Source organism: Tripterygium wilfordii, chromosome 7 (genome assembly GCF_013401445.1).
Source record: "Tripterygium wilfordii isolate XIE 37 chromosome 7, ASM1340144v1, whole genome shotgun sequence".
NCBI lineage: Eukaryota > Viridiplantae > Streptophyta > Magnoliopsida > Celastrales > Celastraceae > Tripterygium > Tripterygium wilfordii.
Window position 1 is genome coordinate 7,336,491 of NC_052238.1, and position 269,913 is coordinate 7,606,403.

At 36.4% G+C, this 269,913-nt stretch overlaps 13 protein-coding genes and 2 long non-coding RNA genes across 24 annotated transcripts; 8 read left to right on the top strand and 7 right to left on the bottom strand.

The window, feature by feature from the left end:
• Positions 1 to 5,845: 5,845 nt before the first annotated feature.
• LOC120001608 (serine/threonine-protein kinase BLUS1-like) lies at positions 5,846 to 17,320 on the bottom strand. Of its 3 annotated transcripts, none has more exons than XM_038849995.1 (21): positions 16,988 to 17,320; positions 16,433 to 16,687; positions 14,695 to 14,819; positions 14,361 to 14,405; positions 14,196 to 14,277; positions 14,033 to 14,101; positions 13,763 to 13,933; positions 13,596 to 13,661; positions 12,811 to 12,879; positions 12,596 to 12,721; positions 12,416 to 12,486; positions 11,944 to 12,183; positions 10,702 to 10,814; positions 10,257 to 10,366; positions 10,141 to 10,182; positions 7,736 to 7,858; positions 7,604 to 7,652; positions 7,451 to 7,521; positions 6,456 to 6,517; positions 6,315 to 6,366; positions 5,846 to 6,230 (listed from the first exon to the last, which is right to left on the bottom strand). In XM_038849995.1, exons 1-21 carry the CDS (start codon positions 17,153 to 17,155, stop codon positions 6,225 to 6,227), a joined length of 2,115 nt encoding a protein of 704 aa, XP_038705923.1. In that variant the 5' UTR covers positions 17,156 to 17,320; the 3' UTR covers positions 5,846 to 6,224. The 3 variants fall into 3 exon arrangements, with proteins under 3 accessions (XP_038705923.1, XP_038705924.1, XP_038705922.1); XM_038849996.1 differs by having other exon boundaries at positions 7,451 to 7,512; positions 11,944 to 12,186; XM_038849994.1 differs by having other exon boundaries at positions 11,944 to 12,186.
• Positions 17,321 to 23,788: 6,468 nt separating this feature from the next.
• LOC120002436 (probable serine incorporator) lies at positions 23,789 to 32,074 on the bottom strand. Of its 2 annotated transcripts, none has more exons than XM_038851216.1 (7): positions 31,919 to 32,074; positions 31,604 to 31,824; positions 30,220 to 30,459; positions 29,203 to 29,314; positions 28,928 to 29,102; positions 26,737 to 26,977; positions 23,789 to 24,270 (listed from the first exon to the last, which is right to left on the bottom strand). In XM_038851216.1, exons 2-7 carry the CDS (start codon positions 31,785 to 31,787, stop codon positions 23,984 to 23,986), a joined length of 1,239 nt encoding a protein of 412 aa, XP_038707144.1. In that variant the 5' UTR covers positions 31,788 to 31,824; positions 31,919 to 32,074; the 3' UTR covers positions 23,789 to 23,983. The 2 variants fall into 2 exon arrangements, with proteins under 2 accessions (XP_038707144.1, XP_038707145.1); XM_038851217.1 differs by having other exon boundaries at positions 31,604 to 31,817; positions 31,919 to 32,071.
• A 17,646-nt stretch (positions 32,075 to 49,720) lies between these two features.
• On the top strand, positions 49,721 to 60,091 carry LOC120002563 (putative glucose-6-phosphate 1-epimerase). The gene is made up of 8 exons (XM_038851327.1): positions 49,721 to 49,955; positions 52,147 to 52,221; positions 52,555 to 52,613; positions 53,615 to 53,755; positions 54,194 to 54,296; positions 54,397 to 54,496; positions 58,869 to 59,132; positions 59,810 to 60,091. Exons 1-7 carry the CDS (start codon positions 49,851 to 49,853, stop codon positions 59,081 to 59,083), a joined length of 798 nt encoding a protein of 265 aa, XP_038707255.1. The 5' UTR covers positions 49,721 to 49,850; the 3' UTR covers positions 59,084 to 59,132; positions 59,810 to 60,091.
• Positions 60,092 to 64,953: 4,862 nt separating this feature from the next.
• On the top strand, positions 64,954 to 65,663 carry LOC120002564 (protein FAR1-RELATED SEQUENCE 1-like). The gene is made up of 2 exons (XM_038851328.1): positions 64,954 to 65,574; positions 65,658 to 65,663. Exons 1-2 carry the CDS (start codon positions 64,954 to 64,956, stop codon positions 65,661 to 65,663), a joined length of 627 nt encoding a protein of 208 aa, XP_038707256.1.
• Positions 65,664 to 72,595: 6,932 nt separating this feature from the next.
• On the top strand, positions 72,596 to 76,512 carry LOC120001594 (protein argonaute 7). Of its 2 annotated transcripts, none has more exons than XM_038849979.1 (3): positions 72,596 to 73,124; positions 73,463 to 74,690; positions 74,865 to 76,512. In XM_038849979.1, the coding sequence occupies exons 1-3, from the start codon at positions 72,815 to 72,817 to the stop codon at positions 76,321 to 76,323; spliced, it is 2,997 nt and encodes a 998-aa protein (XP_038705907.1). In that variant the 5' UTR covers positions 72,596 to 72,814; the 3' UTR covers positions 76,324 to 76,512. The 2 variants fall into 2 exon arrangements, with proteins under 2 accessions (XP_038705907.1, XP_038705908.1); XM_038849980.1 differs by having other exon boundaries at positions 73,466 to 74,690.
• A 12,501-nt stretch (positions 76,513 to 89,013) lies between these two features.
• Positions 89,014 to 107,230, bottom strand: LOC120001513 (CSC1-like protein At1g69450). Of its 3 annotated transcripts, XR_005468886.1 has the most exons (13): positions 107,030 to 107,230; positions 106,252 to 106,585; positions 105,199 to 105,354; positions 104,115 to 104,178; positions 103,589 to 103,798; positions 102,497 to 102,679; positions 101,024 to 101,322; positions 98,584 to 98,860; positions 98,098 to 98,355; positions 97,231 to 97,464; positions 96,930 to 97,095; positions 93,635 to 93,691; positions 89,014 to 89,320 (listed from the first exon to the last, which is right to left on the bottom strand). XR_005468886.1 is itself a non-coding variant. In XM_038849881.1 (11 exons), exons 2-11 carry the CDS (start codon positions 106,530 to 106,532, stop codon positions 96,937 to 96,939), a joined length of 2,121 nt encoding a protein of 706 aa, XP_038705809.1. In that variant the 5' UTR covers positions 106,533 to 106,585; positions 107,030 to 107,229; the 3' UTR covers positions 96,670 to 96,936. The 3 variants fall into 3 exon arrangements, 2 of the variants coding, with proteins under 2 accessions (XP_038705809.1, XP_038705810.1); XM_038849881.1 differs by lacking the exons at positions 89,014 to 89,320; positions 93,635 to 93,691 and having other exon boundaries at positions 96,670 to 97,095; positions 107,030 to 107,229; XM_038849882.1 differs by lacking the exons at positions 89,014 to 89,320; positions 93,635 to 93,691; positions 107,030 to 107,230 and adding an exon at positions 106,820 to 106,982 and having other exon boundaries at positions 96,670 to 97,095.
• An 8,292-nt stretch (positions 107,231 to 115,522) lies between these two features.
• Positions 115,523 to 120,415, top strand: LOC120003028. The gene is made up of 3 exons (XR_005469231.1): positions 115,523 to 115,911; positions 117,367 to 117,424; positions 120,305 to 120,415. It is a non-coding gene; the product is annotated as an uncharacterized LOC120003028 (long non-coding RNA).
• A 5,225-nt stretch (positions 120,416 to 125,640) lies between these two features.
• Positions 125,641 to 131,905, top strand: LOC120003027 (transmembrane emp24 domain-containing protein p24delta9-like). The gene is made up of 4 exons (XM_038851919.1): positions 125,641 to 126,002; positions 126,094 to 126,303; positions 131,394 to 131,470; positions 131,579 to 131,905. The coding sequence occupies exons 1-4, from the start codon at positions 125,793 to 125,795 to the stop codon at positions 131,721 to 131,723; spliced, it is 642 nt and encodes a 213-aa protein (XP_038707847.1). The 5' UTR covers positions 125,641 to 125,792; the 3' UTR covers positions 131,724 to 131,905.
• A 971-nt stretch (positions 131,906 to 132,876) lies between these two features.
• LOC120001901 (integrin-linked protein kinase 1-like) lies at positions 132,877 to 176,643 on the bottom strand. Its single transcript, XM_038850421.1, has 11 exons — positions 176,083 to 176,643; positions 156,523 to 156,597; positions 143,557 to 143,673; positions 137,752 to 137,846; positions 136,538 to 136,658; positions 136,336 to 136,415; positions 134,996 to 135,055; positions 134,698 to 134,819; positions 134,511 to 134,596; positions 134,279 to 134,394; positions 132,877 to 133,392 (listed from the first exon to the last, which is right to left on the bottom strand). Exons 1-11 carry the CDS (start codon positions 176,386 to 176,388, stop codon positions 133,266 to 133,268), a joined length of 1,305 nt encoding a protein of 434 aa, XP_038706349.1. The 5' UTR covers positions 176,389 to 176,643; the 3' UTR covers positions 132,877 to 133,265.
• Positions 170,856 to 173,677, bottom strand: LOC120001899 (zinc finger BED domain-containing protein RICESLEEPER 2-like). 3 transcript variants are annotated; one of them, XM_038850419.1, is made up of 4 exons: positions 173,500 to 173,677; positions 171,290 to 173,376; positions 171,117 to 171,199; positions 170,856 to 171,026 (listed from the first exon to the last, which is right to left on the bottom strand). In XM_038850419.1, exon 2 carries the CDS (start codon positions 173,361 to 173,363, stop codon positions 171,756 to 171,758), a length of 1,608 nt encoding a protein of 535 aa, XP_038706347.1. In that variant the 5' UTR covers positions 173,364 to 173,376; positions 173,500 to 173,677; the 3' UTR covers positions 170,856 to 171,026; positions 171,117 to 171,199; positions 171,290 to 171,755. The 3 variants fall into 3 exon arrangements, with proteins under 3 accessions (XP_038706347.1, XP_038706348.1, XP_038706346.1); XM_038850420.1 differs by having other exon boundaries at positions 170,856 to 171,016; positions 171,290 to 173,414; XM_038850418.1 differs by having other exon boundaries at positions 171,290 to 173,414.
• Positions 176,644 to 178,354: 1,711 nt separating the features above from the next.
• Positions 178,355 to 188,931, bottom strand: LOC120002307 (NADP-specific glutamate dehydrogenase). Of its 2 annotated transcripts, none has more exons than XM_038851015.1 (16): positions 188,657 to 188,931; positions 187,348 to 188,004; positions 186,322 to 186,451; positions 186,001 to 186,202; positions 185,435 to 185,521; positions 185,282 to 185,341; positions 185,117 to 185,203; positions 183,353 to 183,424; positions 183,130 to 183,185; positions 182,722 to 182,807; positions 181,425 to 181,515; positions 181,180 to 181,337; positions 180,983 to 181,074; positions 180,193 to 180,273; positions 179,698 to 179,771; positions 178,355 to 178,789 (listed from the first exon to the last, which is right to left on the bottom strand). In XM_038851015.1, exons 2-16 carry the CDS (start codon positions 187,907 to 187,909, stop codon positions 178,714 to 178,716), a joined length of 1,914 nt encoding a protein of 637 aa, XP_038706943.1. In that variant the 5' UTR covers positions 187,910 to 188,004; positions 188,657 to 188,931; the 3' UTR covers positions 178,355 to 178,713. The 2 variants fall into 2 exon arrangements, with proteins under 2 accessions (XP_038706943.1, XP_038706944.1); XM_038851016.1 differs by having other exon boundaries at positions 187,348 to 187,951; positions 188,657 to 188,930.
• A 1,135-nt stretch (positions 188,932 to 190,066) lies between these two features.
• On the top strand, positions 190,067 to 191,847 carry LOC120002906. Its single transcript, XR_005469204.1, has 2 exons — positions 190,067 to 190,157; positions 191,151 to 191,847. It is a non-coding gene; the product is annotated as an uncharacterized LOC120002906 (long non-coding RNA).
• A 7,395-nt stretch (positions 191,848 to 199,242) lies between these two features.
• On the top strand, positions 199,243 to 214,356 carry LOC120002703 (ubiquitin carboxyl-terminal hydrolase 6-like). The gene is made up of 18 exons (XM_038851473.1): positions 199,243 to 199,440; positions 200,228 to 200,373; positions 200,531 to 200,566; positions 200,655 to 200,762; positions 202,917 to 203,017; positions 203,137 to 203,260; positions 203,900 to 203,959; positions 204,039 to 204,106; positions 204,361 to 204,411; positions 205,350 to 205,458; positions 212,228 to 212,316; positions 212,587 to 212,656; positions 212,911 to 212,991; positions 213,096 to 213,188; positions 213,282 to 213,330; positions 213,707 to 213,823; positions 213,924 to 213,998; positions 214,110 to 214,356. Exons 1-18 carry the CDS (start codon positions 199,431 to 199,433, stop codon positions 214,163 to 214,165), a joined length of 1,443 nt encoding a protein of 480 aa, XP_038707401.1. The 5' UTR covers positions 199,243 to 199,430; the 3' UTR covers positions 214,166 to 214,356.
• Positions 214,357 to 228,264: 13,908 nt separating this feature from the next.
• LOC120001702 (inorganic pyrophosphatase 1-like) lies at positions 228,265 to 229,949 on the top strand. The gene is made up of 4 exons (XM_038850126.1): positions 228,265 to 228,563; positions 228,661 to 228,782; positions 228,895 to 229,096; positions 229,442 to 229,949. Exons 1-4 carry the CDS (start codon positions 228,426 to 228,428, stop codon positions 229,784 to 229,786), a joined length of 807 nt encoding a protein of 268 aa, XP_038706054.1. The 5' UTR covers positions 228,265 to 228,425; the 3' UTR covers positions 229,787 to 229,949.
• Positions 229,950 to 258,241: 28,292 nt separating this feature from the next.
• LOC120001562 (inorganic pyrophosphatase 1-like) lies at positions 258,242 to 259,904 on the bottom strand. The gene is made up of 4 exons (XM_038849942.1): positions 259,639 to 259,904; positions 259,420 to 259,541; positions 259,106 to 259,307; positions 258,242 to 258,736 (listed from the first exon to the last, which is right to left on the bottom strand). Exons 1-4 carry the CDS (start codon positions 259,774 to 259,776, stop codon positions 258,392 to 258,394), a joined length of 807 nt encoding a protein of 268 aa, XP_038705870.1. The 5' UTR covers positions 259,777 to 259,904; the 3' UTR covers positions 258,242 to 258,391.
• Positions 259,905 to 269,913: the final 10,009 nt, after the last annotated feature.

Genomic DNA, 269,913 nt, shown 5'->3' on the forward strand with positions numbered 1-269,913 from the left:
CCATCGGATTAGAATAATTGGAATGCCATAGGGAAAGGAATGCAAGACTAGTGGCATCGTCTAGAGTGTGATTATTTTCTTTCATTTCCACCCTATCTCTGGAGTTTATATGTCGAGAGAATCAATCGCACAAAATAAACCAACTACAAGGATAATCAAATCCAAACAACCAATCAAATATCAAAGAACACTTACAATCAAGAACAATCGGTAATACCGAAAAGAATTTATCAACAGATGCACTACTGCGAGATCAATGAATAGAGATCACGAAGAATAAGACAAAACAAGTAACGACCACGATTTTTAAGAACGAAATACGAAACAATCGAGAACGAATATCAAGTATTAGTCAAGCAAAAGGAGCGATTCCCGGAATCATACGAGAAAAGGAATATCAGGCATTAGAGGCCAAAAATGTGAGAACCTCTACCTCGATAACAGTAAACATAATCTGAGTGTCGTGTCTTCTCAATCACCTATACAAATATCATTGAACTGCAAATAAATTATCCGACACCTAACAAAATCTAAACATATATTCGGGCCTTCACTTGGTCCATTGGGCCTGGACGTTGGACGGGGCCCACTGTAATGTTAGATCCTTCCACCATAATCACATCTTGGCCATTGGACTCCTAAAATCCTCTCTAATACAATATATACATATATAGCCGATATATGTATATGTATATAAAATATTACCAAAATCTCAATTCATGCACCTCAGAATATTAAACCATATTGCCTTTTCTTTTACTTGGCTAGTTCATGTGGTCCCGCCTTTAAGTAGGAATGCCGAGTAGCATGTTACATGCAACTCGTGATCACCGAGTCATGACTCGCATTAACGAGTTCAAGGAATTCTCGACAGCAACGAACGGCACTATCGTGGGCATAGTCGACTTCGTCTCGAGGCCTTGGTCACCAACTCACCATAGTGGTGACTCGGCAGCCCGACGTCCACCGTATCCACCAATACGACATGTCGAAGATGGTGAACCCCGTGGGGCTAGAAAGAGCAAGTAGAGAGAGAGGTAATACCTCCCAAGTCATCACCTCCAGTGAATTCAGCGGCGGTCTTTAACGTCCAGTGTTTACTCAAAGGTGTCTAATCGGCTCCGTCTGCATCAACGGGTGCTGCAGCGGGCAAAGAAAAGAGAGAGGGAGAGGGTGAGGAGAGGAAAAGAATTTTAGGTTTTCTATTTTTTTTGTGCACGATTGCCTAGGTCAATATTTAGATATATATTTTTTATTTTCATTATTTCCATAACCATAATGTTTCAATCAACAATTGTTCGACCCCTAACCTTTGACAATCTTCTCAATCACACCCTAGTTCATATTCCAAATTTTACCTAAACTTTTCAAGACTAGTTCAACTAGACCCCTCCAAAATCTAGGGTTTTACACCGGAGGTCCTTTCGGTTCTCTCTGAACTATGGGATGACCGAGCAAGGATCCCCTTGATCCTCCTATTTGCCCTCCTCTAAACTTCCTTTTTTTCATGTTCTTTTTTCTTTTCTTTCTCTTCCCTCTTTATTCCTCCTCACATCTGTTGGACCTTATTCTAGCTTCTCTCTTCCTAATTTGAGATCTAGAGGGCCCTCCCTTTTTCTTCTACCCCTCATTTTATCTTTCTTCGTCTCCTCCTCTTTTTGCTATGCCTTTCTAGCCTGACTGTCACATCACTGGGTCCCCTTTGGAATTTGGCGGGAAACCTTTCCTTCATCGAAAAGGAAAGGAGGGAGTTTGAGTTTTAACTTTTGTTTGGGGAGTTGGGTTGTTTGATGGGCTCAGCCCACTTATGAGGAAATGGGCTCCAGAAGCTCACGAGAGACCTTCGGAACATGGGTTTATTCTCGTCGAGCAGCACATAGAATCATGCATTGAGGCCCAAGGGTAGGAGGCTGCTTGTGTGAGGCCGAACAAAGACTAGTCACATATGTATATGTTTTTTTTGAACATACAAGTCATTCATGGCAGTTTAACAACCATTTAGTTCTAGATGTCTTTTAAAAGAAAGCATTCTTGATTTGAACACGGACACACACACTTCTGTCTCATTGTGTGGCGTGGACCAACCATGTACATTGAGTTTGAAAGTCAAGATGTTAGTTTTGAGTAGAGGTGGAAAAAAATTGGTTTGGGGTTAATTCTAGGTCAGACAACATCATGTATCATGAAATATTTACATGTCTGGACTCTAACTTGAATTGGATTTTGAAGACCAAACCCGAATTTAAACCCAAACAAGATTTATGTGTCTAGATCTGGACTTCGACCCAGTTTTAAATCGGACAAAATTATTATGTTTGGACCTAAAATTTTGGACATATAACTTATGACCAAACTTAGTTTAATATGGGTTAAACAAATTCAGTCATCCGGACAAAATTTTACAACCCCAGTTTTGAGGCACTGATGGAAGTCAAGATAAGAGCTCAATTGCATGGAAAACGAATAAATTAATCTCAAGAAACGGATGGCAAACCGCGTTTGTGTAGGATATCTCAAGACTATTTTGCCTTCAAATCCAAACACTTTGATAAGATCTTAGTATTACTAGAAGAATTCCAGCTTGTTGATCGTGCTTGGTTGGTGATTGTTGAAGCAGCTTAGCATTTAAGTAGTTATAATTCTGTTACTTAGTTTGTTAACTACTATTAAGTCTGTCTGTTAAAGTCGGTTAATAAGCTGACATGGCATAGTTAGCTTAACAGAGGTTGGCATAGTTAACTTAACAGACATTAAGTGTCAACTGTAGCTTGTTGTTACTATAAATAGTTGTATTAGCATGTAATCACGTTTTACGAAAAGATTAATGTAAATTGGGAACTCTTTCATCCATTTCATTCTCTGTAACTGTTTTTTGCACCGCCGTTGTTACCTTGCTGGTAGGTTAAGGTTGAAGGAAGCTATCACACTTTAATAGGTTATATAACTTACGTATCTAATTGCCCAACCTCTAAACCAAAATTGAGCATAATGTTCAAAAATAGTCAACGCCTCATCCCATAACCGGCAGCCCCTAAAAGAGGTTATAAGTTAGAATGTTATAATCAATACTATATATAATAGCAGAGACTCGCATCCTAAACACTGAATTTTCATGCTGCCACGTCGACAGTGGTAGAACGTTGTACAGTGCCGCATCTTATTCTTTTGACAACGTAGGAGACTTTTAAGCTTATTAAATACATGCTTTGTATGATTTCTGTTTAAAAAAAAAAAAAGAAGGGGTGAGCCAGCCCTTCTTCTTCACTGCTCCTAGGGGTTCTCAACATAACTCTTTTTTAATGTTACCATTTAATTAAAAGCACATTCCCCTACTTCACTACTTCTAGGACTACTCAACAAAACTCTTTTATTTAATGTTTTCAATTAATTGAAAGCACATTTAATAATCTATGTGCATGAATTTGCTATTGTTACACACCTAGATGCACATCTATAAATAGTGGTTTCCCAATCAGAATCGGTAATGAACTTGCAAGCCGAGAACATGGATCCCCATTCCTTGGAAGATCTTCGTCCAACTGGTATAAACTGCGTCATCAATGTTCGCATTACGCGGAAATGGAAGTTGGTTAATCAGCACGACAACGAACTTTTTGGCATCGATATGGTCCTACATGATGCGAAGGTAATGTACAATGTTTGTGCATCCATATTTTTTAACCCTTTACGTTGTTTAGCGAGAATCAAAACCAGGGGACACTTAATGCATGCAATGATCCGAAAGAGGCCGATTGATCAATTCAAAGATAGGCTGAAAGAAGGCAACATATATACTATCTCTAAATTTAGAGTGGCCGAAAGCAAGCCCCAATACAAACCTGTTGCTAACAATCTTGCTATCATCTTTTTGCTAACAACAAAGATTGAAGCTTCCACGGCAGAGCCTACAAATCTCATTGCAGAACATAAATTCGAATTTTATAATCCATAAGAAATCATCAACATACTAAATTACAAAAGGATTCTAACAGGTTGTTACATTTTCAATTGACAATTCGACAAAGTATTCCAGCACAATATTCGTCACGGGCTACTTAGTTGGATAACATTATGCACATTATGTAGATGTCGTTGGCCTCCTCACATCATTTGGTCTCACGGAAACAATACAAGTTAACGATAACTTTGTCGATAAGAGGGATATCGAACTAGAGATAGAAAGGTAATGCCTATACTTCTGAATGGATGGAATTTATATGTTCGTTTCCCATCCAAGACTGCACGAGGAACTTCCCAACTAACCTGGAAGAGCCAAGGAAAAGGATCGCATTCTGTTTAACATGTTGTTTAATTATTTTGATAGGGATTTCAGGTAGAAAGTTAGCTTATGGACGGAAAAATTGAAAGAACTACAAGAAGGCATGCCCACCAATGAACATACATTAGTGATTGTTGTAACCTCGACTCAGACGAAAAATATATATGGTACGTCACATTGTAATTTAAAAAATTAAGTTAGATGTTTCAGTTTCCAATTTTGGTCATCATTGTTGAAATAAACATACTATACTACAAGTGAATATAGACTTTCCTCCACCATTGCGACAAAGGTACATGTGAATGTTGACTTACCAATTACTAGATTCATCCTAGAGAGGTATGCCCCTACTACACATCCCCAACATATTTGAAGGTAATCATTCATTACTATTAACTATATTTTGGATAAATGATTCACACATATAGGAATGGGAACCAAGCTGTTCGCCTGGCTTTGTTGGAAACAAATTCCTTAGCCCATATGTCAGTAAAAGATCAGATGTCCATGAATCGAAAACCATTGATGATTTAATTTCCATGGTTCCAAAGGAAGAAGCCAACAACTCAGTTATAGTTACTATTTTAGCAAAGATCATAGAAGTCCAAAACCATTTTGACTGGTACTATTTATCATGTGAAAATTGTAGAAGAAAACTTTACAAAGAGGATGACGGCTACGAATGTTAAAAAAAAAATCGATATTTCCAAAACAAAGGTAACCTTGTTGTGTGCGTGACTACAAGATAAAAGAAGCATTTTTTACCATATTGCAGTAAAATCATCTTTATCAACATCATTTATACTATCCAATATAAACTTTGGACGAAATACATGAACTCATAAGATGGAACTGACAATATCGACAAGAAATTTTAATTATCATCCTTCAGTTTGTCCTATACAATTTCTGTTTCCATTTACTAAACATAAATACCTCATATATTTAACAATCAATACCCTCTATACCATTCTCAAGTGCATATGTTTGACCAAAGCACCCTTACAATTTAAACAAAATCTTTTTTCCTACCTATATATTGAAAATGATACTCATTTATATAAAATCAATCTAGTTACAAAATAGATAACACAATGTATATTTTTCGATTATATTATAATTCCGATTGGCAAGAAAAATATTAAAAAACCTATTCAATAGATTGTTAAAAACCAACAACATTCTCTCTAGGACTAAATTTACTGCACAAATATTACACACACACTAGGAGACGACATACAATAATAAGTTCAACGGACACTTTAATAAAACTCAACCTTATGAAACACTATTTCCTTCAAAATATTAATCCTACATAAATGGAATGAGAAATCCCTGCTATCTTTTATATGGGCTTAGGATTGACATAAAATTACAGAATTTCCAACAAAAATTATAAAGTCTAGAACACATTAAATCTTAAAATTTTAATGTATATAGATCCATGCCGCGCATAGCGTGGGTATTCACCTAGTGAAGCTAAATGGGAAGTCCAGATTCCATCTCTCTTGATGGACGAACTCTCATTCTTCTGCACAGTAACACACCCCTAGTTTTAAGCCTATATAGTATACAAAACATTTACATACATGTACTTAGAGATTACAATCAAATCACGGGGTGAAAAATCTGAGAAAATATTGAGATCATGGAACTATTTGGGCTACAATATGTGAGCATTATCAAATAAAGACTACACTAACCTCGTGCCTCATTAACAACATGCGCTTCACATTTGGGGGAACAATTGCATACCTAAAAGTTAAACCTACAGTATAATAAAAAAAACTTAACGTTGATATATATTTAATAATATAGCATTGATATGAGCCTATCACATGCGTCTCATGGTCATTCAGGTGCTTTCCTCCTGTTTACTTCCTGGAGAGATTTGGGCTTGAGAAAATTTATATACATACACCGAAGAAGTAGTAGAATAATGGAATCAAGCCTGAAATTGATATGGTGTATACCCCAAGTCATAATCAGTCTATGGCTCCAAAAAAAGTACAAGCAAAAGTTAATAGAAACTAACCTGAGCATTTTCTGTCTTATATTTTTGGAGTTCCTCTTGAGCACATATTAGCCTGTAGATGAAAATTCTCTGAAAGTTAGCATCCATATACAATAACTTGTTTCAAGTGTCTTGTCTTCATGTACATAAAACTATGTCTACCTATACTGCAAATCAGCTAATTCATTAAGTAGCTCCTTTTCCTTGTCTTGCGCTGCTTCTAACTGCAGTTGGAGATGAACATTTTTCAGTATCCAGATATTGGTAGTACATTATTAGCATCACTCAAACATGCTCAAGGGCACAAGGTCTCAGTATGGAACTGAATGGTGCAGTTAGTACGCTTTAATATACAAGTAAATGGAGGAAGCAAAGTCATTGCCAATGCATTACCAACACGGAAAAGATATGGAGCCGGACCCTAGTCATAAAAAGGTAAGAGCAATCTTGAATCGTAATTCGATATCATGTACAGAAAATCCAAAAAGCTCCCATTTTCTTGAAACTAGTCAACCTAAATACACTCATCCTAAAACAGTTGGCCAACTGGGTGTAAGAACCTGAAAGTAATAAAACAAGTATAAGCTGCACCCGCAAATACTATTGACGATGTCTTCCATATGAAAGTAAAATGTGACACAAAGCCTTCAAGAGAGTTTTTTTTTTCTTTTTTCATTGTTCAACTGGATGGGGATTCAAACTCCTGCTCTTATGACAGGCGAAGAGGAGCTCACTTGAACTAGTGGTGCTCCTCAACCGTCAAAAGCTTTTCAAAGTTCATGTGTTTAATAGTTTAACACAATGCTTCCATTAATACCAATTCTTGCTCGCCTAGCATAATCAGGAAATACTGAGCAAAAATGAGCAATAGACAAAATAGTTCCAGACATACACAGGCAATTATCATATATTGGCAAGTTAACTATAAAAACAAAAATTAATTTCTATTTTTAATAAACAACTCTTTAATTGATCATCATTTCATTTGAGATGCTCGCTGATAGATATACCTTAGTTTTAATTCAATGCTCTATCATAATAGATGTTGAACTTCTTAGGGTCGTAATCTTATAAAAAGAACAGGAGGCTTTCAGTACCATATGACAATCTATTAGGAAATAATTAGAGAACATAAAAAAGGCCCAAGAATCACATACCAAAGACTTCTCTGTTACACCTAGATTTGCCATACTGGATCCTCCCTCAGCAGCACGATTGGCTGGGTTTACTGGGGGATAAGACATATAAGATCGTGGAAAGATTATCTAGGATGAAAAAAAAAGTACAAGGGTCCTTAATTGTTTTCTCACCTGTGGTTTCAAAAGTAGATATCTGTTTCATGAGCCTCAAAATGCTTTCCTGGTGACAATAATAGGATGGACATAAAAATTTCAACCACAAGTAAATGCAAATTAAAGAGCATAAATAATTTCTAATTGTACCCTTTGAAGAGTATTTGTTTGCAGAATTGATTGCAGCAATGGAAAAATAGACGAGGCAGAAAGAGTTGATGCTGCAGCCTCAAGTGCTGATGGTACAGAAACTGCGGCATGTTGGTTAAGCACCTACATGATACACACAGAGTTTCTAAAAGAGCTGTTGAGGAATGAGATATTACAGGGTGGTTGTTCACTTACAGTCTACAGAAAATTCTTCTTTTTCAAATTCACAGACACAGATAAGTCTTTAGGTCAATGCTAAAGTGAAAATCCTACACTCAAAGCAGGCAGTACAATTTTCAAAAAAAGAAGAGAAACAAAGAGTCTTTTCCTCTATTTAAGATGCAACTCAGTAATGATAATGACAAGAAAAGGGAATGGGGGGATAATGATGATGACAAGAAAAAGAGAATGGGGGGATTACAAAGATTTGTGGTCCTTAATCCGCTACTTTAGCTTGAAAGAATACATCACAATTCACAAGTGCATAACAATTATAGATGTGGATAACTAAAATTGAAAACGCACATAATCACATATTATTATTATTATTATTACATAGAAGTTAGAGTGACTTTATGCAATGAAATTCATAACATAATAAAAACCAAAAATCGAAAAGAAACCATATTCCGGCGAAAGGCTTATTTATTTACGAGAAGGTACCAAAAATTAGAAAGAGTATCCTCCATAAGATATGAATCAATACTAGCTAGGTGGTCAAATCTATAGTGTTGTTAGTATGAAACTCTCCAACTATAAATACCTCTCCTTGAACACTTTCTCCACGCTCTTCGTCTTTCCTTGATAGAGTGTTAGTTTCATCTTGTCTAAGTGGTTGAGACCTATAAAATCAACTTACCCACCTGAGAATGCAACTAAAGGAAATTCGTATGGAAACACAGGGTTTGCCCTGCAAAAAAAGATCTTGGTGTCCCTGGTTCACCAGTTCATTTGGATTCAATTAGTGGATGATAAGTGAGCGTAGCTTTACCCTCTGTGTCAGTATATAATTATCTAAAATCAAAACATTTCAATTGCACCACAATTTTCTCTCTCAACCATCTCTGGCCTAGACTTCAACTTTTTCAGTTGAGAATTAAAGTAGAATTGACAAACCTGTTGAGGACCTATATAAGAGTTCCCTTTTCTTTCATGTCCAATGGGATGGAAAACTATCTAGTGATTTCAACTCAGTAAGTATAAAGGTAAGTATAAAAGGGAGCCAAAGGGTTTGGCTCCCTTTGGAGATTTCTTAAAAGCTACAGTATACCGTAGTAAAAGGACTTTGCTATGATGCCTTTAAGACATGGTAACTCTGATTGACGAAGATTTATGAAAGGTTTACTCACTTTTCTCAAGATTTTCCTAGCAGTCACTCACAAATGTTTAAGTCAGGTTTTATTCAATGTTATTAAACGCTTGTCATTTTCAGAAAATAGTTTGTTTCACCTACTTTCTCAAGGATTTACTACAAATAACTTGAACATTTACTCACCAAATGACAAAAAGAAGTTATCCTGCCTTAAAGACATCATAGATAAGCCCCATGATAAGAAAGAAGCATTGAGTTATCTATTCATTCGAAACAAGGATAAAATGCCTGCTCTAAATGATGCAATTCATTAGAAGTCCCACTAGAAAAGGACAGTCATCTGAGAAGCTCGACAAAACATTGTCATAACACAAGCAGTACAACGATTCAAACTTGCTTATATATCTTCTTTCTTGCATGAAGAATTAAGAACACAAGGAAAACATCAGTGACAAAAGTTCCTCGTAATAGAAGCTTATGTGAGTCCATGTTGCTTTTTTTAATATTGATCTCTATAAGATCTCAAGATTATAATTCTCTTTTTTTTTTCAACTGGAGGCTACAACTAAATTAATATTTTTGAATGGGCTAAAACTACAAAAATGGAACTCTATAAACCAAGCTAATAGCAGAGCAGCTTGAAGAAAGGCAAAAGCTACAGGATGCCAATAATATTTATGGCTGCAATTTATCAATTTTCTTTTCATTTTAAAACTCTAGTAAAATTTCTTTCATTTTTCTAATCATAAATAACTTGTACAAGGCTTCAAAAAGGAATTCTCTAATAATGAACCACCAAGGGATCTGATATCATCCACCATTCCTTGTGTTGCCAAATATACTTTGCGCATGCATGCACACATACACACGCACAGACAGAGTATGCATACTCGTTTCACAAAACTATACCTTATGCACATGTTATCAAATATGTTTTGCAAGTGCATATGCTGGTTGCGTTCCAAAACACGCAAACACACAGGGAGGGAGGGAGAGAGACTTAGCACAACTGCTTATCTACTTACATATTTCACAAATGCATTGATATAATCTATCTACTTGGCACATATATGATGACCTCAAAAGTACCAACCTGCATGCTATGACTCTTTTGCAGTATTGGCGATGGTACCACCTGAAAAAAGGGCATGAGTTCATGTGCGTTTGAATAAGAAAAGGAACATGCAGGCCACAATATTTAAAGTTGACCTTTTCGAAATCAACATTCTCAGAAGTTACTTTAAATCGTCCTCGTTGCTGAACAACTGGTGGCTTTGCTTTCTCATCAAGTTCATCACTATTCGCTGTTGCAAGAATCTCTGATTAAGTGGACCAATAGAAGTGCATTAACATTAGAGCAAGAATGTAAAATAGGTAAACAACTGCCGTGCACAAGGCTCCTGCTATGGGCAGAGTCGGGGACATGCAAGATGTGCGTAGACTTTACCCCACATAATATGTAGAGAGGCTATTTCTTGGAATTGAACCTGTGACCTCTAGGTTGAATTGAACCTGTGACCTCTAGGTTGCACCCCTGCAACTCGACCAGTGGGCCACATGTTCAGGAAACTAAAATAAACAGCATATAGATCACCAAAAACTGAGAAATGTTACAACAAACATATAAAAGAAAAAAGACAATTAAAGAACTTACCAGATGATTTATGTACTTTAGTTGGGATCTCCAGTACTGTGTCATCCAATGCATGATGGGCTGTTGCTCCATTGCAAGCTAAGTTGCTCTGCGGCAAATTTTGCAACTTATCGCTGAACATTCCAAGAATCTTTATAAACATGTGCTGAACTTCACATATAACTTGAGTATATAGGACACAAACATAATATCAAAAAAAATTAGGAAACTCTAATGAATTTTACTGCTTGATAAATAATACAGAGAGTTCATAGTATATGACTGAAAGCACATATAGAGTAGTTATAGTTTTTGAACCAGCAAATGGAAGTATTGCCACAAAGCATGGGTGGCTAAAATTCATGAATGAAGCATTATAAAACACGTAGACCATGACCAAGCCGTCAAGCTGCACCATTAATGTAACACATATTTCCTACTCCAAGAGAAAGTGGATTCTTAAGAATATTAAGACAGAAAATAGAAATGGTAGAATACTGGTCTCTGTACAAATGTTTTATATGCCCTTCATAGTGTGAAGAGATATTTACTGTTAATTTACTCCTGTTTAGCCCTCTATGCTTCGCTTTTTCAATGATGGACAAGGTTTAACTTCGATTATTTCTCTCTCAATGTCTTAGAAGACCTTCCCTAGCCATTGCCTAAAGAAATTTGATACAAGGAATTGAACGCATATTTCTCTAAGACTTGTCACTAGAAATAAATATGATGGATTACATGATTCAAAATCAAGGACTTGCCACCAAATTGGGATGGTAATCTGGTATTCATATGCATTTTCTCATATGATTATCTTCACCCATAAATCTAACAGATAAAGATAACCTGAGAAAAGACTGGGCCCAGAAGAACATCCACTCACATTCAAATAGCCATCTTAATAAGTGTTTATACACACAATTATTTTTTAGTTTTTTCCTTTTTGCAAGGGTTTTGAATCTGTTATTTAGACCGATGATAAGAAAAGAGAAGGGAGTAAAAGAACCATATGCTATTGGTCATTACTTTGTTGAAGAGAAAACAAATTAATGGGGGTGGAATAAATAGAAATTTGTGATGTATGATGAGAGGAAGCAATATTGTGCGCACTAACCAATAAATTTCATATGAAAGTTTAACTAATTTACCTAATTTCCAAGCAAGGTAACATATAAGAATTTGACCAGTACTCAGAGTTGCAAACCAAATTAACTATGGAAAAATTCATCAATTTGATTGTGTATATTGTCAAACGACTCAAACCTGTCTCTCATAATAGGAAGAGCGGTAGTCTCTGTTACGGTCATGCTCTCCGATGAACCTCCTCTTCTTTCATGTGAATGACTAGCCACGCCGGCCAAAATTTCTCCATTATCCAGAAAAGGCTTTTCACCGATGTTATTTTTTAGGTTACCATTATCATCGTGTGAAGGATTCTGCAAGACATGCCATTCACTGCATGGACTGGCAAAGCTAGAGTTATCATCAGATCTGACCACTTCACTTCTGGCAAATAAATCACAGTTTTAGATCAATCAATCCAATAAAGGCCTAATCCAACTTCCGAGACTCAAGATAGCAATTATGTTTCTATGGTTAGCAAACTTTATACCGACACAACTCAGAGGCACTTTGGATTTTGATCGCTTCGTGAAAATAAAGATTATAAGGACGTATATTGCAGCATCCTAATAATACCAAGGGCACATGAAGATATCCGTAACAGTGAAGATACCTCATAACATTTACGGATGACCTACTAAATGGAAGCGAAGTCGATTGAATCTGTATAAGATCATTATCTTCCTGAGAATATTGAAATAATTAGGAATCTGACAAACTTTTAAATTAAAATTGGAAATAATCAAGTTACATATTTTTTTTCAATATATCAAAAAATATTATGAAGTACTACCTCTACAACTTGTAGAAATTGTTCTGGTAACAACATTTGTGGTTGCTTCTCATGTCCCTCCAGTCCAGCTAACGAATTTGAGGTCCTTGCTTGATTATTATCTGGTAAAGGATCCTCATCTTGGATCTAAATAAAGAATAATGCTATGAAAAATTTCAGAACTTTCACCCACCAAATAACATCCACAAAGTAAGCAAGATCAAATATTGTTGTACCAGGGAAGCTTGAGCCTTCATATCTTCAAGATTGAAGTTCCAGCCACTAATTCCTCGTTTATATTCATTCTACACATAATCAAAAGAACACATACTAAGCTAGCCAGAAAAATATATATCGAGAAAGAAAGTAAACTAAAACCTATTCAAATTACAATAGCCCATCAATGAGCATAAAATCATTGTAATTTTGATTACCATGAAAAAAGGTGAAAAAATATTGCACGGAATAACTTTTTGCCCTTTTTCTCCCTTCCATTTATATATTTATATCAACTCGCCTACTAGGAAAATAACAAAGAAAGATAGCTCTATTCCTTAGCATCCACATCAAAGATTGCTCCCCATCAAAAAAATCTATGGTTCCACTGGATACAAATTATCCAACAAACAGCCGACGAATCAACCTGGTCACTAAAAAAGGCATACCCATTATACCGGAGCTATCCTCTCGATTTCTTATGAAAGATTTACTGAATCTCCTTTTGCCTTACCGAGAAAGCTAATGACTAGCATTATTATTCCCTTTTTTCTAAGGCTTCTTAAGCGAAGAAAGTAAATTTTCTAATGCGAAAATAGTTTTATTTTCTTGAAAACAATGCATGATTAAATAATATGTACATTTTACCAGGGAAAAAATGAAATTTCTATTTGGAAGACTAGTAAACTAAAATCTCCTCTAAAAGAAGCTTGTGAACAGTAGTCTTTAAAATTTCTACCAACCAGGGAGTTTTTGATGCAGTAAATTATCACATTTTCTTCAGCAGCAAAAGTAACTTTCTAACCTGCGATATTTCCTCCTTTTGACCATCTGGCATCTTCTTTTGTGCAAGCATATCTTCTTCCTTTCTCTGTATCACGAAATAACACCAGTTTTCAGTGTTCAATAGAAATGAACACATAACATATGCTTCCTTCTTTGCAGTCATTATACAAAAACTGTCATACAAACCTTTAATGCCTTTATTCGATCCCCAAGAGCAGGCAAACCCTCTAAAAGCATTCGAGCTATGTAATCATTTGACCTAGCTTGTTTGAAAAAGGAATGCTTTAATAACTTCTTTGCAGAGGGTCGTTTTGAAGGATCTTTCACCAAACAGCTAGCAATCATCTGCTTAAAAGACTGAAGAACCAAAGGAAAAATGAAAAAAAAAAAAAAAAAACACTTTGCGGTATAATATCATCTTAGTAGTATCAACTGAATCCATTTCTTCTAGCATACCTTAGAAAACTTCCTATCTCTTTCATAATCAAGGCCAGGGGGTGCATTTTGCAAGGTCATAAGCAATACCTAGCAAGAGTAATTCACTTTAGATTGCAATAAACAAATGCTCCTTTACAAGAAGTTTTGATAATACCACATCATACGATAAACTTATATGCACCTTCATTGGAGGATACTTTGAAAACGGAGCATGTCCATGAGCAAGTTCCAATGCAGTAATCCCAAAAGACCATATATCAGCCCTGAAAAGAAGTTTTAGAGCAACATCAAAATCACACTACCAAATAAGAATAGAGAAACTTCTGTGGGAAAATAATACACTTACTTGAAATCGTAACCATGTAACTGTTCCATAACCTCTGGTGCCATCCTGCAATACATATGGAGACATTCATTCATAAATATGGCAGGAAAAAAAAAACAATGGCGTCATTGCATTGTTGGCCTATTACACCATCTTTCGTGAAATATCTCTATCAACATTCGATACTTTTGTGGATATACTATTGTAGACGTTGTACAATTCGTTTTGATTATGGTGGTGCATTCAAGGCCCAAAATCATCCACCAAAAGTTGATAACATCAAAATATGTTGAGCAAAAAGGGGGAAAAAAGACTTGTTGAAGAATTTATATGTATTTCGTGGTAAAAAGAATACCAGCAAGGCGTCCCGACAAATGTATTCCTCATGCGTTGTCTATCACCTGAATCAAAAAGACATGCAGAGACACCAAAATCTCCTAGTTTGATGGCACCACGTGCATCGATGAGAATATTCCCAGCCTATGGAATGCATAGAAAAGGTAAACATACAAATCATATATCAAGTAACATACTAAACAAACACAATTAATACCATAAAAAACTAAATAACAGTTAAACCTCAGTATGTAACCATAAGTAGTTATCTAAATAAAGCAAGGCAACACTTTCTGATTTTGATAGTTCACCCAAAAAATCTGCGAATCTAAGCATACAACGTCAGTTGCCCTTGATTAATTTGGTCTACAGCTACAGTTACCAATCTTTTAATCATTTTTGTTCATTCTTGTCTGTATTCCCAGTAGTTCCAACTTCCAAGTTGCTCCTTGTTATGAGGTCGCTGAAGTTGATCAGCATTTCTTCCTAAGCTGCCAGTCAAACAACTTCTAACTTCTTAAAGTATGTACAGCAATTGTTAAAAATAATTACCGTTTAGCCATTATTCTCTTAATCTTTTCGCATTTGGGATGTCCAGGACCAAAATCCTACATGTCATACGTTATTAAGGCTATAATTAGGCTTAGGATAGCCGAGCCAACCTGGCTTTGCCATCCTCGAGCTCAACTTGTTTATTAGACAAGCTATCATCTGGTTTTCGTAGAATTAAATACTAAAACATATTATCATAATACTGTAAATGAATGCATAGTTTTAAATTACCTAAAAAATATATGAAGGTTCTTGAGCTCAGGTCATTTATTAAATAAGCCAAAAATTCAAGATCAATCTTTAATAGGCAAGTTGCAAGTGGCTTGAGAGCAGCCTTCATTCATGCCCCAACTTATTAGATCTCTTAAAAGGTTCTTAAACACTTCAGCTCATATTTAGGCTTATTCCTAAAATTTCTAGAAAATGAAAACTAGGGTTAATCATTCCTTGCTGTTCCACACTTGTTTATCTTACTACTTCACAAATAAATTTGTCATATGTTAATACTCTAATGCAGGCGGCAGTGGCACATCTATTGTTTAGTCGTTTGTAACTTGTACTCCTTTTCATCCATAAATCTTAATGGAAAACCTCACATGTCAATGCTATCTCTTGTGAGCTTTTTGAGAAATTCCTCTCGTTACAACAGCCATCTTGAAGCAAGATAGTTGATAAAAAAAATTTATAGAATCAAACTACATTTCAATGCCTTTTGTTTTCAAGTTGATTCAATATCTCTTCACTATTGATCTTTTCTTTTTCACTTGCCAAGAAGATAGGATTATTTTGTTCCAAAAGGATAGGATGGTTGCGGTTGATCCAATGTAAACGATCCATGAATGGTGCCTGTTTTGTTGATACCAGGTACAGGGGTTGTTCAGGACTTTGGAAATTTCACAACTAAAATTGACTGTAAAATAATTTTGCGCTCTTTTGAGAGCAAGAGTTTTATGGTCTGGATGATTTGAAATAGAAGAAAACTTATCTACAAACCCTAGGGATGGTTGTGTTCGTTTGGGGATGAGTCTTTGTTGGGGTCTCGTGTTCTACATACCTGATAGAGACCTCGTGTGTACTATAATGAAGCTTCTACTGTCGTGCATACTAATGTTCACTGAAGCTATCATGTCAAACCAAAATAGTACAAAATGAAGAAAAAAGAGTAAACGACAACTTCAAAATAAAACATAGGATCAAGTACTCACTTTAACATCTCGATGTATATGCCCATGATGATGAAGATACTCTAAACCCTTTAATGCCTCACGGAGTATTGTTGCTATCACTGCCTCCTCGAAACCATCAGGGTAAGCAGCTTTCAATATATGAAGACAAGAACCGCCAGCCATGAATGGCATGACAACCCACAGGTTGTGATCAGTAACAAAGGAGCAGTGTGATTTAAGGACATTGGGGTGGTCAACCAATATCATTGTTTGTGCTTCACGAGAAATGTTACTCTGGATATTGCAGAGTTAATATAAAAATTAGAGTTAACGCAAAAATTCGAAAAATTCATAGGCATTGAAAAGACAAAAACCCCCCGGTTGTGGTAGCATCTCATCAAATTTGGAAGATAACAAGCATTTCACATTCTCAATTACTGCCAAAATGTCAATTGAGAAGACGAGTGTTGTTAAATCTAAGGAAAATACTACCTCATTTTTTTCTTAAATTTTCACAGCACATGCTAGTCTCTAGAAACATAAAACAAATTCTAAAGCTAAAACGAATTGAGAAAGAAAACAATAGTGCTTTACCAGATCACCGTTGTGACGTTCAAAATCGAGAATCTTAATGGCGACGATCTCATCGAAAGTGACACACAGAGCGCGATGAACGGAGGCACTGACGCCATGACCAACCTCCTCATAAAGCTCATAACACTCTGGACCAATTGGATACTTCTTCTTCTCCATTGGAAACATACAAATTCAAAAGCTCATCAAAAAGGATAGAAGTAGTAGTGGTAGCAGCGGTGTTTCCATTTCCATTGAAGCAACAACAAAAAAAGAAGAGTAGAAAGAAAGGAAAGGTGCATTGGCATTGATGAGGATTTCCTGGGTTGGCGAGAGAGAGAGAGAGAGAGTCTGTATCGGATCACCACCCAAACAAAGCTTTCTTAATTTGGATTGTGTTGTGGGAGTGGGACTGCTGCCAATTGGCATATGGACCCAAGGGATTCCCATAATCTTCAATTAACTTAATAGTTAAATACCAAAAAAAAAAATATTTAATTACATAACAAAATTAATTAACATGTATATTTCATTCATTTTGCACAAATATATCTTATTTATTATATACCACGTATCTATTTTTATATACAAAATTGAATGTTAAATGCTAGAGAGCTGTCACTTTATGGCAAAACAAAATTTAAATTCGTAAAAATGGAAAGATGTTTAAATTTAAAATGAGATATATTTATATTTTAGGCAACAAATCCTAAGGCTTATAGACCAATAAAGATTTTATTAAAAATATTATAACAGTTAGATCTAAATATTAAAATTCCATACCCTAAAATTTTTTTTAAACTAAAAATTAAAATAAGTTTTACCCTTGTCTATAAATTCAATCACCTTGTTTTATCTTAAATAAAATTCAAAATATTTTATCCCTCAAAAGAGGGAGAGATTCATTATTCGAAATAAAAGAGAGATTGGGATGTTCGAATCTTGGAGAGGAAGAGAGAGAGTCTTGAGGTAAATAGAGAAGAGAGAGAAATGAGAAAGGCTTGAGGTAGCAAATAGTTGGGGGTTCCTGCAGTAGCCAATATATTGCAGGGCCCACAGTAAGGCTATTAGAGCCCCGGAATTTTTTTAAAAAAAATACATAAAAATGATAAATGTAATTGATAAAAATATGAAATATTTTCTATCGTTGGATCAAACACCTATTTAACTTGTTATTATTTATCAATGAATTTTTTTTTGCCTTAAAAAATACATGATGTTGATCTATACACAAAATACTTTGTATTTATTATTTTTTGATAATTTAATAAAATTTATTTAAGGCTACTGCAGCGCCCCTGGACTCAGGTAGCAAATGATATAAAGTGTTTTAGGGTTATTATATATAAGGACATTTTTATCAAACGGTCAGCTATCTATTAGTTTATTCATTTAAGCAGTGGATCTAATGGTGTGTTATCTATGAGGAATATGTTGATAAATATCTCATTAATTTTTCGGAATTACCAAAAATAGAATTGTAAAACACAAGAAATTTGTAACTCATATTATTTTATTTTTTTCGAAATCTAAATTCTATTTATAGTTTTTCATTTCATTTTCATTTTTTCTTCAAACTGATCAGTATATATTTTCCCCTTAAATGACATTTACCAATATGACAAGTGATATTTGACTATTAAATATTTACTTATAATAAATTAAATTAAACAAAAACTAGATTACTTGAGATTGAACCTCTCAAAATAATTATAACAATTTTTTAATAGCAAAAGATCTTGAACAACTACAATAGTCATGCTTTTACAAGATTAGGGTCCATTATTTTCCAAGTTAAAGAAGAAATCCAATACATTATTTGTTTTTTTTGTTTAATTTTTACTTGTAACATCATTTCAGCGAGATTCGTTGTAGGATTGGTAATGGGGATTCCATTCGAATGGGGAGATATCCTTGGCTACAAACTGATACGGGGTACATTAATGAGCCTATTGATGAAAATACTGCATGTCTTTTGGTGTCCATGTGAATTGATCACAAGAGGGGGAGATGGAATATGGAGCTGCAAAATGAATTTTTTTCTGCAAATATGGTGTCAAATACCTTAGCTGTACCCCTCCATAACGTTAGGGCCAGAGACAAATTTTACAGGAGTTTCAATTCATCGGGTTTATTTTCAGTTAAATCTGCTTATCAGGTTGCTTGTGGGATTATTTCTCCCCCAAATGGGTCTACTGTGCAATCGAACTCCAATTTATGACAGAAGCTTTGGAAGATCAATTGCCCCAACAGAGTTAAAATATTTAGGTGAAGATTGTTCCAAAATGGACTCCCGATAAGAGAGAAACTTATCCAGTGAGGTCTCCAGATTGAGCCTCATTGTCTTTTTTGTGGAAGGGATTATGAGTCTCTTTTTCACCTATTCATTCAATGTCAGTGGGTTAGCCTCATGGGAAAACCAGGCTAGCCGCCACAAGATCCTCCCCCCTTCCCCTGATTTCTTTCAACAAGTTATTCATTCACTCTTTGTGGAAGAGTTGAGGAAATTCCTGCTTGTCGCGTATCATATATGGATGGCTAGGAATGGCCTCCAGCTATGAGTCTGTATTGGCTGGCTCCACCTGAGGGTGTTTATAAGGTGAATGTGGATGCTTCTTGGATTGATGCAACTGCTCCAACTGGTGTGGTAGTTATTATCCAAGATAACCTTAGTCGAGTCTCTTTATCAGCCTACAAACCGATTAGAGCTACCTCTAGTTTAGAGGCGGAAGCCCAAGCTTTCTTATTTGGAATTGAGCTTGTGGGAATGGTTGGCCTCCATAGAACTATTATTGAAGGAGACTCCCTTGTTGTGATTAATGCAATCAACAAAGCCTCGGAAAAACTAGCTCCCCACGGGCTGATTATAGAGGAAATATGAAGAGCTGGTTCTGGTTTGAACTGCACTTTCTGTCACTTTGGAAGAGTTGGGAATGGGGTTGCAGACCACCTAGCCTTACTAGGAAGACTACCTGATTCCATTGTGATTAACGATAATGCTATTCCTTCTACTGTTATGTCAGCTTATGCAGCTGAATGCTCTGTACTGAACTTTGTTTATTGATATCTTACCTTCTTTTCAAAAAAAAAAACACTTGTTCCCACAGGAAAATACAGCATTTTACAATTCATAGGTCACCATAATAACTCACAAACTATGCGTATCAACGAACATGATCATTCCATGTACACATTCCCACACTTGAAGGACCAAATTGTATTGTAGAAATGATTAACCAAACTGTGATATTTGGTTAGTATCTATTTTTGGATGGCAAAAAGTGTTAGTTACTCTAATAGAATTTAATTTGTTCAGGAGAAATTTTATTTATACACAATAAAAGTGTTAAGTTTACACCAGTTTTAGAACTTTTTTATTTAGATGTATATATGAAATGTCTAATATACCCTTAAATGAAAATAAATCAACACAACCATCTTGATTTTGTTTTTAATAATCAACATGACCGTTCGATTTTGTTATCAATAATCAACAGTACCATCCCGATTTTTGTAACAAAAAAAGCAATGAGACTGTATTATTTTTTAAGCAAAAAATGGACATGATTCATTGATTACGTCAATTACCCAATTTAACACAAAAATACAAACCAGACTCAGCAAAATCAATAGCAGGTGATAGGATCCAATTGAGTCAATTCATTCATGTTGAGAGACTTGAATCTGTCTCACCAGTATTGATTTTTGGGAGGATCATTGGGGAAGAACACTCCGTCTTTGAGAAGGAATTTCTTGCATGTTAAGACGAACTTATAAAGAAATAATTTTTATTTCATATTTTACAAATAAAGAGTATTTTGCGCCACTCATTAAATATTGGGTGTAAATTTAGAAAAGAAAATTTTACTGTGAACTTATAAGATTAATTTTAGTGTAAACTTATAAAGTTGGAATCGTGGTGCAAACTTAACAGTTTAATATTGTGCACAAAAAATTTCTCTTCTAATAGTAATAGACAAAGGGGAAGTCTATTTGAAAACTCACAAATTACTTTCTAAAAACCCACTTTTTACTTTATCATTTTTTTAATACATATTCTAAAATAAAATAAAAAGTGGGTCTTTAGAAAGTACTTTGGTCTCCAAATAAACTTGCCCATAGACACGGCTCGATCGTCCAGTATGCTTTCGTTAATTTTTAACACTTATACACGAGTCCCAATTAACTCTGGCAATTATTTTAAGCATGATGATAATAATCAATTTGCTCATCGAAATTCTCAAATAATACCCTGCCTTCCTATTTATTAAAATAAAATATTTATCACTGTCACCTATATTAACTACTCCCTTCGTCCCATTTTGATTGTCATTTTTCTATGTTGGACTGTCCCAAAATTAGTGTCATTTTTCTTCATTAATTAACAATTTTGTTGTTGTAATCCAAAACAAAAAGTCTAAATATCCCAGCATTTTTGGATCCCAGCAGCTTCCCAGTATATGTGACAGTTGATTGGGGTTGTTGAGTTGGATTATTTAAAAAATATATTTTCTTCTCACTTCTTTTTTATTGATAAATCTGGGGCAGTCAGCAACTTCTCTCCCCCTTCATTTCAGCCCCTCTCTCTCCTATCTCGAAGAGCGTCTCATCTTTTATGTGACAAAGTACTGGTCGTCTTCGTCTTCGTCTTCATCGGCCATGGCTATATCAGATGAACATGAATTAAGTATGCGTTGATGGCCACAAGTGGGGCGGCAACAGCGTCATGCCCTCAGTGAACATGACTTAAAATGAACCAATAGGTGACTAAAAGAGAATGGATTTAGGCCTCTTTCGTCTTTTTAAGCTTTATCTTCAATTTTTGCCATTAAAACACGTAGATCTCTCCTTTCTTTCTGATCCATATTTCGTAGTTTCTCCAACTTAAATTAATCTGACTTAAAAGTTGGTCATCATCAATTTTTTCATAACCAACTTGCTTTATTTCATTTAAATTCTTCAGGAAACATTTCAATTTTAAGGCCTAAGCTCAAACATCTGTTATTATATTGTTTTTTAGTATTATAGATTATTTTTTAATGGTACAAATCGTTGTTACATTGTTTTTTGGTATTCCGGATAGCTATTACATTGTTTTTAAAAAACAATGTAATGGCAAAAGAACACATGACCCAGTGGCTTGTGTAATAAAATTGGGTCAATTATAGTTATTTGTCAATAATATATATGTTATGCTATCAAATTTCAATGTTTTTAAAATAAACAATGAGATTTCTCATGTCATACATGTAATTACATTATTTTTCAAAACAATATAATTTCAATAAGAATAAAGAAATAAAGATTTATGCTCCTTTGTAATGTGAATTTAGTATAAATTTTACCTTTTTAAGGCATAATTTCTATGTTTTGACAATTTCCATTATTTTTTGAAAAATATTGTGATTCCTTCTTTTTTTTATTATTTCAGATTTTTATTACATTGTTTTAAGTTTCCAGATTATTATTACATTGTTTCTAAGTTTCCGAATTGTTATTACATTATTTGAAAAACAATGTAATTAAGAATGGTCTTATAAAACATATCGACAATGGATCTTGTTTTAAAGAGGATTACATGATGATTCCGAATATATAATTTTTTTCGAAATCTAACATGTATTTATAGAGATAAATGGTTTAGAATTTTCGTTTAGGGAAAAAAATCAAAAAAAAATCAATGATGTCAGCATATGTAGAAAAAGAAATTAGACCAAAAAAAAGGGTATTTTTACCTCAAAAAAATAACAAAAGATCTACTTTCCATGTCATATGGTGATGTGTCAATGCCACGTAGACTGGGATGTTTTTGGGACAAAATTTGCTGAGATATGTAGCACCACCGAATCCAAAATTATCCTTCTTACTTTAATTACCATTGTTTCAAGAAAAAATAAAAGTAACACCATAAATAAGGGCAAATTTATAATAACATGGTTATTTTGTGTAGTTAAATTGCATTAAATGATATCTCCTTAAGTTGAATTTTCAAAGATGATCACTATATGTGCTCCACATTTTACTAATTGCACCCCAAAATATCGTCAAAAAATTCAATCTTAAAACACCCCACTTTCCCTAACACATCAACCCCAAATCCTTTCGAGCTTCACCCTCTCCGTTCACCTTCGTCTACGGAAACCCACCAAATCGACGTCAATGCACCGTTGTGGCTGTTTGAATGGCCGATCTTGGGTTCTTTTGGTCAAAAGTTGTTTTGAAACCTTACCCATAAGTCCATAACCCTTCTCCCCCTCAAATTTTCAACCAAGAATGAGAAATAAACAAAACTCATTTGAGAACAAGTGGAAAACAGAGGAATTAAGGATTTGAAATGAAACAGACCCATAAACAAAACCCAACTTTTCTGATTTCACTTCTTTGGCTTTTGCTAGGCTGTCATTAGAGTGAAGAAAATGAAAGAAAGTTTTGAAAGGACATGGAAGGGAAAGAGAATGAATCCGTGGAAGAAGAAGACAAAAGTGGGATGATGATTGAATTTTAAGAAAAAACAAAAAATGTGTGACGCTTGATAATGTCATATTTTTTATTAGAGTTTATTAAGATTAGCTATACTTAATAAAATTTGGGATGCATATAATCTCCATCATTTTTAAAAGATGATAGACAAATTGAGACGAAGGGAGTTTTAAGTTAAAATACACATTGTCCAAACTCCAAAGCAATATATATATATAAAATACTGATCTCACATGTGTGTTTCCCAAAAAAACAACAGCGAATCTCACTTGATCAATATTCCCAAAGACAAACTCTCTGAAACTTGAAGTCACCCATCAAACCTAATGGTTGAACTCAAACTTGATACAAATTATAATTTCATTTGAGAAGTAGAAGCACATTCACAAGACATGCATTTATTATTCACAGTATCATAATTTGCATTACAGATTCATTTTTCATCCAAACTATATCTCAGTCTTAGTCCGAAAGTTGAACACACGTCGAGAAGTCGAATTACACACAAACGTTTTGCCACCCCAAATTCTTATGACATTAGAATTCCCTCTCTGGGAACAGAATGGGAGCAACCAGAGACCACAGGAAAAGAGCTGCAGTTGCCCAACCAGTAACAATCCGGATCCAAACAGACGGCCAACCTACATCGATCAATTTCCCACTCTCCCCGACAGAAGTCGACCACCCAGTCAAAAGCATGGCTGAATACATACTAGCCAAGGAGAAGATGATATGGAAGAAGGAATACGAGTAAGTTACGGACTTGGCATTCTCTTTTTCATGACCCTCTTCTGCAGTGTTGTCCAATGGAAGCAGAGGCTTACCTGCATGCATCATCACCAGGAAAAAAACATGGTCAGATTCCAACAAACAGCAAGCTTTTGGCTTTAAAACTATTTTTATATATTCATTATGAGTTCTCGGAATACGAAAAGTTTTCATTTTCTCAGGAATTTTTTTTTTCATATTAAAACTGTAGCAATTTCTGTTTTTTATTTTTATTTTTATTTTCATAAGAAAACTTAGAATGTCTTTTTATATGTTTTCCCTTTTACTTGGTAGTAGAATAGATTTTGTAAAAAAATCAACTGTATGCAAAACACACATGCATGCTCTGGTTTTATTTTTGATGAATAAAACAAAAAATAGACTTTATTTTAAATAGTTTAAAACATAATATGCTTTCTTAGTAAAAAAGTTCACTGTCAAATTACGTGGAAATCTAACCAGAACTCCAAATAAAAAGGCTTTATAACAGCCAAAGTTGTATATGTTTGCTTCTCCGAGGAATACCAAAATGTGGTTGAGACAATTAGAAATAAGCACCACCAAGGTATTATACAAATGTCATGAAACAAATATTGGTTGAAAATATTGGGCAGAAACGGCACTACAAAGGTATTGTTGCAGATTGCATATCCAGAATGATGAAGGAAGACCGTTAATTTTATTTTTCTTTTTAATCTTTTTTAAGAGTAAGGAATCCTTTGTGGACACGTACAGTTAAGAGGTTGAGGGTTTGCCTTAGGGGAAAAAAAGGAAGAGTTTTTTTTTATGCAAACATGCAGTGAAAGAGATTTCTTACACGTACAGTTAAGAGGTTGATACACGCTCGTTGGGAGGCTGAGAGGAGAAGGTGAGTTTATCCAACCCTACATGAGAGATTCAGGGTGATTTTGTTCAAGTTGGACATTCAAGAATTCTATTTTCTTGAATTGGGGCTGATTTGGGGGTTAGAGTTTATGGTTTAGCTCAATCCTACTTCAAATCTACATCAGTAGTTTAAAAACTACATCAATTGGTATCAGAGGGAGGTTATGAGCAGCCTCCGACTTCTTTAACCTACGACTTTTTTAACCTATGTATACTAACAAAGAGTGGCTTACCTCGGGTTTTGAGATTGGGACAATGACCAAACCCAATTTAGAAGGGCGAGAAACAATCCTCAGGAGTTACACTTGAAGAAATCAGGACGGCACAAATTAAGGATCATGAGATCAATTTGTGCACATCTATCTAAGCATGTAGACTTTTTATGGAGTAAGGTTTTCGGAAAGACAAAGGAAGAAGCTGGTTTTAAGACGAGGGTGAGTTTAGTTGCAGTTGAATCTGAATTTCAGGAGGTTAAGGGAGAGAATGTGTGTGGCAGCAACAACTGAAGAAGTAGAAGGGCAGCGTGCTATGGATGTGGAGAAAGTTCAAACTGTTCTTGGTCAAGACGAATTTCAGCTAGAAAACCAATTTCCGGAGGTAACAGATGCTGCTGTAAAGGAATCTATTGGAAATTCCAATGATGAAGAGGTCATAGAGGATGGATTTGCAGCTGTGACAAAAACTGATTCCATACAGCTTAGAGTAAACAAAAATGATGGCAATTCAAAGATGACTGAGATGCAAGAGCCGGACTTCATTATTCATGATGAAAATAAAGTCAACATAGTTGAACCTATTGGATTTAGTGATTTTGTCACTCCTAACAAATTTAATTACATGCATGGAGATGATAGTTTGCTCTTATCTTTCATGATTCCATTCAAGGTCCTAAAGTGGAATCAATTCACCCGAACAATGATAATTTACAAGAAAGAAGGCGCAACCTTTGCTATTTTGTCACTTCAGAATTCGAGTTCGAGTTCATTTCTACAGCTGGGTATGTGAATATGAGCTATTGAAACAAGTTAGCCCCACATCAACAATTATTTCTCCATTTACTCGCCAGAGTCGAGTTCCTGAAGGGGCGAGGAAATTGATGAAGGAAATAATTTTGTTTTTCTTTTTAATTTTTTTAAAGAGTCAAGGAATCCTTTGTGGGGAAGGTTTCCTTTTTAGTTAGTTTTTTTAAAGTCATTACATTTGTCTTTGTCTAGGCCAGTAAAGTTTAAGATTCCTAATGTTTTCTTAAACCTTGTTGTAAACCTTTATTTAAGGCTTGCTTGCTTGCCTCAGGGGAAAAAAAAAAGGAAGAGTTTTTTATGCAAAGATGCAATATGAGAGATTCCTTGCACTTTTAGTGAGAGACCGATACACGCTTGATGAGAGGCTGAAGGGAAGGGGAATTTATCCAACCCTGCCCGAGAGATTCATGGTGATCTTGTTCAATTCAAAAGTTCAAGAATTATCTTCCAATTTCAAACCTAGGAATTGATAATGAGCCCTAGGGTTTCCGGAATTGGGGCTGATTTGGGGCTTAGGGTTTATGGTTTTACTCAATTGTAGTTAAAATCTACATCAGTAGTTTAAACACTATATCACAGAATAGTCAAAATTTGAACATTTTTGTCAATATTTACCAGCACGTGGTGAACTTGGAGGCGAGAGCAAAGAAGTAGAAGACCCAGCACGGACAGCAGAATAGACAACAGATAGAACGGTCGTGAGCAGACCAAAAGTAAGTGTGCCAGCAGAAACAGCTTTAGAATGCTTGTGAAGACCATTGCACTCATAGTCCCTCGGTTCACTGGCAAGTCCACTATAGCACAGGTACATGCAATATAGAGATATAACTGAAGCTGGCAAAATGCTACCATTTACCTGTTTAGCATCAAAATGACAGACAACTATGAGAAGAGGAGCCACAAGGTCACTCAAAATAAGAAACTAAGGAAGAACTATGAAAATTATGCACATATGCTTCAGCTGAACACGTACATATCGTTATAAAATATAAAGGACATATTTGGAAGGAGGTTCTTGGGGGTTTGGTAAACGAGGAGATTATTAAATACCCATGCTTGGGAGTTGGACCAGAGCGATTTCAGGAGTTAGTTCTACTTCCCCAAATAGCCTTCATCAAACTCTACTTTTCTACAACCAATGAGCAAATAAGGCCAATAAATAACTCTTTACTTCAAAACCCCTTGTTTCCCTCTCTCCCCTACCAAGCATGGTTTATAACACCCCCTTCCCCCCATCCAGCTAACCCTACCACCCAAGCATGGTTAATAACTCTCACTTACTTTCCACTCCATCAACCACAAGCCCCTTAGTTTCGTTTTCATTAAAAACAAAAAGAAAGCAAAAAGGATACATATTATTGCAGGAAAATTAATGTATATTGTAGGAAAATTATTTTTTTGCAGGAAAACTAATTTTTCTAAGTATATAAGATCTGTGTAAGGCAAATTAAAGTCCTTGTCTCAAGAATCTGCATCCTCGCTCAGTTTACAGAATGGGTGTCTAAAAAGACAGCAGATATACCAAACAGACATCTTGTTTGAGATGGGTGAGTACTCAAATATACAATGTTTGAAGAGTTCAGTTAGTGTTGTAATGACCCATTCTACAGCTCCAACAGAGCTGAACAGCAATGCACAGCAGCACAACAGGTATAATAAGTTGTACAAATTGCATAGAGTTATTGTTTATAAATTAGACATAATATGTTTTAAACACCAATAGGACTGTGTGCAAGATCATAAGAGAACATGGCAAGTATTTAATAGGGAATTTTGGAGGAAGCAGATCATTGCTATTAGTCAAAGGCATATAAGGATGTCGAAAGGTTTATAAGAGGTGCCAAAACACACTTGGTAAGAACACGAAAAATTTCCAAAAACTCCAAGGCTTCATTTTAGTATCGATTTTATGTCAGAATTCCTACATACAAGAAATAAGATCATTTAATTCTATTTATGATGGAACAATTCTCCAAAATGGCACATTCTCAAGAAAGTTTATGATTAGTTCTACCACCTCAAGAAGCTTATGTAGGTGAAAAATGGAGAGGCTTTTCTTGTTGAAAATATCCTAAAGATTAATGAAAAACTAGTAGCAGAAATCAAGGCTAGAAATGAATCATATAAGAGAACTACCATCAAAGTCGAAGGTCACAAGAATTATAAAAAATGTGACAAGACGTTAGTGCAGTTGAGGCAGGAAAAATTCCCCAAGAGAAATTCAAACCAAGTAAAAATGGTCGAAGAAAATCAGTCCCAGATGCACAACGCAATAATCTTTCATATCCCAGAGCAGACACAACTTATCACTATTTAAACAGATACATCTTAGCAGTTCCTACACAGTGATTGAGAGAATAAAACTGATAGGTCCAAGATGGTTCAATACAAGAGGAAAGCCCAGAGAAGGAGCCCAATAGTATGAAGTGAAGCAGGGTAGTAGTCTGTTTTAGTAGTAGTCCAGTTGTCACTCTTTTATTGGTAGATGTTTTGTAGTAGGGTTTATATATGTTCTTAGGTGTGGCCGTTGAGGGCATTGAGATTCTAATATCTTGTGTTAGGGTTTTACCCACTGTGGAGGCGGCTAGCTCCTATAACTGCTAGTATTATCTCTGATATTTGCGCTTGTTATTGCCTTTGTTAACTTTGAATCTATCAAAAACATCCCCTACAGTGGCCCCATGTATTTTCTCTTAAAAATGTAACTACATCACTATGTGTGTGAATTAGAAGCCAAAACGAACTGACTGAACAAGAACATTACTGGCTCGAAAAAAAAAGTAAGAAGGGGAGATTTAGAACTCACAGCAGGATGCAGTGCAACAATGGCAAAAACAAGAACAACTATCAGGGTCATAACAATGAAAAAGGTATTCAGCCCACAGTCATGTGAAGCAGGTGTGAACCAATGGAATAGAAGTCCCGAGAAGACAAATGTCGCTAAGTAGCAAACAAGTGAAACAACGAAAAGAGCAATAAACCTGCACATATGAAAAAAGCAAAAGGAACAGAGTAAAATCTAGTCAAAAAGAATATAATTGAGAGAACAAAAACTTGAATCAGAAACATAAGTTAACTAACCAGAATTGCTCATCATATCCAACCCATTTCTCATTCCATCCATGAACAAAATCCAACAGAAGCACAACTTGAACGAGAAGAAACAATCCTGATCCAAACTTGGACATTGTCTCTGCAAATATAATGTAGCTGCCTGTTAATTTAAGACTAATGACTCTTGTTTAACCTCAATAGTTAGTTAGTCTCCTTTTTAGTCAAGTGCAATACTTCCAAATAGCTAGGCCACCACTCCACCAGCGACCACATTCTCAAGCATCAGAGTCAATCCTAAGACAGTCAACCAATTAAGTCACCCAAAAAACCTCATATGGCACACATCGGAATGATCAAAGGTTCAACAAACTGATTCCCTTTTGATATATTAGGCCTGAGAGTTCATCTTCAATCAACTTAGGAACTTTGCCAACAATACTAAAAATAATGCTCGGGCAATGAGAAAGCACATCTGAATATTTTATATAATCATTTAATTAGTCTAAAAAAAAAAAAAACAACAAGAACTATGCTGGCAAGAGTAATACAACAAGTAAAAAAAAGACTAATAAGATACATAAGTGTGACATAAACAAACAGGCATTCCATAAAAAAATTAGGAAAAAGTACAGTATCTCCAAAAAATAGATAAAACCCTACTGTCATACACTCATACATACATATCATCATTATAATATTTTGACTGCATGCATGTAATATCCACATCACTTCAAAAAAAGAAAAAAAAACTATAAATGCTCTTCTTTTGTACCACCTTGGGGCTTTAGTAAATCATTTTATCGATTCAAAGAATAAATGACACTTATATCAATTCGAGAATAATGAAATTAAATTTATAAAACAAAACCAAGCAACGAGAAGTGGCATGTCATTCCCATCCATAAATGTCAAGAACCAACAGAAGGGAATCCACGAACTACAATATGAAAAAAAAATTAACACCAACTAAAAGAACAGCATAAACAGAAGCTAAAAGGTAACTACCATTATAGGCATAAAAGCCAAGATTAAAAATATGCTCACCGTAAAAGCTGATGATCTCATTCGGAAGGAAAAACATAAAGATTACCAAAAGGCACCAGCTAATTATTTTCATCATCCAGCCACCATGGTGCACACTATCACGAGGATCCTTCTGACTTTTCACACCAATCATTAAGATTGCAAGAATAGTAAAGAAGAGAAAATTTCCCAAGCTAACTCGCAGTACTGCATCAGTTTCAAACCACTCCCTGCTAGGTGTCTGATGAAAGTGATTAATCCCTACATCCATAACGAATACAACATCAGTTTCTTTCCCCCGAACGAAAATATCAATATTGTCCTTAAATGCTAATAAAAACAAATTGTAAAAATAGTTGTGCTAATAAGGTATGTGATAAAAATTTTAAAAAAAAAGTAAGATCAAAGTGGTGCTAGAAGTAATGATGGAGCAAATTTGCAGCATTCTCCAAAGGTCATTACACACAGTCTGTGCTACTAGTTCTAATATGTAACTAATTTGCAAAAATTAGATAAGCCACATTAACTGGGAGCTCAAGTGGTCTTCATTATCATTTCCGTTGAATTTCTTAAATAAGATGATTTAACAGGGAACCTGCTAACCTGTTAAATCAGGTGATTTAACTCAGAACCTGTTAAAGCAGTTTTAATTTTCTCTAATTTTAATTTTTGCCAGTATGGGCACTAGGAAATTCTTGAGTTTGCTGAAAATTTGTCAAAATTCCTTTTCCAATAATTCAATTCTCCTACAATTAAAATGGATGATATCTACTTCACATTCAAACTCTAAAACTCTTGTTTTCAAAAGCCTATGACATCTAACAATGAAAAGGCAAAATTTTAAACCAATAGTCAAAATATCATAAAACCTACAACTAATGTTCACAACATTCCAAAAGAAGTACCAAGTTGTCAAAATTTTCAACTTACTACTCCATAATCAATTTTAATCTACTGGACCACACACTAGGACTGTTAAATCGTGTGTGGCTCGCTAAGAACTAATTATGAAGCATTGCTGTCATGGCTCTACTTTAGTTGGTATCATAGAAAATAATTTCCAAAAATTCCCGACGACTGTTTGAGGAAAAATGTTTTCGATTATGAATTCGCTTAGATGATTTCCTAAATCACTGAGAAATCTCAAATGATTAACATTCGTCTAAATTTTCACCCCCACCCTAAAAAAAGCTGTCATTGAGAGGCGATATACCAAGAGCAAAAGCCACTTTTATTAGCAAAACCAGGGCACCCAAATTAACAAAATTGAAAAAAGAAATTTGAGCTTCACAAGTCAAAGTTATTCTATATTAAATTAACAGCCCTAAAAAAAATTATTCAGAAAAGCCTTAAAAAGTCAACTGCACAGAAATAAACCAGAACACAAAAGGCTAACAGGGCTTACAAGGGAGTTTCTGCATAAGAGGAGCAGCGACCTCACGGAGGATCCAGGAGACTACAAGTGAGAGCGCAAAAAGGCCGCAGTAAGCAATCCTTGCAGAGCGACGGCTGATCCCCGACACCACAGTCCGGCATGCGTCGCAAGCACAAGCCGCGCAGCATGACGCTAGGCAAGACGCCGCCCACATCTTCTATGACGATCGATTAAAATTTTTTGCCTACAAACTAAAAACCATCGGCATCTATCATCTCAAGAAACCCTAATTATAACTAACAAGATTAAAAATTGAACATAAGAAGACGATAAAGATATCCATACCTGAAAGAAATCAAAAGCCGAAGGTTTCGACGATCTTGAACGCCAAAGCCGAAAGCAATGATTCTTAGAAATTTGGATCAAGTCTGTTGTTCCAAACAAGAAAGAGCGAATATAAAACAACTTTCCTTTTAGTTCTTACTAATTTGGATTCTTCTCCTCCAATACGGCAAAATTGACTATTTCGTCCCTCAACTATACATCAGGTTTCAGTTTTGTCCCTAAACTATTTTTTTCCCTATTTCATCCCTCAACTATGACTAGGTACCTCGTATGTCCCTAAAGTAAGAAAGACATCGGAAAAGTCCATCGTGGCACCTAGGTGGCAAATCAGAAAAATCTAATGTGGCCAACTATCCCCAATGTGAACGATATGTCCCTAAACTATTAAATTAGTCAATTATTTATCCCTAAACTTTGTTAAAAACTACTCCCTCCGTCCTATTTTAATTGTCTCATTCAATTTTATACACAGTTTAAGAAAGTGCATTATTTCCATTCAATTTGACATTTATACCCTCATTTATTGAGTTGGTTGTTGAGCTCTTCCACCTTTTCAATTTAATGGTAAATAAGGGTAAGATGAGAAAAATGGATTAAATTAATTTTAATTAATTGAAATGGACAATTATTTTGGGACATCCCAAAAAGGAATAGAGGACAATTAAAATGGGACGGAGGGAATATTATTTTTGTCCTTGAAATTTGGTAAATGCTACAAGTATTAAAACAACCAAAAAAACATGAAGTAAGTTAACAAAATAAGGTAGCACATAAGCTCAAACATCTCAAACAGAGCCTGATCTAGTACAGAATTCAAATGTAGCTTAACAAACATCTAAAATAAGTAATACTAGTCCAATATCTCAAACAAACGTAAAACATAATACAATATTAAAGAACAACAGTTCATCACAAGCAAGCCCCAACAAGCGACTACTCGCACACTATCATCTTCATCATTTGTTCACAGACCCCTGCGTACCAAACCCCGTTGTAGACCCTGAAGACGACCCTCCATATGCATGATCAGTGCCCTATAGTATAACATATTAAGCACACATATATAAAAAAGGACAACCAAGTCAATATTGAAGTAATATAGTTTATACCTGATGTGTATTGAAGGATGACATTCGTTCTGTAATGCATGATCTTTCAAAAACAGTTACAGATCCAGTCATTGGATCTCATACAGAGTACGTCGTAGGGCCATAGTATTTGGTTGTCCGCAATTGAGGTCTGAATACTTGGTACTTTGGCACAAATGGTGGTCTTTGAGTACCCCCAACAATGGGAACATAAGGTGCTTTTGGCCTCACACCACTAACACCCCCCAACAGATGTAGCCATTGGTCTAACACTAACAATAGATGCAACCATAGGCCTCGTTCCCCTAACCTCGTTCCCCTAACATCAGCAGCCATAGGCCTTTTTCCCCTAACATCAGTAGCCACAGACCTCCTACCCCTAACAGCAGCAGTCCCCGTAGGCCTTACACCCCTAACAGCTGCAGTTGCAGTAGGCCTCACACCCCTAACAGCAGTAGCCATAGGTCTAACATCAGTAGTAGTTGAAACACTCATTATATGATGAAAGAATAACAACCATATACACTTCTCTTTTGAAACATTGAGGCACAAACTCCTCAAGTTTTCTTCTTCGACTATATATGTAGCTCACTACGTGCCTACAAGGTATTCCAACTAATTCCCATTTTCTACAACTACAGCACAAACCATCCATGTCTACCACAAATTTCTGTTGCATGCATAGCACTTCAAATTTCAAATCTCCTGCCCATTTTGGCAGCCACTTACTAGATTCTTTATGCTCAATTTCTAGGCTTTTCTTTATCTTCGGAAGGACATTTCCTTGGTACTTATTGATCTTGATCCTATTCTCTGCCCATCGTGTCATGAAATATCCTTTTATCTCATCCAACATTGTTACTATAGGCTTCTCTCTATATTGCAAAATGATGGAATTGAATGTTTCTGACATGTTGTTCAAAAGCGTATCACACTTTGCATATCCACTAAAGTGAGCCTTACACCACAATCTAGGGTCGATTGCGTTCAATTCAGCATATGCCATAGGATTCAACCTCTCAATCTCTTTCATCTCGCTTTCCCATGCTTCTATGTAAGTGGTTCTGGCTTCTTTCCACATGAGCTCTTTTAACTATAATCCAGGAAACCTCTTCGAAATATTCTTATACATGTGGCGTACACAGAATCTATGGTCATGTTGTCCTTCTAATGCTTCCAACACATGCACCAGACCATAACAAGAATAAAGAAACACTCAGTTAATACAAACACTTGAATCTAGCATTTAGTAACAATTAAAATGTTAAATTTGGGAAGCATTTACCCTAGATGGTGTAGGATTCTCCAACTCCATTGCATACTCAGGTGGTCTATCCACTATCAATCCACATGTACTGCCAGGATTAGACCTCAAAACCTCTGCACAAAAGTCATGAAGCCTCTTGTATTGTTCTGAAAAACTTCCATGTACTATCTCCAATGCTTTCTTCCTTGCTCTTGATGCCACTGTCTTGCTGATTTCATTTGCGTATTTGTCTCTAACCTTCTGCATAATCTCTACTAACTTCATCTTTGGGTTTCTTCTCATCTTGTCCACCAACCTATTAGCAAGCCATTTAAAGTTCAACATCTTATTTTCATTAGTCCGCTCACAAGCATGTTCACCTACAACAGTCTTCAGCTCCCAGGTATCCACCCCTCGAAGCTTTGAACAAAATAGCAAGAATTTGGAGCCATCAACATAGGCAACCCTAGCTCTAACATTGTCAAACTTCAGCCACTTGAGCTGCCATCCACCTTATATTGCATACGTCGCGACTGCATCTTTAAAGATATCTATGGATGGAAATCTAATTCCTGGATGCCGCTTGAATCTATCCATGTGCTTGATTGATTTGAACAAAGGATGAGCTTCTTTTGGGACCCCCTCATCCTCTTCTTCCGTAGAACCATCATAACTTTGAAGCGAGACTGATTCATATTCTGCGTCACTAAAGACTGTATCATTGTTTGGCCCCAAATATAAGTATTTCATTCGATGGACACTCACTTTGGTCACCCTCAAGTACACCATCTGTGTATTACAAGAACAAGTCATCGTCCATATTGTCCTCGTCACTGTCATCGAACCTGACATTCATAACGCTATCATCACTACTAGAATTTGTGCTCCCCTCACTGTCAATGTCAACCTCAACCTCAATCTCATCACTACGTGACACACTAGAAGACTTTCTTCTTGCAGCACAACTCTTCACCATTTCACAATACCTACAAGAACAATTCAGATATATACATGAACATATGACCATTAAAAATTGACACAGTACATTCACAGTGATTCAAACAGTTCATTCACACAATAGAGTGACGCATAACTACCTTAAATTCATACTAATTCCAAACAGAACTACAAGCAATCCAAAAATAGTCAAAATACAAAATCCAAAATTTCAACAAAAACAGTTTGAATCAGTTCCAAAATCCTTACAAATTGGAACCCATACAACAATCCCCAGTTACCCCATACGAAAATGGAACCTATACGAAGTGAAATTGAAAGGAGAAAGTAAATCGCAGGTAGGACGAACCACGAGCATCAAAACCTATATGAAACCTGAAATCGTACCTTTTTAATAACGAAGGAAGTTGTAGTTGAGATGGACTATGCTTCGCGTGTGCTGAAAGAAGAAGAAGAAGATCGAGTTCGGTGCAAAGAAGAAGAAAGCGAGATATGAGCTTTCAGATATGTAGAGATGTGAGAGTAAATGGCTGGTGTGCATATGGTGATTTAGGGATTTAGGGTTATTTGTTTCTTTTGAGCTTTGACACAATTGTATCTCCTTTCCTATATGGCATCTGACACAAGACACCAACATGTACAAATAATGCCAACTCATGTGCCAAATCAAATTTTACAGGTGCCAGAATAAATTTAGGGACAGATGGGGTACTTAGTCATAGTTGAGGGACGAAATAGGAAAAAAAATAGTTTAGGGACGAAACTTAAATCTGATGTATAGTTGAGGGATGAAATGTTCAATTTTATCCCTCCAATACGATTCAGGAAAAAAAAAATATGCAATAGGCCCTTTACTTTAATAAATTTGTATGGTCATCTCGAAAGTCTTTCGTAGTTTGGTATTTAAGATTTTTAACAGTAGTTTCGTAGGGTTGTGTTGTCAAAGTGAAAGGCGAGGCGTGTTGTCGACGATGGCATTTGGCACTGGCGTACCGGGTGGGGCTTCCTGGACTTTTGAGAAGAAAATATTTAATATAATACCAATATCAATATCAATATCAATATCAATACTAATTTATAAAGTTCATAGAAAAGGCATTCTCTTGTGGCGAGTTGTTTTTTTTTTTTTTATAGTCGAGTGACTTTTCATTTGGTTTCTGGATATGAACGTCGTCATTTCTAGCTAATTTGAGGACAAGCAAAACGACGTCGTTTTCGTGGTGTATTTGATGCTTTGCGTCATTGCATCGTGTGAGTCACTCGTGTGTCTGTGCATTGGTTTAACAGTCTTCTGTGACGCTGAGCCTTGAGCTCCGTGTGATTTGTCGTTTTTCCATAAGTGAATTTCTCTCTCTCAGTGATGCGGCGTCGTATCATATTCCTTCCAAGAAATTGTCTTTCCCTAGAATTGCAGGAGCGCAGCGGTTCATGTATCGACATATGCCCTAATTTTTTGTTCTCATCTAGTTACTTTTTTTGGGCGTAAAGTAATTTCATTTTTTGTCGTTTTGTTTGTTTCTACGATACGGCGTCGGTTCTGGATTGCATAGGACAAGTTGTTTTTACCTATATTAGCTTCAGATCTGTGGTTCATGTATCAGCCAAATCTTTCCATTGCTTTTATTAGCCATCTGCCCTTACTATCTTTCTCTTCAACTCACATAGCCTTTCTTCTCACGAGATTAATGTAGGGTGTATTTTTCGTTCAACAATATTCTCTTCATACTAGCTTTATCCATTTTTGTGATGATTGTTTAACAAGTTTTGCTATTTGATGGAATTCAACTTCTTTGCTTTTCTATAGATTTTGGAGATGCATCACTCTAGATGACTCATTTCATCTAAGTTTTTCAACAGTATTTTCAGTGGACTCTTTATGTTGCATGATATAATCAATTGAAAGACTTATTTGTTGATTATCATTCTCATAGTTTACTTCAAGATTTCTTCTGTAGATCGAAGCCGTTATAATTTTCTTGAAGCATCTCTTCTAGGTAGGTGTTTTCAAATTTTCATTTATTAACTATTGATAGCTTCAGTTGTGGTGTGGAATAGAACATTGTTAGTTAGAAGCATTTGGGTATCTTTGATTGACCCATTATATTGAGTGATGTGAGTGTTTAAAACAATTATTCCTTCATTACTCCTTTAATAGTTTTCTTTTCAATATCTGTCGTTAGCTAAGGTCAATGGCATATCTTCATGTTTATTTAATTATTTTATTTACTTCGTTTAATGAGTGTTATTAGTTTCACTTGTGGTATTGGATGCAAGGATTTTCGTTTATAGCTTTCATTCTTAAAATTTCTTCCACGATATTTTCTTTAAAATACTATGTAATGGTTATATAATTTATAGTCAGTAGATTTCTCATAAGACCAAAAGCCAATCAAAGCCCAATTCATTTATGACTTCGTCCATTTTGGATTTTTAAAGCACAGTTTTGAACTATTTATTTGGGTGCTCACATGTCATCGGGCTAGCATTGAAGGCCTTTCTTAAGCGTATATTCAACTGGCCTTTAGGAGCTTAAGGTCTGACGATAAAAACAAGGGCATCACAAAGAACTATTTTCTTCAATTTTTGTCCTCTCTTTCAAAATCATCGTTATCACAAACTCTGGACTGCATCTATATTGTCTTGAACGATGATGCAAGCTAATTAGGGCTGGGATTGTGTCAGGTCGGTTGATTATTGGTCGATAATGCAATCCACCCGACCAATCAATTCTGTCCAAATGTGAAAACCATTATCGGCCCCAGTTTTATGGGTCGGATGTCGGTTGGCAATCAACATTTTTTGGGTCAGTTAATGGTTGATAATTATCGGCCAACCGACGATACAATATTTTAAAAACCATCAACCAACCTATCTATACATGGGTCGGGTGATATTATCGACCAGACTATGTGGGTCGGTTGATGGTTGATTATCGACTGACTGGTAATGGGTCAGTTCGCCGGTAATGGCCGATAGAACCGACCTAGTCCCAACCCTAAAGCTAATCATGGTACGTAACCTCCTCCACTATTGCAATGTAGATTTTCCTTAATTTACCCTTCATGCCATTAATATACTTTTAAATATCGGTTTTCATTTTTTTTTTCGATTTAACTAAATGGTTTATTACAAAATATTTCATTACCTTGCACAAAGGCAGGACCTAACAAGAGAAAAAGCTTGTGACACAAAATTAGGTAACAATTCTAATTATAATCATATGGCTTCTCTGTTTGTGTATAGTAACTTAAACAGAATGGGAGAGATAAAACATGGTTTCCAAGAAAGAGAGGAAACTGCATTGATAGAATTTCATATGTGCATCCATCAGCAGGGGAAGTCTATCATCTACGAATGCTACTATTTCCTTATGTACTAACGTCCCAACTAGGTATTATGTATCATCCAATTGCCCCTCGGCTTTTTGCTTTCTTCATAAATGTGCATCTGAAAATAGGTTCTTACATGTTAAATTTTATGTATTATTATGTATTTAAAAAGGGTGTCATTTTCAAATTAATTCATAATTGATCATAATGTTCATTTCTTATGAGAACTATTATCTTCAATGTTGATGGAAATCCATCAAGCATTCTTTAGTTTTTGTCATTGCTTTGGCCTCTATTTGTAAGCCGGTGGATTCTCTGGGTCTCTGCTCAGCTTTGTTATTCTCTTCGTTCTTATCTAGTGGCTACTATATTTAAGTTGCGGGTTAGTCATGGGTTAGGTTTTGTCCATTTATTTCCCACTCTGATAATCACTTACGATTACCAATGGTGATGAATTTAACTTATGGTGACTCCACGCAATCTCGTGATATGCGATTCTCCAATAAGAGTTTCAAAATACCCAATATAAACAATAGAACCCTAACTTCAACTGTAACTATATAAACATGTTAAAGAAACAGGCTTGTATACATATACGGCTTCTAAATCCATACTTTTAACATTCATTTACCTTCGTTTACTTTTACTGCACGGTGATTGATATGATTAACTAAAATTAACTACATCAAATCATCATAGAAACTAAAGTTCTACAATATTCATTCAACATTAGGCAAAATAAATGCATTCTATCCGGGCAAGCTCGACTATTTTACTATAATCGTGCGAGTCACGGTCTCTGCATCCAACGAATAGAGTAAAATGGTGATGTTTTGGGTTTGTCAATTATTGTGTGGTTGCTTCATCAGCACTCGCATGAGTTGTAATTACACATACGAGTGCATACCTGCATCGTAATTTTGATTAAGACAAAGGGACGAGAGCGTCCTCAATTTCCTGTTGGATTTCCTCATCTTTTAAGTGTGTCAAACTCATCGAATAAATGGAGCACAAACCCCTTCCTTTTTAAAGTTCAATGGTAATTACTACGTTTAGAAAAGCGAGAGCTAGAAATCAAGAGGCTTGAACAAAAGGGTAGAAATTAAGAGATGAGGAATAAGGGCGATTTCAGCAGGAAAATAAAAAAGAGGAAAAAGAAAAAGTGAGAGGTAATGATTCAAGTTCGTGTCCAAACAACCTATGGTCAGGTATACTCTAAACTAACAAAAATGTAATTTTCAATAAATAAAAAAGGAGAATATTCTGAAGACCACCGGATATTACTATAAGGGTGGAAATTGGATGACAGTTTGAAATCATGCATCCTAAGAGTTGTCATGATCAGATCATATTTACATGTCTTGGTGATCTTTACATAAATTTCCTTTTGAAATAACATGTCTCACAAATATTCACCATATGTTCGTGTCTTCCACTCGTTCATATGCATGTATTGCATATGTTTGTGTCCCCTATTTACTATTCGAAAATAGGCAATATTTCACGTGTCTTGCATTCATTCATAACCCCTATGTTATCATCGCATCGTGCATACATTCTCTATCACATGCCACTTTATTCCCCTAATAGCAAGATTGTGTGTCATTTCTTCATAAGCTTACATAGATTGCGAGTGGTACATTCAATCCGACTGATCCATTATCCTTCTTCCATACAATGTGTTTCGCATATACATTTGATCTCTTTGACAAATGGCAACACATGGAATCCCCTTGATTCTCGGATGATAATTTTCCTATACGACTGGATGTTGCAAGGTGTCTAACATCTTCCTTGCATATAATGAACCCCCGAACCCATGCTAATCTTTGAAAAAAGCATGGACCATGCCTTGACTGTCAGACGTCCAATTGCATCTTTAAATATCAATTGATGGCAACTTCAAACACACTCAGATGGGTTGTGGTGACACGCCCGAGTACACCCATGCATCGTGACCCTGATTACGATAATAGTCTTAGGTGAGACGCAAGTGTCAGACTTAGTCAAGCAAATCGATGCAAGTAGATAAAGTAGTTTTTGAAAAGCAAAAAAGAATAAAAACATATAATGACAAGCCACAAGCAAAAAAGATATAAACGGTGGTGTTCCATGAGAAAAGGGGGCAAATCAAATTTTAGATCAGACTCTTGAGAATCAAACCTTAGATAAAAAAACACTTTTGATATCTAGTTTTAGAGAGCACAAGCTCAAGAAAGAAGAAAGAAGGAGAATATTACAACCCGATTAATCAGAGAGATCCACAAGAAAGATGTAATCTTATCGTGAAAGACATATAACCTAACATCCGCCTAAAACTAGTATGATGGTGGGGGTCGGGCGAAACCCAGCAACTCATTGCCTTGAGTAAGGTTTTCATTATGTAACACCATGCTTAGATATTCTAAAATACATGCATACTGATAATGAACAACCACTTGAAACATGTTATGATGGTGGGGATTGTAGTGATTTGTTCTTTATTGTCATTTTTTCATACTTTACATCGTGTTTCAAATAGTCTTTTAAGTCAAATTATAAGTCACGAGTCACCTAAAGAGAGTTCAAGTCACTTCCATTTACCTGTTTTACACCCTTGATATTTCTCCTAAACCTAGAAGCTTGTTAACTTCGAATTGGGTAATTTGGAATTCTAGAGTTTATGGGTTTAGGGGTTTTGATTTAAAACTATTTAATTGATATTATTAGTAATATATTGTGTTGTGTTATGGGTATTGGCTCAATGGATATACTCGGAAAGCAATTGGTGCGCACATGGGTTGATTTATAGAATTCGGTAAAAATTGCCAAGGAGAAAAGATAGGGGATTTCTTCTCTTTTGGCTCTAAGTTAAAATGTCGTTATTGGTACTTGTTCTTGATCACTATTTGGTGCTTTGGTGTCTTTTTTATGGCCATGATGTGTTTCTTGGACTTATAATTGGTATATTCTTGATTGTTGAATTTGTTGTCCCCATTTGATTAGGTTATTGTTGTGAAATATTGATATTCTTGGACTCTTTCTTGGATGTGTCCTTGATATTTGCCTTTAGAATTGTTGACCTCCCGGTTATTTATCAACTCTTGACCTCTTTCATGAAAGAATGTGGTGCATGGATTCATGGTTTTTAAAGTTGTTCAAAGATTTTTTAATTTCCTTGGTTTAATGAAATTACGGTAATATTTATAAGTATGTTTTAAATTGTATTAAATAAATTATAAAATATTTTGCTTGTGATATTTGAGTGTTGTATCTCACGATAGGGGTAGACGAGCGAGGATGAACTATTTAAAATGGGTTTATTGGTTTGATTAAATAGTATTTTTAATATGCATAGTTTGGATAGTGCCTTTGTGTAAATATATTCTATACAATTCGAAAAGAAACATGCACTTGATTTTTGCTTTAAATTGCATGGTTTAAACAAGTGGGAGGATAAGGGAGGTTGTTATAGAAATAGTTTAAACTCTTTAAAAGAGGCATGCATCATGGTTTTGTTATGTGGTTTGTATAGGAAACGTGGATGGATATATGTCTCATATAGGTTGTATAATTTTACATACCATAGCACATTCTTTAGTTGCGGCAGAGGTTATTAGAGGTGTGCACTTCAATATCTAAGGAAAGGCTTCAGTTATCATGCTAGGTGATTTTGTAACCTAGTTAAACATAACTGGTGATCGATTTTTGATAAAAGTCTGGTATAAGATCACGACAAACATAACCGATGATTGGTTTTCGGTGAAAGTTCAGTAGAGGATCACGAAAAGCATAATTAGTGATCGACTTCTAGTGAAAGTATGGTAGAGGATCACAGATCGACTAAAGAATGGTTGACCGATTTGATTTATTAATTTTATTCTAGGTGAGTGGTGGTTGGTTGGAAATGTATTTATTTTATTGAAATATCACATTGTATTTGGGCATGCATTTGATGGATTATTACATCATGTTGTTGCATGGGCATCATTCTTGGATCATTATATCTGGTATAGTCATATGGCCTTTGGATTCTATATTTGTTTTCTTTTCGACACTTGTCATTGGCTTTCTATACCCTATTGGACATTTGACTTACCCTTTCTTTCTTATTTTCCTCTTTACCTTTACTTTTAGGTGAGTAGCTTGACGAGCAGCTGCTGGACTCGTGATGTGGACGTAGTCCATTACTCTTTCTACACTTTGATTTACTAGTAGTTGTTATTTCCTACTAGGTTGTTAGTTATTTATGTTGTAATATGTATTTTGATAAATGTGGTAGTTTTCTGACTTTGTCATTTGGATAAAATGTCTTTTGTCATTTGGGGTGCTTAGACATTGATTGGGATGTTCCTACTTTTGAATGTCCGATTGTATGGATTTCATGGATTATGCAGTTTTATTGTCTTGCATGTTTTACTATGGTTTTGAGAAAAAATTTCTGGGCACTTTGCCATGTCCTCTCTAGGATTTTTCAAATTTGGGATTAGCTTGACAAATTGACACCATTGCTAAGCAATATTGCGCCACCTCTATCATTTGATCCTGTGATATTTTCATCATTCCCTCATGTCCCCTTTCCATGTGGATATTGGGGTGTGACAAGTATCGTATGTCATAAATATCTCGAGTATCCCTTAAGTCGGGTCTTCCACACAGACCATGGGCTGGTCCAGCCAACTAGCTTCGTTGAGTGCATGAGTAGTACAGAGAATGAGCAGTCCAAACTGATTAAGAAGCTTGAGAACATAATGAAAATGATGAAAGAGACTGACTCTTATGGTTCCTTGAACCCGGAAGCCCTCTACCAGCAAGCTACTGAAATTTCTTGTCTATCATTGAAAGAAGCCTGCCCGAAAACACTCGAAAATGTACTACAGATGAATGCAACCATACCTTAGACAATAAAAAAAATTAGAAGTTAAATGGCAAACGGGTAGTGGATGGTAAATGGTTATAGTCTTAGAAATTTAAATGGACTTTTAAACGGTTATGGTATAGAGTACCTTGAATAGAAATGGTTTTGGTATTCTCTGATTGGAAAGGTATCTGACCCATTGCCATTTGTACGCAGTGTAATATACCGATAAAGGTAAGACTGTCTTTTAATGTTTTAAAGTAAATTCTTACTTTGATGAAATTTTAATGTTTAGTCTATAGATTTATTGGTATAATACTTTTAATGAAATATTTATTGGTTTATAAAACTTGTAGAGAGATTTATTGGTAATTAAATTTTATTAGTTAATGTAAACATACCATAATTAGTCCTTACAAAGGTAAATATAAATAATGGGTAGATTTAATTATATAAGTAAATCAATAATGTATTATTCTTTGAATTAAGGTTTGTCAAATATGTTACGATGGTTAAATATCTATTACCACATTAAAATCAAAATAAGAAAATGCTCTTAAAATATAGATAACTTAATTTAAAAATAAGTTTGCATTTAGCTCAAAGTTGCCTTAAATTAGACTTTATATATGTTAAATTATTCCTTAAATTTAAATTGGTCAAAAATGGTACGTTTGTGCTTGCTCTCTTTTGTGCGGGACATAAGATATGCTACTTCTGGCTGTTGGGGATAGAAGTGTTTGAGTTATGGATGATGTGTGTGTTCAGGTGTGCTAGAACTTGTTGTCAGTCCAAAGATTTTTCGATATGGCGCTGCACCAAATTTGACATGTTCACCAAATGAGTTGTATGCAGTCAGAACACAAGACTATTAGTTTGAGGTTGCCTTCCGAAAAAAAGGACTTAGAATTTGATTAGTGTCAAGTGAGAAAAGTAGAAGATAGAAGACTAAAACCGAAATGAAAGTACTCATATTGAAATTAAATGAAAACAACACAATGTTGGAATGCATTTGAAATTTCATTAATTAGGAATAAATCCTGGAATGTATTGGAGCATACTTTACAAGCTAAAATAGAAACATAGCCGTGGAGGCTTGAAAACTAAAGTGATAATCTAAGAACTAGTTGGCATGAGCCATGCTAATGGTAAAGATAAGTAAAAAGTGACCAGAGTCTTTACCTAAGAAAGTAGTAAAAGTTTGTAGATGCGGAGTCTGTGTTTGATGTGGGATTAGTGTAAGTCTCTCTTCTTCCTTTTATAGTCTTCATGGTGATCTTCATCTCCTATTACCCTGCCACGATTTTGGTATGTGCAGACATGTGAGATCGTAGGGACCTGTCTTCTTGCTTGTTGCTTGGATTGCTGGGTCTAAATTCTTCATAACTGCAACTCCTTCATGGTAATAGGCATCATAGTGGTCGTGCTCTTTCTTAAGGTGGACGTGGGAATATTGGGAACATGCACTCTATTCCACCTTCTTGGACTGTAGGAATTGTGCTAGTGATTGAGGAAAAATGGCTAACAATTACCATATTGATAGTGCTCTTGTATGCTTAAAAGTGGGAAGACTTCTTCTTCTTCAAAGCACAGGACGATCGTGGCTCTGGTTGTCTTGCGGATGCTAGAAATGTGTTTGAGACATTTTAAAAATGTACAGGCTTCAAAGTCCGATTTCTCCTTAACCTTTCTTGCGCTTATCCAACTGAAATCTCGGTTTTCGTTAAACATACTTTTTTAAAATAGGATAAAATCATTTAAAAAAATAAACCCCTTGTTTGTAGCTTTTTGGACATCACTCTTCAGACATCTTGATTTCTAGCAATTGCCTCCTAGATTATAGCTCACTTAACACCATATTTACCTGCAAAATGAACAAACATTAGTCTAAAATCTTCTTGCACTTGCCAAGTGTCCTTTGGTGATTGGTTGATTGTTGTCAATTATGGTTCCCATACTGCCACGTGTTAGTAGATGACTAGAGGTCCTTTTTGGTACAAATAGTATTGTAAACCCTCTATAATCATATTAATTACGAAATCAAATTAAGAAAATTCATTTAAACCGACTTCTTAGTTATGAAAAAAATTTATATTTACCTCACGTTTTGCCTTATATTGAAACAAAAACATAAATAAGAAATAAATTTAAGATTCTAAATTAGTAAATTACCTAGGACTAATTGATTAGTTATGATTTTTTTATCGAAATGACCTTCACACACCAACTGACATGTGACAAGGAGGAGCATACAATTGCAAAGGTCAACCAATTGCCAAAGGACATGGAAAGGGCAGGACATTTTTATTTTTAATATTTGTTTATTTTACAGATTTTTTGATAATTATTAACATGAAATCCAGGGATCAATTGTTGAAAATCAGGAGTGTCTGAAAATCAATATCCAAAAAGGGTACAAACAAGAAAGTTAGTGTCTTAACAATGTATTCTCTTTCAAATTAATTTGTTAAGAGAGAATCGAGATTGTGGCAAGATTATCTCAAGGGAAGTCCAGAAGAAGTGGAGTTTATTAGCCAAGTCATCCCTATTTCAAGGAGAAGGTTGTGGTTATGTGATAAGGTTATGGGTCCATACCCCCAAGCCCAACCAACAAGCCCAGCTCAGGCCCAGGCCCGGGCCCGTGGCCTTACCCAGCTGTAACCAATAGGCCTAAATCCTGTTGGCTGAGTAAGGAAGGCATTAGCCCGCCTTATAAATCGCACTTCACTCCCACATCTAAGTGATGTGGGATAAGTGCACAACATTCCCGCGTCGGCTGCACTCTGTAGGCACCAGACCCGTGGTCCGGATCCACAGGTAGCCCTTTACGCTACGCTAGCCCGGCCTAGCCCCCTAGGCACGAAGGAGCTGCACATAAGCCCACAAACACCTAGCTGGGTGGCTCCGATACCAAATGATAAGGTTATGGGCCCATACCCCCAAGCCCAACCAATTAGCCCAGCTCAGACCCAGGCCCGTGACCCTACCCAGCTGTAACCAACAGGCCTAAAACCTGTTGGTTGAGTAAGGAAGGCATTAGCCCGCCTTATAAATCGCACTTCACTCTCACATCTAAGCGATGTGGGACAAGTGCACAACATTATGAAGACCACTAACCCAATCACTCAAGCAAACAGCAAGAAGGCGGTTTCCTATAATTCCCAACAACAAAATATGTAAGGGAAATGTCAGAGAAACAGGAGAAGAGTTGTCACCATTATCACCATAAGCACTATAAAAGGAGAAGAACGATAAGAGGAGAAAGACGAGAAGTCTACAACCATCCCGAGTCAAACACAGACTTCACATCTACATATCTTTACTGCTTTCTTAGGCAATGACTCTGGTCACTTATGTTTTCAATTTGCGTGACTCTGACTAACTAGTTTCTAACTCAACCCTTTACTTTTCAATGCCTCCGTGGCTATGTTTTGTTTTAACTTGTAAAACACGCAATATACATTTCAAAATGTATTTCTTTTCAATAAAATACATGATACATTCCAGTAATGTGTTGTTTTTCATTTTCTTCCAATAGAAGTTCTTTCATTCCAGTGATAGTTTTTTGTTTCTGACTTTTCACACAATTCGTTTGGTAAAGAGGTCAGATTTGATGTAACCTCTTATCAAAATCTTTAGACTAACGATAAATTCTGACACACCTGAACACATATCATTCATAACCCAAATACTCCTATCCCAACAGCCGTTGAGATTTGGAATATCTCCTATCTAGCAATAGATATGAATTTATTTATAATTTTAGTATTTAAATAACGTTTTAATTATATGCATAATTTTTTAAAAAAGAAATCTCCAAAGGGTGCATCTAAATACACATTATTTTTGCTAAATGCACACGTGATGTGACACTGATTCATTCTGTCAATCTTGATTTGTCTGTGAGATGTCTGTAATTACCTATAAAAAAGGCCAGCATACGAGAGTGAAGATACTGCATGCAAACTGTTGGGTTTTGTTTCTACTTTTATTAAATGGTCTGAGTCTGAGACTAGACCCTGCATTGAACACTGAACTTGTCAGGAGTCAGGACAGACAGTGTCTCTCAAAGACTGTAATCCAATGTTTTTTGTTTTTTTTCTTTCAAGAAATTAATTGTGGGTATTTAGCAAAAATTATCGTAAACAGAATAAAAAATATTTGAAAATTCGTTTCCAATAATAATGGTAATACTAAACAAATTGCATGTTATTTTTTAAAAAATCTATAAAAAATAATTGTTCCAATAATTGAAGATAACAAAAGAAAATAATAATTTTGTATAAGTTAAGATACTTGTTTTATCACTTTCTATCAATTCTATCCTCACTCTTTCAACTCACTTTTTGTTGATGTCACTGTATTAGTAATGTGTCAATTATATACATATAATTGTACATCATTTTACATGAAATCTTGCATTGTTTAGAGTCGTTTTGGAATTAATTCTACCTAAAGAGTGGTTAATTGTGCATTTCAGGTGTAAGGGCAATTATGGAATAAAATGAGCTAAATGGATAGAAAAGAACCAAATTTGGAGTCAGAGAAGAAATCCGATCGATCGGACAACTTTGAAGCTGGGAAGACCCGATAGAGAATTCGATCGATCGGTGGCCATTTCCGATCAATCGGTCTGTTCCAGTTCGCGATTTTTGAAGATCTCTACATGCCCAAAATTACCCTCAAATCAAGTGGGTCCAATTCAAAACCACACAGACTTGTTAGAAAAACGACTTTAAGGTTTTTGGGAGTATAAAAACATAGATTTTTAGGGTTTTAGGGACTTTCATTTTTGGAAGAGATTTTTACTTATAATAAATAATTTTTTTCTTAAAATGAATATTGAAAGATTCTGAATAACTAGTTAAATTGGATTCCCCTCTTAGTTGGTTTATTTCCTTTTATTAAAAAAAACTTCATTACAGGTTGTGTAGTTTGGTTATTTTAATTTTCTATTTCTCTGTTAAGGGCGGTGTTGAACATACATTAAATAATAAGCTCAATGTAATTTTGATTAATAAGATACAATTATGGACCGAAATATATATAATTAAATAAATTTTCATTTTTATACTCTTAATTTTCTTGTAAATAAATTAAATTATTTAAAAAAAAAGTGTTGTTCAATCCTTGACCCGTCGGGGAATAACATCAAAACGTTTTTATTTTATGGAAAATTTGAGGTGTTCATTTGGTTTTTGTGAACACAATTTAACGGGGGATTAAGAAAGATAATTGATTAATTTAAGATATAGAAAATATAAAAATATAATAAATATCTTATTTGAAATAACATTAATATGAAAATGTTTATAAGAATTTCAAAGGAAAGATAAAAATGAATATTTTAATTATTTTTAGGTTTTGAAAAATTTGTTACATTGTAACCCATTTACTTATTTAGGGATGACAGAGTAATTTGAGAATGAAATTTTCAATTAATGCAGTTGTGGTTAGTCTCATAAACGTTTGTAATTCATTCATTTAGTTTTTTAATAAAATTCCTTGAGGTTTCCTCAATTGTTCTTGGAGAATTCCAAGATCTTGATTTCGTCGTGAACGAATTCAAGTGTTCTGATTCTGCGTCTGCGTCACAAATTGATTGTGTTGTGACTATGATGGCAAATTGAAAGTGTTGTTTGTTTTCTTGCTAGTTCAACGGGTTAGAGAAAGATTTTAAGAGATCAAGGCCAGGTTGGGTGTTCAAAAACCCTACCCAACCTGGCCCGTTGCCATCCCTATTAGTAAACCACAATCGATAAGTCCATAACTCCATAAGTCTATTAAAGTTATGATCAGTAAAATCGATAAGATTATAAAATTAGTAAGATGGTAAAATCAATAAGACCATATGGTAAGATCGATAGATCTTATCAATTTTGGGATTTTACATTTATTCGAATCGTTTTGGTTACCTAAGATCATACGATCTTACGATTAAAATCAGGATTTTGATAGCGGTTAAATAGTGTAAAATATATTTTGTTTATATTATTAATAGGTAAAAGTTATAATTACCTTAATTTAATATTTAAATAGTAATTTAATATTTAAAGTTTTTTAAGAATTGAGAGTGCAAGTTATTAGAGTAGGAGAAGAAGGGGGACTTCTTGGGGTTGTGTTATCCGTACGGTTCTTAGACCAAGCTTTTTCTTTTTATTGGTAATTGGTAATAGAATGGAACAAAGTCGATGGTGATGTAATCATCAAACTGTTTGTACAGTGCTTTGCCCTGACCAAGGATCTAGGGACCCTATGCAATCAATCAGTCAGACCATAGACATATAGACTTGTGTGCATTTAGCCAAAAAACCTGTGTATTTAGTAATTACCATCTCCAAAACTATCTGGCTGTCAGACCGAAGACCCGGGATCGGGACTTACTTCCGGGTCCGCTCGCGGGCGGGTTTTTAGTTCTCACTACACTGGATGATAACACGTAACAAGTGAAGAGAGAAGGAAATTAAGATAGAGGATGCGCAGAGGGATGTCAGAGGAGAAAACGTACGTGGAGTACAGCAAGGGCGTTAATGGCTTCGACAAGGTTACTCTCAGGGAGGTCCGCGGCTGTTCTGCTGAGGTAATTCTTCTGATTTCCTATAACTACTGAATCATTCATTCAATCGTTTCCGTTTAACTGAGAAATGACGGATTTGATGATGCGATCATGCCATTTTCTAAGCTGCATTGTAGTTTCAATTGTTCTAGCTTTCAAGATCTGACACTATTTTGCAACTGTACGATTAGCATTTGTTAATTCTTTTGTACATCAAGACTTGAACACTGATTTATACACACTTATAGGATGATTTTCCAGCAATTCCATTCTGAGCGATCAAATTTTCTTTATTAATGGTTGCTTCTGTGTTGACTTATTGTCAATGTGGAATGAAATTTCAGGAATTGTGTAACCTTACACAATGCTGTGCCTATGACTGTGTTTACTCTATTGAATGCTTTCATTCGATGACTTTACATTGTAGAGAAAAATAAATTTTTTGGTACAGCAGATCTTCTCCTGTTATGTGCATTTTATTAAATTCCACATTAAGATAAAGGAAAAAAATTTCATGAGTGTTTTGTGTTATACATTAATGAATGAAATTGCACATTAAGATAAAGAAAAAAAATTCATGAGTGTTTTTATACCTCAATGAATGAAATTTGGCATATGATTGGGTCTCATAATTAAAAGTATTACGCTACCAGTTAGCATAATTGTAAAAGATGTCGTGAAAATAAAAGGGTGATAATATTGATTCTATACATTGGGTAGTACAAAGACAGCCCTACAGGGAAATAGAAGCAAAGTCAAACCTAGAGACTAAGGAAACTTATAAATCAAGCAAACACCATGAGAACCTAAATCAACATAAATTAGAAAACTAAATCATAATAATATATTCTAACACCTCTGTCAAACTCAATATAGTAGCCGCAGCTGGGCCATCCTGGTGTTGAACCATAGCACAATATTGAGATTGCAAATGAAGATCTTTTACTTTAAGAAGAGATGGACTGATGGTCGTTCATTGACTGTGCCGTAGTACAAGCATGTAAGCATCGATTGAAACTCCAAAACAAATTATTGAGTGTGCGAAAAAGTATCTATGGACTGCATATGTTGTAAAACCTCCAAAGTGTGAATCAAGACTTAACACCAACGGCAAAAGGAGATTGCAAATCCGTCAAGAACTAGAAAGTCTCATAAAAAACGAATGGAAAATTAATGTTGGAGGACGCCAGTGCTTTGTGAAAGGAGACATACTATAATGGCATACAAAAACTGCATTATCACAAACATATATTTGCGACAAATCAGCGACTGAGACGAATAGGCAGCAAATTGCTTTGAGACAAGAAGGGCGGTCGAGAATCACGACCACCGAAGGGTTCACCGGAGTTATGCATTGCCGAACCAAGAATGCACAAGCCGCTGGTGATTGCATAGCGGCGGTGGTCGAGAATCACGGCCACCAAAGGGTTCGCTGGAGTTAATGCACGGACGAACCAAGGATGGACAGCCATACGACGGTGAATTTGTTCCAGGGTGTTGCATACACCGTTGGTCACACTATGAGAGCTGGCCATGCCCGAAGTCGTTGCCTTAACCTCAAGGAGGGGGTGAAGGTAGCACCACAGGATTGCATAGCGGCGAAAGGATTGCATCATAAAATAAGGGTTTTGAGAGAAATTGCTGCGATCCATAATACTAATATCGAAAAAGAAAAAACAAAAGTATTGGTGGTGCTGCCACCCCCCTCAAATGTCATCAAGAGCGGTGGTTGCATGGTGAAAAAACTTATTCTCCAAATCAATGATAAGAACTTTATTTCTGATACCATGTGAAAATAAAAGGTTGATAATATTGATTTGATATAATGCCGGGTACAAAGATAGCCCTTATATATGGAAATAGAGGCAAACCTAGAGACTGAGGAAACTTATAAATCAAGCCATCAAGGAATCACCATAAGAACCTAAATCAACATAACTAGGAAACCAAATCATAATAATATATTCTAACAGACATCACGAAATATTGTGTTGTTTTGTGGATTCATGTGCACCATTTGGCACCCATTGTTTCTATTTTTTTCTGACTGGAGAATATGGTTTACGCTTGCTAGACTCTCCAGCTTTTGTCTTTCCAGCTAATTCAAAATTCCAACTTCCAACTTCATATATTCTTCAAATTGGATATTTAGGTCTTATGAACTGTATGCTAGTGGCTAGATTTCTTATGATCATGATTACTTTGCTTTAAGCAGATATATCTCTACGGGGGTCAAGTGACATCTTGGAAGAATGAATATGGTGAAGAGTTGCTTTTCGTCAGCAGTAAGGTACCATGTTGAAATTCTCCACTGCGTGAAGGTTCTAGCTGAAGAATCATGACAGATTTATTATCGTCCTCTTATAAATGGAGTTTTTCACAGGCAAATAGTCATGAATGTTGTGCTTATTTTCTAATTTGTCATTATACGTAAAACAAAAATAACAATTGGTATAAAGTTTGCTGACATGGATGTTCATTGAAGTTTTAAATGACATTGTTTGTAGAATTTTGTTTGTGGAAACCATTCACGTACATAAGCATGCTAAACTATTTCTTTGAATTTGTACATGCATCGATATTCAATATACTGGACTGAGCCTTCTGTTTTTGTCAGTTATAGGTGTTAAGCATGTATGCCACCTCATTAATTTTAAACCCAGGAGTTACCAGTCATACATTGTGAGCTTGCTGTAGTAACATTTGTGTATGTGGAGACTTGCCTGGTAATTTATCTTACACGTTCATGAAAAGTTCTATCTGTGACAAACATGTGTCATGTGTATATGGAACCTTGCTTGGTCCCTTATCTCACACGTTTAATGAAAAGTTCTATCTGTGATAAATATGGTGATCAATGCAGGAATTTTCATTCCCATTTCTTTTGAGAAATTCTTTTCAATCATGGGCCCTCCTGAAATTTTGTATTAACATCCGTTACAAGTTTGACAGAAAGATTTAAGTTTCTTTCTTCTGAGCCTTTTTGATATCAAACCTTATGGCTGTTGTGTGCGAAAGTTTTTCCCATACTTGGTTATCTGGCTCAGAAAAGATCTTGCTTCAAGAATAAGTGTAAAGGGTAAACAACTCTCATGCAAAAGGCTACCATAGTGGAGATAGGGTTGGGGAAGGGCGAGATATACACAACTTTACCCCCCACATCAAAACATAGAAGCTGTTTTTAGGATTTGATCCTGTGACCTCTAGGCTGTTTTGAGACGACTAGACCCCTGGCCCATGGAATTGAGCCCTTGATTTACATCAAGAATGTTCCCCTGAAAATGGGGGAGTCACTTTATCCAAAGGAAGGGGAAGATTAAATTTTCAGATTTAATAGAAAAAATTTGCTGATCCCATTTTGGTATTAGAGAACTAACTAATTTTTAAAATTGCTAAGTTTGCTCTCAAGATATGCTCGGACTATTGTCCTCATTTGACTTTTGATTTTGCATCAAACTGAATGAAGTGATTAACTTTCCTAGCGATTAAGTTTCCAGTGTTTCACAAACCAAATGGCTTCGATTTTGTAAGACTCAAAACGGATGACACCATAAAACGTCATGTAATATCTTTTGTGTACATGACCTAGATTGTTAAGACATATTTAGTCTTGTAGCATATCTTTGAATTTCATGGTTTCAAGAAATTAGAATCAGCTGGCAATGTTCTAAAATCGTTTGCAGCTATGAATGTCGCTTAAGGGTAACTCTGGGACCTGGAGGAGATTTGATGTTGACATCTCGAATTCGAAATACAAACACAGACGGGAAGTCATTTACATTCACATTTGCCTATCACACCTATTTTGCCGTTTCAGATATCAGGTTTTACAAGGAAGTTTATATACTTGAGCTGCCTTTTGAATTTTGTCTGCTTCTCGCGGCTTTCCAGGTGTCTAAACTCTTTTTGTAGACATAGTATTTGAATATGGACCATCATCCAAAGTTTTAAGCAGTGGCAGCCAAGTTTGAATAGTTTTTTTTCCTTTCTTGCCATGCGTGACAGCACAATCATACGCAGTTTAAGATGCATGATATTCTTAGCACAGATGACACTGCATATTAAATGTTGCTTCTCCAACATTGAATGTTTGAAATTAGTAAGCTCTATTTTGTTGGTTAGTTACCGATATATTTTCCCGACTTTCATATGGTTGGTCATTGAGTAATGTTTTTGGCATGTCTTTTGTGTACAATAGATGACTTCAAAAAATTCATTGAATATATTCATTACCAATTTTCTCTCACACTGCTTTTTTGCAGTGAAGTTCGCGTAGAAGGTCTAGAGACTCTGGACTATCTAGATAACCTGAAGAGCAGAGAACGATTTACTGAACAAGGGGATGCAATAATATTTGAATCAGAGGTTACTATCTGTTCCCATCATATGTTTACAGTTGTTTCACTGTTAGCTCTAATACGAACTTGGATTGTATAACTATCATCACTATCTTTTGATGGTAAAGGTGGATAAGGTATGTCTTGGTACCCCGACTAAACTCGCTATTCTGGACCACGAGAGAAAAAGAACATTTGTACTGCGGAAGGATGGACTCCCAGATGCTGGTAAGCTAACAATGCTGGTATGCAGTATGCTTATCCATTCTTTTGCATGATACTGATGTACTATGGTGAAGAGATATATAGTATTCAAGAAAGTTTTACGAAGCTGGTAAGCTAACAATGCTGATATGCTGATCCATTCTTTTGCATGATACTGCTGTACTATGGTGAAGAGATATATAGTATTTGACAAAGTTTTACGAATGTTAAAGAACCATAGTCTCAAGCTATTATGGAAATTTAGTGAAAAATTTTTCTATCAAGGACAATATGTTGTTGAATAGTCTGTTGTTTCTTTCCTTCCAGATCAGCTACATATAGCATCCAAAGGGAGAGTCTGAAAAAAATTTCCCTTAAGCTTTGACGCTACAAAGAGGACTCCATGTTTTGACTTTTGACCTTTTTTAACACATGACCATTCATCACCCAATTAATCCTCGCAAGATTCTTAATTGTCACCCAGACTTTTCTAGCTCAATCGCTGTGAAGGAGGATGTGGCTAATGGATTCCTCATCAACTGATCAACATTATAGAAAATACCTTGTTAGCAATACAGGAACCGATTTTCTGTTGATTTTCACCCCAAAATACTTCCTCTCGAAAGAATGCCACATGTGGAGGAGCTTTTGATGTCCAAATACAGAGTTAGGGAATAAGGGATCTGCCATGGTGGTAGTAGACTTTCATCAGCTCTTCATACTGGGGCCTAACTGTAAAAATTATCCTTTAGAATGTCTCCAGAAAATTATCTTCAACACCTTTGCCAATCCTCTGATTTCTAGATAAGCTCGTATAAATTGATCATTGAGTCTATTTCCCAGTTTTGAGGAGCTCTACTTAACAAGATGTTCCAGAAAACAGTAGTAGCTGAGGTGCTAGCTTCTTTTTGAGTAGCAAGGCTGTAGACAACATGAAAAAGTTCCCTGTCTCCCTGAGACTACAGGTACCTATTCATTGGTCCGTCTAGAACCTAATAGACCTCCCATTATTGGCTTTGGACTGTATATGCTTATACCATTAGTCCCAAACCTTGCTAATGTAAATCTACAAACTAGTGCCACATGATTCCCTGATCAAAATAGATTTGAAGTCCATCCATTTTCTCAAGTTCCGTAATTTGTTACTGAGGCCTTCCTACTCAAATGCTCCATATTGTGATTGAATTTCTGTAATCACTTTCTGAGAAGAGGCGAAGAGCTTTGCTTAAAGTTGTTACGAAGGTAAAGTGACGACAAGGCCCCCAAATTTGTCTAGAAGCTTTGTGTAATTACATGTGGCAAGATTTTCTGTTTTCCTTAGTATGCCCTCTAGGAATTTGCGATGGATAGCTTTAAATTTTGGTGCAACTGATTTAGGCTTGAGAAATTGAGACATCAGATAGGTGGGGAAATTTTTATGCGAGTAAGTCTATCGGCTTCAGAGAGATAACATCTTTTCCACTCACATTAAAAAAAGGGGCAAGATCTTGTCCACTCAGTAAGTGTTTTTTTCTTCTTAAAACTTAGCATCAATGGGATTCCAAATGGAACAGTCTTCATGTTTCACACCATCAGGTGAACCAAGATACTGGATTTGAAGAGAGAACACTTACACAATCTAGGACAGTTGCACCAATGGAGTGATGTTTCTATTCAGAATATTGACCTACAAACCTGAGTAGGCGTCAAAGCCTAGGGAAATGGCTTTAAGAATAAGAATTTGATTAACACTAGTCCCACAAAATAATTAAGTGTCATCAGCACGTAGCAGACTGGAATAGAGACCTTGTTATCACCTTGGCTGCTTGGAGAAACCCAAAGGAAATTGCTCTATCCAGCATATTGCTTAGGATATCAATATCAAGAATGAAGAGGAAAGGGGAGAAAGGATCCCCTTGTATTGCTCACTTAGAGAATGATAAAAGTTTTTTGCCCCATTAGTGAGAATGGAGAAGGATGCAGAATTGCACCATGTCACCATCATAGTTTCAAGCATGGACAAGAATATTGAAAAGAGAAGAAAGCAGAGTTGAGGAGAGAAAGTCGTACGGTTAAGAGAGCCAACATACTCACGAACCCTATTTATCAATATATGTGAAAAGACACAATTCCCCTCTCTCAGACTCATACTAAACACACCAGCTACATATAACCCACACATAAATAAACCCACACACTTGACATGCACATTTTCAGATCCCAGAATCCACTAAGCTTTGGAATCTTCTCTCTCCAATAAAGTGAAGAAATTGAGAAAGTCCCATAGACATTATCAAAAAGCCTTCTCCACATGTAGCTTGCCTAAAATGCACTACTTTCAGTGCTTACAATGGAAGTCAACCATCTCATTTGCTATCATTGAGGCATCCCAAATTTCATGATCCTCGATCTGGCATGTTGAGCCGGGGTATTTTTCAGCAGTCAAGGTTATGATTACAAAATTTGTGGTCTAAAAAATTCGGCAAAGAAATTCAGAATATCACTTTATTCCCTTTCCACTTGTGAAGTGTGATTAGACGGAAACTCTTTAAATAAGGTTCCAAGTTGTATTTTGCTCTTAAAAGATCTTTATAATAAACTGCAGTGGCTGTATTAAGAAAGATCCCCTGCACTATGAACTGTGATGTGTTTAATCCTTACGGGCCTCTTATAGCTGTGATTCCTATGAGAATTCGCGATAGAGTGCGGAAAAAAAAAATACTAATCTAGTCTCCTTTGAGCCATAGCATTCTAGACTTCTGCCTCCAAGAAATTTCATCTCAGGGGAGAGGATTGGAAAGCTGAGTCCCGTTGCTCTTTCTCTTGAGGCTATGCTCTTCCCTCAAAGTGTCTGCCTTTCTAATTTCGAAGGCATCAATTTCACCTACTAGAGATTCAATAGATGGACTGAGATAACTTCACATACTTTTGCTCCAGCCTGTCAACTTGAGCTTTGAAAAGTTCGAATTCCTATTCTAAAATAAAGCTTGCATATCCTTGGGGAGTGACTAAAGACCAACAGATCCTAATCAGCTCTTTTAAGCTCTCATTTTGAAGTCATATGTTCTGAATGAGAAAGGAACAGAGCCCCATCTTACTGGTCCTCCTATAAATTATCTAATAAATCATTTAATGAAAGTAGATTCTCTTTCCATTTATTTCGAAACCCCTTCTCAAACCAAATATGAATCTTTCAATTCATTTGGCTCGTGGCTCAATTACTTAACCAGAAGGAATTCAGTTCATACCTATCTAGAAGTCAGTCATGCATGATGGAATCATCAAAATTTTGTAGATTTACTTTTAGATTTTTTACTTTTACAAATTAAGCAAAAAACATTTTTCGCAAAGCTACCTTTCTGCATTTATACAAGTACTTTTCTGTTATAAGCCTTCTCATGAAAGTAAGATTGTAAAACACTACCGTTGCATTTTTGTTCTTGGGTTTTGTTCAACCTTAATAACAGGGAGTTGAATTTGGGAGTGGTCCTTGATTCAAATCTCACCAATGAAAAAGGTTTATGCTTGACACTAACTAAAGGGCGCTGTAGTTGGAACTGATAGTAGTTCAAACCTAGTGAGTCACAAATTCTAGTGCTATCCAATGTCTTGTGCTTGTGGATGCATCATCTGCTAAACACTTTGGTAGTTTTTTTTTGGATAATTTTGGTTTTTCCCCAAGGCAAGAGGATAGCTTTGTTGTTTAAGAGTCAGTCGATCAAGTTTGTTCTCTGCTTGTGAAACTTGCTGCTGCTGCTGCTTCAGTGGAATTGAATTCGTATAACAGTTTATAAAATCTGTACATTTATGTCTTTCGTATGCCATGTGGATTTAGTGCCAGGTACTTGGCAACTTGTTCTCCTTTTCACTTTCTAGGATTTAATGATGTTCTCTTTGATGGTGCTCTCGGGATATTCACTTCCCTGCCTTAGGATGATGAGCATTCCTGTTTTCTTGTCTTAGTGGCTGAAGGAAAATCTTAGTTGTCAGAGTGATGTGAAAATTTGTTGAAGCCATGAAAAACTAATTTAAGAATTAATGGTTGGTGTACTTGTGGATGTTACTATGACATTCCTTTCAACGTTTTGTCAACATTTATTCGTGGTTCTATTTCCAAATTGTTTGTCACCTGTCATTTGAAGGCATATGGAAAGGACTCCTTCACTCTGACTGTCTGAACGTACCATGAAGGGCTCCTTTGCATGTTCTCTCAATCTCTCCAGATGGCTTTCCCTGAACTTGGACATATTCATATGTTTGTATATTTATCTTTTGCTCTGTTTCGTCTCTTCTTATAATGGTTGACCAAAAATCTCTGTTAAATTTGACATCAATGTCTAATCTTAAGTTCAGCCTATATACAACAAGCCATGTTTACATTTCATAATAGTTATTTACAAAGGTCTTTCCTTTGCAGTGGTTTGGAATCCCTGGGATAGAAAAGCTAAGTCAATTCCTGATTTTGGAGATGAAGAGTACAAGCATATGCTCTGCGTAGAGGCTGCCTGTGTGGAGAAGCCTATTACTTTGAAACCTGGTGAAGAGTGGAGAGGAAGACAGGAGCTGTCTGCTGTTCCCTCCAGTTATTGTAGTGGGCAACTTGACCCTCAGAAAGCACTTCAGGGTAGCTGAAAATTGCATCTCGTCATCTCTTGTACAGGTTCATTTGTGAAGCGCAATGGTAAATTGAAATTTTAGCCATGCATTGTCTGCTGAAGAAATTACATGTTTAAGTTGTTTTAATGGGATCAAATCCTAAAACGAAACCTTAAAATGATTACTTTTTTTTTTTCCCTTCTTTTTCGCAACCTTGATCCAAAAATTATGTGATACGATGCTGCATAAAGGATACCGCAACAGAAAAGGGATTATAATTTTTTTAATTGCTTGCGACGAGGTACACAATATGCTCAAGAAGTAGGCTTGCTGTCGTGTTATCTTTGAGTTCTGTATTTCTGGTGAAAAGAAGAAAATTTTCTCAGTATTTCATGACAAATGAGGCTTAGAAGATTTTCATTTGTGATGGATATCAGTTATGAGCTGCAGATTCTGCGCTTTAACAAAATCTGTAGTTATCCATTCAAAAAAAAGAAAAAAAAATCTGAAAGTTTGGTTGGAGTGTAGAAATTTAATAATTACCTGCTTTTAGCGTTCTTAAGTTGATCTTCATGCGGAGTCTCTGCTTTATTTTTATTTTTTTGTGAAGGACCGAAAACTATATGGTTTTTTAAGTTACGCGTTTAGCCCTTCCTATTTTAAGCATTGTAATTTGTAAATATATTTTTATAAGGTTACCCATATTGCATGTACTATTGCTGTTTTGACTATCAAGTGAAAAATGTGGATTAATTGTTGCAGGTGCTCATTTGGTATTGTGGATTTCTTGCCGGATTTTTTTTATAAGGAAGTCATGGATGATGGAATTGTGGAACTGGTAGCAAGAAATGCTTTATAAATTTTCCATCTATTAATGGAGAGTGATTGGAACAGAACGATTAACCTTTATGTTTCATCTTATTCTGTTATTTTTTAATATTTTCTTTTCTTTTCAAAAAAGAAAATCCCAGTCTTTTATTTTGATGTTCTCTCCTCCTCCCTTTACTTTTTGATTATGCTGCAAAAATTATGGAATACCAGAAAGGGAAAAAAAAATGAAAAAATTTGGTTCATTCATAAGCATTTATTGTGGATTCATGTATTCTAAGGTTTTTTATGATGATTATACTTTAATGTTTAAAGTTATCTAATATCTAACCTTTGCCAAAATTAGTTACCATCTCATCATTAGTCCCAGAACACCAGACACTAGATATTCTGCCGCTACATCTATCGAAAGTGACTTCCAATCATCTGTTGACACATGGTAATGTGGGATTCAAGACCATAAATGCTCAGCCAACTTCCAGTGGACATGTGGTAAAGGCAATGAGATTTTAGATTAATATTTGTTCATTTTGTAGATAAATATGATGTTAGTTAAGTTAAAATCCAGGAGGCAGTTGTTGGAAATTAGGAATGCTAAAGAACCTTGTCCGAAAGGCTAGGGCTGTCCAAGAAATCATGCCAAACCGAACTGATCGATTGGTCGGTTATCGTCAAATATATGGTAGTAAAGATCGATAAAAAATCGATCGAAAGACCCAAAAAATCGACCAAATTGACAATAATCGACCTAACGTTAGTTAAATTTTTATCAAAAAATGATTGTGGACGCCCCTACGAAAGGCTATAAATAAGGATTCGTTGTCATAATTATTGTAATCCTGATTTAAAACAATTTGTTATACAGTATTTGAGATTTCAACAAGATAAGTGCAAGATATGTTAAGGAGAAATTGGAGTTTGAGGGCCTGTACATTCCTAAAAAGTCTCAGACATGACTCCAGCGACTAAACGTCAACTAGAGACCAAATCCACGATTGTCATGTACTTTGAAGAAGAAGAAATTCTCCCATGTTTGCGAAGACATGAGCACTACCAATATGGCAACGATTATCTATTTTCCCTCAATTACAAGCACAAGGCCTACAATTCTAGAAAATGGAGCAAGATGCAGGTTTCTAGCACTCCCACATCCACCTTAAAGAAGGAGCACGACCTGAAATTCTCACCATGATGACCATCACCATGAAGGAGTTGTGGTTATGAAGAGTTATGACCAAGCAATCCTAGCAACAAGCAAGGAGAGAGTTCCCCATGACCTCACACGTCAGAAACATGTCAAGGAAGTGTCAGGGAAACAGGAGTTGAAGATCACCATGAAAACTATAAAAGGAAGAAGATATATTTATACTCACCTCGCGTCTACAAAACTTTACTGTTTTCTTAGGCAATAACTCCGATCACTTATCTTTACAATTAGCGTGGCTCGGACCAACTAGTTTCTTAGATTAGCCCTTCACTTTTCAAGCCCCTGTGGCTATAGCTCCATGGCTATGTTTATGTTTTAGCTTGTAAAGAACGCTCCAATACGTCTCAGGATGTATTCTCATTTAATGAAATTCCTAATGTATTCCAGTAATGTTTTGTTTTTCATTTCGTTTCAATAGGAGTTCTTTCATTCCAGTATTAGTCTTGTATCTAATTCTTTTTTCGCTTCGCACTAATCAAAATTTAAGTTCTTTTCTTGAAAGGCTACCTCGAACTAACAACATTGTGTTCTCATATTGCACACAGCTCGTTTGGTGAGCAGGTCAGATTTGGTGCAATCTCATATTAAAATCTTTGGATTGACAACAAGTCCTGACACATCTGAACACACACATCATCCATAACTCAAACCCTTCTATCCCAACAACTAGAATTTGGATATCTCATGTCCAGCGTAGAAGATAGCGAACAAGATGACATGGGGTTTTTATCACTCAATTTTTGTCTAATTATCTACATAGTATTGGTACTTCTCTCATCATTATAATGTATTTAATTTTAAAATGGTCTTCTATTGGTTGTTTTGTTAAACATTGTATAGTTTGTAATAAGATACTTTTCATAATTTGTAGAAGTAACTCCGGTAAGTTCTTCAGTCAATGCAAGGCTCACAACAAGTTGTGTATTCAGCTCTAGCTTCACAACAATTTGTCCAGATCATTAAACAACCAGTTCTATCACAACCTTCCAAGAATTTCTAAAGGAGATAGCTATCATGTTGAAGGTCAGTCAATTGGTTGAAGTTTGAAGGATATCCTCGATCCAAACGTGGTTATAACTTTATTTTGAACACCACCTAATACCTCCATTTCCTAAAACATTCTAACACCCCATCCTTCCAAAACACTTGAAAAACTCCACCTCCAATCAAAAGAAACCCTATTGTATTTAAGTTTAGACGTGAAAATCCTAAATAATTAAAATTACGTGATTATTTTTTCGTTGATTTAATTGGCATGCTTTCTCTCTCATATGAAAGGGACCTACCAATTTTCTGTCAAAGAAATTTTGGGCAAGAGCTCAGCAGACCAGGACAAAAAGTGTAATCATTCATAGAATACAAACTGCGCAACTTAGACTCAAGTCTTAGTTATAATTTTGATCTATACATGAAACAAGCAAAGTACAACATTGGCCCACTGTATATATATATATATATAGAGAGAGAGAGAGAGCTAACGTTGTACAGATGAACATGTAGTTCGGCGGAATTAAGAATTGATGATGGAGTAAGCTGGTATTAAAACAATATCACTTTGATTTGTTCGATATTTTTTGATAGGAGTTCAAGGACGAAACCCTTGAAATTTTTTTATGACTATTTACAATTGTATATTCCTTTGAAATGTTTAGGATTTAGTAGATCTCGTGGCTTTGACCTCCAGAAATGATAATACAAAAGTAGAAGGTATGGAAACATATACAGGAAGAGAGTCGTGGCAAGGGAGGTAGAGTTAGGGGCTAGTGTACTATTTTTAAAGTTGTGATTAAAATCAATGATAGTGTTTAGAGAACTTTAAGAAATCCACTAATTTAAATAGATAAGGTAAATTGACAAGTGATTGATACCATAATGGACAAGTGCTGGATACCTAGTATGCACCTTTCATTTTCTTTGCTTTTGACTGATGTTATTATTATTATTATAATAATAATAAAAGCGCAAATAATTGTGTCTAAACAAATGTATCACTTGCGGAGCACAATAAGCGGATGACAGTTTTTTATAACAGTCCCCATTGTAGTCCATTAATGATAAAAAAAATTTAAAAATTTATGTTTATATTTTGGTTAGTTTTATGAATCTAATCATAGATTTTTTGTTCGAAATAAAAATAAAATTTAACATAAAAATTATATGACAATTATGGAACGTTGGATATAAATTAAGACATTACATATATATTTTTATGTTCAATGAAACAAAAATTAATTCGTTCGATTTATAAAACCGATCAAAATATGGATAAAATTTTTTAAAAATTTTAAGCCCTTACATAGATTTTTGAAAATGACATAGAGCCCAAAAAACTAGTGACCCAAAGAACCCAAACCTATGTGGCACTGTCATGTCAGTTGCCATGTTGTAAAGTTGAAAAAATTTGAAAACTTTTGTTAGGTTTTCGAGGTTGTCGCTCAACATGACCCGTGACTCCCTTACCAGTCTGTCGCTTCTCTTTGCAGCTTAGGTATTCAATAGCTAGTTTTCTACTTAGAAAAATGGATGCAAGGCTTGGTTAAGAGGTCGATTATCTTGTGAAGGTAAATGGGAGATTACTTCGTTCGAGGATCTTTACAATCATGTATTGAGTCCTAGCCAATCACGATATTTTTTATGCAATAGGGAGATCAAATCACATGTTTAGAGACAGTTAGAGATTAATGATATTGCTAGGATTAGGCCAAACAAGAGTCATAGTGCACAAGTCATTGGAGCGGGAGGACATGAAAATTTGACTTTTTGCAAAAGGATACAAGGAACCTCATTGCCAAAGTGAGGCGGCTGCGAATGGGTGAAGGTGATGTGAAGGCAATATAGGGGTATTTTGCTAGGATGCAATCTAAGAATGAGGGGTTTTACTTGTTGATTGATTGAGACGAGGAAGGATGGTTGAAAAGTGTTTTTTGGGCTGATCCACGTAGTCGGGCTGCTTGTCATGAGTTTGGTAATATTGTTACTTTTGATTCCACATATTTGACAAATAAGTATGACATGCCTTTTGCCCCATTTGTGGGTGTGAATCATCATGGGCAGTCTATTTTACTTGGATGCGATTTACTTTCAAATGAAGACACTGATTTATTTATATGGTTGTTTAGAACTTGGTTATCGTGCATGTATGGGGTAGCTCCAAAAGGAATCATCACAGACCAAGACAAAGCCATGAAGAGTGCAATTGAAATTATTTTTCCTAGTGTTAGGCATAGGTGGTGTCTGTGGCATATTTTGAAGAAGGTTCCTAAGAAGCTAGGGTCATTAAAGGATTACACTTGCATAACTTATGTTACGAGGGATGTTGTTTTTGATTAACAGAGTGTAGATCAGTTTAAAAGTGCTTGGATGATTGAGTAGTTTTGTTTGGAAGGAAATGTGTGGTTGTCAATACTGTATGAGGATACGGATAAGTGGGTGCCAATATGCCTGAAAAACTTCTCTTGGGCAGGTATATCAACATTGCTAGAATGAATTTCATTATATAAACAAATGGAATTGTAAATTCCACTAAATATTATTAATGGAATACATGTTTAATTCGTTGTTTTTAACAATTGAATAAGTATCCAAACTGAGTATTGACAATTGTTTTTGGCAGGTATGTCAACAACTCAAAGAAGTGAGAGTATTAATGTATTTTTTTATGGTTATGTCAACTCCATGACAACACTTAAACAATTTGTCGAGCAATATAACAATGCTTTAAGGGACAAGGTTGAAAAAAAAAAGCCTTGCTAATTTCAACTCACTTCACAGGCAGCTACAATGTGCAACTTCGTCTGATATAGAAAAACAAATTCTCAATTTGTATACTGAATCGAAGTTCAAGGAGTTCCAAGCTGAGTTGTTTAGAATAATGTATTGTGGGATAATATTGGTTGAGTACAATGCGGACTTGATAATGTTTAAGGTGGAAGAAGATATTGTTTTTGGGGAGAAAGGTAGGAAGGAAGTTGTGTTTACGGTGTATTTTGATAAAGGAACATCCTCAGTGAAGTGTAGTTGTTGCAGAGATCAATTTAGAGGAACATTATGTAGGCACGTCACTATTGTGTTAATCCAAAATCGTCAATATTTGGTTCCAGCTTATTACATCTTTAGCCATTGGAGGAAAGACGTGAGGAGATGTCATTCTCGAGTCAAAATTAATTACGAGGGATGGATTGTCACATCGAAGCAGTGCCAATATAATGAGTTGTGTAAATTGTTCACCTCGGTGGTAGACTTGGCAGCAATGAGTGAAGATAAATATAAGTCATTGATTAACTGGATAGAGAATGCATCCAGGACAATGACAACCAGTGTTGGTGATTCTGTTTTACCTGGAACAAGCCAAAATGATCCGATAATCAAAAGGACAAAGGGACATCCTCGTAGTTTGAGGAAGGAAAATATATTTAAGAGAAAATGTGTCGGAAGTGTTCGAGATGAGGTTGTATCAACAACAACATCGACTTTAATAATTGATGAAATAACGGTATTAGCCTTTTATTGATGGCATAATATATTGATTTGAATCTAATTTGGATTACTGTGAATAATAGACTCTTTTTTTCGCAGGAATAAGGTCACTTTAGGTGAGGAGATGCTCAATAGAAGATTGTTTTAAGTTTAAGAAATTGTTCCAATGATGTTCTAGCTAATTTTGGGGATGTATATTCGTTTTAATGATTTTTTTGCCAACTATATACATTGTCTATGTATGGATTGCTTTATGTTTAGTTTACATTGTGGAAGTTAGTTTTAAATTATGAACAGAGGAGTTTTCAAGTCTGATACCAAATGAATCCAGGGATGATAGAATTAACTATACCATTAGTATAAACAATGGAATATTTATATTCCACTTGTTATTACAATGGAATATATTAATATCATTGATGGATTCAATGGATTTTCATTAATTTGTTATGGTTAACTTCAAATCCAAATGTCAAAATATGATTATGACTCACAATGTTTATAAATGTTGTAGTACTAAATATTCATAATGTTTATACAAATTTCTGTAAAATAAGTTCTACAAAATAAGTAAACCTAGATGGAAGACTTTAGCTGTTATAGCTGACCATCTGTCAACATTAAAGTGACCTTACGGACATTTTCATCCCATGAATATCCTCCATTGTTCAGAAAGGAGTTTACAACAGAAGACCTGTAACGATCAATGTCATCAGTGGATAGTTCCTTTGCAATAGGAGTGTGGTTGAAGATGCAATCCATAATGTACATCACAATTATTCCACAATTCACTCTGTGGAATAACAAATGAAAAGGTACATACCATTAATATAGCTATTTGTAAAAGTAAATGATAAAGAATTGAAATTTCCATTAAAAGTTTGTTACTTACGATCCCGAAGGTTGTGGTGTGTCCATTGTTGTCATCGTCTTAGACATTGTTGGCTTGAGATCGCTATTTTTAGACATTATTGTGTTGAAGTACTCGACCTAAGAAGCAGATTAATTAATAAATTTGACAAAATGAACTAACATAGTGAATAAGTAAAATCTCACAAATTGCATCGTATCTTGCATGTAAGGATCTCGTCCACTTTTAACCCTTGGCATTAAGGAGTTGTAGCGCCACCAAATTCGATCCCTTGTGTCTAGCACAAGCAGAGTCCAATGATTTGCTTCATCATGGTCTCTTTTTGAATGGAGAGGGAAATGGAGGTATTTGTAATCCCTATGCACCTGTTTAATCTTGTTTGTAAGTAGTTCTTGGATGACTTCCTCTCTTCCCATTCTGAGGTAGGCCTATTAATCTATATTAACAAAAATTGATAGTCATATTATTTTGAAAATCAAACAAGTTTATTTGTTTACTAGGCATGAGCTTGTTAATGCAAATGCTTTGCCTAGCCTTTTATCTTGAGTCTCTTCATTTTCGGCTTGGATCCTTGTCATGATTTCTACATATGCATGGATTAGCTGTGGGTGGAAAATTTGTTATATATCCATATATTGGTCATTCTTGAATTTAAATAATAAAATTCATAATTTTATGCATTACTTACAGAGTTGGTTGCCATGCCAGTTCTAGCCAAAGCTACTATATCACTGTAGGTGACAGTAATATTGTCAGACCAAACAAATGTTCTACTTACATAAATAGTGTTATTCTGCATATAAAATGAATGGAATAAATATAATTCATCTAAATTTTTCAATGGAATAGTTAAATTGGTAATGGATTATATTTAATTCACAATATAGTTATTCCACTAATAAATATAATAGAATAAATTTAAACTATTGAATATATTTCAACAGTGTAGTTGATCTTTGGGGGGAAAAACTTACTTGTTGGTCCCAAGCTTTGAAATCTTCACCAATTTTTCCCAGTCCTCATCATTAATGAATTTATGAGTAATGGAGTTTGATGGCAGTGGCTTGATCTTTTTTTTCTTCACTGTTTCAGATATTTCAACAGTTTCAACATTGATGGGTTCTTGTTGTTTATTGATGACATCTCTTTTCTATTTCTGCCTTTTGTTCTTCAAACCATACTCGAAATTCGCTGACCTTATTCTCTGTCTCAGACGTTTCACCATGGATCTTGTTTCTTGTTTTCTTTTGTTTTCCTCTCTGCATCTTCCTCTCCCTCTCTCTTCCTTTTCCTTTACCTCTTCCTGTTTCTCCTCCTATTGCCCTTGCTATCAGAGTTGTAAACTCCTCTTCAAAATCATCATCAGCTTTTTCTTCAACCCTTTTAAGGCGAGCTTCACTCGAATGCCTTAGTTTCTGCAATTCAGTTGATAGTATACGAATTTCGCTTTCTTTTTGAACACATACATCAGTCAAGCTTTGAAGTTTAAGGGGGAGAGCATCATTCTCAACATCTTTTTGCACCAATGCAGCGGTTAGGTTAACAAGATCATGCTCCCAAACAGCTTTTTCTTCAGACTCTGTATGTTTACTTTGCAACTCAAACCTCAAACGCTGAACCTCAAGAGATGCCATTGATTTCTCCCTCTTTATTTCAAGGCTTTCATCTTTGAAGGATTGCAACTCAACAATCAATTGTTCTCTATCGCGAATTGCTTTCTCATAGGCATACTTCAGATTTTGTAATTCACGACGTTCCAAATTTCTCTGACTCAAGGATATCAATATCTTTCAGTGCTTTTTTTGTTGTGTCAACATCTTCCAAATCTACTCCAGAAAAACTAAGTTCATGAGGATAGACAATGTCACTAGGTGCATCTGCAACCACCAGTGATAGCTGTTCAAATAGCTCTTAAGTATTCTCAGGTGTTTTGTAATGTTTCCCCTCATGATCTGGAATTCCAACACAACACCCTTCATGATAATATGGACTCTCATAATCTCTGTTTAAGTCAACAATTTCACCTGTTATGTCTTCTATCTTCCCATCTTACTCTTCAGTAGAGTCTTTCCCTTCCATTTTATTAAATTGTTTAATGTGCTCTTCACCATCATTAGATTTGAGCCCTTTTCCTTCCTCTTTTTCACCATCAACAGCATCTTCACAATTTGCTTCATCAGTATCAATTTATGGCTCATCTTCCTCATCATTATCTCCATCTTCTATAGTACTTTCAGTGTCTTCAGACTGGTTAGTTTCTTTAATTAAGTGCCTCTCTTCATTTGTTTGTTGCAGCTCATCATGAATTACCTATATTTCAAATAAGGAAAACAATGGAAAAATTTATTCCATTATTTAAAATCAATGGAATATGATAATTTGCTATTATTTTCAATGGAACAATACTTGTGTCACTAATTTTTACCTTGGACTTCTTAAGTATCAGTATGTATAAAAGGTTGAATTCCATTGAACTTCTTGGCCAGTTCTTATTGTCCCACTTTAAAAACCTTGGGAATATAGCTTCATTAATTGGTGTGAAGATAGTGGTATGCTCACAAAACTAATACTAACAGAAAAAGACATAATTTGTTATAATCAGAGAAAAAAAGACATACTGTCATCACAATTACACAACTTGTCACCTTCGTAGGATGCTGTGGAATTTCTTGATTGATTGCATCAAGTTGCTTGCTATTGCCCTTGACCAATTATAGATTTTCATTTTTTCAATGTCAACCACATATTGAATAAAGGACCATGGTAGCGTATCACCCTTGTTAGAGAAAAACAAAGATTCACAGATGTAAAATGTAAGCAGCCTTGCTACGTCGGATGCATCTCTGTCAGTAAGGCCTACCATTGCTGCTTGCCAAGCAACTTTTATATTTTTTGATCTAAGAATATTCACATTTGTGAATCTTCTTTGGACAAATTCCTAGTCTATAGGTTTGGCTTGTCTGCTCAAATTCATTAGTTCCTTCTCTGAAGAGACACCAAAGATTAGTGTGATGCCATTATCTGAAAGAATAAGCTCTCTCTTCCCCAGGATGAAAGCACTTTATTGACATCATATGTTTTGATTATTTCGCAAATGATCTGATCCGTTTTTCGGAGCTTCATAGTCGTGTCTTTTCCAATCCACTAGTCACATAGGTTCCTCTAGTCAATTACGGGAGGGTGGTTTCATGTCCTTAATTAGAACTATATCACAGGTAAATCCTCTTAAAATTCCATTGCAGTTCTATGTATTTCTTTAAATCTGTGCATTAATGCTTACTTTCACATTGTTTATTTTCAAGATGGTCAAATTTCAGGAGGTAGTACAGGAAATCAATCACCTGGAATTCATTTGGGTTGAATATTGATGACTTTACATTGTAGATTCCACTTTGAAGCAACTAACCTATAGATGCCTTATCCACTTCGAAGCAATTCACTAGGAACCATTTTGATGTTTTGTTAAGGTTTTTGCTTATTTAAAACTGATGTTTCATAGTTAATATGTTGGATTTCAATTTATGAATGTATGAACTTTTAGAACAAATTATTTCAGAACTTCCCTACAGTCTTTATAATTTTCTTCAAATTTGTTGTTGGCTCATTTTTGTGTTGTCAGAAAATCAAAATGGTGCACCACCTATCAACACAAATGCTCAATTCACACAATTATAAAAATTGGTTCATTTCATACTAATCAACCGCAACAATTGAGTAGTGCAAATGCATCAGAACTTGCATTCTCAGGGAAAGCAAAGCAATATCAATTTAGGCACCCTAAAAACCACCCAACATTTCTTGTCTTTAATAAGAAACCAATGACTGGATAATGAAACAAAAAAAAATCAGGATAGCATATTTTCGCAGCCTATTAAGCTCTTCTCCTTCTCCCTGGATACCCACTCCAATTTGCCATCAGGTGACCTTAAACTGAATATTGTTGCTGCCCTGGATTGATTAAGATCGAAGGATGCCAAACCCCTACCAAGAGATGACGAGAAGTCGGAGCACAAACCCATTGAGCCAAGATGGGAAACGAGATGCAACCGTTGAGATGAGAGACTACCATCCTTCACTTCGTCTGAGAGCACCGCCCATCCGTCACTTTTCCTTCTGAGAGCACCGTGCGACAAGGAGACGATATTGTAATTTGAGATTTGGGAGATGGAACTATGGTTGAGGTAGGCTAAAATGGGTCTCCATTTTTTTCCATGTCAGCCTGCCAGCTCAACACTGGGACGGCTAGCACCAAATTTGTTGGGAAGTGAATCATTTTTGAAATATTCCATGGTTTGCACATTTATTTTATTTTTTAATCATTGTTGCTTGCACATGTCTAATACTTTTTTTTTAAAAAAATTTTTGAGCTAGGCCACAGCCCAATGTAGCCCAATTCTGTCTCCACCGCTGATGGTAAAGTTAAAAAAACACAACTTAGAGGTCACACATTCAATTTTTAGAAATATCTTTTTCTGTGGTGTGTCTTTAACTTCATGCCTAATGATGAAAATGATTTAAGGAGAGGAAATATTCTAGATTTGTTTTGTAATAGCAAAACAAAATGTGGAATCAATGAATGCAACACATTTGGACATATAGTGTAGTCTCAGCCCTATCTTTGCCCTAGATGGTAGAGTTATAGAAATACAATTCAGATGTCGTAGATTAAATTCTTAGAAACATCATTTTTCATTTGTATTATTGATATATAATGAAATATTTTATTTTGGTATTGTAGTAAATTTATTATTTGTGAATCAATTAGTATTATTTTTATGAATCAAGTATCTTTTTTATTAGAAGTAATTTTATTTATTAACTTTTTTAAGTATTTGTTTCCCATTAAAATTGTATAGGGTTTGATTAGGGTTTCGTTTTATTTACTATTTAAGATTGTAACCTCATTGAGCGATGTCAGTTTGGGATTGAATTTTAAATTATAGAAGCGAGCAGCCTTTTATTTCAAATTCTTTGGAATTATTTAGAATCAATAAATTATCAAAACCTTAAATATGAAATATTTGTGTCGAATCAATATATTTTAAGTAGATTTGTTCGTAATATCCATGTATCGAATCAATAGGTCTAAATACTCGTTTTTTTCACCACGTCGCTGCATCAGTTATTATCGTCATAGAGATAATGGTGTCTTTTGACTTCCATACCTAATGATGAGAATGATCAAGGAGAATTTTTATTTATTTTTCTAGATTTCGTTATGTAATAGCAAAAACAAAATGTGGAATCAATGAGTTTTGACTCATTTGGACATAGATGTAGCAATATTTAAGTATTATCCTAGCTCATATTTGACTTTGAATGAAAGGCTAGGGCTAGTAGTCGTCGTAGGCTCGTAGAAGTAGTAAGAGAGTTGTAGGAGTGGGATAGACTTTTATGTTTGAGTGTAAGTATTCTCCAAGCATGTGCAATCAATCATACAAAGCAGAATCCCAGCCCTAGCTCTGGGGCGCCCGGGGCCGCTGTAGCTGTAGGCATGTAGCCAGTTTGGGCCCAATTTTTTTTTTTTAAAAAAAAAGTCATAAGTTTTTAGTATTTAATTTAGAGAATATAACTATGTGAAAAAGATATAAAATATTTCAACTTCATATTTATTTCTTTTGGAAACGAGGAGGGAGATTTAGTGACGTACCTGAATCTACGGAGATCCCAAATGAACTCTACAGAGGGCCTGTATTTTTTATTTGTTTTTTAATTGAAATAGTTGAGAATTATTGATTTTTTAGTTGGTTTTTTATGTTTGGATTTCTATAAAATTAATATTTTTCCAAATACGTAGGGTCTGAGGATTTGACGGCCCAAAACTGCCTCCTGTGTCGCCCTACCCTAGGGTCGTCATTGGGGGATTCGAACCCTGATCGTTCTCGTTAGGGTGATACACACCATTCTTATGACAATAACTAGGTGGCTCGGGTATTTTTGAGTTGATATCTAATAGACCAGAATTGTTATATATTTCCATCTTGAATTTGAATTTTATTTCCATCAAAAAGTTAGATTTATAAAATCATCCAAAATACAAATATAATTTTGATTTTTTTTTTAAAAAAAAATTAAGGCTATAGGAAAGCTAGAGCAGGGCTGCTATAGCCCCTTTCTTTGGCTTCTTCCTTTCACTAATGAGGTCTTTCTACTTTATTGAAAACCCCCCATCTCTCTCTCTCTGTTGACAGACACAAAGAACATCAGCAACTAAGAAAACCCAAAACAACATAAACTCTCTCTTTTCTCTCTCTGGTTCTCTGCAATAACTACAGCTTTATCATGCTCAGACACCTCCCCGCAGCAGATATCAAATAACTCTCTCTCTGTGAGTATAGAGCAGAAGTTATTTCTACGTGGGTTTTGTGGTTCTCACAATCAAGTCATGGAAGAGACAGAAGTGTCAAATGCTAACAAGAAATTAACCAAAACTCTCATCAGGGGAAGGACGCATCAATATCAGCCTCAGGTCCTTCACCACTCCAATCAGTTTGGTTCGTACTACGAGAACCACCAGTACCATAGCTACTACTACCCACCAGCTCTTCTTCCTCTACCTCCGACTCTACCTCTCCAGTTTGCTCTAACACCACCTTCCCCTTACAACCGAATCTCTAGATCGAAAACCCACTTCTATAATCCCCCTTTCGCCACTCCCTCCGATGCCCAGCTCCCTGTTGATACTATTTCACCTGGTAACATTATGCTTTCTTTTGTATAATTTTATTTCACCTGGTAACATTATGCTTTCTTTTGTATAATTTTTTCTGCTTTTTGGGTATTTTTTAAATACCTTCTTTTGATATTTTGCTACTCATGCCTCTTTCATTTCTATTTTCTATGTGGTTTGTTTTTGTTTATTTGAAAATATGAATTTATTGTCGAACGTGTTAGTTGTCTGCAACCAAATGAATTAAGCTACTAGTTACAATTTGTGAACACTAGAAACTGTCATGCTTTTGTGCTGTTGTTAGCTCTGGTATTTGATCCCTTTTTACTAGATTCAGAATGTGCTGTTACATTGTGTGAACAGCAGCACTAGAGGGGCTCCAACTACCCTTTAAAGAGAATGGTGGAAAGAGGGCTTCAACCACTAGTGCCACCACCAAAGCAATGGTTGTTGCTAGAAGACCAGATTCTGGGGGCATTGAAGGGCTAGTGATACCTCTCCTTGCCAACCATTTCCATGTCCAATTCGATCCATCCCAGCGGATCTTCCATTACAATGTGGAAATGTCGCCTAATCCTTCCAAGGAAGTTGCTCGAATGATAAAACGGAAACTGGTGGAGGACAACCCAGTGGTCCTGTCTAGAGCCCTTCCGGCGTATGATGGTCGAAAGAATCTATATAGCCCGGTTGAATTTCAAAATGATAAGTTGGAATTTTTCATCAGCCTTCCAATTCCCAGTACTAAGTTGTTGTCTTTGGGGGAGTTTTGTGACTCAAATGAGAAGCGCCAACAGCTCAAGCTATTTCGCGTTAATGTAAAGCTTGTATCGAAATTTGATGGTAAGGAACTGAGCAGATACCTGAGCAAAGAAGGTGATGACTGGATTCCAATTCCTCAGGATTATCTCCATGCCTTGGATGTTGTTTTGAGAGAGAGCTCAACTGACAAGTGTTTCTCTGTTGGGAGGTCACTTTATTCAAGTTCAATGGGAGGAGCTAAAGAAATTGGAGGAGGAGCTGTTGGATTGAGAGGGTTCTTCCAGAGTCTTCGACCAACCCAACAAGGACTTGCCCTTAATGTCGATTTCTCGGTTACTGCCTTCCATGAGAGCATCGGTGTAATCCCTTACTTGCAAAAGTGTATCGAGTCTCTCAGAGACCTTCCTCAGAAGAAGACCAGAGGTTTGATTGGTGAAGAAAGGAAAGAAGTGGAGAAGGCATTAAAGAACGTAAGGGTATTTGTTTGCCATAGAGAAACTGTCCAGAGATACCGAGTCTTTGGCTTAACTGAAGAAGCTACGGAGAATCTTTGGTTCCCTGACAGGGATGGGAAGAATTTAAGGTTGGTGAGTTACTTCAAGGATCACTATAACTATGATATACAATTCAGAAGTTTGCCTTGCTTGCAGATTAGTAGGAGCAAACCATGTTATCTTCCCATGGAACTTTGTATTATATGTGAAGGCCAGAAATTCATGGGCAAACTTTCTGATGATCAGACTGCTAGAATACTTAAAATGGGCTGTCAGAGACCAAAAGAACGAAAAAACATCATTGATGGAGTTATGCTAGGATCTGTTGGGCCAACAAGGTGATTTTTCTAGTAAGGATTTGTTATGCAAAACAAAGAAAAATCGAAAACAAAAGAAAGATCTTAGGTTGGCTTTGTAGTTACTATTACTTAGTTACAAAGAGCTGTATGATATTTTTCAGGTTTATTGTCATTCATTTTAAGTGCTTAATTTTGCTTCTTCTCTTGTGACAGTGGTAACCAGGAAAGAGAATTCAAGCTCAATATTTCCAGAGAAATGACCAGATTGAGTGGGAGAGTTCTTCAACCTCCAAAACTAAGGCTCGGGGATGGTGGTCATGTAAGAATTTTAGTCCCTTCCCGTCATGATCGCCAGTGGAACCTTTTGGATAGCCATGTCTTTGAAGGAACAAAAATAGAGAGGTGGGCATTGATTAGTTTTGGAGGCACTGCTGATCAGAAATCCAATATTCCAAGATTTATCAACAAGCTTTCTCAAAGGTGTGAGCAATTGGGTATCTTTCTTAACAAAGACACAATAATTAGCCCACAATTTGAATCAACTCAAGTGCTTAACAATGTCTCCCTTTTGGAATCAAAACTCAAGAAAATCCACGTAGCTTCCGCAAACAATCTACAGCTGCTGATTTGTGTGATGGAGAAGAAACACAAAGGGTATGCAGATTTGAAGAGAATTGCAGAGACAGGTGTTGGAGTTCTAAGCCAGTGTTGCTTATATCACAACCTTGGCAAGTTGAGCTCTCAATTTCTTGCTAACTTGGCACTCAAGATCAATGCCAAAGTGGGTGGATGCACTGTCGCTCTGTACAATTCGTTAGCATCACAGACTCCACGTCTTCTCCATTCTGATGAGCCCGTGATTTTTATGGGAGCTGATGTGACTCATCCTCATCCACTCGATGACTTCAGCCCATCAGTTGCTGCTGTGGTTGGTAGCATGAACTGGCCAGCGGCGAATAAGTATGTTTCCAGAATGAGGTCCCAAAAACATCGGCAAGAAATCATCCAGGATCTTGGAGAGATGGTGGGGGAATTACTAGATGACTTCCAGCAGGAAGTTAAGAAACTTCCAAAGCGAATAATCTTTTTCAGGGACGGGGTAAGCGAAACCCAGTTCTATAAAGTGCTGCAAGAGGAGTTGCAAGCCATTAGAGAAGCCTGTTCAAGATATCCTAGCTACAGACCCCCCATTACTTTCGCAGTAGTGCAAAAGAGACATCACACAAGATTGTTTCCACATGAAAATGATTCATCTCACTCTCAGAATCAGTTTTCTGATGAAAATATTCCACCTGGGACTGTTGTTGACACCGTGGTTACTCATCCAAGGGAGTTTGATTTCTATCTTTGTAGCCATTGGGGTGTGAAGGGAACAAGCAGGCCTACTCATTACCATGTCCTGTGGGATGAGAGTCATTTCACTTCTGATGAGCTGCAGAAGCTTATTTACAATCTCTGCTACACATATGTGAGGTGCACCAAGCCAGTTTCTTTGGTGCCACCTGCTTATTATGCCCATCTAGCTGCATATAGAGGCAGGCTTTATCTTGAGAGGTCCGAATCCATGAGTAGTTCGAGGGACTCATCTACAGTGTGCCGATCTACACCTCCAAAGGCAACACCTCTACCAAAACTACGTGAAAATTTGAAGAAGCTCATGTTCTATTGCTGATGACTCTCGGAGGCTTTGTGCTTATTGAAATTCTTTTGAAATTACATGGCCTGATTATCAAAATAGAATGTCTTCATCAGTCTTGAAGACGAGTCTGCTAATTTGATAATGCATGGCTGGGCAAACTAGATTATGGAAATTGTTATGAAACATTCTCATGGTTAACAAGAAGACAATGATTCAACGATTTTGTTTTGATTATTGTTTGTGTAGATGCAGGTCTTCCATTCATTTTGATTAAGCCCTAGCTAAGAGAAGCTTGTGGTTCTGACTGAGTTCTCCTGTCTTTAGATTACTCTGTCAGAAGATCTGACCCAAAAGCAAGACTGAATAAGCATTTTTAGATAATTTGGCCAAATTTTTGAGATAATTTGCCCATTGTAGAAGGCTAATAGAAGGTTTGTTGGCCATTATTACTTGTCAAGCCAATTTTTTTTATTTAGATAATTTCATGAGTAAGCTTTAAACTACAGTTTGGAGTAAAAATTAATTTGTGAGGTAAAATGAAGTACTAGTACGAACTAGTGATTAGTTGCAGACAGAAATGAGAATCTGTACGAAGAGGGGGGGGGGGGGGGGAAAGCATTTCAATATATATGGTCCCAAGTCAGTTTATTTTATACCTATTTTCCATGCATGCAGCAGAAGAAAATGACCAGAGGAAAGATTAAAAAAGTCAGTTTATAGGGCCCCATGAAAGGGATTGTACTTGGACAATCCATACAAGCTGTGATGAGGAATATTGTAAATATATGAGGGAGGAAAAGAACAAGAAACCATGGGGAACTCTGACTCTCGATTTGCCATTTTGTCTCATCAACTCTGCTCTTCTGAACTGGCTTTTGCCATTAACCACTCATTTCCTATTCTCTGGCTCTCTCTCCTCTCTAGTACTGCAAGGCCAAGGAAAAAGACACTATGTAGGTGCAGATAGGTAAAAGGACTCAGTCAACCCCACCACCTTTTTTTTAATTATTTTAAAGAATTTCCCCCATGCCTTCATCTTCTCTTCTATCTTTTTGGTGTCCTTTATGTACAATCCAGTAATAATAATATAATATCCTAAACCAAGTCGACATTATTGAATTCATTGATATATATATATATATATTGTTTTTACATCATGTCCCATGACTATGAGATTTTTTATTTTTTTTTTGCCTTTTATGAATAAACATATTTTATAAAATAAATAGAAGTATAATACATTTTCACGTTATTTAGCTAAATGACATTTGACCTATTCCTAATAACAACATTTGTATTTTTTTAAACAATGACGTCACTCTTTTTTAATAAAACAAGGCTCCCGCGCAATGTGTGGATATATATTCCATCAAATTTTCTAAGTTTTTTAAATATTTTTGTGCGATTTTCATTAACTTGCTTCATATTAATCTTTTCTCACGACCTTTTAAATAAATTCTACACATTCATTCTGAATTGAATATAACATATTTATATTCAAATAATTCCTAATATATTGTCCTTTTGTTTACTCCAATTTTTCCCTTTTGTTTTCTTTAAGTTTCTTATTCCTATATTTGTACAAATATATATTCAAATTAGATTAACTACTAACATACTTACAGATAGTTCATAGTGATATATTTTAGCATTTAACTTAGTCGAGTGTCAGCAATTGTATTATCATTCTATCGACAACATTTTCCCTGACACATATTTGTTCCGTCTTCCCAAAAGCATATTCAAATTAGATTAACTACTAATATACTTATAGGCAATTCATAGTGATATATTTTATCATTTAACCTACTCGGATGTCAGCAATTGTATTATCATTCTATCGACAACACTTTCCCTGACATGGACTTGTTCCATCTCCCCAACAGCAATGAGTCTTCCGATCACATCTGTATGAAATTGACATTATTTAAAAGTAATGCATAATTTTGAAATCAATATTATATTTGTTTTTAAATAATAGAAATTAGTAACATAGAGAATAATATTTCTATCAAATACACTCAAGAACAAATAGTAGACATAATGACCAAGCTGCTGAAGTTAGACGACGTGTTTGTGAAGTTGAGAAGTCTGATAGGGATTTGCAAGAATCCAAATATAAACTGAGTACAATTATTTAGTTTAAGGGAGGATTTTAGAGTCACTTGTTAATTTAGTCTTTAGGGCTTAGATAGTTAGTAGTTTTGAATAATCCCAATTATGTAGGGTTCTGTTATTTGTTTTGATTTGGTCTCTACAATTATTTCAATAATATCGAACATTCTCCATTCTCTTTTGCCATTTCTTAGCAAACACCAAAAGTATTGCTAACATTCTAGTATCAAAGCTTTAATTTGGTCTCTATAAAGGCTATACATTCAGCCTACAATTGTTTCAATAATATTGGACATTCTCCATTCTCTTTTCATATTTCTTAGCAGACACCAAAAGTATTGCTGACATTCTGGTATCGGAGCTGAGCATCAACTTTCAAAACCTAAGAATAGTAGCGAATGGCAATAGAAGGAGGATTTGTGCAACCATCAATTCTGAAGTTCGACGGACACTACAATCATTGGTGCATGCTTATGGAGAATTTCCTCCATTCAAAGGACTACTGGGGTCTAATTGCGGATGAAATTCCAATGGTGGTCGATGGGGTTTAGCCTACCACAATCAGGTGCGGACCCAAGGCAACAAGAGTGGGGTCAACTGACCCCACTAAAATATTTTTATTTTCATATAGATATATATTAATTTTGAAATTGACCCCACTAACATTTTTATTTTGACCCCACTAGTGCTAATATTTGATGTATATGAAAGTCTTATTGTGCCAAAAACAAATTGGCTTTGTCTTGTAAATCATAACTAATATATTTTAAAGGCCCAAAACTAATACATACACAAAAGGCTCAAACATGAGTACCTGATTTGTCTTAATTTTTAACTCTAAAGACTATTTTAAAGGTCCAAAACTAATATTTTGTTTGTTTTTATTTATATAGCAATATTGCAGTAGCATAGTTTGTCTGAATTTTTAACTCTAAAGATTAAAATGTGTCAATTGCCATAATTTGTCTAGTTTTTTATATTTAGTATTGTTTTCTTTAATACTGTAGTAGCATACTATAGATCAATTTTCAATTATTATTCACCTCTGTTTAATTTTAATTTTTAATGTTGTTTTCCATATTTTTGAAGACATAATTAATATATAACCCAAAAAAAATTTTGGGGGACACACCCCCAGGCCTCCACGAATATTTTTTCAGTTCCTTTATGAACTCAACCCCATACGCTCGGGAGACTGGGTCCACCCTTGACCACAGCTCAAACGAAGGCAATTGAGGAAGAGAAATTGAAGAATTGAAAGACGAAGAATTATCTCTTTCAGAGTATTGATCGTTCCATTTTGGAGACGATTTTGAGCAAGGATTTTGCCAAAAGCATTTAGGATTCCTTGAAGCAGAGGTATCAAGGCACAACACGAGCGTAGCGTGCACAACGACAAGCTCTTCAAAAAAGAATTTGAGATGCTCAGCATGAAGGCCAGGGAATCTGTAAATAAGTACTTTGCTCGTGCTATCCTTTGGCACAATAGATATGCTCATCTCAACTTCATGGGGTTGAAGCTTCTTCAACAAAAAGGGATGGTAAGAGAACTACCTACTTTTTATGCTCCGTCAAAGGTTTGTGGAGATTGTTTGATTGGAAAACAGCAAAGAAACTCTTTTCCTAAAGAAACAACATGGAGAGCTACTCAAATCCTTCAACTTGTACATGCGGACATATGTGGACCCATTACTCCTGTTTCAATCAGCAAGAAGAGGTACATAATCATTTTTATTGATGATTATAGTCATAAAATCTAGACTTATTTCTTTGTTGAAAAATCCAAAGCTTTTACTGCGTTCAATCTCTATAAAAACCATGTAGAAAAAGAGGTCGAATCATGTATTAACAGTCTTCGTACTGATCGTGGAGGTGAATTTATTGTTGTTTCTTCATTATGATTTCATTGTTACACGTTTCAATTCTTAATATTCCATAAATACCCACTTATTGATCCCCCACATGAATGAAATGCAGAGATGCTATGCAGACTCGACTTAGAGTGATAGAGAGAGCTTTGGAAAATAGCTGCGTCAGGATAGCTAGTTTTTGACTTTGAACCTTCCCTGGTAAAATATCATCGGGTTTATTCACTAACCAGTGAACGCGATGTCTTGAACTGTTCAGCTTTTGTATAAACCAAGACAACAATATTCACACAGTTTCTTTTCCACCATCATTGGTTCCTTTTACATTCTGTCCATTTTGGCCCTGGACATGCCTGGTAATTCATGAGTGCTTTAGAGAGATTAGTCTTGTCACTCTCATAGAAGCAGCCCCTTCACACTCATATAGGTGATTTCTTGTTAAAAGTATCCTACCATACTTCAGTTGAATTTTCAACGTACAAGAATCATTAAAATCATAGATTATCCTGAATCCATGACAGGTATCACCATCTCATCATAGGAAAGAGTTAGGAATAAATTCCCTAGTGATTACTTTAAGTTCCCCCACAATTCGGTTGTCCCATTGAACCTAGATCTTGGGATCTCCAATCAGCTAGGTTGGGTTGCAGTGTGACAGAGCTTTTAGGTTATGGACTTTAAACCCATTCCCCTCGATGAATTATATACTTGATCTCTAGTCAAGCCTTTTGTCAAAGGGTCAGCAATGTTGTCCTTTGATTTAACATAATCAATGGATATAATTCCATTTGACAAAAGCTGTCTTACGGTCTTATGTCTATGACGAATGTGTCGAGACTTACCATTGTATATTTGATTATGTGCCCTTCCTATTGCAGACTGACTGTCGCAGTGTATGCAAATAGCCGACACAGGTTTTGCCCACAAAGGAATATCCTCCAAAAAATTACGAAGCCATTCGGCTTCTTCTCCAGCTCAATCTAGTGCTATAAACTCAGATTCCATAGTAGATCTAGCTATACACGTTTGTTTCGAGGATTTCCATGATATAGCTGCACCACCAAGTGTGAAGACGTATCCACTAGTGGATTTAGCATCTTCCGAATCTGAAATCCAATTCGCATCACTGTAACCTTCAATTACAGGTGGATATCTTGTGTAATGTAGTCCATAATTAGTTGTGTACCTTAGATAATTAAGGACTCTAGCTATTGCTTTCCAGTGATCCTCTCCAGGATTACTAGTATACCGACTTAGCTTACTAACTGAGTAAGCAATGTCTGGACGAGTACAATTCATTAGGTACATTAGGCTACCAATGATTCGTGAGTACTCCAATTGAGATACACTAGGACCTTCATTCTTTTTGAGATGAAGAGTCACGTCTACAGGTGTTCTCGCTGTGGTACTGTTATCTTTGTCAAATCTATTGAGCACCTTTTCAATGTAGTGTGATTGAGATAACGCGTAACCATCCATTGTTTTGGTAATCTTGATTCCAAGGATGACATCTGCAAGACCTAAGTCTTTCATGTCGAATTTACTTGCTAATAATTTCTTAGTAGCTTTAACAATATTATTATCACTACCAATGATAATCATATCGTCCACATATAAGCAAATAATGACATAATCTGATGATGTGTTTTTCATATACACACATTTGTCACATTCATTAATGTGAAAGCCATTTGACATCATCACTTGGTCAAATTTTTCAAGCCATTGTTTTGGAGCTTGTTTTAGTCCATATAGAGACTTCACAAGTTTGCATACCTTCTTCTCTTTTCTTGGAACCACAAACCCTTCGGGTTGCTCCATGTAGATTTCTTCATCTAAATCACCATTCAAGAATGCCGTCTTCACATCCATTTGATGGATTTCTAGATTGCGTAATGCCGCAAAGGCTATTAGAAGCCTTATAGACGTTATTCTTGAAACAGGGGAATAGGTATCAAAATAATCTACTCCCTCTATTTGTTTGTAGCCTTTAACTACAAGTCGAGCCTTGTATTTATCAATTGATCCATCAACCTTCATCTTTCTTTTAAAGACCCACTTCGAACCCAATGGTTTACTTCCAGGAGGTAAATCCACTGGTTCCCAGGTGTGGTTTTGAATGATGGACTCAATTTCACTGTCTATTGCCTCCTTCCATGATGGAGCTTCAGGGGTAGACATTGCTTCCTTGAAGCTTTGAGGTTTCTTTTCTACCAAGAATGATAGAAAGTCAGAACCGAAAGAAGTAGAAGTCCTTGTTCTTTTACTTCGTCTTGGTTCTTCTTCAACATTTTGATGTGAAGTTCCTTCTTCCCCATTTTGAGTCACAGCTTTATGAGTTCGTTTAAGAGTGCTCATTTCATGTGTACTTTTGTGAGGAAACACATTCTCAAAGAATGAAGCATTTCTAGATTCAATAATCGTATTCTCACGTACTTCAAAATTTTCTGATTTATGAACTAGAAATCGATATGCACTACTGTTGTGAGCATATCCAATAAACACGCAGTCAACTGTTTTAGGTCCTATTTTGATCTTTTTCGGATCAGGGATTGCAACCTTTGCCAGACAGCCCCACACTTTTAAAAATTTGTAGGAAGGTGCTCGACCTTTCCACAATTCATATGGAGTTTTATCCATCTTCTTGTGAGGTATCTTATTCAAAACGTAATTTGCGGAAAGCAAGGCTTCCCCCCACAAATTTTGGGATAAACCAAAACTTATTAGCATTGCATTCATCATTTCCTTTAACGTTCTATTTTTCCGTTCAGCTATCCCATTTTGTTGGGGTGTGTACGGCGCTATAGTTTGATGAATGATTCCATTTTCGGCACACAGTGATTGAAATGGTGACTCATATTCACCACCTCTATCACTTCTTAACATTTTAATTTTCTTGTTGAGTTGGTTCTCAACCTCAACGTTGTATTGCTTGAATGCTTCTATAGCTTCATCTTTGCTTCTTAGCAAAAATACGTAACAATACCTTGTGCAATCGCCGATGAATTAAATCCAAAGGTTCACTATTTCTTTCAATTGAGTGAAATGGTGCCTTTGCCAATTTAGCTTCTACACATGTTTCACACTTTTGATTCATGTCTAAGCTAAATTTAGGTATTAGGTTCATGTTAATTAATCGACGTAAAATCCCAAAATTAACATGTCCTAATCTGCCATGCCATACATTACACGACTCAAGCAAGTAAGTAGAAGATGCAATATTATTAGCACGATTCACAGTCATTACATTCATTTTGAACAGACCATCAACCAGATAACCCCTCCCCACATACATCTCATTCTTAATAAGAGTAAATTTTTCAGATTCAAAAACAAGTTTGAATCCTTTCTTGCTGAGCAGTGACCCTGACACTAAATTCTTTCGAATTTCAGGCACATGCAGCACGCCAAGGAGAGTCAGCTCCTTTCCGGAGGTCATCTTCAGAACCACATCACCAACACCATCAACTCTGGCGGTAGCAGCATTTCCCATGCAGATATCCTGATTCACTATGGGACGGTATGAGGAGAACATCTCCCTACTAGCATACACATGGCGAGTAGCTCCAGTATCCACCCACCATTCTCTGGGATTTCCAGTCAGATTGCACTCAGAGATCATTGCACAAAGGTTCATCTCTTCCAGATCCTGTTTAACTCCAGTAAGGTGTGCCTGTGCCTTCTTTTTCTGATCAGGTTTCTGGCCTTTCCTTGAGCGGCAGTCCTTGGCTCGATGCCCCTCCTTGTCACACACAAAGCACTTGCCCTTGAACCTTTTAGAGCCATTCTTGTTGACTCCACCAAACTTCCTCTTAGAGGGCTTGTTTGTCTCCACCACATTGGCCTTTGCCTCCTGATGCTTGTACCCTTTCTTCTCATTGTTGCGATTGTCTTTCTCAATCCTTAACTTCAGAGTCAAGTCATCAAAGCTCATATCTTTTGTCTTGTGCTTGAGATAACTCTTGAACTCTTTCCAACTAGGTGGGAGCTTCTCAATAACCGCAGCCACTTGGAATGACTCACTCAATATCATCGCCTCAGCCAGGATCTCATTTATGATGACCTCTAACTCCTCTGTCTGAGTTACCACTTTCTTAGAATCCACCATCTGGTATTCCAGAAAACGAGCCACCACGAACTTCTTTGATCCAGCATCCTCTGTTTTATATTTCTTCTCTAAAGCCGCCCAAAGTGCTTTAGACGTGGGGAAAGTACTGTACACGCCGTACAGACTGTTGGTCAAACCATTGAGGATGGTGTTCTTGCACAAATAATCTGAATGCTTCCATGCATCCACCGCAGCTACAGTAGCAACATTCTGAGTGTTGGCATCTGCGTCATCCAACTTGGGTGCATCCTCTTTGAGAAATTTGGTCAGATTCAAGGTGGTTAGGTAGAAGTGCATCTTTTGTTGCCACCTCTTGAAATCTGACCCACCAAATTTCTCAGGCTTCTCACCATGCGGGTTAACATGGAACGTTGTTGGAACAGCAACAGTGACCTGCTGAATGCCACCAGCAGCATTCCTACCATTCACTCCAGCGGAGTTCATTGTTGGCACGATAGGGATGTTACCTCCAACCACGTTGGCAGCCATGTTTTCTCCCACGTTAGTCATAGTGATAACTACAAAATTAACACACCATAAATTAGTAAAAGTTTCAATTTGAGGAATGAACCATAAACAACATAAACGATTTAGTCTTAAGTTTGTTGTGAAATAAGTGGGTATTTATGGAATATTAAGAATTGAAACGTGTAACAATGAAATCAGAATGAAGAAACAACATTACCATATTACCGATCAATTGGATAATACATTACCAATGAAGAATAGAAAAGAAGATTGAATGAAAAAAGCCAAGCCCAGAGTAGTCTCTGTCTCCTTAAGACTAAATCGCCTCCCTACCGTCGGTTTGCTTCGAGGAATACAGACGACAGTCTCCCAGGATAGAATGGCCACAACTCTGCACGGAATGGAAGCTTCACATTGGGCAACTCTCGGAAACAACAAAGGCAGCTCTCAACTCTCTCTAAGAACAAATGCAAATGCTTTGAAGGTGTGATTTGTGAATGATATGGAGGCCTCTATTTATAGTGCTTGGGAGGTATCAAGGATTGGACGAAAATGGATTGGAACCTCATCTACACAGATAATTCCAATATTTCTTGAGAATAATCAAAACACAGATAATTAATTGAACAGATAAAATTTGATCTGTTTGTTCTACACAGATAAATGTTTAATCTGTTATTCATTTATCTGTTTGAGCCCCACGGGCCGGGCCGGGCAGAGACAAGTTTCCGGATTGGGCCGGAAGTCTGTTGGCCCACAGGCCAATAAAGGAAAAATAAAAGATCTGGAAATAGGCTGAAAGCCCATTGGTCGGATTGGGCTGGAAGTCTGTTGGCCCATAGGCCAATAAAGGAAAAAGAAAAGATCTGGGCTGAGTCGGCCCATCACACACACACGCGCGCGCGAAACGAACCTGACGGAAGGACGGCGGCGGCGTGGTCATTTTTGCATAAAGTGCATTCTTTCCCTCCCACAAAAGCTTGGGTGCCCTTGGGCCCAAGCCATTAGTTCAACCCTCACTCCTATAAACAAGAGTTGGTTCACTAAATCCTCCAATGTGGGACCTTTATTCTTCCTCAAACTTAGTCATGCCCAAATGGCTTACTTTGAAATAACATTTCATTCACTATATTCATGGCTTTGAACAAGTGAACACACATAATTATTCTCCACATGAAACTCAATAAATTCATGTTTAGTTCCAACATATCCAATAATTGGATCTCATTTCAATTCATGGTCAAAGACATGAATTTCCAACATTTATCTCATGGGAATTTATTGATTTCTGTAATAAGCATAGCATACGACGTCAACTTACAACCGCCTATTCTCCTCAACAAAATGAAGTAGTGGAAAGGAAAATCGAACCATTATGAATGTGGTTCGAAGCATGCTGTCAGAGAAGAAGATTCCAAAGATGTTTTTGGCCATAAGCTATCAACTGGACTATTCATGTGTTGAATAGAAGCCCAACATTCGCAATTAAGAACAAGACCCCAAAAGAGGCCTGGAGTGGCATTAAACCCACAATTGAGCATTTTAGAGTCTTTGGTTGCATAGCACATGCTCATGTACCTGATTGCAAGAGAACCAAGCTTGATGATAAAAGTAAGGTGTGTTTTGCTTGGTATTAGAAAAGAATCAAAGGCATATCGACTGTATGATTCTGCTTCACAGAAAATTATAATAAGTAGAGACGTGGTGTTTGAAGAAAATGACAATTGCTTACACAGACAACAATTATGCCGGAGATTTTGATGATAAGAAAAGTACTTTTGGTTATGTTTTTATGCTCAATTCAGGGGCAGTTTCTCGGTCATCTAAGAAGCAACCAATAGTGACGTTGTCCACCACCGAAGCTGAGTTTGTGGTTGCAGCTTCATGTAATTGTCAAGTTGTTTCAATAAGGAGAATTTTAAAGAGCTTAATCAGATTCAAGGTGATGGTACAACTTATTACTGTGACAATAGTTCAGCTATTGAGCTCTCGAAGAACCCTGTTTTGCATGGTCGAAACAAGCATATAGATGTTAGATTTCATTTTCTTCGTGAGCTTACTAAAGATGGTGTTGTTAAGTTAGCTCATTGTCACACTCAAGAACCAATAGCAGACATAATGGCCAAGCTGCTAAAGTTAGACGTGTTCGTGGAGTTGAGAAGTATGATGGGATCTGCAAGAATTCAAGTATAAACTGAGTACTATTTCGCGTACTAGGAAAAGATCGGGACATTGGACTTATTATGGCTATACGTATAATGTTGTCTGATTTGCATTGGATTGGACTTTATTTTAATGCAAGTTGTTTGATTTATATCTTTATGATTGTCTGATTTATATATTTATGAATGGATGGATGGATTGGATTGAATTGTTGTTGTTGTTGCATTTAGGAGTGTTATTTTGTTCTTGCAAGCGGGATGAGAGATGTTAATCACTGTCTTCGTTGTTTTCAGGTAAATAACTTTGGTCCAAGTAGCGTCATTAAATCAAAATGTTAATAATTTTTATACCTACTTGATGGATGGCTGTGACAAAACTTCGCTTGAGGAAGAAGAATTTTCAACTTTGGTTGATTTTTTATTTATTTATTTTTATACCTACTCAGTGGACGGCTGTGACGAAACTTCATTATATATATTTTTTAAATACAATAAATATCCAAGTTATCAGGTCACATCCATTAAAAATATAAATATATTGATCTTTAATGCCACATTAGTGAATTTATTGCCGAAAGATCATAAATATGTCAAATTGTGTAGATTAGAACAATTTTCAACTTTAGGTTCCCAAATTACAACATTTACAAATTCAATTACCGAGTTGAATTAATCAACTCTTTTAGTGATCAAAAGTTGCATTACCTTCAATCAATACTACTTAAAAACTGCCATTTTAAAGAGATGTTGCATTCCCTGCCAACAAAAAAAAAATAAAGTTGATATTTAAAAAAAAATAGTTTACAACAATGAAAAAACTTTAAAATGTTATTTTTGTATTTAAGTGTTACTTATTTATGGGAGTATTATAGTTTTTTGTCACCGAAAAAGTCATCCATTTCCAACTCAGTTATTGAATGTTCGCATGTTCCAACTTGGGAACTCAAAGTTGAAAATTGTTCTGATGTGCACTATTCAAGTAGTTTTTTATATTGATTTTTTTATGCCACATCAACAGTTTGACTGCTTGAATAGTCGAAAATCTATCCGCGTACATATTGGAACAATTTTCAACTTTAAGTTATCGAGTTGGAACGTTTGAACACTTGATAACAGAGTTGGACAAGGCCAACTCTTTCAGTGACCAAAAGTTGCATTACCCCCTTATTGATGTATAAGCATAATTATCAATGTTGCACATTTGTGTAAGATGTGTCTTTTGCTTGTTAAAGAAAAGGGAGACCGTTGTTAAGAATTATAGGGGTAGAGTTGTATGGGTGCAATCTAGAGGTTATATGTTCAATTTCTGAAAAAAACATCTCTACATATTATGTGATGAGAAGATATGCATGCATCTTATCAGTCTTCGACCACAGACCATCATAGGGGAGGGGAAGGGGTATTTTTTAGAAAGATACATGTTCTTTTTGTTTATATACAAATAGAGTATGTGCATAACACTACCTTATGAGTAGCTGCACTTAAATAAAACAATAATACATACAACATGAATAATCACGGATATTCAAGGAATTTCACTAAACAAATCATGAATAGACAAATCCATTGTTCGCAATCAGGTTACCCAAGTCAATGAAAAAAATAAATTTGTTCAACCCTAATGTATTACAATTTACAAGCATGTGAGTGTTTAAGAGTGTATTTGAATTGAGGGATTTGGAGAGAAGAGAAGGGAAATAAATTTTTTCTTAATTCTCTTGTTTGAATAGTTTAGAAAAAAATCAAGATGGTAGATTTGAAAAGAATTGAAGGGAAGATTTCACCTAATTTTTGTTAAAATATTTCCTCCCACAATGGAGTCATTTGGGGGAGTCATTTGGGGGAAGGGAGGGGAAAGTAAACTTATTTACAAGTTAAAAAACTATTTTACCCTTATATATAAAATTTAACATTAAAAAAGACAAATTAATAAATTAAACCAATTTACTTCTTTTATTTTCTTTTACAATGGCTATTGAAATAAGAGAATAACAAATCATTTCCTTCTTTTTTTTTTATCCGAACATGAAAGAGGAAAAAAGTATTCTACCTTCTATTCCCCAAATCCCTCAATCCAAACCCACCCTAGGAGACTGACCTATGTGTCGTACCACTAAAAACTAAGAAGAGCTCGCTCTACAGAAGTTACCCTTTCAGTCGATAATACTAACTTAGTTCAACCCAAGCTTTACTCTTCTATTCCTATTCCAGCAAGTGCATTTTCTGCATCCCCGAACTCGAACTCAACTTGTTCGGCTTGTTTCTTTTAAAAATTTTCTATAGTGGAGGACACTTGTTACAATAATGACATTGATAAACGCAGGCCCATCTCTCTTCAGTATAAAAGGAAGAAGCCCAGGCCCAGAGTTGGAGAAGTGCTAGATTTGAGTGAACAGATCTGAACCGCTCTTGGAGGTTGTGATCGGAGGGTTCTGAATGAAGGTTGTGGTAGGGTTTATTTGGGAAGAGTCGTTCTTGGAAAAGGCAGAGGAAGATTAACAGAGAAGTGTGTTTTGGAGGCCTTAGCACCCTCGAAGTTGCTACTAGCCGTATTAGTGTTTTCTTTGTTGCTTGTTGTTATATGATGCAAGTTGTAACAAATTTAGTGACTGGTTCAACGAAGTCTTGCTACTGGTTTGATTTCTTGGAAGTATTTGTCAATATATCTATTGTAGACTGATCAGTTCTTAACAAGGTATCGAAGCCATACTCCCACTTTCCACTTTGTTCCGCCATGGTTACAAAAACAGATGCATTGGAGAATCGCGCCACTGAGCTGGAACGCGATGTGGCCTCTCTTCAAACAGAGGTCGGTCATATTTCGGCTAGCCTGGGATCTTTTCAGGCCAAGCTGGACAATATTGAGGGCACCTTGTTGAAGATGGACAATATCGAAGGCTCCTTAGCTGATCTCCAAGCTTGTCTACGCGACCTATCTCTTCCGCGTAATGCCCGCATCCTTCCTGATCGCGGCAAGGAACAAGAGGTTCCACCGTCTACGGCGATGAGTTCTCGTGGGGTTTCCGATTCTCCCACAGACCCTCCTACTCGTCCGCGCACGATAGGGTCTTTTGGGTCTTCCTTTACAGATTGGGATTTTACACGTCGTCGGTTGGAACTCCCTATTTTTTCTGGTGATGATGTGGGTTATTTGGTAGAGTTTGGGTTGAGTTCTTTGTCTCTCTTGACAGTTCATTCTATGAGCTTATCAAACAATAATGGTGTGACTGCTGAAGATGAACCTTGCAATCGACTTTTAGAAGATATTTTGCAAAATTTTCAGACTGTTTTTGAAGTCCCAACCGGTTTGCCTATTGCGCGAAAGCAAGACCATGCTATTCGGCTGCAAGAAGGTGCATCACCGCCTCATATTCGACCCTACCGATATCCTTATTATCAAAAGAATGAGATTGAGGAGATTGTGAAAGAGATGTTAGCTGCAGGAATTATCACACCAAGCACCAGTCCTTACTCCAGTCCAGTAATTCTTGTGAAGAAAAAAGATGGTGGATGGCGTATGTGCATCGATTATCGAGCTCTCAACAAACTCACCATCCCGGATAAATTTCCCATTCCAGTAATTGATGAGTTATTAGACGAGCTCCATGGTGCTACTATTTTTTCGAAATTGGATCTCAAATCCGGTTATCATCAAATTCGAGTTCGAAGTGAAGACACTGAGAAAACAGCCTTTCGGACCCACGAAGGGCATTATGAATTCCTGGTGATGCCGTTTGGTTTAACAAATGCACCCTCTACTTTCCAAGCTCTCATGAATGATATTTTTCGTCCTTTCCTTCGGAAATTCATTCTAGTATTTTTTGATGATATTTTTATTTTCAGCAGGGATCTCTCCTCTCACGTTCAGCATTTGACAGAAGCATTAAAAATTCTATCCCAACAGCAGCTCTATGTGAACAAGAAAAAGTGTACATTTTTTCAGCAACATGTTGAGTATTTGGGCCATGTAATTTCAGCTCAAGGTGTTGCGGCTGATCCTTCGAAAATTCAACACATGCGGGATTGGCCCCCCCCCCCCTCGATCAGTGAAGTCCTTGAGAGGTTTTTTGGGATTAACGGGTTATTATCGCCGTTTTGTTCGTAACTATGGAAAAATCGCAGCACCTCTCACCGCCTTATTAAAGAAAAATTCTTTTGGGTGGCCTGCTGAAGCTCAGGACGCTTTTGAGCAGCTGAAAGAGGCCATGGTCACTGTTCCTGTTTTGGCTCTTCCGGATTTTTCCAAACAATTCATCATAGAGACAGATGCAAGTGGGATTGGCTTGGGGGCAGTATTAATGCAAGAGGGACATCCCATCGCTTTTCTCAGTCAGCATTTATCTGCTCGAGCTCAAGCTAAATCTGTTTACGAGAGGGAACTCATGGCAATTGTTTTTGCCACCACCAAATGGCGGCATTATTTATTGGGCCGAAAATTCATAGTCCGCACTGATCAACGGAGTCTCCGTTTCCTCATGGAACAACGCTTGTTGCTAGAAGGCCAACATAAATGGATTACCAAGCTCATGGGCTTTGATTTCGAGATTCAATATAAACCTGGGGTGGAGAACAAGGCAGCGGATGCACTGTCGCGGAAGGAGAAATGGCCCTTGATTGAAGAAGATTCCTGGAAACAAGCTGCTAGTCCACGGCCAACTCTTCCAACTGCAGTTCCTCACCACCAGCACTTGCAACTATCTGTTCTGCCAACTCCTCAAAATAGTACTTCTGGTGGGGAACAACAGCAGCTACAGATTTTGCAGTTTTCTGCGATTTCTTCTCCTATTTATGCAGATTTTGAAGCATTAAATGAGGAGGTGTTGAATGATCCAATGCTTAGGGAAATTGTGCAGTCTCTGTTGGTAGATCCTACTAGTAGGCCACCTTATCTACTCAAAGGAGGGTGTTTGCTGCATCATGGTAGGCTGGTTGTCCCTCGTGCTTCTCCTAGAATTCCTGTGCTGCTGCGGGAGTTCCACTCCACCCCTCAAGGAGGTCATTCTGGGTATTTTCGGACTCTTAAAAGACTCTCTTACATTGTTTATTGGCAGGGTATGCGGACAACTGTGAAAGATTTTGTTGCAAAATGCGAAATATGTCAGCGACACAAATATTCCACTTTGCGACCGCAAGGGTTATTACAACCTTTGCCCATTCCAAAAGCTGTTTGGGAGGACATTTCTATGGATTTTGTTGGTGGGTTGCCTCGTGTAAAAGGAAAAGATACGATCATGGTAGTGGTGGATCGCTTGACTAAGTATGCCCATTTTCTTCTCTTAGGGCATCCTTTTGGGGCGAAGGAGGTAGCTGATTTATTTGTGACAGAAGTTGTTCGTTTACATGGGTTTCCAAAGACGATTGTTTCAGACCGAGATCGTGTATTTCTAAGCAATTTTTGGAAGGAGCTTTTCTCTTTGTCCGGCACTCAATTGCACTTTTCTTCTTCTTATCATCCGGAGACCGATGGCCAAACCGAAGTGGTGAACCGATGTTTGGAAGAATATTTACGATGCTTTGTGAGTGCACGACCACAACAATGGATAAAATGGTTGGCATGGGCGGAGTATTGGTATAATACTACTTATCATTGCACCATTGGCATTGCACCTTTTCAGGCTTTATATGGGAGGCCACCTCCAACCTTACTGAAATTTGTGGATGATGGGGCTGTCATAGAGGATTTGAATGTTCTCCTTAGGGAACGAAACTCAGCTTTGGAAGATCTGAAAGAAATTTTGTCAAAAGCGCAAGTTCGGATGCGACAACATGCCAACAAGAAGAGGAGAGAGGTGCATTTCAAGGTAGGCGATAGAGTTTTTCTTAAGATGCAGCCATATAAGTTCAAGTCTTTGGCTCGGCGTCCCTACCAGAAATTAAGCGCTCGATATTATGGGCCTTATCCGATAGTTGAAACTATTGGAGAAGTTGCGTATCGTTTGGAGTTGCCTCCTGGATCACTTATACATCCAGTGTTTCATGTCTCACAGTTGAAATTATGTTTGTCCGATAATGTGGATAGCCAACCTTTACCGGCAGGTTTAAATTCAGATTTGGAATTGTTGGTAACTCCTGCTAAGGTATTGGCTGTGCGCCAATTAATGAATGAGCAGCAGGAAGTGTTAATCCTTTGGTGTGATTTGCCAGACTATGAGAGTTCGTGGGAGGCAGCGGCTGATATTGAAGAGCAGTTTCCAGATTTTAACCTTGGGGACAAGGTTAAAGCTTTAGGGGGGAGTATTGATAAACGCAGGCCCATCTCTCTTCAGTATAAAAGGAAGAAGCCCAGGCCCAGAGTTGGAGAAGTGCTAGATTTGAGTGAACAGATCTGAACCGCTCTTGGAGGTTATGATCGGAGGGTTCTGAATGAAGGTTGTGGTAGGGTTTATTTGGGAAGAGTCGTTCTTGGAAAAGGCAGAGGAAGATTAACAGAGAAGTGTGTTTTGGAGGCCTTAGCACCCTCGAAGTTGCTACTAGCCGTATTAGTGTTTTCTTTGTTGCTTGTTGTTATCTGATGCAAGTTGTAACAAATTTAGTGACTGGTTCAACGAAGTCTTGCTACTGGTTTGATTTCTTGGAAGTATTTGTCAATATATCTATTGTAGACTGATCAGTTCTTAACAGACATGCTCATCGTTTGTTCTTGAAATATACCATAAATCATAAGCTTCGTAGAAACCAACCTTGCAAACAAGACACAATGTTATGTATTGTTGTAGGAAAAAAGACTCAACGTATCACACCATAAATAAAAGACTCAGTTTGAATAAGTAAAAATCACGAGGGAAAACTAAGAAACAAACAGCGAGAAATTATCACACAAGATTAAAAAAAAATTCGAGCCTCTTAGTTACAATGATACCAAACACCAATCTTGATGCCACTCAAAAGCTATTGACAAACTCACAATGATAAGAACCTGCATTGTAACTAATAAGCTTCTGTAAAATGATTTGTTGTTGCCACGTGTGCTATTAAGTATTCTGTTAGGTTTGACAGAATATGTGTTTACAAACTAGGGTCCATTAGTTAAGTCGGTTCTTTCAATTCATATAAGTAGCAGTTCACTTCTGTATTGGAATCAGTTTTTGATATTGAATGAAATGAGAATCCTTCTTTGTGTTGTCCTCTTATGTTCTTCTCTGTAAATCTTCTCCAAGTTTCTTCCACCGTCACCATTGCTAGGTCAAGGTAGAAAGGGGTCTATCAATTGGTATCGAAGCTTTGATCCTTTCTGTTCCCTTCCTTTATTAGGTTAAGGTTTGAAAGAAGGTTTTCATTTGATTTTGATTTCATTGGATAAATCTACTGTTCCCTTCCTTTGCATCCACCATCTGCCATGGAAACTCCGGTATCCATTCTTGAAGCTAATCTTGAGAATAGGATGTGCATTCTTGAAGCAAAAATCGAAAAAATGTCCAACGAAATTGACAAATTTCAGACCTTCCTTCATGGTAAGTTTGCAAACTTATCAACAACCATCAATTTGCTTATTGATTCTAAGCTTACTACTGCTTTTGAGCGTTTGCGTAGCGATTTGATCCGTCAAGAGTCTGGTTCTATGGAGGCAGATAAACAATCTGACTCAGGGTTTACACATGCACACAAGGTGTTTGATGTACTGCATCAACCAGAAGTTGTAAATTCACACATGATGTTGCACACGACATCAAATAAAAACCTAGAGAGGAATTCAACTTCACCTCCTTCTGTAGTCTTGTTCTCTGTTCTCGGCAGTGAAGTAGCAATCTCTCCCAATTCTTCATCATCTTTCACCTATGAGGTCAAAAAGGATCTCTGTCTTCCAATTCACAGTGATAATATGAAGGTTGTCAAGAGAAAAGAAGTTGGCAAGAGAGGTCAGAAGCAATTGTTTGTCAAGAATATTGAAAGGGCCAAGTGGAGGACCAACAAAGGAAGAAAGTTCAATAATCCAAGAGTGTTACTTGTTGGTGCATTGTTTGACTCTAAAGAGGGCAGAAGGAAGTTGCAAGAATACAAGATGTGGGATCCAGGTATTAATCCAAGAATTTATAGCTCTCTTGTTACAGTCAATCTTGGATTATTATGTACACAATTCAGAATTTCCTATCACACCCACCACCTATTTGATAAATTACCTCAATCAAGAAGCCCACCTATAGGGGATTCATGTATTGTTGCAATAAGAAATCATCTTTGTGTCCCAAACACCCTATTTTCTTTGAAAGAATTTGTTGACATCTTTAGCTTGGGATGTGGTGTTATGTGCCAAAATTCTCTTGTTCATTATGGTAATTCATATCTGAAAGGATCTCCTTTTAAGGGTGAAAGTGATTCCCCTGATCAGTATCAGCAGTTGGATGGTACAAATTCCCTAAATCTAGTATTGGAATCCATGATGGCTAGCCAACTTGACCCTGCTGCAGCCATGGCAGTCCCAAGGATGGAGTAATTGAATGTGGTTTAAATCCTGAGTCAAATCTGGTGTTTGCTGCATCTATATCACAGAACTATAATTGGGTGGAGAGTCCTATGGAAGGAAGTGGTCTTCAGGCATCATTTGTTGATCCGATATATCTACCGTACTTGGGGACACCAGAGTTTGTCTTTGTTGAAGCTATTCTACAATTTTATTTGCTACATATTGTCTCTTCCTCTGCTTCAGGAAGTAATGTGGGGGGTTCAGAAATGGTTTCAACCTTTTGCTCAAAATACAATGATGATAAAGTGCCCTCTCAAAAAGTACTCATTAAGGTTCTTTTAAAGGTTGACAAGATTGCATTTACTGGAGGTTTTGTTACTAGGAGCAAGATAATGACAGCTGTGGCTCAAATGGTCAAGTATGTTCCTCTGAAGATTGGTGGAAAGAGTTCAATTGTTGTGTTTGAGGATATTGACCTTGCTAGAGCTGTAATTAAAGAGCTGGTGGATGAGGCAGGTGTTGTAGCAAAATCCATGCAGCAGAATTTTGACGCAAGACCAACTATGGAGTCCTTTGTATTGCTTGCTTATGCTTGTGTAGGTGTGAGGTTTCCTTTTCTTGGTACGCAACTACATACTCAGTGGATAGTTGATTGCTTGGAGCCCAATGATTATGATGGCTGGTTATTAAAGTTTCTTGTTCACATCTACACAAAGGGTGGTGTTATGGTTCCTGTATGTCCTAGCAATTGGGATTTACCCAATTTTACTGGAGGGAACATAATGAGGATGACACTTGAAGCTCATGCAATACTGTACCTTGCTAATGATGTCGATTTTCCATTCGATCCTGGAGGATTCGATTAATATTTTATCAACACTTATCCTGGAATTTAGTTGTGAGGGTCCCAGTTTTATATCCCTGAGGACAAGGATGATTTTCAAAAGGGGGTATTGATAAGAACCTGCATTGTAACTAAGCCTCTATAAAATGATATGTTGTTGCCACGTGTGCTATTAAGTATTCTGTGAGGTTTGACAGAATATGTGTTTACAAACTAACGTCCGTTAGTTAAGTCGGTTCTTTCAATTCATATAAGTAGCAGTTCACTTGTGTATTGGAATCAGTTTTTGATATTGAATGAAATGAGAATCCTTCTTTGTGTTTTCCTCTTATGTTCTCTGTAAATGTTGTCCAAGTTTCTTCCACCGTCACCATTGCTAGGTCAAGGTAGAAAGGGGTCTATCACACAGAGTCTGGCATTCTAACAAATGGAATTTATCTTGCATTGCCAACATAGTTGTCGCCGATTGACATATACGACAGTGAACAAAGAAATAGTCATCTGTACAAGCACATGCATTTTCATACCCTTTCTTACACAGATTATGCTTTCCTGTGGACACTTTTACTATTAACCAACATAACAAAATCAAGAATGAAAAATGAAAAGTATCAAAGTATTTTGTTGAAACCACCATATTTGGCACCAGGAACTAATGCGCACAAAATCATACCTCAGCCTCAAACAGCAGAAGACATAAGAGGGGTATTAAGGCTGTCAGTGTATGTAGAATACTGAATAGGCAACAAAGCAGGGTCCTTATAGGCAGTGATCAATTCCTCGAAAAATCCAACCATTGCAGGATCATTCTGCTCTTCCCTGTCCTTTTTTATCAAAACCTGTAGGACAAGTGATCATTTGGATGTTCAAACATTAAGTAGGGAAAAAAGAAACATGGAGGAGAGAGGATGGGAAGTCCAACACTACCATCCACTTAGGGAAGAGTGTGCACCAATAGTGTACCATCAACATACCTCAGCAGAATAAGCGACGAAAATGGGTAGGAAGCGCTTTCTGCAGTACTCATTAAACAGAAGGGTAAGGACGGGAAGAGGAAAAATTAAAGTTGATGCAAGTGAGAGCTTCTTTAGTGTAAAGATCCCAACAGCTATTGCATGCATGAGCACCAGAGAAAATATCATTGAGTTGTGCACTATCGGCCAAAACTTTCCGGCAGTTTCGTACTTGGGTGCGTAGACATTTAGGAACTGTAAGACAGATTTGAAAGCATCATTACAAACCATGTACAATAAATTTTAAATTTCTCCATTAAGGATTACTTAAGACAAGTTCACATAAGTGAGTTTGCAAACCCACGGAAAGTCATTGGAGTTCTAATTGTGTCCTAAATCGACTAAAAAATATACAATGGACTAAAGCTGTTGCCTTCTTGCTCTGCTTATGGATACTTAATATGAAGAATATTTTAACATGGACAAATTTTAGGGATGTTTTTTCTACTTTGCATACAGAAAGTTTAAGAAGCTATGGTCAATGGTCATTTATGGTGAGTAGGATATTATGAAACTGAAAATAGACAAACAAACAAGCTGTATAGAAATTCTCTTGTTCTTCTAAGAATTTTTTTCATAAATTACGTCTGCAGTGTTTCCTCTATCCCTCCTCCAAATTAGATGGCAGTAAAGATTTACAGTTCACTAGTTGGAGGCACTTTGACCAGTTATATGAAAATGCTCATGAATGTAAATTAACGCAAAAAAAAAAAGAAGGGATGCACTGGTTGAACATGAACTACTTAGGAAAATGCTCATGAATGAAAATCAATGTAAAAAAAGCATCAACTACTTATCAATCAGAAGTGATGTAGATAGTCAACTAACCTGATTACGGAAGATGGTGTAGGCAAAGCAGAAATAGATCAGAAGGAATGGCAGAATTAGTGGAGCTAGGAAGAAATATGTTGTACCAAGAAGTCCAAAGAACAGAATTCTTGGAATGTCCCTGTAATACGGAATAGATGGAACTTCAAGATCATCATTGGTACAAACAAGACTCCTAATTAGAGGAATTACACGAACGACTTCTGATGCAGCACTTGTCCATCCTGATGTGACAACATAAGCAATGAAAAATGATGCCTGCAGCCAAATATAATCATTACGACGAAAGTGGGAGTAAGCATGATTTTCATAGAAATCAAAATGTGTGTTTTGGAGAGGGGTAAGGGGTGGGGAAGGTGGTGCCACTCTAGATGTGGTTTGAACTGCAAGTGAGTATAAAATAGCAAACAAATAACATATTCAAACATGACAGCTGCACAGCTTGGCTTCAATGGTCTTCAAAGAAGAAATGAAATACGCTCTCACCTGTGCAGGAACAGCAACAGCCAGCTTTGCAGGAATATTTTTGAGCTCAAGGATGATAGAAAGCTGATAAAAAAATGATCCAGAAAATAGAGTTGCAAAAAAGATGTTCCATATTGTGAACCAGAGTACTTTGTTACATGCACTCTTTTCTATCTCGCTATGTGAAATATATCCTTGAATAGAAGAAAGGAACCTCATGATTGGAGGCACAGTCTTCAGAAATAACAGAAGAATGAGATTGGGAAGGTATCCAGTAATCACTTGACGTACAAATTTTCTGCAATTAAAATCTCTTAAAAGTTTTAGCACTTCACAACATTAAGAAAATTAACACGGGGGGGTGGGGGAATGATATTCAATGGTTAGCAACTGTATAACATTTTTGGGTATCAACCCCCACATCATCATCATCCCCACCAATTCCTCTAAAACTTTACATATTTTAAACTTGAACTATCTATAAATAATAACAGTTTCCTCCTCAGCAATATAACAGAGATGCACGGCATCTCTACAACAGAACTTTTAGTTTTAAGTGGATTGAGACTCTCCAAAAATAATAAAACAAACATTGAAATGTCAGACAAATTCCCTAGTATCGCATAATCTTCTAAAAATAACTTTGGCACATGCCTTTTTCGATCTCCCTTCCCTCTTTCAGTCCAATAGCCTTTTTTAGATGAACATATTCCTTCTCAATAATCCGTAGTTGAACTGCGAAGCATTACTTTTCCAATCGCCTTTCTTAAGGGTTCCCCTTTAAAAATGGCCAATATGCTATAATCACTTATCATTCCATCAGCCTTCGCAATTTTGTCCACCTTATTTTTTTGGCGTACCTTATGCATTAAAGGGATAAGCCCAGAATACCATCACAAGTCTATCACATTGCTAACTCCTTCCACTCTGTTTTTCATTGATACATAAAGTTATGTGCCACATATTCGTTATCAGGTGAATCAATGTTGCATTAAGTTTTACATGGAGAGAGTAAAGCAAAAACACTTCCCCAGACATTTCCTTTATCTTCACAGTTAATGAAATAAAAAATTGAATGTGGAATGAACCTAAACCAGAAGCAGCTGGTAAGGGGATTTGCAATGTTTCAGTTCTACATGGGAAGGCTAACCAAGGGGCACCTTGATTAGTTGATTTCAGGAGGTTTCGCCCCCATACCACACAAGATAACCAAAAGAATTCAGCAAGACTGGGGAGGCAAGTCTTAAGAAGAATTACCGGATATACAGCATGCACTATCAATCAAGAAACATTAGCCATTTCTTATTGACCCTACAAGGCTACAACCTCATATCGCAGGGGTAAACCCACACTCCCTTATAGTTGTTGGTCCATTGGACTCTCTCTTCAGCTTCTAAATTCTACAAATACCTTAATCTTCCTCATCTCATTTTAAAATTTGCCATCTCATCAATTATTCCTTTCGATTAAGCATAATTGATAATTAAATTATTTGGTATAATCCCATGCATTGCATGGTTCGACCAGTTTCTTTAGAATTGTGTGGTAACATAATTTTTTGCATATTATATCACACAGTCACTCTTTTAAAGGAGAATAACAATCAACATCTCGCAAGATGGTAAGTTTCACATCAGATCTTAAGGAGGGATAACGTAATCATTTTCTTTGCATATAAGACAAATATTTCAAGCCGAAGAACAAGCAAAGCAGGATATAATAGTCACACACTTTGAAAAAAAAGAGAGGCAGGTGACACGATGAGCTTCAAACAGGAATGCAAGGAGGGACAAAGTTACTATTCTATTTTGTTTAGGATGTATAACTTTCAAGCCAATATATTAAAACAAAGCATCTCGATCAGACTACATTTGGTTTTAGATAAGAACGTGTGACCCCTTTCAATGTCTAATGGTCTTCTATGAAGCTTGTTACATATAATCATCATGATCACCATCAACGACTTTTCATCCCAAATATTTGGGCTACATGAATCTTATGACAAAACTGGTTGGTGTCCAACAAGCAGATTCTCTTTCACTATATCAAATCAAAAGCTACACTATACAAGCTGGTTATCTTGAACTTTTTTTCTTAAAAAAAAAGAAGAGGAAATCATAGATAGTAGAAGTATGGAAATACAAGATAGACTAGATTTTATGGTTCTTCAAATTGCATTAATAGCTTAACAGGTGAAAAGGTAATAGCATTCTGTCATTCCCTAATTGCTAACTAGCAAATGCTGTTTAGTAGCAAAAAACCGTGTATAACCATATATCCAAGCGAAGTAACTAAATTAAATACTTTAGTATGCATCAAACTTTCTAACGAATGTTACTGATTAGTCTATAAACTATTGCTTATTTTGTAAACTGACACAAAAGGATATTTCAACAGTGACAGCAATTATGGCAAATGACATCAGAAGATGATGAACAGCAATCTTAATGTAGTTACTTACATTGTGACAAGGATTTTCAGGAATGGAAACAACATTTCCAACTGAGTCAGGTTAGTAAGACCTTGCACGACCACAACTGGAATAAGGAATAAAACTGTAAGAAGACTACATGCTACAACAACCACGAGTTTAGAAATCCATTTCCGCATGAAGGATGACGAAAAAAATGGCCAGTAGACATCATGAGGTTCAGGAGCTTGCTCTGTGATCCATTGTGTGGGATTGATTGACTGTTGCAAGTGAAAAGCAATTGCAGCACCATACCGAGATTTGAAGGACACAAAGGCAGCTCGAGTTTCCTTTTTTCATCAAAGAAAATCAAGACATAAATTCGACAAAAGAATCAATTCTAACTCCCAAGAAATTAATTGCAACAGAGGTAATAGATTCCACAGTCAGTCTAAAATATATGGTTTAGTTGCAAGACCACAGATAAATGAAGAGCCAGCTTAGATCATTACAATCCCAGCAAAGACAACTAAGCGACAACCAATTAAGGAACTAAACTTCTCATACAAATTTGATATGTAGTTAAACATTATAGAAAGAATCATGAGGTAAAACAAAAAAGAAACGAACCTAGATATCATAAAATCTTCAGTTGAAGCTTTCCAAAAGGGCAAGGGTTGAACAACGTATAACCATTCACAACATGCTTTGACTAGAAGTAGTTCTTCTTGATAAATAATATAAATGGAATCCTATCACCCTCCTCAAGCCATAGCACTCTTGAAGATAGAATGATAATTATCAAGAGCATCTAGTGTGGTATGAAACACACGCACACTCTCTCCCTCCCTCCCTCTCTCTCTCTCTCTCTCTCTCACACACACACACACACACACTCACAGTCCTTAGGACTAAATTTTTTCTCTGCATGGCTGATATGCATAGAAGAGCCAACCTTTTCTACAAATTAAAGGTCAATGATAGACTATAGACAAACTATGCAATTACAACAAGGAGTTTCTTTTATTGTACTCAATTTCCTACATAAATACATCTTGGATCATCTTAGACATGTATTCTGGATTTAGAAATATCACTGCCAGAATTAGATAAGTCTCAAGTAGAGGGATCTGAAAGTAAGAACTAGTAACCATAATTAGGTTCGAATCCTCCTCCCTGCAAAGAAAAACGGAATAGAGCATTCATAAAAAGGAGGAACACTATAATCAGGTGGTGTTGATTCATAAAAAGGAAACTCAGGTTCCTCACACACTTTCCCAGCCATATGCATCTTTCTTCTCCTTCCCTCTTTCTTGCTTCTTCCTTTCATTGTCCTGGGCAAACTTTCCAGTAATGATTTACAAAGTTCACCAAGATTCATAGATTTGATGACTACAATTTTTAACAGAAAATATACAGACACCAAGATCCATGTGTATGCATATTGAACAAGATGCGTAGAACAATAGAACATCCATAAAACATATTTGTCCATATAAGAGAAGGAAACAGTTTATCACATACCTCTCGTCCCAACGATACTTCTGACTGCTCCAGTCGTACATTCTTCTCGATATCTTCTAACTTTCTCACATGACGATCAGCAAGATCAGCCTTGCGCCCAAACAATCCAACATGCTTATCCTTCAGTCGAGTGGGATCTGATTGCAAGTGAATGAGACTTTTGTACAATCTCTTCGCATCCCCCTTTCGCCACCCCACAAAAAGAAAAAAGATGAAATATAAGAATATGCAATAATTATTAGAGACCACACACGAAAGTAAATTACATTGAAATTGAACCTTATGAGCTGGGGGCAAAAGAAAAATAAAATGCTTCATTATGATGCATCATAAAATTGGTCAAGGCTCGAGGTAGGCAAAAAAAAACCTTTAGTTATAAAGTCTACAACGAAAAACAATATATTGTAGAATAATAGAGAAGTACAGCACAGCATGAAAATGGTGAAAGAAAAAGTAGAAGGTAAAGAAGGAGTGACTTTACATTCAGCTTAAATGCTATTAGAACACGAGGATCTGTTCTTGAATGCTTGTACCACTTTTTGTTTAAAATTTTTCTATTGAAATACATGCATCTATCAATTCAGTCATCTGCAGATCAGGGAGACCTTCAATGAAACTATTCCTTATTATATTAAAGGGTAGGTCCTTCTAGTTCCTTGGAAAAGATTGCAGCAAAAAAATATAAGCATGCATTTTTATGGCTTTTCTTTTGATTTTGTATGATAGGAATATTATCCTAACATGGATTCATAAATGGAATAGTGCATGATTCTCATGCATAGGAAGTCTGAGACTACAAGTCATGAAATTTGATTTTTCAATGGCAAAGCAATGGAGGCGCAAAAGAGGTGCCAGTCTATTAAGAATTACATCCAGCAATTTCATTTGCATCAATTTTCCTACAATAACAAAAACAATAGTAGTTACCAATTAACCTTCATCCAAGTGTAAAGGGGAGTCCTCTAAGCAATCCTTGTTTTCAGACCAACAGACACAAATACACGCACACAGAGAGAGGGGGAGAGAGAGAAAGAGACTATATGATGGAAGTAAGGGGGAGAAAAGAAAAGGAAGTTTTAATGTATTGCTTACAATGAGATTTCGAAGTTTGCTCGTTCGATGAACAACCACATGGGAGAGATACGTCGAAGGATAATACTCCTTAAAGAAACTCTCAACGCTGTCGCTGATGCTGTTCCCAACTGAAATAGGGATACTGCGTACTAAGATGGTAAACTGATGTGGCTGAGGCTTGGATGAACAAAAATAGGCAATCCTCTTTGAAGATATGTACTTGTATTCCTATATAGTCAAACAGTAGTCGGTATCAAGATAAACATTTTGCTCGTCTAGCTTCCATAGAAGGCTTCATTTCCATGGTTTCAGCAGAACATGTAGAAGAAAATCATTTGACTGAAAATTATGTTTTGGGACATTAAACTCAGAACTTTCAGAAAATCAAGTCCTTTACACACTGTCAATAGTAACCACCAAATTGTAAATTTGGTTACCATCCTGGTTGTGACAAGTCCATTACTGCAATCCCATATGATAGGCAGACAGAATTGTATGTATTCAATTCTGGTAATCCAATTGTACTTGGAGAATCTTGACTTACATAATAAAGTAGATAGCAGACAAATCCGGTGACAATATACACGGCACTGAAGTGAATCCACAAACTGCCAAATAACCAGAATTAGTAAGTTCTCTCTTCCTCGGTGATAAGAATCCAAGGGAAACAAATATTGACGATTTATTAATGAAGTTCACCATTTAGTAGTTATTTTAGACCGAGAAATCAACAAACACTGTAATTCGTTGGGGGGGGGGGGGGGGGATCAATGATGGCACATTAATTATCTCAGCAATCACAGATAGGTTAATCTTACTTGAAGAAGATAAGAATATGCCGATATGTAGAAGAGATCCTATATAATCGAGGTAGAATTTCGGAAGCACATTTTGAATAGATTGTTGCTAATAACTTTCTACTATAGTGAGCCAAACAAGAGTTACCATGATTCATTTTCTTTTAACTTTTATTTTACTGAGCATTTAATGCTTTTATTACGAACTCATAAGTTATATAATATGATATTCAATATATATGACCTGTTTACAAGTGCTCAAAAGGACAGAAATTCATTTTATCAAAGAGGAGTTCGCATGATTCATTTCCGAAGGCTGAAGCCATTGGTTCAAACACAAATTTAAATGTAGACAACAAGATTCAAAAGGGCACATTTGGCTGAACAGTCTTTAAAAGAAGAATATCTACAATTATTTGAACTTAAGTCAAAGAGATAGCCACAGACTAAATGGGTGACAGTGACCAGGTGCAATCTGAATATGTAGCCGATAATTCAGTGATCAGGTTCAAACAGAAGAAACCATTTTCTATACAAGATATTTGGAAATAAATACGAAATTTCCTCATAAATAGCAATCATCACTCAGGATTATGGTAGGCACTTCCTTGAGGGCATTATAGGTTCAAAACTTAGATGTGATGCAGCAGTGAATGTCCGGGAAGAAGGATCAAATGGACAATAAAATATCCACCTTTCCTCTTGAGAATAGAATTCCAACAGATTTCAAGAATCCATTCCAAAAAGAAACAGAGTATAACATTCCAGATAACAATAATTGAACAAGAAACACCTGCTTTATCATAGATTCAAATTTTAACGTAACTATACCTTTTTGAGCCAATTTTTACATTTGAAATTGTAAATACATCCAAAGAATTATTTGATAAATTGGTAAAGTCGATTTCTTCAAGCTGATTTCCTGCAGTGTTCGCTGGAAGAAGAACAAAGAGCCCAATTATGCCAGCGAGTGAAAATACTTTCAAACTGCAGTGTTAATATAAATCAAGTATTAACTTGGGTTAAATGAAATATAAACTAGAAAAAGAAAAGAAAATTTCATAAACCAATAAAAATCACCTTAAAAAGGAAACGACGGGAGGGAAATGTCAAGAAGAATAAAGAATCATACTACCAGAAATTGCTTGTTGGAAATATTAGGCTTGCGAGAGCAGGATTCCCATGGTTCAGACATCATCCCTGATTTCCTGAGTTTTTGTCAAGATTTCTGTCTTTTGCCAGTTTACAACCTAATCTTGCTTTGTAAACAACTCTTTTTCATTAATGATTTCTGTTCAAAGAAGGAGACGGGGGAGGGGAGGGGGAAGAATCATACTTCCTTTGACATATCAGTTTAAATGTACTGACTGTTCACACTAAATGAAGGTTTACCCATATGCTGTACAGACAAAAAGGCAATGTGCATGGATTATTACCCCAGCTTATGACCCCTGGTTAGTAACATAGATAACTGAGTAGGATGGTAAGCTCATAGCTTTCTTTTGTTTTCAATTTTTTTTTACCCTCAAGTTAGGCATTGGCAGTTAGATTATTGTATGTAATAGTTGTTTATCGTCAGGTTTATCATTCACGTTCATCATTGGACATAATTATTATTGGTAACATAAGATTTGCTCTCATAAGTTTTTTATAATTATTCTTGGCAGAACAAGCATGAGCACGGATAAAGCATTTTGCAAAAGGTATGGACGCAATGGCTGCTTTGCAGCAAACACTATCTCTCTATCTCCAGCTAACAGAAAACAGTATCATTTAAACAATCAAAAGTCCAATCACCAAATATCTAGAATACCGGACAATAGACAAAGTAAAAATCTAATAACAGGTTATCATGCAAATGATAGTGTAAAAAGAATTAATTACCAGAAAGTTATCATGCGAATGAAAACTGCAGCATCCAAGCCTGAAGATGAAATTAGGTCATCTTCGGATATGCTCCATGCCCTTTTCACCCAACTAGTAGAAGGTATTAGCCTTTCAAGGTTGAAATGCCTTCTTCGTTTAGAATTTCCTTGAGCCAGCAAGCGTGGCAGAAACACTTGATAATAACGTGGTTGTTTCCTCAATATAGAGTACAATACGAAGAAAAAAACACAAAGGCCAGAATTTATTCCAAGAGATGTGAAAAGGGCAGAGACAAGCATTTCTTCACAACAATTTCAAGACCTTGAAAGAGATGATAGACCAACCACTAACCCTGCATCAAGAACAAGGCAATTTGAATTCATAGATAAAAAGAAAATCTTGAAAACCATAAGTTAATCAATCAGCAATTCTCTATATCAAACCCCAAGATGTAGTCCTAAGGTACCTTGCTTAAAAATTAGAAGAAATAAATAATTAAATATATATCATATCATGTCAACAAATTACTCTATCCGAATAAAAGAAAACAAAAAATAAAAGCCCCAATCATGGAAGTAAACCCTACTGTTTCTATTCAGAAGGCCCAAAGAACGCTAGTGAAGCAGTGAAACACTTTGGAGTGGAAGTGGCGTTTTTCTCGAGTGTCGCAACCCAAATCATGCTAGAATTGAGGGACTGTGAACTGGTTATCGTTGATTCATCTATCATGAACATGAATGAATTGTTTGCTTCGCTTTTGTTAAAAAGTTATAAGTATAAAAAAAATTGTCCGTACCTCTTCGTTCTTAACTGGGGAACGCAGAGGGGGAAGCAAAGCCCAAGGAAGAGAGAGAGTTCCCCAGCCGAGTACAGCGACCAATCCTTGGTGACGATCAGTCAAATGGTTGAAATACTTCCCCACACAAAGGAAACTTCCGCCCACCTAATATTTTTGGCTTGCTCGCCATTATTCGACTTCAATGCATCGTTTGTAATTACTTGTACAGCTAAAATTGAGGGGCGACTAAGTACTAGCCGTAGAACATTTCGATGTCCGCAACTAATGACTATTGTCGTTGTCAACTATGGATAATATTTTTTGAGACCGGTCTTGTATGGGGTAATAAACGTTTTCGGTGTGGTGGGGAAAATTCCTCCTCTACTGTCGTTATTATCCATATTCGTCTATTTAATATCCCAAATTGAAGATATCTAGGGATTCTTTTGGCATAATATTTCAAGTAGTATATGTTGTTTGGTTCAAATTTTGTTGATAGAATATATGTCGTGTAAAATGTTATGTCAAATTAGGTATAGGGTTATTATGTATTTTAGTTGTAATAGATAAAAAAAAATAGTAAAATATATAACAAACAACCTAGAAAATAAAAATAAGGGAAGCATTATTCAAACCCCCCTCCCTATAACTCTATATAAACCCTCCCTATATCATCTCATCAATCAATCACATTAAGAATCTTAAAAAGCTTTCATCAAGACAAATGTGAGAAGAGATTCTCACGCCATCCCTTTGTTTTTCTTTTTTTTGCATGGGAATACGCGATAGATATTATTGTGAATTGTATTGATTGGTTCCTCAAAAAAAAAAACAAAAAAAAAAAAGAATTGCATTTGATCCGCAGTTATAAGTTATCTAAATTATTTGAGCGGTAAATATGCAACACGAACTTACCTCACGGGAATCATATATATTCAGACCCCCACCTATAACTCTATAACCCAGCTCCAATTGCTTTTTTTTTTGTCTTTTTTTGATAATTCATGGTCAATAAACGTGAGACCACTATGCTCCAACAAGTGTGAATTCCTCTTGTACCTCTTGTATATACACCTATATATATCTCCCATTTTTCGTTGCATCTCTTGGAATTCCTCTTGTAACCCAACCTCGTCATTCCTACTGAAATCTCTTCCCAAAGTGGGCCTTTAGGACCCATCTCTTGTTACCTTGAATCGAGCCTACTTCTCAGATTAATTAGTGCAAGTATCTCCGCCTTTAGCCATCTCGACGAGATCGGTTCGTAGCTCCCACTTTCGCTAAAGTGCAGCCGAGATCTATTGTGGATATGGATTACTTCAGCGATCTTTTCGACTATCATTTGCCAAGCAATTTAAGCGAACATGTAAATACATAGAGTGATTTAATAATTTTACGTAAATATTTTTTATTTAGTGTATTTGTTATTTAGTTTATTTTTTATTTGGTAGGGTGATTTTATCTCAGTCGAAATAAAGCAAGAAGACGAACATGTGGATGAGATGGCAGATAATATCAAAGTTGACGATAGATGTGAATTTGAAACCGATATGGTATAATGTTTTAGTCTATCAAAATATGAGCACTTTTGTTATGTTGAATGAATATTCATAAGTTTCTAATAAGATCTAACACATTATCAGGTGTTCAAATCACGGCAATCGTTGATCGATTGGGTTCAACAAAATGGACGCAAATTCGGATATATCATCGTCATTTATAGATCATATATTGGTGGGCTCGGTAAAAAACATATTACAATTCAAATGTGATCGCGGTGGCAATTATCAAAGCAAGAAACCCTCACTGAAGCATACTGGCACCAAAAAAATAAAATGTCCGTTCAAATTGAGAGGGAGGAAAATGAAGCACGAAGATGATTGGATGGTGGAGGTGGTGTGTGCGGAGCATAATCATGATCCAGCATCATATATGGAGGGACGTCCATACCCTGATCGGCTTTCTGAAGTTGAAATTCAAATTATGGTTGACATGTCTGCTCGAAATTCCAAGTCGTGAGACATATTGATGGAGTTGAAAAAGCGAGATCCAAACAACGTGAGCACCATCAGAACTATATACAATGCACGCAAGAAGCACAAGACCGCTGAGCGATCGGGTCAATCACAAATGCAATCTGTGTTCTCATTCCTCAATGACCATGAATACTTTTTCGATTATCGGGCAAACCATACAACCAATGAGCTTGAAGATTTATTCTTTGCACATCCTGGCTCGCTAGATCGATTGCGTGCATTCCCGAACGTGTTGTTGATGGATGCGACATATCAGACCAACAGGTACGGGTTGCCTCTCGTAGAAATTGTTGGTGTTACTTCAACTAGTCAGACTTTTTGCATAGCGTTTGCATATTTAAACTCAGAAAAAGAGGCCAGTTATACATGGGTTTTGGAATGTTTGCGATCCGCAATGCATGGATGCACTAGCCCACGAGTTATCGTTACAGATAGAGAGTTGAGACTGATGAAAGCGTGTGCTCAGGTATTTCCAGATGCTTCGAAACTACTTTGTAGATGGCACATCTATGAAAGTATTTTAACCAAATGCAAACCATCAATGCAAGATAATAGAGCATGGAATGCATTCTACCATATGTGGACTACGGTGATCGAGTCTGAAAATGAGAGCGTATACATAAGTAATATGGAACGCCTTGAAGTAGTTTTACAGAAGTTTCCGGTAGTGATAAAATATCTTAAAGATATATGGCTGACACCATATAAGAAGATGTTTGTATCCGCCTGGACCGACAGATATCTGCATTTCGGGGACCACACGACTAATAGGATCGAGAGTCAGCATGCTAAGCTAAAAAGATATTTGAGCTCATCACAGTCAGACTTGGAGAGATCCATGTCATGGATCCATGAGGTTATCTTGTCTTAGGATACAGTTATCAAAGCTAGCATTGAGAGAAGTCGAACCATCGTCCAACATCGATTCAATATACAGCACCTTCGGGATTTATGTGGTTTTGTTTCAATCGAGGCGTTGAATCTAATGTTGATCAAATTTGAGCGGTTGAAAGATGTTGAACAAATTGCTTACAAATGCGGATGTCACCTTCGTAGGAGTTACGGACTACCGTGTGCTCACGAACAAGTCATGTATGTGAGCAAGGGTCACACTGTACCGCTTGATGCCATTGATAGATTTTGGAGAAAGCTTGATCTATTGCCTTGTCAGACGCTTGAGGATGATGACATCGACTGTAGCGCTGATGTACAAATGTTCACAGAACATTTCAAGTAGTAGACAAGACATGTTAAACTCAGTTGGCTAAAGAAATTAAGAGAAATATTCAAACCTGCAAACAACTTCTCTCCGTGAACCGGCTGTGAAGACTAACACTAGAGGGCGTCCGTCCACAAAGAAAAAGGTAGCCACCACCACCCGTAACAATCCAACTGCATCTATTGTTGATGGGACTGATTTTGTTCAGCTTCCGCCCCGAGAGCCTCACAGACACAGTTCCTCATCCGGACGCCCCGAATCGAAGATTTTTTAGTACGATTTTTTCCAATCTTGTGAACCAGATAGACACAGTTGCTCCTCAATTTACAATACTCAGTCTCTCTCTACACAGGGAAGTTCGATGCTAAGAAAGGAAAACTACTCTTTAAGATCTTATATTGATCAGTTTCCAGCTATACTGCATCCTTACATTAGGGACGTATAAGATGTAAAAGCTGATGAAAATTGCGGCTTTCGATCGATAGCTGTGTGTCTTGGTCATGGGGAAGATAAATGGCCCAATGTTCGATATAACCTGATGGCAGAGTTGGACGCATTTTGGAAACAATATGTTGATATACTTGGCGGTGAAGAGAGGGCATACAGTGTTAAACACTCACTGAACTTTTTTCGAGATGATGTTGCAGCACCATGTGAGCATTGGATGACAATGTCAGACATGGGTCTATTGATTGCTTCTGCATACAATGTGATATTGCATGTTCTTCATCATGCGGAGAGTTGGACATATCTACCACTACGTACAGCTCCTCCATCACCCTATCAACGCGTTGCCATCACTATAGGGCACGTAAATGGTAATCACTACGTCAAAATTGGTTTGACAAGGAATTATCCAATGCCTCCCATCACACCTAAGTGGGTTCACTGTAGACATACTTGCGCAGCTGCATGGGCGACTCCGTATGCAGAACGATTAGATGCGTACATGCACTCATATGGATTCATCAAATCTTCATCCGAAACTTTTATTCATGCGCTTGAATAAATTATTGTCTATGTCTTACAAAATTATGAAATTAATATCAAAAGAATATAATTTCTCTTTTCTTTACACAAAAATTAAAAAGAAAAATAATAATTAAAAAACCCAAACATATTAATCAAAATCAAAGCATTTAAATTAATAAATGTATATGTGAATATATATACATATATATATATATATGTTTAGTATATGCATATGTATATGTATATGTATATATGTGTGTGTGTGAGATGTGTGTGTGTGTGAGATGGGACATGACATATACTAAAAAAAAAACAGAGAAAGAAAGAGGGGACATGACATGAAAGTCTAGGGGAGGGGTTTAAAATAGGGGGTTTATTTATCCAAACCCTAAAAATAAATAATTATAAATATTTAAAATTAAAAGTTTCATATGTTTATTTAATTAAATAATAAGGTAAATATTAAATTAATTCATTAAAACAATTTATTACATAATTATAAATATTTAAAATTAATAGTTTCATATTTTTATTTAATTAAATAATAAAGTAAATATTAAATAAAATAATTAAAGCAATTTATTACATAATTATAACAAAACCGTAATTAACAATTTACTAAACTTCCTCACATGGTTAATTTCAACATTCCATTAAATACGACAGGGACAAATTGGTCATGAACTTGGAATTGTCATAACATTATTCATATCTATATCTATATACTATATTAATACGGAAGCTCACAGAAACCAAGGAAACGTTTTCAGCCATCCACGTCATCAATTAAGTTTCATGGTTGTTTGACACGTGGCATAACCTATGAGATATTTGGAGAGAGAAAAATATGCTTAGTCAATTAATTAATTGAATTTAGTATTCACCACTTCACCCTTTCTTCTTCGTGGCAGTTCAAGACTAATTAAATTTGTCGCCTTGGAATCGGGTTAATTATAATATGCTAAGCGAAAGATAGGGGTGTTTTCATTTCACTCACTCAAAGATGTTCGCTTACAATTCACTCATGCAAAGATTCAAACATTTGCGATTTTCTCACTCCGTCAATGGAACCGTTAGTCAATTGACGGTCAACGCTGACTTGGCCGTTAAATGTATATGTGGACTATTATTTGCTGACGTGACATTTTTTTCAAAGAAATTTTAAAAAGTGCTGTGGAATTTCTATTTCATTGATCACTTTAACACTGCAAATCAACCATATCCAAGATTTCTAACACATTGTAACATTATTCGTCATTAAAAAATTTCAAGCATATTGTATTAAACCTAATAAATACACATAAAAAATATACATAGACAGATTCGTCATTAATTGCTTTGAAAATTAAGAAGTTTGATACAGCCACCAAACCCACGACTAAGATAGACTTAGAAACTAAAAAAGAGTAGCCCGAAAAACCTATCACCCATGATAGGTTGATTGTCATCAAACATCTCTTTAACCATTAACAGACTCTTGTGTTCCTTGGATGATGTCTGAAACTATGGAAGAAGACCTTGAACTTCCTCTCCTTCTTCCCCGACTAATTCCCCTTCCCCTTACCCTTCCTTTATTGTTGATAGTGCCTCTATTTCTAGCAGCATTGGCTTGAGCCTAAAAAAAAAGAATTAGATCAACATCATTACATGCTTGAAAGATTCCCAGTCAGGTCTTCATTGGATTAGTATATGAGGAACAAACAATATATGCAAGTATGCTCAAAAAAAAAAATTTAAGTCAGTTCAAAAAAAATTCAACACTATATCAAAAATAAAGAAGGATGTGAATAGTTACCATAGATCGACGCCTCTCACAAGTCTTGGCATTATGCCCAACCTGTTTGCATTTGCTGCACTTTACAATAGGGTATGTTCTTCTAATTTTACCATTCGTGGGAGGCTCATTTTCTTCCCTTCTTCTTTTTTTGCTTAGGTCTCCCCCTAGCTAAAACTTACAAGAATTTTAGGATTTCATTACTTATTTTCCTCCTAATTTTAAATTGAAGTGTTTTTAAACTAAAGATATAAGGGTTAATAACACTTTTGGTCACTGAAAGAGTTTCCATGTTCAATTTGCACATCCAAAGATTTTTTGTGCCAGTTTGATACACCAAAGTTTCAATTTGTTCCAAATTACACAATCAGGCAGATTTACCCAGTTTTGGGCAGTCAACGTGCCCATGTGGCATGTTGACCATTAAATAGGGATTAAATGTGCAAAATGATTTTCCATGTATAAATAATGTATTTTTTCTGATCCCAGTCAGCAAACAAATTTAAAACCAGAAAATTTTAATAAGAAAAATAAGAAAAAAATCAATGCTCAATGGAAAATGAAAATGAAGTAAAAAAATAACCACAAACAGATCCCTCGTCGACCAGATCTAAGGTGACCTCTTCCACCATCACTTGCACCATCGTGATGGACTTTTTGATGAAGAGCATTAAAGGAATGTGATTTTATTGGAGAAGGACTTTTTGATGATGAAGAGCAAGAAAGGGTATCACTTGATGATGTAGATCTGAAAACTCATGACCCAAGGACGAATCCATTTCCCCAGATCCTTGATTTATCTCCGACCCAACTAGCCGTATTCAACAACCCAACTTTTTGAAGAGCTTGAAAAGAGTCGAAATCCCAATCTTCTTCTTTGAGACAAATCTACAACCAAATCCGCCTATTGAGGTAGATCTAGGATCAATAAACTCTTCGATCGCCGACAGCACGACGACGAAGGCATTCCTCCAATCACTCTTCAAAGTTGTGGTTAATAGAGCTCAAGTCTTCAACCACAACGAAGTAATTAGGTGAGTTAAAAATGAAATGGTGCATTAATTTGGATTAAATTTAGGGGAGTTAAATTTAGTTGAGTATAATTAGGTGTAATTAGTGTTAGTGGGTCTGTTTTTCCATGTCAGTTCATTTTTTTAAAAATATTTTCCACATGGTAAATGTTAGTGCAAGTCAGCATAATGAGTTGACTTTTATATGCCACATGGACACGTTGACTGCCCTAAACTGAATAACTATGACCGACTATGCAATTTGGCATAATTTGAAACTTTGGTGTATCAGATTGATACAAAAAATCTTTCGGTGTGCAAATTGAAACACGGGATATCTTTTAGTGACCAAAATAACTATTAACCCAAAGATATAGTGGAAAATAGGATTTAATGGAGAATAATAACAAAAAAAATATTTTAAATATATTTAAAAAGATTGTGATAACAACACTTTTCTTTTCAGATATACTTAAATCATCAATCAATACTATTATTTAACAGGTGACGTCCACCAGAAAAGAAGCAATTTTACGTTGCTAAGCGGCCAGGCTAGCTACTTGCTCTGTGAGTCACGCTGATTTTATTCCCCCATTTCTTAATGATGATGTGTAATGGTTACATTACCCTTTTTTATTTACTAAGTTAGTCCTATTTGTCTAAAAAATTGACCACATTGAGTTCAAAAAATATTTACACTAAATATCTAATATATCGTGAATAATTAACTTGTCATACCAAAAACAATTCTATGTAGGGGGAACTGGGGAAGCTAATAACCTTGACATGCATTCTTTGTTGAAATCCCAAACATACTGATCTAATTGAAACAATTTACGTGCTAAGGTGGAGGGTTGCTAGTTGATGATGGCTTACTCCAGTAATTTCACATTCTGTGACCAGGTTAGTATGAATTTTCCAACTACTTATTGTTACATTACTCTTTTTAATTTATTAAGTTAGTCTTATTTGTCTGAAAAATTGACAACGTTGAGTTCAAGAACTATTAATGCTAAATATCTAATATATGGTAAATACTTAACCTGTTATATGAAAAAAAAATCTATGTAGGTGAAGCTAATGAGCTTGACAGACATTAATATTCCCAAATGGTGCATAACTCACAAATATGTTCCTGATGGACAAAAACAACAGTGTCTTGGAGTTCTACCCTAAAGGATGGCTTAAATTGGATGGCGTAGGCCTATACATCTACCACTGAATCGCTAGATGGTCTGGTATATATGATACCCAAAGGGGCGTCACGAGACCTGAATGGGGAAATCTGCCCCTGCCCAAATTTTGATCTCCAGTGCATGTCTGTATACAAAAAGTGGCAGAAGTTGAAATAAATATTAATTGTATTTGATTTGAAGCGGATTGATTGTATGAAGAAGAATTGAAGAAGAAGAAATATAGAGAGAAGAAGAAGAAGAGCTCAGTTCATTGGAATGAATTGGCTTAAAGTCAAACGGTCAAAAATGATTACCATATATACTAGAGACCAATGGTTACAATGATGTAACCCAAGACAAGACCTCCTACTAACTTGTACAGTATATTTGAAATACAAATTCAAAGAGATGAATAGGGCTTAAGATAATAACTCAACACCTATAATAAACTGAACTATGAAATGAACCCAATGACTAACCCCATGAAAATGAGCCCAATGAGGATCCAAAACATCAGATCATCTTCTTGACAATTCCTCAACCTAAATAGACGCGAGAAACATAGAGATGAACTGCGATGAACAGCTCACTCTTGTCACCCCCCCGCAAGATCGACATGGGGAGTCACCATGTTGAGCTTGGCTAAGAGATGATGAATCCGGTCCACCGATAGAGGTTTTGTGAAGAGATCTCCAAGCTGCTCAACATATATGGGTGAGCAAGTTTAATCATCCCTTCAAGAACTTTATCCCTTTTGTAGTGTAAATCTATCTCAATGTGCTTTGTTCTCTCGTGAAAAAATGGATTTGTAGCTATGTGTATTGCAGCTTGATTGTCACAGTAGATATACATAAGTGTTTGAATGAAGATCCCAATTTCTTTGAATAAATTGTGTAGCCAAACTAGTTTTGCAGTCATTGTTGCTATTGCTTTGTATTCTGCTTCTGCAGATGATCTTGATACTGTATGTTGCTTCTTTGACTTCCATGAAATTCCATGAAATTAAGGCTTCCCCCAATTTTATGTATAATCATGTTATTGATCTTCTAGTATCCCTACAGGCTGCCCAATCTGAGTCACAGTAAGCCTTGACTGGCATGTTGTTAGATGTAGGATACAAAAAATCATAATCCAAGGTTCCTTTAATATACCTCAATAATCGATATGCTGCATCCATGTGATTTTGAGTAGGAACCTGCATAAATTGACTAAGTGTATTCACAGTATATGTAATATCAGGCCTTGTTAATGTTAAGTACATAAATTTTCCAACTAATTTTCTTTACCTGGCTGGATCAGTTAAAAGAAAACCCTCAGTATTAGAGAGTTTATTATTAGTATCTATTGGAGAGTTATTGATTTTAGCTTCTTCAAAACCTGTTCCCTCTTAAAAATCCAATGCATATTTCCTAGGTGTTAATTTTAATCCATCCTCATCTCTGTTAATTTCCAAACCCAAGAAAAATTTTAATTCCCCTAACTCCTTAATTTTAAAACATGAACCTATATGATTCTTCACCTTGTTGATTAAATCTAGAATGTTTCCTCGAATAGCCATATCATCAACGTACAAGAGAAGGATAACTATCATTCCCTGTTGATGATAATAGAAAAGTGAGTAATCAGACTTGCTTTGTTTAAATCCAAAATCAATGAGTGATTTTTTACACTTCTCATTCCATTGCCTACTTGCTTGCTTTAACCCATCTATTGACTTCCTCAGCTTACATACAAGTTTGCTATTCTGTTGAGTATGTCCAGGAGGAATTTTCATGTAGATATCCTCTTCTAAATCCCCATTAAGGAAAGCATTCTGAACATCTAGATGATGCACATGCCAACCTTTAGTTGCTACTAAGGCTAGAAATATTCTTACAGTAGTTGTTTTTACTACTGGAGCAAAGGTTTCATTATAGTCAAAGCCGTCACTTTGACTATAACCTTGAGCAACTAATCTTGCCTTATATCTCTCAATAGAATCATCTACATTATACTTAACCTTATACACCCATTTACATCCTATAGCTTTTCTATTTTCTGGAAGGGTAGTTAGTTCCTAGGTGTGGTTATCTTCTAAAGCTTTCATCTCAATGTCCATTGCTTTATATCATTCATTATTGACTACTGCTTCCTTGTAGCTAACTGGTTCTCTGATTTTTGTAACTGCAGCCAGAAAATGGTTAAAAGATATACTTGAAGTCATCATATTACGTTGATAATCTCCAAGGTATGCTGGTATTTTCCTAACTCTTTTACTATCAGTAATGTTAATAGGAGTTGTATCTATTATATCTATTATTGTGTTCTCCACAGTTTCTACACTCTCTGTTGCTTCCTTCACTGTTTTGAGAGGAAATTCTTTTTCATTAAACCTAACATTTCTTGATACAAAAATTTCTTCTGTATTCAGATTCATTAACCTATAACCCTTAACTCCAATAGTGTATCCTAGGAAAATACATGATATCCCTTTTGGCTCAAATTTTGAGCCTTGATTTCTAGTGTTCTTAGCTACACAAAAACAGCCACATGCCTTAAAATTATCATAGTCTAAATCTTTATCACATAGGATAGAGTATGGGCTCTTTTTGTCTAAAATTCTAGTAGGTAATCTATTTATTGTATACACTGTTGTTTGAACTAATATAGACCAATATTTTTCTTCTAAACCACTCTGTATTTTCAACACCCTAACCACATTCAAAATGTGTTGGTGTTTTCTTTCCACCACTCCATTCTGTTGTGGAGTGTATGGACATGTTCTTTGATGTTCAATGCTTTTTGAGAGATAATATTTCCCCATCAAGAATTCTTGCCCATTATTAGTCCTAATAGCCTTTACTCTCTTGCTGTATTGACTCTTAACATAATTGATAAAACCCTAGATATAACTCCTAGTTTGATCCTTTGACTGCATCATAAAAGTCCAAGTGAATCTAGAGTGGTCATCCACAATTGTAAGAAAATATTTGTATCATTCTAGAGACACAGTTGAATGAGGACCCCATATATCCATATGTAATAAATCAAAACATTGAACAAAACATGTAGTACTGGAAGCAAAAGAACTTCTCTTAATTTTAGACAAAATACAATCAGTACATGCCACATTTATAGACTACACAAAATCAGGTAATAAGCATGTTATAGATTTTGAAGGATGTTCTAATCTTAAATGCCAAATATTTTCATCTACATCAGAATTCATCTCTAGGGAGCATATGAACTTCCTTCCTTCAATTTCTTTAAGCATGTATAGCCCCTTATCCATTATTCCTATACCAATCTTGTTCAAGGTGCACATTTCCTGCAATTCACAAGTTTTACTTGTAAATTTTACTGCATATTTATCTCCCTCTGTTAACTTATTGAAATCAAATTGAACTTGAAACTAGGCACACACACAACATTAATTAACACAATGTCATCTGTCAGTTTTACTCTACCCATGTGTGTCACCTTATGTTTATCTCCATTAGGTAAATTCACATAACAGTTTTTAAGTGGACTACATGCATCAAATAATTTTTCATTGCACACCACATGGTCTGTAGCACCACTATCTAAAAACCATTTATGTAAATTTTGAAATAGCTTTGGTTTTAGAGTACCTCCCATTGTAGATACTAATGCTATACTATGTTGGTCCATCCCTTGTTCAGCTGCTTCCCCTGTTTTGCTCCTAAGTAGTTGCATCAAATGTCGGCATTGTTCTGCACTAAGCTCTAGGCTTTTAGCATTTGATGCAGTTGAATGAGAATCACAGCTAAACTGATTTGCCATGTTTTTGACTTCTAAATCTATAGTTCTTGGCCTTTTGTTTACTCCATTTGGATAACCATGTACCTTGTAGCATCTATCTGTGTTGTGTGTATTCATATTGCAATGTGTGCACCATTGACCTTGCTTCTTGAAGCACTTGTCTGTATTATGATTGTCCTTTTTACAAATTGTGGTCCATCTGTTTTTAGACTGCCCTCTCCCATTGTTTCATGTTGCATTTGAAGTTCCTGTTTGTCTATTGAAGGCCATTGCCATCACATTTTCTAGTTTAACCTTTGCCATCTGTGACAATGCATGCTTATCCTCCTCCTCCTCCAATACAATACTAAAGGCTGTCTCCACATCTTGTCTTGGTTTGATTAGGAATATTTGACTCGAAATATGATCATACTTGTCATTTAGCCCCATCAAAAACTGCAGGAGCTTCTCTATTTCTTTCTTTGCAATCAGTGATTTTGCCTTCTTACATGCACATCTTCATCATCACACTCAATACTTTCTTTATATTCTTCCATCTCATCCCAAAAACCTTTCAGCTTTGCATAGTAGTCTGTCACATTCAGAGATTCATGTTTCACATTTGTTAACTGCTTATACAGTTGAAAAAATCTAGTGTCATTCACTGCAGAATACCTTATCTTCAAACCATCCCAAAGCTCTTTCATTGATTTCCACCCTGTAATGTTGTTGTGTATCTTCTTGGACACATTATTAGTTATCCGCGAACTAAGAATACTGTTGACTAGCCATCACTGTTCATATATTGGGTCTAAACTCTGTGGAATAACTATTGTACCATTTACAAAACCCATTTTGTTTCTAGCTCTAAAAGCATTGATTATACTTCTACTCCAAGTGTAGTAGTTAGTACCATCTAAATCGGGCTGTGTCACCTTTGTGATGGTGAAATCATTTGGTAGAAATGAGTAGGGGTTTGAGTATGGATTTTGAGAAAGTGTAGGCACAATACCCGTGATGTTTGCATTTGCATTTGTCAGTCCCTGTGCTTCTAGAACCTTGATAGTAACTACTTCATGAACTTTCTTGAGAAGTTCTACAATCTCTGTTGAGTTTGTAGAACCTCCCCCAACTGTGTTACTGGTATTAACTGATGGAGTATGTGCTCCTCTTATCATTTGAATAATATCTTCAAGTGAGGTTGCAGCATTCATGGCCGAACCTTGTGTAGCTTCTGCCATTTTGAAACTTTAGTCTCCAGTTCTTTTCCTGCATGAGTAACAGATACCAAAATGAGTTATCCAATTGGATAACCTAGCTCCGATACCATGAAATAAATATTAATTGTATTGTATTTGATTTGCAGCGGATTGATTGTATGAAGAAGAAGAAGAAGAAGAACTATAAAAAGAAGAAGAAGAGCTCAGTTCATTGGAATGAATTGACTTAAAGCCAAATGGTCAAAAATGATTACAATGGGCCCGTTTGGTTAAGCATTTTGGCCAGCATTTATACTAGTTTTTAGCACAAATGCTTTGTGCAAGCCAAACAACAATTTTTGGGTACAAATTCCGAGGCGTTTTTGGGAGCCTTTTATGTTCTTTTGAAAATGCTCCAATTTTAAACAATTTTGGTAGCATTTTGATTCATTTTCCTATCATATCCTCACTACTTTATTATAATCTCTATTTTACCTCTAAAAGTCATCTTATTTATTCATTTGTTATTTATATTTATTTTAATTATTGATTTTTATTTTAAACAATGTTTGTTATTTAGTTTACTTACAACTAAAATGCATATTATACCCCTATACGTAATTTGTAACAAAATTAATAAATTAAATAATTAACTAATTAATTAATTAACTGTTATTAAAGCTTTAACTAATTAATTAATTTATAATTGATTATTATCTTTAATTAATTTATAATTGATTATTATCTTTAATTAATTTAAAATCATTATATTAATTTTATGAATTAATTTGTATGCTATCCTTGCACGTAATTTATCCAATATGCTACACAACACAAATGTTAACAGTAAAAGTTCAACCAAACACCTATCCAACATTCAAGCAGCATATCTGCTACTAAAATTGTTCAGCATTTCTGCTACCACCATTTCTACTGGCATATCTGCTACTTTACAAATGCTCTACCAAACTAGCCCAATATATACTAGAGACCAACGGTTACAATGATGTAACCCAAGACAAGACATCCTACTGACTTGTACAGTATATTTGAAATACAAATTCAAAGAGGTGAAATGGGCTTAAGATAATAACCCAACACCTATAATAAACTGGACTATGAAATGAACCCAATGACTAAGCCCATGAAAATGAGCCCAATGGGAATCCAAAACATCAAACCATCTTCTTGACAGTTCCTCAAACTAAATAGACGCAAGAAACACATAGATGAACTGCGATGAACAACTCACTCTTGTCAGAAGTGGATTAATCATACTTATTTTAACTGAATGGGCAAGAGATGTAAGTACTCAATGAGGTTAAAGCAAGAAAGCTAGAGGCTGTACCAGTTCAACATGGTGCTTATAGTGCTACCATTGCTAATATTAGATGTGGTTGTAGCTTAACTATTACTCTTTTGAAACACTACTTTCAGCTTATTAAGTAATTTTTAACCATAAATTGATTCTTAATTTACATTATTATGCAGCTTAAATTTCTTATCAAACCTTTTTTGCAACCCCCATTGCCTACAATTTTTTTATTTAGAATAACAATTTATTTACACTTGTTAATTTGTTATGTATATATGTTAATTTGTTCGTATAGTATTGACCAGCTTTGTTGGAATCTCAAACACACTGATCTAATTATGACAGCATACAATGACAAGACAAAATTTGACTTTGATAAGAATATTTTTGATCAATTTAATTTTTCATAATCGTTTCAAATTTGTGATCATTTTCTGCTTTACTTTCTCCATATTTGAAGAATGTGTTGTTTTATGTGTTCGTCTGTTTAGGAACTATTGGAGTGCTATCGTGCTTATTTCTTCAACCCAAGGACAGTGTGATGGCTTATACAAATAGTTGTTATTATATCACTATTGTCCCTAAGGGAGTAATGTATGGCTCAATATTTAAAAGCTTTAGAATAAATATATAGATCCAATGCATTATGATTTTTTTAACACTCTATTTTAGCATTCAACCATCAACATATTTGGAGGACACAAACGTTGATAGGCACATTCAAAATTTTCATAATAAGCAAGAAAGAATAATAGATTGTATTATCTTTGACCATTGTCAATCTCCTTGTAAGTGAAGTACCCTTCAATTGTTTTGCTCTCAATATGCTTATTTAAGAGTTTGGTTGACTCTCTCTCTTACTTTGTAGTTGTTCGTTACCATTAGTTCATGGAAAGTTCCAGTTGAAGGATTAGATTATAGTCAGTTTTATGAAAAAAATAATTTTTAATCAGAGATCAACATGACGATTTTTAAGTGGTTGATGTATATGCGTTGATAGATGATAGTTCTAGTCTTGCTGTAAAAAGATACAAAGCTTCTTCATGCAGGGAGTTTCTGAGAGAAACTCACTATGTTGAAGAGTATTGTGCAGAAGGTGTGGTAGCATATTAAAAACTATCATTCAACACTAGTTATGCCCATATTGCATTCCTTTTATCTAGCATGAATGGACCAATTATACCGAAAAACTTCCAATAAATAGAATTAGGAGCTTATCTTAATATGTGGCTAAAATATTATATATGTCCTTAGACTATCACATTTTTCTCGATTCTATCTTTAAATTATAAAATTTCTCTTTTCTATCTTTAAAGTATCAATTGTGCATCATTTTTGTCCCAAGTCAACATTCCGGTGTTGACTCCGACAAATGATAGCAAGACTAAGACAAAGCAAGTAAATGTATAACGTGTTTACTATGATGATGATATGAACTAAAATTTGCTCAAAATATCCAAATCAAATGATAGGAAGACCAAGGCAAATGATAAGAAGACCAAGACAAAGACAAGGATCAAGTAAATGTATGGCATGCTTAATATGATGATGATGATGATAAAGTAAAATTATCGGTATGCCTTACTAAAATTCGACAATCCAAATTATTGTAGGAAATATTCAAGCTCTCTAGTTGCTTCAAATATCAATAGTTTTTTTGTGTTACTTTTTGTGGTAGTGTTTTTTTGTAAGTTTTTATAATGGGTTGTTCAAATTTCGTATGTTCAGAACAAAAAATTTTGATTGATAAATTTTCAACAAATTAAATTGAATGAAAAAACTAAAAATATATATTTGAACAAACAACCACAAAACTAATACAAAAACACCATTATAAAAAGCATAACAAGAATTTTAGTTTATATCATCATCGTAGTAAGTATAACATACATTTACTTGGTCTTTGTCTTTGTTTTGGTCTTGCTATCATTTGTCTTGGTCGTTTTATCTTTCTATCATTTGCCTTGGACATTTTGGATAAATTTTAGCCACATCGTAGTAAGCACGTCATATACTTACTTGTTCTTTCTATTATTTATCTTGGACATTTTGGGAAAGGTTCAATCAACGAAAAAAATGCACAAATATTTTTGTGTTGGACATTTTGGGCAAGTTTCAATCAAGCAAGCAAGGAGAACAATGCGCTTGTTCATCCAAAATAAGATAAGGCTTTGGCGTCTAGACTCTAGTTATGAATTGTCAAATGATACTGAAACTAAGCCATTGTATGGCTTGCTTCCTTTGATGATGATAATGAATTGAAAATTTGTTATGTTTTAATAAAATTCGACAATTCAAATTGTTATAGGAAATATCGAAATTCTCTAGTTACTTCAAATTTGAAAATGAAAAGGGGATTGACCACTTAAATTATTGTTTGATAGATTTAAGGCTATGACATTGCTCAAATTTCCAAACTCAATGAATTTTATTAGAAAATCTGTTGAAAGAGAGATTGATTTGATAAACGTGATAAGGATATATATCATGTGAAAATAAAGTCAAACGACATTCGACAATCATAAATAATTCAGATGACACTCATATGTATGGTATCTCATAGAGATAGTTCGAGTCTTCCCATCTCCTTCCCTATATTAAAAAAACAAAAATGACATGTAACCCATCAGTTTGGTAACCCTTGGGAGCCCAAAAGGTTCATTCCATTGATTTAATCAACGAAATAGTTTTATTTCCACTATTTTATTCCAGAATTTATTGTCCAAAATTTATTGTTTTAATATAACTTCTATTGTTTTTTAAAGCACAATCTATAATTCATTGTTTTAGTTATGAATTCATTTGTTTTTTAAATCCAATTGAAAAAAACAATTGAATTAAGAAATTCCATTGAAAAAACAATGGAATTAAGATTTACCCAATAGAACTCGTTGACAATGAAGCTTGTTAGAAAGGGTTTTATATGCTGATTTTGAATATGTAAATGTTTTTAAAATCTAACATGTATTTTGAGGATAAAACGTTTTAAAATTGGGAAAATTCCAAGCCGGAACAACTTGTGAAACTTTTGGACACTTAGGTCAAGTCCAAAAAACTTTATCCCACTAAGGTACCACTAGTATGCTAATTATTTTCTTACCATTATTTCTTCCTCCCACAACAACTATACTTCTCTTCTCTTTCTCCATCCTCTCTCCTTATTGTTGTTCGTTGATATCCAACCTAAACTGAAGCTCACATCAACACGTATATACTCCGATCTTCCACCACCACCAACGGCAGTCCATTCGACCATCGCAAGACAAAAGCCTCAGATCCAGCCTATTTTGGTCACGGTTGGCTACACCACCACTACCTTTGGACTCCCCCTCATTGAGATGCACAATGCCCAGCCTGAAATGGACCAAAACGGCCATCAGAAGTGGTCGTTTCAAAACAGTAACATTGGTCGGACAATGTTACAGTTTGGAAAAAACTTTAGATTTGGCCGATTCCGGTAGCGGTTCTCCATACCACTATCATCGTTGGACTCCTCTCATTGAAACACACAATGCCCAGTCATATACAGTCCAAAACGGCCATTAGATATGTCTGTTTTGAATTAGTAATATTGGTTGACTAATGTTACTGTTTTGAAATAATAACATTGATCGAATTAAAACAGTAATATTGGTCGGCTAACTTTGTTGTTTTGAAAAAAAATTCAGATCTTGCTGATTCCGACGACGGTTCATCACACCACCACCATCATTGGACTCCTCTTAAGGAGACGCACAATGCCAGTCATATTTGGATCAAAACAGTAGCCAGAAAAAAGAGATGAGAGAGGGAAAGAAATACTTAATAATAAGAGAGATATCAATAGGAGAGAGAAAGATGCAGTGATGAGAGAGAGATGTAGTAGAGAGAAGATAGAGTGAGAGTAGCATAGAGAGAAAGTAACAAGAGAGAAAACATATTAGATCTAATCTTATTTAAAAAAAGGCCAAAAAGAAATTTGATAAAATTAAATGATTTAAATAATTATAAAAAATAAAAGTAGACTTTTAAAGGATAAATTTTTTTAGACTTGATGTCCAATTATTTTAAAAGTGATATTAATATATCATTTTTCATTCGTTTAAGAGACTTGACATCCTATGCACTACTACCTAACATCCTATGGACTCCTACTACTGTTTTAAAAAAAAAAAAAAAAGGTCAAACGGCATTCCTCCGCTGGGACCTGGCGATGTTTACGTGTCGTAGCCAATGAAAAGCGACCAGCTGGAGCCGTCGCTTGGTCTTTGCCCACACTTTCTCCTCCTCCTTCGATTGCATTTGATCTCCAGAGACGAAACAAAGCAACCAAGTAACTCAAATTCTGTGCAGTATTCGCCATGAGTCGACCAAACTCTTTTCTTCTGGTAGCAATCACATTAGGGCTTCTGTCATCTTTGTCTCAATCGTTCCGCTTCGAGTTGCAATCGGGCCATACAAAGTGCATAGCAGAGGACATCAAAAGCAACTCCATGACCGTCGGCAAGTACCACGTCGTTAATCCGAACGAGGGCCAAGCCGTGCCTGAGAACCACAAAGTCACCGTCAGGGTTGGAACAAACATCGAATCGTCTTTTGTGTTTGAGTTTGATTGTATTTGTGAGCGCATGAATTTTTCTAGTTGTACTTCTGTATGTGTAGGTGACTTCGGCTTATGGGAACAACTATCACTACGCGGAGCTCGTGGATTCGGGGCAGTTTGCTTTTACGGCGGCTGAGGCTGGGGACTATATGGCTTGCTTTTGGGCGGCTGATCACAAGCCACAAGAGACTATAACTGTTGAATTTGATTGGAGAACCGGTGTGGCCGCCAAGGACTGGTCTAATGTTGCAAAGAAAGGCCAAATCGATGTGAGCTTTTTATTTTGCCTTGTTCTTATTTTTATCATTATTCTTCTCTTGGAATTTTTGTTTTCATTTGATACTCCTCATCCTTTTTGGGCTTCAAGTATGGTGTATGGTCATATCTATCATGGAGTAACATAGTGTATGGATTATGAAATAAATTTGGTGTTATGGTTATTTGATTTGGGAAAGCACCTAAGAAATAGAATACAGATTCAGCTGAAACAAAATATTGCGCTGAAATTGATTTTGGCAATGTCATTGCGCTTTTAAATCGCCTATTCTGTGCAAATTTACAATGTGCTCTTGAAAGCTTTCTCCTTCTAAACAAGGTAAGTTTTCCATATTCAAATTTTCATTTTCATTTTAAGGAGCAGAGACTAGAAGAATGGAGTTACTTTATGGGTGAGGGAACCTTAAGCTCGATTATTTGGTGTAGTCATATAGATCTTTTTCTTCTCAACTGACAATGATTAGGATTTCGGACAAGTGATGTGAGAATGCGTCATCTTAAGAGAAATCCTTGGGGCTCGATTATTTGGTGTAGTCATATAGATCTTTTCATTCCTGACTGGCACATCTTATTAGGACAAGTGATGTTATTCATGATCTACATGTATTTTTATTTTAATCACAAGTTAAAGAGGAGTTGGAGTTGGAAGACCTGAAAAGCTCATTCAGCTGGATGGAAGGCCAAAGTATAATACCTCCTTGGATGCTCATTTAGCTGAAATCTCAAGCACCAACCACAAGTTAAATATTCGTTTGGCTTCATTGTCTTAACTTCTCTTAGCCTCCTTCATCCTTGAATCCACTAGAAGTTAGAAGTGTCAATGGAGCATCAAGCTGATTATGGAGTATGAGTTTACTTAGAGTAGGGAATCTACTATTAAGATTCTGAAGGGTACAAGAGACCAATACAAGTGTATCACTTAGCATGAAGTAAATGAAGTGATAAACAAGTTTAAGATAAGAATAATATTGATATTCAGCTACAGGATTATTGGAACTTATTACAAGAATTGTTTCATACTTTCTTGTCCTATGAAAACTGAAAAATATAAATCATGTGTTTTCCTTTTCCTTATTTTCCATTGGGAAAATAAAATGTTGCCAAAACTGTCTGCCTAACCTCTTGGATTTTATATCATTTGGGTTGTTACCTGGTTATCCCCTCTTTTCCTTGGCTCAGCATTTGGAAGCCTAAAATTTCTCCCAAGATTGCCTTTTCAGTTGGGAAGCTATATGGAGAAAATTTTGACCATTGATAATTTAAGAAAAGAGGTTATCATCTAGTTAACAGATGTTTGAAAATCTGATTTCGAGTCCATAAACCACATTCTTTTGCATTGTCATTGGTCTAGGAATATGTGGATGATTGCTTGGAAGCTTGTAGGTGCCACTTGGGTTTTAGTTGCACCGTTGCTGAGTAGATTTAGCCTTTGAGCTATCTCTGCAGTGATTGTCTCCCAGATTCTACCTCTAACCATCATGTGGATGATTTGGATAGAGAGAAACAATAGGATTTTCAACGATAAGAGGGTCATCTCTTGATTTTTTGTACTGGTAGTTGTTTTAGTAATCTGAAATTCTTGTGTTGGGGTCTTGGTAACAATATTTTTGAGGCTTTTAGCTTAGCCTTGTTGTAAATTGTAATTCTCGCTTTTGCACATTTTTGGTGCTTGAATAAACTTATTTTTGAATCAAAAAAAAAAATTCATTTTTATCAAGTATTAGGGCAGTCAATTTTTTTAAGTGCTGCTGTTAACAAAACCTTCCACATGACAGGTTTCTCTCTAGGAATATAGTTTCTTTTTTTCAGTTGTAGACTTGTGGGTTATATTCTAAATTTTGAAGAGAGGGGGAGTCAAATCTTTGTCCTTGTGCAAGTGTATGAAGTTGGCTACCACTAGGCCACAAGTTCATGTGGTAAGTAATATGACTAGTCATTTACACCTTGCACCTTGTGTAAGGAATCTTAGTCTTAATTTCCTCTACTGTCCTACCTGAATTCTTGTTTTGCATGAATGCATGATGTAGAAAAGTTTTCGAATCCTAGCTTTTAAGGGTTCTTGCATAGGATTTTAAACAAGAAGGTCTGTTCTTGGGCTGTAAGCAGTACATGTGAACAGTGATTTTTGTGGAAGATTGAGAGTTTAGGTGATTAGGCTCAGATCACCCTAGGTTTCCTTGGTATCACACCAAACACAATCAAAAACAAATGGCTTTCTGGAAAATCATCTTAATGTTATTCATTCTTTCGTAATAACAATAACATTAATAATAATAATAGAGATTACATTCATATATTTGCTCTTTAGTAATCCTAGTGGCTAGTTCCATATGGACTTTCCTTCTAAGGACACAATAACTCGTAAAAGGACACAAATTAGACTAAAACTTTAACAAGGACTTGGCTTGGCAAAATGAACTAATAAAATACTAGTTAAAACACTTATTGATAAGAAATATGAAATTTCAGCAAATGTTGAAATTCCGACAATACCCTTTTTAAATTGTAAAGAACAGGTAAAACTGACCCAAGAACTAACTTAGTTAAGATAAGTAGTTTAAAAGCTAAAAGGTCAGTGATTCTTCCAGCTGACTTATTTTAGTGCTATATGTACTTTTGTGACATCTCAATTTGAGCAGATCACATGCAATAAGAGGAAAAAATAAGAAGTAACCCAGATTGAGCGAGGTTATTCAATCGGAGGTAGAGGTAACCTAAATTAAAAATAAGATTAAAAGATGGTTTAAGCCTGTAAAATGTGAAATGTTAGTGATACAACATGAATTAGGGTTGTAAAAGAGGCAAGCTTTCGACAAGCTACTCGTGTTCGAGCTCGTTTGTGTTCATCGGATAAAGCTTAACAAATGAGCTGGAACAAGATCCTTAAGCCAGTTTAATAAACGAGCCGAGCTTGAATAGTGGCGAGCTCGACTTGTTTATGTTCACGAATAGGCTCATTTAGGCTCATTTAACATGAGTGAACAAACCTATAGATGTATTTATGATCAGGTTTGACTATGTTTTCATAAATAAGTTTAGCAATATGATAATTACCAACTTAAATTTGCATTCAATCTTTACATGTTTTTTTATTATACAATTTTAATGGGCTTACTTATGAGCATAAGAACAATGAAACAATATAATTCTTCGAAAACAAACTTGTTTATGACCGCGCTACAAATACCATTAAAAATGTACATAGCAACTTGTTATTTAGCATAAGAATCACATTATTAAAAAAACTAAGCTCGAGCTCGTTAATTTTCTTAACAAGCTCAAACAAGTTTTTAGGGCTTGGTATAGGCTCCCGAACTCGATAATAGCTTTAACGTGGTAAAGTCCGGCTTGTTTACACCCCCACGCGCGAGAAGTTGAGATGAATTAAGCATGAGATGATTAGATGAAGGAAAGAGGGAGGCCAATAAGGCATGGGTGGAAGCAATAAAGAAAGTTTTGATCACTATGATGACAGTCGTACAACAATTTAGGGGCATTCATGTCTTTTGTCTAAATTAGTCAAATAGTCAACTTAACTTTAGGGCAAGGGGATTTAATGTAATTTGTTTCATTTAAGTTAGTATAAAAGGGTAGTCTCCATAGGTTCTAAGTATCCAGAAAATCATTGAAAGAAATGGCGTTTTGTCTAGGGTCTATCCCGATTGAATCGGCTTACATAGCACTCTTTTCTTTGATTTGCTTGGGCTAGATTTGAACCCTATTCAAGGTTCTTGACTAGATTTATTTGGCTCTTTGGGGTATTCTTGCTCCAATTTGCTTGGGCTATGGTAGATTCAATTATGTGATTTCTACTTTAGAGGTTGTATTAGGCTCAATTCTGTTAACTTAATCAATCATATCTATCTTTTTTTGGTTTGTTGATACTTTTGTTTTGTTTGATTCGGCTGCTTGTTGGATTCTGAACCAGGTCCTCAACACACTACCATTAGATTCACTTTACGAAAGGAGAATTCATATAGTGGACTCCAAATTATTTTCATCATGCCTTTAGACAGCTGACCTCATGATATTTGGGAATTATGATATTTTCTACTTATAAGAAGTTGGTCTGGTGGTAGTGATCCTTTACCATTTTCACAGGTCTCAAGTTTGTGACCTACAAGGCTACAACATTTTTTTTTCCTTTTTTTACAAGTGACCATGTAGTCCAGTGGTAGAGTTGTAATGGTGTAACCTAGAGGTTTCAAGCTCAATTCCTATAAACAACCTCTCCATATATTATGTGAGGGTAAGGTTTGCATACACATTGTCTCACCTCGACCCAGCCTACTGGGGGAGCCTTGTACACGTATATTCAACTTTCATTTTCTATCTGTAAATGCATACTATAAATATTATCACCTTTGCGAATTTGAGGTTTTGGAATGTCATTTCCAGTGTTTTCAAATGCGAAAGCGTAAGGCGATGCGTTATCGTGTATTACATCCAAAATACGTACGCCTAGTGAGGATCGTGTTTTACATACGCTCTGGTTCTTTTTGAGTCCATTTTGCATCAAAACGCGTATTGAAAAGTGCAAACGCATTTCAAACCACTGATCATTTCTATCTGTATATGCATACTATATACATCATCACCATTGCTTATTTGAGATTTTGGAATTATGGTTGGTCATCATTAATATGATATGTGATGCTGTTGTTTTGGCTTTTATTCTCAACCTTTTTTTCATATCATTGACATTAATTGCAGTTTCACTCTGAGTTTTCTTTGAGTCTTTTGTTTGACATTTCTACAATATTTTCCTTGCTCCTTCTCTTATAGGAAGCTGTTATTGAATAAGCTTGTACTCACTATTTGGGTGCCTTTGAACAGCATGCAATTTTTTTTTCTCCCCCATAACTTCATCATATATTTTTTGGCTCCAAGTTCATTTTGTGTCCCTTTTTACATGATTTATTGTGCTGTGTGGTAGGTTATTTTATGATTCTGTCTTGGTTGTATCTCAAAACCATGAAAGGAGGTTGAGGGCTAAAACTTCAAATTTGGCAAGGTACTGTTTAAATGTCAAAACGAAGTGAATAAAGCATAATGTTGTCTTTTTTATTTTCTGTGAATGCAGGTGATGGAGTTGGAGCTGAAGAAATTGTATGATACTGTAAATTCCATCCATGAGGAAATGTTTTATCTTCGGGAAAGGTTAGACTTTCTCTCTCTGCAACTGTGCTGACAGAAAATAAATCAAGCTTTCAAGGGTGGATTATTTGGATATGGAATAAGTTTCAACATGATTCTTGGTTTTTCCAGGGAAGAAGAAATGCAGGATCTGAACCGATCTACTAACTCAAAGATGGCCACGTTGAGTGTTCTTTCACTTGTCATTTGCTTATCAGTGGCAGGCTTGCAACTATGGCACTTGAAGACTTTCTTTGAGAAGAAGAAGATCATTTAATTTAAGAACTATTTTTTCCTACTGTACTCTGTAAAATATCTTACCAACTTACTCTGTAAAAGATTAGTTTTGATACCAGATTGTTGGTTGGATATTTTTGATAACTCAAATGGTCCATTTGCTGTAGTGTTATTTTGGTTGTGTTTTTTATTTTATGAAGTGAATATGGAAAGATTAAATAATGAAGGCTGCCGCCTGACGCCACCATTTCTACTAAATTTGGGGTGCCGAACGGGCCGTCAGTAAAATCTGTGGCCTGCTTTGTTGCTACTAAATTTGGGGTGTCGAACAGGTCATTGAGAAAATATGTGCACTGCAGCACTGCTTTGTTGCAAAATGGCAACCGACGATCCTTTGATCCCTTTTAGAGGATGTGGAGAAACTTTTTGACTGGCGTATTTTTGAGGACTTCCTTGCCTCTTGGGCATTAAGGGCTGAGTTGCCCAATCTGCTCATGTTAAGGCTTCAATCTTGCCGTCTAGAACTGGTGGGACAAGGCAGGCCAGTCGATGCAGAATAAGTAGTAGCATCAATGACATTACTTGAGACCATGGATCTAGGCTCCATTCATCTTATAGGGTTCACAGATTGTACCCTAAATTGTTGCGATCGTATGCTCCATTGTGCATATATTAGCTACTTTATCATTTGCAACCGTACAGCTTAGTTCACATGCTTGTAAATAATCACAGAAGAATATCTCCAATCATTGAATCAAACTAAACTAGATTTGAAACCGTGATAGTGATGACAACTAGTGACAAAGCCATGTGGTGTTTTTTTTTTTGTTGACGGAGAACCCATCCAGGGCCCACCCCGGGACCAACTTCTACATGTCTTAATTCAGTTGTGAACATGTAACATACACACGGAATCGAACCCGGGTACTTTTGCCTAACTCATCCATACCAAGATACGCTCTACTACCCAGGCTACTCCACGTGTGACTAAAGCCATGTGCGGCCACATTGCAAATTATATAAGCACTGTGGAATCTTCAATCTGCTGATGGCTCGTGAAGTTTTAATATCCACAACACATAAGAACATATCTCATCAAATGATTAATAAAGCAGACACCTCGCTAACAAAGTCGTCTAGTCGTGGCAATCAAAATAATATTCCGCAAGATCACAAAATCCGGTATGTACAAGGAACACAACTGACGAGTCTGGAAGCTCATTTAAACTGTTTGAAAAAAGAACATAAAGAGCAAATGATGTGGAACATATGCTTATTATCACTTTTACCTGGCTTGCTGACAAAATTACAATTCGGAGAAAAAGTAAAGAAACCCTAATCCGATGACCAAACAATCTATATCAATATAATTCTTTGAACACTCTCCTCTGATCAGGATAGAAGACCTGAAAGTGTGGAATCTAATAAAATTCACCTACACAACTTGTGACTGAAAATGAACCGAATCTCGTGGACTCTAGAGTTTTCCACAGCCAAGTGTATTTACAACAGCATCTGCACATACAAGTACAGGAAATACTGGTAGAAACCAGAGCATGACTTCGATATACCTCACTGTGTCTTATGTACTGAATATGTGCCAGGGATGGTCGCTTGGAAGATTTTCTTTGATCGTTTCAAGCCGCTTCAGGATATCCAAGAAAGAAGGTCTTTTTGTCATGTCAGCAGCCCAGCAATGCTCCATTAAACTTCGAACATTAAAAGAAAAGGAAATGAGCAACCCATAGGCCCGGATTATCCCCGGGAACTGTTATTTGAATGTTTTATCTATCAAAACGTAGCTCAGAAAAAGACTTTGTAAAGTGAGTAACTGTTGGATAGTTCATCCTAGAATAAATACAGCACACAACAAATCATGGCAAGTGGGAGAAGAAACTGGAACTTAACAGAGGAATGAAATCCTACATTAGATGGTAAACATGGATAACAGGACAGAATATAATTGACAAACAATTCAACCAGTAAAATTTACAATTATATATACCAATACCAGAATACATTAGAAAGATGAAGGAAACTATCCTACTTTCTAGCCTTTTTTATCAAATCTCCATATTTCCTCTGGTGTACTGATCTGCAAAATCAAAACCTTGGTTTCCAGGCCCTTCGAAGAAACTGCCGCCTATAGCAACAACTAAAGCCCATCTTCCTTTCTCATACTACAATTGTAAATGCAGCATGCGATGACACCTAAAACACAACTTTAAGCATCCAGAGGTGGAATTTGGTTTAATGGCTCGACAATATTTTTATTTTCTTTCTTATATATAAACAATTATTTGATATAAACTGTTCACAAAGGAAAAATCTAGAAATAATACAGCTCAAAATGGTGCCTCTTCACCTTAATAAGTTCAATATGACACCCAACTAATGGTCCTGGATGGTAATTAATATTTTTTGAGCATAAAAAAAAATTGAACAGGTGGATGGTAATTTAATATTTCAGATGCAATTGTAGAATGGAAAAGTATATCTTGAGGCGAAAAAGAGAGTCAATTTCTTGTAGACATTCCACGCACAAAAAGGAGAGAAGACAAGAGTCAAGAGCAGAAGTCTTCAAGATGTACTCACTCCTTCAGCTCAGGAATATATCCTTTTGCACGGAAAATTGGTCTATGCCCTTCTGCTACATACTTGGCAGCTTCATAAGGCTCGTAGTTTGCAAGTGGTGGTTCTCCTTCAAGCATCTGGCCCAGTTGTGAAGGTCATGAATTATAAATAGGTTAACATACTTCCCATATCAATCCTATTTCTTCAAGAAAATGAGTATTGCCCCCCTATTTAAAAGCGAAATGAACATTACCTCATAGAGTATCATTGCAAAGGAGAAAACATCAACCTTCTTATCGTATTTCCGATGCTTGAAAACCTCAGGAGCCATATACCGGTCTTTTGTTTTGTTTCAAATTCATAACAACAATTGAGTATGAGAAGATAGATCATATTTTTGAGTGTTTTTTTTTTTAAATAGCATTGTAAGAGATACTCACAACTTCCTGTCTCGCCAGTCATTTTGTAAACATCATGAGAATTCTGAACCTTGATGAGCTTGCTTAGTCCAAAGTCTCCAACTTTCAAATGGTCTGCACTGGAGTTGACTAAAAGAACATTCCTGAAAGATAAACAGCATTACGAAGACGGAAATAAAAGATGCTATAAGTACTGGACACATAGTTTCAACCATGACAGCAAATAGGAAAATGAATGACAAGAATATTCATAGCTAGTAGCTATTAGTAAGAAAACGATCACTTGCGGATGAAATTTTAATGCAGAAACAAAACTCACCTTGGTTTTAGGTCTCGGTGTATTATGACATTCGGTTCATTGTGAAGATAAGTCATTCCTCTGCACACAAGATTTGAAAAATTCAGACACTAAGAAGCTAGTGCATAGTAAGACAACTCTGGCAATGTCCTCAGGGTACAAAATGTTGCAAAAGCTTTGCCCTTCCTCCAAGTAATAATGAAATGCTGAATGTTATTTTAAGGCTAGAGCTTGATCCTGCAATTGTACATATTTCAATGGTATCTTCCTGTACCAAAAAAGCATATTCAACAATAAAATAATAATAAAAAATCATTTTTGCTCACATATAAGCAGTCCATCAGGCAAAGAAACATTTCAATTTTCTCATGGCCATTTTCAAAAACTACATATATCTGCCTGACATGAGATAGATAATATGTCCACAAGCGAAAGAGACAAACTGATGACAGTACAGCAAAATATCACTTCTCCTTCCTTAGATGTGAGACAGTTTTAATAAAAAATTTCGCATTTCCGTTAATCTTTGTTAAAGAAACAAACCCTTATAGGGCAAAAAAAAGGGGTTCAACTCAAGTCCACCTCATCCTTTGCAAGAAAGAATCTATAAAGGACTAATATTGTGACTATCCACATTTTCCTGAAAACTTCATAAAAGAAGTGTTAATCATCCGCTAACAGCATGCTTAATGGAGAAAGAGCGGTGGGCATGAAAGGGTATATATACTTGTAAAGAGGAGGAAATCTTGGAAAAAGATTCCTCTTAATAATATCATCAAATTGTCAAAGGGAAGATATAATATTGCCTCAATGGTTAAATTTTCCAGCAGATGATTTACAAAAGTTGAAATTCTTATTGCAACAATTACTAAAAATTTAGTAGATGAGAATGACATTAGTATCTGCCAAAAAAAACCTAAATTGTAATCTGGGAAAGCCTACAGAGGGGGCAGATTGATTGACCCATTAAAATAAGGTGTCAGCTAAGAACCAAAACTAAATCATGTCATTGCCATGTCGGTTGGCTTAAACACCAAAACTGAACTCTCGGAAGTTTGTAAGAAGTTAACTGTGTTGAGCTAAGCAAGTTGCATGGAAGAAATCTACGTCAAATGTTAAAAATAAGGTGCATTTTCTTTTTAAAAATAATTTTGAAATAGAATAATGAGTGTGCTGCTCTCTAATGAATCGTTTTTCTACCCTGAAACTGAATTTACATGGATTCAAACATAGCTTAAGAATATAAATATATAAAAAAAAAAAATAGATGCAATGAGCAATAGTACAAAAGCATTGGCTGCAACAAGATGGTTAGTCGTGTAGCAAAGATGACTACTTTTGTAAGTATATATCTCAATTACTTGGCAATGTCCAGTGCAAAGTTGATGACAGTTGAAGGACTAAGCACAGCCTTTTCCTTGAGGTACTGATGCAGATCTCCCTATGACAAGAAATACATACCACAAATTTTGAAGTTGATCATTCCAGATAATTATCAACAGCTTTGAAACAGGAATCTGAATGTGGAACTGAAGGCAAAGAGGCAAAGAGGCATTCAATTACCCCCCTCAGATACTCAGTAATCAACATAAGGGGCTTCCTCTCGGTAACAGCTCCCAGGAACTGAACTATATTAGGATGACGAAGTTTCACCAGCAAATTAACCTCGTGCCTAAAGTCCTGACTGAAAAATAGAAAGTAAGAAGTAATCAAGGAATTTAAATTCCTTCTACAACAGTGAACTAAGCAAGTAGGAATTTAGAGAAAAGCTATAAAAGAACCAAATTAACAATTTTCTACAGAACTGATAGTAAGATTAATTGGATTTTGTTGTACTATTGGTTCCCTGCAAGATTCAAACACTAGCTGCAACAATCTTTTAAAGTCCACAACATATGCGCAACCCTCTTCTATCTATGCTTGGGATGGGCTACGGGAAGAATGCCTCACAAGTCTAAAAAGAATTTTTGAATGGTCTAAAGAATGAATGAAAAGTTGAATTGTCTTTAGCAATGAAAATTCAATGCTTACAGAGAATATGTTCATCATTATTTACAATTCCACGACTTTCTTGGCCAATTAACAAGCTCTGGTTCATTGTCAATTCAGATACATTCCAGGACACAATTGATATTGTTAGAATATATATATATAAATGACGTGAAATGCCCCAACCCAACAAGTTAACTTATTGGGTTGAATGGCAAAGTAACAAATCTCAATGTGATATCGGAGCAAAAGGTCTTGGGTTCAAACCTTACTTTTCGCAATTTAAATCACCGTTGTTACCCTAATTGTGGACCTTGTGTGAAAGTAGCCATAATGTTGGGCACTGTTTGTTGTGCACGTACTTTTCGCAATTTAAATCACCGTTGTTACCCTAATTGTGGACCTTGTGTGAAAGTAGCCATAATGTTGAGCCTTGTTTGTTGTGCACGTGTTGGGTTGTCGCATTGTTCAACCCAAACGTGAGGGGGAGTATTAGAATATATATAAATGATGTGAAATGATCCAACCCAACAAGTTTAACTTACAGGGTTGAATCACGGATGACAAAGTAACTAATCTTAATAGATATTACTACCATCTTATGATTGACAATAATTTTCCTAGAGCTCCTTCACCACATCATAGTAGTCTTTTTCTTTTTTTATTAAGGTACAGCTAGACATGATATTTATATATTTTTAATCAAAAAAAGGAGAAAGTTAGGCAGCTGTAAGAAACATTGAATTGAAGCCAACAATAGGAAGATATTTCGAAGACAAGAGACTTACATCACCAATCTATCATCTGAAAGAGATGGAAGAATGCGTTTGACAGCTACTGGGGTTCCACGCCAGTAAGCTTTTAAAATCTCACCAAATGACCCCTGCCAGTATCAGCCATCATCAGTGAGAGTCCATAAATAATATGCACCGAAAATCATAACCCCAGAACTTAAAGAGCATACCCAGTTACTGTAAGCTTGACTGCCTCACAAATCAACACAAACAACTCACTCTGTGATTCCTGCAACTCACAGTCAACAACCAGCAATCCAACCAACACAGGAAATAACACAAGAGTAGTTGAAATACAAATCCAGCAGCACAACAGTTAGTAGCTACTAGAATCAACTGAAAACTCAGATGAGAATCACACACAAAATCTGATTTTTTTCATTCATAAAACATCCAAGAGATACAAGCCCTTTTGTTCTAGAAAACACACGTACAGAAGACAGTACATGAGCAGCTTCTAGACAATATATCTTAGTCATACATCTGTCATAATCTAACATACATTCATTAAACAAATTACAGTAAATTTCCTAAACTAACCTCAACATTCCAACACTCCTCCTTGAGGTTAAGTTTAGACATCCCCAGCATGGTCTTGAGTTGCTCAAATCTCTTCCTGTGCAATGCCTTGGTCAACAAGTCTCCTAACTGCTCATCAGAACTGCAGTGCTTCAATTTAACATCACCTTCTTTTTCTGCTTCTCTGATAGCATGATATTTCACCTTAATATGCTTAGTCTTGCCATGGTGCACTGGATTTTTGACAATTGAAATAGCAGATTGATTATCACAGAAGTTCTCAGTAGCACCTTCAAGAATAAAACCCATATCAACCATAATTTTCCTGAGCCAAATAGCATGATTTGATCCTGCAGCTGCTGATATATATTCAGCTTCTGCAGTAGATTGTGCTACAACCTCCTGCTTCTTTGAACACCATGAAAACACATTCTTGCCAAGACAGAACACATAACCACTTGTACTCTTAGAATCATCAAAGTTGTCAGCCCAATCACTATCAACAAAGCCTCTCAAAGTACAATCATCATCCCTGCTATACTTAAGGCCACAATCCACAGACCCACTCAAATACCTCAGCACCCTTTTCCCTGCACCAGAGTGCACTTGACTAGGAGAATTCATGAACCTAGAGAGTAGGCTGGCTGCATACATTAAATCTGGTCTGGTAGCAGTCAAATAAAGAAGACTACCTACCAAACTCCTATAGGATGAAGGATCAACCTTCTCTGCTCCATCATCCTTTGAAAGTTTCTCATTCACCACAAGAGGTGCTGCCACAGATTTGCATTCCAGCATTTTAAACTTCTTCAAGACTTCAAGTGCATACTTCTTTTGAGACAGAAAAATACCATCCTCACTTTGATGAATTTCCATGCCCAGAAAGTATGACATAACACCCAAATCAAACATTTCAAATCTATTTTTCATCACTGTTTTGAAATTTTCCACAGAGGATAATTCTTTCCAGTGACAAGAAAATCATCCACATACAAGGACACTATCAACTGATCATTCCCAGGCTTCACATACAGAGTTGGTTCATTACCACTCCTCACAAAGCCATTTTCAGTCAAATAAGAATCAATTTTAGTGTACCAAGCTCTTGGTGCCTGTTTAAGGCCATAGAGAGCTTTATGGAGCTTGTACACCTTATTCTCTTGTCCAGGAACTTCATACCCTTCAGGCTGCTCAACAAAGATATCTTCTTGAAAGCTCACCATTTAGGAAAGCAGATTTCACATCCAAATGGTATACTTTCCAACCCAATTGTGCTGCAAGTGCAAGAATAAGTCTCACAGTATCCAATCTGGCTATTGGAGCAAATGTATCACCATAATCTTCACCTGCAACTTGAGAGTACCCTTTAACCACCAATCTAGCTTTATACTTAAACACTGAGCCATCCGGGTTGAGTTTGGTCTTATAAACCCATTTCACACCAATCACTTGTTTATCCTGTGGTCTTTCAGTAAGCTCCCAAGTGTGATTTTTATTGATCATATTCAACTCTTCTTCCATGGCTGAATTCCACTCCAGGAATTTTGAAGCTTCTGAATAACCACTAGGTTCAACAACCACTGCACAACATCTTTCATATACCTCAGAGAGAGATTTATGCTTCACCACTGGCCTGTCATCATTAGAATCTAAGCCAGCAATTTCATCAGACTTTTCAAAAGTGACACTAGTAGGTACATACTCCTCCTGCTTGTCAACACTCTTCTGAATTGTTTGTTTGTCCCAATCCCAATAGGACTGCTCATCAAATACAACATCTCTGCTGACTTGGATTTTCTTGCTCTCCAAGTTATAAATTCTATAACCTTTAGACTGAGATGAATACCCCAGAAATATCCCCAAGTCAGACTTCTTATCAAGCTTTGACCTCTTCTGTGAAGGAACATGTGCATAACAGATTGAGCCAAATATCCTTAGATGCTTGGCAGTAGGTTTGATTCCAGACCAGACTTCAATTGGAGTCTTCTCCTTGACAGATTTTGATGGCAATCTGTTAAGGAGATACACTGATGTGTACACAGCTTCTGCCCATAGGAACTTAGGCAATTTCTTCTCAAACAATAAACATCTTGCCATTTCTAAAATGGTTCTATTTTTCCTTTCAGAGACCCCATTCTGTTGGGGAGTATAGCTCACAGTGAGCTGATGTACAATCCCTGAATCCTCACAGAACTGATCAAATGCAGTTGAGTGTATTCAGATCCATTATCTGACCTGATGGCTCTAATCTTCTTTCCACTTTGCGATTCAACCATATTTTTAAACTTCTTAAACACAGTCAAAACATGAGCCTTGCTGCTCATAAAATATACCCAGCACATTCTACTATAATCATCAATAAACAATACAAAGTACTTGTTTTGTCCGAGAGAAGGAATTGACATTGGTCCACAAACATCTGTGTGGATCAATTCCAATTTATCTTTGGCTCTCCAAGTACTATCAGTGGGAAATGCCTCTCTATGCTGCTTCCCAAACTGGCAAGCACTACACACATGCTGGTCCAGAACTATTTCAGGCAAATCCCTCACCATTCCACCATCAGTAGCCAACTTTAGAGAACTAAGATTACAATGGCCATATCTACAATGCCACAAAGTAGTGTCATCTACTCTAATGCTCAAAGCAAGCTGTTTATCAGAATTAGTATAAAGAGGAAAACAATTATCCACCAGCTGCACTGTAGCAATCTTACTGCCATTAGGAGCAAAGATAGTACAACTACAATTTTTGAAATCCAAAGCATAGCCTTTTTTGAGCATTTGAGCAACACTCAACAGATTATGCTTCAACTGAGGTATTAAAAGAACATTAGAAATTAGCTTGGTACCTTGTTTAGTACACACAACCACTGTACCCCTTCCAGCAGCTTGCACAATTTGGCCATTAGCAAGTTTGACCTTGGTATTCACAGATTTATCCAAGCTGGTAAACATAGTTTCATCTTTAGCCATGTGACTAGTACAGCCACTATCCAACAGCCAAACATTCTGACCAGAAACCTGAGAGTCACACATAGCCATAAACAAAGAATCATGAGATTGTTGCTTCTGATCATCAGAATAATTTGCCTCCTGAGAGACAGTAGCACCACCACCACTTGATGCTTGACCCTGATTCTGCTTTGCTCTACAACTCTTTTCAATGTGGCCAAGATTGTTACAAAACCTACACCTTGGCTTCCCATATTTCTGCCAACATGTCTTCTCAGGATGGTTGGTCTTCCCACAGTGAGAACATGGAGGGAACTTGCCCTTTTTGGAAGAATCTCCTGAATTGGAACTATCAGAAGTCTTTCCTTTACCACCTTTCTCAAAAAATTTCTTCTTTCCCTCCATAGAATTCTGCTGCTTACCCTTGTGCTTAGCTTGAAAAGCACCTTCCACCATATCATCCTGTCTGAAACTAACCCTCTGCTCATGTGCTTGCAATTTACTACAGACTTCTGAAATAGTCAATTTCTTCAAATCACAACTCTCCTCAATTGCAGAGACTTTAGCTTCAAACCTCTCTGGTAAGCTAATTAGTATTTTCTCAACAACTTTATGCTCCAATATATCTTCTCCATATAACCTCATTTGACTAACTAGTTCATTCAACTTTGCAGAATACCCCTTAATGGTATCTGTCTCCTTCATTCTCAACAACTCAAACTCCCTTTTGAGAGTCAACAACCTCTGTTGTCTTACCCTCTCACTTCCCTGAAACTCTTCAACAAGCTTGTCCCAAACCATTTTTACAGATTTGATCCCTACTATTCTAGAGAACACCTCATCAGACAAGGCAGAGTGAAGGAAAGTGAGAGCCTTGAAGTTTTTCTGCTTCTGCTCAGCCAACTCTTTCATCTGAGCAACCCGTGGATTTTCAGGTTGTGAAGCGGGATCATAGCCCTCTTCAATAACATCCTAGAGATTATGCGCCATGAGAAAAGCCTCCATCTTTACACACCAAAAATCAAAATTCTCACCTGAGAAGATGGGAGGTGAAGGCAATGAAGAAGCTGACATCTTTGTAAACCCAAAAATCAACTCAAAGTCACCACAGCCCCTCAAGAACAGATGCTCCGATACCACTTGTAAGCTTGACTGCCTCACAAATCAACACAAACAACACACTCTGTGATTCCTGCAACTCACAGTCAACAACCAGCAATCCAACCAACACAGGAAATAACACAAGAGTAGTTGAAATACAAATCCAGCAGCACAACAGTTAGTAGCTACTAGAATCAACTGAAAACTTAGATGAGAATCACACACAAAATCTGATTTTTTTCATTCATAAAACATCCAAGAGATACAAGCCTTTTTGTTCTAGAAAACACACGTACAGAAGACAGTACATGAGCAGCTTCTAGACAATATATCCTAGTCATACATCTGTCATAATCTAACATACATTCATTAAACAAATTGCAGTAAATTTCCTAAACTAACCTCAACATTCCAACATTTACAAATTCATTGGTAAAGCTCTACAAAAATAAGAGACATAAATTGACAACAACGTAAAACCAACAGGACAAAGACTTGAATTGTCATTTTGAAGGAAATCATCTCTCTTACAAAGCTCTTGAATCAGATATTTTCTAGCAAAGTGAATGGACATCTAAGTTGACAATGATTAAACCTATGTTTTATGAATTGCACTGTTATAAGACAAGTTTAACTATGTAGCAGTGAACAATCTTATAATTGATCTGTATTCTAAAATGATAGCTGATATATAGTATATTGTTAGGTGATCTGGCCGATTGGCTATTTTCATTATAGTGTCCCCCTTAAAAGATAAGATGCGAGAAAATTATCTAAGATGGTTTGGACATGTCCAACAAAGAGATGTTCGTCCCAAGTTTAGGTAACTTAATTAGGTGATATAAAAACAGAGAAGGGAGACAATAAAAGACTTGGACAGAATATTTCTGTCTTTCCTGATGGTGAATAAGCACTGTGCAGAAGCGCTAGAAAGGAACAAATTTAGATCTCATTTGGTCAGATACCACACATTTACATGAGAAAGTAATGTTGAAAGACAAAAAGGGGTTTAAATAGCACAACTAGCATTATGGAAGGCTTATAAGAATTTTTAAAGTCATGTACACATTTTGGAATCATATTTTTACTCAAAAATTGTAGAAAATTCAATAAAGAAAACAAACCACCAAAGTTTTCAAATCAATATATACTTAAATCAGATTGCCCATTGCACCCAGCTATGTCTGTATAAAACTGATGGAGGTAGAAAGGGGGCAGGGGACACCTTTCCAATAATTGTTGAGTTTGAGAAATCCAGCTCAGAAGGGTCAATTTCCCAGTCAGACCTGCTTGGCAGAGGAGGTCGGACAGGACTTGGTTCAAAATGACTTCCATTTTGACCCTGCATAGTACATAATGCCAACATAATTAGCTAAGTGAAAAATCTACATATTGATATGTTGCACTTGAGCATTGAGAAGGCATGACTTTACATTTTTTTTCCCTTTCAACCAGTGAAGTAAGTAGTAACACATTAACTGAGCATACATAAGAACAAAACTAGCATTTAATTTACATGATCTTAACAAAATAATTGATGCAGGAAGAACCATTTGAGAATCTTGAGCAATCAAAGAACAAAGTACCAGCTCAAAAACTTAACCATCCGCAATGTTGCTGACATTCACTCATGGAGTAGGGCTGTAGAGTGGGTTTGAAAGCTCAGCCCGACCCAGAGCTTATTGGGCAGGTAAACCAATTTTATCAGTCCAGGCCAGACGCAACCCGAAAAGTTCATAATAGGGTAGAGCCTCGGGTACATGTTTTGACGATTTTCGGGTTATCGGGTCCCTGAAATAATTTTAAAATTATAAATATGCTGAAACAGCAGACTGCATTTGCTAGCAATACATCTTGTATCTCCTATATACCTGGCCAATTAAGGGACATGAAAAACACTACGGACATGTGAATTTCATGAAAGATTGATTAACTAGTAATAGCAGATGTCAATTAACTAAACAGATATTATATGCAGCCTAAATTCGGAGATTTCTGAATACCAAAACTGAAGATATACTAAATTTTTTTAAAAAATAATACACAATATGTTGTGCCTAATTTTTTCTTATAGTATCAATTAAATAGGTATTCCTATGTCAACAGGAAAATAATGTGTATATATATTATCTATGTTAATATATGTACTGTGTAAGAAAGAACAAAAAAGGAACAGTAACATGAATTTAACTTGACATGACGAGACACCACAGGCCATCAGGTGTAAGCCACCAGGTGTAACTTGATCCGAATCCGATAACTCATTACACGCTTAACAAGGTTATCAGTCAGGCCAAGAAGCTCGTAAAAATTATCGGGCTGGGCTCAACCTGGACCGTTAACCTGGAACACAGTCCGATATATAACTCTACATGGAAAATCCAAATTGATGAGTCAACGAAAATATAATTCCAGCGAGACTACCACAAAAATGGAATCCTTCATCATAGTGGCCTTACCCTCAAGCCAGTTTATTTTTGACCTGCTTGCTAAGAATTTAGAGATGATAGAAATACAGTACATTTAATAGCTGATTTATCCCCTCTCTCTCTTTCCTTTTTGAAACATTGATTCAGAGTTTATTCCATCAAAAATGTCAACATGTATGTTCATGAAGATTTCGACTTTTAGAAGTGTATTGATAATCAAGGGATAGGACAAGTTAGGAATATCGGTTTTTGGTTTTGATAAGCAAGGATTTTGTCACACACCCAAGTGCAACTGTGCCCAGTCTGGGGTTTCCACACCTAATAGAGTTGATCAACAGCTAAGAACAAGAGATGAAACTTCAATATATGATTCAGATACAGCCATAGCTAGGAACATAGAACATAGATATGCCTATTCGAGAGAGGCTGCTCTCCAACAACTACACAATAGTCCAAAACATCCAAAAGCGGCCAACCCTAGTTACAAGATACTATTTCTAAGCTAACCCAGTCATCCCACCCGTTAATACAGATATCACATCTAACGGCTATCAAAAGAGCACACTAATTAACTACTATAATAAGTAACAAGCCTGTCTGGGCTGTGACAAAACCTCCCTCCTCAAAAGACCTTGCCCACAAGGTCTGGGAACTGCTCCACTAAGCGGCCATATGGAACCCAAGTTGCTTCTGCAGTGTCCTGCCCTTGCCAATGGATTAACAATTCAGTCATTGGAGACATGCCCTTCTTCACAATACGTCTGTCCAGAACAGCTACTGGTGTCGGAATAGGTTGTCCTTCTGTATTAGAGGGAGGAAGGGTAGCAGACACAACCATAGAATTACCTATGTGCTTCTTCAGTTGTGACACATGGAAAACAGGGTGTATTAGAGATGAAGAAGGTAATTCCAGCTTGTACGCGACAGTGCCAATTTTTTTGATAATTGCAAAGGGCCCGTTTTATCGAGGCGCCAGCTTCAGATTTTGCCTTTGAACAACTGATAACTGTCGATACGGTTGTAATTTCAAATAAACCAACTCCCCCACTTCGAAAGAGATGTGAGTTCTCTTTTTGTCTGCAAATCTTTTCATGCTGTTCTGGCTCTTTGCAATGTTGTGCCGCAAGACCCTTAAGATCTCCTCTCTAGATTTTAGATGTTCATCCACCGAAGCCATAGTAGTGGTTCCGGGAATATAGTCACAAAGACGTGGTGGGGGTCGCCCATACACAGCTTCAAATGGAGTTAACTTGGTACTAGAATGGGGAGTGGTATTGTAACAGTACTCAGCTAGCGGTAACCATTTAAGCCATGATTTTGGCTGAGCTCCAGCAAAACACCTCAAATACTGCTCAAGAGCCTTGTTTACAGCTTCAGTTTGGCCATCGCTTTGCGGGTGATAACTCGTGGTGAAATTCAATTGAGTGCCTTGCAAATCGAAGAATTTGGTCCAGAAAGCACTAGTGAAAATAGCATCCCTGTCAGTCACCATTGATTCGGGAATGCCGTGTAAACGAAAAATATTATCTAAGAAGGTCTGTGCTACCGTAGTTGCTGTATATGGGTGGGATAACGCTAGGAAATGGGCGTATTTCGACAATCTGTCTACCACCACCAATATCGTCGATTTCCCCGCGGAATTTGGAAGACCCTCTATGAAATCTAGACTGACATCAGACCATATCTTGGATGGAATAGGGAGAGGTTGTAAAAGCCCATATGGCTGCACATTAATATACTTGGTAGTTTGACATCTCTCACACTGCCGGACAAAGCACTTAACAGCTGATTTCATTCTTGGCCAATAAAAATCCTTCTTGATGCGATGAAGAGTCTTGTCATATCCTGGGTGACCAGCAAGAGGGGAGCTATGTGTCTGCTTGAGGATTTTATCTCGAATGCCCGCACTTTCTCCCACCACTAACCGTTGCTTATAGAATAAGATACCATCCTTCACCACAAACCTGGCATAAGAAGTGGGATCTACGGTCAGCTGTGTCATTACGTTCGTCACCCACACATCCCCTTCATAAGAAAGTTTGACCTCCGTCATTAGATCCAGAGTAGGAATAGTTATTGCACAAATGCTAGACTGTTTATGAACCAGTTCTTCCGATTGGCGCGATAGCGCATCAGCAACTACATTCTCTCTACCAGGTTTATATTCAATAATGAAATCATACCCAAATAACTTGCTAATCCATTTCTGTTGAGTGGACGTGCCCACATGTTGTTCCAACAGAAACTTCAAGCTGTAATGGTCGGTTTTCACCTTAAATTTATGCCCCAAGAGATAACCCCTCCATTTTTTAACAGCTGATACTAAGGCCAATAATTCTTTCTCATATGTTGATAAATGCAATGCTCTCCCCTTCAACGCATGACTGAAATAGGCAATAGGCTGCTCCCCTTGCATTAGAACCGCTCCAATACCAATACCTGAAGCATCACATTCAATAACAAACAGCTTAGTAAAATCAGGAAGTGCCAACACAGGAGGATTGGATACCGCTTCGCGGAGAGCCGTAAAAGCAGTAGTCATCTCTTCAGTCCATACAAACCCATCCTTGCCCAGTAGTCGATACAATGGTGCTGCAATTGAGCCATAACCCTTAATAAACCTTCGATAATACCCCGTAAGGCCAAGAAATCCACGCAGTGCTTTGGCAGACTTCGGGACTGGCCATTCTCTCATAGCCTGAATTTTCCCTGGGTCCGTCCTCACCCCCGTGTTGCCAATAATGTGCCCCAAATACCCCACTTCAGTGACTCCAAAGGTACACTTTGACATTTTAGCAAACAATTGATGTTGTTGTAGGAGGCTAAGAACAATTTCCAGATGCCTGCCATGCTCCTCTCGTGATCTGCTGTACACGAGTATATCATCAAAAAAAACCAAGACGAATCGGCGGAGATAAGGCTTAAATATGGCATTCATGAGACTCTGAAATGTTGAAGGAGCATTAGTTAGGCCAAATGGCATGACTAGAAACTCATAGTGCCCTTCATGCGTGCTAAACGCTGTTTTCGAGACATCCTCCTCTACTACCCGAATCTGATGATACCCAGAACGCAGGTCCAGCTTTGAAAAAATACTTGCTCCGTGCAATTCATCTAGTAATTCCTCAATAATCGGCATGGGAAAGCAATCCTTGATGGTCTCCTTATTGAGGGCTCGATAATCCACACACATACGCCAAGAGCCATCAGCCTTACGGACCAACAATACCGGCGAAGAGAAAGGGCTGGTACTATTCCGGATCACACCTGACTTGAGTAGCTCCTGAATAATTTTTTCAATCTCTGCTTTCTGATAATGGGGGTATCTATATGGTTTGACATTAATTGGGGCTACCCCTTCCTTCAACAATATACGATGATCTTGTGCTCTGGTTGGTGGCAAGCCGGTTGGTTCAGAGAAAATAACAGAATATGAAGCCAACAAATGTTTCAGTGTATCATCCATGACCGACTCTTGTGGAGGTGCAACTGTTTCCAACAACTGCAGTAAAATTCCATGTCTCTCCAATGCATGCAACTTGCTAGAATTTACCGTAGAGACCATGGTGGAAGACTGAGGATGTAAGCCCACTAACTTACAAGCCTTCCCTTGATGAGTAAACTCCATAGTGAGGTTCTGGAAATTCCACTGAATCACATCAAATCCTCGAAGCCACTGTATACCCAGCACCATATCGTATCCCCCTAAGGGAAGGACCAAAAAATCTGCCTGAAACTGCAAATGTTGTATAGTAAAAGTAACACCACAATGCTTCCCTTGACTATACAGAGTATCTCCATTGGCCAATTTGACTGGTATCGAGAAGTGCTTAGTGGTCCCCAATTGTGTCTTCTGTGAAATGGTAGGGTCGACAAAATTATGTGTGGAGCCCGTGTCAATTAGGACCACAAATTGATATGCCCCAATTTTGCCAACGAGTCGCATAGTCCGTGGTGCTGGAGAGCCCGATAATGCGTGCATTGTGATTTCAGGATTAGGACCCAAAGTATCCGAGATATATTTACTATCAGTTTGAGTGTCTCGGTTTTCCACCTCCAGAGTCGTCTCGGCCTGACCATCAGTCCCCTCAGCCCGTGAAGAGGAATCTTGTGCATCAATAAAGAAAAGCTTTGGGGTAGGGCACTTGTGAGTAGGGGACCACTTAGCATCACAACTGTAGCATAAGCCCTTCAATTTATTTTCCCGCATTTGCTGGTCTGTAATCCGTTGCACCGGAAGTCCTTTGTTCTGTGCTGGATTCGAGGCTCTCACAGAAGACCCTTGCGTCATACCATAGCCAGGATATGGCAATGTAAGCACTGGGGAAGGGGCTGGGAGCGCAGGGGCTGGGGCTGGAGTGGTATAGGATTGACCTGCCGTAGATGTCAGATGATGAGGTCGAGACCCAAAATGCGTGCTGCGAAGGTTGGGGGCAGCAGCTTGTAAGGCTTCCTCTTGCATTTTGGCCAAAGCATGGGCTGCCATAATCGTTTGGGGCATCAGCATTTTCACCGGTATCCGAATTTCCTCCCTTAGTCCCCCCAGAAAACAACTCAATTTGTGGCCATCCGTCAATCCCTGAATCCGAGCCACAAGGTCCTCAAATCGAATCTTATATTCCTCCACCGTTCCAGTCTGCCGTAAACGCATCAGTTCTTCCATGGGGTCCTCAAAGAGTCCTGGACCAAAACGGGTTTGCAGAGCGGTAACAAATTCTGTCCAGGAGGGCAGAGCTCCAGCAGTATGGAAATCACGAGCCCACACAGCAGCACGCCCTTCCATATGATATGTTGCAATCAACACCTTCTGAGCAACAAGTGTTTGATAATAAGAGAAATACTGGTTTGCTCGTTGCAGCCAGACCGTAGGATCTTCCCCCAAAAATTTAGGAAAGTCCAAGCGGGGATTGCGGTTTTGCCAGGCCGCATTATTCAGAGTTCCGTCTCGCTCGCGGGCAACAACGACAGCTTCGGGAGGTTGTTCTCGGGGAGGAGGTTGCGGTGGGGGGGGGTGGATGATTGTCCAGTCGATCATTGAGTGTTTGAATAGCCAGGTTCTGTGCATCCAAACGCGTAGTAATCGCCGATATCGCCTCCAGTAACTGTGCTTGCACCTCATTATCTGCCATAGTCCTTGTCTTCACCATGAGAATCGATAGCGCCTCTGATACCAATTTGTCACACACCCAAGTGCAACTGTGCCCAGTCTGGGGTTTCCACACCTAATAGAGTTGATCAACAGCTAAGAACAAGAGATGAAACTTCAATATATGATTCAGATACAGCAATAGCTAGGAACATAGAACATAGATATGCCTATTCGAGAGAGGCTGCTCTCCAACAACTACACAATAGTCCAAAACATCCAAAAGCGGCCAACCCTAGTTACAAGATACTATTTCTAAGCTAACCCAATCATCCCACCCGTTAATACAGATATCACATCTAACGGCTATCAAAAGAGCACACTAATTAACTACTATAATAAGTAACAAGCCTGTCTGGGCTGTGACAAATTAAGGCTTAATCATATAGGCATGAGATTCAGGATTCAATCCTAAGAAATAAAGGATCTGATTATTAGAGAAAACAGATATGACAGCAAGGACTTCCAAGACGATGCTTGTAGGAAAAAGGAAGACGAATACCCTGTGCAGTGTGCATGCACACTGATGAAACCTAGGGTTTCCCTTGCTCGAACTTGCGTAAGAAAACAAGAGGGAGAGAATTAATCTCAAATTTTTTTATTAATTTGTTTCATACCTCCAAACTACAAAGCCACGGCTTATATAGCTTTTCAAGCAAAACTAATACTAATACTAATTATATACCTATTACTACAAATAATAGAACTTAACCCTATAATTCAGCCTCATATTTGACAATTATTAACAAACTAGGAAACTAAATATTCTCTTAATAACTTGATAATTTTAAACGATTTATAATACTAGTAGATATTAATCTCCTTGAAATATATGAGAATCTTGGTCTTCATCATTCCCATCCCCTTCAAAGCATCTTTGTCCTCAAAGATAAAATCAGGAAACTGCACCGGCCTTCCCTTATTAGAGAAAATTCGACCTCGAATTTTACAGAGTGGTAATAGTAAAAACCTTGTCGAGAATAACATCATTGATGTGAAGAAGCATGTCTCCAACCAATACTTCCTTGAACCCTCAACTTCAACTATCAAAGAGGAAGCATGTCTCCAACCAATACTTCCTTGAACCCTCAACTTCAACTATCAAAGAGACTGAAGGATTTTTGACCTTGCTAAACCTATTGGGAATGACAAAATCAACATATTCATCAAGCACCATAATATTGTCAGGATTTGCTAATTGAGTAATGTCTGATTTTTCCTGCAATATTTCTTCCTTGATCTCCTCTTGCAATAACAAATCTCTTTCGTCTGAATAATCGTCGAATATTGGAACAGATAATTCATCTATTCCCACATCAATAGAATTAACGTTCAAGTCTTCCTCTCTTTTTTCATCGAAAATAGAGGTCGATGATTTATTCAGATCATCCTCCTCATCTTCCGTTGATGATTGCTATGATGTATCCGATGTAGGCCTTGGTTGGCTATCATCACTGTGATGATCACCTTTGTTGGAATCCACGCTATTGTCCTTTTTGAGATGCTTTGTTGAGATCATCGCGATCTCGACATCGACAATTACAGTGTCAGTGTTTAACTCTTTTTTCCTTGACGAAGAGTGAACTGGAGAATCATATGATGATCCAGAATAACTGACATGGGAGTGACGATGGGTTTTACTGCGGGTACTTTTACGTCGATGTCGTCCCTTGTAGCTAGCAGTGATCTCCTCTTCAAAGTGAGCCAACAATTGTTGACTATCTAAAGTTCTAGTTTGAAACTCCAGGCATAAAGCCTGTAGCTTATTCTCCAATGAATCGAGTCGTTCCTCGTCGGTTGCCATTCAAAGGAGCCTCTCAATGAAAGCACCAATGATGAAACCTAGGGTTTCCCTTGCTCGAACTTGCGTAAGAAAACAAGAGAGAGAGAATTAATCTCAAATTTTTTTATTAATTTGTTTCATACCTCCAAACTACAAAGCCACGGCTTATATAGCTTTTCAAGCAAAACTAATACTAATACTAATTATATACCTATTACTACAAATAATAGAACTTAACCCTATAATTCAGCCTCATATTTGGCAATTATTAACAAACTAGGAAACTAAATATTCTCTTAATAACTTGATAATGTTAAACGATTTATAATACTAGTAAATATTAATCTCCTTGAAATATATGAGAATTTGGTCTTCATCACACACCTCCAACTCCAATCAAACCAGACACTCAACTTCCATTGACAATTACTGAAAAGTGCATATATAAACTCATAGTATTCTTATAATCTGAAAAGCTGACCATATGTATAGGTTAAACAGCATCTAAACTAAAAGTTGATTGACCGAACTAAAGTTAGCTTCAACATTACATATTTCCTCATAGTATAAAGATTAAAACATACACCTTTATAAGAACACTTGAATTTCTCTTTCTTTGTCAAAGACGATATTCAAATTTTCAAATTTGAACTACTTTTTCAAGCCAGTCTTAAGCTCCGAAGCTCCAACGGAGCTTGAGCTTGAGCCTGATACAATATCTCAATCCAGCTGACCTAATCATGCCAAAGCACTCGGCTTGATTACAGCTTCAACCAGTAGACATCCACCTCATCCACCCCTTTTAAGTATTATTATCATTAATATTATTTATTTTCCCCGCTACTGCTCTTCTTTTCTTTCCTATAAACTATGTTGAATACCCCACCAACCCACACCCCCACAAAGATAAATTCAGTGAAAAGCAAGACTTCTTTTATGAATATTACTCTAGCATCTTTTTGGGATTTGATGATGCACTTTTTAAGAAATTCGGTGTCTGGTTGTCGCTGGTTCTACTTTCAGCTTTGTCCATCTCTCTTAGGGACATCTAAGGTTGACAGAGTTGTACTCAGAGTTTCTTGTCCAGTAAATCATTACCCAGTCATTAGAAATTCCCACCCTACCTACCATCTCTTGAGGTTTTCTATATGATGCTTTTGAAAGATCAAATACATCTAAAACAGAACAGAATATCAAAGTTACAACTGCCCACAATCCAAAAAGAAGATTCTAAGCCAAATCTACAAGAAAACTCCTAATTGAGTTTCCACTCTTTGTATGGGTCGTCTATTACTTTCCAACCAAATTCTCCATGACATGGCCAAAGGAATCCTAGTAAATTTCCTCTTCCATTAATGGCATGTTGGAAAGACTGTGACTTTAGTTCCTGGTTGGAGGCATTGCCAATCACCCAAGAAGGTCACATGAGCTTAAGAGCAATTTCACAAATCTTCCTCGACCAATCCCAATGAAGAATTAAGCAGGTAATTGTTTCTCCACTCTCTTTTAAAAAGTAGCATCTATTTGCTCTACTTCTTTGTAAATTTACAATTGTAGTACGCTTCCCTTAAGAAGCTTCAAAAGCATTGCATTAATATGCAGTAACTTTTTGCAATAATGTCTTTTGATGACTTTTTAGTCTTGGGAATTACTTAGTCTTTTAGAGTACCATCTGTATTGGTATCTTACTTGCTGGTGCCAAACTGTTTACAAAGCTGGATTTGCGAGATGGATATCACCATATTCGTGTAGTACACGTGGCTTGTAATGCCTTTTGGTTTGTCTAATGCACCCAACACTTTCATGTGGGTGATGAATCAACTGTTGAAGGCCTTTATTCGTAAGTGTAGTGTCGTTTATTTTGGCGATATTCTTATTTACGGCTCTCCATTAGAAGCTCATCTGCAACATTTACGGAAGTTTTGGAAACTCTAAGGAGGGAAAAGTCGTTTGTTAATTTAAAGAAATGTAGTTTCATGACCTCAATTGTGTAATTTCTCGGATATGTTGTTTCATCTGAGGGTGTTAAGGTGGATCAGTCAAAGGTAAAGGCCATATTTGAATGGCCTAGTCCTCATACAATTCATGATATCCGAAGCTTCCATGGGCTGCGTATAAGTATCTTTTTACCGGTGTTTTATCAAAGATTTCAGCACCATAGTGCCCCAATAACCAGCTGATTGAACTGGATAAAAGGTTATACAAGGTTGCAGTGGACCCCAGAAGCTGAGAGAAGTTTTCAATTGATAAAATAAAAGATTTGTGAGGCACCAGATTTTCGGACGGTTTTTGAAGTGGATGGTGATGCATCTGGAGAGGGCATTGGTGTTGTCCTAAGTCAAGAGGGCAGCCTATTGCTTTCTTAGTGAAAAGCTAAGTGGTTCTCGACTTTAGTTCTCTACGTAAGATGTGGAATTTTATGCTATTGTCAAGGACTCAAGGTTTTAAAATATTGGCAGTATTTCTTTGTACAAAATGAGTTTATTCTCAAATGAGTTTATGCAAAGTGGGTATGTTTTTTACAAACATTTACTTTAAAGCGTAAAGCTGGTTCCCAAAACAAAGTTGCAGCTGGTGGTTGACATATTATCCAAAATGGCTCACTTTATTCCTTGCCGGAAAACAATGGATGCATCAAATATGGCAAATCTGTATTTTAAGGAAGTATTTCGTCTTCATGGAATGCCTAAATCCTTTACTTCAGATCATGACTCGAAGTTTATTGAACATTTTTGGAGGATCTCATGGATGAATATGGGGACTGAATTACACTTCAGTACAACATATCATCCCCAAACTGATGGCAGTCGGAAGTGGTTAATCGAAGTTTGGGTAATTTATTGAGAGCCTTAGTTGCAGATAACCCCAAGCAACGGGATATGATGCTATCATATGCTGAGTTTGCTTACAATAACTCTTACAATTGCACAACCCAGCAAAGTCCTTTTGAGATTGTTTATGGGTTGTCATGTTCTTGACCTTGCTCCCATTCCAAACGTTTAAGAAAGAAAGCTTGTCTAAAGGTTGAAGATATGGCTGAAGGAATCAAGTATATTCATGAACAAGTAAGAAAACAAAATTGAAGTTAATAATATGTAGTATAAAGTAGCGGCTGATGCTCACGTCAAAAGGTTATATTCAAGGAAGGAGAATTTCATCGGGCATAAGCTACCAGTTGCATGATCGTAAGGTGGGACCTTGCCAGGTTTTGAAGAAGATTAATGACAATGCTACAAGGTACAATTGCCAAGCCACATTTGCACTTCCAATGTATTCGTTCTCAAGCATCTTCAGCCATGATTCGTCTAAGGATTAGAACTCGAGGATGATTTTTTCAGGAACCAGGAGGGACTGATGAAGTAACTTTTGCAATAATGTCTTTTGATGACATTTTAGTCTTGGGATTTATTGTGTCTTTTAGAGTACCAATCTGTCTAGGTATCTTACTTGGTCTTGGGAATTATCTTACAATTTCTTAGTCGTTTGACTGTCTTTTTGAATTCTAGTTTCGATGTATAAGGATGTTCTTCCATGTTTAGAAGGGGAGGATGGAAAAGAATATTTTTATGAATTTGAATGAACTTCCAGCTTCTCTTTGAGCTGTTTTCATTTCGGTTAGTTTTCTCCTTCAATTCAAGAAATCTTCACTCTTTGTTTCTCTACATCACATTACCATTAACAGTTGAAAGTTGAAAGTTTACTGATAAGGCATATAACAATAGCAATTAAAAAAGTAGATATTTTTATATTCTAATAACTGGTTTCATTTAAATCATAATTGTCAAAGGCAATAGGCGCACTCAAGGCGCAAAGGGTCTTCTATCGTCCAGGCGCAAGGCGCACTTAGCCCGAGCGAAGCAAGGCGCAAAATTAAAAATAAAATAATTCTAATAAATAGAGAAGGCTTGGAATAATAACTTGAATGAGAAATTCAGGTTCTTATTTCAAGTAAATGAGAAATTCAAGAACACTTGGCCTTAGCCTAAGTATAGAAGACAGAGGCCCAATAGTAAAGTAAACCCAAAATGATTAAGTCCAATGAAGACCCATGTTAGGGCACTGACGGGCAGACAAGGGAAACAAGTAAGTCTTTGTGATTTAAGCTCAAAACTGAAGAAGGCTTTTAGCATTACCCTTGTAATTAATGCTTTTTCAATGATTTACAAAAGTTATTTAGACATTTCCTCTTGAACAACAAGAGATTTATAAACAACTGCTTTTAGGATTACCAAAGCATAGTCTTAACTGAACTTCATAAATTGCGACCATGTTTGTTTAATTGCAAATTCTTCAGGAATATGGGTGATGGTAAGTAATTCAAGGTTTGTAAAGGTGTATTACATGGTTAGCTGCAATTTACATGTGTATCCAATTTAATGAGGTCAATTTTTAGGCTCGCCAATGAACCATTTGACTTGAACCATATTCCGTACCAATTAAAGATTGAAGCCTTGGAGAGTATGGATGCATAAATGGCTATGGTAGTTTTTTCCCATCCCCAATGATCTAATTTATGATAATAAATTTCATCAAGACGGGAAGTACAAGACCAGATAACTCAGAAACTCTGGAATCATTTTCAAATGTAATAAATATGATAGCAGAATATTTCCATAATGAATACAGCAGCTAAGAACGAGACCAGGAAACATGGGAACATATAAAGTTTCTAATAAAAATTTTATTTATGCCTGGTTATGTGAGTGCTAGGTCAAAGCTCAATATCGCATTTAAAGCAAAATGAATTGCAGTCAGGAAAAGGAATGAATAGACGGAAACCGAAAACATATCAACATATCTAAAAAATGTGAGGTGAGTAAACAGCATACTTACATAAGACAATCCACCATATGATTTTAGAAACACAATCACTCTGTGTTTTTTAGCTCCTTCTGCATCATCGAGAGGCTGTCAAAACAAATCTGTTTTCAATCAATAAAATATCCAAGAGTAACAATGGAAAGCAAACCAGACAGCTACCATCCCATTAACAAATAGACAAATACTAACAAATAAGATGGTCTATGATCGAAATGGCATAGAGACACGCACAGTTCTTGCCCCCTCCGGAGAGCCAAACCACTATTTAGAAAAATCAAGGGTCACCTCTACCCAATAGAGAAACCAAATGTGCATTCATGGATAAACAAAGTGATGCGAATTCTCAAAATTGTAGCTTCCCCCACCACCAACGCCCCACTCACCTCTTAAAGATACATATCTATTTTTGTAACTGTGTTAAATCAAAAGCAACATTTCATCTAGCAGCTGCAACTCAATGGTACTTTCTCATTTGGAGAACAATAACATTTCTGACGGATCGAGTTTAACACAAGAGGGGGGGTGAATTGTGTCCCCAAATTCCAATTGGAATCTCTTTTTCAATTTAAACAAATTAATGGCAATTAACAAGTAGCACACAAATTTGGACTCTAATGATTTTCCTAATCAATATTCAATCCAATGCAAGATGTGATACAATATAGTGAATGATCAAATATCAAATAATCAAGAATTGCACAAAACAGATTTTCAAGCAACACACTGCACACAGATTTTTCAACTCAGATTTTACCTATCAAATGATGTCAAAATGCAACGAAATTTTATATGCAATGTCACAACACCTTAATAAACACTATATCAAAATTTCAGATCAAAATTCAAAGTTTAAGGCAGTCTGCTAATCTCGGACAGATTAGGGTTTTGAAAATCCTGCAGTTTGAAACAAGTAAACAAAGAAATCAACACAGCGATTTATAGTAGTTCGGAGACCCTTCTCCTACGTCTACTACCAAGATTCACCAACCTAGGATTTTCCCAACTCCACTAAGGTGTGGTTTTAAGAGACCCACAAAACTCCTTACACCAAGGGTTTCTAAGAACTCCCTCAAACTTCAATGTTTACAATTTCCCCTAACAAAGGGAATTTCTCAATGGGATTTTCAGCCAAGGTTCTCACAGGTTACCTCAAAGGTATTTGGTATGGAACTCTCAAGATTACAGCAACACTCTCAAAGATAGGATTTTAAGAACAAGAGAGGTTTAGATTGTAAGTAAACAAAGCCTAAAGGATATATGAACTTCCCTTTTGCAAAAGCAAGAGTAGTGAGAAGTCCTTGATTGTAGAGGCTTGTATTGGAGAAGATTGTTGTAGCAAATAGCAAGAAAGCTTGATGATTGATGAACTTGATAGCAAGAGGTTTCTCTCAAGGATAATTTTTCAATTTGCTTCTCCAAGTTGTATGAAAGGGAAGATCTTCTTTTAAAGGCAATTCTCTCCTATGCTTGCAGCCATTGGATCAAATTTCAAGAGTTGATCTCTACCATCCATTGCAGCTCCTAATCTTGGTCATTGATGATTTGAGCAAACAAATCTCCACCATAGAGCATATAGACGTTGCACATGCTCCTTTTTTTAAGTCAAAAATTGCAAGCAAGAAAGTTGTCTTATGCACAACCATTTGATCAATGTATGTCTTCAAATCTTGACCATTCAAACTCTCTTTAATTCTCAGCCATGGATGTAGATTGTACTATGCCATCTTGTCCCTTCATTTTGAATCAAAGACTTCAAAAGTGATCCCTTAGTCAATGATCTTGTTTGATTGCACCAACATAACTTTCTTGGTAGCATATGTCTTGAGTGAAAATGTTAAGGATCTTGTTTGATTTCACCAACCTAACTTTCTTGGTAGCACATGTCTTGAGTGAAAATGTCAAACAAGAATATATCACTAATGATAGAGAGGACAAGGTTTGTCCCACATGTTTGAAAAGAGTTGTATCTCCATGAAGACCACAACCAATAGCCTCAATGTTTGATTCATTCAACTTGATTAAGTGCCTTAGTGGAAAGTTGGCAAATATAGGATTTTTCATAGTTTCCTAGAGCTCCAAGCTCATTCTTAGAAACTGGACTTCGACCACTCTTGAACATACTGAATTCTGAGTCATATGAGACCACAATGATGATTAACCTACAAGGAAATAGGAGGTAGAACTTCCCAATTGCATGTAAGCTCAAAGAGCTTCATATAGAGCGCATAGGTTAATTATATTAAAAAAAACCCAGAAAATTCATATTACTGCATGATAAATCATTTTATATGTATTAGAATGTCCATGTAAAATTTTATAACAATCGGAAATCGTTTGGTCACTCAACCAAACAATTTGATCACTAATAGTGAAACCGATAAATTCTAAGTGTAAATTCAAAGTCATTTTGCTAACTTAGTGTAAATGACCTTTTCTCTTGAACTTTACTAAATCAAATATGTTCATAGTGATGAAACTAAGATGCACACGAAATTTCATTTAAATCGGAGTTCATTTGGTTCACCACGTTCACAAAGAACACATATGCACAAAATTAGGTAAAACCTAGTTTTGGCGGAATTTAAGCATATGACCAAATATATATGTGATGCACTTGATTTCTCATGATTATAGTCCTATAACATATATTAAGCCTTCATGTGCATGTGGTTCAAGTTTCAAGTCATTTCGACCTAAGTTGGTTAAGATATGATAATTGGAAAATTAATGCTCTAACTTAGTTCATGTATGTTTGTTTTCAAAACTTAATTTCCAGCACTATCTCAAAAATATATAGTCATTTAAATTCAATTCATATAAATCAAATATTGCTTTAATGTTTCATTATCATTTATAAATGATTTAATATCATCAAAATTAGACATATAGGACCATAGGTCCAACAATCTCCCCCTTTTTGATGATTACAAAACATGCATGATATAAATGTCTATTTGATTGTAATTGAATTTAATATCAATTCAAAGTGCATTAAAAAGTTTAATGATATCAATTTAAAACAATTTTGAAACTCATATACAACTTTAGTTAAGTAAGCTTAGCTCCCCCTTACTTTAACATCTATTCTCTCTCAATCATGGCATATACACTCCCCCTTAAGTTATGCCTATATATGCATTTTGGCAAATGATTTTAATGCAATTTATCATCATGTCTATCTCCCAATCATGGCATATACACTCCCCCTTAAGTTATGCCTATATATGCATTTTGGCAAATGATTTTAATGCAATTTATCATCATGTCTCTCCCCCTTTTTGTAATAATTCAAAAAGTGGAGAACTAAGGGGTTGATGCAAGTTTTGTAAAAGATTTATAAGCATTTTGAGATTTTATCACAAAAGTGATTTAAGACCATAAACATTCTTCAAATAATATCAAAACTAGTTCTCATCAACAAATAATCATGGCTACACACCAATTGAACTAATAGAACCTAAGTGACCTAATTTGGAGCCTATCACACTAAGTGACCCATGGCCTCCTAATGACACTAGGTTACTCCCCCTTCAATCATGCATACCAATTTATACATTTAGCTTATAAGCACATATCACCAAGAAAATATAATAAGCATTCAAGTTCAATCTTGGGATATCAATCAAAGAATGATATGCATTCAAGTAATATGCTCTCAAGGTGCTTCACACAAACCCAATGCATTTCTTAGTTTTATGAATCTATCCTTAGCTAAAGGTTTAGTGAACAAATCGGCAATATTATGTTCCCCTTCTACATGTTCAAGCACAATGTTCTTTTTAGCAACATGATCTCTAATGAAATGATGTCTAATGTCTATATGCTTAGCTTTACCATGATATCTAGGATTCTTAGACAAATGTATGGCACTTATGTTATCACAAAGAATTGGAATGTTTGAAAATTCCATATTAAAATCAAGCATTTGTTGTTTAATCCAAAGCAATTGGCAAGTACAACTACCAATAGCCATATATTCGGCTTCGGTAGTGCTCAAAGCAACACATGTTTGCTTCTTGGAGAACCAAGATATGAGCATATTTCCTAGGTATTGACAAGTACCACTAGTACTTTTCCTATTTATTTTGCAACCCGCAAAGTCGGCATCTACAAATGAATGCAAGTCAAATGAAGATTTCTTATCATACCACAACCCTAGGGAAGGTGTGTCCTTTAAGTACCTAAGAATCTTCTTTATGGCCATGAGATGTGTTTGCTTAGGATTAGATTGAAATCTTGCACACATGCAAACACTAAACATAATATCGGGCCTAGATGCGGTCAAGTAAAGTAAACTACCAATCATTGACCTATATCTCTTTTGATCAACATCATTACCATCTAGGTCGGGTTCTAATTTGGTTCCCACTCCCATAGGTGTGGATGAACCTTTAGAAATATCCATGCCAAACCTTTTTAATATCTCATTTGTATACTTAGTTTGACTAATGTGAGTGCCAAGTGGGGTTTGTTTAATTTGTAAACCTAGAAAGTAAGTCAACTCACCCATCATACTCATTTCAAATTCATTCTTCATGCATAATGCAAAATCTTCACACATAGATTCTAATGTAGCACCAAACACAATATCATCAACATATATTTGCACAATTAGCATATCAAGACCTTTGTATTTAATAAACAAAGTATCATCAATACTACCACATTGAAAACCATTTTCAAGCAAGAACTTAGACAATCTTTCATACCAAGCTCTAGGAGCTTGTTTTAAACCATATAAAGCCTTGTCTAGTTTGTAAACATGGTTTGGAAATTTCTTACTTTCAAATCCGGGAGGTTGTTTAACATAAACTTCCTCATTTATCACACCATTTAAAAATGCACTTTTCACATCCATTTGAAAAAGTTTGATATTTTTGTAACATGCAAATGCAAGCAATAATCTAATAGCCTCTAACCTTGCAACCGGTGCAAAGGTTTCATCAAAGTCAATGCCCTCTTCTTGGCAATATCCTTGGGCCACTAATCTAGCTTTGTTCCTAGTTACATTACCATTTTCATCCATCTTATTCCTATAGACCCATTTTGTTCCTATAATGGTGTGGTCTTTAGGTTTAGGACAAAGAGTCCAAACCTTACTTCTCTCAAATTGTTCTAACTCCTCTTGCATGGCATACACCCAATCATCATCATGCAAAGCATCACGTACATTTTTAGGCTCTACTAAAGAAAGCATGGCAAAAGAGTTTAAAGGATTAGAATTGACCGTAGAGTCCCTTTTGGCTCTTAGTTGCCTTCCTTGATGCAAGTCTCCAATAATTAGTTCTTTTGGATGTGACTTCATCACCTTGTATTTGTGAACACCCGGTTGTTCCATAGCATTTTCAGCTTCATTTTGTTCTTCATTTCCCTCGGGTTCACCTTTACTTTCTTCATTTGGTGGTGTTTCTTCATTTGAGATATTCATCTCCCTTAAGTTCTCCACCAAAGGGACATCATCTTCATCTTCTTCTAGCAATTGTACTCCATGTGTACCTTCATTTTTGTGCTTCAAAGGATGTTCCAAATCTGAAAATTTATTTTCTACACGCACATTTGGAGCAAGTGTGGTCATATCATCGAATTTAACATTTACACTTTCTTCCACAATTTTAGTTCTAGAGTTAAATACTCTATATGCTTTAGATGATGATGAATATCCTAAAAATATTCCAATGTCACTCTTTGCATCAAATTTATCCAAATTGTCTTTGGTATTTAAAATAAAACATTTAGCACCAAAAACCTTAAAGTAATCTACTTTAGGTTTCTTGCCATACAAGAGTTCATAAGGAGTTTTCTTTAATCCTTTTCTAATGCTAAGTCTATTACTCACATAACATGCATTACTAGTAGCTTCGGCCCAAAAATATTTAGGAAGATTATATTCTAGAAGCATGGTTCTTCCTAGTTCTTGTAAAGTTCTATTCTTCCTTTCTACAACCCCATTTTGTTGAGGTGTCCTAGGAGCACTAAACTCATGTTTAATACCAAAAGAAGCACACAAAGAATCAAAATTAGCATTTTCAAATTCACCTCCATGGTCACTTCTAATTTTTGAAACCTTTAAGTTATGCTCATTTTGCAATCTCCTAAGTAAGTTTTCAAAAGCATGCAATGCATCACTTTTATGCACAAGAAACAAACACCATGTAAATCTAGTATAATCATCCACAATAACAAATGCATAGTATTTTCCACCTAGACTCCTAACTCTACTAGGACCAAATAAATCCATATGTACTTGATTTCTCATGATTATAGTCCTATAACATATATTAAGCCTTCATGTGCATGTGGTTCAAGTTTCAAGTCATTTCGACCTAAGTTGGTTAAGATATGATAATTGGAAAAGTAATGCTCTAACTTAGTTCATGTATGTTTGTTTTCAAAACTTAATTTCCAGCACTATCTCAAAAATATATAGTCATTTAAATTCAATTCATATAAATCAAATATTGCTTTAATGTTTCATTATCATTTATAAATGATTTAATATCATCAAAATTAGACATATAGGACCATAAGTCCAACAATTTCCCTAAGAAATACGCCACCATACACTTACTTCAATCTCAAATCCAAATTTAAAATAACTGATTACTATTGATTGATGGCAGGTAAGAGATCAAAGAAGAGAGGGAGAAGAAGATAGCATGGAGAAGAAGAAGAAGAAAAGAGAGAGAATAAACAACTGAACATATATTTCAATTGTCGTGGTTACAAAGTGTAACCATAGCTCAAATATATACCTTTTACAAATGTATCTAACGGACATAAAACGTTCACGTGATGTGACAGTTACACTACAAATATTTGAATCTTTGTATGTATTATAATACGCACCTAATAGAATGTCTAACATTGAAAGCCCAGTATTGATAGGCCCAATTTGAGTTAAGAATGAGACACAAAACGTGGCCCCAACTTAAACATATTAATAGCCCATCAGCATCTTCTCAAAACGGTGAGTATTGAGAAACACCAATGTAGCTAACACAACTTCAATTCGCACCAGAGGAACCCTAGGTGAAGCGAACCAATAAAACTGAAATTATTGAAGAAGAAGATGCTCAGTTTATCACCCCCCCCCCCCACAAGCTGAGCAGGAGATCTTCGCATGTTCAGCTTGTCTAGAAGGTGATGAATCCGTTGGACTGACAGAGGTTTCGTGAGAAGATCGCTCGGTTGGTCTGTTGTTTTGAGGTGAGCCAACTTTATCAATCCTTCTTGAACTTTGTCTCTTGTAAAATGCAAATCCAGTTCTATGTGCTTTGTACGCTCATGGAAAACTGGGTTTGTAGCTATGTGAATGGCAGCTTGGTTGTCACAATATAGATCCATAGGGTAAATGGTTTTGATTTGGAGTTCTTTGAATAAGTTGTGAATCCAAGTCATTTCGCTAACAGCGGAAGCCATGGCTCTGTACTCTGCTTCGACAGAGGACCTAGAGACCGTTTTCTGCTTTTTAGATTTCCAGCTGATGAGAGCATCCCCAAGTTTGATACAGAATCCTGTCACCGATCTGCGTGTGTGAGTACATGCAGCCCAGTCTGAGTCGCAGAATCCTCTGACCTGTAAAAAGTTAGTAGCAGGATAGAAGAGGCTATGGTCTAATGTGCCTTTGATATATTTTAGGACTCTGTTAGCTGCATTCATATGAACTTGTGTTGGTTGTTGCATGAATTGACTAAGAGTATTAACTGTATATGTAATATCAGGTCTGGTTATGCATAGATACGTTAATCTGCCCACTAATCTCCTATATTGAACTGGATCATCTAAAAGTAGGCCTTGGTTAGGTGATAGCTTACGATTTGTATCAATAGGAGAGTTAATAGGATTAGCATTAGAGAGAGCAGCATCCTTTAAGAGGTCATGAGCATACTTTCTTTGACTGACTGTAATACCAGTTTCATTATTTTGTATTTCTAAACATAAGAAATATTTTAGGGGTCCTAAGTCCTTTATTTTAAAACAAGAACCTATGTATTGCTTAACTTTATTGATTAAATTCAAGTTATCTCCCCCTATTGCCATGTCATCTACATAAAGAAGTAGAAAGACTTGGTGACCATTGTTTTTGTAAAAAAAATAGTGAGTAGTCAGCTCTACTTTGAATAAATCCAAAGTCTAGAAGTGCTTTCTTGCACTTTTCATTCCATTGTCTAGAGGCTTGCTTTAGACCATAAATGGATTTATTTAATTTACACACTAAGTTCTTTCCTTGATGAGAATAGCCTGGAGGAATTCTCATGTAAACATCTTCCTCTAATTCACCATTAAAAAAAGCATTGTGCACATCAAGATGAAATAAGTGCCATTTATTTATTGTTGCTAAGGCTAAGAAAATTCTAACTGTGGTTACTTTAACCACAGGAGCAAAGGTTTCTTTGTAGTCAAAACCTTCACTTTGGTTATAGCCTTGGGCAACCAACCTGGCTTTATATCTTTCTAGGGAGCCATCTGCCTTATATTTGGTCTTAAATATCCATTTGCAACCTATTGCCTTTCTATTTGGTGGTAAACTAGTTAAAACCCATGTTTTGTTATGTATTAAAGCTTGCATTTCACTCTGCATAGCTCTAATTCAATTCTGGTCTTGTATTGCTTCCTTATATGTATTTGGTTCTTTTTGTTTTGTAATGGCAGAGATGAACGCATCATGTGAATGATCAGGCAAAATGCTATTATGGATGGAATGTTGATGGGAAGCATCAGTGGTATTGCAAACATAATCTGCTAGGTATGTGGGTTTTGTTCTAATTCTAGAATGACTATTTAAATCATTGCTAGTATGAATAGGAGTGGATGTGGTATTTTCTCCTGAATGTTGGTGAACATGTGCAGATGTTGTTTTTTCTTGAGTATTTTGAAAAGGAAATTTTGTTTCCTTGAAATGAACGTCCCTAGAAGTAAAAATTTCATGAGTTTGCATATTTAGGATATGGTAACCTTTAGTTCCTAGAGGATAACCTAGAAAAATTCCTGGAATGGCTTTAGGTTGAACTTAGAATGAGATGTTTTGTTTGTTTTAGCAATACAAAAACAACCAAAAACTCTAAGAGTGTTGTAGTCAAAATCTTTATTGTATACAATATGATATGGTGTTTTTTGATCTAAAACTCTTGAAGGAAGTCTATTAACCAGGAAAGCAGCTGTTTTGATACAAAATGACCAAAAATGTTCATCTATACCACACTGAATTCTAAGAGTTCTAGCCATGTTTAAGAGGGTTTGATGTTTCCTTTCCACTATCCCATTTTGTTGGGGTGTGTAGGGACAAGATTTCTGATGTATGATGCCTTCTTGTAAATAAAAATCTGTCATGAGAAATTCTTTCCCATTGTCAGATCTAATTGTTTTGACTTGTTTATGAAACTGAGTATGGACTAAATTAATGAAGGCTTTAATATATTTTCTGGTTTCCTCTTTACATTTCATTAGATATACCCAAACCATTCTAGAATAGTCATCTACAATGGTGAGAAAATACTTATAGCCATCTATAGAAATTGTGGAATTTGGTCCCCAAATGTCCACATGGACAAGATCAAAACAGGATTTAGACAAAGAATTGCTAATAGTGAAAGGTAATCTTTTCATTTTACCATAAAAACATTCATTACAATCCTGTGAATTGTTTGACAAAAACTTAGGTAGCATGTGGCTAACAGATTGAGAAGGATGACCTAGTCTCATATGCCATATTCTACTGCTAGTTACAGAGTTAATGCTTCCAGAGTACAAAATGTAATTTTCTTTTTCTGGATTGTAGATGTAGAGTCCCTTAATCATGCTGCCCATGCCAGTTTTCTTCAAGGTGACTGGATCCTGCAGTGCACACTAGTTTTCAGAAAACAGGACAGTATGATGACTCATATTAGTGAGTTTACTTACTGAAATTAAGTTAAAAGAAAAACTAGGAACACGAAGGACTTTAGTAAGGGTGATTTGAGGAGTAAGTTGAACATAACCTATGTGGCTTATGCTATGTTTTTGACCATTAGGTAATGTAACATAGGAATTATGTACGACATGATATGTATGAAATAATGACAAATGACATGCAACAATAAGGGGTGTTCGCGGTCGGTTTCGGTCGGTTTTTGACGACATTGAGGGTGAAACCGACCAATGATAAATTTGATATTAGTAAAACCGACCAATCGATTTAGGTCGGTTTTCGGTCGGTTTTCGGTCGGTTTTCGGTTTTTGTATGACCATAAAAAATAAAATTGGAGTATTCTTTCTCCATGCTTATAACTCCAAAAATTTATATGTACACACAGTTCCAAATAGCTAAATTTATGACATGTACACAAATTGATTCCATAATGTCAAATGCATAACAAATACGCAACAGCTAAATGGTAAATAGTGACTCTATCACATTAAATTAAACAAACATGATTAATTAATCGATATATGATATCTGACATAATCACATAATTGTTGTAATTTTAATTAACTCGCAAGCGCACGAATACAATTATAGCATAGGTATGCAATAGCGAGGTCGATCCCACGGAGATTTGTCAAGTAATTCCAATTTCTACTCAATTCGAATGTCTCGAGATAAAACTAAATTATTTCTGAAAATTAAAGAGAAGTTGCGTGAATTTCAAAATCAAGAAAGTGCAAGAATATTAGAAAGATTTAGGGTGTTTTCAATCAAGAGAATGCAAACTAGGACTTCGATTTCACCATAGCAATCCTATTCTATGTCTTATTTGGTTAAGATTCAATTCTCGTTTCTAAGGTTCGTTCTTATCTAAAATATGAAACGCCATTGATTGTGGTCAAGATCAACTATTCTTAAATTGTTATCTAGCCATTGATTGTGGTCAAGATTACAAACAAGAATGCATTGAGTGCAAGAAGAACATCAAGAACCAAGAGTGTTTATGCATGGATCGTGCTTCAACAACATCTCATTCATTCACAAGAGCTATATCAAGTTTACCCATTGATCGTGGTGTTAGAGACATCAGCCAAAACTTAGCTTGATCCTTCAGGGTATATGGAAAGCATCTCATCTTCAGTTGTTCCTCAGTCACACCCTGCAAAGGAAAAGTACTAATAGTAGCATAAAATTCTTTCATGAAAGTCAAAGGATCCTCATTAGGTAAACCATAGAAACTTGGAAGCATATTAAAATGTAGAGATTTCAACTCATAATTTCTAGCTGCAGTTGGAAGTAATATGCATGATGGTGAAGTAGGAATAGTCGGCCGAGCAAATTCCTCCAAACAGCGTGTATCATTGTTGTCCTCCATTGGTTCAATTGTTTCCTCTTCCTCAGATTTGATGTCAGTCTCGTCTACCTTTGGTTGATTTCTAGTCCTTAGAACTCCTTCAATGTTATCGTTCAATGGAAGCACGTCTCCTTCCTGTGATCGGCGTCCCTGCATCCAAAGCTGAAAATTTTGCAAATCTGTCAACTCAGAACACTGTCTACTCTTTTGATGATAACTTTCTGGTTATAACTCGGAATCCCGATCTGTTTCTTAGGCTGGAGAGTAGACTTCTTCAGCTTTCCGTTGATATACTATAAGCCCAATAAACCTTGCTGAAACAGTCCAGAATAGTCGGTAAAGACAGCCACCAAATCTGCCCAGTAAACAAAAAAAAAAAAAAAAAAAACAGTTTATGAAGAAAACTTTCGAGACCCCAATTGGAATTAGCAAATTGAAATTCTTAAACACAATCCCCGGCAACGGCGCCAAAAACGTGTTGTAATTTTAATTAACTCGCAAGCGCACGAATACAATTATAGCATAGGTATGCAATAGCGAGGTCGATCCCACGGAGATTTGTCAAGTAATTCCAATTTCTACTCAATTCGAATGTCTCGAGATAAAACTAAATTATTTCTGAAAATTAAAGAGAAGTTGCGTGAATTTCAAAATCAAGAAAGTGCAAGAATATTAGAAAGATTTAGGGTGTTTTCAATCAAGAGAATGCAAACTAGGACTTCGATTTCACCATAGCAATCCTATTCTATGTCTTATTTGGTTAAGATTCAATTCTCGTTTCTAAGGTTCGTTCTTATCTAAAATATGAAACGCCATTGATTGTGGTCAAGATCAACTATTCTTAAATTGTTATCTAGCCATTGATTGTGGTCAAGATTACAAACAAGAATGCATTGAGTGCAAGAAGAACATCAAGAACCAAGAGTGTTTATGCATGGATCGTGCTTCAACAACATCTCATTCATTCACAAGAGCTATATCAAGTTTACCCATTGATCGTGGTGTTAGAGACATCAGCCAAAACTTAGCTTGATCCTTCAGGGTATATGGAAAGCATCTCATCTTCAGTTGTTCCTCAGTCACACCCTGCAAAGGAAAAGTACTAATAGTAGCATAAAATTCTTTCATGAAAGTCAAAGGATCCTCATTAGGTAAACCATAGAAACTTGGAAGCATATTAAAATGTAGAGATTTCAACTCATAATTTCTAGCTGCAGTTGGAAGTAATATGCATGATGGTGAAGTAGGAATAGTCGGCCGAGCAAATTCCTCCAAACAGCGTGTATCATTGTTGTCCTCCATTGGTTCAATTGTTTCCTCTTCCTCAGATTTGATGTCAGTCTCGTCTACCTTTGGTTGATTTCTAGTCCTTAGAACTCCTTCAATGTTATCGTTCAATGGAAGCACGTCTCCTTCCTGTGATCGGCGTCCCTGCATCCAAAGCTGAAAATTTTGCAAATCTGTCAACTCAGAACACTGTCTACTCTTTTGATGATAACTTTCTGGTTATAACTCGGAATCCCGATCTGTTTCTTAGGCTGGAGAGTAGACTTCTTCAGCTTTCCGTTGATATACTATAAGCCCAATAAACCTTGCTGAAACAGTCCAGAATAGTCGGTAAAGACAGCTACCAAATCTGCCCAGTAAACAAAAAAAAAAAAAAAAAAAACAGTTTATGAAGAAAACTTTCGAGACCCCAATTGGAATTAGCAAATTGAAATTCTTAAACACAATCCCCGGCAACGGCGCCAAAAACGTGTTGTAATTTTAATTAACTCGCAAGCGCACGAATACAATTATAGCATAGGTATGCAATAGCGAGGTCGATCCCACGGAGATTTGTCAAGTAATTCCAATTTCTACTCAATTCGAATGTCTCGAGATAAAACTAAATTATTTCTGAAAATTAAAGAGAAGTTGTGTGAATTTCAAAATCAAGAAAGTGCAAGAATATTAGAAAGATTTAGGGTGTTTTCAATCAAGAGAATGCAAACTAGGACTTCGATTTCACCATAGCAATCCTATTCTATGTCTTATTTGGTTAAGATTCAATTCTCGTTTCTAAGGTTCGTTCTTATCTAAAATATGAAACGTCATTGATTGTGGTCAAGATCAACTATTCTTAAATTGTTATCTAGCCATTGATTGTGGTCAAGATTACAAACAAGAATGCATTGAGTGCAAGAAGAACATCAAGAACCAAGAGTGTTTATGCATGGATCGTGCTTCAACAACATCTCATTCATTCACAAGAGCTATATCAAGTTTACCCATTGATCGTGGTGTAATCTTGTCTCAAACATGTATCTAAATAATGGTGATCAGTCATTAAATCAACACATGATATATGAAGCACAATGAATAAAACTAGAAACTTGAATTGGCAACGAATTAATTAAGACATAGAATAGTCATGCTAGGCTACATTGAATCCCTAGTAAAGAGTTTAGCCACACATAATATATAAAAACATCAACAATTCAAGAAATAACAACATCAAGAACTTAAGAAAAAGAACATCCTTTAGTTTCCTCTTGCATAAAGATTTCCTCCAGCTGAAATATTGAATCATAATAGTCAAAGATTCATTCAAATCATAAATTGATACTCTATTAGCTTCCTTCAAAGGCTGGAAACGTCCTTGGGCTTTCAAGAAGTCTCAAATCAATATTGTTAACTATGAGCTCGATTCCTGATTTTCTGGACTGCGCAGTCCGTATTCAAACTGTCATAACTTTGTCCACAAAACTCGGAATCACAAACTGTAAAATTCTTCAGAAACTAGATTTCCATATCTTTTCAACGGTATATGACACAAAACCCAGATCTTCTCAAAGGATTTATGGTGACCTTCACAAGTGGGCTGGACTGAACAGTGGCAGATTTTGCTGAAATTACCAAGACTCGCATGTACATGTCCAATAACATTGTCAAAATTGCCATTGACATAATTCATCGTCTAGGATTCGATTAACTGAAATGCAAACAAAAATAACGTAAAACACCCAAGTTTGACTTGAAAACAAAGCAATAAGTTAAGAAAGAGAGGTATAAAATCAATGTAATTTTGCAATCATCAATAATAGCTGACCATCAAAGAAAAATCCAATAAAAATAAAAATAAAAATTTTACAGAGTTTCATACATATAGTTAAACATTTAAAATAATCAACAAAAACACCAAAACCACCATGTTCTCATGAGACTTCTTGCTTGGCAGCAGCAGGGGCACAGCAGCAGGGGCACTTCTGAAGTACTCTGGTTTGAAGTTTGAACACATGAAATTACACGTAAGTTTTAATACTTCAACAATAGTAATAAAAATCAAGTTAGCTTAAATTCACATACACTTGATCATATCTCTTCAAGATCCTCGCATTCCTCGACAACATTTTCTCCCATGTTTAATGCCTGAACTTTTTCATGAATCTCTGCAATAAACAATCATAAATCATATATAAGGCCATAAGCTACATAGAAAAATAAAATAAAATGGAGCATTTTATAATTTAAATTACCACCTTCAAGCTTTTCGTAGTCTTCAATTTGATTCATAGCTTCTCGAAGATTGATTGGAGTAGAAGATTTACGGATCCAATTTTGGCTGCAAATTAGGGCCTCAACTGTAAAAGGGCATAAAGAACTGCGAAATGGATCGATAACTCACCCTGCCGTGCTGAATGTCGATTCGGAAGCCACTGTAGACACGGGAATCGCAAGGACATTCCTTGCAATTAAAGAAAGCACATGATATCTACTTGCATTCACCTTCCACCAAGCAAGTAGATTAAAACCATCTTTGTCATTCTCCAAACTCTCTCCCAAATATCGATCAACTTCAGATTTATTTTCCAAAGATTGAGAATCCTTCAAATGTTTTTTAAAACTCGCCAATCTCGCTGCCCTCATATCCGTTGGCAGAGATTCATTGCTTCCCAATGTATTTGATTGACTCACTTTCTCTTGTGTGCTACTAACTCCATTATTTTAAGCATATGCATCATATAAACGAGTCAAAGTACTTTTAACTTTCTCTGGCAATCCCGGGAATGAATTGAAAGAAAATTCAATCATCTTTAATTTATATCGAGGATCAAGAACAAATGCAACAAACAACAAACCATTCATAGCATTAATGCTGCCCCAGTATTTGTTAAACTTAGCCATCATATTCACAGCCACATTTTTCAGCATTTCATCGCTTAAAGCACAATCAGACTCAATAGTATCTTGAATCATTAACAGCTCCATAATAAAACCATTAGATGTGACATGTTGAGATCCTGAGAATCGCACAGTTGCATCATAAAAAATTTTCAGAAACTTCACAAATAACCTTACTTTCTCCCAATCAGAAGCAGTAGGAACCCCAAAAGTGATCCTTCTCCCTCCATCACCACCCTCTTCCTCCATAGCCGCACGTAAAAAGTTAGTATCATTCTCCTCTAATCTTTCAAAGGCCTTTTGGTATTTTTCAGCCCTATGTAACATCTCATAAGTGTAATTCCATCTTGTAGCCACATCTAAAACAACTTGATGTTTATAAGGCAATTTTTCTTTCTCTGCACACAATTTAAATGCCTTCAACCTTTGTGGAGAGGATCTAACATATTTTACTGCATTTCTAACCTTGGTAATGCACTCATCCATATCTTTCAATCCATCAGTAACAATAAGATTTAAAATATGCGCACAACATCTCAAATGTAAAAATTCATGTCGCAAAATAGTCCCCTTTCTATGTTGTGTCTTCTTTTTCAAGAAATCAATGACCAAATTATTTGAGCTAGCATCGTCAACAGTAAGGGTAAGAATCTTATCTATCCCCCATTCAAGCAAACATGTTTCTACAGCTTTACCAAGTGTTGATCCCTTATGGTTCTCAACTTGACAAAAATTAAGAATTCGCTTATGCATTTTCCAATTACTGTCAATGAAATGCCCTGTAAGACACATGTAATTCATATTTTGGACAGAAGTCCAAGTGTCTGTAGTAAGACAAAAACGTTGTCCTTTAATGGCTTTTTTCATCTCTGACTTTTCCTTCTCATACAACAAAATACATTCCCTTGAAATTGTGATACGACTTGGGATGTTTTTCCATTTAGGACAAATTTCGGCCAAAAATTCTCGAAACCCCTCCCCCTGGACAAATCTAAAAGGCAACTCATCCTTTACAATCATGCGAGCTAAGGCTTTCTTAGCTCTTACAGGATTAAATTGTGTAAGTGAGGACAATGTCTCACCTGGCTTTAGAGGCTCGAAGTTCAATGTAGTCTGACCCTTCTCCAACTCAATCTCTTTTTCTTTAAAGGGGTTTTCAGAAGATAAGCAAACATTGACTAAATGATTCCCCAAAGATGTGGTACCATTTTGTTTAGGATCAGCTGCATAACTCTTACTACAAAAGTCACATGTTGCCCTACGTGTACCATTTGCAGTTGTAACCTCAGTAAAAAAATCCCAAACCCAAGATCTTTTCCTAGAAGTTTCAATTTTTGTAGGTTCACTAACCTTCCTTGCAGTACCAGGATCTGCTTCTTGTTGCTTATTGATAATATTGCCCTCTGTTGGATTTGGTGGATCGTTACCCATCTTTCAAAGCAAGCTGATTCGCAAATGCCAAATAAAATTCACTAACAGGGTCTGTCAAATGCAATAGCAAATCAAGTTATAATAGTAGCAACTAACAAGAATTAACAAGAGAAACGCGGGCTTGCTCAATACTAACCTCTCAATATCAGTCGCGAGCGCCGAGAAGGGCATCAAGGTCCAACCAACGCACTAGGAAACCAATGGAGTGTTGCGGCCATCAAGAAGACAAGAACAATAAGACAAATGAAGTTAAAACCCTAGCAAAAAACGAAAGGACAAAGGTAGTCGTCATTTTCAATTACAAATGGGCCTGGCTATTGGGTAGTAGTCACTAGTTTAACTATTTAAGTGTTTCTTCAATGGGCCTACCTAAACAAATGGACAATACAATAGAATAATTAATGATATCTTTGACTTTGAGGAGTATTATATATATATATATATATATATATATATATATATGTGTGTGTGTGTGTGTAATTTTAACTTTTAAGAAGAAAGTTCGGTCGGTTTCGGTTAACCGAAATATGTTTTTAAAATTATGAATACCGACTGTTTAAAATATTGAGTTTGTGTACACCGACCGAACCGACCGAACATCAAAAAACTTTTATAACAAAACCGACCAATCGGTCGGGGCGGTTTATGCGGTCTTTTTGAACACTCCTATGCAGCAACATGGTCAGAAGCTCCAGAATCTACAATCCATTTAGTAATTTGTTGAAAAGGATTGGTGATACCTGAGAGAGCAGAAGCTGAATGATGCTGAGGTTGTGAAGAATTGGAAGCTTCTCCATTCACCTTAGTCTTAAGAAAGTCAATGAGTTGCATGCATTGAACATTAGAAAGATCCATAGACTGAGACTTGGAGTCATCATATGAAGCAGAAACTTGATTAGCTGAATAAGATCTTCCATTGTTATTTGGTTTCTTCTTTGGAGGAAATCCAAACAACCTGAAGCATTTCTCTGTGTTGTGATTATCCTTTTTGCAATGCTTGCAATACATTCCTTCCTTGTTGGAGGAGGAATTTTTAGAGATATTATCATAATCTCTTTTAGGTCTGTCTGCGTTGTTGTGCTTGAAAGGCTTGTTAGAGTAAGAATTGCTTGGCTTGTTGAAAGCCATAGCAACAGGATTCTCTGCCACTGTATCTGTTAAATACATCTGCTGTGTATTTTCTTCTTGTCTGATCAAATTGAAAACCTTATGCACATCAGGGAATGGTGACATAAGTAATATTTGACTGCTTACATGATGGTAAGAGTCATTTAAACCCATGAGAAGTTGCATTACTTTCTCTTCCTCCCTCTGTAAAACCAGAGGTTGATATGTGTTGCAAGCACACTGTCCACATTTACATTGTGGTATAGATTGATGATTTTGAAGTTCATCCCAATAGCTTTTGAGTTTGACAAAATAGTCAGTAACTGATAAAGAACCTTGCTTGATATTAGCCAAGGCTCTATATATTTCAAACACACGAGTCTTGTTTGTGACAGAGAACATGTTTTTGAGATCAACCCATAGATCTCTTGCTGATTTCCAACCAGTAATGCTGGCATGAATTTGTGTGGATACACAATTAGTAATTCAATTTTTGATAAGGCTATTGCCTTGTTTCCACAATGGAAGATTAGGATCCTGAGGATGAGGAATAGAAAGTGTGCCACCTATGAAAACAAGCTTGTTTCTTGCTTCCAAGGCAGTCAACATATTGGAACTCCAAATATGATAATTGGATCCAGTGAGTTCTACTACAATTAATTTGCTTATAGCAAAATCATTAGGGAGAAAATGATAGAGGTTAAGAAAAGGACTAGTAGCTGTATTTGGAACAGGTGTGGTGTTTGTGGTAAAGAAAGGAGTAGGCAAAGTGGAATAAATGGAGGGTGTGGGTAAGAGAGGTGTAGTAGTGAAAGATGGGGTGGGCAAGAGAGGTGTAGTAGTGATGGGTGGGTTAGAAAATAAGATAGGATTACCATTTGGAGGTACTACATGGAGATTGGCTCCATTGTTGAGGCCTGTCACTGCAGTGTTCCTCATATAATCACTAGCTTCTGCCAGTGCTTGAGATACCCTAGAAGTATCAACATCTTGTATAATTTCTGGATTCATTTTAGTCCGATACCATAAAATAACTGAGTACTATTGATTGATTGCAGGTAAGAGATCAAAGAAGAGAGGGAGAAGAAGATAGCATGGAGGAGAAGAAGAAGAAAAGAGAGAGAATAAACAACTGAACATATATTTCAATTGTCGTGGTTACAAAGTGTAACCACAGCTCAAATATATACCTTTTACAAATGTATCTAACGGACATAAAACGTTCACATGATGTGACAGTTACAATACAAATATTTGAATCTTTGTGTGTATTATAATACACACTTAATAGAATGTCTAACATTGAAAGCCCAGCCCAATTTGAGTTAAGAATGAGACACAAAACGTGGCCCAACTTAAACAAATTAATAGCCCATCAGCATCTTCTCAAAACGGTGAGTATTGAGAAACACCAATGTAGCTAACACAACTTCAATTCGCACCAGAGGAACCCTAGGTGAAGCGAACCAGTAAAACTGAAATTGAAGAAGAAGATGCTCAGTTTATCAAAATTACCATTGAAAGGGTAATGAGAACATTCTCCTACAGCTACGAAATGAAACAAAACAAAAAAGAGAGAGAATCGGTTGAAAATTTTTGACTCCGGGGATACCGTTTTCTTCCAGCGATCCTGAGCATTGATATCTGCACCACAGTCAACAAGGCATTTGGCAACATCGATCCAGCCGTGGAGTGCAGCCCCGCGGAGCGGGGTGCAGTTGTCGTAATCGCGTGCTTGGACAAGTGATGGATCCTCATCGAGAAGCTTACGGACAGCGGCAACGTTGTTTTGGTGCGCGTGCCAGTGTATCAACGAGGTCCTGCTGACTCTCGCCTTCTCCTTCTGCTTGTCCCCGGGCCCTGCCGTGAAAGTGGATACCGGAGGGTCGCTGCCTCCTGAGGAAGGATCGAAGCTCATATGTGGAAATTAGATCAGATCCGATTCGAATCAATTGGAGAGAGAGGGACGAAATGCGTGCTTGGTTTAGACTTGAGTGCTTGATACTGTTGCTGAGCGCAATAGGGAAACGGAGGCAGGTGTGCATTGTTATTCTGGTTTACTTTTTCAACAAGATTCCCTTCCTCTCTGTCTTGAAAATGCTCTTAAGACGACTAATTCCAATGTCCCGTGATAAGTCCTCTACTGAGGCGGGGGTCAGCTCACCCTCCTGTGGCTCGACTTCCTCTTCCCAAGAAACTCCGGCTGTACGAAGGACCAGGCTGTTCATGGCAGTTTGTGAGTCTTTTTGATGACTTTCTACTGATAGTATTCTCCAATCTCCAATCTCCATTGAGCACTGAAAAGGAGAACGAAAATGGTTGGAAATGGATGGTAATGTCTTAGTGCAGAGAATTCGTAGCTCGGTAGAGCCCAACATCATTGTATTTGGTGGGGCGTTATCTGGGGCGGGTCCGCTTTCCCAGACCGTCCCACCAAACACCTGGAGCTTCATTTTGGAACTTAAGTTCCCTTTGATAAAACTTATTTATTGACAAAATAAATTAGTTTATAAATTGTGAAAAATAACTTAGAAGTTATCAAAGTATTTGATGAAATTTATAGCATAAATTAGTCTATTTAAATTAAATTCATATGATCCAAAGGTTATAATGGTCATTGTTAGGTTTTGGGTTACATGTGTATTCCGTCTTCTACTTACTATTGTTTTGTTAGTAAAATGGTAATGGCCATGTGGCAATAAATGTATGGTTCAATAGCTAAATAGTGTAACAAAATACGTGATGAAAATGATTGTATTCGGTCATTATGGGTGGCGCAAGTGCCTTTACCTCAACTTCTGTATTTCTATGCAGAAATATTATCAAGTCTTTCTCTCTTTTTTTAATAATAAAATGCTTTCAAATTTTTTGAAAATTTTCATCTATTGATCCCTTCAAAAAGGTCCTAAAAAATACTCCCTCCGTCCCATTTTAATTGTCCTATATTCCTTTTTGGGATGTTCCAAAATGAATTGTCCATTTCTATTAATTTAAACTAATTTCATCCATTTTTCTCATCTTACCCTTATTTATCCTTAAATTGAAAAGCTAGAAGAGCTCAATAAGCAACTCAATAAATGAGGGTATAAATGTCAAATTGAAAGGGAGTAATGCACTTTCTTAAACTGTGTGTAAAATTGAAATGGACAATTAAAATGAGAAGGAGGGAGTATAACAAACAAATAGGACTAATTATTTTATGAAAGCTCTAATGTTTTCTTGAGACAAATACAAGGACACATAATCGATTTTTTTTTTTTGGAAGAATAACAAGATATATTTAAGCAAATAAAGCAAGTAGAACTGGGCATCAAAGTAGATGGCATGACAATATTACACAAAAAGAAAGAACAAGGGATGCAGAGTGATGGAGTATACAATCATCAGTTAGGGCTAAACATGATAAATTACTTTTATGGGTCATTTGGTTGGTATTTTGAAGGGAATGAGGGTGAGATGAGATATTCTCTTATTTGATTGAGTTTTGAAATGTGAAATCTCAAACTCATTTCATCATCTACTCTCCTCTCGTGGAGAATAGTTAAGCTCATCAAAATGGTGAGAATTACTATTCTCCACAAGGGAGAATGAGTTTTGATGTGTAAAAACTCTTGTACACTTATTATAAAATATTGTTTCATTTTATAAAAGAAAAAAAACCAAGGTAATATGAAAATTTTACTATTAATATTCTCACACTCATGCTTACTCTTTATTTTGTACCAAACATGACCATGCTCATCTCATACTCATCTAACCCTCACCTCGCACTCATCTCGTCCTCCTCATGCTTATCTTGCACAATTATGAACCAAATGCCCCATTAGATCCATAGAATATGTCTTGCTCAAATCCAATAGAGAAATAAAATAAACATTTAACAATTATTTCAATCTCTTTTTATTGACAAGATTGTATCTTCAATGGCCAAGAAAAAGACATTAACACCAGTTCATAATCTAGTCCCTTCCCTATTCCACCATTAAAAGTACATATACTCAGTTCCAATCCATCTCCAATCAATCATTTCTTCATATCACTGCTATATATAATTACACATGCTACAGAAAAATCCTTGTTCAATCTTACTTCCTCACACAGTATGGATCAGGTAACCACATGCCATTACAGACTAATCTTCGGTACTTTGACGAGGCATGCACAATGTTACAGTCACTCAGAAGCAGATAAAACATGACCCAGCCTTGAGGTAATATAAAAATAATTGTACAGTCATTGTGTCCTATACACAGCCTTGATCCGTCATAGCTTGCGCTACAGAGAGAAAGCCAGAGATCACTGCTCCATGCACCAAAGCCCTAACACAATAAGAAGAAAAAGATGATGATGAGGAAAGAAGAGTAAAATGGCGGAGGTTTGTGGGACAAGGAGGTAATTAGATGAACAAATAAATGCTAAACATGCTATGTAACTTTCTTGATCCCTCTTTGTTTTCCGCCCTCTACTTTGGAATGTTCTAAAGTGTCCTCCATTTTCCAAAGTTAAACACTCCAGAGTAATTGTGATTGGAATTAGTGGCTGCCTCAAACATAAATAAGGGATAATTCAGAAAATGCTGCGCAAGTAATTTCCCAACATTCCCCTTTTATTTGAACATATTTTGAAATGTTTCCTTCAAAGTTTATAAATACAAAAGACGAGCAACTTAGACAGTGAGAGTAACATTGAGTAAAGCTGTCCAAAAAGCATGATGCTAAGGGATGAAAAGCAGCCGTAAAGATAATGCTTGATTTGCATAGTATGGGTTTAGGACAGAAGTGCAAACTGCAAAAGGAGACAGAAAGAAGCCTGTGGATGGAATAACAAATTAGACTACTAGATCCAAGGTAGGAGTAGCTAGTGTAGAACAAAAATAAGATGACCCAAAACCGTTTAAGATGGTATTAGCATATAGAACATGGAGATAGTAATAGAAAACAATAGGGGCTTTATAGGAGAATTCGTGGAGTATACCACGACATAGGAAAGAATGGCGAAAGAGAATCTGCTATTGATCTTTCTAATGGATTCATGTAACCAACCCCAACAGTTTGCTACAAAAGCTTTAATAATGATGATTATTATTTCCTCAACAACCTTCCCCCCGCCCCTGCCCCTTCCTTTCCCCAACTCAAAATATATATAATAACCCTCATTTTATCTATTTTTCAATGAGAAATACCAGTAAAGCACGGACAGTCGCAAACATAGAATGGAAGGCACTTACTCAGGACTCTCTTTCTGATAACCAAAATCTGCTGCTGCCTTGAGGGCCCTCTGGTATATCTGTTTCATTGCTTCCTACCAGTTAAAATACAGAGTGAAGAGCACCCCAGTCAAATTTGGTCGCAAAAAAATGGCCAACATAACAATTCATCGTCAAATTCATTTTCAAAATGTGAAGCTCCACATCAAATTAAGAACCAAGAACAAGCCCAATCAAATATAAATAGCCATCATTAGTAGACATATTTGGAGGAACTTTATGCTCTTGAAAAACTACAGGCTTTTCAAAGCTGATTTGATTTAACTTGGATAATGACCATTCTCAATGTTTACCAACTCCTATGCAGAGTAGATAATTATGTCAGAAGGCTCCAGGGGCTAGGCTAATAGAATGTTGCTGCCTGCTAATGATAGCACAGTCCTGAAGCTATTTACAGTATAGGAATTAAGTCAAGAATGAGGAAAAAAAGGGAAAGAAAAATGTATGAAGCCTGACCTGTAGCTTAGATTCAAAATCTTCAGGTGACCACTGCATTTCATTACACTCGTGATTTCGTTCAAGTTCTCCAGCAACAACCTGCAACTTATTTTCTTAGAAACCCAGTACATACACGATTGAATTAAATAATGTACATATCCCAAAGATTATTCACATTCTGAGATTTCGAAGCAGAAATAATAGAATGAAGAATAAAACCACAATGGCAACATGGAAAAAAATCTATAATTCTGAAGTGTGAACAAATAATTTTTCAGAATACACTGAACACTGACAATTCAACAATAAATCTAAGCTCTATGATGGGCTTGTATAAATACGAACAAGAAAGATAGATAAGAAAGCTCATCTCTAAAACTGACCGAGAATAATTCAATATTTCATTATCTTCAGTCTTCACATATGCTAAAGAGCCCTTTGCGTGAATTTAGAACTAAAAAAGTGAAAATCACACCCCACAAGCACCAGCAGCCAAGATTATCTTGTATTTTGATGTAGGACAAGTTCCAAGGATTCCTAGGGTTACTAGGACAGTTAGCTTTAACTATTTCCTCCTCTGATTAGAAGTGTATTTTTATAGAATTGTTAGCAGTTTTAGTATTAGCAGGACTTCTATAGTCTTTTAGAATGTTTTCACAATTCTACAATAATTAGATTATGTGCCAATAAGAAGGCATGGATAAGCTTGTTAAAAACAACTTTGAATAAATTTCAGTTTACTGTCATTCTTCTAGCACATGCTCAGGGGCATAAACGCCATGCATTGGTCTAACAAAAAAAATCATACCCCTCCAGCACCAGCAGCCATTGCAGGAGCTACAAGAACATTAGCTTTTCTTAGAACATCAACAGCTTCAGGGGTGCAGGGCATATTTGAACCTAAGAAAAATAATTCATATTCACAATCAAGAGACAAATTCTCTTTAAGGTAGCGGGATGACATCAAAAACCTATGCATTATGTCAAGAAGACTAGAACTACTACCTTCTACCAATATACGACAACCTGAATTAACCAAATTAATGGCATCAGATTGATCGATTTCATTGTGGTAAGCACAAGGAAATGCAACGTCACACCTTTCATTCCAAGGTTTTGCTTCATCATAGTATTTAGACCGAGCATAAGTCTTCGAATAGTCTCTGCAAATATTAGAAGCATCAACAAGGACATTCTAAATAATTTAAGGAACCATGTGAGTAGATCTAAGATAAAAGTGAAAAACACACCTCAGACTTCTCTGCTGGGATTTAATATCTCTCAGAAATGATATTTTCATGTAGTCAAACCCGTCATCATCCACTAAATATCCCTTTGAATCTGTGACGCAGTTTACAGGTAAAAGGCACGTGACATTTAGTTGTTCATAAAATGGTACCATTTCACTGACATAATTTAAATAATATTATATGAATCCTAAGTCCTATATGTGAAAATTGTTAATCTATAACAAAAGTTACAGAATGAGAGAGATTTGCAAAGACACCACACAAATCTGCAAATCAAAGTTGAAATAACTTCAGCGTCCAAAACCATTTGAAGGCTGTTTTTATCTTCTCTTTAACCATTTTAAAAATGCAGTTACACTAAATGGACATCATATCAACTTAAACAGGACCATACATGCAAACCATATTCAACCTTGTATACGCAGAAGAAATCCGGATTCAAGCAAAGACGATTCCAGTGTCAACCAATATTAAATGTGCAAAGGTTGTTATCAGAAAACAAATGTGCATACAAGTTTCAATCTTGCGAACCATATTCAATCTTGCATATACAAAAGCTATCCTGACTAGTCCAAAGAACACATGCATCATTCCAGTGTCAACCAATACTAAATTTGATAAGATCATTAACAAACAATAAATGTGCCAAGTTTTGATAGTTTTGATCTTTTGCTTGGCTGTTACTTATGTCACCCACATCCCTACCAGTTGCATTGAACACTGCTCATATTTTCAGGGCAACAGAACAATATTGTAATTGACTAGAAAGCAAAATATAAGAACCTCCAAAAATAATAAGTCCCCTTATATCAATTATCTAAAGCAGCCACACTTGGAGGATTAGTAAGCGTGTGTCACAAAATACACAATGAAATTCAAATGAACGATGCAACACCTCTTTCTCCACCAAACAGAGAGGATAAAAGCAAAATATTCCAAGCGTGCCAATCTGCAATCTTGATGAATTACAAACAAGAATGATCACATGAACAAGAGGAAGGCAACCAGATTATGTGGAAGAACCAACGATCATGACCAGAATACCTTAGAAAGAAGATATGATGCTAAGTAATGATTAACGACCTTAACTTAATAAACCAAGTAAGCATATGTGTAGTAAAGACATTAACTTAATAAACCAAGTAAATAGATGTGTCCTCATGGAATATAACGTTTGTTCCTATATTAAGAGGTTTAGAGTCCAAAACATATAAAGTCGAAACCACAAAAGGAGAACCATAACCTCACTAAATAATGTATAAGGGAGAGAGTGCTCAAGAAATGGACTGATCATTACCAGATACTGTAATTGGAAGAGCGCCATAGGCAATAAGCTTCTCTAGAACATGCATAGCAATCTTTCCAGAACCACTTACAACACATCTGGATAAAAATTCATACAGAAAATTATCAGCACCTAAGCAAGTAACAAAATTTCGTATTTATGCCGAACCTCCATTTTGGAATATAAAGCAACCAATAAAATTCAACCTAACACATCATGATAAAAATGTTACCATTTAAAGACTCAGTTTTCTCTAATCACATGAAACTAAATCCAGAAAATTTATATCCTAAAAAGGGGCCTCAAATCAGTGAGTACAGACATGCTCTAATTTAATTAATGTAAGAAAATAATCTACGTAGTTTAATTTTATAGAATCTAGTAATCTTCTTTTAATACTTTCAAGAATAAGCACAGAACCTTAGTCCTTTGAGTTCTTTATTCATTTCTGCAAGCATAAGCTGGGCAAAGAAAACCTGCAAATTGGGGGGAATTGTAAGATTATGAAATAAGCAATAAATTGGTGGAACTCAGAAAGGAAAAGATACAGCAATCAAAAACAAATAGAGATTTGGTACACACAAAGCAGACATGATGCTTAAGCTCACAAGCATGTCAATGTGGAGATAAAGACAATACTTACAAGCCCATATCCAGTAGCTTCAGTTCGAAGGCTAGAGCCAGACCAGAATATCCTTGGTCCGGTAAAACTTACCTGCATAAGTGAGATATACATATGAAAACATAAAGACAAAACTCTTAATTCTCTCCAGTTACAAATACTCACATGAGTAGTAACTTGAAAATAATATAATGTATAAGATATAATAAATGCCAGGGATATGTGTATTAGAAATATTTTTTATACCTAAAGACAAAAAAAAAAAAAAAAACCTTAGGCAGTACATGTATATGGTGAAGAATCATATTTGGAGTTACTTGATCTGGATACCCCATTAAGGCTTGCTAATTCTTAAGAAGTCAATTATCCACAGGCGAACATATATGTGACCCAGTGGTAGAGTTGTAGAGGTACAATCTAGAAGTCACATGGTCAATTCCTGAAAACAGCCCGTCCACTTATTACTTGGGAGTAAGGTATTCATACATCTTGCATGTCCCTGATCCCGCCCAATGTGGGAGTATTGTGCACGGAAGTTGTTTATCTTTTTTTAGCTAAAGACAGCAAAAAAAAAAAAAGAAGAAGAAGACTTGGGCCGCACATGTATTTGGGATGTTCACAAGAAATACCCAGAGTAAAGAAAATCATGTAAATCTGGATTCCAAGTAAAACACCCATGAAAGAAAGCTAAAGAAGTTCCTTTCAGATTAGCAAGATCCGACAGATAACCAATTACCGGCAAAACTCCACAAATCTACTGATAACCAATTAGTAAAGGTGGGCAGGGGGAGGGATTTTTTGGGAAAGAAAGAGTTGAAAAAAGTCAAGAGTACGAAGATTGAGATTGGAAGGGTTTGACAGAAGATAAGAATAAAGGAAAGACTGCGAGAGAGGAGAGATTCATAACTCTAAATTCTAACCTCTTATCACTTTTCATTCTTTACTAAATCTAATAAAAAAGACTACAACAATCCACCAAATCAGCAACAAGCCCATTCTACTTGCCCCTATGCATATCAGTTTTGCCTTATTGACTACTGTCATATTAAGCAGTCAGCCCGACAAACAAAAGAGAAAGAAAAGCCCCAGCTCAGAGAACTCCCATGTATGATCTAGAACCTTGCGGCCTATCCTGCTTCAAAAAAAAAATCGCCACCAATCCAAAATACTCAGAGCCAGCCTGCATCATGATCTGCTGCACTTTCTCCTCATCAGTAAAGGAAAGAAATAGGTTTACGAGAGAAGGAACTAGTCAATCCTAAAGATATATTTATTCAGCCAGGTAAGTCAGTCAGGTCTAGCTGAATAGCCTCTATTCCAACCTCCATCCCATACCCAAAACACCTTACATGCACACAACAAACAAAAAAATAGCAACCATAAGCATTTGATATAGCATATACACACATATACAAAAACTAAAATTCATCCATCTTTGAGTGTATGGTAAAAAGGAAATGCATGAGAGATCTTGCACAAAGAAGTTGGGCCACCCACAGAAGGGTACACATGCGAAGTTCAAAGAAAGTACGTCAAACAAATTACTTGCGGCAAGTAAGTACAAAGGCAACACAAACAAGGAGATGATGACAAACACATTTGGGAAAACAAGTAGACAAGAACAAAGGGGGCAAGAAAGTACATGTTAAGAGACAGTTACAAGCTAAAACTCTTCTTAAGGAACTAAACAGCAGGAAAAAAAATTCATAAAATATCATGGAAATAATAAACAAAGAAAAAAGATGGATGAGTTTCAATGTTATTAGCAACTTCTAATTCACGTACCTGAAAATGGCCAGCTAGACGTCTATACTGCCCAAAGAGATAACCCATTTCTCTAGTACCAACGCCCATATCTTCAGAAGGAAGGTCCTAAATGGCATACAACATATGATCAGGCACCTGGCCTCAGCATTGAAATAAAACTTTCTTATAGACCTCTCTATTTACCTTGTCAGGCCCCAAGTACCGGCAGACCTCATTCATGAAACTTTGGCAAAAGCGCATAATCTGCCAGCATAAATTTGAGATTCATTTGTAAAAGAAAGAATTGCTACTCCATAATTCATGTTTAAGAAATTGTAACCATGAGAAATGTTTTACCTCATTATCACTTTTTCCTTTAGGATCAAAATCACTACCACCTGCTGCCCCTCCTAATTTGTAAGGTGATAATGCGTTCTTTAATGTCTGCGCCAATAGGAAAACAAGGGCATCACATAGTATCACACGGACCTACATGCAGACTAAACGACTTTTATACAATATATGAGTCGCTCTTCGGGATCACATTTAATTTCCATCCTTGCTAAAGCAAATATTTTATGCCAATGCAAGTAAACGGTTATTTTTCCATTTATTTTTCTTATTTTTTCTCCATCTCAACACCAGAACTGACCAGAAACAATAATCATTAAATTATTATTTTTCCTTCTCAACACCATTTTAGGAGCTGGCCAGCAATAATAATCATAAAATTCTTGATGAGCCACTACAACACAGTTACCCATATCAACTTGCAATGGAAACACAGGATAACATTGGCTAATTTTCGACCATGTAATGGTAAACAGATCAAAGAAACTCAGTCAATAAACACCCAAGATACAAAAGCGAACTTCGTGTTTTTAAATCTTTTCCAGCCAAAAAGTGAAGGCAACATAAAATACCTGCTCAAAACCAAGAAATTTGGCTATACTTAAGTTCATTGAGGGATGAAAACGGAAGCCACCTCTGCATGGGCCCAATGCCTGGTTAAATTGTACCCGGAAGCCTCGATGGACGTGTGTCTCACCCCTGTCATCTACCCAAGGAACTCGAAAGAGAATCATACGCTCAGGTTCTAACAACCGCTCCATGATGTTGACATAACTGAAGCAAATTTTAAGACAATGAGATGTACAATAAAGTTGACCATGGAAAGGTTCTTCTTTCACCAAAAAAGAAAAAGAAAAAAAGAGGCAAATATTTCATTCCAGAGGGCAACTCACTGATTGTTTTTTGCAATCACTCTTTCTAAAGCATGAACAGCTTCTTGCACTGACTGTATAAACTCAACCTCATGAGGATCCCTTTTCAAGGCAGCTTCAACAATAGATCCAGCAGTTTTTGACATGAGAGCTGAAGGGAATTTCCCGTGGCATTAGTATTAAATATTTCAAGAATCAAAGGGACAAAAGGTAAACTTACTACCGTATCACATAGCCATGTGGGACAACTAAAAATTTACAACTGGATAGTAGTTCAGAAGAAAAGGATAGTGACTAGTCATCCAATTAATTTTAAACCTAAAAAGAAAAAAAAATGCAGATGCAAAAGAGAGATGTTTCTGTTTCAAATTATGAATTCGGCACCATTGATAGTTGACATACAGAAGATCTTAAGAGAGAAGAAAAGTAAGTGGTATCCACCTAGATGCATAACTAATTCAGAAATAGTAAGTACAGCCGCTACACACATACATGGTTGATAGCAAAATATTTCAGTTCACATCAAGGACTCTCTAGCTCGGGGAAGGAGAAAAAGAAGAAGTGAGAGATGGTTATTATTTTGAATGATTTAGATCATTATGTTTTCATACTATCAATTTACATGTGCAAGATTTCTACCAGATATTCAAAGAAATGACACTGCACATAGAACAATGTCGAACAGCAACTTGATGTCCCAATCACTAACATTAACTTTATTTACAGGCCACTGGAGAGAGAGATCCAAGATTCTTGACACACATTGGTTCTTTTCAGGGTGGGAAAGTAATTGTTCTTCACATTATGACCACTTCGGGATCATTCAGCCTTTAACATGCTACATTCCAAAAGGTAAATAATAAAAACGTTTCAAGTCTTTGTGCATGTTTCCAATAAAAAAATTAACAAAAATAATGTTTCAGTTGAGTATCTCCGAAGAACATTCAAGTAAAAACTTACTTTTAATCAAATTATCTTACTCAATCAAACTGCAGAATTGACAACCTGTGAATGGAAGTAAAAAAAAAATATAGAATGATGACCAACCTTTTACAAAAATGGGCTTATCAACAATAATCTTATCTTTGGAAGCCATCTGAAGACGAAGAGCCTCTTTGTGAAGCAAACTATTGTTGTGTTCTTCCAAGGCACTCATCTGCATGTTTCTACTGCCTTCATTGCCATATGGATTCCTTCTATGCTTTCTACCATAATCCTTACAAACAGAGCAAAAAATCCTGGCTGTGCCTTCTTTTACATCAACATACGCCCATTTGTAAGTATCAGCCCATTCTTCTCTCCATCTTTTCACCACCTTTTTCTTCCTTTTTACCGTTTGTGACTTGGACAAATCTTGATCATCAGGTGGGAGGTGAGAAACCATTACCATTTGCTTAGTTTCATCATTCTCTCGAGCAGACGGTTCTCGGGGAGGGCCACCAATCAGAGGGGAGTTAGCAAAAGAAGGGTCATCATCTCCAGGTCCGATTTCCAAATCAATCTCTTCTCCAAGCTCCCTGACCACCAGGTGATGCCTCTGTGCCTCCTGAATCAAGTTCATATCGTCCATTGTGGAATTCATCTCCAACCCACCAACTGGTAGCAACATTCAGCATGGCAGTTTCTCTTGCACCATAAACCCCTTTGCTGTCTGTTAGCATAAACAATGCAAAACTTATTTTCACTTTTTCTCCATGATTCCAACTGAAAGAAATTAATCGGAATTAATTTTTGAAGAACTGATAGAAAACAAGTAAAAAATCATAGCACTTCAATCTTACATATTCTCTCTGCATTCAAAATTATTATATATTCTCTTTATAAGGACCTAAAACAGGGGAAAGTCGACAAAAGCCTACTAAAATTATCTGCCTGGAGTATAAAGCAATTAGGCACAAAAAAAAGAGCTACATGAATGGACTAAAGCACTAATTATGACCAGAACTAGACCCAAAACCTTGTTTTCACCACCACCCAAATTTTGTCTAGTACCATCACCAAGCTTCCGGCAAACCACATAACGAAAACCCACATCACAAACCCTGCTTCAGCAACAGGGAAGTTTTAGTTACAGATTGAATTCTTTAAGGACCAAATAAACCACAAAACCAAAGCGCTCAATTGTTCTTATTTATTAATCTTAAAAAACCCAAAATTCGAGAAAAAAACCCTAATCAAACATTTAATTGTTATCAAAACCCAAAAATCAAATAAAAATGTCAAGTAGATAAAGAGAAAACATGTCAATACAAAAGAGAAATTTTTAATTTTGCGAATTACCCATATGCCAATACTGGAATACAAAGATTATACAGAGTATAGGAATCAGAAAGCAAGAAGAGAAGTCGTCAAGTACCTTTTATACCCAAAGTTGTTGTCTCAAAGTGGTTCTTTCCTTTTCTTATCTCCAACTCCAAATTGATCCTTTTTTCCAGCAGAGAAGTGAAGACCTAAACAGGGAGGAATACAATGAGATCGTGATCATGAAGAGGGATAGCGAATTAGGGATTCGGGCTTGCCTTGATCAGTAACTGGTCTTTCAACGTTCTGTATCTCTCTGTAATTCTGGCTGTGTGTGCTAGATAGCGTTTGTTGTTTGTGTTTTTTCGTTTTCGTCAATTTTAATTTGGCCTTGCCCCAGAAAAGAAAAGGAAAATTGAAAACTTTGAAGAAAATAATTATGATGTCTTTTATTAGAAAGATTATTCTGTCTTTGATTTTTTAAAAAGTGGAAAAGAGAGAACACTATTAACTTAGAGTCCGTTTGGTAGAAGCATTGGACTAATTTTTAATATTAACGAAAAAATTATGAAGAAAAAGGTTGAGTTTGGAAATGTGTAATATGCTCTGAAATGTTTGACCAATTAAGAATTAAAAGTTGATATAAACGGAAAAATGATTCAATTAAAGTATTATCTTAAATTTTGTTATCAAATTTAATTTAATAAATATAATTAAAATTAATTTAAGTATAAATTATAAATATTTTTAAATCAAAATTAAAATGATTATTTTATTATATTGATATTATTGTGAATTTTATATTATAATATTTATATTAACAACAAATATTAATTAATAAATTATTTGTAGGCCCATGTTAAAAATTTGACAAAAATTCTTTCAATAAACGTTGACCCTGACAAAAAAAAATTTAACATGTATTTACAATTTTTTTAAAAAAAAAAATTAACATGTACTTAATTGAATGTCGGAGAAATTTCACAAGCACACCTTCAAGACCTTACCATAGCTTTTAAAAAAAATTTAACATGTACTTACAACCTTTTCTTTTAAAAAAAAATTTAACACGTACTAAATTGAACGTCAGAGAGATTTCCTGAGCACACCTTTGGGGCTCTACCATACCTTACATTTGTTCTCTATCCAGGAAGAAAAGGAAAACACTCATCAATCCGGAAGGATATCAGCAACTTGAGCTCAGTCTGACTAATTGATTCGTAGTTAGGGCCCATTTGTGTCACCGTTTTGCACATAAAAAACGGCGTTCAAAGCAGTTTCAATTGTGGTGTAGAAGTCTTGACTATTTGGGGCTCTTGTGAGGTGTAAAGTTGTCGTAGGTTTTTGCGTTAAAAGCTTAAGATGGGAATAGGTGCTTTATGGAAAAGAAAAAAAAAAGCAGTTAGAGCCAAACGTCGTCCAACTTAAAAAAACACAGAATGACTATTTTTCGGCGTCAAAAAATGTGGTCTTATTTACACCTTTGCCATAAAAGAGAAGCATATATAAATCACATATGAAAGAAACTCACTTCACCATTACACCCAATAAAGAAGAAACCACACTTCACCGCTGCAAAAGAGTCTCAACTGCGATTGTTGAAGCGATTCTTTTAGGTATTTTTGTTCTTTGTTTTATCTATTGTGAACTATCTCTTTATTATGCTTATTCTGATACAAACTCTAAGGTGATTGATTTGGGGGTTTAGGGTTTGTTTAATGATTTCATGACTTAAATTGACTGGTTAGGTTAGATTTTTTTCGGGGTTTAGAATTTGTTTCATGTTTCTGTTCGATTTAATTAGGGATTGTTTCATGGATTTCATGATTTTGTTACTTAATTTTATGGTAATCTTGTGTTGTATCTCTTTGTTTTGTGTTTATTTTTTGGGCTTGGATGTATGGTTTTGGAAGAATTAATATTGGTTTGTTTAGGTGTATTGATACCATGAGTCCAAGCAAGCTTTCTTTGAAATTTTCACCATTCATTATGCTACTCTTTTGTACGTATGAATGCTACTAGTTTACTGGTCAGACTCAATTCTTTGTGTGAAACATATATTTCTTATGTTTAACCTATTTGTAGAATGAATCAAACAAATAATCAAGTAGTTGGAGACTCAACACAAATTGACAAGGCATAATTGGATGTTGCATTGACAACAACTTTTGTCAACATCTGTGTCAATCGTCAAAAAGCTGACGATAGGCCAAACACTCATTTTAGCAAGGAGGGTTGGAGGAAGATCATTGTAGCATTTAAAGAAAAAACAAGTAGGTTGTATGATCAAACACAACTTAAGAACAAATGGGATAACTTGAAAAAAGAGTGGCAATTGTGGGAGAAGTTGGTGTTCGGAGAGACAGGTCTTGGATTGGATGATCAATGTCAAACTATGCTGGCATATAACAAATGGTAGGAGAGAAAATATCAAGGTATTTTATATATACTATTAATTTGCTAATCAATTTTATTTTATTCATGTACTATAGAGTTTATGCTTCCATGGAATAAGTACTCAGTATATTAATTAGTTTATAGTTAACCAAGGACTACATATTCATCAATTTTATCTTTTCTTTACTTACATTATATTCATCAATTTTAAGTATCAGGAGGATAGAAAATGCGTAAAATTCTATAACTAGGGATTTCATAACAAGAAGGGACTACAGTTCTTATTTGAAGGACAAGCTGTTACCGGACATCATGCTTTCAATCCTTCTGCCATTGTGTTACCTCAAACTATGAATGAAGACACTCAAGTCATAGATGAAGGTGAATGGGGAATTAAAGATTTGTTTCTTTTTCAAGATGATGATTCAATTGATCCAGAGTACGATGCTAATGCTGATGTGGCTGTGGATGTCTAGAGCTCACCCACTCCACCTGCTCGTGCTAGCAGGAGGTCTACCACTCTAGGGAATCACAGTAGAAGCAAGAGGAAGGCTAGTGATGTCCGAGATGAGATCAATGCCTCTTTAGGTCTGCTGGTGATTGTAGTTTAGAGTCGTACTTCAATTGCAAATTCTGTTTATAATTCTAAAGACATAGATAATGTTATGCTTATGTTAGAAGAGTTTCCAAAGACATCCAATGGGGACCTATGCTAAAGTTTGCACTCAAGTTATTTAAGAAGGAAGAAGTGGCAGCTGGAGTGGTTGCAATCAAAGTTTGATGAGGCTAATGGTGGAGGAAATTCGAGCTCCATTTAGTGATTCATGCATTGGATGTTTTGTGAAGCATCTGTTTGTCTCTTATATTACTATGTCAACACTCTGTCATTCTCTGTCTTAATTTATTTGCTAGATTTTGATGCTACTATGCATTATTTGTGTTTTAATTATCAGATTATTAAAGATTTAAGTAATATTATGGCATGTATGGATAATTTGACTGAGATGTTTTAGTTTAATGTTTGAACTTTGTATTCAAATGTTTGGAATAATTTAATTACTTACAGTTCAAGAATATATACTTATATGAGATTTTTAACAGGTTATGGCGAATGATGGGGAGTGGATGATTATGAGTTTACTACAGATACATGCATTTTAGGAGCGGTGGTAACAATTAGTGAGCTAACATATTATACGTCGTGTCAAAAATGTTGAACTTATTCATTGTCTGGTCATAAATGGATAACAGATTTAATTCAAGGTAATCGAATCAAATCCTTGTCTATTTTGAGGATGGAAAAACGTGTTTTCGTTGATTTGTGCAATGAATTGTCAGCAAATTATGGATTAGTGGCAACACGTGAATTTGGATTAAGAGAGATGGTCGCTATTTTTATATATATTGTTGCACAAGGGATTAGTACTGGAGCAGTGCAGAATTGATTTCAACATTATGGTGAAACAATTAATCGTCAATTTCACTAATTGTTGGAAGGCATTATAAGAATGTCTAGGGATATTATAAGGCCGAGAGATCCCGAGTTTAGCATCACTCTTCGGAAAAATCACAAAAAATGATTAGTTTAATCCATTTTTCAATGATTGCATTAGGGCAATTAATGGTACACACATAACTGCAATGGTATCTCTTGACGAACATATTCCATATATCGGGAGGAAAGGAGTGACGACCCAGAATGTTATGACAGTATGTAATTTCAACATGTTATTCACATTTGTGTGTGGTAGATGGAAAAGGTCGGCACATGATTCACGAATATTCAATAAAGTCTTATTAGATGTATATAGCAATTTTCTTCACCCTCCCGCAGGTAAACTTTATGGATTTAGCCTTTTTATATATCTTTATTTTTTTCAATTAGCTCTAAATTCATTTAATGTAGGGAAGTACTACTTAGTAGATGCCAGATATCCAAATCAGAGGGGATATCTTACGCCCTATAAAGGGCAGAGATACCACCAATAGGTATTTCACAATGGTCCATAAGCATCGGGCCCCCGAGAAGCATTCAACCATGCACATTCTTCCCTACAAAGTGTCATTGAGTGTACATTTGATGTATTAAAGAAGAAATGGTTGATCCTAACTCATACATCATCATATAAATTTCCCACTCAAATACAGATTGTTGTTGCGTGCTAGGAAAATCCTAGTTGTTCACCAATCATCCACTACACAATTCATTCAACAGCTTATAAGCTAGTAATAACTTTTATTTCCCCAAACACCTAAGAACTTATTACATAGGTTTTATTATAATTTTTTTCACAGTTTTTAAGCTAATGTTGAAAATCAATGCAACGTCTCCACCAAACGGAGCCATACTAATCATAACAAAACCACAATAGATAATGTATATAAACTTAGTGCAGATAAATTTAGTACAAAATTGTGTCTATACAGTTCACAACTTCAATTTGTAAATTTTGAGCCTCGACATAACATTTAAAATGTCTGAATCTCAAAAAATATATTAGACATAATTTTGTGAGTATTAGAGTCTTATTTTGAATGCCAAGAACATAATTTCAATCGGAGCTCAAATGCGTGAGTTATGAATGTTCAAACACACTAATATCAAAAATACAACTCTAATGTGCAAATTGTGAACCTCAATTTGACTCCTGAAACCTTTGAATCTCCAAAAGTGCATTAGACACAATTTGATAGGTATTAGAATCTTCTTTAAAACTCCATAAAAATTGTATCAAACAAATAAGTTATGACTGCCCGATCACACTGACGTCAGAAACATATCTCTATCTTGCAAATCTTTTGTCTCTTTAAGATCCTAACAAAATTTTCTTGACTAGATTCGCAGATCGCTCAGTAGAGAACAACCATGCAAATCTTCCTTGATCCAAACTCGTAGTAGATATTCCTCGACCCAATGAGTGAGTTTGCTTTCTTGTCCCGCTAAAATAATGGGAGAATAATTTATAATATGTTTACATTCATAAAATAATGTTTAAGTGTAATTTAGTCAATAAAAATATTTTAAACTTTTTGTTCTTGATGGAATATGTTTTAAGTTCCTTTGGACCTTATGATATTAAAAAAAATTGTCTTTATTGGAATTAAAATTTATTTAGAGGGACATATTGCTAATTAACACTATTTTTTAACTTTAAAATTCATACAAAGACACATTGTTGGATGGGGGTGTACCACTTAACATATTAATAACATGTTTAGTTGTGTATCGCCATGTCTTAGAACCAATATCTGACGGTACCCCACCCCATAATTCAACTTTTTAACCTTTAAAAATGTAAATAACATATTTCAATAACCTGCAAAAGACTTGAATTAAAATCTGCATTTTATACAAACTTAAAACTTGCAAAAGACTTGAATTAAATTATGGACTTTTTAGAAACTTAAAACTTGCAAAAACTGGAATGGATTAAAATCTACATTTTTTACAAACTTAAAATCTGTATAAACCTAAACTGGATTAAAATATGCACTTTTTATAAAACCTGCTCAATGACTTAAAGCATGTACTTTGCACAAAATATACAAAGAAAGGAGTTGGGGGTCAGTCAGACCAAATATACCCCTTGCAGTCTGTGCAATCTTATGGAGAAAGTGCATGCAACTTATGAATGGTGGCATAAAGCCTTGCTATTGGGGAAGTAATGCGGCATATGATGGGAATATATGCATGATGTGATTATGACATAGGGGATAAGAGTAAATGCATGACACGTGAAACACTACCTATCTCCGAGTGGGTAGATAGGGAACACGATGAATGTATTATGTATGAAACACTACCTGTATCAATCAAGGAATAAGGGACACAGACAAATACATGATGAGTGAAACACTACCTATTTCTGAATGGATGAATAAGGGACACGGACATAAGCAATACACATAGAATACTGCCTATCATGATGTGAACATGAGATATGGATAGATTATGAATGTTTGTGAAATATGCAACTTCAAAGGAAAGTTTTATGCAAGGATCACAAAGTTATGAGGAATGATTCCTAGATGCATGATTTCAAAGGTGCCATCTGATTTTCACCTACATAACAATATCCGAAAGTTGTCGAAATATTCTCCTTTTCGTATATCAAAAACTACATTTTTAGTTTAGAGATTATACCTGACTGCGATATGGTTGAACACGAACCTGGATCCTTACCTCTCACTTATTCTTCTCTTCCTTGTCTTCCTATTTTCCTGGATTCTCTTTCATCCCGTCCTTTTGATTGCTTTCCATCTGAGGCTTCCACCCTTTTTGGTTTGCGCCCTTTTCCCTTTTTCTCCCTTCTTCTCCTCCTGGAAGCCTCCTCCTCATTCTTCTTCCATCACTCCTCCCAAAAGCTTATTTCCTCTTCCTCATTTCCTATTTTTATCCGTCAACTTTTCATCTCCTCCCACTATGCATGACAACGTGTCTTTTCAACCTGGCTGGTCATGTGGTTGGGTCTTTCCCAAGAATTTTGGCAGAAAACTTTACTTCACTCCGAAGGAAAGAGAGACAATTGGGCTTGAATTTTGCCGAGTCTCAACTAGATTTGATGATCAATGGGCCGACTACAGCTTTCAGGCCATAAACCTAGTCCAATCGAATAAAGTTCGTAATGGGTTTCTTTTGACTTTTTCAACCTCATTTGTGAAGATGCACATTTCTAGTTTCAATGCGATACTTGTGTTAATGGTGACGCTTCGTTCTTCTAAGTGATGTTACTGCCAATAAGCTTATAAAAGGAGAGGTTTGAGCTTCATCCGTTCAGAGATCTCAACATTCCCATTCTATGAGAAAATCCAGGGAGTGGCCATTGACATTCTCGCCCTATAAGGGGATATCATTAGAATTGGAGAAGGCAATCGGATTTCCTAAGGGAAAAAGGTTCTTTCATAGTGGACATTAGAGAAATAAATTTTGGTTATGCAACATTACCGAAGATCTCACAATCTTCCTCAAGAAACAATGCAGTTCCTCTAATCTCCCTTTGAACGGTAGTCCAGTCTCACTAATCTAATAGTGGAGTATGGACATTTTGACAGAGCTTGCTGTCATGCATTTTCCTCTCAATCTTGACCAAGAAATTGACTCTAGAGTGAAGGCTCGGAGGAGCTCGCTAGGGTGAAGCCGTACTAGGGGATCCGACTGACCCCCATTTGCGAGGCATAATATTTGGTTTGGAAGGATTACAATTGGGTGAGGGCTTTTTGTAATCAGCTGGCAGGAGAACATTATGCTTACTACCTCAAACTTTTTTGTAGGGTGCAAAAAGGTGTACTTACCATCTCGAACTTCTTCAAGATGAAAACAAGTCCCTGAAGCGCAAATTTTTAGATTTAGATTCTCTCACTGCTTCATCGAGGAAGATCGACGACGATCTGGCTAAAACCCATGAAGAGTTAATGTTGCATATAAAAATACACAAATGCCAACATATTGACCCGTTGGAATCGACTGAAAGCTCTCAGTAGGGAGGGCAACACGAACCTCGACCTAAGTAGAAGCACTGATGCCACTGTTCTTCTTTGAAAGTTTGGTGGGTTTAGAAGGGACAGAAATATTAAGTGAAGAGAATAAAGAATTGGCTGAAATGTGAAAAACTCTGGAACGAACAAACTTGTAGCAAACCTAAAAAATGGGATGCGTGTCAGCATGACTAAAAAATAGGGAGACCAAGAACTTGGAGAAAAGATAAGTATTTTCAAAAGAACACGTTTTAGCTCTTCTAAGGAAGCTACCATATGATCTTGACTACTGGCACAAAAGTAAGGAATAGGCCAAGCTTGAATTAGGCCTAATTGGCTAGCAGCAAAATTGGGATTATACACTTCAAAACCCGTCTGTCTGTTTGTGCCAATCAAAATGTCATAGATAAGTTCCCTACTAACCAGAAACTTAGCCCATAATAAAGAAGTAGACTCAAGAATGGGGTCATCAGAAATAAAGACAAAATTAGGAACATCAGCTGGACGAAAAGGAAAAAATGATGGAATAGAATGGACTGAGTAAAAATAACCAAAAATCTCTCTGTGCGACAAGGTAACTAGATCGAGCTTATTCAGAACGAGTCCAGCACATTTCACTGGAGTAGGGACTACATGGATAGAGCCAAAGATAGGGAAATACGAGCTAAGCCAAAGCTGGACGATCCAGAGTGGACCAGAAGCATTAGGTGCTTGACGATTACATACTTGGTCCAAAAGGGGAAACATGCCACGATAAATGATAGCTAGAACAAATGAAGCAAGGTCCAAAGAAATGTCACCATTTGCTATCTTAGAAGCAAGTTGAAGATAGTCTACAATGGGTTTGGAACTTGGCACACAGATAATGTATTTATAAAGCCAGTAGTGGATGAAAGCAGTACGTTCTTGCTCGGAAGGCTCAGTAGAATGATCAGAAAAAGCATTCGTGAGGGCTGAATAAGAAGAAAATGCAAATTTATCTAAAGAAGAAATAACTGTAGAATAAGTGAAATTGGCCAAAATAGTCTTGCCCAGAGGAGACAATCCGGTCAAAGCACTTAGGTCACGAAGAGTGATAGTCATGGTTCCCAAAGAGAAAACGAAAGTATTAAATTCAAAAGACTAAAAACAAAGAGCCATGGGGGAAAAGATGTGAATCATAAACAGGGATGGAAGTACAAAGCTGGAGTAAGTCTAAAATACCAGCTCAACAAAGGATAGTGCGTGAAGGAGCATGATTAACAATGCGTTGATGCCAAGTTTGATAAGCATTGTCGTGTTTAGGCCAGGTACGAATGGCGTTGGGCAAACATAATGGGCCTAATTCAATAGGCTCTATGAAAGGTAGGGAACCCGTGAGTGGGAAGAGTTGACCCAAAGGAGATGTAGAAATAATTCCCCCATCCACGAACGTTGGCCCAAGGTAGAAATTGCCAGATTCAGGTTCAGGAGGGAAGAGATAATCGGATTCAATAGTTGTAGTATTCAAAGTAGAACGGTAATCCTGGAAAGAGGAGGTCCTTTTGGCTTTGGAAGAGTAAGCTTTCACCATTTTTGAAGAATTAAGGAGCACAGAGACGATGAAAATTACAGAAGCGAGGCGTTGAGAAAGAAGAAGTAAAAGTTTGGAGAAAAGGAAAAATGAGTATAAAGGGCAACAATGTCCGAAAAAAGTGGCACGATTAACCACATAGAACAACGTGATGGTTAACGATATGATCAACCAAACAGAGTGACATGAGATAATTTTTTTTTTAATTTGCCAACGCGGCAAAAGTAGGACCATTCAACCTACAAATAGTTGTCGTCCAAGATCAACGCCGTATACGATGACAAGAGCGTGAAAAGAAAGACAAGCCATGCATTTAATGTTAGGTCATGATGAAATATGAGGCCCAATAGGACGAGGTCCGATAATATCCAAAAAAAATTGAATACAACTTAATAAAAGAAATTTAATCAAGCCTTATTGGGGGGTAATTATTGCATATAAAAATATACAAATGCCACGTGGTACAATGATGCCATTTAGTTGACCGAATGAAAGCCGATTGAATGGACAGGTTAGGACAGTAATTGGACGAGTTGGAAGCTAGAGCGAGGTAGATCGACCAAGCGGTTAACGTCTGAACTGTAGTACACGGTAGTTACCCAAATACCTCAACGTATGGAGAAAGTGGACAACGTGGAAGTTATATGGCCCAGAAGAGACATGACCACACCAGGACGTGGGGAACACGTGTCAACCAAGGACAAATCAATTATTCAACATTACTGAGCAGTTAAAAAGAAGATGGGACACTTGGCAACAATCCAACGGATCCAATTATAACTATCAGTGTTAATAGTTTTGTAGAACATGTATATAAGCCTAGATTTTAGATTTTACAAGGTCTAATCAATCATAGACTCAATTAGAGCATGTAATTTCCGTTTCTTAGTTTTTAATCTAATTAGCTCTTTTACATTTTTTTCCTCGTGTGCTTGCACCCCTTAGAGGCCATCATCTTTCTTATGTTTGCGCTCATTTTTGGGGCCTTGTTCTAAGAGATTTGTTTCTGCACACATCGTCTAATCTCATTTGTTCGCAACACTCGAATTCCGTCGCAAACAGTTACTAAGGTCTAGAATGAGTTTTCTAACTATGATAAAGAACTTTATCAAGCTGAAGAAACAAAGATCCAAGTGGTCAAGGCATGTAAAGAAAAGGGACAATATACAATATTTTAAGTGACAACTAAATATTTTTTTATGTGAAACTCATCTCACCATAATTTATCTCACATTTTTAGGTCAAAATAAATCACACCCAAAGAAAACCAGAACTATCATAACCTCGATGACCCGTCCCGGCAATAAAAGACCCGGACGTGGATTCGGACTAGGACCCGGACCGGAAGTCTTCTATATATAGGCAAACTCGAAATAATTGGAAGGCGAGAGACGATTTGCCCTTTTCTGCAAGCAAAACAGCCGGTTCGCCATCCTTCTCGATTCCTCTTAGAAGCCGACCAGTCATGCTAACAGGTAAGTACCTTCTTTTTTCTTCTTCAATTCGATCAAGGTTACTGTTATTTATTTATCTATTTCTGCCTTCTTCACTGATTTTCGATTATCAACTGACAGACCATGAATTTGGGTTTTTCCTCCTAAATTCTTGAATTGGGTACCTTCCTATTGATGCATCTTTGTTATCGATGCATGGATTCGTTTGAATAATTTTCAATATGGTTGTAAAATATGTGATTTTCTTGGCCATACAAGATCCTGTTTTGTTTGTTTGATTATGGTCTTCCTGCTAGCTGTAAGCTGTGTAAAATATTTGCTCGTACGAGGCACTTGGCATGTGAACGAAATTTTTTTTGACCAATCAGATAGATGTCTAAAATGTAGGACAAGTATCATCTAAGATGTGGAGTATTCACGAATCTGGTACATTTTTGTGTAAGAATTGACTTCACATATTTCCTGTTTGAAACTTGCTGTAGCAAGTAGTGTTATAGTGTTGGTGTATTTAGTTCTTGACTGATGATACATTGCGTCAGTATCTGAGTACTAAGAATTTTAGGCCATTTGTGCCACCATTTTTCATGAGATACAACTTCTCTTTCTAGAATTTTTCGAATACCATAGAGGAGATTCTTGATTAACTCTTAAAATTTGTTTTTTTAGGGTTGCTTGTACAATAGTAAATAATAGAATGGCGTTTGTGGGATTTTGCATTTGCTGGTGGTGGTGGGATTAAGCTAAAACATCTCTCTTTGACTTAGAGTATTTTTGTTATTAGTTTTGACAATCCAATGTACTGCTGCAGTAAGTGTAAAATGGCAGAAGGAAGTGTTTCCAAAAGTGGAAATTGATACTAGCCAGCCTCCGTATGTTTTCAAGTGCCAGTTGTATGATTTGACCGGTGTACCCCCAGAAAGGCAGAAGATTATGGTCAAGGGTGGTATATTAAAGGTATACAGATGTTTTGTTTACCTGCTTATGTAAGTTTGGTACACCCTTTACTTAATTCATTGTTGAGTATAATAGAATTCCTAATTTTATATATCAAGGTTAGACTTCTGGAATGTGCTTTTGTCGAGTTGGTAACCCCATTCTTTTTAATGTACAGGATGATGCGGACTGGGCCGCATTAGGAGTTAAGGAGGTGAAGAAATATAATATATTTTCAATTTTCTCAGTAGACTTCGGTAGCCAACTCTGTTGGACTTTTTTATGTGTACTTCTTTTTATAGGGTCAAAAGTTGATGATGATGGGAACTGCTGGTGAGATTGTGAAGGCTCCTGAGAAGGGCCCTGTTTTCATGGAAGATCTTCCAGAAGAAGAACAAGTGGTTGCCCTGGTAAACTTCAAGAGATGACTTTTTCTGAATGCCTTGTTCATATTTAGCTTTTTCCCTTGATATATTGATACCTTTTGATTTACTCATTTACATACTTGCTAAGAGATTATTATATCTTTGCATTATGCTCTTAGGTTTCCCTTCATATCACGTTTTTTTAAATGAGTGCCTGCAATTTTTTAAAAGGATTCAATAACTTCTACTACAGATCTTGGCCTCAATCAAATCAAAAGCATGTGAACTTATCTTGTAGTAGGTTTTTCTGTTGGACTACGAGGCACTGGAGGAACTATACAATTGGGAGGTTAATCAAAACAATAGGGTACCATTGTTTTTTCCTGTAAAGCATTTATTCTAGTAGTTTCTGAAAAAGAAGTTTGTATTCATGGAGTGTCTATGCTGCCCTGAAACGAGCCTTAAATTTTAAAAACTTAAGTCTTAGTTGTTACTTCTCTGGCATTAGCTATTGTGCTTAGAAGTGGGCTACAAATTATTTGATATCCTGGTGTAGGTTGATTGTGACTTGGCCAAAAACTAGCAGCAAATTCAAGTGATGTTTATATCTGACTAAAGCCAAATGAGCTTTGGTGTTCTTGGGGCTGAGCTTCTGCTGTTATTGGCATGAAGATAGCTGTTATGCTCTTCTCCTTGGCTATGCTGCCAAAGTTTGACTTAGATTTAGGTTTGCACTTTTAGAAGTCACATGTAACACTAATGCTCAAATGGTGTTAGTTGATTGAAGGTGGAGGGATGAAGAGTTTGGCAAGGTATTTTAAGCTTGAAGTTTTGATGCTTTTAGACAGAGAGAAGTGAAAAGAACTGAGAAGAAAAGAAAGTAAAAAATGTGCGGAGTGTTCATCGAGATTTGTTTCTTTGGGAATTGCTATTCAAGAGGTGCTTTTCTTATTGAGTTATTGCAGATAATCAACACCCCTTATGGTTTTCTTGAGCTCCAAAGATCAGCACAGACATGGCTAAATATATTTTGGGATTACAATGTTGATTTTATTGTTAGTGGTCTTGCTTCCATATTTGGTGATCTCTACATGATTTATAACACTGCGCTATTGAGGCATTTGAGTTAAGATGTCAGTTGGGGCCTGCTATTATATGCACTAAGCTCAAGTAAAAACTCAACTTTAAATATATACCGTTGTTGAGCATATGAATTACTTTTGTTTTCCATCTTTTGTACTATTGGAATAGAAGATATCATTGGTGTAGTTGGTATGGAGAATGATGCAACACAAGCTTCTGTATAAACAGAAACTGCCCAGGAAAACCTGGATTTAATTTGTTGATGGGATAGATGGGTTGGGTTTGGGTAAAGGTGATAGATTAAGGGTATGGGAGGAGTCCACCTCCTTGAACAGACTTGAAAATCAGTATCTGGTGGGATTACCTTCAAAGTTCATAAAACAAAGAACTTTCACACAAATACTTTTATTGCTTACCATACAAGATAACAAAGATATCCTATTCATAATTTTTTTTTTATAGATTTCAGGCATGCCATTTACTATTTAAATAAATGTAGGTGATGTCTCCAAAAGCTATACTGGAGATAATTAAGTCTTTCATAAAAATCACAATATATTTTTGATTTATGTATCTAAAAAAATTCCTTTTTGTTGTTGCTTTTTCTGCACCAGAGAGCCTTTGAATTTCAAAATCTCTGACCTGGTTGACTGTGAAAAGATCTATTCCAGCCTTGAGAGTCTCCCAAAAGCCTAGAATTCTTGGTGGTTAGAGCTAAGAAGGTAGAATGAAAGCTCTTGACGAGACTGTTGCATGTACAGTCTTGGAATTTGGGTTTGTTAGGCTAGATTTATATTGGCCTTGGTATGTTATAATGTTGGTGAAAAGCAGAGGCATGGTCATTTACCACATTTAACTTTAATTGCATTGGGTGGTTTCTTCTGGCTTTGAACCCTGAAATGTAACACTTTGTTTTCATGTTAAGTTGCGTTATCCTTGTCGATGTGAAATTTTTTTCTACATGTACGCATATCCTAATTAAGATGGTAAGTTGAGAGGCTTATATGACTGTGAGGTGGAAAAAATCAAAAAAATGTTTCTTCATATCTTTTTGTCGTTTACTGCTGTCCCATTATCTTAAATTATGAACTTGAATGCATTTCCTCCTGCTTCCAGGGTCATAATTCGGGCCTATTTAATCTGGGAAACACTTGCTACATGAACTCCACAATGCAATGCCTCCATTCTGTTCCAGAGTTGAAGTCTGCTTTGGTTAAGTATGTTCTCTTGTTCTGTGCAGAAACATGTATCAGTAAATCGTTTTGAAAGTTGTAGAAATTACTTCAATGCTTTTCATATGACACGGGTCTAATATTGACATGCGAAATTTGTTTAGGTATGGATCTGAAAGGAATAACAACTTGGATCAGACGTCTCATATGTTGACAGTGGCAACTCGTGATTTATTTAATGAGCTCGATAAAAGTATCAAGCCTGTGGCACCAATGCAGTTTTGGATGGTTTGTTCACCGTAGTCATTCATATTTGTTCGTATAAAGATTTGCAACACCATTTTTCCTTCTCTATTGGAGAATTTGGGAATATCTAAATGTGTGTTATGAAGAACAGAGATTATTCTACAATAGATGGCAGATATATCTGTAAATGCCCTCGGTTTCTCATATCTGTTGCACAAGGCTGTATTTCCAACAAACTATCACTCTTTCTAATAATTGAGGTTGCTCCCTCTTTGGCAGCATGTTTAAAACTTTGCTGAAACCTTTGACATGAATTCAGTGGTAGATTTGCAAGAGTGCAACCTAGAGCCCATATGTTCAATTCGTGGAAACGACCTCTCCACATATTATGTGAGAGTAAGGTCTGCGTACATGCTGCCTGTCCCCGACCCTGCCCACTGCGGGAGTCTTGTGCACGGGAGTTATTTACCTATCACAAGGTGATATAATGGCACAATTATATGGCTAAGGAAGAGACTGCATGCTGTAGGACAACAGAAGAGAATTTGAGCATTTAATTTTCTGGTCTCTAATAAATCTAAATTCGGTTATTTGTCTTAACTCTAACTTGCTAAACTGAGATATGCTCGTTGGGGAAAAACGCCAATAATTTGATGTGTAATTGTTCATTTGTCTTGGCAGGTTTTGCGTAAGAAGTATCCTCAATTTGGTCAGTTGCACAATGGTGTATTCATGCAGCAGGTTTTTCAACCATCCATTGCCTTGGCTTTTGGAGTTAGATCTTTGCATGCTTGATCTAGATACTTTTAACATGTTACAGGATGCTGAAGAATGTTGGACACAAATTCTATACACCCTTTCTCAGTCTCTTAGCCTTCCAAGTTCCAGGTACTTAAGTTTTTGTTTTTCCTAGCATATTTGTTTCTTGAAGTTCGATTTCTTGTAGTGTTATTTCTTATCAGGCCAGATCATAAATTAGGTTCATACGCAGAATATTATCACATATTGGACCAGTACTCACTCTTGGATGCATTTCTTTTGTACTCAGCTGATTTACTGTCTTATAAATACTGGATTGAGTAATAATTTGTGTTACTTAAAAGTAATGATTATTTTTTAAATGATTTTCTTTTTTCTTTCAGTGAAGACCTCGATGCTGTGAAGAAACTTTTTGGTGTTGAACTAGTAAGCAGGTAAATCTCTGCAGATAATCTTTTTTAACAATTTATTTGTAAGTGTGGTCTAAATGAAATAGTTTAAGCCATGGTTGTTAGAATCGCATGAATCGCGATTCGATTCATGCGATTTGATTCGACTTTTGACAATATCGATACGAATCGTTAGTTGAATCGTATGGTATAATGAATTGCTCGCTTCAGATCATTAAATTGTCGGAATTGAATCGCGACGAAAAGTCTTCAGACGACTGAGGAAGAAGGGACGAAAGTTTGTATATATATTTTTTTAACAAAACAACAAAAAAGAAACAATAGAATAAACAAAAAAACTGGGTCAAACCCAAGACGCATATATTTTCTTCTGTGATAAGTGTGATGTGAATATGTGATTACCAGGTGGCCAATTTTGAAGCTATAAGGTCATTAGATCATGGCATGTGGATCCCTAATATACAAAACAAGACAAACAGCTAATTTCCACTTGTGGGTCCCACCTTGCTATAGCCCTTGGGGCGGACTCTCCAAACTCCAAAGCGACAACGAATGACTGAATGAGTAGATGAGAACAACTAGAGAGGCAGAGAAAGAAGACTTCCAAATATCAATAAAATTTTCTTTTTTGACGTATAATTTTTGGATTTAGACTATGGGAGGCATAATATAACATAAAATTCAGGTTAGATTATTAATAATAATTTATTATAAAATCTTTTTTAGTACTGTATTTTTAATTTATATGAATATATATATGTTTAATATATTATTAAAAATTAAGTGAATCTTACGATTCACGATTCAAAATTTCGATGAATCGATTCATAGGATTCGATTTGACAACCTTGGTTTAAGCTCATTTTATGCTAATGATTGCTAATGTGGTCATTGTCTGCCAACCCTAAATACATTGGACGAGTATATTGTTTCTTGAATTTTTTTGTTTGGTACGCTGCTAGGGTACATTGCCAGGAAAGTGGAGAGGAAAGCTCCGAAACTGAATCTGTTTACTCACTTAAATGCCACATATCACATGAGGTGAACCATTTGCATGAAGGATTGAAACATGTAAGCATGCCCAATTATTAATTTTCAACGGCTTAGTTCTTTTCCTTCTGTGATTAAATGCTGATATTCTATGTTGAATGTTTTATGGTTCCATCTGCAAATGCTTGACACTGCTTGTCTGTTGCTATGCTAATTTCCGTTTAATACTATGCACCTTTTGATTTCTTGTTTTACTTTGTCTCTCTTACATACTTACACATACGCATGCATGCAGTTATTTGTTTACTGTTCATTTTTTGCTGAAAGATCCATTTGATGTTTAACTGTGGGTATCAACTCAATGTACACTTGGTAGTTCTTCAGATATGAGCTAGTATTGGTTTATAGATGGTGAATATCTTTCAGTCTACACTCTACACTTTTCTCGCATTTAATTTAACACACGCTACTGGAGGTTGGTTCTGTGCACTGCTTTAGTTTGTTCCTTGTTCTCTTTGTAGCCTTGAAGAGCTCCCAATATTGCCTGCTTGGAATAGCCTTTTCGGAAGTTTGTGTTCATCGTCGAAATTTAACTGTTGAGGATTAACTGTATGCAATAATCAACTGTAAATTACAAAGACTAGTGGGAAAAAAAATTAAAGAAAAATGGGGTGAGACTACAGTTGTCATCTAGATGACCGATCTTTGGCATGTCTCGAAGATATCCGCAGTTTGGTAAGTCATGCAAATGATGTCTTTCTCAATCTTTTCCTTGATGAAATGTCTGTCAACTTCTACATGTTTGGTTCCGTCGTGTTGTACTGGATTAAGGGAGATATTCATTGCTGCTTTATTGTCATAATAGAGTATAATGGGAACTTCAGTGTCACTAGCAACTCTTCCAAGAGTTTCTTCAACTATTAAACTTCACATATCTGCAACTGCTCTAAATTCTGTTTTTGCACTGCTTCTAGCCACTTCATTCTGTTTCTTACTCCTCTAAGTTACCAAATTTACCCCATACAAGCTTGCAGTAACCCTGTGGTAGATCTTCTATCTTCAACTGAATTTGCCCAGTCAGCATCTGTGAATGCTTCTATATCCCTACACTCACTTTTCTTGAAAAGTAACCCTTTACTTGGTGAGCCCTTAAGATATCCACAGCTTCCATGTGAGTTTCCTTTGTTGAATGCATGTGTTGGCTCATAACACTACCAAAAAAAAGTGAGGGTAACACTCACTCACTCACTTTTCTGTCCTTTTGCCTGCTTCAATTGCATGTGTTACTCGGTCTGCACCCAAGCATTCCGGTCTCTGTTAAAAGATCAAGAACATACTTTCTTTGAGAAAGGCTGATCCCACTCTATGATCTAGTGATTTCCATTCCCAAGAAGTATCTCGTTTGTTACATATCTTTTACTTCAAATTTTACGGCTAGGATGTTTAATCTCTCCATTTCCACTATATATCCTCCGGTTAGGATTATATCGTCGATGGATACAATCATAATTGTTTTCAACCCGTCTGTAGATTGCTTGAAGAACATAGTATGATCTGATTGTCCTTGTTGATATCCTTGGTTCTTTATTATTTTTGGCAAATCTGTTGAACAATGCTCTAGGGACTCCTTAACCCAATAAAAAGACTTAATGAGTTTGCACACTTTGTTGTCTTCACCTATGTTACACTTCACTTCATGCCGTACCAGTGTCAACATGACACGAATTTGGTGCTGGTACGAGATTTGTGTCCGATTTGGAAAAATTTTTCTGGACACGGCTAAGGTTGACTAACCGTGGTATTTGACACGACTCAAGTATCGTCTTTCTCAGTGCGAGCATCTGCCTCGTGTTGTGACATAGCTACTTAGCTTCGTCGTTATCAATTTGGGGATTTAGGTTGTTGGGCTTCATGGTCAACTGAAGTATTGACTATTTCATTTGGTTTGTGTTTTATGGCGTCTTTATCCCATGTCAACATTTGATCATTTTAGAAGCGAAACACACAACATTGAAGAAGAGACAAATAGAGCTTAATCAAACACAATCAAATTCAATTTTTTTTCTTTATTAGTCAACATTTGACCATGTTAGTACCAAAACGCATGGCATTGAAGAAGAGACAAATAGAGATCATTAAACTTTAAAAAAGTAAAGAAATAAAATGCTAGTGTCTACGTACCGATGAATTTACATTTAGAAGAACTAGACATGGATATGTACCCATATCTGACACTCGCACCCAAGTACAGGTATCATAGGTCTTCATCTCCTTCATTTGAATCCAGGTGGAATTTCCGTAGATTTCCTCTTCTAACTCACCATTATGAAATACATTCTTTATGTCAAGTTGGAGAGGATAGTCCAAATTTGCTGCCAGAGATAAGAGAACTTGAATTGTACTCAGTTTTGCCACTGGAGCAAATGTCTCTATGTAGTCAATACCATAGGATTGTGTAAAACCCTTGGCAACTAGGCGAGCTTTGTATTGTTATATCGTTCCATCAGCTTTGTACTGTATCATAAACACCCACTTGCATCCAACATGTCTCTTTTCTCTCGGTAGTTCCATTACATCCCAAGTTTCATTTTTCTTCAAAGCTTTCATCTCTTTCATCTCTGAGTTTTTCCACTCAGGAACTACCAATGCCTCCTGTATATCCTTAGGAATTTCTATAGTATTGAGATAAGAGGTAAAGGCATGAAAAACAGTAGACAAATTATTGTAAGACAAATTTGGGAGATGGGATGGAGTGTACATGATCAAGGTTTTTTCTTGAGTGCAATGGGTAAATCAATTTCAAGAATATCAAAATACTTGTACTAGGGAGTGGCCCATTCACACTCAGAGCTATCACCGAGTCTGATTCTCTTGGTGCCTCGAGCGTGAGGTTCTCTTTGTGTCTTGACTTTGGCCTCCTTGAATAGATATGCATCTCCTGGTCATTTTGTGTTTCCATCTCTCTCTTTGAGTTAAAGTTAGAAGAAGAAGGAATAGTTTCTGTGTTTGGGAATGGTTCTGAAGTGGAGATATCAAAGTCCAAAAAACGATCTTCGTTAACAATATTAACCTTTCTTCTCAAAGAATGTAACATCAAGACTAACAATCACCTGTTTTGTGGATGGATCCTAGCACTTGTAGCCCTTTTGAGTAGGATAATATCCAAGGAAAACACATTTGATGGCTCTAGGGTCTAATTTACTACGATTATGAGAGAGGCTAGAACAAATGCTGTACATCCAAACTCCTTGAGAGGTAGATTCAAGTGTAGGCGGGAGGTCGGAAAACTTTTCTGCAGAGTATGAATGTGGGTTTCAAAGGAAAGGAAGGGCTCGGCTAGGCATCCTATTGATGAGATAGGTAGATGGTAGAACAACATCGTCCTAGAACATTTTTGGCATATTGGTAGTGAACATCAAGGCATGGGCTACTTGAAGTAAATGTCTGTTTTTTTTTTGTTCGGCAAACCCATTATGTTATGGGGTGTCAACACATGAACTTTGGTGGATTATTCCATTTTTGTTCCGTTATCCCCTCAAAATAGAGTTCCAAGTATTCCGTGCCATTGTCAGCACGCAAAATTTGAATTTGATCTTGAAATTGTGTTTGAACCATAAAATGGAAATTTTTAAACACATCATGCACATCATTTTTGCTTTTCAAAAGGTAAACCCAATAGAGCCGAGTATGATCATCGATAAATGTAACAAACCATTTTGTGCGAGTACGAGTAGGAACGCGAGATGGACCCCCATAAATCACTATGAATCATAGTAAATGGTTTGGATGATTGGTATTTGGATTTCGAAAATGAAGTATGTTGATGTTTCGCAAGTTGACATTTCACACTGAAAATCAAGGATCGTTTTGTCAAAAATGGAAGGAAACAAATGCCTTAAATATTGAAAATTGGGATGACCCATTCTAAAATGCCATAACATAATTTCACCATCCTTGGAAACAAATGCTGAATCACAAATTGGAGTTTTGAGATTGTTCACTCATATTGACCTTATCATAGTAGTAGAGTCCCTCACATTCCTTGGCACTTCCAATCGTCTTCCCTGATGATGGGTCCTGGAGAAGACAATGAGGGGGAGGAACGTTAATAGAGCAATTGGAATTTTTTGCCAACTGGCTAACTGATAACAAATTACAAGCCAGGTTAGGAACATGAAGAATCAGGTTAGGAACTTGAAGAACAGACTCTAGGGTCACAGAATCAGAGATTTGAGTGGTCCCTTTTCCTGCAACAGATGAGAGTGAATTGTCTGCAATTTTAAGATTCCTAGCACAAGGTGAGTGTAGAAAAAATATGATAAGTACCGGTCACATGATTAGGTGCACCGGAATCGATATTCCAAGGAGTTTTAAACTGGGTAGTGGACCTAGTGGTACTCAAGGCGCTCAGAAAATTACCTTTGTGGGCTAATGATTCTGAAGGCATTCTATTGGAGGGCTGTTTGGATGTTTGAAAAGGGGAGACTATTCTATAGAGCTGCTCTATTTGTTCTTGATTAAATGAAGTGGATTGATTATTGATTTTTGCTTTGTCCTTCACTCTTTGTTTGGTTGTCAACTGCAGCTTGATATCCACGATTTCCATTCTGCCTTGGTTTCCATTGAGGTTGCTTTCCATGTAATTCCCAACAAGTATCCTTGGTGTGCCTAGGCTTTTTGCATTGTTCACACCAGAGGCTTTTTCTTTGTGGGTTTGAGCTTGGACCACTTGGTGCACCTCTGGTCATAAGCACAGATCCTTCTGGCCCAACATTCCTTGCCTAGTGAAACTCTCGCTCTACATCAGCTTCCGCCTGTTCTCTTCACATCTCACCTTTGAGAAAGCTTCACGCATGGATGGCTGTGGTTTTCTGCCCAAGATTCTTCTTCTCACCTCATCCAAGTCCTAATTGAGACCAGCAAGAAATTCGAACACCTCATCCAAGTGTCTAGATCAGTCAAGTTTAGGAATCCTAAAACCAATTGTTGTAATCCTCTATTTAAGGGATTGCTTGCTTGCCTCAGAAGAAAAAAGGAGAGTTTTCTTTTATGCAAAGTAGAGAGATTCCTTACACATTCACTGAGAGATTGATAGACACTTGGTGAAAGGCTGAAAGGAGAATGTGAGTTTATTCGACCCTACCTCAGAGATTCAGGGTGATCTTGTTCAATTCAGAAGTTCAAGAATTTTGTTCCAATTTAAGACTAGGAATTGGGAATTAGGGTTTCTTAATTGGGTGCTGATTTGGGGGTTGGGGTTTCTGGTTTTGTTCAATCCTAGTTAAAATCTACATCGGTAGTTTAAAAATGACATCAATTGGTTTCAGACTTCAGAGACAGGTTCTTAGCAACCTACGACTTCTCTAACCTATTTACGTTAACAAGGAGTGGTTTACTTACGGTTTTGAGATTGGGATGATGATCAAACCCAATTTAAAAGGCGAGAAACAGTCCCTCGGGAGTTACACGGGAGTCCCTCTATGCAAAACTTGAAGAAATTTGGACGGCACAAATTGAGTATCGTGAGATTAATTTATGCACATCTAAGCGTGTAGACTTTTTATGGAGTAAAGTTTTTGAAAAAGACGGAGGAAGAAGCTGGTTTTAAGACAAGGGTGAGTTTAGTTGAAGTCGAAGGAGGTTAAGGGAGAAGAATGTAAGCATGTGGCAACAACAATTGAAGAAGTAGCAGGCAACGGGCTATGGGTGTAGCAAAAGTTCAAATGCTTCTTAGTCAAGATGAATTTCAGTTAGAAAAGCAAGTACCGAAGGTGACAGATGCTCTTGATGAACTTGAACACATCTATATCTCCCAACTCAATTTGATTTCAGCTAAAATCAAAACCCAATTGATGAACTTGAATTGCACAATAGAGAGAAGGTTCGTTTGCATCTCTGGTGTGGGAGTTGCTAGCCAAGGAAATGGGTAATTTGAGATGCTTTTGCGTTATGCTTTTTTGCTTGAGAACTAGACTTTGTTATTGAGGTCCAACGGATCTACGGGATACGATCCTTGATAATTTCCATCAATTGGTGAAATATTCAGTGTAGTTAGTTATCCCAAACCCCCACAGATAAACCAGTGCTGGTTGTTTGTCCCATATTTTTACAACCTAATATGCAGTAACAACAACAAAGGGACAACCGGGTGACATCTTACTTCTATGTAAAGAGGAAGGCGTAGATTTGATAGATGTTGGTTTTCTTCTGTTTGTTTTTGTCTCTGTGACACGGGATGAATTCATTTGATTGTATGTTCCTGCAAATATGAAAGTGAAAGTCTTAGATTTGATACCGGAGGTTAGAGTCAACGGACACATCCTTAGATTGCGTGCAAAGGTTTCATCATGGTTTGCCTCTTGGTGAAAGGTGAAGAGATTTTTAGGAAGACGGGTGTATAAGAAAGTTTACTGATTTTATGTTTCATTAGAGTTTACTGGACCTTCTCTAAAGGCTGGAAGCATGCTTGGATCACATTTTTAAAAATGCACGTCCCTTATTGATCTTGATACCTGGAAAGAGCAGTGCCACAGCAAAATATGGAAGTGGTTTGAAAAACCTTTTTCAAATCAGCACCCAATTATCTTAGAAGTCTAAATGGGCTATCAATATAGTTTCTCTTCTTTGTAATGACTGTTTGGGTTGCACCCCCTTGGTGTCAGTAATAAATTTTTCTCTTCAAAAAAATTTTCCTGCACGGTAATGCTGTATTGAACTTACTACTGATTTTGTTGTCTGTAGAATTGCCTTTTATTCATTTATATTATATTATATTTCTCTCAACTAGTACCTCATCAGAACCAATGATATTTGGCACATTTCAATTTTCTCAATGTACCGGTTTATGTAGGGTTTAAAATCTGAATTGGAGAAGGCTTCTCCTTCCTTGGGCCGTAGTGCACTTTACATAAAAGATTCACATATTAATGCCTTGCCAAGGTAACAGCTGGCTTTTTCTTTCCTTTGACTATTTCTTCTTCATAGTGCTTCTTAACTTTTTGTTAGCACGGCATCCACCTACATGTGAACGCACAGAATCCCATTTGTGGATCTTCTCAATATTGTCTTTTATGCTCAAAAGGGTCAGAGATTCGTATGTTGTCAATATTCTGATATAGTTTCGTCAATTTTGTCTTTTACAATATTTTCTTGGTCTCTTTTCAAATTTATGTTTTGGCTTGACATTTTTTTCATATGTTTCATTTCTAGATACTTGACCATTCAGTTTGTCCGTTTTTTTTGGAAGAGGGAGTCAAATCAGAAGGCCAAGATTCTACGGGTAATGCCAGTTTTCCTTTTTTCTGCTCCTGATGTGTTTTCCTACTTGAGACGCTATAAATTATATTGTTGATGTGGCTGTGAGACAATACTACTAAATTCGAAACATTCAACTTTGTTTAGTTGCCTGTTCAATTTATCTTGATGAGAAGGGTCGAGTGCTGTAGTTGCCTGTGCAACTTAATAAAAAACTGCACACTTTTCTCTTTGCATTCATGATTTTATGTAATTTTTTATTCTATCTATATTTTACAGAAAGTGGATTATCCATTGGTGCTTGATGTTTATGATCTATGCTCTGATGATCTTCGAAAAAATTTGGAAACTCCTCGTCAGGTATATTCTTTCCCCCTTGTTCTGTTTGGCTCGACGAATCCAACAAATATGAATTGTCTTTGCTTTGTGACCATGCTCATTTTTCAATATGCAATGACCACCAGATCCTAAGGACTGAGGAAGGTAAAAAGGCCGGTTTGAAAACAAGTGATGACTCCAGTTCAAAGGATAATGATGTCAAAATGACTGATATAAAGGTGACTACATGTTTTAGTGATATAGTGCAAACAAATATGCAAACCCTGTTTAGATTTGTTAAGATATATCTAAAGCCTACGTCTTGTTCACAGGAATCATCCAATGGAGTAGGAGAATTATCTACTGTCACACCTGAAGAAGGTTAGCAAATCTCTTAAGCATTTATTAACTTATGACGAAAAGATTGTGGTTCTCTTGTAATAATGAATTGTGTTTGTAACTCATAAGAAGCATTTGGTAGGACTTCAATTTTGTAAATTGTATTTTGTTTCTTGTTATTCTTTCTATCCCTTTTAGGGGGAACCCCCTTGATGCCTTGCAAATGAAATTCCTCTCACTCGCAAAAAAAAAAAAGAAGGAAAAGAAAATAAATGATCCAATGATATTTTTCGCTGGAGTTGTACATGCTCTCCTTTCCCTGAAAATAACTGTATCCCATATTTAAAGTCATGCAAAGAGGGAAAAATTGAAGCCCCATATTCTTCTTACTAATTAGCACTCTTGTTTTGTGTCCCAGGTGTACCATCAAATAAAGAACATTTGACTGGAATCTATGATTTGGTTGCTGTGCTAACCCATAAGGGTAGAAGTGCTGATTCAGGGCATTATGTCTCTTGGGTCAAGCAAGAAAGTGGTGAGTTTTTCTGGGATTTTTTCAGTACTTTGTTACCGTGTTATTTGGATTGGCATTAGCTCCGTAACTACAAGTATTAATATACTATTTCTGTCAATAGGGAAATGGATTCAGTTTGATGATGATAATCCTATACTCCAGCGGGAGGAAGATATAACTAAACTGTCTGGTGGAGGTAAGCTCATCTTGAATTGATAAAAGGCGCATGTGATTGGAAATGTTAGCTCAGCTTAGCTTGTCTTACATGTTATGTTTATTTCCGTTTCGTTTGATCCTTGTGTTTCAGGTGACTGGCATATGGCATACATTTGCATGTACAAGGCTCGGGTAGTCCCCATGTAATGTATTGTGTTCCTTGAATTAGAGATATCCATATTTTCATATCCTGAGACCACATCAGTAGTGAAATGGTTGATAGATTATCACATAATTATGTTCTACTACTAAGGCCATCTTGTCCGGGTGCTAAGACATTTTTTATCTGATGGAATATTGTTGAATTGTTTTTAATGAGTGTCTTCTTTTGAACTTAACTAATTTTGCACTAAGTTTACTGTTGACTACCACCAAAGAGAGAGCATGGATTTACAAATTCAGAACACAAAATGTTCATGGGTATTTTGTCAACATACAAATTAGAAGATGCAGAATTTCCCTAATAGTTCGAGGTGAAACCTTCAATTTACGATCTACAATGACAATTGTTTCTGGTCTGAAATTTTTTTGATTCGAGTTTCAATTTGGTTAATGATGAATGTGCTCAAGTCCATGTGTTCCACTATTACATTTGTTTGTATCGTCACTTAGAAGTTATTACATTGATTACGTTTTAGTGTTTCTACTCCTGATTCGTGATCTAGTAAAGCCTAGCAACAAAGTGGATGTAATCTGTTATATCATATTGATCGGGTGAATCATTATAAATCTCTCTGTCTTTTTATCTTTGTTCTTGTTTAATTGTGTGTTTGTGATTTGGGTTGTTATCTGACATTGAGGTTTGTTATTATCTCTATTATTTCCATTGAATTTCATCTGGGAGAGGGTTGAACTCTCAATAGTTTTCAACAATAACAACGGACATAAGAAGAATGGGATAAAAAAAATTGGAGGAACAATATGAACTGATGAGAAAATAGTTTAACACTGGCACTAAATTCTAAAATGTTGCAAGGCTTCAAATTTTCTTACATGTAAATTCTTCGACCTCTCATCCAATGACGTATCATTATGATTCTTTATAGTTCTAGTCCATCAAGCCCTTCACGAGTTACTGGGTTTTTCTGATAAAAAAAGCGCTCTCATGCAATTGCATGGCAACAATTGACTTTTTTTTGACATATTTAGCCTTTGTAGCCTAGGCATTAAAGAAAAGTACCGCAAAATCTTCTTAAAAATTTTATTCATGTTGCATGTACTATGTACTTCCTCACTCTTAACTTTGCATCCACCTATGTTCATTACATGTTGGGTACTTACTAAAATTAGTATACTCATTTAGATATAATATGCAATCATACACGCAAGCATCGATCTTCTCATAGTCTAGACCAAGATCTCGAATAAGTTTTTGAGCTTCATAACAACTTCATTAAGCCATTTGGTTCCCTTTAGGGAATGAGTTCCATAACAACTTAATCAATGCATCAAGTGCTATGTTACTAATCCCATAAAACATTTTAGTTGTAATAATTTAATTATGAATGCCGCAAAATCTTCAAATACAACTTCTTTCGTATTTTTTAATAACCTATAAAATTTGTCAGCATTTTCATTAGGATCTTCAAGTACAGGCTCATGAAATTTGTGATACATGTCTGTTGCACACTCTCCTCTTTGCAAGTCATATATCATTATGTATGTATCAGCATCAACTTTTCTTTCTTCAGTCACTTTTTCATCTAATTCATTTTTCTCCCCGTCAGAATATGAAAATAAGTCTTCCCCATGATATGTCCAATTGGTATATGTAGTCTAAAAAATAAAATTTAACGAGTGTAGTACTACCTCCTTGCATTTAAGTTCATATCCATTATTACACTTGCAACAAGGACATTTAATGTTATTGATGTGGGGTTTATGACCCGCTAAAAGTATAGCGATTCCAAACCCAAATTATACTCGCAAGTGCACGAATCAATTGTAGTATAGAAGTGGCAAATACGAGTGTCGTACCCACAGGGACTGAATATAAAATATCTGCAATTCCAACTCTTTGTAATTATCAATGGAAACAAAATAAATAAGGATTAACACAAATAAACAAAACTAGGGATCCAATTTCACCAACTCTATTGTATTTAAATTATTTAGCCGACAATTATCATTTCATTCATGCATGTCAAAGATCAAGTCCCCTAATTTATGTAATAGTCATGGGCATCTGACTTACCACGCCTATTCTTAATTGCAACCAACCATGGGCATTTGGATTGGCTAAGACAATCAAGAATGCATTAGGATTTATGGTAACTTATGTAGTGATCACAAAGATCCTAGCATATGGCATTTATGTCTAGGTAACTTCGGTATTAATTGCAAGAAGCTTGTCTCAAATTGGACATGGGCATTTGCCTCAATTTGTATCATGGTAATCAAACCTAGATGGTAGCTAAGCATCAATATTTGATTATCAATAAAGAATAGCTAATTAACACTTGACATATCATAAATAAACTAATAATTAATCAAACCAAATTTATTTAGACACAATAGAGTGGATCCATCATCACCCTAGTAAGAAGATTAGTTCCTCATACTAGGTTTACACAACCAACAATTAATCTCACAAAATTCTAGAAAGAATATGTGAGAGAATTGTTGTAAAAGAGAAAATAAAACTCAAGAACTCACTCTCTAATTCTTCTTCTTCTCTTGCCTCTTTCTCTCCTCCTTCAATGTTGTTCTCTTTTCTTCCCCTAGCTCTCTATTTATAGGAAATTAGGAGCTATCCATCCATTGAATGACCAACCATGACAAAATAAGTGGAGTCACCATCATTGCATTTAAGTGGAGTCACATCATTGCATTGAAGTGGAATCTCCATCATTGCATTTAAGTGGAGTCTCCATCATTGCATTTAAGTGGAGTCTCCATCATTGAATGTCCAATTTGTACTATAATGATGGCGATACATGGAATGATGTCAAATGATTTTGACAAATCATGTGGTGGGCTTTCAAATGATAATCAATAATTTGATCAAGATGGTAGTGGACAAAAGCATATGGGCTCTTCATGAAATGAGCTAGCAAATGTTGAACATTGGTTGGTATGAATTGAGCCTGAAAATATAAAAATAAATACAAAGTGAGTGAAAATGATATTTGCATTTTAGTGGTGTAATAATCACTTTAAGCCCTAATTATGTGACAAATGCCTTAATAATTCATTATTAAAAGTGTATATTTTTGGCACTTATCAGTTATCACGTACCCTAAGATATGCAAATGCATCATTTAGAAACTAGTTTAGACCACCATCATATTCCAATGAGTTTCTATGTAAATGAATCCAATCCTTATCCATTCTGAAAAATAAACAATTTAAGCATGAAACAGATCAGTCAATTAAAATATTATTCAAAAGTTACTCTCCAGCACTTATCAGTGTAAAATATTCAAAATTTTCAATAAAAAGCTTAGTACTTATTTAAATGAAGGCTAATATTCCGTAGAAGATATCATGAGATGACCAAAATAGAAGAAAACCAGCCTTCTAAAAAGAAAGAGATGGTTAATATTTTTATGATGATAGAAAAGAAATAAAAGAATAAAAAAGCTCCTTTCAATATTTAGGGTGTATAAAATTTAAATATTTGTCTAAATTTCAATATTTGTCTAAATTTTTGAGTAAATCAGAAAAAAAAAGCTAATGATGACAAGCTGATAACCACCATTCCTTCTAATACACCAAAAAAAAAAAAAAACAACGAATGAAGGCATGAAACCTTACCAACGATCTCAAAAGCTGATTATGACAACCAAAAACAAAACAATTAATAGGATTTGGCTTAGCCAAAAAACAGACGGAAATGGACTAAAAACTTGAAAAACTATTAGGATTGGGCTTCAAAGAGAATTTTTATGTGTACACCATCAAGCTATTAATTTTATACCATTTACTCCAACCTTATAAGTTTACATTAAAATTTTATAAGTTTACACTCAAAATTTAAAGAATGGATCAAAATGTCATTTACTTGTAAAATATTAGAGAGGAAGTTGTTAAGTTTACACACATGATAAACAAAACCACAACATTTACCGAGTTCAGGAATATCCAGACAACACATCCATTCGTTTCAACCTGCACCTCTCTCGAGTCCTCAATCTAACATTCCGGCCACGGAGCACATAATTAGATGAAGACGATGACTGTGACTTGCATGCGTTAGACAATGCTAGGGAAGACGTGTCTCCCAGTCCAAGAAGACGCAGGCAGGCGTCTATTGTGCCCAAGGACTGAAGAGAATCAGTCATGAGAGGCATCAGCAAATCTCTGGTACATAGCAGGAACTTGACACCTTCTGAATTTATCTTTCAGATTCTGCCTTGCTACCCCAGTTGATGTTGTCAGCATTGATTTTTCCAAGAATGCTAGGAAACTTCCTTGTGATTGCAATGCTGACTGGAAATCGATCATGGTAAAAGTGACTCATAAGCTTGGAGGAAGTGCTAAAGCTGTAAAAGATTTGCTCCAGGATGTATTTAGAATGCTTTCAGCTTATTACAGTACTGTAATCGAAGACAAGTTTGGATCTTTTCTCTTATTTAACTTCCAAGCATAAAAAACTGTCATCCTTTCCATCTTGTAAGTTCTAATTTTTTCCCTTTAGAGAATTATTGTGTAGATTTAGTATTTTTAATTCAATATGTTAATATATATTAATTTTTTATTTTTAATAAAAAAGTTTATATGTCATGCTAAATATGAATATATATATATGTAAAAAAATTTTTTAAAAAAATTATGTAAATTTAATAATTTGATGGTGTGCAAATAAAATTTCTCGGCTTCAAAACAACAAACAAACACAATAAATTAATGCTAAATATGTGTCTAAACCATCCCTCAATAATACATATAAAATTGAATTCTCCCATTGCTTTCATCTCTATTGCATGGTGACAATTACAAATAAAACAACAATTGCCCATCGATCAAATTTTCTCAGCCACATTTTCCTTGATAGTTGATACCATCCCATCTTCACCTTCTCCTCCATTTAAAATCTGTAGTGCAGGATTTTTCCTAGCCCGAGGCTCTTAGCACTACGGACCGTCCCGATCAAGTTTAAGGTATATTCCGCTTTGGGTCTGGGCCTCTATGGTGAGTGGTAAGTTGGGTATTTACTTTTTCATTACCAAGAAGTCACGGGTTCTAGAGGAGAAGGTGTGGATATTATCCTGAAATAATTCCATAAGGGTCCAAACCCGAAACAGATGATACCTCAAGCTTGGTCGGGGACAATCCATAGTGCTCAAAGTCTCGGGCTAGAAAAACACCACAAAATCTATATCCAAATTCACTATGCCAAAACATTACTTCTTCAGCATTGTTTCAACCACTTTTGCTATTTTGTACCATACAGTCTTTAAACCTAAAGAACCTGAAATTAGCACGCAATCAACCACTCTTGAGAATTTCAGTTTGATGGGGTTTCCATCCATAGACTTCAATGCCACTTTGGGGAAAGTTTGTGGATTTACCTCAATTGCAAGGTAGTCGGAAAGTAATAAAACGGTGAGATCGGTATCAAACCACAAGAAAGCTAGTCCAATTTTGATGGATGAATACAAATAATTAACTAAGGAGTTAAATGTAAAGAATAATGAATAAGATGCAAAAATAAAATAAAATAAAATAAAAGGGACCGAATGACTCGGTAAGCATGTGAACAAGTATCAATCTAAAGCAAGGATAAAGAAAACAATTAAGTAAAAGCTCTAACATCTAATCCGTCCGGATGGATATTCAATTCTCATGCTCAAGGTATTATTACAAACAAAAACAGCCATGTACAATGAAATAATTGTGTGATATCATTAATAATACATATGCAATATAAATTGGGCATAAAGACTTCCACTCGAACATGAAGGCCATTGGGCCTCTTGGTCTACAATGAATGCAAATGGGTAGTCACCCAATCTTATAGATTAATATTCTTCATTGGGGCTCGGTTTTGCTATCACCTTAGTTTCACACTCAAAGATTAATTAATCATAACTCTGCCACATCCATTCCATGAATTCCACACAAACCAATTTCAACACACATAATTAGTGGCTATGCAATTAACTCAAGTAATTGGATAAATCATGCATTGGGCATTCAAGACTTTAATTCAAGCGTCTAAATTGGATTCTTGGATTTATGATGAATACTTAGCGCAAAACATACCAAGTTTTATGAATTAATGTCCCACAAGCCCTTGTATAGTCATTGAACCCGATTCACACACCGAATCAAGAAAACACAACATAGCATATCCATTCATATGTACCCAACATATAACTATCACAGAATTGCAAGAGAGAAATCGAAGCTACAATTTTATACACATACCTTGAGCAATCGAAAATTGCATCCACCCTTTGGGATTAGAAACTAGAGGAGAGAACTAGCCACTCATGAAAATAATGATAAACATCTAGTTTATTGTTATCTAAATCAGTGTTTACATAAAATTCAAGAGGGGAACTAAGAAAAATAAAGAAATCTAGAGAGATAAACTAATCTAAATCTACTCCTACAACTATGGAGGCTTCAAGAATGGAATGAGAGGCAACCCGGCCTTAGATTAGGGTTTTAACCCTTTTCTCAAAAATATCTATCTACCCTTATAAACTCGTTTCCCATTGATTATAATCATTAAATGTCAAAGAACCCTCTTAAAAATTGTCTTCAGAAGTGTAGAGTTGGACACCTGTGATGAAAACCCACACCGGCCCATAAGGCCCAAGGTAGAACTACAACCTAGAAAACCGGCTTACTAGGTGAGGGTACCTTGGATCCTTATAAACTAGAGTTGGTAGCCCTATTTTTTTGATGTGGGATACTCATTAAACCACCCCCCTTGGACAGCCGACGTCTACGGTAGTCGGCTACGCTTGCCTGGCGGCTCCGCTCGCCCTTCAGACGACAGCCCTTTCCCGGACGGCAGTCCTCTCCGCACACGCGACTCTCTCAATGAAAACACCAATAATGAATACCCACCCTGGCCCATAAGGTCCAAGGTAGAACTACAACCCAGAAAACAGGCTTACCAGGTGAGGGTGCCTTGGATCCTTATAAACTAGAGTTGGTACCCCTATTTTTTCGATGTGGGATACTCATTAACCTATCCACACCTTAGGCATCTTTCCTGACATATGTGCCTTGGACATGGAATTGCTCTAACTGTCTAGACACCTTGGATAGGTGTCTAGGCAGAAGGTGAGGGATGGTGTCCAGACATCTTACTTGCTGTTTTGTATTCTAGAAATGTAGGGCTATCCGGACAAAAGGTTCTCTAAAGGCAATAATTATTTGGCGTAATACAAATACTAATACTTAACTTATGTATACAATTCTTCAAACCTGAAATTGAGAGAATGTGAATTTTTTTTGTGAAGCCACACAAGCAATTTTGGTTTGTGTACACCTGCCACGTGGCAACTTGTAAAAAAATTTATATACTATATTCCTTTTTTTTCTTTATCATAAATGGTCTCAATTGAATGGGTGTTGTCAATTTCATTCACTGCGCGCATTGATGGAGAATGACATGGTCATCATGTATCTTATTGTCGGAGTATAATTAAATTAAGGAACGAGTATATGCTGCGTGATGAAATAGTGGATGTATGTCAGATTTTAATAGCCATTCATTGCACGTAGACGTTGTGTCTACATCTGGTTTTGGCCTAAGTTAATATATTGATTAAATAATATTTCAAGAAGAGATTGAGATTGAACAAAACATTCATTAGTCGTATTCAGTTCAACATAAAAGCTTACAAGAAGCAAGCTGAAGAGAGAGTAATATACAGAGCATTGAAACAGATGACCAACGGTCATCTGTGTTTGAAAGTCAAAAAGAATACAATAAAATAATAGTCCAATGAAGAAACGGTAATAAGATAAACAGAAGGGACGACGCCGTGGCCGAGTAACACACTTGGGCTTCATGATTGATAGAAATGAATGGGCTGGGTACCAAGACAGCATGGGCTGGACCATGGTCTAACACCCCCCTTCAAGCTCGACATAAGTTTCAATGATGTTGAGCTTGGACAGAAGATGGTTAAGCTGATTTACAGATAAAGGTTTGGTCAGCAAATCTGCAGGTTGTTGAGTTGTCTGAATATGGTGAAGATGAATGAGTTGTTTCTCAACTTTCTCTCTCACAAAATGACAGTCAATCTCGATGTGCTTGGTCCGCTCATGGAAGACTGGATTGGTCGCAATATGTATGGCAGCTCTGCTATCACAAAACAAAGGAACAGGTTTCACCATGTGAATCTTCATCTCATGAAGAAGAGCATTTATCCATACAAGTTCGCTTGTGACAGAAGCAAGGGCCCTATACTCAGCTTCAGCAGAGGACCTTGATACAGTATGTTGTTTCTTTGATTTCCATGCTACCAGAGAGCTTCCAAGCATGATTGAATAACCAGTAGTTGATCTTCTACTATCTGGACATGCTGCCCAGTCAGAGTCACAGTAAGCCTGCACTTGAAACGGAGTATTAGCAGGATAGAATAAAGCTCTATTCGATGTACCCTTTAGATACCTGAGAACTCTATGTGCAGCCTTGAGGTGTTGGTCTGTGGGAAGTCTCATAAATTGACTGAGAAGATGAACTGTATAGGATATATCTGGTCGAGTCAATGTTAAATACATTAACTTACCAATCAACCGCCTATAAACCATGGGATCTTGTAAGACATCACCCTGATTCACAGACAGTTTTACATTTGTGTCCATAGGAGAATTGACGATGCTGCAATCTTGAAAGTTAGAATCAGATAAAAGATCAGTTATATATTTCTTTTGACAAACTATCATCCCTTTAATAGATCTGTTTACTTCCAGACCAAGAAAGTATTTGAGGTCACCTAAGTCTTTGGTTTTAAAACAGTTTCCTATGTGCTTCTTTACTTCTTCAACGAGTTTTAGATTATCACCCCCAATACACATATAATCTACATACAATAACAGTAATATCTTAGAACCATTTCTTGTATAAACAAATAATGAGTAATCACATTTAGATTGTTTAAATCCAAAATTAAGGAGAGCTTCCTTGCATTTGATGTTTCATTGCCTAGATGCTTGTTTAAGACCATATAATGATTTATTCAGCTTACATACATAACCTGTTTTATGGCTTTCATATCCTGGTGGCATTCTCATGTAAACATCCTCATGAAGATCACCATTTAAGAAGGCATTATGAACATTCAAGTGGTGAACTATCCAATTGTTACAAGAGGCTAAAGCTAAAAAAATCCTAACTGTCACCATTTTAACTACAGGTGCAAAGGTTTCTTGATAATCAAAACCTAATGTTTGACTATATCCTTGTGCCACAAGCCTAGCTTTATGTCTTTCTATTGAGCCATCTGGATTATATTTAATTTTATATATCCATTTTGATCCTATTGCCTTTCTATCTTTTGGCAGAGGAACTAAAGTCCAAGTGTTATTCTCATTCAAAGCTGAAATTTCATTGTTCATTGCCTCAACCCAGTGACTAGATCTAGAAGCCTCCAAGTAGTTTTTAGGTTCTCTATGAGTAATGATGGATGCCAAAAAATGTTTATAAGAAACAACATCATGATTAATAACAGCACAAGGTTTATGCAAGTAGGAATTCGTTTCTGGGATGTGGTTAAGCACAACATTACAATCATAGTCATTCAAGTATGTAGGGGATTTCCTATTCCTTTTGTTTGTTCCAAATGGATTGATTTCATTTACCTTATCCTTTTGAACACCATCAGTATTCTTAATACTATGCAGATTTTCATGCCTTTGGTCATTTCTGTTTAGATCATCAATCTCTTTATCCTTAAAATGGTAGTTTTCTTCATGGAATATCACATCCCTAGACACAAATATTTCATTTGTTTCTAAGTCAAGTAATCTGTATCCCTTCACATTGCTAGGATATCCCAAAAATATGCATCTTCTAGCTTTATTACTAAATTTTGAATCCTGGTGTTTCAAAATTTTAGCAAAGCTTAGGCATCCAAAAACTTTCATCATGTTATAATCTGAATCCTGATTATACAATATGCTATAGGGAGTTTTCTTATCTATGTTTCTAGAAGGCAATCTATTGATCAAAAACACTGCTGTCATCACACAGTAAGACCAATACTGTTCAGGTATACCAGATTGTATTCTTATGGCCCTACTAACATTTAAAATGTGTTGGTGTTTCCTTTCCACCACTCCATTTTGTTGAGGAGTATATGGACAAGTCTTTTGATGAATGATTCCTTCCTTATTATAATAATCATGCATGTTGAACTCCAAGCCATTATCAGTTCTAATTGTTTTTATCCTTTTATTGAACTGATTTTTAACATAATTATGAAAATTCTCAATGTGAGTTCTAACTTCAGATTTTGCTTTCATCAATAGAATCCATGTAGCTCTTGAGAAATCATCCACAATGGTCATAAAATACTTAAAACCCTCAACTAAGGTGATACTATTTGGACCCCATATGTCCACATGTATAAGATCAAAAACACTTATACTTCTAGTTTGACTAAGTGAAAAAGACATTCTCTTCATCTTTGCCATAATACAAACTGAATAGTTTTCACAATTTTCAACAAAACCATCTCCAATCATTCTTAATATTCTAGTGGATGGGTGGCCTAATCTCTCATGCCAAAGCTGTTTCTTCTGTACTGCACTAACAACTCCCAAAAGCTTCTTTTCTGGCTTTAAATCTTCAAGTAGATAATATAACTCATTAAGCATTATTCCCATCCCATCCTTCCTCAATGTGATGATATCCTGCAATTCACATGTGTTTTCATCGAATATCAGTCTACATGGTTTATTCTTAACTAGTTTACTTGCTGATATAAGATTAAAGTTAAAATCCTTAACATAGAGAACTCCAGTCAACATAATGTTATTTCTTAATTTTACTTCTCCTATGTAACTGATTTCATGCTTTCTGCCATTAGGCAATGTTACGTATGCATCATGCAGTCTCCTACATGTATGAAAATAGCTAAGCATACAAATAATGTGATCAGAGGCACCCGTGTCTATAATCCAATTGCATTTTAGAAAATTGTTACCTCCAACCGCAGAAACTGATGCAGTATGAGTTGCGCACCATTTGTTCCTGTCATGTTAGCTTTCACATATGCAAGGAGTTGTTGACATTCTTCACCTGACAGATTCATGCCCGAGCTTTGAGCATTCTGTCCAGAGAATTCAACTTGGTTAACATTTGAAGCATTCCTCTTCTCAGTGAAATTTGAAGAGTTCTGCCCTTGCCTCTTGTTTGGGAAATCGCTGTCAGCCGGAAAACCAACTAGTTTGAAACACTTATCAATTGTATGGTTGGTCTTCTTACAATATTTGCAGAACAACTTCTCTTTATCATTTTGAGACCTTTTGTTGCCTTTGAAGTCTTTAGTGGGATTGTAGGAGTTTCTGTTTGTGACTTGCATCACCAAGTTTCTTGCAGACTGGTTTCTTTAGGATTTGAAGTTTGCTTCTTGGAATCTAGAATGACAGTAGCCTTCCTCTCAAGTTGGCTGATTTGTGCAAAGGCTTTACTTACTTCAGGTAGCGGATCCATCAATAAAATTTGATTCGTGACATGATCAAAAGACTCGTTGAGCCCCATAAAAAATTGCATCAATTTTTCTTTATTTTTGTCTACCAGAGAGACCTTTCCTACTTCACAAACACATTTTCCACATTTGCAGCTTGGAATTTCTTTGTACTGGTAGAGCTCATCCCAGAGAGACTTGATCTTGGCATAATATTCAGTAACTGTTGAGTTGCCTTGCTTGATGTTCGAAATGGCTCTAGCCAATTCAAAATCCCTGGTGGGATTTCCAGAAGAGTATCTATTCTTCAGATCCTTCCACAGCTCACACGCTGAACTTGAAGTTGATACACTAGCTTGAATATCCGCTGTTAGACAGTTTGTGATCCATGTTTTGACCAGAGAATCACATTGCACCCAATCCTGATGAACAGGGTCGCTTTCTTGAGGAGTTTGCAGAGTCCCATTGACAAATCCCATCTTGTTTCTGGCCTTGAGGGCTGTTTCCATTTGATTGCTCCATAGATGAAAATTGCTTCCCGTTAACGTCAATGAGATCAGGTTGGAAGAAAAATCTGAGTGGGTAAGGTAATATGGATTTCTAAAAGGATTTTGAACCTGAGTCATTGCTGGGAAAGAAGAAATACCCACGTTTGGCATAGTGGAAATACCCACATTTGGCAAAGTGGAAATGTTTGAAGGTGAAGGATTAGAATTACGATTTTCCAATACCTTGAATTTGTTGTGAGCCATCAAAGCTCCGATACCAAGTAATATTTCAAGAAGAGATTGAGATTGAACAAAACATTCATTAGTCGTATTCAGTTCAACATAAAAGCTTACAAGAAGCAAGCTGAAGAGAGAGTAATATACAGAGCATTGAAACAGATGACCAACGGTCATCTGTGTTTGAAAGTCAAAAAGAATACAATAAAATAATAGTCCAATCAAGAAACGGTTATAAGATAAACAGAAGGGACGACACCGTGGCCGAGTAACACACTTGGGCTTCATGATTGATAGAAATGAATGGGCTAGGTACCAAGACAGCATGGGCTGGACCATGGTCTAACGTCTATGAATACAATTCCCTTTCATGTGAATGTTTATTCAAATAATTTACAAAACAAATATTAATTGCGCAAACAGTGAAGAAGGTTTGCTCTACGTACGACTTATAAATACCCTCAACCATCAGTCTGTTATCCCTTGGGGATCGTCCATGGTCCTTGCAAACTGCTAGAACATCAGTCAAATGCGAAGTTGAGTTGTTACGTGCTTGCGACATTGATCGAGTGACGGGGCTTATCTCTGGAACTTGGATCCCGTTTTGCAGTAGTGTTCTTGGTGAGTGAATTTGTAATGGTTTAATTCGAGGAAAACCAACCCTCCCAAAGATTTAGGGTCTTGCAATAATGCATGCCCTTTTCATTGATTTCCTATCAGATTACATACAAACAAAGAGATGAGATTAGTTGCCTCCCTACATATGACCACTATTCCCTCAAACTAGGGAGACTATGCTGCAACCTATTCCAGACGTGGGACACATACAATTAAATAAGGAAAAAGAGGAGATACCTGCAGCAGTATTGATTCTCTCTTGAAGAATACACTTTCATTTAACGTGAACTACAGTATTGATTCCAGTTAAAGAAACATCAACAAGATATATTGTTGGCCAGCGATCCGTAATTCCTCCCGAGTGCAGTATGCATCCAACAAAGCATCTGCTGAGTTGTGAGCCAAGGCAATTTGGGTATTCCTTGATGGCTAAGAATTCAACTAATGGGCTTTATTATGAAACCATGATTGCACTAAGTGGTATTCTATATATTATTAGATAATGATAATATTAGTGATTATTCAAACTTTTATAGGATTGTGGCACTTAATTAACATTGGATGCGTATGTCATAAAATTGTATTAACTAAATTTTATACTAACATTGGACAAAAAGCAAATCAAATTGAAATTGTCACCAATTTTCCACACCTGAATCGACGTTTAAAACTGTGCATGTAGATAACAAAAAGTTTCTCATTATCAACGTTAAAAAGCTCTAGAACAGAGGTATGGTCTTGTGAATTTTCTCTTAAATATTTCTATATCTAATGAAATCTCTCAAATTGAACATGTGGGTTTGACAATTCTGTATATATATAGCATGAGTGAGTGTATGTAATTGTTAATCGTTGGGCGATTTCTAATTAGAATATGATTGAAATAAAAATTGGCACAACAAATCTATTTCTAGGGTTATAAAACGATAATATCGTGATTATGCCATGGACTTTGGAAATCCGACTGTGGAAAGATGAAGCGCATTTATAGCAGCCACAAAAAGGATAGAGATTAGAGCCACCGACGAGGTTCTACCGGGAATATTCTACCCTTTTAGTGGTAAGTGCGTTTCAACGGTGGCCAACCGAATTTAATTCCCCCAGAATATTCTCTTATACTTATTTCATGAAAGGCCAACTAAATATTTTATTCTCCCAGAATATTCTCTTCTACTCATATATTCTTATACGTGTCACTATCTGCAGTGACAACGTGTTTTAAGCCAAATTGTGGGGGAATTAAAGGGACTTTAAGATGGTTTGGTTGCCTTCCACTAATAACGAAACTACGTTCACGTGATATTCCTTTGGGCATCTTTAAGAATCCGTTTTTGCAACTGGGACTCTTCTCCTACACGAAAACCCTCTTCTATCTCCTATAAATACACAACATTCAACCATTGTCTGATATTATAAGCCAAGAATTGTGCTTAATCAATTATCTTGGTGTTAATTTGTGGTGCCATGGCCGGAATTGTGGTGGTGTTCGACTTTGACAAGACGATTATCGACTGCGACAGCGACAATTGGGTGGTTGACGGGCTGGGTGCCACCGATTTGTTCAATGAGCTCCTCCCCACCATGCCCTGGAACACTCTCATGGTTAGTTACTTCTCCAGTTAATGATATATAATTAACACCATTTATGTAAGTTTCTGATATCAATTGTGATTATATATATATATATATATATTTGCAGGACAGGATGATGAAGGAGCTTCATTCACAGGGCAAAACCATTGACGACATTGTGGAGGTTCTAAAACGGACTCCAATTCATCCCAGGATTATACCTGCTATCCAATCTGCTAAGGCTTTAGGGTATAAATTAAAAAATACATATATCCTTCAATTTTAATTAGTAAATGTTGTGTTCTTATTTTAATATATTTATGTGGAGATTATAAATAATTATAATAATTGTTAATTGCAGGTGTGATTTAAGGATAGTTAGCGATGCGAATTTATTCTTCATAAAGACAATTCTGGAGCATCATGGGCTCACAGATTCCTTCTCGGAGATTAACACAAACCCAGGCTTTGTTGATGAACAAGGGAGGCTGAGAATCTTCCCCTTCCATGATTTCACCAAGTCTTCTCATGGTTGCTCTCTTTGCCCTCCCAATATGTGCAAGGTACCCAATTTTATATTCATAAAAATACAACACACAGAATTACAGTATTATTTTTTATTTGGAGAAAAAAAAAATACAATTCGTAAATCTCCTCAACACGTGATTATCTATGCTATGCAGGAAGTTTGGAACATGTTCCAAATTTGTCTTTAGCCTCGGGGACCCCACTGAATGGTCCCAATTTTTTTGAAATCACATAATAAAAAATAAATTCTTGTAAACAACATTTCCACACGGGAGTTTTTATAATATTAGTATTTTTAAAACAAATAAGAACATTTAATATTAATTAGTAAACAATAGTTTAATGATTTTTTTTTCTTTGATTATGATTTGTAAAAACAGGGTGTGATTATTGAAAGGATTCAAGCTTCTTTAGCTGCCGAAGGAAAGAAGAAATTGATATATCTTGGCGATGGAGTTGGTGATTATTGTCCGAGTTTGAAGCTGACAGAGGGAGATTACATGATGCCAAGGAAGAATTTTCCTGTGTGGGATTTAATTTGCAGAAATCCAATGCTGATAAAGGCCAAAATTCACGAGTGGACCGACGGGGAAGACATGGAGCGAATTTTGATTCAGATTATCGAAACAATTTCTGCTGCTCAGATGTTCTCATCTTCTTCTGATTGCAAGCTGCAGACAATATCAATTGCTGCCTTCCCTCAACCACTCTCGGTTCCTCACTAATTATATATTATATGTGGGGGTAATTTTAACAAATGGGGTCCGTTTTCTTGTTTCGTTTTATCTTTTGGTTTGTGAAAAGGAAAAGCATGTAAGTGCTTGATCATCCATTAATGTATAAGGATTTTGCTTGAATGATCATAAGAGTAGCAACTTCATTATGAAATGGTGAGTGACGGAATTGTACTTTAAAAAAAAAAAAAAAAGGTGATGGAATTCAACTTTATTTGGGTAATAGGAGAATTGGGATCGTTAAAAAGGATAAGTTTCGTGGTGATAAAAAATAGAAAAAAAAAATCATTTTATAAATATAAATAAATATTTTCACAAAGGAAAACGGTTCAACCATTTGGAGACCATAATCAGAAAAACTAGAACATAATCACAAAATGGTTCCTTAACTACTTTGAGAACCACATGTTCCAAATTAACAATGAAAGAGTTGTTCGCATTTTAGAATTCCAACGTATATATAATTATTCCATTGTGCCCTTTAAATGGGCAGGAGAAAATGTCTTCAATTGGGCCTAAAATTGGACCAAATGCAAGTGGGCCGATTTTCTTCATTATTCCTCATTTTGCAGATGCCAATAGTTTTCTGAGCTCTGACACAAATTAGGCAAATTTGGTGTCCGTGAGAAGTTTGTGAAGGCTAGTTTCCAACGCAATTGGAAACACCAAAATCACTGCTATGTACCAAAAGTTATGGTTGTCCGAATAGCAGTACGTCAACTAGTCCGTTGTAAGCCCATTTTGATCTTATTTACCTATATGCCTACAAATTCACAAGAAAAAGGCAAAGTAAGGGGGTAAAATATATAAATAAACGTATAATAGTTTATCATAATAGAGGAGTCCTCTTATAATATCTTAAAATGAAGTTTTAAAATGAGATCTTAATTTTTTAGGATTCATTTTTAGGGTTCAAACTATTTTTAAAAAATTTTAAAAATATATATTTATATTTTGATCGGTCTTACAAACCTAATGATATATTTTTTGTTCGAAACAAAAATCAAATGCAACCTGAAATGTATATGAAATGTGTTTTGTTTTATATCCAACGATCCATAATTACCATACATTTTTCATATTAAATTTGATTTTTGTTTCAAACAAAAAAAATATCTTTGGGTTAGAATGACCGATCCAAATACAAATATATTTTTTAAAAAATATTTTGAACCCTAAAGTCAGGATCTCATTTTAAGACCTCATTTTGGAATCTCATAAGAGAATTCTTTTATCATAATAATACATATATACATGTGATATATGGACTTATCATCTACTTTGGGAGTCGGGAGATGAATGTTTTTTAACACGGACCCGTCCATAAGGACATGTGAGTGCCACTTTAATTTGCACCCAAAGAGGATCCATTGCGCATATGATATATATCTAACAGGAGCGAGTCGTGCGACACACCCTTGTCTCCCCCCTGATCGGGCTACCCGTGATTCCTCCTCTTATCCTACTTGATAATGTTAAGTAATACAAAAAATAAGAGAGAGAATATTTCATTTGAAGTAGAGGATAAGACTCCGTATAGTATAAAATTATCTTTTAATGAAATTATCAAGTGATTGGTTTTTAAAAAAACTTAGGATAATACAACTTTATACAAAATAAAGTTCTTTTACAGGGCAGGCTGTATAAAATTAAAACGCCTCCAACATGCTTTAAATTTATACGGAGTGCTTAGGATAAGAGGTAATACGTCAAATGACAAAAAACACCCTCCTTAAAAAACAAACCTTAACTACTTGTCACTTTATATAATGAGTGTTTAGGATAAGAGGTAATACGTCAAATGACAAAAAACACCTTCTTTAAAAAATAAACCTTAACCACTTGTCACTTTATATAATGCCTGTACTCTAAAATTAAAACTCTAGCCACAAAAACCTAACCATTTTTTATTCTTAAATTTCCATAGAAAAACCTAAGTGTGAAATGATTAAAAATTAGTAATTATTTTAGTTGGGGGCAGTTCAGACATATTACCACGTATCTTATACTATAATTTATGTAAAAACAAACCAAACAATGTATTGTTTAAGAATTATACTATATCAACAAGAGTTGGCTTGGTTGGCAATCGGTTGGGTTAGGCATATGTGTGTCCAAGGTTCGATTCCTACCGTAAGCATAATTCTCTGAGGTATTTCAAAAAAAAAAAAGAATTATACTATACAAGCCTAATACCAGAAATTTTTCAAACCCAGCCTGGGATAGGCCCGAAACCCGGCAAGGGCCAAACAGGGACTGAAAGCTGATCTAGGAATGACTTGGGATAGAAGCTTGGCCCGGGATCAATGTCTGGCCTAGGACTAACCAAGGCCCGATACTAGGCCTAGGTCAACTAGATATCGAAACCCAACCAAGGATTGACCCGATCATGAAGCCCAGCCCGAGACTGACCTGGGCAAAGTGACCCAAGCCTGAAGCCTGGCCTGAGCTGACCCGGGACAAAAACCTAGCCCAAGACTGACCCGGGTAGACTCGGGCTAGAAAAGCGACCCAAACCTGAAGCTCGACCCATCTCAATTTCCAAGAGAGCCAATGGAGTCTTTCCTTAACAAGTTCAAAGAATTAAGACTTCGATGTAACACAGAAATACCAGAAGAAAAAGTGATAGCACTGGCGATAAAGGGCATGCTCATCCAATTCAGAAAGAAATTTGATGGTTTAGACTTTCATGATTTCTCTCATCTAATTGCCAAGGCTGTCCGCCGTGAAAGAGTCTTTAAAGAGGAGCAAGACATAATCAACTTATCCAAATAAACCTACTACAAAGACTCCAATTACATGGTGGCAATGTCGCAGATGAACCAATTCAAGACGTTGCTATGGTGAAGATTCTGAGCAAGAAATCCTACATCTACAAAGACAACGTCAAGTTACCTCCATGGCATAGAATTCCTCGTCTAGATGAAATCCAAAAGAAGGCCTATTGTAAGTACCAAACCGGTATCTCATCAATATTTTATTAAATCGTACTGATGACCCATTTGGTTTTCAGTCGAACCGGCTAGTCTAACTGGTATTTTAAAATTATGGTTTCTTCTGGCAATATTTGGGTAAAGGTCCAACACCCAAAGGAAAAGCCCGTACTCATCAAGACTCAAAAGAGAAAGTTATAAAGGAAGTGATAGAAAGAGCAGAATGCTACTAAGCATCCCCAACAACCACTTAGAAGGTTTGTCCATATCCCATATGGCAATCCATTGAAGAAGGTGTGTAGTTCGTTGTTGGTGACTTCCTATCCTTCGCCTTGGGTGAGATCAATTTTCTGTCTCTTTTTAGGCAAGCAGCACAATCTCCAAAAGATAATGCTCATGTTCAATAGAGGAGTTCATACCAATAGGAAACTCATAAGATAGACACTATTTACTAAAAGAAGATAACATTCATGAAGTGTCAGACTATTATGCAGCAGGAATAGGGCTTGGAGGGCAAGAATGGACACTCTTTTGCAATCCAGAGGTATTCCAAAGACCTCTATTGCAATATGACTTATGTTCTACCTAGAGATATAGGAAATGTTGAAGCTATTCCAGTAGCAAGTTTATTCATCATGGATCAACTAGTTGTTGCTACTATCTTTCAGGCCATATGGATGGAATGCTAGTTAATAGGCTCCAAGTGGACAATGTATCAACTGTCACGCCCCAATCCGAGTAGCGTGGAGAAAAGGACAACATAAACGAACACCTCATGTGCTACGTCACAAGTCATTATGATCTCACTAAAATGTAATACCCCGTCCCAAAATAAAAAATAATAATAAAGATTAGTATAAAAAAATGGTCAAAGGACTTAAATGGAATTCAAATATAAATCTGTTTGGTCAAAAACATAAAGAACAAATAAGTTAAAGAATTAAAAACAAACAAAAAAGAATTTTTTTTTTTAAAAAAAAACTTATTCTTCACAGTCACCCGATTCAACTGTCAATAATCAATGAGTTGTTTGATCAGTTGAGAGGACCATGACACTTTTCAAAGATTGGTTTGCGATCGGGCTATCATCAGTTGAGGATTCAGGAGGAGGATGTTTCAAAAACAACATTTAGGACTCGATATGGGCAATATGAATTCTTGGTGATGTCATTTGGGCTCACAAATGCCCCGACAACGTTTATGGACTTGATCCAGCGGATTCTTCACCCATTTATGGATTGTTTTGTGATTGTATTCATAAATGACATTTTGATTTATTCGCCTACCATAGAAGAGCATGAGCAGCATTTAAGAATAGTATTGTATTGCAGACTTTGAAGGAGCATTAGTTGTATGCAAAACTGAGCAAGTGTGAATTCTAGGTGACAGAGGTGAAGTTCTTAGGCAATGTAATTACTCAAAAAGGAGTGACGGTTGACGCATCAAAAGTGGAGGCAGTATAGAAGTGGGAGCGACCTAAGAATGTTATGGAGATACGGAGTTTCTTGGGACTAGCTAGTTATTATAGGAGATTTATTCAAGTCTTCTCACGTGTTGCTTCATCTTTGACTCGCCTTATGCGGAAGAGAGTTCCATTTGTGTGGTCGGAGGAGTGTGAGGAGGAATTTTAGGAGTTGAAATGGAGACTCACATCTCCACCAGTCTTGGTTGTTCCGAAGAGAGATGTGGGATATCAAGTGTATTGTGATGCATCCTGAGTTGGGCTAGAATGTGTATTAATGTAGCGAGAGGGGGTGTAGAGTATGGCTCGAGATTGTTGAAGCCATATGAACATAATTATCTTGTGGCATGACCTTGAATTCTATTTGCATTGAAGCAGTGGAGATATTATTTGTACCGAGAGAGATTTAAGGTTTTCTCAGATCACAAGTGCCTCAAGTATCTCTTTACGCAAAAAGGAGTTGAATCAGAGGCAACAAAGGTGGATGGAGCACTTACATGACTATGATTCCCCATTGCATTACCATCTAGGGAAGGCGAATGTAGTTGCGGATGCCTTGAGTAGGAAAAACCAAGTTGCAAGTATGGTGGTGCGAGAGTGGGAGATGTTGGAGACGGTTTACAGTTTAGGGTTGGAGCTACAGGAGCAGGGTAGCCGGATGTACTTGGGAAGCATTGTTACTCGTCTTGTATCGATGCGGAGAGTAATAGATGCTCAAATTGGAGATGCTACATTTGACACATTTGAGAAGGAAAGTGGTTGGTCTAGAGGCACGAATGGAGGAGTGCAATTAGCGGGAAGATTGATAGTACCCGAGGATGAGGAGTTACGTGAGGAGATTTTGAGAGAGGCGTATCATTCAAGATTTGCTATGCACCTAGGAGGTATAAAGATGTATAGGGATTTACAGAGATAGTTTTGGTGGAGAGGTATGAAGGCTGATGTGACAAGGTATATTTTAGCCACTTCCGGTGGCAAAGTGGAAATGAGAACATATCACGATGGATTTTTTACGGCATTATCGAGATCTCCTCATAGGCATGATGCGATATGGGTGATTGTGGACATATTGATAAAATCGACACATTTTCTTTCTGTTAGCAAGAAGGACATGTTGGAGTCCTTGAGCCGATTATACATTTAAGAGATTGTGAGGTTGCATAGAGTGCCATTTTCTATAGTATCGGATCGAGATCCACGATTTACTAGTAGGTTCTGGGAGAGTTTTTAGGAGGCATTGGGAACAAAACTATGTTTCTCTACTGTGTTTCATCCAGAGAGTGATGGTCAGAGTGAGAGGACTATTCAGATATTGGAGGACATGCTTCGGCCATGCGTTATGGATTTCAAAGGTAGTTGGTAGTTGGGAGGATTATATGCCTTTGGTGGAGTTTGTATACAACAACTCCTACCAAAGTAGCATTGAAATGACGTCGTATGAAGCTTTGTATGGGAGACCTTGTAGATCACCATTGTGTTGGGCGGCGGTAGGAAAAACGACATTATTGGGTCCGGACTTGGTGAAAGAAACGCAAGAGAAGGTGAAGGGGATACGAAAGCGTTTACTTATGGCTCAAAGTAGGCAAAAGTCATATACCGACCGAAGAAGAAGACCATTGAAGTTTGTGGTGGGTGATAAGGTGTTCTTGAAGGTGAGTCCGCGTAGGGGAATTCAGAGGTTTAGCAAGCAAGGGAAGCTAGTTCTGTGGTATATTGGATCGTTTGAGATTTTAGAGTGGATTGGACCGATGGCATATCGGTTGGCTCTTCCGTCACGATTGTCCAAGGTTCATAATGTGTTTCATGTGTCGGTGTTGAGGACATATGAACGGGACCCATTACATGTGTTGGATTGGTCTACTTTAGAGGTGGAAGAAGATGGGAGGTATATTTTACAACCATTGCGAATCTTGGATAGACGGGAAAAGGTTACGAGGTCGAGTGTAATTCCATTAGTAAGGGTGTTATGGTCGCATCACGAAACGAAGGAAGCGACGTGGGAGTTGGAGTCCAAGATGCGGGAAGAGTATCCTGACTTGTTCATATCCATGGGTACGTACGTAAATTTTAAGGGCGAAATATTTGTAAGGGGGAATGATGTAATACCCCATCCCAAAATGATAATAATAAGGATTAGTATAAAAAAATGGTCAAAGGACTTAAATGGAATTCAAATATAAATTTGTTTGGTCAAAAACATAAAGAACAAATAAGTTAAGGAATTAAAAAAAAAGAGAAGTAAATGGGTGAGGGTGCATCACGGCCCTCACCCGATGCTTAATTTTAAAAAGAAAAGTTCAAAACTTTTCTTCTTTGCTCCAATCATACACACAGCAGCTCTACTCCGGCGAAGCTCCGACCGGCAAGGGTTCTTGGAGAGTCTACACACATGCTTTAATTTCCTACAAGAAAAGAGAAGGGTTAAGGTAAATCTTTGAACCTAGGGTTGTGGGTTAGATGGGTTTCGGGGATTTAGATTCAATGAGAGTTTTCTTTGTTCAATAACTCAAAATTAGGTTCTAATCTTCTTATATTATTAGATTCAAGTGTGGTTCTTGAACCAATCCAAGAGGAGACATTGCCTTCTTGAGTTGGTGCTACTAACAAGTTTTAAGGTAAGGTTTATTGACTCAAATTGTTTTAATTAAGGTTGGGTTGGGATGAAAAATAATATTGTGATAGAATTTTAATTGTTTAACCTTGAAAAATTAAAGTAGAATATGAATATCTAGGAAATGGATTAGATTTTGGAGTATAGAATGTGGGACTTGAATGGGTTGGTGAATATGGAAACTTAATGGAGTTTATTTCATTGAATAGATTAGTGAATTGGCGTGGAGTATTCGTTGATTTCTTAGTGAGAATTGCGAGTTCACTCCGAGGTATGAATTTCTTACCCTTTTTATTTCGAAACATTTTTAAGCCATCAAATTGCTTGAATGATGGGCTTTGGTTTCCGCCTTGATTTAGTCCAAGGAGAAACAAGCCTTGATAGTTTATCATTAGTTTCGACCATCTCGCTAGCAGTTTAAGACTGACGTGATGAGATCATTGGTGTTCGTTTCTTGGTATTGGTTGGAAGCTAGAGAGAGAGAGAGAGGTAGCGCAGGTGAGATCATAATGACATGTGACATAGCATGTGAGGTGCTCCTTTGTGTTGTCCTTTTCTTCACGTTCCACGGATCAGGACATGACATCAGCAACAAATCTAATACCTCATTCTAGTATGCACAAAATTGGTAGGCAAGAGTCTGATTTGGTTTCCACAAATGCCACTATATTAGACGTTACAAGAGGTATATCTACAACTCAAGGGATTTTGGCCATAAACTTCACTATTGGCATCAATACCATGACTACTCTGTTCTTTGTGATAAACTCACGTTCTACACATAATCTCCTGCTAGAAAGAGACTGGATACACTCTTGTATGGCGGTTCCATCCTCTCTACATTAGTGTGTGGTGTTCTGAAATGATAATGACATAGAAGTGATTAGGTCATACAAGAACCATTCTTGGCATCAGCAAACTGTGTAGAAGCCAGGCTATATGATGAAGACATTGGAAATTTTAGAGTGACAGGCTTAGACAAACACATAAGATACAAATCGGTCACCTTAAATAAGGATTCTTCCTTGGAAATGGTAAAAACTATCTACACTTAGGTTTTTGGCTCTTTGATTACCAGAATTTGTAGGTTGATTACTCATATCATATATCAAGACCACTGATAGAAGTTGAGAAGGCACGGGCCTTAAAAGGCACTATACAGAAGATGACCTCTTATTTAGTAGAAAAATGTCTGGAGCGGACTCCCCTGTCAATTGACTTGTCGATATTGACATGTCTATCAATTTAAATACTAACGTGTATATTTCATATTTTCCTTGAGCTCTCGTTTTCCTTGTATATATCTGTTGATGTAAATTATCGACAATCGAATTGTGGAGAATGAATGGGCAAATATAAGACAAAACAGAGAGATTTTACGTGGTTCGGCTTTTAGCCTAGGTCCACGGTACAGAATGATATGGTATTTTATTTATCACTTGTGAATACTGTGCGAGTAAGAAATCCCAATCTGAATCCCCCTCCACCCTCCTAATGAACTCCTTTTATGCTTTTCTTGAGCATTTACCAGCAGTTGTGGCAGTTAGAGAAGTTCATAATAGTTTGGAGGAGTTTACGGTAGTTTGGAGAAGTTTGTAGTAGTTTGCAGCAGTTTACAATAGTTTCGGCTGTTACCATTTAACGAGGAACTGTCGTATCTTCGGCTTCGTCCCTTAGTTATTGGTTCGGCCTTATTTGCATCGGCTTCGTACTGCCTTGATAAGACCAAGTCCTTTTCGGATTGTAAGTTCTGGTCTGTTTTATGTTGTTGGGCTTCAAGGCCCTAGCCTCTGTTTGGCTTTTATTATTGTTGGGCTTCGGGGCCCTAGCATCTGTTGGGCTTTTATGTTGTTGTTGGGTTGAACGTGACCCATACAATTTGTTGAGGTTGACTTTGACCCCTACACTTTCCCCCCTATTTTTAAGTTTGATTTAAACTTAAAAATATTTTGCTTGGGGTTGCGTCTTCTTCAGAGCTCTTCGTCTCATCATCTCTGTTTGCAGTTTTTGCATTTTTTGACTGTTGAAGTATTTCTGCAATTGCAATTTCAGAGCAATGAGATTAACAATGAGAATATCTTTGTCAAAATAAAACATAAATACTTCATACATGGGAATAAATATGCAATGGTATAACTCTTAACGAGCCCAGACACGAATAACATCATTTATGATATTCATTGCATTCCCAACATGGCCTGCAAGATCTAAAAGAGATTCTTGTAATCGATAAACGTTTTAATTTCGAGAATGACCCCAAGCGTTATCGCGAACTCTGTTCAGCGCATCTCTGGCCGCTCGAAGCACATCCGTATAAGATTGGTTTCGTTCGTACTCGTTTTGCAGATTTCTTTCGGCTTCTTCAAGAAATCCTTTTAATCCTTCGATGGAGTTTTGAGGATTTTCTTTTTTACAGTTCTTCAGATACTACAAATATTTCAACGACTGAATCGTCTGGTTCGTCATTGTTTCGAGATGTGGAACCTTCTCCTTTGGCCTCTGCCTTTTTTGAAGATGAAGGGTCTTCGTTTCTTGCCCGTTTTGAAGGAATGAGATTCTCTTTCTCATCCAATGCTCTTTTTGCAGGAGTGGAGTCAGAAGAACTCATCTTGCTGAGTGCTTGAGAGATTTTTTGGAAGGAAACAGGAATGTCTTCTCCTTCCTATCGTCGTGCATTTAAGGATGAAAGGTTCACGTTCAAAGAAGCAGTTATTCCTAAAAAACATGGGGAAGCTAAACGGTTGCACAGTTTTTTAGAGACCATGGTGTCTTTTCATATTTCGAAATAAACAATTCAAATATCCCGCCTTTTATATTTGTTGGAAATGAAATGGAACTTCGTAGAAATTTTCTTGAAATAAAATTTGGAAAAAAGGAAAGTGGACAGGAATTTTATTCTAGGGTGTAAAGAACATTGTCTCTTCCATCTACAACAGATCCAAGTTGTACTGTGATCTCAGTGATTGCTTCGTGCAATTTATCTGGATCATGACTACTTGCTTGTCGGCCCCATGACATATATCGAACGCCTTGTATGGCATATTTTGAGACCATAAGTTGTCTTCTGTAGTCTTGAACTTTGTCAGTTGCTTTCTTAAGTCTCCTTTTGGTTTCCATCAGAGCTTTTTGTAGAGATTCGATGGTTTTCTGGTGATCGTCCTCGTATACATCTTCTCTTATAGGGGTAAGGTTGAATCTAGGATCATTTCCATCTTCATCTTCTTTAGAAGTAGAACCTTCATCGGTTCTAGATCTTTTCGCAGGTGGAGAGTTAGGAGTATCCATCCTTGAAGATTTCTTGGGGAAAATATTGGTTTCTACTGATTATTTCTTTTGAATATTTATACGAATGGAATATGAAGGAAGTTACCTTTTCCTTGGAAGTTGTGATAGATAATGGGGAGATGGACGGCTGCGACATTACTCCACGTCTTTTCTCGAGGAGTTGGAATGCCTTTTGGTTTGCTCGAGGGTTAATTGATCAGAATTGATATTTATTGGAGTTGAATTATTTTTGGAATTTTTGGGAAGCTTCGTCTTCCTCTAATAAAGCTTCGTCTTCCTCTAATAAAGCTTCGTCTTTTACCGGTGAGATTTTTGCTTCACCTAAAGGTTTCAACTTTTATAGAAATTGAATATTTGGAATGTAAAGAGGAGATTCTTGGTTTGTCTAAGAACTTTATCTTTGGCAGAGATAAACATGGAATAGTATTTATAAATAGTTAAAATTGCTCAAGCTTTTAAGGTATTGGCCATAAGGCATGATGCATTCTAACTAGATTATTCTTCATAAAAAGATTGATGTTTTGTAAAGCTTGTCGTAGCTTTTCAGGATCATCTTCCATAGCAGCATTTTCTGACATGTCTCGAGGCCGATAAAGTGACCTCCCAGCCAATTTGTAGGCTCGGGTAAGCTCTATTATCCTTCTTTCTGTTTCATGGAGATCTTTATCCAAATGTATCAGCAGATCTTACAGATCGGAGACGTGTTGATAAGGATCATACCCATCGGGGTATAGCTTCAACTGTTGAAATTCTTCTGCCACTTCAGATGGTCCTTCATCTGACTTGGTTGGTTTGGACATTACTTTTCGGTACTCAGGCTCGATAGGAAGCTTGGAGGAACTCATGACTGTAGAATTTTTTTGTTTTGGAAGTGGTGTTTCTTTGGGTTTTCTCCAGTATATTTATAGGAAAAAGAGCGCAACTTTAGAAGTTGAATCGTATTTCGATTCTAACTAGCCTTTTAGTGATATGATGTAGCGCCGCCATTTTCGCCACTTATTGAGAAGTTGCTTTTGATCGAACGGCTTTGATTAATTCGCGGAAGAACGATTTCTTAGGAGTTTTAACTTTTGAATTTTGAATTTACTATTTGGTCCTTGGGGGTTTTTTAATGGGTTTACTGTAACCACCCACTATCTTAAAACTTCCAAGACACGGTTCGACTTTCGATACGTTTCTTGACTTTTTCTTTTTCGAGTTTTCGATTTTGGCTTGGCTTGGTTCCTCTGAAGAATTCATCGATAGGTTTGAGCGAGAGGATGAAAGGGACGAATCTAATTTCAGTCCCTCAATCATTCCGAATGAAAGTCCGGCTGTTATAGATACTCAGGATGAGTTTCCTGAAGGTGATATACCAGAAAAAGAACTAGGAGATCAATCCACTAATCTTAGGGTTTCGTCTTACTCTGAATCTGAAGGAGTATCGGGTCAAAGGATGATTAGTTATCTAAGGTTAGCTTTTTACCAACTACTCGTTCAAAAAGTAAGGCTCAAAAAGTTTTGGAGGATGAGGTTATAGTAGACAAGGATCCTGATTCTGTGTTAACGGAAGAGGATTTAGATAATATTAGGGTTGAATTCAGAATTCCACAGGAAATAGAAATGCGAATTCCTGGTTCTAGTGAATTAGCTTCTTATGAATTTCCTGGATGGACTGTAGTATATGCTATAACATTAAGGTGTGAATTAAGGTTTCCTTTAGGGCCTTTAGTTAAGTCGGTGTTAAAAATTTTTGGAGTTGCCCGCTGTCAACTTATGCCTAATTCTTGGCGTATTTTGCTATCTCTAGAAGCTTTAAGTGCAAAATACAGTCTTACTTTTGGTCTTCACAAATTTCTTGCTGCTTACTCTTGGCAAGAAAACAAAAAGGATGTAGGTAGATATATGTCGTCGAAGAAGGATAAGGAAAATTTGATTGTTGGGACGACGTCCAGTGATCATAACTGGCAAAAGAGATATTTCTTGGTGAAAAAGGAAACTCTTTTGGAAGATGACGATGCTATTCCTAGTTCTTGGACAATTCAAGGTATAATTAATTAAGTTTTCCTTTACTTTTATTTAATTCCTTTATGAACATTTATCTTTTAATGGCAGGCAAATCTCCTAAGACAACTATTACTAAGGAGGCTCAGAGGAATTGTCAGTTATTTTTAAAGTCAGTTCCTCGTTCTGAAAGAGATTGGAAATTCGTTTCCTCAAAGTATCTTTTTGAAAGTAAGTTGATGAAATATTTACGATTTTGATTTTGTTTCTTATTTCTACTAATTCCTTTTCAATTTTTCACAGGACCCCATATGGCTCCAAGTGTAATCGTTCCTTTGAGTCTTAAGGAGATTGCTGAAAAGAAGAAAGTCCATAAAAGTTCTAAGGAGAAGAGGACGAAGAGAAAACATGAATCTATCTTGGGACTTCACAGTGAGTTAGGAACATTTGCTAAAGTAACTGAGACTTCTGAAGTTCTTGAGGGTGACATAGATGATGATTCCACACTTATAAGGAAAAAGAAAATCAGGGTATCATCTCCTTCTCCAGTAGGTGAAAGTGCGGGATTGAGCAAGGAGACCGATGACATCATTCAGGTTCCTGATGATGAAGTGAGAGAGGAAACCGGGAGAATAGAAGGAAAAGATCCAGTTCATCCAATTTCACCTCTGAGAGCTTTGCTTGAAAAAGAGTTGAGACTATCGGGTGTTGATCTTCCGTCTAGTCTTCCGACAAGGAGTTTTGAGATGTCGATCCCTAACATGCCTCTTTATTCGAGGCCTGCTGAGTTATTTCCTGATTTGCATAAATTGGCTTATCCCCTCGGTTTCACCCCTCCAAAATTGACTCTTGAAGACGCTTCTATTTACAGCATTTCTCATGCTTTTCAGGCATTTTCAAAACTTAATTTATTTATATTTCTATGTTAAATTAAAAGTAACCTTCATTTTCTTCTTTCAGGTTTTGTTAGTTCAACTTTACATTGATAAAGAAGTCAAAAAGTTGAGTGAGGAAGTAAAGAGTCTTCGTCTTTCTAGCGGACTACTGCAGGCCGATATTAAAAGATTTTCAGAGGCCGAAGAACAGGAGAAAAAGCTAAGGATGCAGGCCGAAGCTCAATTGGAAAAAACGAAGAATGCTGCTACTGAAGCTTTAAAGAAGGCTGAAGATAAGTTCGATGAATTTGATAGAAGGCATATTGCTTTGAAGACTGATTTCACAGATCAGGGCAGACAATTGTCCAACATAATACAACAACAGAAAGCTACGGAAGAGCAACTTTAAACTTTTAGAGTCAAATTAGAAGAAAGTGAAAACAAATTGAAAGATCTACAGGAAGTTGACTCTAAACTGAAAGATTGCGAAATTGAATTAAGTGCCTCCATTGAGAAAGCAAATCGGCTATCAGATGAATTGACAGAATCAAAAGAAGATGCTGATTTTTATAAGGGAGAATGTGCTCTCGCCGCTGGAAAGGAAAGAATCAAGGCCTTGGGGGAGGTGATGATGCAATATAAGGCCGGTACTTTAAATGAAGGAGAAGTTGATCGAATGATCAAAGAATATGAAGAGTTCAAGGTCATCGATGCAATGCAAACTTCTGCCTCTAAAGCCGAAGACGACGTTTAAGCTTATATTTTAACTTTTGTAATCCTATATCTTCCCTGTTAGTCTTAAATACGATCTTAACTCTTTTATATTTCTTATTAATTGAGATTTACGATTTTAACTGTCTGCTTAAAATTTTAACTATGATGCAAACAAAATGCGAATAAAATTGTGCTTAAATAAAGAGTTAAATGTACATGACCTTTTGGGAGATTAGAGGGCATCAATCTTCTTCTCTTTGACCTTCGTCCAAACTCTGACATTTTATCCAATATGCTAATAGATCCTGCAATAATTAAGTATGGAACGATGGGGGTGATGTAATGCGGTCTGTCAGGCACTTATATATGCTGAGCATATATATGTATATATTCAACTCGATTGAGAAAATATATACATTTCAGTGGTTCATCATCCAGACCCCTATATATATATATATACATATTATATCTTTTTTTTATTTTTTTTTATTTTTAGGAAAGATATAACCTGAGATGTTTTGCATTCCAACTGTTGTTAAGTATCTTTCGTTCTCTGGTTTGCAATTTGTAAGCACCATTGCCAACGACCTCTATGACTCTATACAGTCCTTCCCATGTGGCCCCCAGTTTTCCAGAATTCAATTGTTGTGTGTTCTGGAAAACTTTGCGTAAAACCCAGTCACCAATATCGAAAGCTCTTGAGTTGACTGTTTTGTTGTAATATTTTACGATCCGATGCTTGTAAGCTGTTGTTCTAACAGATGAAAGATTCCGTCATTCCTCAAGCATATCTAATTCTTCGGTGAGAACGGTGTTATTTTCCTCATCTTTCTTTCATTCAAATTATGCTGTTGGAAGGCCAACTTCAACTGGTAGCACTGCTTCAGTTCCATAAGTTAAAGAAAATAGAGTTTCACCTCTTGAAGTTCTCACTGTCGTTCGATATGACCACAGAACTCCTGGGAGTTCTTCTGCCCATGCTTCCTTTGCGTTTTCCAGTCTCTTCTTCAAAGTGTTGACTATCGTTTTGTTTGTAGCTTCCGCTTGGCCATTCGATTGTGGATGCCTTGGTGATGCGAAACAAAGCTTTATCTTCCACGTGTTACAAAAATCTTGAAGTTTATGGCTTATGAACTGAGATCCATTGTCACAAATGATTTCATAAGGAATTCCAAATCTGCAAATGATGTTTCTCCAGATGAAGCTTTTAACTTCTTTATCCCTGACTTGTTTATAAGCTTCTGCTTCCACCCATTTTGTGAAGTAGTCCGTTAAAATTAATAAGAACACTCTTTGTCCCGATGCTGGAGGAAGCTTTCCAATGATATCCATTCCCCATCTCATGAATGGTCATGCTGATGAAATTGGGACCAGCTCCGTTGGTGGTTGATGCGAAATTTGTGAAAATCTCTGACATTTATCATATTTAGCCATATATTCGGCTGCATCGCCACGGAGCATAGGCCAATAATAACCTGTTTGCATGACTTTACTGGCTAAGCTTCGGCCACCTGAATGGTTTCCGCAGACACCTTCATGTGATTCTGCTAAGGCATATTGTGCTTCTTCCTGAGATAAACATCGTAGCAATACTCCTTGGTATGATCTTTTGTAAAGAATGCCATTAACTATCGTGTAACGTGATGCTTTTCGTTGTAGGGCTCTGGCCTCATTCTTGTCTTGTGGTAACACATCATCTTGTAGATATTGTATGAATGGTGTCCTCTAGTCATCATTGTCTTCAGTAATAGCAAATGATTGTTCCACCGTGGAAGTTTTGCTTATTGCCGATGATTCCAAATAAATCAATGGGACATTCTGAGTTATTTGCGCTTGACTTGCTGATCCCAGATTTTCCAATGCATCTGCTTGTTGGTTTTTCTTCTCTGGGAATTTGATGAATCTGGAATTCTTTGAATTCAAGTTGCAACTTTGGCACTAATTCCAGATAATCGTTCATTCTTTCATCTTTTGCTTGATATTCTCCATTTAATTGATTGACGATCAACTGGGAATCTGAAGTCACGTGAACACCTTGAACTTTTAATTCTTTTGCTAGTTTTAGTCCCTCAATCAGAGATTCATATTCTGCTTCGTTGTTTGTAGCATGAAATCCACAATGTACAGCTTGAGGGAATTGATCTCCTTATGGTGAGATTAAGATGATACCTAGGCCGCTTCCCTTTACATTACTTGAACCATCAACAAATAATTGCCAAATAGCGTCATCATCTTCTTTATTTTGATGCAATTCTTTGTGAACACCATCCATCATTCCCATACTAAATTCAGCAATGAAGTCTGTGAGAATTTGGGCTTTGATTGTTGTTCGAGGTTGATATTCGATATCATGCTCGGTCAATTCAATTGCCCACTTCGTTAAACGTCCAGATAATTCTGGTTTATGGAGTATCGTTTTGATCGGGAAGCTCGTCACCACTACGATAGGATGACTTTGAAAATAAGGACGAAGCTTTCTTGCTGCAGTGATAAGTGCTAAAACAAGCTTTTCCATTAAAGGATACCTTGTTTCAGCATCTAGCAAACTTCGACTAACATAATATACCGGATGCTGCCGATTGTTCTCTTCTCTTAGCAGTGCTGCATTAATTGCAAATTCAGAAACTACTAAATAAAGATAGAGTATCTTACCGGTTTTTGGCTTCGCAAGAATTGGAGGATTGGTAAGATATTCCTTCAATTTCTTTAATGTCGTCTCACATTCACCTGTCCACTCGAAGCTAGCTGATTTTTTCAAAGCCGTGAACAGATGATTTGGAGATGAATCTGTTTAACGCTGCAATCTTTCCTGCCAGCCGCTGTACGTCTCGTATTTTTGTGGGAGAAGGAATATCAAGTATCGCCTGGATTTGATCAGGATTTGCTTCAATACCTCTTTGTGTAACAATGAATCCCAGAAATTTTCCTGCTTTGACCCCGAAAACGCACTTGAGAGGATTTAACTTTATCTGATGAACATCAAGAATTTCAAATGTTTATTTGAGGTGTTCAACATGATCTTCGGCCTTTAGAGTCTTTACTAACATATCATCGATGTATACCTCCATCGTTTTTCCAAGTAGACTTGTGAACATACGATTGACCAGCCGTTGATATGTCGCTCCTGCGTTTTTCAATCCAAATGGCATCACTTTATAACAATACGTACCACGTTCGGTTATGAATGCAGTTTTCTCTTGATCTCCTGGATGCATCAAGATTTGATTATATCCGGAGAATGCATCCATAAAGCTGAGTAGTTCATGTCCTGCTGTCGCATCCACAAGTACATCGATATGAGGAAGTGGGAAAGAATCTTTTGGACAAGCTTTATTCAGATCTGTGAAGTCGATACAGACTCTCCACTTTCCATTCTTCTTTTTTACCACAACCACATTTGCTAGCCAGTCTGGGTATTGAACTTCGCGGACGAATCCAATATCTAGCAACTTTTGAATTTCCTCATTAATGACTTTATTTCTTTCTGGAGCGAATCTTCGTCTTTCCTGCCTTACTGGAAGGAAATTATCATCGACCTGCAACTGATGAGTGATGATATTCGGATCGATTCCAATCATATCTACATGCGTCCAAGCGAAAGTATGCTTATGATTTTGCAGGAATCGGATCAAATTTTTTCGAAGTTGATGATCCAAGTTGGCTCCAATCTGAATCTTCTGATCTGGATAATCCGGATGAATGATGACTTCTTCTATCTCCTTATTAGCCAATTCTTCTCGATTACTTAGAATCGACCCTTGCTGTAATTGCTATAAAGCTTTGGCTTTTCCTTTCAATGCTTGTTCATAGCAACTTCCTGCTTGACTTTGATCCCCATATATTTCTTGTATTCCATCTCTTGTTGGGAATCGTATCACTTGATGATAAGTTGATGGCACAGCCCTCATTGCATGAATCCAAGGTCATCCAAGTATCGCATTATATGGAGATTGACAATCTAATATATTAAATCGAACCTGGAGATTTATTCCTTTGGCATATACTTGCAATGGAATAGAGCCGATGGTGTATTGCTGTTCCCCACTGAAGCCGATGAGTGGTATAGGACCTCTGATTACATCTGCTTCTGAAAGTCTCATTGCTTGGAATGTGGACATGAATAGTAAATTTGCTGAACTGCCATCATCAATCATGATTCTTTTAACTTCGCAATTGGCAATTTGCAAAGTTACTACCAGGGCATCATCATGTGGATTGAGTAGCTTCGTCATCTCATCGTCTGTGAAGCTGATAACTTGTCTCGTGAATTGTACCATCGGCTTATCATTCCATACCTCAGAATTTTCTGTCTGCTTGACATGTTTCTTTGCCGATGAATGTGTAATTCCGCTAATCTCCGATCCACCAAATATTACGTTAATCGTCTTCTCTGGAGGTGGTGGCTTTTGTTCCTCTTCTCGTCTTTCAGCTTGGGACATCGCCGCTTTTCCTCTTTCGGATAGTAAATCCCGAAGATAACCTTGCTTTAGCAATTGAATTACTTCTTTTTTTAGGGTGAAACAGTCGTCTGTTGTCTGCCCATAATCGTTATGAAATTCACACCATTTGGAAGTATCCCGTTGATCTAACGGTTTACGTAATTTGTCAGGCCATCTAACAGCATCTCCCATTTTCTTCAGCACTGATAAGATTTCATTTGGTGGAATTACCAAATTGTATTCAAGAGATCGAGGTCTCTTCTTGAAATCGATCGGTGTAGGATCTTTGCGAGGATATCGCAGAGCTTCTGAACTTGTTTGCTTTTGCTCAGATTTCTTCGGCTGCTCTGTTAGTCGTTCTGTAAGCCTTCCTTCATCTTCCTCCCATTTAATTTGAACGCTTGCTCTTGCCTGAACTTCTTGAAAAGACTTACATGGATAACGCGTAAGCTTTCCGTATAATTTGCTTCCAGGAAGAAGAGCCATGTGAAATGCATTGATCGCAATTTCATCTAAGCATCCTGGAATTTCCAGTTTTCTTTATTGAATCTCGTCAAGAATGACCGTAGGGATTCTCCTTGCTTTTGTCGCAGTCGATATAGATCATCCGATGTTGGAATTATTTTCCTACTGCTTGCAAATTGTTCAACAAATGCATCGGCCAATTGTGCGAATGAAGCGATTTGCCCTTCTAGAAGATTAAGATACCACTTCAAAGGAGGTCCCACCAAGGTTGAACTAAATCCTCGGCACATGCATGCTTCATGCTTGTTGAATGGGTATGATACTAGAGTCAATCATTGACTATACTGATCCACATGATCTTTTAGATCAGTGGTACCATCATAAGGTTTAATATGTGGTATGATGAATTTCTTTGGGAGCTCTTCCATGGCAATGGCATGAACAAATGGAGATTTGAGGAAAGTACGATTTTTCTTTATAGGTGGTGGCATGCCTGGTATCCTGAAGAAGGCTGACTCCATTTCTTCCAGTCTTTTATCGACACTTCGCTACGTTGCAATTTCTGGCAATGTTGTAGTTATGTTTGACCAAGCACCAATTATTGGGATAGCCGAAGATGATGTTGGTATAGGAAACAGTGGTGCCATGGATTGTGTCGTTGGCCTCAGAAACTGAGTTGATGTTGATGCCAATGATGATTCTGTCTGATGCACAAATCCTAGCAAGGGACCACTTGCGTTGGGAATTTGCGTTGTTTGTCCATCATTGAGTCGAATAGAAGTACTTGGGACAGTACTTGTAGGAACGGTTCTGGTTACATATGGACTTGAAGGTTGATTCATAAGATCAAGTAGCTTTTGATTTTCTCTACGAACAATCAAGTTTTTTGTTGCTCCAACTGTTGGACCCTTCTTTCATGTTTGTCGAAGCGTTGAATCAAAGCTTTCATCTTCTCGCTTACAGCATCATCTCGTGAATCTTCTGTGTTTGTCATTGTGATAATACTATCTGCTCCCCCTATCTGGCGCGCCAAATTGTTGATGTAAATTATCGATAATAGAAATTGTGGAGAATGAATGGGCAAATATAAGACAAAACGGAGAGATTTTACATGGTTCGGCTTTTAGCCTAGGTTCACGGTGCAGAATGATATGGTATTTTATTTATCACTTGTGAATACAGTGCGAGTAAGAAATCCCAATCCAAATCCCCCTCCACCCTCCTAATGAACTCCTTTTATGCTTTTCTTGAGCAATTACCAGCAGTTGTGGCAGTTAGAGAAGTTCATAGTAGTTTGGAGGAGTTTACGGTAGTTTGGAGGAGTTTGTAGTAGTTTGCAACAGTTTACAGTAGTTTCAGCTGTTACCATTTAACGAGGAACTGTCTTATCTTCGGCTTCGTCCCTTAGTTATTGGTTTGGCCTTATTTGCATCGGCTTCGTACTGCCTTGATAAGACCAAGTCCTTTTCAGACTGTAAGTTCTGGTTTGTTTTATGTTGTTGGGCTTCGGGGCCCTAGCCTCTGTTGGGTTTTTATTATTGTTGGGCTTTGGGGCCCTAGCCTCTGTTGGGCTTTTATGTTGTTGTTGGGTTGAACATGACCCACATAATTTGTTGAGGTTGACTTTGACCCCTACATTATCCACGAAAGTGTATTAAATTGACCCGTCAATCAATTTAAATACTAACGCTCAAAGCGTAAGGATCACTATGCTCAATTTTTGAGTTGATTAATTTTTGCAAGCTTGCTTGAAAAAGAATAGCCGTATCATGACTCATCTGAGGATGAGGAGAATAATCTTGAGGAACTTAAGAGCATTTGCAACAGTGTCCACATCCCCTTCCATATAAATACATTTATGAAAAAATACTACCCGATATATTTTCTATCCTCATTCGTTTTCCTTAACTCATTTATCTTTTAAACAATTAATATTAATATTATATCTCCTTTTTGTATTATTCAACAATCTATTTCTAAGTTTTGTATTTTAAAAGGAATTAATATGAAGAATTTGTTGGGTGAACAATACTAAACATAATTCCCAATAGTACTATAACAAACCAAGACAAGAACAATGACACTACTGCGAATACTCTAATTAGGGGTGGAATGAAATAGAAGATGAACTAGAGGAAGGATAAAGGGTAGCCCGGTCGAGGGGGAGACAAGGGTGTCTCGCACCCGTTAGATATTGTATAAGAAAATTAAAGTGGGGCTCACACTTCCTTATGCACAGGTCAGTATAGAAAAATGTTTGTCTCCCAAAGTAGATAATAATTGGGATTTTTACGTATAAGGACAAAAATTAAAAGTTGTATTCCAACAAGGACAACATAAAAAAACTTAAAAAAAAGGGACAAAGCCTATCAACTTACCAACATACCCTCCATCATTCTTCTTCATCCTTTTGTCTTCTTCTTCCTTCTTCCTTGCGCCATCATATCGGAAGTTGGTCGTTTGTCCGTTATTTTCGACGAACGAACTACCGAAATGAAGCTCTAGGTTAGCCTGATCAAAGCTAAGTTATCACCAACAGTAGAAAATCACTTAAGTCGTCAAAAAAGCTTTGTGAAATCACAACCATAGTTTGAAAAAGATCTAGATCTGGCCAATACAGCCGACGCTGGTGACCATCAACACCCCCAATCAACTCCATGGACCAATGCGCATCACCTTTGAGATTTTATTGCTTTTTCAAACTTTGTTTTTCATCTGAAATCAGATATGAATCTACAGATATTATATATGTTCTAATATGTCGTCTGTTTCAAAACTTCAAACAAATAACATTTCATTTAAGACATAACATTTTAACAAGACATATAACATTTAACAAGACAGATAACATTATGATAGGTATCAAATTAATCGTAACAAATCATCTGCAATCTACAGATCCCAAATCAGAACAAAAAAACCACAAAAATCACCATAGAAACTGTCAAAAATAATGATGTGATGATCAATCGAAGAAAAAAAACAAGATCTGCAAAGTCATTTGGTGAGTATGAATAGATCTAGTTCGAATATAACAAAAATCAGGATGAAAAATCACTAAAAAAATATCATAGAACTCTCGAATAAGTCATGAGGGCTGGAGACGAAGCTTTCGACGGAGGTTAGAGATGAATCATGTGCAGTAGTAGGCATGTGTCATGTTTAAGGATGAAGATGGGGGTATTTTAGATAATAAAAACATATATTTTGACTTTTTTTCCTTTTTCGAATATTAATTCAAACTATATAGACTTTATAGAATAATACTTGTAAGAGTGTATTTATTGGCGCAAAACTTCCAAATGAGACTTACTATTACTTTTCCCATAATAAATCCATATGTCACATGTATATATGTGTTATTATAATATGCTATTTATGTATATTTATATATTTTACTCCTTACTTTGTATGTATTGTGAACTTGAAGGCATATTATAGGTAAATAAGATCAAAATGCGCCTATAAAGAGCTATTTGACGTATTGTTATTCGAACGACCATAACTGCGGTTTTGGTGTTTCCAATGGCGTTGGAAACTAGAATTCTTAACCTTCACACGAAAACCAAGTTTACCTAATTTGGATCACAACTGCAGAAATTACAGGCATACGAAATTGAGCTGCAAAATCAGAAATACTGCAGAAAATCAGATCACTTGCTTTCGCCCCAATTGAAGTCATTTTGTCCAGCCCATTTTAGTTCATCTTTCCACATAAATGTTAAACCTAGGAGGAGGAAGGGTGTATCTAAATGCACACACTTTTTACTAAATGCACAAATGTTTGCAATGCACTGTGCACGTACATGTCAATTATCACTTTCTACACTACCGTTAATAGATATACATACATATATGTAAGAGTCTATATATCAAATCAATCACTTTTAATCAATCAAATGATACACATTTTTATATAGTCAATTTTATTTATATAGTTTGTGTAACACCTACCTGGATTTTCATACATGTAAGTATGAAATTATATTTCAAAAATGTAAAATTATATTACAAATATCTTTCAAATATCCTATTGACTCCATGTGGACAACTCTGCAAACAGTGTTCCTTGATTTCTAGAAGGGCGGAATACTCTCAATTTACTAATCATCTGAAAATATATTTTAAAATGCAAAAGTGTGAGTTCGTAGAGCCCAATGAGAGATACAATTTACAAACTAATCTGAACTCTGTTATAAATATAAGTACCAAAATGATACATGTCCATAATTTTCTCATCCATAAACTTACATAATCTTAGTGACAAACCAGATAGGCATGCCACATAGATTTAAAAAAAAACAAACTTTATTAAAAAAGTCACATAGACATGTCATATGTTTATATAAGTTTATGGATATATATTTTATGGATGTGTAGTGCTTTCGATATAAGTATAACACTGCCACAAGGATGTTTCAAACTAATCTGAAATAAATATAAGTATAGGGATGCCATAATGTTTTTCAAACATATATGCCAAACACTTTCAACATGTAGTGAAAATTCCATAATCTCAGGTATTCCAATATATATATATATATATAGATATCAAAATACTATAATTTGGTCATGAACAACTTATATCAATTTGTCGCACTTGGGGGACGGATCAGACCCAGTGTGAATGCAATCTCATATATTACTGGCCTATTGGGTCTTGGGCTTTTAGGACCAGCAAGTGATTTACCTAGAAGTTGGGTCTTTAGGATTAGTAAGTGATTTGCCTGGGGTTGTATTTCTTGTAAATTATAATGTAATTTTAGATTTTTTTAGTCTCTGAGACTTCTTTTATAGGAAAGGTTTTTCTATCTCTTTTCTTTTTTCTTTTTTCTTTTTTCTTTTATAATGAACGGCCTATAGGGCTCACCATTTGACCCGCGGGCCTAGGCCCGGCCCGGCCCGAAAGTAGACCGGGTTTGGGCTCCATTTTTTGGGCCGGGACCGGCCCGAAGCCCAATACCTCGGGCCAATTTTAGCCCGCCCCGAGCCCGAGCCCGAGCCCAATCCAAGCCCGACATTATTTATTTTTATATGTATATAATATGTACAACGTTGCTCATATGCGCAGACCCGCTTTCAGGAAAGCATGTGGGCTTTTAACAACAGCCGTTAGATTAATCCAATAGCTCAGATTAAAAGTACTTTGGTAAAACAACAAAACCCAAAAATTCAGTTTTAATTCTAGGTTTCTCTGTCTCCCACAGAGTGCGCAATCAGTGGCGGACCCACTGAATAGTCACTGGGGGCACGGGCCCCCAGTCAGTTAAAAAACTTTTCATTAAATATACCCTACATTCTTAACAATTTGACACTAAGGCTCCCAACAAAAAAATAAAAGGCCCCCATTACACACACTTAACCCACTAACTAAGACCCAACCCAACTCTCATTCACACACTTAGCCCATTAATTAAGACCCAACCCAACTCTCATTCACACACTTAGCCCATTAACTAAGACCCAACCCAACCCAACCCTCATTCAACCCAAATAGAAAAATCCCAAAAATCAAAACCCTCATTCTCGACTGCTAGTGTCTACAAAGAAGCATATTTCGTATCCTTTGGTGTATCGACTTCTGAAGTTAGCATTGGTTTTGCCTATAACAATAGCAAGTGTTGAAAGATGCTTTTCTGGAATGAACATTGTCAAGACAGATTTGCGCAACCGGATCAGTGATCAATTTATGAATGACTGTCTAGTATGTTACATAGAGAAGGAGTTGCTCGGAACTATTACTAATGATGTTCTAATATCGCACTTTTAAAATATGAAAACTCGTAGAGAACAATTGTAATAAATTGTAATGTAGTTTCTTATGTGTTTAAAATATTATTAATGTGTTTTTATATTTATCGTTTATATTTGTAAGTCGATTACATAAAGAACCCAAAAAAAAATTCCGGGGGCGCTACCCCCGGACCCCCGAGTCATTTTTGTGCCCCCGGTAACTTCAATTCCTGGGTCCGCCACTGTGCGCAATGGAGGACAGAGTTTGCAAAGCCTCCTCGCACAGTACGTCTTTGCACAAAGTTCTGCAGGTCGCAAACAATCGTCGGTCGCTTAGTTCTGCAGGTCGCTTAGTCTGAACTGGGTTTCAGTTGAAATTTATTTTGAGCTGTATTTGAGTTGTAAACAAGATGTTCGATCTTTTGCCTAGATATACTGGATCAATAGAAGACCCAAATTTGGATTCACAACACTTGAAGAAAAAGAGACTCCATAAAAGCTAAAGAACTTTAATCACTGTAAATTTGCAGCTGTATTCTTAGTTATTCTTCCACACCGCAGAAAGATCTGATAGAACCATTCAATTTCATTCCTTCTTCTGCCCGAAGGCGATTATCTTCTGATCTAGGGTTCAGAAGCAGGTGCGAAGATAAAGGGGATTGAAGGACCCAGGCTCGAGTATGAAGGCGATCGAAGGACCCAGGCGCACGATGATGAAGGAGATTGAAAGACCCTGACACGAAGAAGACAAAGCTGCTGGTGCGATGGCGAAGGCGACTTAGGGGAGACCCAGAAGAAGAAAAGGGACAAACGTGAACTTTCATCTTCTTTTTTTAAAAAAAATAAAATTAAATCAATTTCGATCGTAGCCGTCCCGAAGATTGAACGGATGAAAATGGAAGCCCGTAAATTTAGAAGTTTACAAGTCTGCGCACTTGAGAAGCGCTGATAATATGTATATATTTACATATATATATATAGACACACACATACATATATATATACATACATAGATAGTGCACACTGTTTGTGTATTTGTATATATATACATACATATATATATATATATATATATATCTATATATAATATATGTGTATGTATATATTTATAATTGCAATGTATGTGTATGTATATATATATATATTACACACCCCAAAACCCTAAAGGCCCTAAACCCCTAAAGACTCTAAACGCTAAACCCTAAATGCCCTAAACCCTAAATATCTTAAATCCTAAACCCTAAATCTAAGCACTAACCCTAAAGCCATATTATGACCATCTACTCATAAATGTTGATAAAATCTTAAAACCTTAAGATTTTATAAAATAAGTATAAAATTAAACTATTTAAAACTACAGATGTGTATAATATAAAATTTAAAATCAATACTCATTAAGTAAAACTAAAATTATTTAATTGTGTTAAAAATATAACAGGTGGTATGTAAAGATAATAATTTAACTAGTTGACAAGTATAACATGAAAGTGGCTTTGGTTTATTGGTCAGTTCATTACTCTCATATCTAAAACTCTCGAGTTCGAATCCTATAATGAACAATTTAATTTTATAATCCTCAAAGAGGATGAATAGTGATGGGCTGTGAGAGCCCGACCCGAGCCCGGCCTGAGCCTTATGGGCCCGGGCCTCATATTCTCAGTTTAGCCCGACCCGAGGCCCGAAGAACTAAACCAGGCCTGGGCTCGGGCCGGCCCGGCCCGATGGCGAGCCCTTAGCCTATCATATTTGGTTGATTATTTTACCTCATATAAATGCTTCTTTAATTTGCTGAAAATTTTCATAATATTTTATAGCTTCAAGTCTAAAAAAAGGGAAAAGAAAGCTGTACAAGTACAATGCATGATGGGACACTGATTAAAAAAAGTAAAAATAAATGAGAGTTGATTAGCCAGTCATTCTTATCTCTTCCATATATATATATATATATATATATATATATTGGGCCCCTATGAGAGATTGATGCATAGTTTTTCTATGCGGATATCTACATCTTCTTACTTCTTCTGTCAATTGGACCACGGCGTCCATATCGTTTTTATGACGTATTATGAATTCACTCTACCAAAGCCTTTAAGAGGGCCTTTCTTTCAAAACCTTGTTTTGATTTCTCCGATTTGGTTCAAAAGATCTAAGCCCCATCATTTTCGTCATAGTATTTTTTTTCCTCATTTATAGAAGTTGTACTCGAACTTACATTGTACAATGACCAAATTTTAAGCCTTTTATTCATTTACAAGACAATTTAAGATCAAATATTGGTAATTTAAGGCAAAAGTTACCACAGCACAGCACCGTTCTGAAAAAAAGGGTCATATTGTGATAAAGAGAAAAATGTGTAGGGGCAAATAATACATGATTATTTTAGTTTATTTATGCTTTTACAAGTGGGGAGATTAGAGCATCCACAGTGATGCACCAAATATCCAGCACTTCAAAATCATTCTCTCTCTTCTCATCTATCCTACGTGGCACAATTTAATTGGATGAGTGAATCCCACAATATACATTATTCATCAACACTCCATACATTCCAACACTTCATACTCACTTTCTCTATTTTCTCTCTCTTCCTTTTTATCATCTCTCTTTTCTTTTTCATATCTCTCTCTTCTTTTCATCTTCTCTTTCTTCCTTTTTATCATCTCTCTCTTCCTTTTCATCACCTCTCTCTTCACTATTCATCACCTCTCTCTTCACTATTCATCACCTATATACATACTCCAACTCTCAAGTATCCTTTTTCCACAACTAAATTTTCAAGTGTAATTTTTCACCCATTGTGTGTATGTAGCACTATATTTATCAAAAAAGTAACATTTCAAGTACTTGAAATACACTCCATTATACTCATTGTGAACATCTAGCACTTAACTTATCAAGAAAGTATCATCTCAAGTACTTCAAATTCTTCCCATTGTGGATGCTCTCACAAAGCCCAGCTCTCGTAGTTAGTAAGATTCGGGAAGATCTTGTAGCACTGAAAGAAAACAATATTATATATATATTCAACGTCAATCACGCGGACATCCCCAACAATTAGTTATCAATACGTATTGGGTGGGGTCCAGTCTTGATAGTAGTAGTAGCAAAGCACCTGAGTACGTCTAATCAAAGCCTCCAATATTGACTTTATTTTGTGTATTTAATAAAAAAGAATGTGTATTTAGCAAATCCCGAGGAGGAAAAGAAGAAGAAATAACTATGTAATCATTTGAGAGTGTTGTAAACTGTTGTGTTGTGTTGTGTTGTAAGGTATAAAATTATGGTGTTGTGAGGTATAAAACTATGGTATTATGAAATGAGTTTAAAAGCAGAAACTGTTTGATGCATCACTTTTAAAATTGTGATGAGACGTTGTGATGTGCGTTTGACGTATCTAAATTATGATTATATTAAATGATTAATAATATTAATATAACATCACTTAATGTTTGCATTATATATTAATCTAAAATAAAGTACTTGATATAAAGTATTTTACGTTACAGTATAAAACGTTTAGAAGTGTTTATATTTTGGTGTTGTGAGATAAGGTGTTGTGAGGTAAAAAAACTATGGTGCTGTGAAGTGAGTTCTGTTAATAAAATGTGTTTGGCGTGTCAAAAAAAAAATTGTGATGCACCTCATCACAACCAAGAAAAGCAGTGCAAACACACTGCCAAACAAAAATATATGGGGTCTAGTTTTTTCGATTATGGTCACCAAACCCCTAGACCGTTTTCAGTTGCAAATATATATATATATATATATAACAAAAATGTTAGACGTCTCAGCTATTGGGATCACTAGGACGTCTATCTTTTTCGTTTATAAAATGTTTTTTTCTATTTTTATCACCATGAAATTTATGCTTTCTAACCAACCCCAAGTCTGAACCGATATGGTATTTTTAAGTCATGACACAATTCCATCATTCACCATCTCATAATGAAGTTGGAACTCTTATGATCATTTGAGCAGAATCGTTATACATTAATGGATGATCAAGCACTTACATGCTTTTCCGTTTCAAATACGAAAAGATAAAACGAAACAAGAAAAACCGACCTCCATCTGTTAAAATTACGACATACAATTAGTGAGGAACTGAGAGTGGTCTTGGGAAGACAATTGATATTGTCTGCAACTTGTAATCAGAAGAAGGTGAGAACATCTGAGCAGCATCAAAAATTGTTTTAATAATCTGAATCAAAATTCGCTCCATCTCTTCCCCGTCAGTCCACTCATGAGTTTTAGCCTTTATAAGCATTGGATTTCTGCAAATTAAATCCCACACTGGGAAATTCTTCCTTGGCATCACATAATCTCCCTCTGTCAGCTTCAAACTCGGGCAATAATCGCCACTTCCGTCTCCAAGATATATCAATTTCTTCTTCCCTTCAGTAGCTAAAGAAGCTTGAATCCTTTCAATAATCAAACCCTGTTTGTACAAATCATAATCAAAGAAAAAAGATCATTAAACGATAATGTTTACTAATTAATATTAATTGTGGTTCTTTATTCAAAATATAATAATTGTGTTTATATTTTTCTGTTAATTAGTAATTAGATAATATTATTAAAAAAAAAAAACAATCTGCATAATATGTGGAAAGGAAAGAAAAAGGCTAAAGACAAATTTGGAACATATTTGGGACAGCTCAGTGGGGTCGCAGAAAGGAAAGAGGCTAAAGACAAATTTGGAACATGTTCCAGACTTTCTGCATATGCATTAAGATAATCTACACTCAAAATAAAAAGAAAATACTAATTCTATGGGTCATATTTTTATGAATATAAAACTGGGTACCTTGCACATATTGGGAGGGCAAAGAGAGCAACCGTGAGAAGAGTTGGTGAAGTCATGGAAGGGGAAGATCCTCAGCCTCCCTTGTTCATCAACAAAGCCTGGGTTTGTGTTAATCTCCGAGAAGGAATCTGTGAGCCCATGATGCTCCAGAATTGTCTTTATGAAGAATAAATTCGCATCGCTAACTATCCTTAAATCACACCTGCAATTAACAATTATTATAATTATTTATAATCTCCACATAAATATATTAAAATAAGAACACAACATTTACTAATTAAAATTGAAGGATATATGTATTTTTTAATTTATACCCTAAAGCCTTAGCAGATTGGATAGCAGGTATAATCCTGGGATGAATTGGAGTCCGTTTTAGAACCTCCACAATGTCGTCAATGGTTTTGCCCTGTGAATGAAGCTCCTTCATCATCCTGTCCTGCAAATATATATATATATATATATAATCACAATTGATATCAGAAACTTACATAAATGGTGTTAATTATATATCATTAACTGGAGAAGTAACTAACCATGAGAGTGTTCCAGGGCATGGTGGGGAGGAGCTCATTGAACAAATCGGTGGCACCCAGCCCGTCAACCACCCAATTGTCGCTGTCGCAGTCGATAATCGTCTTGTCAAAGTCGAACACCACCACAATTCCGGCCATGGCACCACAAATTAACACCAAGATAATTGATTAAGCACAATTCTTGGCTTATAATATCAGACAATGGTTGAATGTTGTGTATTTATAGGAGATAGAAGAGGGTTTTGTGTAGGAGAAGAGTCACAGTTGCAAAAACGGATTCTTAAAGATGCCCAAAGGAATATTACGTGAAGGTAGTTTCGGTGTTAGTGGGAGGCAACCATACAATCTTTAAGGTCGCTTTAATTCCCAACTCTTTCGATTAGAACACGTTGTCACCGCAGATAGTGCCAGGTATAAAGTTTAACAATAATTTCTAGCCATTCTATGAGATGACTTCCTACACCGAAAGGTTTGAAAGTGTGTATGGGTTTTGGCGTTTTGCTGTATTTGTTCAGTTTTGGAAGAATTAGAGGCTTAAAATGTGGGCATATGCGTGTAAGAATATAAATATAAGAGAATATTCTGGGAGAATTAAAATTTTAGTTGGCCGCCATTGAAACAAGTATAAGAGAATTAAATTTAGTTGGCCACCATTGAAACGCACTTACCACTTAAAGGTAGAATATTCCCAGTAGAATCCTTTTCGTGACTCTAATCTCTTTAACTTTTTGTGGCTGCCTGCTATGTACGCTTCATCTTTCCACAGTCGGATTTAGCTGTGTATTCAAGTTCAATTTGATTTGCTTTCGTCCTCTGGGATTAGAAAATCGGGAAATGTAATATAAGTAACATCTTGACAAATGTTGGACACAAAAATCCAATTAAAATTCTCTTTTCTAATAAATATCTTCTTTTCATATGTGTCTCTTTCAAAAATTAATAATTATATAATCTCATATATGTCCTCATACCTTTCAAAAAATAAATTCTTCTCGGATAGTGACATGTGGTCAGCTGAGATATTAACTAGCATTTATTCTGTTTTTGCTTCCATTGTATCTTTTGCCAAAATCTCCTTCTTCTTTAAGTGTTACTATGCCACTCCAAAGTTCACTCCTTGATGGATAAAATACATAAACCAACAATTTTCACAGGACTTGGAGGAATTACCGGGTTATCGAGTTCGGGTTCCAGCTGGTCACCTGGTAATACTTGATAGAAGGAAGATTAGAAAAAGCAAGAAGAAAGGGGAGCCTGACCCGTGCGATCTTATGCTGCCCCTACCACCTCTCTACACCAGTTTTCCGATCAAGAGAGAGAGCCTATGTTACCCACCTGAGCTTGAAAACCTCGTGTCAACCCCAACCTCCTTCCCAGCAAGCTACCAAGATAGGTGGTTGTTAGATAATGGCAAAAATCATCTCACCAACTTGACCCGGGATCTCTCAAGTTAGAATCGGACCTTCTTCTTGGTTGTGTTTCAGTACCAAGTTCTCTTCCTCTTAAACCTCTACATCTCCGCCTCTTATATATCTTTCTTTCTATCCTTTTTGAGTTTTTCTTCTAATATTAGCTTGGAGAATGGGGCCTTGACTTGTTGATGCCTGTGTTTTATTTCTTCTTTACTTTTTTATGGTTATATATTTTTACTTTGTTAAAAGTTAAAGCTGAGTGCTTGTAAAAAAACTTAAACATGACAGCTTTATCTCAAATTTCAAGACTACACATATCCCACATTGTAAAAACACGGAAACAAGTACAAGAGATAGGCTTCAAAAACCCAATAAAGTCCATTAAAACATTTCTTTCTTTCTAATGTTTTTTTTAATCGGGTTATCGGGTGACCCGATAACTCAAAAATCATAAAATTATTGACCCGAGACCCGACTCTATTAGCTCATCAGGTTGGGTTTGGCCCGAATTGGTAAAAGGATTTTTGGGTCGGTCTGGGTCACCAAGTCGGTTCAGGTTTGCATACCCAATGAACACCCTTAGATATTGTCCCAGAATCAAGTCAGGGTTTCCACGTCTACGCACCAATGTATATTGCTCCAGATCCCTGTTTTTGCGTAGTATACCTCTTAGAGCTCTTATAGACAAAATTCTTTATTTTCTCTCTCTTGAACAACGAATTCCTAAAATAATCCTTAAACTATTTGGCATCGAGCGATTTGGAAGCATCCTATAAATTCTACAAACCTCAGCCAGCAAATCAGGGACTGGAAATCTCGAACTTATTTTGAACATAGCCAAATGAAAACTTACCACCTAAGAACCACGTATGTGCTCCTTCCTCATCTAATGCCGATATAATTCCAATAGTCTCAGGAATCTTGTATTTTTATCGTAGGCGGCCCGTGTTTGCCATTGCCAAAATTGATTTTGGATTCAAAGCCTTGGGCAGTATCGGTCCTACAATAGTGTCATGTCTTTCCAATTTGACTTCTTCTTCTACCTCTTTTGATTGAGACCTAGACACAGAGATGTCTCCTCCATTAGAAGTTTATGTTGAAGAATCAGAACTAGTAGCAAAAGCCTTTGGAATTTCTACCTCATTTTCACTCTCATTCCCAGACTCCACATCGCTCAAACTAGCCATACTCATAAATCAAAAAACAAACAAGATTGAGGATTACCTTTTGCAAAGAACACATGAAATTCTGGGCAAGAGCTTTCTCTCACTTTAAAGACTCAAAATTTCAAAATAAGGGACAGAAAACCTTAAGTTTTGAATTTAAATTGGGGACACAACTCTCTAAGAAAACCTATCATTAGTTTTCATGGCTTTCGAAATGACACCCATATGAAACGATGCATTTTGTCTTGAAAGACAGATTGCATCTCTTTAATACTTAACACGACTCTATGCCATTTAATGCACATATTTTATTTTACACGTGCCATAGTGAAAATGACATCTTTATAATTTATTACGGCGTAATAAAAACCATGTATTTATTATTAGACGTGAAATTACATTAAATAACCCTAAAATACATACGTATTTGTTACATATTTATTTCACTTTGTGGTGGAGTTTGACTCTGCCATTCTAATGGCAGCCATCATTTCGGATTCTTTCCAATGTTCATCCTTTAGTCACTTGACTGATGCTATTAGAGAGGTTGTGGTTTCCATGGGACATGTAAAGTTTCAACATGCTAGGAGAACTTGTAATACAGTTGCTCATATTCTAGCAAAGAAAGCTCTAGAGTTGGGGTATTTCTCTGTGTGGTTGGAAGAGGTTCTAGCCTGTGTAGCTTCTGCCCTTGCAAAGGACTATGTAATCTCTCTTCATATTAGTTAATTTACCTCTTTTGTTTCTTATAAAAAAAAAAGAGATATAAATGTTTTAATTTCGTGATTTTCTCACCTTTGATTCGCCAAAACATTTTAATATTTTTTTACATGTGACATAATTAAAAGAAATTCTCTCCTTTTTCCAGGTGGCATTTAGGACTTTCCACAAATTGTAGTGTCCAAAAAGATACAACAAGTCCATGAATGTCTAACATGGGTTTAAGCCCAATATCCTTGTCTATTTTGCAGGTCTATCAAATCAGGGCCCATGCCCCACCAACCACTCATTCATACGTGATGAAGCTTCACACCATTAAAGGTCATGACAACTTGCATCATGTCTTCTACTCACAACAGACGACACACCAATCTATAAGACTAACATCTGGCTGCAACAAGGTGTCACAATCTAACAAAGGCCTAACAACCGCCCAGCATTACACCAATTATCAACCTTCTAGCCGCCAGGCATCATTCCAACTTGCCGTTTGTTCCCATGTACAAACCAGTTACAAACTGGTTCCTTGGGTGTGAACAGCATGACAACTCTATCATAACCCCACTTGATAGGTTTGATGACCTCATATTTGATTATTCTTTTCTTACATTGTCAGTTAAAGCATGCATATGCATTTTCTATAAAGATACTTTCCTCTTATCTCCTTGTAACATGTGGCAAGTCTACATTCCCTCCAACTGACTAGCCTATCTAACCATGTTATTTTTCACCACTTTATAAATCTTACTTTACCACTTTCCAAAGACCACCTTTCACTGTCAAACACCTACTTGCATGAACTCAAGTTCCAAGACATTACTTTTATCAAATAGTAACATACCACTTATTGTATGGACATCTATAAATAGTCTTTCCCCTCTTTGGGAGAGGCAATCACAAATAAGCCTAAACACCTAACCTAAACTCCATATCATAATTCTCTGCCAAAATACTCAGCCCAAACACTATCCTTTGCAATCCATAATAATTCTCTTTTTAATCCTCATTAATGACTTGATCGTCGGAGTCTCTTCAATCAACCCCACCCAGTCCAGTCTGAGAGCTTCTAATGATTCAGCTCTTTGAAGTGTTGTAGGACCCATTGATTATTGACGACCCTGCATTAACGAAAGTTGACTATTCAATGATTATAGGTTTAGGCGCTTACAATATTGATCTAATTGACAAGGTAAATAAGTATATTGGCTCCTGTTTAAAAAAGTAAAGATTTACAAGAGTTGAAGTATTTTTTGGAATTGGAAATCGACAAAACTAATGAGGAGATTACTATGCCAAAGAAAATATATATTGGATTTGGTTATTGACTATGATTTCATGGATTGTAAAGAAATGTACACTCCAATGGATACCAGCTCCAAAAGGTCCATCTCTGGAATAACCCACGATGTACATAAGGCTAGTTAGGAAGCCAATGTATCTAACTTTAACAAGGCAGAATATCACCTACACTATAAGCAACGTGAGCTAGTTCATGAAGACTCCTACATATCAACATCTCAAGGCTACTCATAGAGTTCTTACATATCTTAACGGAACTTCAAATCAAGGACTTCAGTTTCCTTCTCCTTCTGGCCAAACTACATATCTTGATGCCTTCTATGATGCTGATTGAGGAGCTTGTGCAAATACCAGAAGGTCCATCATAGCTTATAGAATCTCTCTCGAAAATGCATTGGTCGCATGGAGGTCTAAGAAACAGCAGACAGTTTTCAAGTCTTTAGCTAAAGCCAAGTATAGATCCATAGCCTTAGTCACCAGTGAACTGTTATGGATTAATGTAGTGCTCAATGAGTTGTAGAACCCCATAAGAAGACATATTTCATTATATTGTGACAGCAATGTTGCTATACATATAGCTACTGGCGATTTGATTTTCTGCACGATTGACACGCCGACTCTTGATCCCAGAAATGACATGGATGGTGAATCTTTTTACCTGCAAGATAAGAAGCGACATCCTTTCGTGGCCCAGAGGATTTTTCTTCTCCTTTTGTTTAGCATCATTATCTTTCACCTTATTCTCTTCCGCCGTCTTCTCTTTATCTATGAATTCTTGGAGGAGTCCATGACGAATCAATTCCTCCAAGTGCCACTTCAAATTCTTACAGTCTTTAGTCCTATGATCATTCTCCTGATGATAGGTGCAAAATTTATGCTAGTCTCATGAGGATGGATCACCTACCATCTTCAACGACCATTTGAAATATGACTCTTCTGTAATCTGTGAAAGAATTTTGTAGATCGGCTCCTTGAACACATGTTCAATTGCTTCGTAAGCAGTCCTTTGACCTTTTTGAATTTTTCCTCTCCCAATTGGCCATCTATGCCTTCCTATCTCCTCTTTGCACCCCATCCCACGAGGCTATATCCTGACGATCCCCTTGCTGCTAGTCTTCCTCCAGCTTCTCATATTTTTTATCCTATCCTAAAGAGCCACTATGCTATTTGGTAGAGCCATGGTCAAGCTCTCCCATAGCTATGGTATCTGGCAGTCCTAGTCAAAAGGTGGCGACTGTGGTCTTCTCATCACAATCTTTAATATCAGCATACATGTTTGAATAACGAGATGTATATGCCCTCAGAGTCTCTCCCTTCCTCAACTACAAGGCAAACAGTGTGTCCAAAGTCGCTAGCTCCTTATTATTGGTAACGAATCTCGACACAAAAGATCACGATAGCTCCTTCCAAAATGAATTCTCCGAGAGCAGGTGAAACCAGTTAATGGATGTTCTCCCTGGGCTGGAGGGAAATATATTGCATCTCATTGCATCTCTATCCACCCACAATGCCATCTTATGGGTATAATGGGAAATATGAGCCACAAGATGCGACTTTTCGTCATAGGCTTCAAACGTTGGGGGTGCAAACTTTGCTAGTGGATTCTCGTACCTAATGGATTTAACAAAAAGTGTCACAGTCATTCTCTTCAAAGTCTGCTCAGCTTTCTTCTAAGCACTCTATAATGCCTCATTAGTTGCCTTCCATGTACTCCTCTAAGACTTCTCCATGCTCCCAGACCTAGATAGGCGAACCCAAGACATTTCATCCTTTCACCTCTCATTCTTCTTGCTGGACTCAGGAATATGGAGCGGCGTCTTTACATCCTAGTCATGGGGGAACACCCCTACATTCTTTTAGGTAAGGGACTCATTCTTCTCCTAGATCACCCCGTACTCTTACTCTCATGGTTTTGGAGTCGTCCTAGGCTATCTTCCTCCACTCTTCTTCCTATGTTTAGGTCTGCTGGATCAATGACACTCGCCAGTCACTCGCCGTTGCTTGTGGTGCACCACTTCCTCACTTTCTCCTTCAAGAGATATCCTTCCTCCATCTCTCTTGATACTTCTTTGCCTCTCTCTAACTTCTTTGAAAGGAGGCACATCCTCCAAATCTCTCCCTGGAGTCCTAGGCATGATGTTGTAGTGTAGAGATTCATTAGATCAAAACTCGATTTCCATAGACAACCCTAAATTATTGGTGCGTTTCTACGTGATTGACACGTGGACTCTTGATCCCATGGAATGACGAGGATGGTGAACCTCCGTACTTGCAAGACAATAATCGATGACCCTTTATGGCCCGAGGGTACTCCGTCGCTCAAGTCAAAATCTTTCAAAGAAAGAAATCAAAGAGCTTCAGTAGTGAATTTTTTAGTGCTTATCTCATTTTTAGGTGTAATTCTCCTTTTATAGTTGTTGTGGAGTTTATCTGTTGGGATTTTCTTATCTCGAATTTTTTTTGATCACGTTCTTTGAAATTTGAGTTCAATGATTCCTCTCCATCTCATGGTTTGAATATGAATACTCTGGATTTAACCTGAGAAAACTTCTCCTTATCTAATGATAAGTATGTAAATACCGATCATTTTGGTAGTTAATCATCTCTCTTAAGCCTCTATTTATAATAAATTTAGCATGTTTATGGGATGTTATGCTTTCTGTAGGGAAAATTCGGGTTTGGATGAAAAACGGCGAAAAAGGGGCTGAATTGGAGAAAATGTCTACTGACCTTTGTGTGTTTAAATGGTCATAACTTTCTATAAAGTTATTGAAATCGAGTGAAACAAAAGGAATTGGAAACTAGACATCTCAAGCTTCCCATAGACACCAAAATCACTCATATCAGAGGTCATATGGAGAAGTTATGGTCATTTGAAATTTCCCAGGGTAGATCCAGAGATTTTAGTGAAGAAGTGTGCCTAGGCGAGGTGCGCTTAGGCGCAGCATTTATGCACGCCTAGAATAATCCCATCCGCCCAGTCTAGGGAGCATTGATTTGGAGAGAACTGAAAATATGAGCTTGCGCCTAGGTGGGATTACAACACGCTTAGGCGCACAAAACAGCTTTTGGTTCAGCTTTAATTCACGTTTTGCCCTAGCCGCAAAACACTTTTTGACACTTCGAATAGACTTTGTGGAGAACGGAAATAGAGGGGAAAGGTTATTCTTGGAGCTAGGAGGAGAGATTCTTCTGCTCAACTTGGATCTTCTCACCTCATTGGGTTTATTCATGTTTTTCTCATCTATCTTCTTGTGTTTTTCTCTCCCTATGTGTAACTAAACTACTTGTTCCAAGGCTAGGATGAAGCCTTGGGTTGAATGATTTGTATTTGACTTTGATTCACATATATAATAGCTGATTAATGGGTATAAATCTTGTGTTTCTGTGCTTGATTGCAAGCTCTTTATACTCCTAGAGTTTGATCACCACTTAGGGTATGAATGAAATTGTTTGTTGAATCTACTTAGATGGTAAAATGTCAAGTAGGTTATGCTTCTTGAAACCCATGATTATGAATGTGTCTCCATTTAATTAGGTGACAATTTGTATGAATCCTTATCTCCATGGAACTTCATTAATTCTTATGCATGTTTAGACCAATAAGATGACTAAAATGTGTTAGTAACATCCAATCTAGACCAATGAGATGGCTAGTAATTGATTTTATAGAGATTTGACCTAGGTGCGCTAGTACCGACCTAGGTACGGGTTCGTTATTCCCGGATTGCTATTTGTGTGTGTGAATTGGTTTTGTTTGCAAATCAGTGACCCATGGTTGATTTCAAAGCCTTGGTGCTTCTTTCTCATCTTGAATCTCATTCCATTTCATCTAGCTTGTTTAGTGATAAATTGTATTATCATCATTTGCATTATTGTTTAGAAAATAAAATACCAAAAATAACATCTTAATTTCTTGTTTTCTTTAGTCTAAGTTGAAACCAAATCAAAGCTTGATTGGAATTTTACTCTTTTGCATTGTCCATACATACATGCAAGTATACATTTGGATTAGACATAACTCCGTCCCTATGGATTCGACCCTTGCTTATCATTGTGCTATAGTTGCCGACTAGTACACTTGCTAGTAAGGTTAATTAAGACCCAACATCTAACCTCATGTAGGGAAACTCCTACGTAGTTCTTTCCTTGCCAAGTGTCGTGCTGAATTTTTATCCATCCAAAAATAGATGGTAAGATTCGTACTCGCTTTCAGTAACTAAAGAGGTTATGAGTTCTAGCAGTGAGAGAGGTGGGAAAATAAGAATATTTTCAAATAAAACCTTGAGGGGAAGGGTAAGAAAACCAGCTGAGGTACCCCAGAGCGAACAATACCTGGATGCCGAAAATAGCATCCACAGCTACAAATCTTGTCTATCATGAGAGAGCAAAACACATTGAAATTGATTGCCATTTTTTTTAGAGAAATAGTTGAGAAGAAGCTAATAGAGTTAAGTATGTTTGAACTTCTCACACAATTTGCTGACATGTTAGCAAAACCTATGACTTTTTCTAAGTTTCAGGAATTCATGTCCTAAGCTTAACATAGTGTAGGTCCTTATTAAGCTTGAAGGGAGTGTTAAGCAATGTTGTGAGAATCGGACTTACTCGATCGATCAGACCAAAAAATCGATGACTCAGCTATCAAGCCGGCACTATTCTGTCAATATTACCATTTGACCCTGTAAAATCGATAAAATTGAGCCGTTGGATCGGAAACCCGATGACCCGGCTGGTTTTACCTGAACTGGAGAGGTTATTTTTCAGAGTTAAATAACTACAAAACATTGTGCCTGTTTGGCAGTGTGTTTCACTGCTTTTCTTGGCTGTGGTGACGTGCACCATAGTTTTTTTTGTGACACGCCAAACGCATTTTGTCAGCAGAACTCACCTTACAGCACCACAATTTTTTACCTCACAGCACCTTACCTCACAACACCAAAATATAAACACTCACAAACGCTTTATACTGTAATGTAAAATACTTTAGGTCAAGTACTTTATTTTATATTAGTATACAATGCAAACATTAAGTGATTTTATATTAATATTATTATTCATTTAATTTAACCGTAATTTAGATATACCAAACGCACCTCACCACAATTTTAAAAGTGATGCGCCAAACAGTTTCTGCGTTTGAACTCACTTCACAATACCATAGTTTTATACCGCACAGCACAGCACAGCAGTTCACAGCACTCCCAAACAGCTACATTGAATTCTTTTGTAATTTCATTATATGTATTTCATTTTTTTACATATAATATGATAATATCAATATATGTATATTAATTATCATTTATCAACCAAGCATAGAGAAAAAGACTCGTACTCTAACATTGAAGTATCTTCCTTCCCATATTAGATATCCCTATTTGGGAGATTTTGACACTTTATCGGTTATTATTTCTACGGAATTGAGTAAAAAGGAGGATGGCAAGCTTCTAAGAGTGTTGAGGGAGCACAAAATGGCATTGGGATGGACAATGGTGGATATTAGGGCAATTAACTCTTTTATGTGTATGCACCGCATTTTGATGGAGGAGGACTATAAATCCTCGGTAGAGCATCAATGCCCACTAAATCCTAACATGAAAGAGGTAGTGAAAGCTAAAATTTTTAAAATTGATTTATGCAGGAATTATTCATCTTATCTCAAATAGTAGTTGGGTGAG

Coding starts and splice junctions, on each gene's coding strand:
- LOC120003027 (XM_038851919.1), top strand. CDS start 125,793: ATGAGTCGACCAAACTCTTTTCTTCTGGTAGCAATCACATTAGGGCTT. Junction 126,003..126,093: donor ACCACAAAGTCACCGTCAGG/GTTGGAACAAAC, acceptor CTGTATGTGTAG/GTGACTTCGGCTTATGGGAA. Junction 126,304..131,393: donor CAAAGAAAGGCCAAATCGAT/GTGAGCTTTTTA, acceptor CTGTGAATGCAG/GTGATGGAGTTGGAGCTGAA.
- LOC120001901 (XM_038850421.1), bottom strand. CDS start 176,388: ATGAGCTTCGATCCTTCCTCAGGAGGCAGCGACCCTCCGGTATCCACT. Junction 136,659..137,751: donor TCAGATGATAGATTGGTGAT/GTAAGTCTCTTG, acceptor TCTATTTTTCAG/TCAGGACTTTAGGCACGAGG. Junction 134,395..134,510: donor TTGCAATGATACTCTATGAG/GTAATGTTCATT, acceptor CAACTGGGCCAG/ATGCTTGAAGGAGAACCACC.
- LOC120001608 (XM_038849994.1), bottom strand. CDS start 17,155: ATGTTTCCAATGGAGAAGAAGAAGTATCCAATTGGTCCAGAGTGTTAT. Junction 16,688..16,987: donor AACGTCACAACGGTGATCTG/GTAAAGCACTAT, acceptor TGCAATATCCAG/AGTAACATTTCTCGTGAAGC. Junction 12,487..12,595: donor AATTTCTACAAGTTGTAGAG/GTAGTACTTCAT, acceptor CAATATTCTCAG/GAAGATAATGATCTTATACA.
- LOC120002564 (XM_038851328.1), top strand. CDS start 64,954: ATGTATTGTGGGATAATATTGGTTGAGTACAATGCGGACTTGATAATG.
- LOC120001899 (XM_038850419.1), bottom strand. CDS start 173,363: ATGGGTAACGATCCACCAAATCCAACAGAGGGCAATATTATCAATAAG.
- LOC120002563 (XM_038851327.1), top strand. CDS start 49,851: ATGCGCAGAGGGATGTCAGAGGAGAAAACGTACGTGGAGTACAGCAAG. Junction 52,222..52,554: donor TGCTTTTCGTCAGCAGTAAG/GTACCATGTTGA, acceptor TGTCAGTTATAG/GTGTTAAGCATGTATGCCAC. Junction 52,614..53,614: donor GGAGTTACCAGTCATACATT/GTGAGCTTGCTG, acceptor AATCGTTTGCAG/CTATGAATGTCGCTTAAGGG.
- LOC120001513 (XM_038849881.1), bottom strand. CDS start 106,532: ATGCTTGTCTCTGCCCTTTTCACATCTCTTGGAATAAATTCTGGCCTT. Junction 104,179..105,198: donor GTAAAAATTGGCTCAAAAAG/GTATAGTTACGT, acceptor GTTATTTGGCAG/TTTGTGGATTCACTTCAGTG. Junction 103,799..104,114: donor TCTGCTATCTACTTTATTAT/GTAAGTCAAGAT, acceptor TTGACTATATAG/GAATACAAGTACATATCTTC.
- LOC120002307 (XM_038851015.1), bottom strand. CDS start 187,909: ATGTTGCTACCAGTTGGTGGGTTGGAGATGAATTCCACAATGGACGAT. Junction 186,203..186,321: donor GTGATTGCAAAAAACAATCA/GTGAGTTGCCCT, acceptor AATTTGCTTCAG/TTATGTCAACATCATGGAGC. Junction 180,274..180,982: donor TGGCTGCTGGTGCTGGAGGG/GTATGATTTTTT, acceptor AATAAGTTGCAG/GTTGTTGCTGGAGAACTTGA.
- LOC120002436 (XM_038851216.1), bottom strand. CDS start 31,787: ATGTGGGCGGCGTCTTGCCTAGCGTCATGCTGCGCGGCTTGTGCTTGC. Junction 30,460..31,603: donor TCTTATGCAGAAACTCCCTT/GTAAGCCCTGTT, acceptor TTATGGATGTAG/GGATTAATCACTTTCATCAG. Junction 29,315..30,219: donor TGAGATCATCAGCTTTTACG/GTGAGCATATTT, acceptor TTATATTTGCAG/AGACAATGTCCAAGTTTGGA.
- LOC120001702 (XM_038850126.1), top strand. CDS start 228,426: ATGGCCGGAATTGTGGTGGTGTTCGACTTTGACAAGACGATTATCGAC. Junction 228,564..228,660: donor TGCCCTGGAACACTCTCATG/GTTAGTTACTTC, acceptor ATATATTTGCAG/GACAGGATGATGAAGGAGCT. Junction 229,097..229,441: donor GCCCTCCCAATATGTGCAAG/GTACCCAATTTT, acceptor TTGTAAAAACAG/GGTGTGATTATTGAAAGGAT.
- LOC120001562 (XM_038849942.1), bottom strand. CDS start 259,776: ATGGCCGGAATTGTGGTGGTGTTCGACTTTGACAAGACGATTATCGAC. Junction 259,542..259,638: donor TGCCCTGGAACACTCTCATG/GTTAGTTACTTC, acceptor ATATATTTGCAG/GACAGGATGATGAAGGAGCT. Junction 259,308..259,419: donor CAATCTGCTAAGGCTTTAGG/GTATAAATTAAA, acceptor TGTTAATTGCAG/GTGTGATTTAAGGATAGTTA.
- LOC120001594 (XM_038849979.1), top strand. CDS start 72,815: ATGGAAGAGACAGAAGTGTCAAATGCTAACAAGAAATTAACCAAAACT. Junction 73,125..73,462: donor TGTTGATACTATTTCACCTG/GTAACATTATGC, acceptor TTGTGTGAACAG/CAGCACTAGAGGGGCTCCAA. Junction 74,691..74,864: donor GGATCTGTTGGGCCAACAAG/GTGATTTTTCTA, acceptor CTCTTGTGACAG/TGGTAACCAGGAAAGAGAAT.
- LOC120002703 (XM_038851473.1), top strand. Junction 203,960..204,038: donor ATGGTGTATTCATGCAGCAG/GTTTTTCAACCA, acceptor AACATGTTACAG/GATGCTGAAGAATGTTGGAC. Junction 213,331..213,706: donor TACTGTCACACCTGAAGAAG/GTTAGCAAATCT, acceptor TTTGTGTCCCAG/GTGTACCATCAAATAAAGAA.